The following is a 288358-nucleotide window of genomic DNA, read 5'->3' as shown; positions in this document are numbered from 1 at the left end:
CGGCCCCGCCCCGCCCCCGGGAGCCGGCAGCCGCCGCCGCCGCTGAACTCCCCGCGGCCCCCGGCGAGAGGGGCCAGGCTCCTCGCCGGGGAACCTCCATCCCGACCTGCCTGCCGGGCAGCTTCTTACGGTGTAAGAGCTCGCCTGGTCCGTGATTTATTCAGGCTTACCTCGCTGGGGCTGAAATCTATTCCGAGGAACCATTTAAATCTGAATGATAACTGATTCCGAAACAGAACTCTAAATTATAGATTTTTGATCTAAAATTATTATATTGAATAAAGGTGTTCCTACTATTCATTATCTCAGGGGAAAAAAACACATAGCTCCGTACTGCTGAAAGGAAACGTCCTGACATCATTTTGTTCCTATTGTAAATGGCACCAGGTCATTAACCAAGCTAGTTAAGTAACTCACCAATTTGCTAGCCATCCTGCCAACCAGAAAACCAGCCTGTTACTTGGGTAATCAGATAATTGCATTTTACATTTTCAAATAACCCTTAACAAGCAGGAACTAATTAATGTCCATAACACCCCAATGAGCTATGAATGCTTACTTCCATATTGCAGCTAGGGAAACTGAGGCAAAGAGCTTTGTCCCAGGCTACAAAACCCAGTCAGGGCAAAGGAAGAGCTAGAAGAAACTCCTAGTTCCCAGCCCTGTATTCACTCCATTCCCTGGGAAAAACATGGAGGATACTTTTACCCATATGATGAAGCTACCAGCAACCACTGAATCATCAACTAAACCATCAGTCAGCCTAATAATTAGCCAATTAATTAGCAACCACCCAAAGCAGATTCATTTACTCAGGGCTCCATCTAACACTGTACTAGCAGGAAAGTTGGATGGGGAAATCTAAACAAGAAATGGAATAGCAGAGCTTTACCACACACCAGGCCCTGGCCAGCTTACAAAGGGGGAACAGTGGTCGGCTTTAGAGCCTAGCACTGCAGCTGAGTTTCTTGTGGCTGATGCGCATAGGCCAACGTTCCCAGCTTCTGGACCAGGAGAGGGGTCCCAACACGCCTTCCGGGGGCCAGGGTCAATGCACACCCTTCACTGTGTACGGGGAGCAGGCAAAGTTTCAGCTGTGCCTTCACAAACTACTTCTGAGTGGTACACTTTCAGTGAAGTGCAGTGTCGGGAGCCTGGTAAAAAAGGAATCTGTCTTTATCACACGGGGCCTGGTGTATTAGCCATCTTCCTGTTCAAGCCCTTCCTACTAAATCCATTTTCCCACCTGGAAACTACAACAGACAGAATTCCTACTGAACTGACGGGGGCATAAGAATATCAAGAGCAGGGAGGGAATCTCCCAAAAGAAAATGTGGCAAAACAGGAAAGTTTGGGCTTTTCCATTCAGGATGGCTGGGGAATACGAAGGGCCCAGGATTACTCACCCAAGCAGTCTGGAGTCAGAGAGCAGCTGCAGTGAAAAGTTGAAAGGTCTGTATGAAAGAGAAAGGTTTTCTTTGCAGGTAAAGCCTTCAGTGTGAGGCACCTAGAGAGATTTTGTGGAGGACACAAGACTGTTATTTTATTATTATTTTATTGTTGTTGTTATTAAGCTCTGGGCTTACAGGGAAAAATTCATATCTTCAAGACCACTCTACCCATTAGCGAAGAGCCCTCAAATGTCCAGCTAAATTTTTTGGGGTGTTTTTAGCATGGAGTAAAAAGGAAATAGCAGCTAAATTTACATTTAAAGCTACTTTAGATTCTCAGCCCATGCCATCAAGGAGTGAAAGCCTAAGCAGTAGCACTGGGAAAGGAGAAGTTTTTAACCCTGAGAAAAAAATGGGTGAAAAATAGAATCTTGTGGTTATCTTTATGTAAACTTTTCTTCAACATTCGAGGGATTTCAGGACAAATTTCTCCCAACAGAGAAAAACAATTAAAATCATATGGTCTCCTGAAAGACCAAGGCCACACCAGCAGCAGTTCCACAGGACAGAGCAGAGTATGACATTGTGCGTATTTTGCTCCCTCCTCCTGAAAATCAGAGTGAATTTTTCCAAGTGCTTGTTGCAAAAAGATACTCTCTGCACTAATTAGCTTAATCAAATAATTATTTTCCTCTTTCCAAAACAAGATGTTTTATTCAAGCATTTTGATCAGGCTTGAAGATATAAGTCCAGGCTCATAAAAGATGATGTAACTCTGCCTTAACCATTTGCAATCCATTAGCTGAGCTCTGCAACCCACTTTTAGCCTCTGTGAATTGCAGAGTGAAGAGCCACCACAAGGGTGGTGTAAGCTAGTTCGTTTTGCCTCCTAGCTGGGGCAGGCTGCAAGTGGGGCTCCCGAGCAGCTCTGTGGGCTTAGCTAATGGGAGAGAACTTCTTATACTGTGATGCACTTGCAACAGTGACACCAAGTATTTGCTTTAGGCTTACCCCTCATGCTAATGCCATTAAAATGGTGTGGCTCAGCAGTTCCCAAAGGGATTATCACGAGCTCCCATTTGAGGAGCTCCTCATTTGACCAGCCCCTGAGCTGCAACTTGATCTGCGGAATGGGTGTTAGGCTCACCAAGTGCCCAGTGGGGTCACCCCCACTCTCAAACTGCTTCTTCTTATGGAAAATCTTCAGCCTGTTTTGCAAAAAGAGAGTGAAAAAAACATTGATACAGATTCTCTCCCCACTCCAGGCTGCAGAACTGCCAGGCGGTCCCTTGGGAAGCCCAGCACTCTCCTGCATCTCCAAGGCCCACAGAGCTGTTTGTCCATGGTGCATGAGGAACAGGCTAGTAAGGAGGCCAAGAACCATGAAGTGGCCTCCTGCAGCAGAAAAACCTGTGTGAGGATATGTGAAAAATAACCCTGACTTGCTAATCCTAGCTGTGAGCAAACAATTAGCAGGAAGCAGAGGCAAACAGGAAAGCTGATTTAATTATGTGACACTGATACAGCCAGTGAACTGGAGGGGAGGGAAGGGGGGAGGCGAGGGGGGGGGCCGGGGATGTGGGGTCAAAACAGTTTGTAAAAATCTGTTTCACAAAAGCTGTTGTTCCCCTCGGGGCAGAGAGAGATTACCGTGGCTCAGTGTCTATCAAACACGGGAAGAGAATAGGGCCAGGGGCAATGAGACAGCTTCCGAGTATGAAGGGCCCTTCTTCTTCTCCGCAGCAACCAGCAGCCTGCCAAAGAATTCCTGTAAGCTCTCGGCGGCTTTGTGTGCCTGCCCGGGCTGTGGGCAGCACTGCAGCAGGCCTGCCTATTGTCGGCAGGGCTCAAAGGGAGCAGGGGAGAGAAAAGGGGAGCTGGGAGGAGGAAGAGGGCTTAAGGGGGCTTGTTGTTATCAAAGCCGCAGAGGTTATTGTGCTGGAGCAGAATCACGCTGCTTCTGAGCCCCTTCAGTGTGGCTGTTAATGGAGGCGCTGCAGGGAGACAGAGGGTGGGATTTGCTCCATGTAAACTTGCTGGGGTCTCCCTCTGCACGCACTTTGCTTGCTCACACCCTCTGGCTCAGAGCAGGCATGTGCAGAGGGAGGCAGGTGGCCCTGCACCCTCCTTTCCCATATCCACCGGCATCCAAAGACACCTGCCAAGGGAGCCGGGCTCACGTAGGCTCCCACGGACGCACCTGCTATAGACACACGTTCGGACGCACACAGAACAAACACCCATCCTTACACACAGATGCACCTACTGGCCACTCATGGATTCAGAGATAAATACACGCACACCCAGATCTGCAAAGGCAACAGTTCATCACTGAAGGCATCTACAGCTGCACATATAGATACACCTGATGGCTCATACACATACCCTCAACATTTGGGTGCAAGTCCTTAACCCAAACACAGAGTCAGATAAACCCATGCACGACAGTATGTAAGCACGCTCCTCCTGGCATGCACAAATGAGAAAGTCTCAAGGCCCTGTCTCAGAGACCATGAGCACATGGTAGAGTTAGCAGAAGGGATACTAAGCCACATTATTTTAAAAGCTTCATCTGCATCACAGGAAAGGAGAAGCCGAAGGCCCCTGGGGACTGAAAGCCTCAGGAAAGGGCTTGTGAGCAGGGGTCTGTCATCGGCAGTTTTGCAAGTGCTGATGCCGTGTGTCACAAACTAAGAATCTCCCAAAACACTGTTCTCCAAACACCCTCCAAAGACCCTGACTGACGAGAGGAAGGGCCTCATACTGAAACTGGGACATGTCCCAAGGGAAAACAGAGTCAGGATGAGGAGGGTAGAAGAGCCAGATCCCTGTTCAAACTCTGGCCTGACTCGGATCAGGGACAAGTGAGCAATGACACGAGGCAGGTCCCAAAGCCTGGCACACGAGTCCCACAGACTCCACAAGGGACCCAACCTCCTGCTGTGGGAACCAAGCCATCAGACATGAAATCACAAAAGAAACTTTTAATGAGGACCAGAGCCTCTCTCTCTTTGTCCCCCAAAACTTGTCCAGGGGAAGTACCAACCAAAGCCCCTCCAAGGCACTATGCCAGAGGGAGGTTTCACATATGTGTTAGACCCACAACCAAGACCCTGATGGAAGCGGGAAATCCCAGAGGCCTGACCCACTTCTTGTTCTAAGCTTGGCCATAAGAGGAAATCAATCTGAAAAAAATCAACAAAGCCTCCTTTCTGGACCAGGAAATTTTCTTCATGCTCATGTCAACCAGTTTGGTAGAAGCTTTGTTCCACAGGGGCCAAATCCACACCTGACCACAGCTCCGGTCAAAACAGCCTTCACCTGCTGAGCCTGGATGGTGGAGTTGGTGCGTTACACAGCAGCCAGACCCTCTACTGTTCCCAGGGTGGCCTCACTCATCAGTCCCAGGCAGACGACTCACCCTTCGACCCAGTGCTGATTCACCATATGGGTGCTAGTCATAACCTGCCCAGACTCACAGAAACACTCACATGTAAGAGACCCATGCACACCCACATGCGTGCACATGTGGGGCGAGAGCAATTCAGCTGCACCCAGCACCTTATTCTTCATCCCTTCTCCTCCCACTTCCACCCCATCGCCCAGCAGATGCTGCTGAGCTGGCCTGGGAAGGCAGGCAGGGAGCTGGGAAGAGGGATGAAGAGGTACCCCAAGAGGGAGAGCAGCAGCCTCCGACAACCCTGGTAGGAAAAGTAGGGGGGCTGAGGCTGTGGGGGAGGGGATGGAGGCAAGGCAGGGAGGGCTTCTCATTGTGAGGGAAATTTTATTTTTAACAGATGCTAAGGCAGATGGCACAGAATTAACAGAAAATGGGAGAGGAAAAAAGAGGAAGAACATTACTGGCTCCAGAGAGAGTGGACATTAAAAAAATAAAGAATAAGGGAATGAAAACAAGTTTAAGTACTCTCTCCAGAGGAGGGGGGGAGGGAAAGCGCAAGGCAGAGCAGGGACGAAGCAGCGTGATAATAACCAAAGGCGTGAAATTGCAAAAGTAAAATTTGTGGCACTCGGGAGGGGCTGATAAGGCCCCAGCTTCATTGCAAAACTCACTCAGAAATTACTGATGTGATGTTTTAGCCTTTATCATTAATAATAATCGAGAGTGGGGAGTGGGGTGGGGGTGCCTGAAACAAAGAGGGAGAGAAATCGCGTGAGCATCTGAAACCTGGGGAAGGAGGAAGAGGCAGCAGTGGGAGAGCTGGGGAAGAAGAGAGGTGCGGGGGGAGAGAGGGTCAGAAAAAGGGGTCCAAATGAGGGAGAAAAGGGATGAGAAGGGAAAGCTGAAAAAAGAAAAGGAAGAGATGCCAACCAAGAAAAAAGAGGAGGAGGAAAGAGCCGGAGGAGGAAGGTTAAAGGACATGAGGAGAACAAAGGGGAAAGGCAGGCAAACAGGAGTTGGGGAAGAAAACGCCGAAAAGTGAGAGGGGGGAAAAAGGTGGCTGTGGGGGAGAAGAGGGTGAATGAATGGAGAAATGATAGCAGAGATGAAATAGTGGGAGAAGACAGACTGCAGGACAGGGAGTAAGAGAAGGGGAGACAAAGAGATATGGCCCTGCCGCTCTCCTCCCAAATTAATCGAGGATACATCAACTCAAGCCACTAAAACAGAGCTATTATGAATGGGTTAGTCACAGGTGGAGTTAAAGGCCTACAGAGGGATATTAGCCAAAATTGAGTGGCTTTTAATTTCTTTCTAACGAGAGATTGTGGCTGGGGAGCCAGACACTGCCTCGGCTTAGCTAGGCCTGAAGGCAGCTAAACACGGGAGCCGGCAGCTTCCCACAGCCACGCTAAACCACAGGCGAGCTGACCTGTGCGGTACATGCAGCGAGGTGGAAAAGGCACACACGAGCTGACCTGCCCGCTCCGTGCAATGAAACGGCAGAGCCACACATCACGACATGGGGACACAGACAACAAAGCTGGCAGGGACCCACCGGACCACTCTGCCTCCTATCTGCACCAGTGCAGGGCTGTGCCGACAGACGGATGGACAGAGTTCCGGTGTTTTGCAACCCGTCGGTGAGCTGGAGGGATTCACCCTGCCCATCAGGGCTTTGCTTTTTACTGGGAGGAAGATCCCCCTGCACTGCAGCCTGCTCATTGCCCTCCTGGAGAGACCGGGGAGCTTCGACACAAGACCAGGACATCTGGGTTCTATTTCTGGCTCTGCTGCTGGCAATTCACCACATTTCTCCATTTCCCCATCTGCTATCTGGGAATAATGCAGTATTGTTAAAACTAAGCACTTAAAAATGATGAATCAGACCATCTCCCCATTCCAAAATCATGAGATTGGTTAAGAAATCATGACACCTTCAAGAAGGATAGGGCCACGTGCAGGAGGACTCACACACTTTCAGAGAACCTGGTCTATGGGACTCTAGTTTCCATGTTTTTCTACAAGATTTAGAAAGGGGTTTCTTTCTTTTCCTGAGCTTAAAGCTCACAGTTCACTGGCCACATGATGTTGGGATGGTGTGAAAAAAAAAAAAAAATCTCCAGAACTGGTAATACTAAATAATGTGATTTTTTTTCCTCTAGAGCCATGTCCAATTTTTCCATGAAAACCTCTTACTTCCCAAAGCATCAGTTCATTAAAACCAAAGGGAGGGGTCAATTTTTAACAACTATCTTTCCCTGAAGCAATTTCGGGGGCAGGGGAGGAAGAACACAAAAAAAAGTTGTGGAACCATGGCAACATCCAGCTCTGACATTTCCTAAACAAAAACATTTGCTTTATGATTGAAAATGACTTTTCATTTTTAAGTTCTAGACCATTTAGGCTTAAAAGGGACTTTCAAATGGTAAAAAGTTGCACTGGGAACAAAATATTTCTGTTGATCTGATATAAAATTTTGGGGCTAGGGTATAGCGAGATAGGGTCAGGATGAGAATCAAATTACTCTTTTGTGAAAGCATTACATATTTTTACTTCTTATCCCATTTTGGAGCAGAAGTAACTGCAGTTTACAAATTCTCATAGAAAAAAAAAAATTATTTCCTGCCTAGATCCAATTTCCATCTATGTGAGATGTTTTAAGGACTGCAGATAGTATGTGCTAAGTATTCTTAATTTATGTATGTATTTCAACCATTGCCCATATGATCCAGCCTAAATAACCCCCATATACACTTTCATCTCATTGTCATTCAAATGCTGACACATCTTCCCCTTTTCCAAGCTGAACCCAGGCTTGTTTGTGATGGTTGTGGAATTCACTCAGGAGTGGATGTGCTTTGAGGTGAAAGACACAAACCAGATGAGCTGGAAAGTGCGTGTGGCCTCTGAGCCAACAAGAACACTTCTGCAGAATATATGTGAAGGCAGCAAGAAGCACTCCGGCAAATCAGGGCGAACTCACATGACAGTGGCATAAACGCACAGTGGTACTTTGATTATACAGGTGGTGCTGTTTATGGAACATGTATTACACATGTGTTAAGTCATAAAACCCCACAGAAGCTGCTCTTGGTACATGGAATGTCACATGAAATCTGAGAATAACAGCCACATCTAATGACCAGGAGCCACATCTGGAAATCACCTGCTAATTCATCTGAGAAGAATTCATAAACTTGTGACACAGCCAATCTTAGTAAATCTGTATCACTTATCTGGATCTTACTGACACTTGGATGGAGAAACTTTATCTTTCTAATAAAAGAGCCTGCAAAGGGAAGGGACAATGCTCACTCAAGGGGGCAAAGGACCCAGAGGCAGGGTTGCTGGGTTCCAGGCTCAGCTCGGCTTCAGCACTTTGCCTCCAGCTCCACCAGAAAACAAGAGCAGCTGCCAGGTGCATCTAGTTTGGGGGTTTTGTTTATTTAAAGCATTGCAAGCTATCTTTCTTCCAAAAACACAAGAGAAAGATCGTGTGCATTCTTCTCTTGGTCAAACGGTGCGTTCAACTGGGAGAGGTCAGCAGTGCTGGAGTCTGGCTTGTCCATCTTCTGAACCTCCTCCACATCTCCAGCTGGACAATCTCTTATCTGCCCATCAGGGAAACAGTCCCATGGCATGAAGTTCAGCCTTCAGGGAGAATTTACTTTCTCACTGAGATGGAGGGATCTTAAGGAATATCTTTATAGTGGACAGAAAAACAATATCCTAGAGTGGGAAAGTCCCAGGGGATGGAGGAAAGCAGGTGTAAGTGATCAGAGCACAAGAAACAGAGAGGAGGGGGGCAGGGCCCCAGATATGAAGCACTAAGTAATACCAGTGTACGTCCTTACTCAGAGGCAGGTTTTCCGGCTCGCTCGCTCACTCACTCACGCAGGAGGACTGGCTGAGCGTCCAGCGTTTCCTGTTGATAATTCTCCTGCCTCATCTGTCGGCACGGAGCAAGGACCATTCCCTGCTGTCGCGAAAGCCTTTTTCAATAGGCGCCGTCCCCCCTGGGCTGCCAGCTGAGGCCGCTCCCTGGAGAGCTACACCCCTCTCAGAGTCTATTAAAGCTCAATTACCAAGGGCTGATGGGCCTCGTTGTCTGGCAAAGGGAGGTAGGATGCTCCTCTCCCTTCCAGGGTCGGGGCTGCTTTACTACGGCCCAGCCAGCTCACAACTATGTATCAATTTAATAAGATCAAATCAAGTACATGAGGTGAGGGGAGGAAGGTAGTGAGAGGAAAAGCTGTGAGACGGCAGCTCAGAAAGCCAGCAGTGCCTGCCTAGGCAAGGCTGGCTGGCCCAGCGATGACAAAGGGCGCGCTGCTGATTTACACTGCAGGCACAATGGAGCCATCTTGATTTACACCAGCAGGGAGCTCCTGGCCTCACAAACCCTGTCCCACCAGCGTCTTCCCATGCTAGCACGGCATGGCATCTGATCCACTGGTGCTTTCCCAGGGACCAAAACCACTCTCTCCTACATGTTCCAATTCCATTCTGCCACCACACTGTTCCCCAGGAGGATTTGCATCTCCAGCAGTCAGGTGCTGGCTTTCCCTGCACGCTGGCAAAGAGCTGTCATCACGCCAACACAAAAGTTTCTATCAGGGATAAACAGTTTCCCTCCCACCTACACCCTCCCTCCTTGGATGTGTCTTCTGGGGTCTGAATCCATAGATGGAATTACACAAATAGATCAGTCATACAGATAGCAGTCGTGTTTCATTTGTTACTCAGAATCCTTATGGGCAAAGAAAATAAGAGAAGCTGAAAAAATGTAAAAGCACTTATTTCATTCCTCATCCCTTAAGGACCCATGTTTTCCAAAGCTGCTTACATCAGTGAAGAAGGTGGGGGCGAGGGAAAGGAGGACACACTGTTATGCTGAAGGCCTAACTTTGGTTTAGCATGTCTCCATCATGGGCCACGGAACTCTGAATGTCACACACAGATCAAGAGGTAAAAGCCTCAGGTGCCTCTGGAAAGCATCCTTTATCCTCATCACACAGGCAAGGAAACTGAGGCAGGGGAGAAGCCTGGCAGCCATTTACAAAACCTCTCAGAGATTTGCCTGAGAACCAGAGACAGGCGAAGCAGGGTCCCCTAAGCACCAGGCTGCCTGTCTTCCTTGGTACACTGTGACACCTGCCACCAGCTTAGGAACGAGGGAACAAAAGAGAGGAAACTCATCAAATGCAAACCATTCACAGGCATCACAGAACAGACACTTAGTCTAGAAGGGTCTGCACAATATCCCATCTCCGTACTGCAAATCAGCACTCATCCCAAAGACAAACTTGAGACCTCTGGTAGAAGGCAGATACCCAGCACATTGAGTCACAGGGCAAGCATAGGCCCTGCTAAAACCTTCCCTATTCCCTGTTTCTGGCAGAAGTCAGGATCTGTGGGAATGCTCTCCAGAGCTCTTCCTGAAAACCCATCTCTGGTGCTGACCGGGGAGAGCAGGATGAGGCAGTGTGGGGAAACACAGATGGCCCAGCCTCTCCAGCCCACAGGTGCACAGCAGAGCAGGGCTGGTGCACTCCTTGTGCAGAGGAGCTCTCTTGGGTGCAGAGGTGAGCTGCCAAGAAAATACCTGAACCCTAGAGCTTCTCTTGCCTTGAATTAACAAAGCATACCATGGAGTGTCGAGAGCAGTGTCAGGACCTGGCCAGTTTCAGAGGGCAAAGAGGAAGCATGTCCTCTGCTGCCAGCTGTGCCAAGCCTCCTGCTTTCTGCCTCTTGGCAGGACTCCAGAACATCCCTTGCTCTTCTGCAGCACCTTCCTTGCTGGGGCCCTCCAAAAAACTTACCTGTTTTCTAGCCAAGAGCAATGAGGCCAGAAGGAACTGATACTTTCTCACTCCCATCAAATGTGTCACTTCAGACTGGATAGAGGAGAGATGTGGGCATTTGATCTGGTAAAGAAAGCATTGGATGGGTGAGTGTCATTGTCCATAGATGGAGTAAAGGGATGGAGGAATCAACATATATTCCCATGCAGGCTGGGCACCAGGGACGATGGTGACATCTGTCCAACAGACACTGGTTCCACTGGGATCAGGCCTCCAGGGTACATTTTCCAGGTACATGTCCAGTTCCCTTCAAGGTAGCAGCTTGAGGAGGCTATGGCTGCATGACCAGATCCCAAGGAGAAAAACCGAGTTGCTGTGTGCCCTGTAGTTCGCACAGGCAGTCATCTCTATAGGTGCTGGCATCTTTCATTCCTTGGCAGCACTGCCACACTGGGCACCACAATACCCCGGCTCCTGGGCACACACAGTCCTGAGCTAGGCCTGCAAAGAGGACACTGCTGTCACAGTCCCTTTAGACGTTGGCAAAAACTGGGGGGCTTGCTGCAGATGCCTGCTTTCCTAGCTTTATTCTGGGCTTTTTGATATTCGCTGCTTCTCTTCAAACTTCAGCATCTGGAGTCGTGACATTTCAAAAGACACGAATTTGGAGGGGGAGGTGGTGAACGGAAGAGGTTTAGCTGTCCTTTAGTGGAAGAAAACCTAACAGATTCAACAACCCCAGAAGGCAATAAAAATAAAAATAAAAAAAAAACCATTACACCGAAGCCAATGGGGTTTTGTTTTGTAATTTACTGGCTTTGGCTCTAGACATGCTGAACAAAACCTCCCACCAAAAAACTAACCCAATCCTTCCACCTGCACAAAGAGCACAAAAGGTCCCATGTGTGCAGAGACCAGGGGCAGCGGAAACACCTTGTCCCCTTCCCATTCAGAAGAAGCCCAAAGTGGATCCCTGCAGTCTGAGCCCAGGCTCATCTGCTTCAGCCAAGAGGAATTGTACCAGGCTGGTGATTCAGGGAGAGCTGAACCTTCATTTAAGAGGAGTCTTGGCTTTGCGTTTAAAACCTTCGGAGCCTCAGAGGTGAACGTGTTCTTGCTGGAAAAAGAGAAGGGATAGGGCCTGAGGGAGACCTCCAAGGAGGCAACATGCACCAACAGAGCAGCCCCATCCTCGGTGTATTGAAACCCTGCTGAAGAGTGCCTCGACTTGCAGTGGAGTTGAGCAGTGGCTGGGAAACTCCAGCAGCACACCAGTGCAGGCACAAAGTAAAAGGCTCTGCCCCACGGTGCAAAGCAGGCAGGCAGAGTAAGGCAGGTAAAGTGAGGTGAGGTGGCTGATGCTACCCAGCAAGCTGGTGGAAAAGAAGGAGGACTGAATATTCCCTCGTGTCCTGCCCATGCCCATTGCTCCAGCTGCCTCTGCTGAGGCAGCAGGATCTGACACCACAAAGCGCCTGGCACTGGCATCTGACACAGCCAAGCCAGGCATCAAATTTACACTTGACTAAAACCATGGCGCGATGCGCTGCCCAGGAAGCCCTGTGTGCCACACTCCTCGACGGTCCCTTAAGGCAGCCCCTTTCCTAGAGAACCAAGGAAAAATTTCCTCCCTGCCCCCATCCCCAGACATCGCTCCCTGGAGCTTTACACCCAAAGGACCACAGACATGTGGGGGAGGGACAGGGACACAGAGAGAGATCTCCCACCAGAGACTGGGGGGAGGATTTAAAAAAAAAAAAAAAAGGGAAAGAAAAAAGATGGAAGAGAGGCAGTGAGCAGAGGCAGAGAAAGAAAAAAAGAAAAAAGGAGTGGGAAGGGAGAAAGTGAGAAAAAGAGAGAGAGTGAGAAAAATGACAGGAGCTGAATTTTCGGCGCCCTCACTTTAAATCAAGATAAAAGACTGAAATGGAAAATAACAGTCCAGAGAAACCCCTGGACGGCTTTGGGCATTAATGGAAACACATGGCTGAAGGCTGTAGTGTTGTCAGCTTCCCCGTGCTCTGACATTCCTTTCTGATAATCCGGCCTGCCATAAAATTAGAATAGCAAATACCTCCTGACAAAGATGCATGTTTCCCTCTATTGTGCCATCATAAAAAAAACTCCGCTGGTGACTCGAGGAGCCGCAAACTTCAATTTAAATTTACAGTGCGGCGGAAGGAAAGTGATATGCACTCAAAAATTTTAATAACCTATTAAGTTACGACTTCAATTTCATTTTATGAATATTTTCCTTGGGGAGCAGTGCTATCACAGAGAAAGATAGAAATTTAAAAAAGATAAATAGTGCCATTAATCTCCAACATTTCTCTTCCATTATCCTTGAAAATTAGGAGTTATTTTTGTTCAGATCTTCATGTAATTAGCTCCCTACACTTGATTCACTAGCCAGAAAATGACCATGTTCAGAAAATTAAAAATTTGTCATTAAGTGGAATTTAACATAATATCATTTATCTTTATCTATTCCCCAGCTGACAGCAGGAGCCTTGGAAGTGATACAGGCTTCTGTGTCAGAGAGTAGAGGCAAGTCCTCGACATGAGAGGGAGAGCGCGGGAGTGTGGGGGGGGAGGCTATAAGGATGTGGGAGGGTAGCGGGAGAGGGGGAGCGTGTGAGACAAAAAGGAAGCAGGAGCTGGAGCCACGGGAAGAGGGGGAGAAGAGGAGGAGTGGGGCATGGGAGGAGAGGGAAAATGCGGGAGGGAGTTGGAGGAGCGGGCAGACAACCAGGCAGGGCGAGGGGCGGAGGGGGGAGCCGGGGGGGTGAGGAAGAGGAGGGCAGGGAAGGCTAGCAAGGTAGGGCTCAATGGTAGAGCTTGGAAAGGGCCACCATGAAGCCAGCTGGGCGTTGCAATGAGAACAGAGTCGGGGGCCTGGTGAAATCCTGACCTGGCAGGATCCCAGAGTGTGGTTGCTGGCTTCAGCTGGGCTGAATGAACACCAAGGCACTGGTTTCCTGCTGGTGGCTTTCTCTAATTCTTCACCTGCCCCAGCCCACCAGTACCCCATGAAACACAGGGCAGGACCCAGCAGAAATCCTCACCAAGGTCAGAGAAAGGCTTTTGCTGCCTATTAAAGACATAAAACCTATGTTGGTTACAAGATCCAAATGAATACTGGATGTCAGCAGACCTCCTCGCCTTCAAGCATTTCAGAGTAACTCACCAAGTACCCTCCATCAAGTCATTATCACCTTGTACAGAAGGGAAACTGAGGCACAAAACAGGTCTTTGACTTGCCCAAGGTGGTGAGACTGGAAGCAGGGCTAGGACCAGAACCCAGCCCAGACTGGCAGACCCTTTGAGACCTCCTTTAACTCTTACTTTGCACTCCCTTCCCTCAACTAATCCTGTGTGCACATCAGAGGTGCAACAAGTCCAGCTCTCCAGCATGGACTGAACTACAAGAAGCCTCTTCAACTTCTGAATCCCTCCCATGGACTGAAAACATTAGCCTCCTAACCATCTCATTTAATCTCTGTCTCTTGTACTCTCAGTGGCTAGATCTGATAAAATATCTCTCCGGAGAAAATGAAAGAGAATAGGTGGAAGGAAAGAGAAGAACACCATAAAGCAAACACTATGGGCAGGAGCTATTTTAAATAACTGGCTAGCTAAAAAAGCCAAGGACATTAGCTACTCAGCAGTTCCATCACAAGAGCTTGTGCTATTTTAAGTAAATCTCTTTGCCTCTCTATTGTGGCTTAAAGTTTGGGGATTTTTCCACTCCTCCCAAAGAAGTTTTGGGGAGTTTTATTTAGCTGAATTCTCTTCTTCTATATCTTGATTTTCAAACTTTGTGCGTATATTTTATTCTTATCTTGTTTTATAAGTACAATAAAGTGGAGGGAGGAAGAGCCATAAAGATTTGCACTTCATCAGATACAAGTTTAATGACCTTGCACTCTGCTACGTATTCTTCTGTGCAAAATGTAATACAGATTTTTGCACAAGTATCTACTGGACAGTGCAGAGTATATTATAGATCTGTACAACAAGAGGACATAAACCAGCAGAGGAACATTCCAGTGCAGACACTTATCACCATGCTCTGTGACTGTGATTTTTAATATAACCTAGGGAGCTAAGTACAAAAAAATATCTCACACAACAGCAGTCTCCCCACAGGTTCCTGCAAGCCACAGTTGGTGGCCACAAAGTACCAGCCCACATGCATCAACCTATTTCTTTCTACCTATAGATGGATCAGATGGGTTAGGGTTACCGTGCTCATCCTGTAGCTGAAGGTGTTGAAATTACCTCGGGACTACAGCAAACCAACAGCAGAGCGGGGCATGGAACTCAACTGTCCTGCCTTGTTTCACAGGCAGCCGGCCACTGCCACCTCTGAAGTTTCCCACCACCAGCAGTGCTGCTTTATGGCTTGGGCAAGTCCTTCATTCTGGTGCACATGTAGCCGGAGCCAACAGCAGGGCTGGATAAGCATAGGTCTGCTTACTGGTTTTCACTATGGCTCTAGATCAGATCCATAGCCAGAGTAAATGAAGTAGCACCTGTAGCACTTGCCACAGTGGAGAGGAGAGGTGTCTCTAGGGATCTGTTCTGGGACCCCTTTTCTCATCTCAACTCTGCTGCGGCCATCTCCTTCTCTGGTCTGAGGGCTGAACATAAGTACTCAACCCTTATCATCTGCCACAACACTGCAGAGCAAACTCCCTCCAGCCAATGGTCTGAAATGCCAAGAATCATCTCATCCCTTCAGCAGGGCTCCTCCAAACAGCTGGCTGGGACAGTCACCAGCCTGGAGGGCCCAGGCTGGAGAGGAGGAAGGCTGAGTATATACACATATGGGGGAGATGTTGATCCTTGAACCATGTGGGGCACCTCTCCATGGTGACGCTGATCTGACCCACAGAAACTCCCATGAAGCATTTTCCTCTGCCCGTGCTGGGGCTGGTTCCTGACCACTGATGGGGGAGATCACTGCCCTGTTGCCCAGACCTTCTTGTTGTGCATCCCAGAGCCTGCTCTTTCCACCCTGGCTCTCAAACGGCCCTTTCCCCCCAGGTCTCTTCCCTTACACCCTCCCACTTAGCCTCATGCTCCTCCTCTCCCATCCCTCCACACACTCTTCTTTTTGCCTTTTCCCTTCATTTTCTGACTTTTCTCTTTCTGCCCTCTCTTTTCTCCACTTCTTGAGCTTTTTGATTCATGGTGGTCTCAAAGCAGAGGCTAAGGTCCCTTCCTTTCTTACCCACTTATATGATTTACCAAAGTGCCTTCACTTTGTTCCCTCATTCCTTGACTTGGTAGCTATCCTTGCTGCTCTCCTTAAAATCAGCTCTGCTCCTCTTTCCCCCCACTGTCTTCCTCTACCCACTTCAACTCTTTTTTATACCCTTACAGGCTAAGCCAGGCTGTTCTCTTCCTCTCCCTCCATGCAGCCCCTGGCCCATTCCCTCCTGCCTCTCCCATGCCTTTCTCATGCTCCCCCTCCTCATCAGAGCCTCAGCGCTGCAGCCTTAAAGCAGGATAAATGGATATGGATATCGTACAATAAAACCTTCAGAATGGAGAGTTTTGTGCAAGTGAACAGCAGCCAAGCCTGAGAGACTGAAAATTGGATAAAGGGATTAAAACAGTAGCACATTAACAGGAGATTTAGAGTGTAATAAACTCATTTCATAATAATATGTGCGTTGGGGCTGGTAATAAATCATCGCGGGATCCCTGCCTTCCGCGGTGCCGGAACGAGGCAGTGACCCGAAAGCGGGGTAGGATTTCAGCGAGATGTGGATTAATTTCACAGGGTTCTTGGCCAGGAATAGAGCGGCTGTGCCATTGCCGTACAGCTGCTGCTGCTGCTACTGCTGGCTTTTTACAAAAAAGGCAAACAAATGAAACCAAACAAGAGGACCTGCCAACACCGCCTGGCACACGTGTTTGTGGAGAGGGGTGGTCAAGTGGCCTTCACCAGCACAATCCCAAAGGCCAAACACCATTACTTCTCAGTCACCTCCAGGGACAATGTCCCTTCCCATGCAGACTTGTGGGGTAAAGATGATAAAACAGCAACAGTGAAGAAGCCAGCTAGACAAAAATGATAGGCTAAGTCACCACATTAATGGTCCAAATAACTTTGCCTAAGATACTAAAGTAAAAAGAATGTACCAACCACATGCAGTAGATATACCAGCCTGGTGGGTAGCCCAAAATGCAACCTTAGAACAGGTAGAGATAGGGAAAGGCTGAGACCTAACTCATGTCTGCTGCACAAAGCTCATGAAAAGTTACAAAAGAGATGAAGCCTCAGACCCAGAAAGGGAGGAGAGCAGCATGCTGGAATGTTCCCAGAGAAAGAATACAGATGGATCCAAGCCATAACGCAATTAGGTGAGGCAAGGACTTTGCAGCAAGAAGTAATAAAGGAACAAAGAACAGGGAAATGCAGTACAAGTGTCCTGGAATAAAAAACAAAGGGCTTGAGGAGGCCTTGGGGAGATGGGGACAGGTTGATCATATCTTAAGGAAGATTGGGGAACAAAAAAAAGTTTCCCAAAAGAGGAGGTACTGGGAAGCTCATAACAATCAAAGTACTGGTCCAGATGACAGGGGAACTGGGCTCTACTTCTTGCCACTATAGCCATGGAGCTTGCTTGGATGGTGAGCTCTCAGGGGAGGTCCTGCCTTGCTTTACCCATAAAAGCGTGGTCCAGTGTCTGTGAGAAAAATATACGGGGACACCTTGATGTTGATGCAATCGGACATGAAAACCAGAACCTGTATTAAACAAAAGACAGGATGGGCCAATCTCAAAGGAAATTCTCTAAACAAAAGCCAAGGCTAACCTGGCACAAAGAAGGGGAGGGTAAATCTAGATGAGAGAAATGGGACATTGTGAAGACTGAGGAGGAAGTAAATGGCCAGCAGGACAAAATTCAAATCTCAAAAGGAGACTTAAGGGTTGGAGACCTGCAGATTCATGGAGATTTGTGTTTGCTGGTACCCCTAGGGTTAGCACCACAATGCTTATTTAGTCAAGGCCAGAGCCAAAACTCTGCACTTCCCTGAAAATACTAACCTCTATGTTGTGCTACCCAAATACAGGGGTAACAAAAAGTCGTCAGCTCACGAATCAGCCATCTGCCTGCGTGAGCAGACTGAGGATGTTCAAACCAAACACGGCATACAACTGTTCCTCAAATGGAAGCCTAAGCCTTGCAAGAAGCTTGCATCTGAGGCAGAAAGCTACATTCATATGCCAGTTTTCTTTACATGTGTGTTGTGGCTGCTGCTAACCCACCTACTATACACAAATCTCTCAAGGAAACCCTGTTTCTATAATAAAGGGACTTTTGCAGCATCATGCAGGTGTGTGCAGAAGACACAGCAAACACCTATGACTTTTACAGGACCAGATTGGGAGGTAGGCTGAAGTGGCCTGTCTGGATTTTTAAAGAGGTATTTGACATCATGTTGAAGGACGGATTAAGGGAAAATGCAAAACAAAGAGAAAGGCAAGACTGCAGTAAAACAGGGAAATGAGACTCAATCAGACAGAAGGACCGAGTGTCTCAGAGCTGCTTGAGATCCATTCAGTCAAGGGACAAAGAATGGGCCCCAGCACTGCTTGGAAAGTCATGCCCACAGATCTCCAAGAAGAAAGCAGAAGAAAGGAACAGACAAAATATTGGGTCCCAGCAGACTGTTACCCGAACTCCCAAACTTCTTCCAAGGAAACCAAAATACCATGTTCACAAAATGTTGCAAGGTTTGGATAAAAGCAAAACATTTCATAGCCACTGCAGTGCAGAGCAACACAGGTAGTCAGTACTAGGTCGAAGGCCCAGCTCTCACCCCACTCCAAGGGAGGCCACCAGCCTGGCTTGTGGGCAAGGCTCCTGCCCAAGGCAGATAGCCAGCCTTGGCTTGGGCCAACTACTAGTCACTGACGCAGACTGGAACAGGTCTAACAGAAGTGATCTGTACCTCCACACACGTTAAAGTGTCCACTTGGGATGGAAGAGGCGTAAGGCCTTGTTCATCTTCTGAATCACTCTGTGCTAGGACTTGAGTTTGATTCTGCCCTTTTCGCCTGCGTGCTCAGAGCACAACTTTATTAACCATACTAGGTCACTTTCTCTCCTGCTAGTTTAGATCAAGCAGCTTAACTTCCACTCAGGAAATTCTCATAATGTCATTGGTGACTTTCCTATGCTCCCACCAGACATTTTGATTTCAATGAAACTAGGTTGTGTTTCAAGGAAAAAGCTTCATAGAAAGTATTGCCACCAGTCCAGTCCTCCCAGTCACCTGCTTCACACTGTTCCTGGAGGGCTAAGGGGAAATACTTATTGCACACCCCATTTTTGTTATGAACTGCTGTTGTGCACAGCACTGAGCTCAAACGTTCAGCCAACACTGCAGACAGCCTATGGCCCTAAGACCTACAGCTGGGGTCTCTTGTTGCCTTTACTTATCCCACACCGAGCACCTGTACTATAAGGCAGGGGTTGGCTTCTTACATTTCAGCATTAGACATGACAAAAAACAGAACACCTCTCATAGCAATTTTTTTTAATCACTCAAAAGTAAAATGTGCAGTAAGCAAAGGGTTGAGGAATTTTTCCTCAGCAGAAAAAGAACCGATTTAAAAACACATTTTGTAAAAACACATTTCAGAGATCAGTTCCAAACCGTAAAGGCCATTTTTGGCTAATAAACACAGGAACCAGTAGATTCATGTTTTGAAAATCCATTGGTTAAAACAAACTGAGTTTTAGCAAGTCCCTTAAGATAAAAAAGCCACATATTTAAAGAAAAGTTTTCAGAAACCAGAAGTTTTACTCAAAATATATTTTGATTTTTATAAACACTGGAAAATGTCGTCAAAAAACCCAAGCAGGTCAGCTTCGCTGTCAGACCATCATAGTGTGAAAAAGGAAAAGCAGGAAGGAAAAGCTCACTTTGCTATTTCTATTCCTCCAGCAGTAAGGGATGACCCCAGTTTAGCAACACTGCACAGTACAATGATGGGAGCCCCAAGACTCCGCCCAAGGCAGTCAAACAGGGCACACAAAACTACCAGTGGTACATCACCCTTACAGACACCCACCAAGAGGTGACAATCCCTGAGAGAAGAGCGTGGAGCCCAGAGCCCTTTCACACATACCACATAAACAGCATGTGGCCCTCATGGGAATCTCAGCCACGTGGGAGGGTGTCACGGTGGTAAGCAGTAGCAGCACTACTGTTCATCTAAGCTGGCTTTCACTCATTACCATAGCTCTTGCCACATCACTGAAGTGTAAATTCACTCAGTAAATCATACCGGCTTCACCGTTGCAAAATAGTACTCAGGAAGCACTAATAAAGCAGGAGAAATTGGATTTGCATTGAAGTCAACCTGTCACCTCAGCTGTCAGTCACTGCCAATCAAGGGCTGTAAGCCCCATCCAGACAGACTTCCCCAGTAGCAAACTGGCCATGGGAACTTTGGAAGCCAAGGAGCAGAAGTGAACATACACTGTCCTCAGCACAGGACCTTCATATTCCCCCTCCCCACACACACACCACAAGAGCCAACAGGACCAAATCCTGTGTGATAAAAGCTGATGGACAGTGAACCACAACAATAAGCTACTCTGAACAGCAAACTACAGAGCCAAGGGACTGTAAAACACCTTGATTTCTCTCCTGCTGGATTAAGGGAGGTGTTTTCTCCCACACCCCTACTAGGTGATATTTAAGAATAAGGTGAAAATTCCAGAAACCTTCCAATTGATTTGACAGACCATTTCAGCTGGAAAATACAGGTAGCTCTGAAATAGCTCTGAAAATGCTGAAGGACCCAAGTTCAAAGTCCTCCAAACATTACTTCCTGGCTATGAGTCAAAACTATTTCCCTTGTGTAAAAAGGGACCAACATTAGAACAAGGGCTGAACATGGCTAAAACAGAAGATGTCCTTTTTTCGTTAAATGTAAAGGCTTGGACTGCCCCAAAATGACATTTTCATGGGAAAGAAAAGGAATGAGAGAGAAAGGAAGAAATGTTTTCAAGTTTGGGGTTTTTTCATTTAATGAAAAACATCACAACCCAGGAAAAATCAAAGCAAAGCAGAAGGGATTTTTTTACGTGAAAGATTGAGACTGTTTCGCAACATTCCCCTTCTTTACTAAGATGAAAGATGAAATTAAAGCTATCTGATTCATTTCCCCACAATTAGGACATAGGTGCAATGACCTGCAGCAGTTTTAGGGCTGTCCTGTTGGAAAGAGCCACCTTTCAGGACACACTGCAGCTATGTGGCTGGTGAGCTAAAGCATGCCAGTGATATTTTTTGGGGGGGGGTCACAAAATGTCATTGCGATGCAGTTGCATGATATTGTGCTGGCCAGAAATCACCTTCAAAACAGTTTAGTGGTATGACATGGTACGTCATCAACAGTAAATCTGGGCTGGGAGGCAATAATCCATTCCAATGCTGATCATTGAAGACATCAGAATCAATTAAATGCCTGCTGTTAATCATGCTACCTGGTGTACAGACCAACCACCTTGTTCTGTAACCTTCTATGGTTTTATTAGCTGAAGAGGCTCATATTAGATTGGTTTTTGGATAGGAGACCTGCAAAGACCATCCAATGTTGACAGGAGTGGTATGGCTGTAGTCAGGCACTGACTCCATTCACAACAGACTGAACCTGGGCAGTTCTAGTGAGTGCTGCCTGGGCAAGCCTTAAGCTCAAATCTCTGATTTTTGCAGTCATAACACTTGCCACATGTTGGAAAGACCAGTTGCATTTACCAGTGTGGCATTACCAAGTTCCTGCAGGGACAGTTCCTCCCTATTTCAATTCCAACTGGACAGCAGAGGTGTCTTCTTCAATTCCTGTGCAAAGGAGTTATTTAACATTTCCTTGGATGTAAATGAATGCAGACTACAAACAAGTTGCCTCACTTTGGCAGAATAATCGATGGCACAAATATGGGATGAGGAACAGTAAGTGAGGCAGAAATTCTGCAGAAAAAGCTCAAGCTGAACAGGAGTTATCAGTGCAAGGTTGTTCTTGAAAAAAAACAGACTCACAGACAGTTTAAAGAGGAGCACAGATCATAGAATCATAGAATCATCAAGGTTGGAAAAGACCCTTAAGATCATCGAGTCCAACCGTCAACCTATCACTGCCAAGTCCATCTATACCATGTCTTCAAGCACCGTATCTATCCGTTCTTTAAATACCTCCAGGGATGGAGACTCAACCACTTCCCTGGGCAGCCTGTTCCAATGCCTGACCACCCTCTCGGTGAAGAAGTTTTTCCTAATGTCTAACCTAAACCTCCCCTGGCGATGGGGATGATTAGGTATGTCAGATCTCTCCGCGTTGGTGAGGTTTCAGCTGGAATATTAAATCTAGGTCTGGACCCCAGCATTCAAGAGAAATGTCGGCAAACAAGCTATTTGTGAAGAGAAGTTAAGACTGGATTTGTGAAGAGAAGTTAAGATCCGGAAAGCGTGAACTGAAAAGCTGGAAAGAACTGGTGGTGTTCAGTCTAGAGATGAGAAGGCTTAAGAGAAACATCTTCCTAGTAGGTAAAAAACAGACAAAAAGGAAGGCAATAAGCCCTTCTCCATGTCAACATGGAGAAGAGAAAAAGGCTTAAACTGCAGCAAGATCCAGATTAGGCATGAGGACAAACTTTCTAGTGCTGTGAACTAGTGCTAGAGGCTAGTGAAGCACTGGAGCAGATTGCTATAGGGAAGCTCCATCACTGAAAGCTTTTAATAAAAGAAAATTACTTAGAAAGTTAGAAAATACCCACCCGAGGTAGAATGGGTCTGCCCTAAGGTAGGGAGATGGATCTGATGATCTCATGGTGCTAATTCCACGCTAATTTTTGCTAATTTTTCTGGTAATCATATTCAAATTAAAGAAACTAAATCACAGTGAAGCTGATTGATATGTTCAAGGCCATATATTAGACCAGTAGCAAGACAGCATTAAGACTACCAGGAACTGATACATGCACGTCAGTGACATTTGCTTCAGTACTAGCTGCAAAAAAACTGAGAAGCAAAGGGGGAGAAGGGTAATTTACTGTGATTCCCCTTCCTCCATGTACTAAAATATTTCCAAAACAGCCTCACCGAAAGGCTGTAATATCCATGTCTCTATTTGCATAAGTAGAAACATTTCTCTTTATTAAAAATGAAATATTTTTTGTTCTTGAGGTTTTGTTTGGATTTTTTTGTAATGTTAAGCATTAAAAATATCATTCTCTATGAAGCAGTACTTTCCATTAAGGAATACAGACATTTTATTAAAAAATAAGTATAATATTTAGACTTGTTCAGAACTTTTTTCTCTGAGAGAATGCAACCAAATGCAAATGTTTTTCAGGTCATTCCATATCTACCTTTTCTTCAGAAAGAAAAAAAAAAACGTTTTAGGCAAATGACTTCCCTGCTTTGGCCTTTCTGAGTCCAGATTTCAGAATCAATCTAAGCACATCTGTGTTGCTGTCTTCTGGAAGGCAACAGCAAGAATTTTGGGATCCCCAGATATGTGGAGAGGCACAGGGTTAATGGTCTTGGGGACTTTGTGGTCGAGGAGCAGTGGCACTGCTGGTTAGCAGGAAGTTTGCCTGGTTAGCCTGGGGCTTGTCTCTGACGCTGGCTTAGAGCATGTCCCTGCGTTGCCTTCCTGTTACAACTCCCAAACTGCATGGGCAGAGCTATGTGTTGGGGAAGGGGCCTGGGCACCTCAGTGCCCCACCTCATCCTGGTGAAACTGGTCCTTATATGACAATAATGCCTTTATATGGCATAGCATACTTTGTATACTGCTCAGCAGATCGCAACTTGAACTATGTGCTCACTCTCTGACACTCCACTTCCAGAGTAACACACTTGTGGTCCATCACAGATGAATTCTTTTACACCTTCCTAATGTGTTAAGAAATTAGTTCCTTCTCCCATCTGAATTTGCAAAATCTGCTTCTCCTGCTCTCATAGGGCCAAAATCTTTGCTGGTGGAATTTAATGGGATCCACTGGTATTCACTGATGCTGCCCCTGGCCCTGCATGCTCCTGTTACATTGACCTAATTTATTTATTGTAGGTAGCTGGTACAACATACACAAATCTACATGGCTATTTCCCAGGACTGTGTAACCAAGTCAGCAAAATACTTATTTCAAAACATGCACAGAGTCCATCCAGGTTCTTCCACTGGAGCATGAGGAATGTCTATAGTGAGCTGCCAGTGGGATAAAGAGGAATGATATAAACCGAGAGTCATTAAACCCACCGCCTCTTTTTGAAGGGTGAAATACACACACGTTCATCCAAACACAACCTATACGCTTCACTACAAACAGGACTTAGGCAGGTTAAACTGTGCTTCTGTGCAGGACCAATTGCCATCCCTGGGCCACATCCTCACCTCGTGTAAGTTGGTATCTTCACGTTATCCTCACAAAGCTCTGTTGAGCTGCCATTCGCTCCACCCCCAGCTAAGGATCTGGAGCTTTCCATCCAGTGACAAAACTCCACATTTTTAGTACTGCTTGGTTGCTGTCACCACCAAATAAGAGTCTGTTCGTCACATGATCTGCCCTGCCCTTTTGTCAAACCAGCAATACAGCTTACTCTCATTTCTCTCAAAGGTCCTGTGCATACAAATCTTGCTGCAAAGTAGGGAACATACTTTGTCTGAACTTCATGGTTTTTATCACCGGAGTATTAGTCATTTTCAATATGTTTCTGTTGCATTAATGGAAAAATATGGGAGCCCTCCGGTGGTAAAAATAATACCTTTAATTTCCCATAGATGATAACCAGAGACTGTAACCTAGCAGACAAAGTGCCTACTTCAGCTTTCAAAGGCGCAGCTGTGAGTTCAGAACTGTATTTTCAGTACCCTTTCTGTTCACTTTATTCCACCCATGCTGCTTTAACTTAATGAATATCCATTGATTTAGCAGGACCATAATAATAATAACAACAATAGCTACCATCACCGATGGGTCAAATTCAGACATGCAGTAAGGTGTGCGAATGCTGTAGGAGGGAGGGCACATGAAAGGATGAAAACTTAGGGCTTGTTTTAAAGAAGAAAAATCGACCATGGTGTAAATGCACTGATTTTCACCAGAGGTGAAGCATACTTGATTACGTTCAGATGAAACAATGAAAGCCTCAGCTTCAAAGAAAAACTTTATTCCTCATAGGTATGGTTTCAAAAGCTATGGGTTCCCAACACTGAACTTCTATCAGCTATGAGGCCAGGAAGGTAAAGAAACACCTCATTAGATTCACTCAGATCTACTCCTTGATGCTACCTGCTGTCTCCCCTCATAAGTTTCAGCTGTAAAGCCACACACTTGCCAAAAAACTAGTATGCTAGAAAAGGGGAAAAAGAGGGGAAAAAGGATCAGTCTAAGTTTTGCCTTGGCAAAATGAAAAAAGAAAGTGTTTCAGAGAAACCAAAATTTACAGTTTTACTCCAAGCTAGTCCTTGTAATTTGGTATTAGATTTTCTTTCTATAATTCTTTAAAGTTGCTCTTAAAGTAAAGCTCAAAATAACCAATATAACAGGAAAAATGAAAGCTTATTTTGCTTCTACATGTTAGAAGAAAACATTTAAAGTTTTCCTGTATCACTAATTTTGGTCAAAAACATGGTTTTCAGCCAAAACACAACTCACCTGGGATGATGACAGTCACAGAGTCAGTGGTGAGAGGCAAAAGAAGGCATTATACATCAGAGCTACAAAACCATCAATGGGAATTTTTCCTTTATTTTGCTACACATGTGAAACTGCGTGTGAAGCACTCACATAGCTGTCTCAAAACCCTTTCTCTGGTGTTCGCAATTGCAACTGAAAGGCACACAGAGACCCATGTGATGCCGACACATGCCATATCCTCATTTGGGAGACAAACCAGCTGTCTTATTTCATCAACAAAAAACGAGCAGAGATAGGGACATCAATAGTGGGGAATTCTCCAGAACATCAGGGAATTCTCCAGAATAGTGGGGAATTCTCCAAAAGCGGCCAACCCACCCTGCAAATAGCTGGAATAAAGGGTAGTCCTCAAGGATACACCCCATCACTTTGCCAGTAAGTAGAAGCTCATGGTAGTAGCTTGCCCTGGTCACATCAGAGTCCCATGGACCTGCAGTGCCAGAGCAGAGGCTTTCCTGCCAGTTGCTCATTCCTGGCAGATATCGGTCCATAACACCATGGACCATAACACAGCCCGTGGTCAGGTAGCCATCCATCACATTTACATGCCTCCTTATTTGTGATCACAAGGACCAAGCTCCCCAAGCCAGGGTCCAGCCTCACATTGTGCAGCAGACCTTCCTCACAGGTTGCACTTTTCAGTTAGCTATAAGCTACAGTTACAACTACAAGCTGCAAGTGTAGCTCGACAGTCCTTTAGCACTTTGCCTTGACCTTGTGCATTGCAGGGAAAGAAAAGGAAGTTTGGGTCAAAACCAAGAGTAATAGATGCTCTGGAAAATCCAATACACAAATCATATTGGCAACAATACGAGGTTCGTCTAAAGCACACAAGGGTTAAAGTATTTCCTTACCCAGCATAGCAACTCGCAGTTCAGAAAGCATGCTTCCCTCAGGCCTGCACGGAGCACGGCTCTGAGCGATGGACCTGCCCCCTCAGACATGCAAGGACCTCTCATCAGGAAAGCAGAAGGCAAGATCCACAGTGCAGATCTGAGAGCAGAAAACGTCAGTGGCCCTGTGCGGCAGCTGTTCTTCCCGCTAGAAAATAGGCTCAGTTCACCCTGACTATCTTCAGAGCCAGTTGCCTGATGCAAACACCGTAATGTTTTGCATCAAGGTCTTGCTTCTGTACTGTTCACAGTGCTGGAAAAGGAGTTTCCCAGGTGCCCCCCAGTCTTTTTTATCTGTGTGTTGAGCATGGAAGAAAGCAGAGTAAAAGATGCTGAGATAATTTTGGGGATGCACACCCCACTTTCTGAATTTTCTTTTAAATGCTTCCTTTGTTGGTTTTTTGCCCCCTTCTCACTGATGCTCTGGCTAATGGTGTTGCATAGAGGAATGAGAGAGCTTGTGTTGTCCCACAGACATCTTGGGTGGGGAGGTCAGGCTTTCCACCAAAGCCCTGTGCAAACGGCACCCACTAGTTGTCTGAGATAAAAATTGCCTTCTTTAGACTTCAGAATTAACGTGTCTTTGAGATGAACACGGACACCTCACAGCTATATTACACCTTCGCCGTCTTCATTCTACTTTTATGCTATTCTGAATTTATAAGACTGGAAAAAGATAATTTAACCATTAATAGGGGTGGGCTCTCCAAGTGCAGAAGACTTATATAAATGGCCTAGATTTCATAGCTAACTTTACACCATCATCTCTCATAATCAAGAGTGTAGCCCAGGAAAGGAGGGGAGGTAAAGCGAAGAGGAAATTTGCCCTGCACACTATTGCATTGTGGATAGTCTCATTTATGGGAAATGCTCCCAGAGCCAGTCATGAGTTGGAAAGCCACCTCCAGTCTCAGTTTGACTCCCCATGGACAGGACACAGCTGTGCAGCGTGGTATCTTGAGTCTTCAACCACATGCAAAAGGTTTCAGAAATAATCTGGGTTTCACTCTTTCAATCTCACAGCTGATTTTCCTCATAGCTGGCATCAATGTTGACCAAAGGGGAGCAGGATAAAAGGCAAATATTTCTGACCAAGGAAGCAATCTGCCAGCTCTCCAGTTCAAGCAAAGAACTCTTGTGTTGACTTCATCTTCCTCAGATGCAGCCCCGCATTTGGAAAGCCATTCTTAATAGCTTTTCTTTTAAGCTCTCAGATAAACACTATGCATCCCGCTGCTTAAGAGTAGTCAAGCATAGCATTAACTTCAGCACTTCAGAGTTTTGTGCTGCATCTACCCTGCACCATCACCTGCTAACACTGGGTGAACACAGAAGAGAATGCATGTAGACAGGGAAGACCCTTGACACAGACTGCACACAGACACGGATTCCCTCTGCTGCCGCTCAAGGTGCTTGGGGAACATATGGTCAGCTATAACCACAATGCCAAGCATAAGTGGGACTTCTCTTGAGCAAAATGAGGTGTCTTCCCTTCAGAAGTTCAGACCTCTCCAAACCCTTATTTACTAGAATCCAAGCAAGAAACTCAGACGCAAGAAAGCATTTCTGAGCCACCCCTTGGCACTGCAGATAGGAAGACTAACTACAGGTTTTCCTCTCCCCCATATTTCTTTCTGTGACTGTCAGGTCAAAGACACAATGACCTAAATTGATATGCCCCTGCTTCTCTCATTCTACAACCATGTCTACCATTGGTCTACTCTCCTCTACTGCCATTACATCCACATGACGGTCTTTACCCATTTGGAAGATCTCCATGGCCAACTATGTATATTGGAGAGTATTTGCCAGTAATGGGAGTAATGTCCAGCTTCTAGTGCTTGTCCCAAATCTCATCTTTAAAGTCCCACAGGAATAGCAGAAGACTACCAGAAAGCAGCTGTGTTTCAGAAAGACTGTGCTCTATTGTTCCCTAAAGGCTCAGAGCAAATGTACTCTTTTGGACCTCCCAAACACCCTAGCAGATTACCATCCATGTTTGTAATGACCCAGTATTCCAGCTAGGGATTTATTTTGTTCTCCCATCTCCCGTTTTTTTTTTTTTTAAAAAACAGCATCACAGCATAGCAGCCACCACTGCTGCAGCAGCTCTGTGCAAGTCACATCAATTCCATTCCCAGGGGTGCAAACCAATTTCTCTTGTTTTTCCGCCCGTCTCTCTGGCTGAACCTCCAGCAGCCTTCAATCCCATTAATCCAAGCACTGCTGGCGATGACGAAGACTGATTTCACCAGCAAACGATCAATTTGTATCTCCCCCCCTTTTTTCTTTTCTTCCTTTTTTTTTTTTTTGGTGCGATGTACAAAATATCATGAAAAAGGCGTTAGTGGTGATAGTTCCACAACAGTGAAATAATAGAGTAATAAGGCAATCCACTTTTGACCTTGCAGGACAGCTAATTCATCTACCCATCTATCTTAATTATTCCCTGGGTTACAAAAGAGAAACTGTACAATTCATTCATTCCACGGTGACAATTCCATTTTCCACCCCCAGTAAAGCACCATCCTTTCTCTGCAGTGATCCTGCCATAGACCACATCCCTTCTCAGCCTACTCATATCAGCCCACATGCAAAGAGTCATTAAAGGTCTGATCCAAAGCCTGTTGAAGTTGATCAAGTCAGGCCCTTGTTGGCCCCAACACACTCTAGTCTGTGCCCTTCCACACCTTCCCCTCAGTTCTAAGCAAACAAATCTGCCATCTTCATAAGCCATACCAAAACTGGCAGTGGGATCTCTGGCAGAGTAGACAGGTGTTCCGACAGGCTAACTTTGCCCTGGGACACTGATCTTTTCAGCTCTTCTCTCATGTTAATGGAAAGAAGGTATCTCACAGAAAGGTGTGTATAATCTCAGAAAAGTCTATGAGATCTGTCTGCACTGGATGAGAGCAAGATAGGATCTCTGAATTTGGAGAGCACATTGTGATAAGGGTACAAAGAAGACATAGGCCAGACAGTGGAGAAGATTAAAACAGCATCTTCTAATGTCACTGCTTTAAGTTCTGCTATGTACCATTTGCTGAATATTACAGTGGCCTGGAAGTTAATATCTGAGTTCCAAATACAACCTTACATCCATGCAATCTGATCTTTCTGCTGCTTCATCTTGGAGGTTGAATCCCACAACCTACCCATTTTTAGGCATGGCATCTACAAGTAGACTGTTCACACATGACTCTCCAACCTGCAGGGAGAGGCTGGTGTGAATGAATGTCTCCCACCATTCTCTGAAAGAGCCAAGGTTAGTCTTTACCTCCAATAGGCAAAGGGGTCTGTTGACATTTGCAATACCAAAATTTCACAAACCCCTTACAGCCTAACAGCCACTAAGAAGAAAGTGGCGAACTGGCCACAGGAGAAGGTAAGAAGGAAGGTGCTTCAAAGAGAGTAGTGGCAACGGAGACAAATTCCACTGACTCTTGATTGTTCCTCCTGTGAGTTAAGGTGAAACAAAAGCAGCAGAAAACCCCATAAGGGACAGCTGCCTCTGGTCAGATCTTTTCCTACTGGGAAGAGTCTTGGCTGCTGATATAGCCTTGAAGATTTGCACTTTCCTAGCATCCCACTTCTCTACAGATGTTTTTAAGGTAATCTTTGGGCTCCACAGGTCACTCAGTTCCTCTACTAAGTGTCTCCAGATCCCTTTTGGACTTCTGAGCAAGCCAGACACTTTTCCCCTCCTCACCTTCATCTGTCTCCCTTCCATCACTTTACTCATACTGCTCAACCCTGTATCTCTGCTTGTCTTTCCAACATCCAACTCCCCTTATGTAAAATATATACTCCTCTCTTTCTTAAAGCCATTAAACACGGCACTCTTTCCTCTGTCTGTAACAGGTCGTCTTAGCTTGATTTCCTTTCCTGCCTGGTTTCTCCACCTCTGTCACATTTGTCTCCAGTCTGTGCTGCCCTACCATAACAAATACATTCCCTTTTTCATCCCCACCACCTTCTCACTTCCTGGATTCCTCTACTTGTCTTACACAGTCCACACTTTTGATTCACATTAGAAAGGCAATTTAATCTTCCACCAACTTCACTCTGCTGATATATCCTCTTTCCCCACTCTTACCTTCATTTTCCCCTTCTTACTGTTTTTTTATACTTACTGTGGTCCCTGCCCCATCATCTCACCTACCATTATCACCAACCTACTCTGCTTCCTCCTCCCCATAATCCTTTACATGAGTAGACATCCTATTTCCCTCTTTGTCACATCTAATCTGAGACTGAAATCTCTTAAGAGAAGTGAGCGTATCTTCTTATGTGAAGTTTGTACAGTGCCTTGTCAATGTACAGTGCTTTGAATGATTATTATTAATACACTACTAACACAAAAATACCACCTTGGGTTCAGGTATTCCTGAGACACAAATTGATGCAAGCACCTAAGTACATCAATGATGTATCAGAGCTGCTTGCCCCTTTCTTACAGTTTACCCCTAAGTCTGCCCCAGCAGAAACAAGACCCTGGGCTAGAGTGTAAACAGAGAGGGAAGACAATACCCTGCATCTCAGAGAGCAGAACTGGAGCCTAAAGTCAGGCATACACAGGGAGGGCAGGAAAACCCACCCCACTAACGCTAAATAACCAGGACGCTGCATAGAGGTATTCAGACCCCTTAGCGCAGAGGTGCCTACTGACATCGGCTCCTCTGAAGACCCAGAGTCAGTTGATAGGAGCCTGGCATATAAATGTGGGCAGAATTTAGGCCAGCTGAGTACAGCCCAGGATGCCACTCAGCAGTGAAAACAGCGAAGCAAAGACCCCAAGGCAGAGCCTGGACCAGTGGTGCTGCCCCACTGCCACGTGTATGCCGTTGTGCTCAGTGCCTCGATGTGTGTTTCAATAGAGCCTGCATGGTATGTCCACGCTCTTGGGGAAGCAGCAAGTGGACACAAATACAAGGTCTACAGTGAATAGAGTTACGGCAGGACACAGGCATCGTGTGACTGGAAGTACCAGGAGCAAAGCAAGCTGATGCACCGGCGTAGCTGACACAGGTTGCTGCAAGCTGGAAACGAAAGCTACCCCAGCCCATACCATAACTATCCCACGTCCCAGCAGGGAAGCTGTACAGTGTCACAGTGCAGAGTGACACATAACTGGTTTTCCAGTTAAGATATTGACTACCAGCTGAGGAAGATGTGTTTCAGTCCCTGACTGACACAGGTTCCCTGGATGACCTTGGTCAATTCATATGACGTGCTTTGAAGTCCATCTTCACACAAAGGAGGACCACAGTCTTTCATCTGCTTCTTAGCATTGTCTAGACAGGATGACAAATGTGGCATGTCCAGTCTCCATCATCCACATAAAGTTCACACTCTTCTTCCACAAGGCAGTCTCTTTGGTTCCTTGAGCTTTTGTCAGGTATCTCCCTGACCTCAAGACCATGGAGTTTTCCCTAAGCTACAACCTGAGTTTTGCTATTTCCCAGAAAGTCCTCTTCCTCCCAGTTCACTCTTTTTGCAGTATTTTCAGGAATCCTGTTCCTTCCCCTTTTCCTCACAGACTGATCACCATTCAACCAAACCCCTGAGAGTCCAATCCTCCTCTTACCTTCAGGTGTCTTTAAATGCTATGGCTGTGAACTGTAAGGCACTCATAGGTGGCGAACCGCTCTCTGTTAGCATGGTTACAGGATGACAAAAGGGCTGGCCCATAATGTGATTTTTTTCAGCAACCCAGAATTCCCACTGGAGAAGCTTCATCATCCTCTCAAGAATTAACCTTTCTGCACCTCCCGCTGTGCTGGTGCTTGCAGTATGCAGGAACATTTCCCACCTCAGGCACAGTTACTAGTCTCTTTCCTGGCACTGGATATGGAGTATAGCTAGACAGCTGAATGCTTTGATCTTCTTGATGGCTGGTGCATGTACAAAGCTTTTGGAGTCAGAGACTTCCTTGTTCTCCAGGAGAGCAAAGTTTCTTGCTCAGCTGAAAATTAACTTCTGGGGTTGCACTTACTCACTTCCTCTTAAATGGGCTGCAAAGTGGCTCTGAAAGCAAAATACTACACTCCAGGGATCCCATGACCAACCTTTCCAGACACTCCTCAAGACAAAAGAAGGGGAGAAAAGCAAGGCGAAGGGAAGAATAAGGAGAATGGTGGTCCTGGCCAAAGAAGAAGTTTCAGAGGAGAGAAAAAGGAAGAGGGAATGACAAGGGAGTGAAGGAGAGAAAAAGGAACGGAGGGAGAGAGGGAGCAGCAATAATAAGGTCATTTGTTACAGGAGCTACTCCTAGTCTGTGTGTATGTAACACAATTTGAGCTAATTGTATTGCCCTCACTTTGGGGACGCTGCTGTCTGTCTCTGAAGCTTTTTCTAATTTCCCCCCTTAATGTACGATTTCAGAATCTTTCATTCTAATGATTTTAATGCAATCAGCAAAACTATGCATGTAATTGTCTTTGGCACGGCACTCGCTGGAGTGGCACTCAGGGACAGCTCCCTGAACCCAGGACTCCGGCAGGAGAATGCAAAACAGGCCTGTTTTCAATCACCGCGGCAGAAGGCAGCCGGCAACGTCTGCGAAAGGCTGCCGAAAAAAAACATTTGTCGGAAGACAATGACAAAAAAGGGGGTCTCAGCTCGGTGCTATTCAGAGACAATTTGTAAGCACGGCTGTTGAAGTCGATCCAAAGGCTCCGGAACAGCTGGAGCTTTGCAGTGATTGATAAGTGCGCCCAGGAGAACTTCATTTCTGCCTGAATGAAGACAAAAGCCCCGCGATGCTGGGCGGATGGGTAATGTCACTATCATTAAGTAGTGAGAGTGGATATGCCAGACCTTCAGATGGGGACACAGTCAGGGCTATGAGGAGAGGTCAGGGCACCCTCCCTTCCTTCCCATCACCGCCAGCTCTTTCCCCTCCCTGACTCCCCCCTCCCCGCACACACACTTTCAGCACAAACACCCCCTTTGCTGATTGTAATACCCATATAATAAAAGTTCCCCTAGCTTATAAGTACCACACCATAGGTCTCTCCCTCTCCATGACTGCTGTGTACACACTCCTTCCAGACCTACTAGGGCTGGTTTTGCCAGTGGGTGCTCCAGGCCATCCAGATGCACCTTGTCCACGGACAATGTCGCTGTTCTTCATGATCCCACACTCAGAAGACACCATCCTTGAGAGCCACCTTCAGTACCCATGCTTGGGTGACTCCCATCAAAGGCTGCTTGTCTCCTTCCTCCCTGTATTGCTCACCAATACCTTCTGAAACCCAAAGCCTGCATTTCTGAAGTCAAGCCCAGTTGAAATTTTTGGGCAACACCATGAAAACAGTTAAAACATCACCACAGGAGAAGAAAGCACATGAAATACAAAGCCAATCATAATGGAATTGAACGGGCATCTATGTGCTTTGCACAGAATCTCATCGGTCTTAAGGTTTGCCTGGTTTTGGATGTTTGTTGACATGGTCTCTTCTTCCCTGCAGAGTTACCAGATCTCACATACAATAGTCAGCGTGAAGAGTATCGGAGACAAATGAGTAGGTGATAATCTCAACTTTTGCTCTGTGCTTTTCTCATGGTGAAGAAAAAGCTGGAAAATACAACCCAAGTTGTTCTGAAACAAGAAGCAAAATCAAAGGACCCTTTACTCATTGAATTACCCTTGGTGCTGCCCACAACCAGTCAAATTCAAGAGTTGTCTACTCAGTTTCTACATATTCAGTACCCAGGACACCAGACACCTCTGAAACTCTGCAGCACAGCTGGGAATCAGCAATGTATCACAGAAGCCATCAGAAAACAGTCCACAGCAAGGGTGACACCCATGCAGGAAGGGGAATAAACTGCCTGAAATTGCTCTCAGCCTGTGTCACAAATCCACAGAGGATCTAACAACCCACCTCAAACATTTGCTCTTTCCATTCCAAGTACTGAACCTGCCTCTTTTCTCCTACTGTCAATGGCCAGCCCAGGCAACGCCAGAGACAAGACAAAGACCTCTCCCAAAAACCCCACAGAATCTTTCCTTTAGCAAGAAACACTAGTCTGTCACCAACTGGGGTGCTTTAAGAAGTGTGAAGGCAAAAAAAAAAAAAACAGGAGTGGAGAAAAAAGGTTCCTACTGGCAGACAGCCTATCATTATTTTGCTTCCTGCTGACATTTTAGGCCACCTCCCTCTCACATAATGCAGTTAACTTCTGTTCAGATGACACAGCCTAAGAGCGTAGAGCTACGGTTCTCCAGTGGGGATCCTGGTCCAGGACACCCTCACCCAGCCACAGCTGAGATTGACTAATCACCAATGGAGGTGAACCTGAAGAAAGATGAGAAGCTTCAGAGTCAGGAGGTCTGAGACCATTTCCAAACTCTGTTGCTGACCTGGACCCAATCACACCCACTCTGCTATCTCTCTCTCTTTTCCCACTTTTCTGCCTCTGAGAACTCTACAGTGCATGGTCCAGGCTGCTGTTCACCTGTACAGCACCTACAGCAGCAAAACCCCACCCTGCGCTGGGGCTATAACCGGCCCCAGCAAGAACATTTCCTACCTACCAGCACTCAGCATATTCCTGCCACGTTGCCACCACGTCAGAAGCCGGAAAAGAAAATTACTCTGGGAAAGCGGAAACTCCAGCTATCAAATTACCACTGAACCCCTCTGTGCTTCAGATCAGATCCACCTGAACCTTTTAGGAGCTCAAGCGCCACCACCATCACCCCCTTGATTCCCATATCCTTCACAGCTAAGCTGCCCTGATGGAGGGAGCTGAGAGACCTCAGAGATGTCCTTCTCTGCAGAAGGTAATCTCTAATTGCTCAGCTCTAGCAACCAACTATTTAGAGCCCAGAACGCATAAACTCACATTTCTCCTACTCATTGAATGATATCTGTATTAGCAACCCTGTCTCACCTTAAACTGTTAGTTCTTTAGGTAATGGAAAGCTTTGTGTCCTGTGTTTGCACAAAACCTACCATGTGCCCAGGCCTCTCGACCACCACAGGAAGAAGCAGCAGCCCCCATACAGCTCCAGCACACACACAGAAAGCTGCCTGACATCCCTCTGTGACTTCTGCTGGTGGTGAAAGCAGGGTCAGCTGACATTCCCTTCAATCTTCCTCCCTTTCCAAACTCCAGGAACCTTTTGCTGAAGTAACACAATTTTTTTTTTGACTGACTTACACCCAGCCAGCCAGCATCTTGCTCTCTCTGCAGGGTGATGGAATAGCACAGGCCAGTGATCATCAGGAAAGCTGGTTCCCATCAGCCTGCAGAGGAGCACCAGCCCCCCTGCTATTTGTACACGTCCTCTGGAATATCTGCATTCAGCACTGTCCTTGCCAAAGCCACCACCAAAATGTGCACGTCGTTCTCTAATCTTGCTGTCCCCAGAGCTGGTGCTGGCTCCTTGTTCTGCCTTCTTGCTCGGACAGCTAAATAGTTACGCAGAGCACTGCAGCGCTGGGGGGATCTCAAGTGGTTGGTCTTTGGTGTGCGCTTTGGGGAGCCCCTTGTGGACATCCTTCCTGAGTTGGTAGCCCTACTGGCTGCAGCAGGAGAACAGCTCTTGTAGCCTCTCTGGAGCAGAAAGGTCACAGCAGACCTCTTCTGGAGAGGGAAATAGAGGCACTCAAACAGCCTAGCAGTACCTGTCAACCAAGAAAGGAACATGATCCCAAAGTCCCAGTGGTTTACAGCTCCTCTCTTCCACTGAGCAATGCTACTTCAGCTTCTATACCTCCACTCTGCAGGTAGCCGTGATGATACAGGAACCTACTTCTGAAGGCAGAGAGATATCTTTTTTCAGGGCCTGCACATTCAGCAGTGATGTCACCAGTAACATGTCAGAGCAAAGCTTTGGCAGTGAGTAGAAGCAAGATACCCCGCTTTAATCTGGACCTGCAGAGACTTTGTTCCAACTAAGTAAAGATCCCCCAAGCCTCCACTCAAGCTCAGTCAGGCCTAAGCTTCCAGCAAAGTGACTGTCAGTTGCAGTAACATGCTCCCCACAAGATACTCCATTTCTCGCAGCTATCAGGTTCCAGCTTCTAGACGGAGAAAAAATTGTCCAAGCATCTCACTGCTATAAGACTTCCTGTTCCTGATTTTTGGTCACAGAAAAGAATTCAGCAAAGTCTCCAAAGATATTTTCCCAGTCTCTTACACCAGTCTGGGATGTCTGTTTAGCCTGATCCTCACAGTGACTGTAGTTCACTTTTCAGTTGCCACCTTTAGCATGACTGACAGTACTGCCAGGTCCAGTATAACTTTCACATGCAGGTAGAGCAACAGTGAGCATCAAATTCCTTGGATATGGTCATACTGTCAGGTACAAGACCCCAGGGCCCCTCCTTGGCTGCGCACAGCCTGCATCACATCCTTTTGAGCATAGGGACCTTGAGTGTCCAAGAGCACCAGGCACAGGAGCTCATGGCCAAGTAGACTGAGACAAGCTGTACACAGGCTGCACACAAGGCATTTCCAGGAACAGTCAAGAGGTGGTCTGTGCTTTTAGACCTGCACGGATACAGCCTGTATTCCCACAGAGGGAACACATGGCAGAACCAAAGGTAGTCCCATGATCTCAGACCTCTGTTCTGACCTGGACCCAAACAGCAACGGTACTTGGTGCTAGCAAGTTTTGATTCCTTCGTGGTCCTCCCTGCCCTAAGCCATGATGGTGGGGCCAAGCAGGACCCAAAACCTCCTCCAACATGCCTTTGTCCCCACTCTGATCTGTGCAGTAATAAATAGTGATCAATCTTGACAGAGAGCATCCAAGTGTCTGGCATGCTGTGGAGGGCAAGGGCAAGGCAGTCTCTGCTACAGGAGATGATCCCTGGCCTGCCTCTCTTGATGACCCCAGAGAATTCACACCGCCCCGCTCCCTCCTCCTGAAAGGTGGTAACAAAGGTGTGAGTTTCTAAGCCTGACTGGCTCATGGAGTTAAAACCCAGTGAACCTGACCAGATCAGTGATAAAGCCAGAGCTCTGCTGAATTGGTCATTCTCTTGCTCTCTCCTTCTCTTGCCTGACCCCTCTTTTGCATGGTTCATAGAATCGGCAAAACTCCCTGACACAGAAACTGGAAGACACTCGATCTGTCGGTAACAATTTCCAGCAGCTTTGACAGGAACAGGCAGAGCACAGGAAGAATAAAAAAGGGAAAGGGGGGAAAAAAGAAAATAATTCCTCCTGCCTCCTATTCTCCCTTTTATTTTTCCTTTGGCTTCCCCTCTTTCCTAGTGTTCTGCAAGCATTTCCTTTTCTTTGTCTGCTGCTGGACAGATGAAGACAGTCCACAGGCTGCAGAAGGTATCCCAGCCCGAGCCATGAAACAGACTAATTCATCATAGAGGAAAGACTGTCTGCACACAGAAGGGTAGACGAACATCTCTTACTTTAAAGCCCCCACTGCTCTTGCCGCGTGCTGGTTGCCTGTCCAGGCCTGGGGTTGCCCACACTGGCAGGGAGGCTTGGAACAAGTAGGAAGATGAGTGGATGGGCCTGGTGATGATTTATACCCACATGCTATTTATATTTTTCAGGTCAGCTTTGCTGGGAGGAGTGAAGTTTTCACTTTATTCTGCAGAGCGAGGTGTGGCCTGGGACCACCAGGGTGTTTTTACCCACTAGATGCCTGGCCCAATCTTTGACCTTTCCTGCTCTCATCACTGTGGCTTCAAGCCTGATGGACAGCAGGCTCCACAGAGGACTGGGGAAGGGTCTGGGAGCAGTCAGAACATACAGACTGAGACTTCTGCAGCCCCTTCTGACCCACAGACTGACACCGCCACTGTAGGAGACTGGACTCCAAAACCCAGGCAGTTCCTTCCCATCCCTGAGTTCTGATGTCCTTCCCAAAGCAAAAGTCATCCTCACCAAGTGCCTAGGGAGATGCGACTGCACAGTGTGATGCCTACCTTTTCATACAACCCATACTTCAGTCTATGTCCACCCTAGCCAAAAATTAGATCAGTGAGAACTATGGGTAGTGCAATCTGTGCATCTTCAGAGCTGCATTTTCTTCATCTCCCTCTCCCACTGAGGGAAATGTTTTTCAGAACAGGTGGTCTTTTGAAGGAGGTACGCAAGATGGTAGGAAGGAGAAGTCATGGCTCTCATGAGCCAATGGCCAAGAAACAACATCGATTACACAGGGCCTAACTTTCATCACAATAAAACCAGACTATCACATTGTCATACAACCTGCACCTTCAGATAACACACACCCTAGGAAGGGTCCGTGCTTGAAAATAGGACCTTACTTGACAAAAGTCACATGTACAGAGGGAGGATGGGAGAGCACTGGAGGAGAAATAGAAGGGTTAACAACAGCAAAAATGCACAGAACATACTTGGCTACTGAATCACAGCAAGTCAGGTTTTTACATTTAGCCCAGGCACCACATATGTGAGATACCAGCAGGACATGACACAAGGGTGATATCCACCATGAAGCCTTTTCCTTCAAAAGGCAAAGCACTCTGGCTCAGAGCCTACATGGTATTTCATGGCCTAGATGAGACTGGGAACCATGAAACAAAGGCACACAGATTGATTTATTTTTAACTCTTGACACAGATGGAAATTCAGAAGAAAAGCTTCACTCCTTCCTCTGTCGTAGAAACATCATCAGTGTGTTTACAGCAGGAATTGGTCCCAGGGTTGAAGAGAAGCCTGAAATCTATCCTTGGAAGTGACCAGTGCTCAGATTCTCCCTGAAGGCAGGAGGCTTCGTGTCCCATCCAGCCCTTTGCTGTGCCAGGATCAAGTTTTCATGGTTGTTTCAAGTTTCGTTGGCTTTGAGTATCATGGCACATCAACAAAAGGAAGCCCAACAGGTGAAGTTGCAATTGCCCTTCCTGTCTGAGACAGCTGATCAGAGCTGTGCCAAGGGCAGCTGCTTGTTTCCTTCTCAAGAGATAATTACAGCAGCTAGAAAACACTATTTGCCATGTTGCTTTTAATTCATATCAGCAGGACTGACAGCTTCAGCTACATTCACTCAGGGGCTGCAGGTAGAAGCCTGGGAAGGATGGAACTGCTCCAGCCTCGACTGCAAAGGGCTGGGAAGCTTTCATCTCAGTCCTCACTGTCACCTCCCCTTGCTTTGCCTTGACCCACTCAGCCCCTCTGCTTTCTGTGTCTGCTCCACAAACTGTTTAGCCATCTGTAGTCAGAAGTTGCACCCATTGCTGTGAAGGGAAGGGTGACCTTGTGCTTGAGACGCTGCTGCTGTTCTCGGAAGATCGGGGGTTCAGGTCTGCTGCAAGCTCCCTGACCATGTCCTGGGGAAGCTGCAAAAGCTCCCCAGGCTTTTGGTGGTTACTTATCCCCAGCTAGCCATAGAGCAGTTACCATAACCCCACTGATGAGCCAGGTGGTGTGTGGAAATGCTCCTGCTGCCAGTAAGGCTGCAGACCGGCTGAGTGCTCCAGCAACTGCTAACAGGCTGTTTATACGGCAAAATCTGGGACAGGAGGGATAAGGGGTGGCTCTTGCACACCACAGGCTAGAAACACATGCTCTTCATTGGTGGGACTGGGAAGATTCCAGAAGTGGGATACAGAGATTCAACATCACAATTAAAGAAAGAGAAAGGGACAGGTAAATTAGATATCTCATCAGAGTAAGCAGGAGGCTGTAACAGACCCTCGCTTGAGAAAACCAGAATATCCTCTGGGCAAACCTGGCAGCTTCACCCATTTAGACTGCAGAGTCTTCAGAGCAGCTGTTGCCTCCTATCATGCTTTGCACAGCACCTAGCACCACAGACCCCCAGCTGAGACGGGGCCACCAGGCCATGAAGAGCAGCAATGAAAATACTCACAACAGACAAACTCAATTCATGGAACATCCCTCAAGCAGAAACCACACACAGTGAGGCACAATTGATTCTAGTGCCTCTGAAAACAAGTCCTCTTTCAGCACAGAATTGGCCCATATTGCCTATAATCATACAGACTGATGAAAAATATGAGTGACAAAACCTAGGGCATCTCAGCCATGGAAAATCAGAGCAGGGAAAGTGAGGAAGCAAATCAAGCCCTCTCTGTACAGCTGCACCCTCTTGCAAGTCGTCGTGCAGTGGGTGCTTTGAGACTCTGTCCACCACAACCACACCAATTTCGGACTTATGCCAGCATGGCAGTTTGAAGTGAACAGTCAAGTAGCTGGACACCAAGGATAAATAAGATTTCTACTAATCCTGCTTTCACAGCAGGATACTAGAAAATTTAGCTGACCTTTGTTAAATAAGCTCAATGGGTCCCCTGAGAGATGGTGAATTACTGTGAGTGAGCAAAGAATGTCTGCCCCGGGCCATAGCCTGCAGAGAGAGGTTTTTCCTGCACAAGATGCTGCAACCCACCCCCTTCCCAGGAAAACGTATTTCTTTTATGCTAAGGGGGGAATAGGCCACCCCAACCCACAGCAAAGCCAGCTGTGCCCCATCTACAAAACCACTCTCAGGTGTACGGAAGACATTCTGCACCGCGCAGCTTTTGAGCTGTGGCACTGGAAACTCTCGCCAAGGAAGCCGCGCTGCCAACAGAGCGCCATTTGCCCCAGGGTGTCACTGCCATGGCTGCCTGCTTCCCTGCTCAGGGGCTTGCCCTCTGGACCGCCAGCACACGCACCTGTGTGGGACTTCCAGGGGGATACTGGAGGACGGGCAGCGTCTTAGAGACAAGCCCACCAGAGGCGTCAATGTCACAGGGACCCTTTACTGATATACTGTGAATCCAGGGGCACAACATGGACCAGTACAGTACCACAACCAGATGCAGCCAGACTAAATTTCACTGCTACACAGCACATTTCCTTTGGGAAATTTAAAACCTTCAAAAACACCTGTCCACCTGTTCCAGCTTGACTAGCTGGAATTTAGGCCGCCTCATCTGACCGGCTGAGGTAGTAGATGCGACAGAGCAGTGCTACATGAGGCTTTTTCATCCATGTTCTGGCTGAGGTGGATTTGATGAGACACAGGTCATACAGGGTGACGTCAGCTGAGACATGAACATGCTACAGCAGGAAATGCAGACTATTTCCTTTGCAGGCGTAACAGGACAGAGAACAGTATTACAAAGCCACATCTAGGGTCTCTCATTCACCGTCTAAACAGCTGGAGCAGAAAACTTATCTAGGCTAACCCCTTCAGAGTGAACTGAGCTAGGACAACTCCCACCTGGCAAAGGTGTGTCCAGCACTACATTTCTGGGTATTCACAATTTCTCCAGGTGCCACTACTTCTTCCTTTCACAACATCAGGTAGTGAGAAGGAGTAGGGAGGAGAAAAATGCAATTAGAAACTATTTTTTTCCAGCTCTCATTCTTTAAGCAACCCCTGGTTACCTGGATAGACAAATACCTGGATTGCCTCCTCATGGCAAATTAAAAAAAAAAACGTCTGTTTCAGGTTGGTTTGAGCTCCCTTTATTTTTCTTTCCCCCTATCTCCTCCTGACTCCGACCTCTCAAAAGTTCTCAACTGAAACAGATCACAGGTTCTAGTGTCCATAAAAACAGGAACATTTTTATTTTAGTTTTGAAGCCTATGTCAATGACCCTGCTGGGGGGGCAGGGAAACAGGATCATTCATCGTAGCTAAGCAGCACAATTCCATTTGCCAGGCTCTGAAATGAGAGACTCGCTGATGATGAAGTAAAAAAAGGTAAAAGCTCCTCTGTGTCATTTTTCTCCTTTTCCCCACCCCAAGTCTTTCTTTTCTTTTTCTCCACACATACCACTCACGCAGCTCCCCCCTCCCATCTTCCAGCAGGCTCTCTGGAGATGAAGGGGGAGAGAAGCAGAAAGGCTGGTGTCTCGAGGGAAACCCACACCTCTCAATATTCAGAATATTGAATATGAAATGTCAGAGGAGTTATCAATCTTACTTTGATGGCACAAGGAGCTTTATTTGTTAGTGCAGGATGTGAAAGAGGCCTTTCAGAGCCATTCACTGACTCTTCAAAACACATTTCACCACTGGAGCTTTGTGATTGCTCATTCTACACAGTGTTCAGGTAAGAAGGAGAACCACATGCAGTCCTGCCAATCTGTCCTAGGCAGCAAGGGAGGTGCAGACAAGTAGAAGTACATGTAATGGCAGCAGTGCTGTGCAGAGCAGCAGCAGCATGAGGTGAGGGCCAGTTCTTAAAAGCCACATATGCTACTGCAATTGGCCTGTAACATATGATGATGCAGCCCAAAACACTTAATGGAATTAGACAAACCCTCTGCTGACACCAATGACTACAGCATCAGTGAAACCAACTGAGCCTAATCCTTTTTCTCAACTGTAGGCTCAGTCCAAGACCTCTTAGTCATCATCAGCATGTCAGCACTCTTCCTCACCTCTTCCCTAATCCTAGTGCATGCAGAAAGAAGCTTCAGCAAGGACCGGAGAGCAGCCTAATTCTGAGGTATGCCAAACAGCCCCAACTCAACAATCACATACTACACACAGTGGTATGGAGACCTGGGTCCTGGCTGACAGCAGAGCAGCAGCAGAGCTGGGATTAGGCTCCAATGAGATCAGCAGGAAATTATACTGGTAGAGCAGCTCCTAAAAAAAAAAAAACAAATGTGTACATATATATATATACACACACTGTCAGCACTACAAAGTTTCCAAGTGAAAGACAGGTCAGCCATACGACAATCAAAGACAGGGGGCAGGACTGCTCACTGGTGAAGAAGATAACACTGTTATGGGCCATAGGCTGCAGGTTATATACGCTGGTCTGGGTGGTTCTCTGGCTCCTGGTCAACTCTGCAGCTCAGGAGGCTGACATTTCTAACCCACACCTATTTTCCATGTTGTGTGATCCATAACCTTCAAGTTTGCACACAGTCACCCTCTTGGGCAGCTAGAAGGGACAGGTTTCAGTCTTCCCCTAACTCATCTCTCCTACCACTCCCTGATTTTTCCTAAACATCAGCAGTTGTATTTGCGGCTGAACCAGGTAGCACATGACCCAATTCTCTCTTAATATGCTACTAACTACTGTAAATTGCAGACAAATCAGATACATGTAAGCTCCAGTGACCTACAGGAGATCACATGTGTGTTGCTCTCTGACCAACATTTTCAAGCCTTGAAAATAAAGGTTTGATTCCTAAATGTACATTCTCTACTACTAAGGATGTTCTGCTGCTCAAAAGTTAGCATAAGCAGCACACCCGTTCAGGGAGTGGGATAGAAATCTGGATATCCCACAGTACTCGGTGCCTACCCTTGCATTTTAGAACCAGCTGGTGGATGTAAGTAAAGCTCCCTTGATTCCCAGGGAGCTACATTGATTTAAGCTAACTAAAGGTTCAGACCCCAACTTTTATACAGGCAAGTTTGGGAATGCTGGACTGCTGCTGTTTCCTGCAGAGCCAGCATGTGGAAATGAGGTGCTGTTGTTTATGACAGACCACTGTGCAGAAAAAAAATCTCCTGGTCTCAAATGTGATCTTTCCATCAGAGGTCACCAAAAAGTCATCAGTGATTTCATCAGATATCACCCAACTCAATTGCCCTTACGTGCACACATAGCAGTAACAACGTACAGGTCACACTCATTTCCTTGTGTGAGTCAGTCACTCTGAGCCCAAGGCCACCAGTTAGAAGAAAGAAAGATCACCTGAGATCCTGAATTAGATTTCTGTTCTCGGCTCAGATCTCATTCTCAGAAATATGCCTACTGAGTGATTACAGGAATTATACACCCAGTTTAGCGTTACAGGAGGGTGTCCTAGGGACAAGGGGGCTGTACTGTGCAACAGTATAAATCAGTGTGGCTCTACTGACACCCCAGTACCTCCACTCAGATTGTGGATCTGCTCCAGCATATCTACCCCATGGATTTGTTTGGCTGCTGTCCAATGTTAGCACAGAAAAGACAATAAAGAGATGAAAGAATAATACAGACATGAGGGCGACTATTTTCCAAAGAGGAAACACTTGCTGTCAATGATTTACAGGGTCATGCTGTTCATTGTTGACATATTTTATTGTCATTATTTATCACATTCACTGCTGGAGCCCTGAAGAGCCCCGCACAGGAACTTGGGCCATATAGTGCAAGGTGCTGTACAAATACAGAAAGCTGTCAGGGGGGTAAAGACACCGGAGTCCTGCCAGCTGCTGCCACTGCAGAAGATACTGCAGATTCACAGCAGGACATAAAAGAGGCAGTAGGGGGAAGATGGCAGGTGTCCAGAGTGCCAGAATATTTTTCAGCTCAGCACAGAACAAAAAGATTCTCTTCACTCCATCAAGTTTATAGAGTTAAGTTCACAAATGCTAAATGCTTGCATCATTTTTAACGCTTTCTTACTGGCCACAAGGCTGTCAAAATGCAGAGGAACTGCCTGCGCAGTCAGAATCCTGAACAGGAGATTACCCAATAATAATAATAATTATTATTGGTATTATTACTACAGATTTACACAGGCTGCCTCTATCAAGAGAGGCATTGTATTCTCCTTGTGAAATAACATTTGCTTTGCTCTTCACAGAAGAATTAGAGGCTTTACAGGCAAAAATATACTGGCAAGCTACTCCAAAAGCACCCTGAGGGAAGACAGAGGTCTACATCAAATATGTACATTTGCACCTGCTTAGCCTACGATCACTTTTGCAGTGGTGTAAATCAGGAGCAGCATTCATGGAGTCAGTGCACCAGACACTCCACTGATACAAATCAGTGCAGTTCACTGACTTCGTATAAAAACCCTACAGACATGATACAGGCAAGAGAGCGCAATCAGGCCCTGTCCGAGATCACCCCGTGTCCATATGCTGTTATTCATTACAAAGTATGATCTCAGTGCCTAGGGGCTCCTAGGAAGGCCGAAGTCCCCACTCCACTGCATTCTGCACTGATCAGTAAAGACACACAGCACCTGCTTCAACAATTTACAATGAAAGGAGACTGAAATCCGGTATATTCTGGACATACTCTCAGATGATGAAATACTGCCGAGTCTCATAATTATATGGTGAGCCCATACAAGCCCACTTTTTTTTTTTTTTCCAAGACTCAGCTCCCAGTCTAGCGAGTTGATGAGATCTTGCAGAGAAAGCCTTCTCTTTTACCTAAAGAAGCCTCAGAACTTAGACCTTCAAGCTGGCCTTTCTGCCCATTTCTGGTTTCCAACTGCATCTTCAGGGCATGGCACATTAGCCACCGGCTGGGTTGGCTCTCAATCCTATTTGTGCTAAATCAGTCTAGAAGGAACTAGAAGCCCGAAGAACAAAAGAACAGGAAGCAAAGACTAGGTAACAAAATGCCACTACAACCCTCATGAGTCAGAATTGACACGAACTTTCCAAGACTGAGTTTTCAATGTGCCTGAACTTGAGTCAGAATTACCAACTCGACGTGCACATTTATTTTACTTACTTATTATTCAAATCTAGAGAAATCATTTATCTCTGTCAGGAAAAAAGTGAAATACCAACACACACTAGGATTGAAAATAAACACACTGCTGCTCTGAGACAGTGGTGGGGGAGCTATGCAGAGCTGGCAGCCACAACCTTTGTGAGAAAGTGTGGCTCCTCCCTGCTCAGGTGTGTTCTCGGCTGTTATTTAACCATGTTAATTTAGTTAAAGGGAGTAACCCAAGTCTCCCAAAGAGCAGCTGCTGCTATTACCCATACATACAGTTATTAACCAAAAAAGAAACATAGGATAAGAGGCTGTGCTGGCCCTCCAGACAGCACAGCACCTGCAGTCCAACTGGGAGGAGAGCCATGGCTGCTAGCAGCCAGCCTAAAGGCCTCTCTGAAGTACAGCATCCTTCCTGGACCGTGCTACAGGTCCTAGAGATACCTGCAACTCGGCAGCGCTGCCAAGCTCCTGGCATCAAAGACTTCCAGGAGGTCACTGGGAGACAGCTTCAGGGCCATGCCTCACAGTGCCTGCACCAGAAGAAGGACCCTTCAGGATCTCTTTGCACCGCTGTGACTCTCTTACAACACAAAATCACAGACTGGATGAGGTGGGAAGGGACCTCTGGAGACTGTCTAGTCCAACCGCCCTGTTCAAGCCAGGGTCAACAAGATGAGGTTGCTCAGGGCTGTGTCCAGTCAGATTTTAAATATCTCCAAGGATGGAGATTCCACAACTTCTCTGGGAAACCTGTTCCAGTGTTTGACCACCCTATAAAAATTATTGTTACATGGCTCACATGGAGATATTCGGCCACCTCATAACCTGATTTGTCCGCTGTGTGTCGGAAGTGAAATGGAATAACTCCACTGTCCCTAGTCAGCATGTTACTGGTATTGTAACAAACCTACCACAATAGTATTTGGAGCCCAGCTGGAGCTCAGGGCCCCATATGCTACATCTGTCACACCATGAAAAGGCATGACAGAGAAAGAGCAAGGAAAGAGGATGCAGAGAGGTGGCATGGTTCAGTTTAGCCCACACACCAGGCAGGACTAAAACCAGGGTCTCTGAATCCTCTGTTCACAGCATCAGGAGAACCCAGCTAAAACATCCACAACAAAGCAGCTTTCTGTGTTCTGCTTTGTCACCAACATTGGTGACATTTTTCATAGTAAGTACAAGCTGTTACAAGTTTAGCCTTTACCTTTTCCTGTTCACAGATCTGAAAAGGAAGGGCTTTCTACAAGACAGTTCCTTGTTTGAGTATTCCTTGCACAAGGAACATGCTCAGATCTCTATTGCAGTGATCCACCTTCAGAAGAACTTCCATTCCTATGTAAGACATCTGAGGTCACTAAAGTTATCTGCTCCTACTAGTGCAGCATGGATTAACCATGGAAATAGAAAATAGCCACAAAACAGGAATTTTCAGATGGACCAAGAGCCACACGTGTCTACAGGACTCTTAGAGGGCCATAGGTCTCCTTCTCATTAAAACTGCCAGATGCAAACCCACACCCCCTACACTATGGCCTGTGAGCTCATTCGTAGGGCTGCGTAACTTCTCTGCCCAGGGCAGGGATAGAACTGCCCTGAGAGTCACCGCTTTTCCCATTTGTTACCTTCTGCCAGCACTTTTCTGGTTAAAGGCGAAGCAGAAGGAAAGTTAAAGAGCAGCAACAGCTGCTCCGGTGTCTTCCCCAGATGTTCAGCTATGTTCAGCCCGTTAACAGTTTGAGAAATCATTCGTCAGCAAAGGTTTTGCTGCCTTGCAGGCTTATCTCTGAAACAACATGGTACTTACCCTGCCACACTTAGCACCTAGAAACCCCTTGTCATTTCTTAACCCACCACACTCTGTATTCTCTCTTTGGGTTGTAGAAATTATTCAGTGCCACGACGGACAGAGATGCGAAGAGGCACCCACCCAGTTAAGACTGCCTGCACGCACTCGCAAAAGTCAAGCTGAATGTTTCCTGAATAAAAAAGTTAACACAGTTTTTCTGGGTCCTGTGCTCCAGTACTTCTCCCTGCTACAGTGCAGTCTTCTGCCGATTATCATTCAATTACTGTTATGATTCTCTGTTACAGGGATTGATTGCAGAGGTCAGTAAAAGGGAGAATTACAACGAGCGTTAATGTTGAGATCAGGGTATGGTTGAGATCAGGGCGGAGCAGAGCGGCTCATGTCCAAAGTTATAGCAGGTCAAATTACGAACTGCAAAGGGCAGTTTAAGCAGGCCAACGTTAGGACCTCTTAACATCAGGTATCAAGGACTTGGAACTGAACCAGAGTGACAAGAGCTAATTGCCAGAGGGATACAGTCAGGACCAATTACAAGTGTTAACTGCCAATTAAAATGACAGGGCCAATATCAGGGCCACTACAAAGATCAATTATGGGATTACAGCAAAGGCCCACAAGTAGATAAGAACAAAGCCCACCTGCCGTCTCACAGACAAACTCAGATGAGGAGCTTCCAAAAGTGGGAGAAGACTTTTTTCCCTTGAGGCAGCTGGAAGACAGAGGCTCAGCCTCCCACAGCTGGCACAACTGAGGTTCAGTGAAGTTCAGGAAACAAGGCTGATTTACTCCAGCGGGGGTTTCAGCCTGGAGGCCTTCAGTGTTGGCAGGAGTGGGGTAAGATTTGACTTGCCTTCTCCATGGTGTTAACGGTCTCATGGTCGTAAAGAACTACCAAGAGGAGCAAGAGGCAGCTGCATTTACAAAGGGCTCACTGGAAAGGAGTACAGAGCACAGCTCTATCAGCCTGAGAAACCAGCCAGGTGTGAAATCCAGACCTCCTGTACTGCTTCTTTGCTAGTGTTAACACCAGTGAAACCAGAATCAGAGGTTTAAAGCACAGCCTTGCTCTCTCCATGCTTAATTACCTGCTCATCCATAAGCACATTATGCAGCATGTGAAAGGGCTTCTCAGACCTCTGCTAAGCACTCCAGCTGTTTCAGAGCAACAGACAGAGCTTTATGAATAACCTTAGAGGTTTTCCCCTCTGTTCGCAGAGCTGACACATTGCTCTTAGGACCTGATCCCCCTTCTCAGCTCACACAGACCACTTCGAAGGCATCTAGCCACAACTACACCACAATCGGGACAGTGGTACAAAAATACCATCTCTCCTTTGCCCTCTAAAGCCATCTAGCTGAGGAGTGAGGTCAGAGCATAAGGCGGGCAGGCAGAGAAGCCACGGTGGGCTGGAGGAACACACATGTAAGATTTCTCTGGGGCCTGAACTAACTCTGTTCCGGGTTTGCTCTCCCCTGGTATCAACCCATGGATACCTAAATGATCCCAGCTTGGGACAAAATTGCTAAATGCCCAAAGAGACTGATCGCATCCACCTTTGGGATAGGACACATGCCACTCCAAAATCTTTCACACATGGAAGAGACAGTGATCCTCTGCATGCCAACCCTAGAAAGATCATATTACACAGTCCTGAATATCACAGAGGCTGCCCAGATTCCTTTGGAGCTGCAGGATCCACAACAACAACGTTAGCTGCAACCTCACAGCACACCTGCCCCTGCAGCATAACCCAGACAACACCAAAACCCCATCCCAAAATGCCTGGCTTTCTTATCCGAGCACCCACTCTTACATCAGCCAGCTCCCAGGCTATGCTGGAGCACTAGTTGCCCAGGCTGGCAGACGATGTCCCTTTTACCAGCTGGACAAGATCCCCTGAATCCTGTGCTGTGCAGAGGCAGCCAGTCAGAACTGTGCTACCTTCCCAGCTCACCTCCGAGATGCCGCTGTAAATCCAAAGAGACATTATCTTACCTGCCACAGTGTTACCTCCTTGACTGCCAGCAACGGCAAAGGGACTGGTGAAAAATGCTGTAAATTAATTAACATCAGACCTCTTGTAGCTGTTTGTTACTGTAAACAAACATTTTAATATGCAGTAATTAATTAAATCTGCCATGCTGTCCCCCTCGTCCCATTGATCTTTCTTCAGCTTTTCTTCTGCTCTGCCTCATCTTTTTCGCTTGGTGAAACAGATCACTTGCAAACAGAGACACTGCTTTCCCAGTGGTCCAACAGCAGCGACCCAATTCAAAGAGATCACTTTCCTCTTCTTAATCAAATGCTCGTTCCTTTTTTTGCCCACACATACTGGGTTTTTTCTCATCCTGTGCACGTTCTTTTCTCCCTCTGACACCTTCCTTCCCATTTATCAAATGTAAACATAAAACTATTTTTTTTAAAGAGTTAAACAACACCCCAACACACCAGTTGCTCCCCAGACAAAAAAAATTCTATCAGATGACATATCTTGGCACTATTCACTTTCCTTCAGCAGAATCTTTCCAGCACCATCCTACTATAGCTCAGCTTTTTTATTCTCTCAACTCCAAGCAGAGCCCTAATTTTTCCTCTTAAGCTGTAAGCAAGCTGTACCAGGCAATGCTCAGACAAAGCACATCGCTCAGCTAAGTTTTCCTGGTATCTCCAGCTTATATTTGATAGCCCATTAACAGTCCCAGAACAATACTGCCCTATGCTTTACCTTTCTCCCATCCCTAAACACTAACAAAATCCAACTGTAACTCTAAGATTTCTGCAAAGCTGTACACAGAGCCCCACAGCCACTGCCCAGTTAGACCTGGTCACTTTGAACCTGAAAGGTTAGGGTTGGGATTTGGGTCTGGACTAAGGGTACCAGAAGGAGAAAACACAGGATGGCAGCTGGAGCAGGGCTGAAAACACACAGCAAAAGGAAAGTGGGTATTGTCAGGAGACTGGAGATGGGAGAAATGTTCCTACTGACCAGGGCTAGGTGGATCTCATCTTTGACTAACCAGGAAAAGGACAGTTTAAATAAAAGAACCATAGTTACAACTGGTAGAAAGAGCAAGCCCAGCACTCCAGTCAGAATATGTTGAAAAGCACCAAGGAGCAGGAAGAGCAGGGCTGCTCCATGACAGAGTATAAGCCAAGAACCAAAGGCAACCACAGTAGAAGCAACACTCACTAGCCAGAGTGCAGTTTCACAGTATCTAAACAGGACCGCCAGAACAGGGTCCATCAGCATCCCTGGACGAGACAAGGTGTTGGATTAGGTTCAGGATCCTTCCAGGGAGCACAGTCAGAAACGGCATGAGATGGTGCTATCAACAGGACTGAAGACAAAGCTAGATCTTGGTCTGAAATCCTTCTACAAGACAGAGCTGAAGATGGGTGTGCCTAAAACACAGGTTAAGCAAGAAGTGAAAGGCCTCAGATGAAATGAAAACTCCCAGACCAATGGGCAGAGTGTGTGGGTGTGGGTCCCAGGTGAGGCTTGTCAGGCCAATGAAGTGCACAAATAGCCCTCAGGGCCCTGACTACAGCTTTTCCCCCTGTGAAAGTGTGTCTTTGCACCTTACAAAGACCTGGGTACCAGCTGTGAAACCATTTGGTTGTTGTGGGTTGACATAGGGTTATTTCAGTGGGACATGGAGCCAAGGCAGCGACGTGGCATCAGGGACTTGGAGCTAGGTCACAGCTATGGCAGGGACATGAAAATGGAATAGGGGTGTGATGTGGGGGACCCCAAGGACATTTAGACCAGTTCCCTTTCCCATTTTCACAGCAAATACCTATTTGAACTGGGCCCAGCCCAGTCCAGGTTCCATTTGGCATATTCATCTTCTCATTTCCATGCACCCAAAATGATGGTAATATTTGAATGGCAGGAATGCATGGTTTTGTTGGATGAGGACTGGGATTTTGGGGTGTCTCTGTATGTGCATAAAGATGGAGGTGAGCGTATGAGAATTAATTTACATATAGGTATGCTTGTATAATAAATGTTATGGCAATGCACGCTGTTTATGGAATGATGGTTCTTGTTGATAGGTTGTACCATCTTCACCTTTGTGCAACATCTTCAAAGACACCCAACAAAACTTTACTCCCACAGGAAAAAAGTTAGCATGGGTGGAGCTAAGCCAGCACTGTGTGAAGCAGGAGGCAGCTGGAGCAGAAATGAGTTACAGTTCCTCACCGATACTGGCTTCTGCTGCAGCAGGGAGAAGTTGCCTTTCCTGGCAACCAGAACTACCCAAAGAACTGTGCCAGGGCCAGGAGCAGGGCCCAGGAGCTGTGAGCCGCTTTCTGCTATCCTGATTACTTGATGTGATCCTTATTCCTTCCAGAGAACAGAATTTCTGCAGATCAGGCAGGTCTGCCAGTAGCGCTTCACAGGCAGGAGATCACCAGGTCTGTTCTGCTGCAGGGGGAGAGGTCCCTAACCTCTGCAAGCTTGCCAGGGTGTGAAGGTCCTAAGGTTGCCTTGTACCTTTCAAATTGTGGACTTCACCACAAAAGCTGGCTCCAGTGAAGCCAACCAGAGTCGTGAGTACCCAGCCCCTCTCAGGAGCAGGCCCTGCATTTGCAGTTTTATTATCCATTTTTCTTTTAATGTCCTGCACACTTGAGAGACCCTGTGTGAGAGTCAGAATGAGACAGGGAGAAAGAGAGAGGGAGAGAGCGAGCTCATCATGCCCATAAAGGGGACAGATTCTGATTAGCTGAAGTTATAAAATTGATTTATACTTGCAAACATTATTTCTACTTGTATTGTTTGCCTGCAAGCGTTAACATCACGTCATGGACACTGTAGCCAGACTCAGTCATCCCTTGAGACAGGACAGATGGCTAACGTCCCCTTCCCATCAAAGAAACCCCCCAATGCAGAATTGGGGTGACCAGAAAAAAGACTTTGCTCTGGCTCTTGGCACTTCCAAGCCTCACGGGAACATTCATCCTCGTGCAGCCAAAACAGAGTCTCAGGCACTGAGAAGCGCGATCCTGATGTCAGCTTCTTCTCCTCTCTGCTTGGCATTTCCCGAGCAGGAGAAGCACGCTGAGTCCTGCCTATATTGTGCGCTTTCCCTGCCTCCTGCCAGCCCAGATCTGGGTTTATTTCCTCATCCGTGATTATTGTAAAGAGGAGCAGAATGAAATGCAGATGCAAAACATGCTCGTAAGAATTTCCTCTCTCTCTCTCCCCCATCTGCCAGAGAATAGATTTTAATCTTTAATCCATGAGCAATCAGCGAACACTAGCGAATTGCAAATTACAGATGTTTTACTGTCTTTGGCATTTTTAGCTTCCTCGCTTCCCCACTGCCACTCAGTGTCTTTCTCACATCCTCCCCTCTTCTGCATTCATCGAATGCCACGCGCCATCACCAAAACCATATGACACTGTCATCATTTGGTAATTAAACCTTTACTCACTTTAAATACGCAAAGCTGGCTGGGGTAAGCAGCTCTTAACCCTTTCCTGACAGGCTCTGTGCATATCTGGAATGAAGGGAAGGGGGGACGATGGACAGAACAGTAGGTGAGGGGAAGCCCAAAGTTTGAAACCATGTCCAAGTGCTGATGGCTTTCCTTGAAAGCATCCCTGCTCTCAGAGAGGCCAAAAGAGATGGCAAAGGTCTCTGCTCGTTTCCATTTACTGTGTTGCCTGGGCTGTGTGGTACTACTGATAGAGAAGAGCATAGGCTCCTCTGTTAAGCAAACCCCAGGGGCTGCTGGAAGACACTAGGTCCCTGATAATCTCCAGGAAAGCTCACTGCAACTTTCATCCTGCACAACACACTTCTACTAAGCAATTACAGACTCAGCCCTGGACTAGCCCTGGCTGCTTCAGGTTGTTTATTAGCACAAGCTGTCCCAGTCTGAGGTCCTTGGTTTGACTCTTTGCTGCCCAAATTGAGACCTCCAAAGAAAATCAAGTGCAGGGGCAACATACATCAGATGTAGGAGCATGGGCAACCCTCAAGAAAGTAGGAAAGTAGGTTTGTAAGCACTCTTCCTTTGTCCTTAACCCCCCAGTGAGGTCAGTACAGCTGAACCCCCCATGCATACGTCATCTAACTTAGTTCCCAGGAGTATATTTCAGCTGCGAAGGTCAGGGAAGAACTTTCACACTGCCTCAATTGCAATCTTATAGAGAAAAGACAAAGCATGGCACAAAATGCCTTCAGCAAGAGCTGCTGTAGTGGCGTGGGTCTCTTGTCTTAGGGTGGCTTCCAGCAGGGGTCACAGCAGGGTCCAAAGCACAAGAGAGCACTCATCTCTACCAGTCTCTGAGTGATCCGAATTCCCAGCGGAGGTTACATGGCAATTCTTTATCGGAGGAGTCCAAGGTAAATCGGAGATGGAGAGAGTGAGCAAGAAAGAGACAGAGGGAGGGGTGGAGGGGGAGAGAGAGAGAAAGGTGGCTGCAATTATTTTACCATAGATTGGCAGGGCCTGCTTTCCCTGTAAGAAGACTGCAACATTTGGGGAAACATAAATAACAGTTGACAAGAGACGGCACCGCAGAGACAGGCAGTAATTGTTTCACCTCCCTCTGTGCCCTGTCCACTGTAGGCTCCCAAGGAACTACCTTTGTATCTTAGCTCGAGGCAGCAGCTCAGGGCCCCTCTGGACCAGGAACAGCGAGAGCCTTAATCATTTTCTACAAGTTTGTCAATTTAACAAGTGTTTGCCCAAGGGGCACCTGTCTTCCTGCCTTCCTTTATTCCTCTCTCTGCTTGTTTGTTTGTGAGCTGGTACATTCTGGCTGCTACCACCAGCACACCAGCTTGACACAACTCTGGCTCTAAGCAGGATGCGGCCATGACTGGAAGCAACGTGGTTAACCCCAGTTTCAGAGGTTACTAACTGGTATCCTCTCCACTTTCTGCCTCCATCTCTTTTTTCCTCCATCTCTCCTTCATGTATGTGCAGGCTGCTGCAGTCACAGAGAGAAACAGTGATCCTTCCCTCCTTCCCTGGCTGTCTCCCTGCACCCTGCACTGGAGACTGAGCTTACCCCACGGCAGCTGGAGTTGAATTTATCAAAAGGCTGAGCACTGGCTGTCCACGAAAACACTGCCTTTCAGCCGAGTCCCCACAGGACCTGGGGCAGCACCGGGGAGCTCTGTTTCATCAACACGTTTTGGAGCGGCATCCCGCTGCTGGGTGTCTCAGCTGAAAGCACATGCATGTCAGGCGAGGAGGAGGAGGAAGGCAGGAGTGAAGACCAACTGCTGATGGGAAGGGGCCATGCTCCTCTGCCTGTGCCAGGGCCCCGGGCCCTCTCAGAGTGCGACAGGTTGAAACACAGAACTTGGGAATTTCCACAATACTTCAGACCTCTAAAAAACAGGTCCTGAATCTGCTTTTCTTTCTCTTTTTCCTTTGAATGCAGTAATAATAAAAAGTTTCCATAAGAATAGATTAAAGTGCCTGATTTGAAATGTATTCTTTTGTTTCAGATTTCTCAGGGCAGGGTTAGTTTCACAGATTACGATTAGCCATATCCCTCAATAGCATTGTAATGTAGCATTAGAACAACTCAGCATTATCTCAAGAAAACTATTTAGTCCCTCTCACATTACTCTGAGCTGCTGTCCTCAGAAAGCATTGGACTTTAGTGCCCACAATTCCCAAGCCTTGGCCTTAACCCTAGCCCAAACCCCAGGCTTGAGAGCCAAGCCACCCATCTCTATAGTAAAGTAGAATGTAGGACACAGAAGTCCAGAGGCACCAGATTTCTTCCTTACTGTAAAGACCCAACAGATTCTGGTAAAAAATAGGACTGTTCAATCTTTATATTCTGACCCAAACCCAAGCAATAGCTAGAACTGTCATCCCCGTAGCAAGAGAGAACAGAAGCACCAGCCCTGGTGAGAACCAAGCATCTCGCTAAGGATGGTGACCCTGCAGAACACATTGATTTTGGCTCCCTCAACCTAAAACTTCACTTGAATTATAATGGACGGCCCATCCTTACAGTAAATAGGAATTTAAGACTCAGCAGCTGTGATAGCCCTGTAGTGTCCAACTAAACTTGATTCTAGTCATTTGGAGTGAGATGGTTCTCCAGCCTGTATTTGGGGCTGCAATAAGACCTTTATTCTAGCTTGGCTGTGGGACTACAAAGATTGAAGCTTCTAGTTCAATGGCCCATAGTGCTAGGCCCTCTCTCTTCAGGAGAGGGCTGTGTTTGACAGGCAGCATTACAATAATTTTTCCTAAATTAATAGTATGGATTTCGTTGTTCTGGTATTTCAGCACCAAGACCTTTTTGGAGGTCCCTTCACAACATCTTCAGGTCAGTTATTGCTGTCTTAAAGACAGGGTACTAACACAGAGTAAATTCAGCTGATATCTCCTACAACACTAAGCTAAGCCACAAATAGGATCCAAACCTCCTGAATGTTCCTATCCTGGATTTGTTTTAGGCCTAAATATTAAATATGTGACCAAATGACCAAAATGTTTAAAGAAGTCATTAAAGATGGGAGCGGGAGGACAGTGCTAGCATTTACTCCCCTGTGAGATGGGGCAGGGAAGAAAGGATTGACTGCAAAACACACCTGTGTTCCAGACAGTTTTTATTATGGTGCTGGGTGGAAAGAGCTCAGGTAACAAGACATTATTGCAGGCAGTAACAACAATCCCAAGAAACCTCCCTGCCACTGGTTTGTTTTGTTTTTTTTACAGTGAGGCTGGCCTTGAGCTTTGTACTTAGGTCAGACTCTCATTGTTTACAAGGGAAGACTTGCCTGGACCATGATCCATTTGAGAAAGGCAAGCAAAAGAACATCCACTTAGTCACTTGGATTCACAGCAGGCAGGTTACATCTCACAGAAACCATATGAGAGGCAAAAAGTCTCAAGTCTGATGGAAAATCTTCCAGGATGCTCACTTGCTTTTCTTGATGTTTGAGACAGTGAAGAAATGCTTTGCAAGAGCCAGAAGTACCACAACAGCTACTGTTGGGATTGCCACCTCTGAGAAGGCATCATCAGTGTGAATAACAATGAACCATAGATCCCAGTGTTTCACTTCAGCTACAGGAAACCTATGGCTGACAGCAGAATTTGTTGCTGTAAGCTGCCCTGTGCTTTCTCCATGCTTGGAACTGCATCACAGCCCCTCCAAGGCTTGCTGCACCCCAGCCCTTCACATGCCAGCAGTGGTTTATAATCTCAGTCTCCTCACCACTGGCAGGCAAGCCTTTAAGAAAAATGGGTGCAAAACCCAGGAAATGTGTGTCCTTATTAATCACTGTTAGGGCTGACAGGGGGGAAGTGAGTCCTGGACCATAACCGGATGCAGCAAGGAGGGAATGAGAACTGGAAAGACCACTTCCCAAACAGTAAACAAGACCCCAGAGCAGAGCCCAGAGTGACTCAGATGCAATCAGAGAAGCTGGAGTGTGTTTACAGGTTCCCTTCAATCTGACACAAAGATGGACAAGACCAAAACAGACATACCAGGTCATTTTCCACCTGCCACTCCGATCAAGAGAAGTCTCTTCTGCCTTCCCCACCCACTTCTGGGTAAAGAACATCTTCCTGGGTCATTTATAATGAAGGTGATGGGTTTAAGAAGAGATGAGCAAGCCACAATACATGGAGCATTTGCCAAGTCCTGGTAAGAGGATAGGGAGGCAGAAATGCAGCTACCCTTCACATCAATCTCAACTCCTTCTCTGACAGCTACGGCCACAGTCTGCTGGGTGCCAGAGTCAGAGCAATGTTTTTCCCTGCGGCACTCTTCCCTGCATGTCACTGCTATTGGAGACCCCGGGCAGGACAGAACAGGGATGGGATATGCCCTTGCTGAGCACTGACCATAAAACATCCACCAGCATGGAACCAACAGAGAGATCAGTGAGGAGTTTTTAGGAAACAGATCTGATTACCCCTGCTCAGTCCTTCCCATCTCCCTTCTACAGCTTGCTGTACATTTTGCTAGGGTGGGGGCAAAAGCTGAGGCTGGGCAGGCAGAACTAAAAGGAGGAGTGGGAATGAGTGCTGCAGAACAAAAAGGTACTATACTTAGGGGGATAGACAACGATGCAGGAGGAGAGTTGAAAGCAAAAAATAACAGCAAACTTTAGAAAGTCAGTATTTGACACCAGATACACTGCTGAGGTTTCATTACTGGTTTTTCCCAAGCTTAACCAGAAAGCATATGGCATGTCCCATTTGATCCTGGGAGGTAAGTGGAGTATTTCAGTGCAGGCCACTGTGTATCTATACCCTCCCCTCTGGCACACTAGAAGATCATGTAGAATAATGCAGCCACCTCTTAGCACACTGCCCAATAACACCACAGAGCAGTCTGCACTATGAACTGCAAGGAGAGATGGAGACATTACAATATAGCATGGACATGCAGCCCAGATGACTGCCATGGAAACAACTTGGCTAGCCTGGCTCCGTTCAGAGAGGAATACATGCCCTAGGCCAGCGACCCAGCAGGGAGACCACACTGCTGAAGAGAGTAGGAGCCCATTTCCAGACCACTTCTTCCACTCCTCCTGCCAGCCTCAGCTGTTCCCCTGTTGTCAGGCTTTGGCCAGGTGCTTCCCATCAAAAGTATTCTCAGGATCTGCTTTCCATTTTGCCCAGGCCAAAGCAACTGAGGTTACATGGGAAGATCCCAGAGTGAACAACATACTGCTTAAGAGCTTCAGATAGCAATGGAGTCTTTGCTCCTGGAGCTCTTGGTTGAAAAAAGCAAGGTAGGAAAATGTTTGGAAGTATTTAACCTGGCCATTTAGCAAATGGAGATGAGAAAGTCTAAATCAGAGTGTGCTAGGAAAAGCAATACAAGCCACTTCCCTTCTCAGTGCCTTTTTTGCTCTTCTCAACCTTCCCTCTCCACACACCTCACCCCCTCCCGCCCCAATGTCTTTAGATGTACGAGCTCTGTGTGTTTGTACAGCACCTTGCACACAGCTATGCTGGCCTCTGCTGGGCCACCTGGGCTCACAGCAGTAACAATGATAAACTCCATTGGCAGAGTGTCCACTGGGGGAACTGGGAAAGGTCTGGAACACAAATTAACTTGTATCAGTAGGAGAAGGGGTGGTGGGAAGTCCAGCAGCACTGTAGTAGCCTTGAGAAAGGGGCCTGGCAAAGCCCTAGTAGGAAAGCAACACCAGATGGGCTCACACAGAGCACCATCAAGTGTACTGAAACCTGGCTGGTGGCCCGTAAAACAAAGGTAAGGTAACACGATAACGATCAGCACAGAGGAGGGAATAGCTGAATTTGGTGTCAGGCCAATTCACAGGTTTATTAATGATATAGAGCAAAGCATATCAAACACTATAGTGGATGATACCAAACTCTCTCATTTGTCAGCTCTGCAGCTAAGACAGGGCCAAGCAAAGACTCACCACTCTTTTTATGTCTGTGGTCTAATACACATAAGGTCTTCTACCACAGCAATGGCCACGGCACCCATGATTCGTTGATCACTTCCCTTTCAAGAATGAAATAAACCTCAGCATGCTCAGCACCCAAAAGGATAAGGGATCAACCCGCCCAGCAAAGCTGAAGGCAAGCTCATGTGCTGGGAATTACACGAGTGCTTGATGGTTGAATCACACTATACTTAATCATGATAAAATCCCAATATGAAAGCAGACAGGCCATGAACACCAGCTATACCATAACAACTGCCCATGGGTGCTTTCTAATACGTAGGAAATTGATGGTAGCTTAGCCCTAATCTTTTTCTTTCGTTTTTTTTCCTCTTTTTTTTTTTTTTTTTTGGCAGGGGGAGGGCATGGAGAAATGGGAGGTGTTTGCCCTTGATGACTTTGCCCTCAGTATGGAGTGCTGGAGGACAAGGGCGTGCACAGAAACTGCCCAAAATAGCCAACACTCAAGGCATTCCCAAGCTCATTTCACCCCATGATAACTTGTTTGGTTGAATCCCAAGCAGCCACAGATAAGAATTTGCTGTTTCCTATTACTCTCTGTGGACATTTGTACAATAGGACACCATGCCAGTCACTCCCAGAAAGTGATTATCAGGCTGGCTGCCAGGATCTGTGCAATCAGCACTTTAATTAGTTTGGCTGTAGGTCCGTGATAAACACATGCCAGTCACAGAGCAGGCAGGTACTCTCCCACACTGCTCTGGTGGAATCAGAGAAACCAGCCAGAAGAAAAACAAGGAGGAAGGTGGCTTTTCAGCAAGCAGATGGGAAAGTCAAGTTAGAAAAGATAGTGAGCTGGCCCTCAGCTGCAATATACAAGTCCCATGAGCAAAGTGGGGGTTAGTTCATGAATGAGGGAAGGAAGAAGCATCTCTACAAGGCACCAGAAACAGAAGAAGGTCTCACTAGATGTAATAGGAGTGAAGCAAGCAAGAGTCAACTTGCAAGTTATGTGGAAGTGCCCAGAGGGAAAGGGTGGAAGCCTTGGAATTAAATATTTAAGTCACTTGAAACTTGCCTGGGTAAGGCATCTGATCACACACAGTGAAGAACAAACCTCTGCTGACTGCTTGGGGAGGGATAGCCAAAGGACCAACCCGTATTCCTTGTGCAGGAGTGGTTCCCACCAGGACACAGCTGATGAAGCGTTCAGCTCTCTCAGAGCATTGCACAGTGGGTAGCAATGCAGCCAAATGCAGGCAGAGCAATACTGAGGGCTCCTTGCAGGCTCCCGAATCAGTATTGGGAAGTTTGGCTCATCATCAGCCCCTGATGTGAGTTCCTTCCTTTGCCCAAGCAGACTGCTGATTAACTAGGAATTAAGCTGGCATGAGACAAGAGCTTGTTGATGTCTCTATAATGCTTCAGCCGATAGACAAAAATAACTTTCATGTTGTCTATCCTGCTTCATCTTCTGCAAACATGCCTGGTACTGCCAGACTGTCAGCCAAGGTCCTCTCAATACTGCAGTTTTATGCTTGTACTCAACAGGAGGAGATGTGCAGCTCACTCACGCTCCCTTACCCACACACACACATGTTCAACCATGTGCAGACTCATGCATTCACACGTGCCCCCACACATTCACACTCACGACTTGGACACCCGCACATGTGTTCACGTACAAGAGTCTCCAGGCTGCCTGCAGATGGGCGTCCACCAAATGCTCAGGGATACACAGGTGTGCCTATATTGTGATGTACAGAAACACACTTTCTCACCTCCCTCTCAGGCACAATCATGTCAATATAAAGGTACGCGCATGTTTGAAGATGCCTTCCCTTAAAGTGATACATTCCTTCTTATATACATTCACCACACCTCAGCACAGATACTATATGCAAATCCTAAGCCCTTTAGACATGCTAAGACAAATTAATATTTACTCACATACAAGATACATGCATACAATATGCACCTTCGAAAATGCCTGCAAAAGAGCACGAATACACCGCGAACCTACAGAAAGACAGACTTAAGTCATCTTCATGTATGTGTGTGAAGCAGCCCCACCGAGAAATGAATTGCTGACAACTCTGTAAGAAGGGGAAGAGTTCCTCTTTACTAAAGATCAAATTCTTTGTCTCTTCTCAGTTCATTATTGTGGCAGAAACATGGAGTAGTTTTAAACTGCAGATATTTGTTACCTTCGTTAACACTAAAGGTTCCTCACAAACCAGTTTAACAGAGCAAAGAATTCCGCCCTGTTCCCTGTGCCCAGCATAAAGATAGCTCCAACGCCACCACTGCTACTTGTACTGCAGCAGTACCAGGTCCCAGCCGAGGGATCAGGAGCTGTACAGAGTGATCCTGACTTTAAAGAGTTTATAGCCAACACCTGAAATCCTCCATGCCCCATGCAGCACAACAGCCGATTACAGCAGTAAGGCCTGTTTTGCCTGGATGAGCAGTGGCTGCTCACACTATCTCCCCTTTCGCACCCTGCACTCGCTTTCCCGGCCACACGCATCTGTGCCACCGGCTTCCTGGCAAACACACCTGGCTTTCCTCTCCGGACTCACCAGCGGGCACCTGGTTCTCACCAGCCTCCGCAGAGAGTGACGGCGCGGTGCAGACAGACCTGTGTGAGCGCTGAAACCGGCGGCAGCACAGTCGTGACAATGCAAAGCTCAGCACGAGCTGTGAAACCCTCCCGAGAAGTGAAGCAGGTATTAAGCACAGAGTCCAGCTTGGACTAATTATGGACTACAAGCAATACCCAAATTAGCAAGATTAAAGCCAGACCAGGCATGTCCACATGACATAATGGTCTCTGACACACATTTACATCACCAACACAATCACTGATGCGAATTTGAATTTTCACCTGCTTAGAAGTATATTTTCTCTTCTAAAGCTGCTAGTTCATCAGTTCTGGTCTTTCCAATGGTAATTTTTCATGCCTTTTTTGAAAATAAATTTTCTTCAAAAGTCAGTGATCTGCTAGTAGTGGAAAAACTACGTGTATGAACGTATTCGTTTCAGAATTACATCTTTTATTCTCCTTTCCCTAACCCTGTCCCTGAGAAGTGTGAGACACTATTTAAGTCCAAAACTGCTAGCACTTGCACAGAACACACTTTGGCAGACCTGCCTCAAAATCACTTCAGCAGTCATGGGCTAGCTTCAAACGGAGTATGAATGTTTTCATAACAGAAGCGGTGGGTTTGGGGAAAAAGAAAATAATTAAGTGGAAAAACTCTCCACTGTAATTCAGTTGTTAAAAGGAAGGAATTCACGTTAACTTTGCCTTGCACACCAATAGCAAACACAGGGGGGCTACTGTCCCAGGCTAAGAGAACACTAAATTTAGAGACAAGGCACACAAATTTTCATACAGGGTTGTGGGCACAAGGGCTTATACGAGAGCAAGCGTGGTTGTACAAGAAAAGCATCTAGCAATGCATTCTCAGAGTATTCTCCCAGGGTGCAGGAATAAACGGTACTGGCACCAAGAGATCCTAACATATCTGTTGAATGGGAGAGGAGAGAGCAAAAAGTTTAAGGCCTCTATAAGGAATAAACAGAGACTGCAAAGATTTTGACTAAAAAAAAACGCCTGCTAGTTGAAGAGGGAAGGAGCAGGTGAAAGGAACTGTTCTTAATCTCTCCATCAGATTTTGTCTGACCTAGAAGCCTCCACTGACCCTAGAAAATGGCTTTGAAATATTGATTTCACAGGCAGCCGAAGTTAAGAGGGACAGATGCCCACCACCACCTCACAAAACATTAAACTCTTACCTTGCGAGTATTTATTGAGCTCTGATTGAGCCAACACTGGGCAGTATGGGCTTTTGGCTAATCCTTTGACTTCCTGACTGCAGCCAAGGCATGAATAAAGAGCAGCAAGAACCCCAAATAATACCTCAACAGCACCTTCAGACCTCTGTTTGCAAAATCACCTCTCAAGAAGTGTAAACCTGAACAGGTAGTGCAAAGCACTACAGCAGCTCTGTAGGACAAGCAGAAGCATCTGTTGGGGAGTAACAAAGGCCAGCTGCCCCCACAGGGAAGACAAGCCAGGGGCCGAGGGCAGCTCCAGCGCAGGCATGCAGCGGTGGCACAGGGTCGCACAGCACCCGAGCACAGCAGGCAGAGCCGGGAGCGGGCAGCAGGCTCAATCAACAGATCTGAGTAAAGCAAGCAATGAGCCAGCTCCAGGGTCCATCCAGCAGAGTCCAGTCAGGAGCAAAAGCAGACAGGGTCAGACAGGACTGAAGAAAACACTGTAACATGGGTCCAGAGACCATGCAAAAGTCATGGCTGAAAGACGTGACTGGAGACAAACTGCAACATGTGTACAAAGGGGGCACCCAGGAGACAAGCTACCCACAATGCCAGCCCAAAGCCCATCCAAAGGGCCAAGAGAAGAGGTGCACCTACAGAACAACCAAAGCAAGGCCCAGGTCTGAGCTTAAATGGAGCTCCTGGGCCCCACCCCATGGGCCACGTGTGGAGGCTCCAGGTGAGGCTGGTTGAGGCCATTAAGGCCTATTGGGGCATTCAGGGCCCTTTCCTCAGGAGAAGGTAGACTTGTCCAAAAAGGATGTGACTAGCGTAACATCCAAGCCCTGCTCAGAACAGAGTGCTGCCCAGCCCATGCTGCTCCAGAGACATCCCAAGAAAGAGTACCCGGAGACCACCGGAGTGCTTCTGCAAAGAGGAGCTGAAGAAGAGCCTGGGTGGGATTCAGGAAGTCTGGTGCAACCTGCTGGTCTCTCGACAAGAAGATCAAACCTGCTCTTGATTTTGTCCAGGCCTGAGGGGACAGCTTAAACATTTTGTTTAATAGTCCTTCACTAAATTAGCCATGACCTGGTTCCCAGCTCTGCTGCTGTTTTTCTTTGTGTCTTCCATCTACTTTTGCCTTTGCTCCTCACCAGTAACATGGAAATACTACTATCCGTTGTTCCTACTATCTGCTCTGTACTAACTCTGAAAAGCATTTCTGAAAAGCATCCCATGAGGTTCGCAGATAGGAGGTGGTTTGAAGAATAACAGTTCTTTCCTAGATCAAGATTTTAGAGCAAAGACTAGTTTGTGTTACATCTTTGCCTTACAGGGTGACACCAGAGTATTAACTAGTTAAATAATAACACTTCTGTTAAAATAATCTAACCCCCCTGCACCATTTCACTTTTTTAAGAGAAACTTGCACCTATTGGACCTGTTCACCTTAAAAAAAAAAAATGAAGAAGCAAAACCAATGAGGTTATAATACTTGTTTTAAATATTTTAACTGAAACATAAAAAAAAATAGTTGCTGTGTGTGTGTGTGTGTGTTTTGGTTTCAGGTTATTCTTTAACCCTGGACTATATGAATTAATGCGATTGCCCAATTGTAGACTTCTAAGGGAGGAAAACGATCTTTATACCCTGAAATGACCAGAAAGCTTGTTGTGTTTTTAAAGAAGGAAGCTGTTTTGATTTACAAAGTATACAATATTGTCATCCCCAAACATTGTATCAATCATGAATCAGTTACAATTTGAGATATGCACGAATTAACAATAAACTTTACATCCTTCTCATTTGATGGCTGAGGTTTGAGCTAAGCTTTCCTTTGCAACTATATTAGGCTAAAAAGACACTTTTTAAATACCTGAAAGCTGAGAGTTGCATATAATCACTTGACTCCAGCAGCTGGGACTGAGAGAAATTGCTGTTAGGATCATCTCGGGGATGATATTTCAAGAGCTGTCCGGGCAGCTTCTGGGAGGTAGCTGGTAGATAAGGTTGAGGCAGCCCTCACCCACACCCTGCAACGAATACACAAACCCCTCCAATATTTCATTCACGCAACACTCAGGCTGAGCCTGAGAACAAAGTTCTTAAATGCTAACAACGACCAAGGGAAATAACAACATCCAATCCATGTTCAAAACACACTCCCTGGGCTAAAGGGCACTCAGTTCATTACTGCTATATGATTCCTTTTGCTGCTGGGTGTTGATCATTTGTGCTTGCAAGTCTAACTCATTTGCAAGGGCACCTGGAGGCGGGGGGGGGGGGGGGGCCCATGATTTCCAGCCTTATTTACATCTATGGGGTTATATTCTATTAAAAGTCCATCTGAGTGCATCTCCTGTACATGTACCTCTTCGAGACCCACCTCAGACCACCCAGCAAAACAAACAGCCAGGACGTGGGCACCTCCAGCCCAGCTGCGGTCAACAGAAACCAGAGAGTGAGCCGAGCTCGGCTGAATGACGCCGGCAGGACTGGCTCCAAGGGTGCTGCTCCGTGGAGCATCTCAATGAATCCACAGACAGAATTAGAGAAGAAGAAGGAAAATAAGTGCCCAACTTTCCCTTCTGGTGGGCAGCTCTGAGAAGGCTGCCAGCTCCTGCCTGCAGCGCAGCCAGCTTCCAGGCCGTCAGCAGAAAGCAGCAGCAAAGTCTGGGGGGGCAGAGGGACCAGGGCTGGGCAAGCCATGCCCCCCATCCCCGGTGGAGTGACCAGGGCTGGGCAAGCCCCATCGCCGGCCCACCCCAGGTCTGCCAGAGGTGTGTCCCAGAGGTGCCGCACGGGGCAGGGGGCTGGAGGCTCCTGAGGCGTCACCCCCTCCCCGAAAGGGGAAGCTGAAATAAAAGGCAGAGGGAGCCTTGTGTGTGTTTTTATTATTATTATTTCTGATTAAAGAGGAATTCATTTCATCTTTGCCTCCTGCCAGGGGCTGAGGTGCCGCCATTGAGGTTAACGGTGCGGAAGAATACAAAAAAATTTCATTGAGGAGGATTATAAAAGTTACTAGCTGGAACATTAACAGAAGAGTAACTTGTAAAAAATGCAATATTACAATATTCACAAGGACGGTAGAGCGTGGTAAAGCTATAAAATTCAACATTAAAATCTTCTACAGCCTAGATAACCTAGTTAACAAACATTGTATTGGAACTACTTTTTTTCCGCGGTGCGAGGGGGGCGGGGGGCCGGGGGCGGCGGGGCCGGGGGCGGCCCCGGGGGGGCAGAACCCCTCTGCGGCTGCCGGTCCCGCCCCGAGAGGTGCGGGCTCGGAGGGGGATAAATAAAGGCGTGGAGCCGGCGCGGCTCCAGCCCCTGATTCAGCGCTGATGAACTTTTTGTCATTAGCAAAGCGTGGGAAGCGATTTGTCTCATCCAAAGCCGCGAACAGGAAGCACCGATTCGTGTCATTTGTCACCAGCACCAAGTGCCCATATAAATAACAGCCAATACACTCCGCCGCGCCGGCTGAATTCTGCAAGGCAAAACACCGGCAGCGGTTTCGAGAAAAAAAAAAAAAAAAAAATGGAGGGGAATCAGACGTTGCTATTATTATTATTGTTATTACTATTATCGCTGCTCCTAACAACAATGTTCTCATGCAAAGACGTCAGCCTTAAAGATAACCCGATGCCACCCTCCCAAAATCGGCGCGGAGAGGCGGCTGGCTTCCAAGTCTCGCTGCACCTCGGCGAAACTTGTTCCCCTCGCAAGAGGTGGGGACGGCACCTCGCCTTGCTGTCTGCTATTTTCATGTCGTTTGTCGCCGCGTCTCCCCCCCTCCCTGCGCCCTCCGTTCTGGGGGCTGCGGAGTGGCAGCGGGAAAGGGCCGGGGGAGAGGAGAGGGAGCGAGAATCGCTCCGAGCGACTGCGGAGTGGAATTCAGTTCCCTGGGGAGTTAGCAGACAGTTTGCGGAGATGTTACTCCAGAGTTTCAGACTATGATAAATATGATAATTTGTATAAAATTTGAATGGGTTCTTGTTTTCAGGGAGAATGCCTCCGATGATGAATGTTCATGATTTTCAGATAGATGGCTGATAAAAAGTGTATTGAATTGTTGAAAGCGATTTTAATTTTAATTCTCTACCTGCAGATGTCTGATAATAATAATGTCTCCTAATAAAATAGGAAGGTGTCAGTTTAAGCAGCAGTATTTCGCTTCACTTCATCCTTCCCATCCCCAGACTGTGGCAACATTAACCTCTTCTTATAAAAAGGCACATAAAATTATTATAATTACAGAGTTATTAATTTTAAAAAGAGGGTTAGCAGGATTTTTTATTATTATTAATAGAGCTCGCACAGTACCCCTGCAAGTAAATCCCCGTGTGAAATGATGGATCCGATTGCTAATTCTATTATTAGATATTGCCTAGGAATTGCCTTTCGGGTTTTTAATTAGAGTAATTGAAACTAGAAGAGGCGGGGCTAATTATTTTTATTTTCCCCCTTTGTTATTATTTAAAAGTCATTGATAATGCTCCCTGCATTCAGATCTCGGCTTCAGAAGGAGACTTACAACAAAGCAACAAAGGGAAAACAGACAGATCCCCGGGTCTGGAGGTTGAAACTCCCAAGCCAGCAGTGTGCGTGTATTAGGTTAATTGGGTTTTGTGGGTTTGGGGGGATCTCACAGGAGACCATCCTCAACCCAGCTCCTACTGCCTCTGATCCGGGCTGATATTTCATGTCAAAAAAAAAAAAAAAAAAGAAAGAAAGAAAAAAAGAAAAAAACCCCAACCCAACAACAACAACAACTCTGGTAACATGAAATCAATGACCTGGCAGTTACACCCTAATTAGCGCCTCCTGCGAAGCAGCCCAAAGCCAGCCCAGGAGAACGGCAGGCAGGCAGGCAGGCGCACGGGGGGAGCGGGCGGCACCCGCGGCGGGCTGCGCCGCTCCCCTCGCCGGGGCAAGCCCGGCCCCGGCCCCAGCCCCAGCCTCAGCCTCAGCCTCAGCCTCAGCCTTCCCCGACGCCTCTCCCACCCGCGGCCGCGTCTCACCCACTGGCGGCGGGGAACCGCGGGGAGAACGGCGGGGGGCGGCTCGGCCGCTGCCCCCGCGGCCGGCAAAGGGGGGACCGGCCCCGCTCCGCTGCCCGCGGGGCAGCCCCCGGCTTCGCTCTCGTTTGCCCGAGCTATTTTTCTCTCGCCCTGAAAGGAGCAGACAATGTTGTCCATTCATCAGAAAGGCAGGAATTTGGTGCTTCTGGTTGACTCCGAGCCGGGTAATTCAGGGAGAAAAGCAAGCTGGATAAATGACTCGATAGTGTAAATTAGTGTGGAGGGTGCAAACCGCCTCGCAGAGAAGTGTGATTTTATAAACAACAGCATCATCTGGCAAAAGGGTAAAGAACTGTGCAGAGCTCACAGCTTTTCTCAAGCACTGCGTTGATATTTTATACATGCACAAGAGGGGAGAGAGAGAGAGACGTATGATATATGTGCATAAACACAGGCTATGCAAGCACACGGGAGCGTTCCCTCTCAAATCTCCGCACAGGTGCACCTCTCCACATATTAAATGTCCCCTAGCTGTCTCCAAAAGAAAGGGTTATATGCAGTAAAATATATATAAATTAAAGTCTCTTCATTTTGATATAGAGATTCGGTTTTATATTCTACATTTCGTGTATATATTGCCGCGTATTCCTCTCCACAGACGAATGTACTTCGGGTGTATGGGCGTAGTTGTGAATATAACACATAGACTTATAGTTACGCAGGGAATCCGAGAATTGGCAATACGTCTAGCAATACGAGAACTCGTTAGATATATAGTTGCACAAAGGATGGTGTACAGTTACATTAAGTCCCATTAAGAGAGTGAATGTCGGTCTGCGCCGTTTCGCACACGAAATCGCAATTAGAAGTTCCTGACTAGGGAACAGGAGGAAATTGCCAGAAGCTGGGGTGGTCCGGTCCCCCCGCCCGGTGCTTGCGACCTCCTTCCCACCGGGGTGCTGAGGGATTTAGGAAGCCGGAGATGGGGGAAAGGCATTTATTCAGGGCAATTAGAAAGCAGGTACCGCTTCAAAAAAAATGGATTTATTAAGGGGGAAAGGAGTTGAAATTATTGTTAGAAAAAAATGCGCATAAACGAGTCTAACAAAGTAGGGAAGCAGAAGCAGCTTGGCGTGTAAGGTATCACACTGGAACTGCTTCTGCTTCAGACCTCGGGATTAATCAAAGAAATCGGTGCGGCTGATGAGGAGTTATTCAGCAGCTGAGCTCTGGAAAACTGCATCCCTGCTTTCTTTATACATTTTATTATTTTCAATTGGGTTGAAAAATTAGGAGTGTTTAGAGAAAAGAAATACACATTTCTTCTTCCAGCGGGCTGGAAAGCTTTGATTTTATTTCCCCCCCCCTCTCCCCTTATCTTTCCTTCCCTTCCTAGTTTTCCTTCCTCCGAAGTTTGCGGTGGGGGCCGCAGGGAAGGATGCGTTTGGGAAAGTCAGAAATTGAGGCGCTTCTTTGGGGGGGACTGTTCTCCTTCGCCCCTCCCTCAGCATTCACGACGCCTCTTTCCAGCCACGACCCCGGCGCTGGAAGCCAGCAGCCCGGGCGTTTTGCACCCTCCGATGCCAGGCGGGGAAAAGAGACAAATCTGGGCTCTTCCTGACGGTTGTCCCTCATTGTGCCTTTAAACCTCCCCCTGGCCGGGCTCGGCAAATGCTCCTTTGTCCGCTTCGGAGCGGCCGTGGCGGGGGGCGGCGGGTGCCCCCCCTTTACAGCAGGCACTCGTCGATGACAAAACTTTCTTCGGAAACTTGCGGGAAGACACAGCCCCGGGCCATCGGGGGAAAGATGGCAGCTGCCAGGGACGCCCGTGGCCACCCGCCCTCCCTCCGCCGCTTTCCCCGCTTCCAAACCAGACGTGAAACCGCCTGTTTCCAGGCCGGCCGCCTCCTCCCGCAATGATTTTTAAGTGCAGATCTTTAATGCTGTTGAACCCCCGTCCCTCGGCCGGCTCGGAGGCGAAGTTGACAGCCTAAGGGGATGGTGGGGCGGGAAAGTTCCTGACACGAGTGGGACGAGGCAGGAGCGGCCGCAGCCCTGCTGGCGCACTGGCTGGAGTGCCGCGGCCGGCCGTGCCCACGCAGGCCAGCACCGCTCGGGGAATAACCCCGCGGGAGCGCTTCCCACGGGCCGCCGGCCGAAAAGCAGCGGATCGCGTCTGGCCCCTGACGGCCGGCGGTGTGCGATGGCGGAGGGGGTAGGGCGGGGGGGGAAGGAGTTCTTGGGCCAATTTATCCGTTATTAAAGGACCCTTCCTGGACCTACAGAGCTCAGGGGCATTTCTCATCTCAACTCCAAACAGGAAAAAAAAAATGTAGTCAGCTATCTTTAATCATTGACTCGAGGGCACATTTCACATCATCTCTCAAATCTGCATTTTTTATGAAGTGGCCAAAACGTGTGCTGTGTGCCTAATTTTCTCTCCCTTATAGGCGTTAAGAAGAGTAATGAGAAATCGGCTGGAAATTAACTTGCTCCTGCCCCTGCAGCCTTCTCCCCTCATGAGAGACTGGAACTTTTCCCCCCCTCGCATACACTTTTATATCAACTGGTTCGGAGCCGGGGGGCTGCCGGGGGCGGCGGGCAGGGGGGAGGCGGGGGGAGCTGGCCGCAGCGGAGTTAGGAGTCAGACCTGCAAACTTCCCTTTCTCCGCAGCTCTCAGACCATAGCAGAGATTCTTGTCACAAGGACAATGGTTGTGTTCCCGGGATAAGGTGAAAGGCACACGAGTTACATCTCCCCCGGCTTTTCCTCTTCCCGTCGATATTCCTCTCCCAAACCTACCCCGGCCCCCGAAACACGCTGGAAACCCAGCGCGCCCCAGAGATCCGGGGACCGGGGAGGCAGCGGGTGTAGGAGGACATTTATTTCCTAGCTTTTAATATACGGAAACGCATTATCATTGTTGTCATTATTGTTCCTCTTATCATTATTAATGCCTGGGGTATTGGAGTTTTCCACCGAGGTTTGGAGTTTTCCACCGATGTGGAGGCGGCGTGTGAGGACGGGCTGCCTGGGAAGGGAGAGCCGCTTCGTTTCCTCACTTCTCCGCACCTTAAGGTCTTGCTTTTGCTGTCCCCGACCCTCGCCCCCCGCCCGGCGAGCGCTGCGGAGCTAGGCAGCCCGGCCGTGCCGCCGCCCCGCCGCGGGGCCGGCTTTCCCCCTCCCCACCCCCGGGAAGCCGTGCCCCGGGGGGAAGAGCCGGCCCTTCCCTCCCTCGACGTGCCGGGGAACTGTTGCTTCTGCCCGCCGGGAGCCGCTCCCGTTGCTGCCCCGCGGGACCCCGGGCTGCCGAGGGAGGCCGAGGCGGGAGGGCCGGGAGCTCCGCGTCCCCCCGGGCGTGCAGGGGCGAGCGCCCGCTGCCCGCCGGCCCGGCGGCAGGCACTGGCTCCCGGGGGCAGCGGGCGGAGCGGCAGGGTGTTCCCGCTCCCCGCTGCTCCCCGCGGCTCCCCCCTGCTCCCCTCTGCTCCGAGGCACCCGCAGCCCCGCGGTGGAAACTGGAAGCGAACCTAAACAGAAAAGTGCGGGGGGAAATAATTCTTACAGCTCAAAACAGCGTTAAGCTGAGATTTAGGAGCTCCATAAAATGCCAATGGGGAAATCGCCTCGGCGCGGGCTGCCATAAATGTTTCTACTTTTCTGTTCTAATTCTGATGTCTACCAACTGTTTGACGGCTCTTAAAATACTCTTTTCTCTTCTCTTTACTTCTTTTCTTTCCTTTTTCTCTCTTCTCCCCTTTCCTTTCCTCTCTTATCCTCTCTCTTCCTCTGCCCCCTCACTCCCTTCTTTCTGTCCACAAACGCTAGAAGGGTTTTTTTCCCTCATTTTCTGTTTCCCTCTTCTCATATTTTCCATTCTTCGCATTAAAATTTTATATCTATTCTATTTATCCATCCATCCATCCATCCATCCATCCATCCTCCTTTCATCTTCAAATTAAACATCCCCTTCTTTTATTCAGCCTCTAATATTAGTAAAAATCAATGTCTGTCTCTCTGTCTATCCATCCATCCTGATTCCCATCTTCTGACTTAGTTCCATCCTTCTTCCATTTCCCCTTCTTTTGCACATTAATACAGGGCGCGCTCTGTGTCTCCAGCCTCTCGGGTTTTTTACGCGATCTTCCAGTTTTCCCTTCCTTTTCTTCAGCTCTGGCAACGGCGAGCGGGTGTCCCTCGCCTGCGTGTCCCTGTCCCCCTTTCTCCCCTAACCCACGCAGCGGCTCCCCGCGCTCCCCAAGCCCTGGGGCAGCCCTGCTAGCCCAGGCTGTCCCTCAGCACAGGGCACCCACAGGCCGCCCGGCTGGCGGGTCCCGCTCCTCGGGCTAGAAACTTGTGTTGAGCTACCGGGAAAGGGAAAACCGATCACAAGGACATCTCCCAAAACCCCGGGAGAGCGCTTCCGCCCGCCCGCCCCCGGCCCCGAGCCGGCCCCGGGAGACTTCGCCCGGTTTTACCAGCCGCCGCCTCCGCCCGGGGGGACGGGATGGGACGGGAGCGTGGAAACATTTTGGGAAGCGCTCCTGAACCTGAGCCTCACGCAGCGCAGCGCGGGGTTAAAGCTCCCCGACCCCCGGCCTGGGGCAGAAGGCCCCTCCCCTTCCCGGTCCGAGGCCGGAGCCCCGTGCCCGGAGCGGGGCCGGAGCGGGGCCCGGCACCGCCGACCTGCACCGCCCCCTCTGGCGGGACGCGCGGGCGGCCGCCCCGCCGGGGAACGGGGATCGGTGCCCGGGGCCGCCCCGCCGGCTCGCTCCGGGCCGGTACTGGAGCTCCCGGCCTGATCCCGGCCGGGGACTCGGCTTCCCGCAGCCGGCCGGGCTTGGTGCCCCAGGGCGGCACCGGGACGCCCGCCCGCCCGCCCAGCCCGCTCCTCCCCGCGCCACGTCCCGGTCCCGGCCCCGGGCCGGGCCGGCAACTTCACGCCAAGGCCGCGGTACCGGCGTCGCCTGCCGCAGCTCCGCCGGCTGCCACCCGCCCGTCCCCGCCGCCAGCACCCCGTTACCCCGCCGGGGACACTCGAAGGCGGCGGAGACCCCGCGGGTGCGGCCCGGGGGCGGGCGGGCCGGTGCCATCCCACGGCGGCCCCAGCCCACGCCTCCCCAGGCACTCACCCCCACCCGCGCCTCCCGCAAACCCCTGCCCCCTCCAGTGCTCTGCCACCGGCCCAGCCCCCAGGAGGGCAGCCTCTCCCCGGGCCAGCACCATCCCTCAACTTCGGTAGCTCGAAGTGTTGCTGCTCATCCCACAGCCTCTGCGGAGAGTCCCGAACCGGAGCGCAGGCCCGCTCCGTCCTCTGCTCCTTTCCCCTTTCCCTGTGTCCTCCCCAGCACCGCCATCGAGGCACCAGGTGGCCAGCCCAGCACTAAGGCAACCGTGCGGGGCACAGCGACACGGGCATCCCCGCACCTCTGGAGTCACCCCGGGACTCTGGGGAAGGGGCCGGCTCTGCCCCGGGCTGGGCTGCCGGCCGGGCGGGCCCCGGGGAGCGGCCTCCGAGCGCCGCAGCCCCCCCGGCCGGGGTCGAGCCTCGCCCCCGCCTCTCCCTGGCAGGTTCCTCAGCGGGTCCCCTCCTTAATACCCTCTCCATCCTCCAGAGCACACCCTGCCTCAGAGAAAGGGCGAGGAGACGCCAGACAAAGGGAAAGGCACCCAGTTCCTTAGGATGCTCTCAAGCCAAACAGGCAAGCGGTGCGCACCTCCGCTCGGCACTGCCAGCCCCCCCGCTCCCCGTGGCGCTGGTGCCTGCCCTGTTACCTGTTGCAGTCACTTTATGCCTCGGTCTATGGGGAAAGAGTCTGCCCCCCTCCTGCATCCCACATCCCCATCAGGAGTTTTTATTCCTTAGAACACTCAGTCCCGGCTCCTTTCCTAAAATGCGCAGGCAGCCGGAGCCCCGAGCCCGCAGCGGAGGGGCCGGGAGGTTTTCCCGGGGGTCACGGACAGCCCCGCTCCCGCGGCCGGGGCAAGGGGCGGCCGGTGCTCGCTGGGAGCCCGCGGAGCCGCTCTCCCTCTGCCTCCGCATTTCCCTGGGAACTTTCTATTCCGGAGTTAACTATTAACCGCAGGAAAGCAGGCAATTTTCTTCGGAATGTGAACTATTTCCTTTATCCAGCAGATAGATGGGGTGATTGATTAATATGGAAATTGATATTAAAATATGGGTCGTAGGCAGGAACACGTTCCCTGTAGTCACAGCCGCACGACTACAGCCGCACGGAGGAACAGGGCAAGCAATGCACCAAGCTACTGCCGAGGGTTTTCCTGGTTCGCCAAGAAATGCTTTAATTGCGAAATGCAGGCGGATATAATTATAATAGCTCACATTAATGCGTTCTGAAGAGCGCTGAGTGAAAGGGCCCACGGAGGGGGCACGGGGGCGCGCACACGGGGGGAGAGGCGCCGGGGGTCCCGCCGCAGAGGAGGGAGGTGCTGGGATAACGCCCGGTGGTCACCTCGGGAGAAAAGGCGCGGGGGGGCCCTACGTGCTGGCAGGATCGGTGGGGAAAGAGCCGGGATTCACCTATGTAGAGGTGGCGTGTAGCCAAACAGGTACCCCATAGCCTTTTGTAGGGTACCGGTTTGCTGCGAGGGGAGGAATGAGAGGTGACAGCAGAGAAGCCTGCAATTCCAGACCCGAGTTAGCTGACACTTCAGCACGGCTTTGAGGTAGGAAGGGACGCCTGTGCGTAAATGTCCCCACGAGCCTTCCATCCTGAACCGCTCACTCCTTTCACCTGCAGCAGCACGTCTGCTCGTTGGCCAAGGGTCGCCGTTTGACACCGAGGGGAACTGTCACACCCCGCACGGCCGGGAGAAGCCCGCTCCCCGTCCATCCCGGCCCCGCCATGTGTTGCTGCTCTCCCTCGGCCAGCCCCGTTCTAATCAACCGGCGCCTCTTTTAATTACGAGGAGGACTCGCCCGGCGGCGGCCCCCGCTCTGCCCGGCGGCGCGCAGCCCCACGCCGCCCCTGCCGCCCCCCGGCCGGGCGGGACCCTCGGGCGGCCCCGGCCCGGTGGCCCGGCCCGGCGGCCCATCCCGCCCCTCGCCCCGCAGGGTGCCTGGCACCGGCACCGTCTCCTCCCGGCCCGCTCGGCTCAGCCTCCGGGCGATATTTTTCACGCCCCTTTCCCCCCCTGCCTCTCTCTGCCGAGTCACATCTTTCCCCCCCTCCTTCCCCTCTCTTTACCCCGGGGAGGGAGGAATTTTGCAGCCTCCTCTGCTGCTTTCCCCTCTTTCCCGGGTTTGCCCCTCGCCCCCTCGCCCTCCGTTTCCCTGCCCCTCGCCCCCCCGCCGCCGTTTGTGCCGGTGCCCGGACGATCATCGCGGTGTATGAAGTTCTAACTGGTTTGTGTCAGGCAGCTCTCTCTAAGCAGCCTGGCGTGACGGATTAAACATCAACTAGTTAAATAAAAATTAATATCAACTGCCTCCTAACTTCTAATGTCATGTTGTTTATAACTAATGAACTGATTAGGGGATAAACACATCAGGAAGACATTTCTGCTTCCCTGCTCTTTCGAGAGAGATTTGCAGAATTCAAAGTAAATCTCCCAGAGTCCCTCCTGGGTTTTTCCCACACCGGTTTGGGGAGGGAGGAGGGGGATTCCGTGGGGTTTGTCGGGGCTAGGTCGGAGGAAGCCGGTGCGCGTGTGAGGGTGAGCTGGGCCGATTTAAACCCCCTCGGTGGAAGCACGTTTCGGGGCGGCAGGGGCTCGGGCTGCGGCGAGGTGAGGAGCTGCTCCAGACAGAGCCGGCGGCTGCCGCAGACCGGGCTGGAGACGACGCCTTAGAAAAATACCCATTGCTGCCATTATTGACTTTTGGCGTCCCATTTTAATATTTAAAATGAAACTCTTTTTTCCTTGCTTGAAGCGACAATCGATGGGTTTTAAGTGTTATGAAGGAAAGCGCTCCCTCCACCTTCTTTATTTCTACAATGATCCACTTCTCTGGGGCATGCCTCCCGCCAGTCCGCGTTGTTAACATTTTCCTAAACACTTTAGAAAAAGAAACACATGCACACACAAAACCCCCAACAGCCTCATCTTGGAGAGGTCCCAAGCTTTTAAATACTGTTTGCCCAGCACCGCCGGCTCTGACAAGACAATAATAACAGGGGAAGCTTTTTAAAACCAATTTAGCAAATGCAGAAATGTAATTTTAATGAAGAATCGATAGCAGAATGGTTCATTTTTCCTGGGACTCCTTGTTGGAGCTGAGAGAGACTTTCAATCAATGGGGAGATGGAAGAGGGGGGGTAGAAAGAGAGAAAGAAAAATATTCGCTCAGTGATGTCTTTAGCACTGGGAATTTTTCTTCTTTTCTTTGGAGCTTTGTTTTATTTATTATTTCTGTTCGGTCGCGAAGCCTTTACCGAAACGCGGCCGCAGGAGCAAGGAAGAGACGAGCGGACAGCTAAATGGATGGACGGATGGATAGGCAGATAGATAATCTCTCAGAAGCACAAAGCCAGGCGCTCACCGGGGCAGGCTCCACAGGACCGCCTGCCGCCGCCTCCAAAGTAAACGGCGGAGCCCCCGGCCCCGTCCCCCGCCACCCCACCTGGAGGCCGCCGGGCCCCTGGGCTGAGCGCTGCCAGCTCCCGGGGGGCTGCCCCGCCGCACGGACCCCCCCCGCCCCGGCCCGCTCCCAGGGCCCACCGCCTCCCTTTTCAACTCGGAGGAAGTTCCTCCTCTGTCCCGCGACCCCCTCTCCCGCCAGCCCCTCTCTGAGCACATTTTTATGGTAATAAGACAACAAATTAATCTGCTGTCGCAACAAGACTTCCCTACAGGTAGCCAGTTTGCGGGAGGGGGGCAAGGGGAAGCAGATTCAAAGTCCAGGCGCTGCCCCCCCGCAGGACCCCCCCAGCCCCTTTCCCCCCCATCTCCACAGCCCTGCTACACTGGAGCAGGTGAGTCCCTCTCCACTTTTATAAGCAGCAGCGCTGCATTTGCTTTGATTGTTATTTATTTTCCCCTCCTTTTAGCCTGTCCCGGCTCAGTAGAGCGGCGTTTCTTTCTCTGTGGCTGGCTATTTTTTTTTTTTTTTTGTGGTGGTGGTGGTGCTCTGGTGTGTGTGTGTGTGTGTGTGTTGTTATCTAAACCGTTTAGTTTTGGGTGGTTGCGCCTAGATCTCGAAAGTCAGCGGGGGAAAGCAAGACACCCAAGCGGGGAGGAGAGAAGCGAAGAAAGGCCGCGGCGGATCTACTGGTTTGCAGCCGTCCCGGGGAGACGGGCCATTAGGCAGAGGAGCCATGGCTCAGAGCTCAGGGAGAGCAGGTAAGGGGGGGGGGGGGGGGCGCTGAATATTCAGCAGGGAGGGATGAGACCGTCACCCCCAACTCCCTCCTTTGGCAGGAGGCAGCCTGCCTCTGCTCTCCTCCACACACACCCTCCTTGCCTTGCCAGATTCCCCTCTAACACTTGCCATCTCACTTGCCAAACGCCCCCCTTTCCTAAGGGGTGCCCGCTTCAGCCCCCCTCGAAGGGCTGGGTTCCCACTGTGTTTACCCTGAGAGCTTCGCAAGGGCCCGCAGCGGAGCCTCCAGACGCGAGCCCCGGCCCCCCCCGCCCGACCCGGCCCGGCCCGGCCCGGCCCGGCCGCCCAGCCTCGCCGCCCCCCGGCGCCCGGCCCGGCCGTGCAAGCCCCCGCCGCCCGCTCTCAGCCCCCGGCCTGCTTCACCCTCCGGTTTTGGCGACTTGCCCCAGCCCAGAGTTCCCTCCCGTCCGTAGAAAGTTCAGGGCATCGCCTAAACTCTTTCCCCACCGGCTCTCTCCCCACCCCGTGAAACTTCGCTCGCCGTGGCGGCTCTTTTTGCTTCTGGACCTGCGCTGCCCGCGCCTCGGGGCTCCCCGGCAGCCCAGCGCCTCGCCGGGCTCTGCGGGGCCGGGGCGCGGAGCGGCTGCGCCCCGGGAGCGGGGCTGCGGGGGGCCGGGGCGGGGCGGGGGCTCTGCGCCCCCCGAAACCTGCCCCGCCGACGGACGGGTCTCCGGATCGCCCCCCCCCCCCCCCGCCCCCGTCGTCAATTTTATGATTTGCAAACAAAGCTTCAAACAAACCCCGCCGGAGAGGAGAGGTTTTCCTCGGCGCTGCCGCTCGCGGTCACAGCACAATTCCGCGGGCTGGTTCCCTCAAATTACCTATAGAAACGGAGCTTTCAATTTAGGGATTTGCAGGGAAAAAAAGGAGCAGAAACCTCAATGGGGGCTTAAAACGCAAACCTCGCCGACGGTCAGCACAGAGCCGCGCTGCTGCCCCGCTACCAGCCGCTTGCTGAGGGGGAGGCTTGCAAAGACAGGCTCCGGCGGGCGCTGGAAGCGGGCTTGCGGCTCCCGCTTTTTTTTCTCATTTCTGGCGGAGTCGCAGGGTGAAAATCCCCCGTCCGGAGGGTGGTTCGGGTGCACAGACAGAGAGACACGTACGGGAGGGAAACAAAAACACCCACCCTTCAGAGAACCGCATCTCTGTTCTGTCGGTAGATTCCCCATATAGGAATGTATGTGCACCACCTCGGTAAATCTTAAATACGTTGTAGGTGTGTATATAGGCGTATATACACACATACACGCGCGAGCATGTATTTTCATAATCGAAGCAATTAAATCTATTATATATGTGGTACATTATATATAAACACGACAAAGATTCACCAAAACGTAAAGGAAAAATATAAAGGCAACGAAAAAGGCCTCCTAAAAGAAAAGGCCACAGCGGCTTTTTTTCGCTGTTCTGCACCGAAAATCCTCTAAGTCGAAACTGAAAAAAACCTTCAGAAAGTTTGCAACCCCCTCTGTTCCTTTTCCCTTCTGTGTTTTTAAAGGATCTGCCGAAGTCCCTTTGCATCTGAGGTTTAAATAGGGAGATCAATAGAAAACAGTTGTAATGATCTAATTAATTATGGCAAAATTAAAAGCGAGTAGAAAATCAATCTCTGATGGTGTTGAAGATGGAATTAAATTGATAGTCCATCTGTTCACCTCCTAGACCGTATAAATATGCAACCCAAGGACGGAGCTAATGGGATCAAGCTGCCTGGGAGACTCTCTCTCAATCTCTCTCCTTTTCTCTCAATCTCTCTCTCTCCTTTTCACTCCTTTCCTCCCCGAAGTGTAGCCCCGCACACCCCGGCTGCCTGCGCTCCCTCTCGCAGCCCGGCGTTTGCCCCGCGTTGCTCCGCTCGCCGGCGGCGCGCAAAAGACGCTGGTGCCGAGCAACCCAAACCGACAGCAGCTGCCCGCGAACCCGAGGGTAAAAAGCCGGGGGGGGACACACACAAAAACAGGGAAGCCGAGGAGACAGCGTTCAGTGACAGCCTGGTCCCTATCGTGCTGTTTTTAAATCAAACGGACGGGCTTGATGATGATGATGATGATGATGATGATGATGGCTACGGAGCAGTCTGAGGATGCTCTCCCCCCCTCTAAGTGACTCTCTCACACCGGCCGGGGTTTCAGAAAAGTCACCCGTTTCTTTAGCCGGATTTCTGTAAACCACCGTGTGCGCGCTGGCAGGGAGAGGCGACCCATTGAATTAGTTTTGTTTGCCGGGGTTTTCTGACCCTGCGACGCTCTAAGGGCAAAGACCCAACGGGAGGACCCCGGTGCCGCCCTGTCCCAGCGCCGGCCCCCTCCGCGCACCGGCCCGTCCCCACCGGGCGCCGGGCACCGGGCACCCCTGCCCCGGGCTTTCCTCGGGCTCCCCACGGCCGCCCGCCTGCCCACCGCCGCCGTACTCTTCTGAACAACCAGCGCCACTTAAAAAGAAAGGAGAATTGGTGTCATTGCTAAATTAGAGAGAGACCACGGAATTCCTGTATTTGCCCGTTAAAAAAAAATAATAGTAATAAAGAAATACCCTTTTCCCCCCATTTCCCCGCTGATTTGTAGGTGGGGAGCGCACGCTGACAGCAGAGAGAGCTAGGACGAGCTGTCAGGCTGGAGGAGTTCCCCACCATCCCGGCCCCTTTTTAATTGTGAAAAATGAAAGCTGGGTGCTGCGGTTCCGCTGGAAAACAACCGAACAAAACGACGATGTTTATTGCCCGGGTTAGAGCTGCGTGGGGTGGGACGGAGCGCGGGGGTGTGTGGGGGTGTCGTTTAAATAAGTGAAGCCTAAATATAAATCAGCTAAGGCGGGGGGTCCCAGGCCCGGCTCTCCCCGCGTGTGCGCACCCCACCGCCGCCCCGTGTCTCTGGCGCGCCCGTGGGGGCGAAAACCCCGACGGTGCCCCACCGGGTCGTGCTAATTCAGCTCTGCCAGACCCCCAGAGCCGGCGGGGAGAGCCCCGCCGCCTTCGCCGGCCGCCCCCAGCGCCGCGCCGGGGCCGGGCTGCGGGGCTGGAGCCGGTCCCGGAGCCCAGCGCAGGGCCGGGGGAGGCGGGGGGGGCCGGGCCGGGCGCTGCCTGCGGGGACCTCCCTGCCAAAGTTTGCCTTCCCCTCACACTTCCCCATCCGGCCAGAAAGAGGGCCCGGGGGGGAGCAGCCCGCAGCACCAATCGGATTTATTAATTGATGTATTGAAAAGAAGGATTGATTGACATCTCCTAGTGGAAATTACAGCCCCGCTTTCCTGCTGCACGCTGCCCTCCCGGCTATCCCTTCATAAAGAAACCCTTGAGGCGAAAGGTAGACTTTCATTTAAAGTGCCCCCGTCCTCAATTTCACAGATTAGATACATTTTAAACACAGACACACATATTGCAAATTAGAAGCTAATTTAATTATAAATCAAAACTGGGCATAAATCTGCACTCACCACAAAGGATCCATTTAGCAGAATGCAACCACCTCCCCTAACCCTGGAAAACTGCCTTGCAGAAATAACACTGTATATACATTGCCAAAGTTATGGCTTGTGCACAGGTCAAAGAGATCCACGGGAGGGGTAAAGCCCCGTGTGTCAGAAATTAGCCGATCACATGGTGACAATTTCTCTTTCTCCTAGAGAAAGGAATTCTCCGATAAATAAAAGTTTGCATAGATGTAGAAGGTTGTAATTCTGAACTTACAGGCTGGGAGGGAGTCGGAAGCGGCAGATTTTTGAAGTCCAGCAGGTCAGGATCAACAAACGCGCTCACACACGCACACGCACGCACACGCACACACGCACCCACGGAGCCGGGACTCGTATTGATTGGTGACGTTTGGTTTGCAAACCTCAGAGAGGAGAGGAAGGAGAGAAGGGATCAGGGTGCAAGAGAGGAGAAGGCAAGACAGGCAGCTAGGGAAAGCGCTCCGCGGCTCGGAGGAGCTCCGTCCCTCCCTCCCGCCTCGCCATCCCGGCTCCGCTCGTCCTCTCTCCTCCGCTGCCGCCGCTCGCCCTCGCCCGCTCCCCGACTCCGTCCCTCCCCGAGCCTGCCCAGCTGAGGCAGCCAGGGGAGCTGGAGGGCAGATTTGGCGTCGGCTCACAGTTCAGTCCTTCTCCGCCCCCTCCACCTTCCAGCTCCTCTTTTTAAGTTACAATTCTCCCTTTCTCTCCTTTTCTCTCCCTCTCTTCCTCCACCACGCTCAGAGACCCCCCCTTCTTCCAGCCCCTCCGTTTCCCCGCACGCTCCATCCCGCTGCCTCTCGCTCTGTGTCTTCCTCCTCAGATGCACTAAACTCCGAGGCCATTAACAGCTGATGTTAAAGAGGAATGACTCTTCCTGCCACTCTTTTTAATTAGGCGCCGAACTTGGGCTTTCGCGGCTCCCAGTCAGGGGAAGGGAAGGAGCGACCCCCCCCTGTGCGAAAGGGACAGAGAACTGAAATCGCCAGGTTTCCCGGCTTTCCCAGAAAGAGGGGAGGGAGGGAAAGTTTCCCCACCAACTTACGACCAGTTTCTCCCGAAGCCCCGCAGACCCCCGCCTCCCCGCCGCCGGTTCGAGCACTGCCGGGCAAGCCGGACCCCCGCGCCCGGCCGGGCGAGCCCCAGCCTCACCCTCACCTGCGGCTCCCGCACCGGGCGGAGGGGCCGCGCCAGGTCCTTTGTTGGTTGCGTTTCCAGCCTTTGTTTGGCGGTGGAAAGGCGGCTGCCTTCCCCGACCCGGCTCCCGGCGCGGCCCCTCGGACCGCGGAGCCGTCCGCGGCGGCGGGGAGCGGGGGCAGAGGCAGGGGTGGCAACCGGGCGTGGGGAGCGCTGCCAGAAACGCGACCGGGGCAACTTTCTCGGGGGAGGTGGATTCGTGTGTGTCTAGAAACTGTCCGGGCTCAGCCTGGTTTGGAAGGAAAGGAGATGGCGAAAGGGAAAGGAAGAAAGATGGAGAGAGGGAAGGGGGAGAAATGGGGAGAAAGAAGGAAAGAAGGAAGGAAGGAAAGAGGGAAAGAAAGAGGGAAAGAAAAAGGGAAAGAGGGAAAGAAAGAAAGAAAGAGGGAAAGAAAGAAAGAGGGAAAGAAAGAGGGAAAGAAAAAGGGAAAGAGGGAAAGAAAGAAAGAAAGAGGGAAAGAAAGAAAGAGGGAAAGAAAGAAAGAAAGAAAGAAAGAAAGAAAGAAAGAAAGAAAGAAAGAAAGAAAGAAAAAGAAAGAAAGAAAGAAAGAAAGAAAGAAAAGAGGGAGAAAGATGGAAAGAAAGAAAGAAAGAAAGAAAGAAAGAAAGAAAGAAAGAAAGAAAGAAAGAAAGAAAAAGAAAGAAAGAAAGAAAGAAAAGAGGGAGAAAGATGGAAAGAAAGAAAGAAAGAAAGAAAGAAAGAAAAGAGGGAGAAAGATGGAAAGAAAGAAAGAAAGAAAGAAAGAAAGAAAAGAGGGAGAAAGATGGAAAGAAAGAAAGAAAGAAAGAGAAAGAAAGAAAGAAAGAAAGAAAAGAGGGAGAAAGGTGGAAAGAAAGAAGGAAAGGGGAAGGAGGGGGCAGAGAGAAGGAGCGCTAGAGAGAAGGAAGGACTGCAGCCTCCAGGGACGTCTATCACTTCTTCACGCGGGTGCGGAGAAGTCTGCTCCCAACTTCCCCGTCGGCCCCGCGGAGGCAGCGGGCGCAGCGGCCGCCCCTCTCCCCGGCAGCTCTCTTTGTGCGATCGTTTTTGGAGACGTGAATCCCAGGCAGTCATTACCACACTTTGGCCCCTCTGACTGCTGGAATTACCCTTTCCAGGGACTTTAATGGGCAAGCCATAGGGTTTTTCGCTGATCCGCAGCAGTTTTCGCTCCCTCCCCGTTTTTATGGGTGTATTATAGTTAGGGGTTATATAAATGTTTTTGCGTGTGATAACTGTAAATCCTAACATTTGCAAATGGCCCGGAGGCAAACTAACCTTGGACGGGCAGAGAGAGGGAGGGAGGGAGGGTCTCCCATTACTGCTGATTAAAAGGAGACTTTAATAAGCGTCTAATTCACTCATCGGGAGTTTTATGGAGAAATTAGAGGAGGACAAAAAAAGACATCTCCGGCGTGGGGGGAGGAGGCAGCAGAGGGGGGCTCCCACGCCTCTACCCCAGCGGCAGCCCAGGGCAAAGGGAAGAGGCAGCTGGGCCTCGCCAGTGCCGCAGCCTCCCATCCCGGGGGGGCAGGAGGGTCCACATCGGGGCCAGCTCCTTTGGGTCAGAGGAGCAGCGCGGACGCCCCCCGCCCTCAACCCCCACCCCCGCTCCGCCGCTCGGGGGCAAAGAAAGGAGCAGGCAGAGGAGCGGAGGGGCTCCGGGACCGGGGCACAGACAAAAGGAGAGAGAGGTGGCGGGGGTTTTGTGGCGAGCGGGCGATGCCGGCCGGCGGGGGCCGCCCCGCTGGGAGCCAGGTCGGGGGACGCCGCTTGCAGCCGGGGCTGCCCCAGCCCGGGGCCGGCTGCGAGGCTCGGGGGCAGGGGACGGACCGAGGCCCGGGCCCGGCGCCGGGAGCCGTGTGCCCGCTCCCTGCCTACCTGCTCGGGGAGGGGGGGCGGGCTCGGGCGGTCAGCGCCGGGGCTGTCCTCGTCCCCGTACGTCTGTGGCCCGGCAGGCTTGGAGACTCGCCCCAGCTCCGGCCGGCCCGGTGCGCTAAGAGGCGGCTTTGTTGCAGAAGTGTCTCTTCACATTGTTGGCTTTTTTTCCCCCTCTTTCTTTCTTTCCTTTTTTTTTCCCCCCCTCAATGAGGCTGTAAAAGGTCTCCGGCTTGTCTCGTTTTTGTGGCAAACGCTCTCTTGTAAAGAGGAGAGGTTAAAGTGTCGGTGACTGAATAAAGAGCAGCACACGTGGGCTATTACCATTCAGGGCAAACAAATGCAGAGAAGGGAAAAGCCAGCAGCAGGCAGGGCGAGGGGGGAGCGCGGCCCCCCCGGCGCACACACGCAGCCGCCCCGCTGGCAGGGCCCGTCCGCCGGCCTCCGCGCAGCCCCGGCGTCCCCCAGACATGCAACCCACCCATGGCTCACAAAAGAGCGAGAGAAAGAGAGAGGGGGAGACATGAGGGGGTCTTAGATGGGAAAAAAAGAAAGTAGCTTTAGGGGGAATGTGCTGTGGAGTGTGAAATTGCAGCCCGTGGTGCTCCATATTGTACCAGAAGCTCTCCAAAAACTCATCCTCCAACGTGACCAGAGGTGCTTAGAGGGGGAGAGAGAGAGGGAGAGGGGCTCTGAGACGCAGGGGGAGGGGAAGGATGGGGGTCTTTTATTCTTTTCGCGCTCTCTTCTTTATTAATTTGTTCGTTTAAAACCCAACTTTGTGTTTATTTGTTAAACTCGGCCACCACGAGCCACCTCGGGTCTCCCGGGCAGAGCGGCTTGGGGGGCGGTGAGGGGCGGCAGGGCCCTGTCTGCCTCCCCTCGCCCTGCCGGGCCCGGGGAAAACCTCCCAGGATCCCGCTCCCACACCTCCACGCTGCTGCCCGCACCTCGGTCCTGCCCCATCGCCCTCTCCCCCCCGGGGAAGATCAGAGCCCCAGCAACCCCACAGGGAAGGAGCGATCCCTGGTCTGGACACCCCTTTCCCCTGGGTGCTGGCTGGGGAGAGGCCGCGGGTGCCTCCTCAGGCCAGAAATCACTCTGTCCTCAGACAAAGCACCCCAAAAGTCGCCCGAGAAGGTTTTCTCGGAGCGCTCCCTTCCTTGAAGGCCCCTCTCACACTCGCACACACGCTGACTCCTTCCCTTAAACGCTCACATCCCTGAGCTTTTTAAATTTTTTGTTTCTTTAGCGTTTCACAGCCAGGGATTTCGCCCCCGACTTCCCCACGTGAGGTTAAATTAATGTTCGCAGGTCAGAAAAATACATACAGAGGGTCAGCGCAGATTTATCCTGTAAATTCGTAAATATGGTGCTGGAGAGTATTAAGGGTAGAGCTAAAGCACCTCCGAACTACCAGCATTTCGGCTGAAAGCGCTCGCCCGCTTGGCAAGGGGAGGCGGACAGGCGCCGTGCTGAGCCCAGGAGCGAGCGGCATCTCGGGGTGGGATAAACACAAAACTTCAGCCCCCGCAGCACGGTGCCCGCTAGCCGTAGCTCGCTTTTAACTGGTTTCCAGCGGAATCGGCGCCAGACAACCCGTAGAACACGGGGTGGGCTCAAGTCCCGTCTCTGGAGACGGGGGCGATCGCAGACACAGTTTTGCTCCAGGCCTGACTTTCCCCGGGGCTGCCCCGCCGCCCGCCCCTGTTGTTCCCGGGCGCAGAGCCCGGCCCGGCCGGCAGCGGAGGAGAGGGGCAACGGCCGGGAGCAGCGTTTGTGGAACCCCCTGCCCGGGCGCCCGGCGAGTGGGCGAAGCCGAGGCAGCACGGGAGATCCAAAAAGACTTCGGGGGGGGGAGCTGCCAGGGCCCTGGCGGTTATGTGTATTGGGGCCGGGGGTGGGAAATAGGATCAATGGAGAAGATTTCGGCTTGATCAGCTGGAGAAAGCCGGCTAATGAAGCAGATCGAAAGATAGCTGTCGCCGCAACTCCCCCCAAAAGTTTATTTTTCTTGAAATTTCCGCGGAGAGGCAGGCGCCTCTTTTGAAGTGTAAATGTTTCTAGCTTGGGGGGGGGGTTAGCGGAGAAGGGGGAGATCCTCAGATCCTCTTTGAGAAAAAGAAATAAAAGAAGGGGGGGAGGAAGGAAAAGAAAGACAAGAGGAAAAGAAAAGAAAAGAAAAGAAAAGAAAAGAAAAGAAAAGAAAAGAAAAGAAAAGAAAAGAAAAGAAAAGAAAAGAAAAGAAAAGAAAAGAAAAGAAAAGAGAAAAAGAAAAGACAGAAGCAGAATCGTTAATTTAAAGTGGGATGGGGAAAAAAGCACCCAGGGCTGGTGAAGTGGGAATAGGCTGGGGAGATGCATGCGGAGCCGTGGAAGTGGGAAGAGGCCCGTGGGCTCGGCCTCGCCCGGTCCCGCAGGGCACACGGCCGTGCCCGCGGCCGGGCCGGTATTTTTAATCTGGGCAGACAGACATTGTTCGGTGGATTTAAATGTTGACAAAGCAATTCTTCCAGGAAGTCTGGTGTGGGAAGGGGCACCAGGTGATATTGTGGTATGTGCGGTGGGGGAAGGGGACAGCGAGCGGGGAGCTTTTTCCTTTTTCCTTTTTCCTTTTTCCTTTTTCCTCTCCTCTCCTCTCCTCTTCTTTCCTTTCCTCTTTCCCTTCCCTTTCCCCTTCTCTTCCTTTCCCGAGAAAGCAGTCTTGTTCTACCAGGCTCGGGGCTCCCCCGTTTACACGCATTACTTCTGCGACGTGGGACTCAAGCTTCGTCTCGCAGAGCGCTCACGTTGTGTATTTCTCGAGTCTCTTATTCAGCCTTTCTCCTCCCTGAGATGGGGAAACAGCAATAGGGAGTGGGGAAACTACAGCAAGATACACTCTCCGGAGGACATTTGGGGTCCGCCGGTTCCCCCCGCCCCGGCCCACCACCAAGCTGTTATCTCCTCACCGTACAATCAACAGTTATAAAGGCCCAGAGCATCTCTGTGAGAGACAAAATGAACTCCCCGAGACTGCACCGGGCGGGAGGCGATGAGGAAGTTCCCTGCCAGCAGAGGCCCTGGGGATGGGGCGGCTGGGAAAGGCAGAAACCGCGCCGAGGATGTACCCTTCCACCCGGCATTGCGGGGGGCGCCCACCCTCACCTCCCGGCCCCTGCCGTCGGGCTTGGCCGTGTGCCTGTGCCCGGCCCGGAGGGCGCGGGGCGACCGGGGCTGGCCGGGGTGGAAGGGAGGGGGAGCTGCTGGGGGACGAGGAGCGACCTAGACCGCTCGGCGGAGGACCGTTTCCAGCCACCGAGGGCGCGGGAGCAGCTGGGCGGCGGACGGGGTTAACGGCAGCGGCGATCCGCGGGAGGTGTTGCTGCCGGGGCAGTTCGCAGCCGCCGGGACCCCGCCGGCAGACCGCGGTGGCCCCGGGGATCGCGGCGGGATCGCGGCGGCCCGGCCGCCGCCGCCGCCCCTTCCCCACGGCGGCCGCGCCGCCAAGCCGACCGGCGGGCGCCATCTAGGGGCCGAGCCGGGAGCGCCGCCGCCCCGCACCTGCGCCCGGCCGCCCCGGCCGCCCCCTCCGCCCCTGCGCGGGGGCGGCCCCGCCGCGGACCGCGGGCCCGGCCGCCGGGGGGGCGGCTGATAAAGGCAGCCCGCGGGTGGGCGGGGGGCGCCGCGGGCCGGGCGCGGCCGCGGGCGGGCGAGCGGTGGCCGGCGGGGCCGAGCCGGGGGCGGCGGCGGCGAGGGGGGCACCCCCGGCGGGGCCGCTCGCAGACTTGGCGGCCGGCGGGAGCGCCCCGGGCCGGGCGGAGAGGCGCCTTCTCCGGGCGGGCGGCGGCGAGCCCCGCTCCCGAGCAGGCAGCGGAGACCCCCGCTCCCGTGGAAAATCCACCCTGCGTGGGGCCGCTGCCCCGGGCCGGCCCTCGCCTTTCGGCTGTGCCCGCCGTGCCCCGCCGCAGCGCAGAGCGGGAGCGGAGCGCTGCCTCACGTTACACTTAACCGCCGGTGTTGTCAAAAACAACAATTTTTTTTTTTTTCAAATCATCCTTCTTGCACACAAGGGAAAGAGAGAGGGGAGTGGGGGGAGAGAAAGATAAAACATCAGCTGAAGTGCCAAAATGATTTATGAAACGGTGGAAAATATTTCATAAAGATCTCAGAGATTCTTTGCTTAAACCAGTTGGAAAACAAAGGGGCCGTTTCGTGACAAATAAGCAGAGGGATGGGGAAGGAGGAGGAGAGGAGAAGGAGAAAGTACGTTTCAGGTGATGATAAACTCGCAGCCCGAAAATCAAAATTGAGCTCACAGCAATTTCTACCTTGTCTTTTTACCCCTGGTTATTACCCTAAGAAGGCGTTTCTCCTTGCTCTCTGCTGCTCTGCTAGGTCAAAGCCACGTCTATTTTAGCCGTAGACTTTTTTGTGAAATAATTATGAAATCCCACTCTAGCATTAAAAAAAGAAAAAAGCAGCGGAGACGCGGAAAGTGGGAGGTTGGATTTGCTGTTATTTTCCCAAATGAGCGTGAGGGGAAACTTTGCAATGACTGAAATGGGCCCAAGCTATTGGTTCGAAGAGGTGCAAGAAGCTCCGTCTGTCTGTCTGTCCGTCTTTCCTTTTCTTTTCTTTTTCTTTCTTCTTCTTTCTTTCTCTTTCTTTTTCTCTCTCGTTCTTTCTGTCTTGCTCTTTGTTTCTCTTTCTTTCTCTCGTTCTCTCTTCCTGTCCGTCTGTCTGTCTCTCTCTTGGTCTCTCTAGCTTCTATTTATTTTTCTTTCTTTATGTCTTTCTCTCTGGATCTCCCTCTTCGCTCTCTGTCGCTCTCCTTCCCCCTTTCCTTTCCCTCTCCCCCTCACCTCCTTTCTCCCTCTCTCCCCGCCCGTCTCCCACCCCGAGCCGCGCACCAGGGAAGCCTCGGTGCCATCGAATCCCCCGCTCCCGTTTCACCCCGAGCAAAGTCTCCGGTACAAGGGAGCGGGGCGTGAGAAGGCGAGGGAACGGCCAAGCCGTGTGCGCGCCTGTGCGGGTGCGCGTCTGTTCGACCGGGGAGTTAAAGCTCCAGAGCCGCAAGTGGCACAAAGCGGGGCTCAACTCCCTTCCCGCGGGCCGGGCAGGGGCGCCGCCGCCCCGCACACGCGTGGCCCGGGGCGCTCCGCGGCGCGGGGCCGGGGCTCCCCCGCCGCCGGGTCCCGAAGGCGGCGGCCCCCCCGCGCCGAGCGCCGCCGGCCCGGCCCTCCTCTGCTCTCCTCTCCTCTCCCCTCTCCTCTCCCCTCTCCTCTCCTGGCCGCGCTCGGCTCGGCGCGCTGGCGAATCAGAGAGTGTCGGAATCTATTGCCTTTGTCTGACAAGTCATCCATCTCCGGGGAGGCGGGCGGGGGGCTGAGGGCGCTGCGGCTTTTAGAGAGACACACACCGGGAGCGGAGGCTCCAGTCTCCGGCCCCGGCTCCTCGCAAGCACTTCCCACCTCGGGCGAAAGTCCGCCGGGCGCCGGATCCTCCGCCGGCCGAGAGGAGGGGGTGCGCCCGCCCGCCCGCCCGCCGCTCGCCGCCTTCCCGGGGATTGCTACTCCGCTTTGAACTTAAATGAACTAGCCCCGGACCGCGGGAGGAGGAGGAGGAGGAGGGAGAGCCGCGTCCTCCCGCGCCTTCCGCCGCCCGGCCGCCGGCCGCACCTTGCTCCGGCAGCCCTCCCCGCCGCCGGGGATGCTCTGAGCCCCCCAGCCATGACACCCACCTGCCCCCCGGCGCCGCCAGCCCCTCGCTCCCACGGACTCTGCTGACTCCGCCGCCCCGGCCCCCCGGAGCCGGCGCAGCCCTCCCGCCCCCCGGGAAGTACTTCGCTCCCCGCTCCGCCGGGCAGGGGGGCCAGCGCACCCCGCCGCTCCCCTCCTCTCCTCTCCTTGTGTGTTTTTTTGTTTTGGTTTGGTTTGTTTTTTTTTTTTTTTTTCTCCCCTAAGTCTTGAAGTTGAGTTTTAGAGGCGACACGGCGGCTTCAGCCGATTTCTTCCCCTTCCTTTGCCTCCCCATGGATATGCACTGCAAGGCAGACCCCTTCTCAGCAATGCACCGTGAGTACTGGAGCCCGGCTCCTTCCGCTGCTCTCCCTCTGCCTCATCCCTCCATTCCTCCTTCCCCAACCATTCTCCCTCACCTGATCCTCCTCCCGGTCCATCCTTTCCCCGCCGGCCTCTCCTCCCCGGGCCGAACCCGGGCTCACAGAGCCCTTCGGAAGGCAGGACGGGCACCGCCGGCCCCGGCGGCAGAGCGAGGGTCCCGGGGGGAGCCGGGCTCCGTGCCGGCGGCGGGGCGGGGGCCAGGACCCCCCGCCCGGGGGGCAGGGGACTGTGCGCGGCTGTGCCCGCGCTGCGTGCGAAGCACAACAGCCCCGAGCCAGATCTCCCCTCCGCAAAGGCACTTTCCCCGCCGCCCCGCAGGCAAGACGAGTTTATTCCGACTCGCGTCAGCCCCCGGGCCGGACCCTCTCCCTCTCCCCGTCCCCGTCCCTGTCCCTGCCCCGCCGGGCCAGGGCTCCCCGCAGCCCTGCCAGGCTCCAGACCCACCGTCTCCCCCGCGATCTGTCGCTGTTCGCTTTGATTTCGGATTTCAGTGGCAGAGAGGGGAGACGCCAGTTTCAAATTAATGGCGGGTTGGTCGGCGGCTGTTCCGTGCTTCGGTTTGGTTCGGTTTGGTGAAAGGCTGGACTGCGGGAAAAATACGACAATTGCACGGCTGGGAGATCTGGCGGCTCCGGAGGCTCCCGAGAAGTCACGATCCCTCCTGGGTTATTTACCAGATCGCCGGTGTGCATTTTAAATGCATTCCTGGCACTGAGGAAAGTGCATTCGTGATACATTTTCACTTTAAAGAACCTTTCTATAAGCGGGGGACGAAGGAAAGCGAAAGGACCCCTTTGCCAGGGACTGTAACAAGGAATTTTCAGGGATTTTAATTTCACCGCACCGAGGGAAAATATTTCCGAGATTTAAATTAAAGAAAGAAATACAAATAGAAAGCCGAGATTGAGAGCGTCTTGAGTCAGGAAATGAATAATTAAGAGCAATTTGTAACTTTTGACACCGAAACTTTCGAGGACACGCCCTGCCCGCTGCATAAAAACAAACCGAAAACATATAAAATGGAAATGCTTGAAGTTTAAAAAATACCGATTTTGCCGTGAGAAGGAAGGCGCAGAATTACAAACCCATGATCAGATCCCCAAACGTGGATGTAGGTAACTGTCCTCCTGTTTCCGAACCAATGATTTCCAGGATACATTGCTTAAAATGTAGGGTTTAATTTTCGAAGACCTTTAACAGCAAATAGTCGGTGCATTAGACGTTATTTTTAGTTTTCAGCGCTGCGACCTGCTTTCGGCCGCGATTGCAGTAATTCTGCCTCCGGTACGATCGGGAACACGCAGGCAGCCGAAAGAGGCATTTCACTCTCTCTGATTTTTAAAACACTCCAATGAGATCGTAAACAATTTTGGCTTCCGATTAAAAAAATAAATAAATAAAATCAACGTTGGATTTGTTCCCTAAAATGTATTTCTAGATCTGCAGACCTAGCTGTTGGTAAGCAATTAAAATACATACGGGCGCGGGCTCCTGCCACACAGAGAGAGCGAAGCACGATCGGTAGGAAAGCGGCACGACTGGCTGGGGGGTGCCTACAGACGCCGGCCCTCACCCGCAGAGAAATACATGTAAATATCGTCCTGCTCGGACAGAAATAACCCTAGAAAAGCACGGGGCAGAGCAGAACAAGCTCGTGTGAAAAACATCCGGGCTGCAATAATTTGAATTATTAATTTTTAATCTTTTTTGCATCTGTTGCCTTTTAATACTTTGTAATGCGAGTTATAAAAGGTGCTTTGAATTATTTATCGTGGAGTTGCCGAGGAAATTGCTGTCTTGTAACTTTAGAGGCAACATGTGCAGAAGGGCTTCTGAACAAATGAAGAAAACACACGGCAACACATACCCGCGGGTTTTAGCGGGGAAGGAGAAATATCCCCCCTCCCCTCTGAACCCCTAAATATGTTTTAAGAAAGACTAACAAAAGAATGCAGCAAATAACCCCGGCTCATCGGGGAAGGGACGGGGACGCCGGCCGGCGCCCTGGCCGAGGCGGCTGGGAGGGGATATGTGGGGGTGTTACTGAAGGGGTGGGGGAGATGGAAAAAACTCTATTTGTGCGAAAGGACTTGGATCGATCGCAGGGCAATGAGAGTTTCCACTAAGTTCAGAGCCAATAAGTCAGTGTCAGAAGCAGGGGAGAAAAAAACCTCAGCGAAAATACAAACAGATCATTTTTCAGCAAACTGCAAAACGAACTAAGATCTCTTGGCGAGGAAGATACAGAAGGTTAGGGTGGTGTGAAAGGAAAGCTTTAATACAGTGTGCACTCCACAGCTCTATCAGCTGGATATTGCGGAGACAGAGACCCCGGGCAGCCGCGCCCGGAGCTGCGCCGCCCGCCCGCCCGCATCTCCCCGCCCGCCCGGGCGAAGCGAGCTGCTCCCGCCTCCCATGCAGACCGGCCCAGGTGCAAGCGGTTCACTGCCGCCCGTCTTGCCGAGTCCCAAAAGGAGATATCTCCCTTTATCCCCGTCACTCCCGTCCTCCTGCCCATGCTTAGCAGGTGCATACTTATTTTTTTCCCCAAGTTATTTTTCGAAATGGAGAGAGATCGGGGAAAAAAGCGATCCTAGGAGTCCTATCTGAGAGCGAGCGGGTTTTTGCCTGGAACGGGGGGAACAGAGGAAAACGGAGCATTTTAAATTTTCCCTGAATTAGATTTGTGAGCGGGGGGGAAAGACGGCACGGTGCGAGTCTGTTAGTTTGTTTTTTTTTTTTTAACTGGAGGATTTTTCCTTTAAAGATCGAAAGCCGAGGAGAGAGAGGGTCTGTCTGTAAACGAACATCGGCCGCGGGGCACAGAATATTTTCTTTCTCTCTCCCTCCCTCTCCCTCCATTTCTTTCCCTTTCTCTTTTCCTCGCTGAATCCCTCAACTCGCATCCGAAAATAACGGGCGCGTTGCACGGGGGCCACGCCGCGGGCGAGGGAGGGCGGGGTTCGCCAGCAGCTGTAATTGACAATGTGATAGAAAATCGTGGAGAGAAAATGAAAGGGGAGAGGAAAAGCCCAGGAGTAGAGGGAAGGGGGACTGCGGCAGGGTCCGCCCGGAGCCGCTCAGCAGCTGAGCTCCGGAGTTTGGGAGCGCATCTCTCCCCAACTCTGGGGAGAGGGGCCGGGGCGGGCACTGCCTCCGTCCTCGCCCCGCCACCGTGGCCCGGGAAGCCGCCGCTCCGGCGCCCCAGGGGGGCCGCGGGAGGGAGAGGGGCTCTCCGGCCCTGGAGGGGAGGCGGCGTGCGGGGGGACGGTTCCCGGGTAGCCCCCGGCTCGGGAAAATTCACTCTGCCTTCTCTGTCCTTCCCATCCTTCCTCCTCTCTCTTCTTTATTCCTTTCTCCTTTATTTCTTTCTCTTTCTTTCTCTCTCGCTCTTTTTCCTTTCTTCCCTTTTCTTGTTTTTCTCTCTTTATCTTTCCTTCTCCCTTTACCTTTCTTTCCTCGTTAGCCTTCTTTCTTTCTTTCGTTCTCTTTCTCCCTGTTTCCCCCTCTTTCTTTCTCCCTTTTTCTCCTCTTCTCTCTCTCCCCCACGCCTTGTTCCCCCCTCTTGACCCCCTGCCATCACCTCCATCCATCCGTAGTGACTGGAGATTTTGCGCTACGAGTGGCGAAGAATCCACGACTAACGGTGTGTTTCTGGTGTGCGTGGGTTGTTGTGTTTTTTTTATTTCTCTTTCCCCAGCAGGGCACGGGGGTGTGAACCAGCTCGGGGGGGTGTTTGTGAACGGCAGGCCCCTACCTGACGTGGTGAGACAAAGGATAGTGGAGCTGGCTCACCAGGGGGTCCGACCCTGTGACATTTCCAGGCAGCTGCGGGTCAGCCACGGTTGTGTCAGCAAGATCCTGGGCAGGTAAGGAAAGAGGCAGCTCCTTCCCCTCCCCTGGGCCCGGCACCGGTGCATCCCTTCCCCGCTCCGCTGTCACCTCTCGCCCTTCCCGCGGCGCCGGGCTCTCCCCGAGCGCCCCCGGCACCTCCGCGCCGGGGAAGCCCGCGGCCGAGCAGGGCCCCCATCTCCAGCCGGGAAGGACGTGCTTCCACACCCCCCCCCGCACCCGGCGGTGTTTGGAAACTCCTGGGAAGACGAACAATTTGCGAGGGGTGGGCGGGAGGGCGGGAAAGAGAAGGGACGGGGGGAGAAAAAACGAAGGAATGACAAAAAAACCCAAAACAACAACGACAAAAAAAAAATCGCCCAACCCACAACAATCCGTGAGCGGCCTTGGCGAACACACGGGTAAATAAATAAACAACGGGGCAAATAAATAAATAAATAAATACCCGCAGTACCCGATCGCCGCCAAACGTGGTGTGAAATACGGCCAGAGGCAGGCCGGGGGGAGCCGGCGCCCCGGGCCCGGCCGCTCGGGCGCGGAGCGGTGTCCGCGGGCGGCAGAGCCCCGGCCGCCGGTGCCTGCGGTGCCTGCGCGCTGCCGTGCCCTCGGCAAGGGACGGGCCGGAGCCGCTGCCGCCGGCAGAGCGAATGGCCAGCGGGAGACGGGCTGGGGCTGCCCCGTACGAGCACCCGCTTCCCAGGGACCCGGGCCGGGGGGGAATCAGCCGGGCTCCCGCACCCACAGCCCCGCCAGCGCGCCGGCGGGGAGAAGCCGCCGGGAGAGCGGGGGGGGGTGGGGGTGAGCGCGGCACTGCCCGCTCCCCGCAACCCCTCCCCGGCCTCCCGGTCGGCGGGCTTCGCCTCCGGCCGGCCGCACCGGGGCGAGGGTTTCTGTTTTGTTTCTCGATCCCCGGGCCTGAAACGAGCCTGTGCGTGTAAGGCGGGGGAAGGGGGAGGCGGCGAAGAGCCCGGCGCCCCTCGCTTCTCACACACAAAAAAAAAGGAAAAAAAAGAAAAGGAGAGCGGGAGCGAGCCCCGGAGAGGAGAAGAGGGTCCCCCAGCCCCGGCCCCAGGCGGCCCGGCGCCCTGTGGAGCCGCGCCATGCGGCACCCGAGCCGCCGCCGCCCGCCGCCGCGCCCCAGCGGGCCGGGGCCGGGGCCGAGGTGGGGCGCGGGGTCGGGGCCGCGGGGCGCTCCGGGGGGCAGCCGGGCACCGGGCGCCCGGGGACGGCGGGGCTGTTCGGGCACGGCAGGTCACTGACCGTCCTTTGTGCAGGTATTACGAGACGGGGAGCATCAAGCCCGGCGTGATCGGCGGCTCCAAACCCAAAGTGGCGACCCCCAAAGTAGTGGATAAAATCGCCGAGTACAAGCGACAAAACCCGACAATGTTCGCCTGGGAGATCCGGGACAGGCTACTGGCCGAGGGCATCTGCGACAACGACACGGTCCCCAGCGTCTCCTCCATAAACAGGTAAGAGCAACCCCGTGGCCCTGCTCGCGGCCCGATCGCCTCTTTACGGCCCCGTAAACCCCGGTGCTTCCTCGGTCAGGTTAGATACCGCCTGCTCCAGCCCCCCGCCCGCAGCGGGAGCCCCGGGCATGGCCCGTCAGCCCCCGGGCCCGGCCCCGCCGTGACCCCCCAGCCCAGCCCCGGGCAGCGGGGCCGGAGCCGGCTGCCCCCTGCCGCAGGCCCGGGCAGCGGGGGAGCGGGTCTGCCCCGGGGCTCGCTGCCGCACGCCGCAGGGCTGCAGCCTGCGCCCGCCGCCTGGCCCGGGCGGGCAGCGCTGCTGCGAGAGCAGGTGAGCTCCCCGCCGAGCAGCCCGGCGCCGCCGCAAGGGCTGGGGGCTGTTCGGGCTGGCGGGGTGACGGGCGGCGGAGCCGGGTCTTCCCCTGCCCCTCCAACACCCCTGGCGGGGTGCGCATGACCGCCTGCCTTGCCCAGGGCGTTAGGGCTCTGAGCCGAAAAGCCGCCGTGGTCCGCTGGCAAGCCGTGCTCCCGGCCCCGAGCCGCTGAGCGCCGAGGAAGGCTTCCCTTCCACCCGCTCCCCGGCTCCCTCCGCACCGCTCGCCCGAGGGAACGGCCGAAGCGGCAAGGGGACCCCTTCCCCCGGCCGGGGAGCGCGGCTCCCGGCGGTCCCGGCGCGGGCTGGTCCCGATCCCGGCCCCGGCCGCAGGCGGGAAGCTGCGGGATGGATTCAGCCCCAGTGAACCATTTCCCCCCAGCTCCTAGGGTGCGACTTCTGTTGGTGGAGGGTCTCAGATTTGGTCTCAGGTTTGAGGTGACAAAAATAACCATATGATAAGCAAGCAAAAAGGATCGATGCAGGAGAAAAAGGCCGGTGATAGATGTAATCAAGTCCTAACACACTGCGGAGCGCGCCGACTGTTCACATGCCTGCGCATTCAAACGCAACATGCATCAGATCTTCACACTTTGGCAACACACGGCACCCTTACGCACACAGCAAAAGTAACTACGCTGTTTTACTGCCACGTATGTACAGGTACCTTGACTATGCCCGCAGAAATACAGCCTCTGGAAACAGAGTAACACGGGGGTATTTGCAAAGGGTACATACGAGGGCACGAAATACCTCACCCACAGAGTAAGAATAGATGAAATTTTGCACGCAATCCCAAATACACGGCGCTTCCCACTCAAATAAATGTATATAGGGTATATGTAAATATGCATGCAGGCTTTTGTAGTGTCTGCATAGATAAAAATGCACGAGTCGGTATATTGGCCCTTTTGATATATTACAAGTTTAGCCAGATATTTTTTTAAAACCTGGTGTATTTATAGCAAGGGAAGCAAAAAATAAATAGCAGGGAAAATGCAGTGGTGTTTTTTGTCTTGCGCTTTTCATGGCAGATTTATCAAAATATGTCTAATAACTCAGGCTGTGTATTTCTAAATCTGGCATCCTATATAAATGGGTTTTAATATTTTGCAAATGATATGGAATTATCCCAAATCATCTTGAAAACAGCAGGTAGAATTAGCTAGTGGAATGTACCTTGGCTAAGAAAGATTCCCTCAGACACACTGTCTCTGTAATATACTGCTAGGCTGCCCTAGGAAATTATCCCTGTGTGTGCCATCTGTATTAAAATGGTTATTAAGTTATGAACAGGGTAACATAATACTGATCGGCTAATTATACACCCTCCTAAAAAACCTCCAGGTCTCTGTTACTCTCTCAGTCAGGTATTGAAATAATAACAGTTTGACATTCAGACACCTTACAAAGGCAGCTGCAGAAGGACAGCCAGCTATCCCTGGGAGGAATTAAGCTGGTGGTACCCAAGTCCAGAGGAACGGCTGTGGGCTCTTTGGAGGAACAGCATATACGGACCCGACACACATGTATACTGCGGCTAGCTCAAGGGATGTTAGCATCCAAATGTCACTGAAGTCTCAGCCTGGACCCGACGCCTCGTGTCCGGGTTGCGATGTCCCGGGCAGAAGCCTGAGTGCCAGGCTTTCCTCCCACCTTTGCTACTGGTTTGCGGCAGGGCTTTGGGGGTTTTGTACCTCAGTTTCCCCACCCTGGAAATGAAAGCTGATCCTTCTCAGAAGGAGATGGGAACAGATGTCAGCTAGATTGCACTTACAAAATGCTTGGAGAAGGACAAGTGCTTTGTAGCTGCTAAGTATTATTATATTAAAGAGGCTCAGCTGTGACCCACCATGTTTGAATCATACTGCGATGGCATTTGAGTGTGTAGTCACCAAGGCGCAAGAGCGCTTTGTCTTCATCTGCTTAAGTCTTTCCCCATTCCTTTTAAAAATTCAGGCCCAACTTCCCTGCGTTCACCTTTGTGTGAGGCTCCCCAAAACTCACACCGTGAGGAAGTGAGCCCATCATATCACAGGTCATAAAATTTGCAAGTCTGTGCTAGGCAAGAACATGGCAGCGAACTGGGAAAAAATTGCAGTGGAATAGGAAATAGCGAGTATATAAGGGCCCAATCCTGGTGCCGCGGAGAGTAGCGTGAGCTTCATCACTCCAGTGACTCTTGTGACTGCAGCTCACAAAACTCACAAAACTCAAAGAGGGGGCTAAGTTCACAATTTAAATGTACGTTTTTCTCTCTCCCATTGTCAAAATACACGTATAGAATTGGGTCAGTCCTTTGTAACAGCACATCCCTTACCTGCAGTACGATCACAAATTAGAGTTAATCTAACACTCCAACTCTCTGAGCAGCTTCAGATAGATGACAATTTTAAAAACCAATCTTCTAGAAATATCTGTCATCTTATTTTTGCAAGATGTGGAGTTTCCAAAGCAAAATCTGCATTGGCCCAGTGTCCAGAACTGTTAGAGCTACATCCATGAGCCGTTTCCTATCTTGAGACTATAAGCAAGGCATTTACAGAAATAGAAGTTACCTATGTCCCTAGATGGACGGTGAATACTGCACTTGAAAATGGAGATGTCCTTGTACATGGAAAAAAAATTACTTTTGGTTATTATAAGATTTTCTGAAAATGTATTAATTACATTTTATTTTCTTTCTTTCTGGGGATTAGTCTAACATTAACAAAGGCTTTCGGGTGAGAGACTACAAAACAACGCAGTTTCAATTTCATTTTTAAAGTCTCCCTAAAACATTTTTAAAATCTATTTTCCATTAATTATTTTTTGTGATACATGAATTCTATGTGCCTACATTGCACCGATCTGTCGGTATTGCACTGAGAATATCAGGGCGCATTTGGGATGACACGTAATTCAGTACTGAGATTTATCAGAAACTTCTTCATACCAAGCTCATGCAGATAAAGGCTAGATACAAACTCTGGTGAAAAACATGACTTAACCACCCTGTCAAGATTCAGGAAAAAAATTAGTCTTCTGCTATGCAGTAGTTTTCTCTTAATTATGGCAAAAAAGTCCAGAGAGTATACTAGTTAATAAGCAAAGCGCACCAGAACTGACAGGATCAAGGCAGAGCAGTTATCTCTGCACTGGGAGCTTTCCTGTTCCCGCTCCATACATTAGGTACTATACAGTATAAACCTATTGGGTATGTGTAGGTATACACACATATATATACATACGTATATATATACATGCATATATGTAAACACACACACATAGACACAGTGCATGTAATTGAAAAGCAGGCGAGAGACAGAAGCTTTTAATTCTTTGGTAAGCAATTAATGCTTACTTTAAGCCACTTGAGCACCTTGCTTCTTGAGCACCCTGGCAGCCTGAACTTTTCCATCTATCATATGACTATAGACGAGTTATCTTTGGTCACTTTGGGTTCGAATATTTCAACTGGATTTAGGCACTGCTTGTAAGCCTCGCGGTGGTCTCCTAAGTATAAACCTGGAGGCAGATGTTAATGAGAATTTTTCCTTTGTTTTGCGGCACATACAGTTGGCCTAAGAACACAGGTTTCATGAGATAATAATCACCCCAGCAAACTCTTTTGAATTAGACAGTGTACTTTAGTAGGAACAGGACGGAGCACATCACGGACACGCGTTCGTGGTTATGCAGCAAGTGATGCAACGGACATTGTCATTTAAGCATTATTTCCTGCTTCTCTTAAATTAATGAATTTCTTACAGGTCCAGAAAGGCAAAGCAAAACAACCCCTCCACATTTTGTCCCTCTATCCCAGCTCTCCTGCAGCTGGGTTCAGTACTAGGGACTCCCAGTTAGTGCTTATCCAAGGAATGCTGAAGCCAAAGCATTACAGAGTTCAGTCAGCCTTCTGGATACACTTTGGACCCTGAGTTCCTGAGAGCAGACCTAACTAATACCCCATGGCAGAGAACAGAGTTTAGTGGATATATTATCTCAGCCAAGCTGTTAGATGTTTCTTCAATCTTCTCTTAGGTATTGGGTATACGCTAATTTCTAGTGTTAAGCGCTTGGTTTGGGGAGATGTCTCCTGTTTCATTATGTAACAATTGGCTAATGATTCCTAGTTAAAGTCTCCAATAATTATGTGCTTCTTAAAAATACGTATGGAAAGACACACACATTGATTCAGGTTATAACGACCAGTGAAATATACTTGTACACTGAAATATTGTTGAGCATGTGGCCAATTTCAGTGGCTGTGGGCAGGCCTGTAGTTTAGAGCAAAGAATGGCCTATTAGGAGGCCAGATTTCTCTTACCAGTTCTGCCATTAACTTTCTGGTTGATCTTGGGCATGTCACACGGACTCCTTATGAGGCTGCTTTGCCATCTGTAAAATGAAAATAATGGTATTTAGCTACCTTTGTAAAACTCAGTGTGACCTTTCACTACAAATGCCCATGGAGTTCAACACGTAACGAGAAAAGGTTCAAAACTGGAGCTAGGTTGTTTTACATCAGCTGAGGCTTTAGCCCACGCAAGGGAGATAAACTTGAACAGAATCTCAATTGAGGTAAACGTAACGTCTCAAGACGAACAATTGAGTCTGGCAAAAGGCAGGCGAAGCGTATTAGGGCAGGGGCTGTGTCATATGTGGAAGAAATCAATGTTATGCAAACCGAGCTTTCTGAGTCACTCTTGCTAGCCTTGCTTGAGAACTTCCCCAAAGGACACCTTGGCCAATCTCTCCCTGTCTTTCCCACTGAACAAATCTGGAATTCCTGGAGGACAGGCAATGAGTCTAGGAAGAAGTTGGAAGAGTACAGAGTATGTCTAACGGCAGCTGGTTCGTAGTGACCAAAAGTAGTGACAACTGCATGGTCTACAGTGAACACGGGGTGAATTGCACAGTTTTAACTGGCAAATGTGTCTGTTACAAACCTACCCCCAGCATCAGCATTTAGTAGCCACATGTGAGTTTTCTCAATAGAGAGGCCAAGGATTAGACTGGCCATGTGCCGGATTAGCCTCTGACTGACAACGGGTTGGTGCAAAGCAGGGGTGAAGAAAACTTGTCCGAGTTTACCAGGTCTCGTAATCTGGCACTTCTTAGTGAGCACAGAAGCAGCTCGGGATCCTAGCAGGGATCCTCTCACTTAGCTGATGCTGAGTCTAAGGTTCCCATGCAATTTCCTGCATCAGGGGATGCTCTCAAGGTAGAAGACTTCTACTGCCAGTTGCTTTCAGCTGAGCAAAGAATGCGGTCGGGTCACACAGGGCTTCATTACAAGGAGTATACTCCTTTAAATTCAGATTCTTTTCCATCAGACACAAACCTGGTATTATCTTCTTTTTATCATTGCAAATAAAGGACAGGCTCATAAAGCAGAGGTTACAGACAATGTTACTGCAGCTGAAAGAGTAAATGAATGCTCATAGCATTTCTCTCTGTTTTATTCCTCATATCTGGCCACTGCAAGGTTGTATGGTGGGAACTACAATAAGCTAGCCACATTTTTTCTAATTTTCATATTGCAGAGATACTAGCTCAACAGAGGCAGTTAGCAAATAAGATTGGTTGTGCCTGGGAAGTTTTGAGCTCCCTGTTCTGTGAACCTCGAAGTTCAGAACACATCGGTCTCTTTATCACCCAAAAATCCCAGCCCTTCCTTTTTGTATAGATGTACAGAAAGCTTGATTTTTGTTGGAAGTTAAACATTTTCAAGCTTTCACCTCCAGTGAATGATTGCTGCATTCTGCCACAGAGGTAGCTGCATTTCAGTGCTGGGTGAATGAGTCTTATGGAGCTAAACCTCATTTACCAGAATCACTATTATGTGAAAAACTCATTTGACTTTGGGAGAAAAGAGGAGAAAATATAAGTGGCTTGGCCAAGCAATGACGAAGTGGTGAGAACAATATAGTGATCTGAAGGGCACAGTCCCTCCAACAGGAAAGGAATTATTCACATTTAAACAAAGCAGCATAGCCAGGAATGAAGGGAGGGAAATAAGAAAGGAAACATTTAAACGGTAGCAGAAGGAATCTCCTGATAGGGAGGTCCATTAAGTTGTGGAATTGCACCCCACAGGAATTCCTGCTTTCTTGGAATATATATAACTAGATGGTATTCATAACAAGCAAACATACAATAAGAAATAATCTTGGCATTGGCTAAAGAGATCGATAATGCCCTAGCAGGCCAGCTGGACCCTTTATGATATGATGACATGATGCATACAAAACAAAGTCATGTTTTCAGCAGTATATCAAATATCCCAAAAAAACCGGCTCTGATTCTAAAGCCCATTAAACGGCTCTGATTCTAAAGCCCATTCAAACAAAATATTTCCATATTACTTGAATAAAAAGATATGACTTCAAGACAGTTGAACAAGGCTGAGCTTCACTTAGATTAACTTGCCATGGTCTTTAATTAAGACATGTTGAAATTCAAATGGAGTTTAGGCTCGCTACTTACAATCAGCAAAATATTTAGGGATCCCACTTTTGGGGAAGGTCTTTATAAGTGGAAAGGTAGAGGCTTTCAAAAGCACTTGTCATTGGCCTGACATCCATGCAGCTAACTAGGGCTTTAGGAAATCCCATCTGTGTGTAGATGGCTCTGATGATGATGAGTACTACTACTCCTGAAAGTGTCAGAAAGGTTTGACATTTTCTCCCAAACCATCAGTCTTTAAACTGAGAGCTAACGGGAATGAGGATTTTTCCACTGTAATCCCAATTAATCTGCTGAAGCCTATACACGCATGGCCATATTTACCAGTCCCAACTATTTAAAAATGCCAAGGCAGAGCCTAAATCATGCAACTGGCATAAAAATCATGAGTACTTGTAATACAATGTGGGTTTGTTTTTACTTGTTTTCTCTTTTCTACCCTAAATTTTTAAAGGGATTTGGATATCTGACTCCCATTAAATGACTTTAAAAACACCTTAACAATGCAGCCCTTTGAGACTTCAGAGAGCCGACAGGCCCCTTTTCAAGCCCCCACAAGCACTGGAAACATACTTTATTAAATGAGAACTGAAATTCTCATGCTATCACTTGACTAGAGGAGCTGGAAAACCCACAACAAACACGGTTAGGCTTGTGATGAAATACTAGATGGTATGATATTCAGCGCTAGCCTCCAATTTTCTCTAGTGCCAGTAACCGAGAGCTGATTTTGTAGCACTTATATGGCTATCTACCCAGCTGAAAATCACAAATCTAATCACTTGGTTTCCAAACTCCTCAGAGTGCACTTACAAATATTCATTTCCAATCAATTTGCACCTGCTAATATTTCTCAACGCTCACATGTGATGACAGAGTCAGAAGCAATGCCTGTGCTTACTATTTCTATTGCAATAGCATAAAGAGGCTCTGTCCATAGATCACAGCCCATTGTCCAAAACAGGCACAGCGTAAATAGGAGTTTCTTTCAAGAGGTTCTTTTAGAAAATCAGCACATACATGCGTCTTTCTTTACGCCATCCTCTGAGCTTCTACTAGGTTCATAATTCAGACAGTCCTCAAGGTTTCAGGGATCCTGAAACAAACATCTTCGTCTGTTACAGGAACTGAGACATCTGGCCAGGGCTCACCCACCAAGCCCAAGTCTAGGTAAAAGGCAGAGCAAAACGGGAGAGCCCTCTTCTTCGGGCTCCTATCTGACAAGACGGAGGCTGAACGCTAGCTAGACTGCGACAGCCTCCCCCCTCTTCCCCGATAAGTAGGCATATAAATAAATAAATAAACGGCATCCTAACTGCACTGAGAACTCAATAAAACAATCACATCAAATATGAGGAGGTATAAATCTCATGTCTGCACAGGTAACCCACTCAATTGCTTTTATTATGGCTCAGCCTGACTCCATTTATTACCATCCGTGGCCTGGGTGAAGGATGTTTGCATGGAGGGTGGTCTCCTGGTGAAATCCTATCCCTGGAGCAGTGACAGTCAGCCCATACAGAGGTGGATTTTGGTGGGGAGACCAAAGGCAGATCCATCTGTCTGCATGAAAACCAATAAATAACCCTGTAACTAGACCCCTTGTCACTGGGAAATGGACAACACAATAGTTCAATCCTGGAGCCATAGGAGAGGAATAGCTGTGGTTGGGGTGTGAAGAATGACAGGATGTATGCATGAAGTGTTTGAGAAATACGGACAGAATATGTCTGTCCATACAGGCATTGAGGAGGAGCGATGGGATAGGAGGAGCGTAGAGGGTACATTTATATATATAGTAGGCAAATTTGAAAGGTTGATGTGTTCAGAGGTGGGTATGGGGAAGAAAAAAGCAGAGTTATACTGTGTTTTTTTAAAGAACATTTATATGGGGACTGTGAGTGCAATGCAGATAGGTACCTTTGGGGAAACGCGCCTGCTGGCTGGATACTACGTATGAGTATATCGGTATATGGCAGGGAACATGTATCTCTGGGCAGGCACACAGACGGTGACACAAAATGCTGGTAGGCTAAAGGAAGCGTATGCGGGAGTTCGATGTGGTCGGGGAAGGATATTTCTTTGTCCTCTGTCTGGCTTGGGATTTATGTGCGTACCAGTTTTGACAGAGAGGAGAAAGAGTGATGTGCCAAAAGCCTGAGCTAACGGACTGTGAGTTCACAGATATGCTTCCCAGAAAATGCTATGTATGAAACATTTACCCAAACCTCACTGTTAAATCAGGAAGGGAGATTCTGGTGGCTTGTCTCTGCCTGTACGAAAAATAGAAGTAGGACATTTCTTGCTGCTGTCATCCCCTAGCTCTGCAGTTCCTGTAGCGTTTCTAAAATCTGCACAGCATGTTGTTCCCCAGGCTTCTAGCAACTCCCCCAACGCACACACACGCACGCACACACACGCAGATGCATACACACACAGATATGATGGAGTTTGCCTCTATTAATTGTTCTCTCCTGGGGGCCAATTTAGTTTTTATTCCTTTGGCTCCATTTTGAACAGTTGCTCTTCCTTCCAAGGTAAGCACCCTCCCCTCCTTGCAGGGTCCAAGGCACAGGGTTAAACTTCCATCTCTGGTTGGGAGGCAAATTGCATCAAGAATAGCTATCAGCTCTGCTCAAAATGCCCATCACTGTATTTCAGTTGAGAGGGGTGGTATCCATGTTTTGCAAGGCAGATTGATGTATGTTCATTAATTTATAAAAGGAAAAGCAGAGACTGCGACCAGATGACAGACTCACAAAAGAAACCCTTGCGTATCTGTCAGACAGGGTGCCCTGCACCACTTCTAGCTTCAGGGTGGTTTGGATGGTTCTGGCAACAACTGCAGCCTCCACATCTCTGGTCAGGGGGGATTAATATCCCAGCCCTTTGATTTCTGGAACTAGTCCTCATTTTCTTCAAGCTGGGCTAAAATATGAGGGCAACCTCATCACCCCACTGCCCATTTTCAAGCTCTCGCTTTAAAATTGCGATAGAGTCTTTGGACACTAATATTTGGGCACTTCTTAAAGGGACTATTGCCTTTCAACATACTCATGTTTCTCTAAAAATTCTTTTAAGAATAATTTTTGGTCATCTGCCTTTAAAAAGAAAGACCTCAGCACAATGTAGCTATGTAATAGCGCCTGTTGTTAATATTTGCCTAAATTTAGGCCCTTTCTTGGTCGTTTAAATTTAACTTTTAAGCTTGAAAAATAATACATTTTTACATAAATTGTACATACACAGAAAATACATATACACTTATTCATAAAATCAATAAGGAAGGGAGGAGATGTAGAAGAGAAGAGGAAAGGCAGGAATACTATTTCTGAAGAAAAGGAGATCATGTTTGCATACTGAGCGCATAGGGGAAGTCTATTTCTGGGACATGCTACGTACAGATGGCCAAGGCTGTGCAGGCAGAGGTGGAGTGGAAAATGAACAATATCACAGATTCCCTCTCCCTACAGAACAAACAGCAAATTTAGAGTTCTGAAGAGACAATATCTGTGCTGTTGTCTCCAGCAGACAGACAGCCACAACACGAAGCTTCCAGAGAGGGTGGAAAGCACAGCTGGGTGGGGTTGGGGGAAGAAAGGGCAAGAGATAAGGATGGAGTGAAAGGCTAAGGCAGATTTGACTTGGATAGTGTCAAAACCAGACCTGCTGTGGCTTTACAGAAGGCAGTCTTGGCCATTGTGCCAAACAACATGCTGAGACTCATCCAGTATTGACATCCAACTCCCTTACGTGGCTTTAACAATTTCAGGCTATATGTGTGCCTGAGTCGGGGGTCTGTGCATGTGGAGGCAGCAAGGATGGGGACAGAGTAAGCGTATCTGGCTGTGCACGAAGTCTTGTGAGGTGCACAAGCTGGAGAGCAGGGAGGAACTGCGTGGGTGAGTTTGTATGCTTGCACAAGAGAGCATGTGTAAATTTGTAAAAAGATGACTGCCATGATCCTAACCCCCTTTTGCGGATTACATGAATTTTTATGACCTGCAAATATTTAAAGAAGAATACATGCCTATGGGTGACTCCCCTGTGGGTCTTGGTGTCCAGCGGGCAAAACAGGGAGACATGGAATAGAAGGGAGTGTGGCGCATTTCAGGTGGAAAGGAAATGCCCCCGGCACAGTGAAAGGCAGGGGATAACGTGATCCTGGGGAATACAGTCTTTAGAAGAGTGCAAGAGGAGGGTGCCAGCCCCATAAACGAAGCCTTTGTACTGCTTAGAGCACCACCTTTCCAAAATGAAAGCACCTTCTGCACCATTTGAATGTGCTCCTGCATCATTCTGTGCATAGTGAGGTAATTTGAGCATGGAAACCCGGGTGCATTTGTGCAGATAGACCGCTGAGTCTCTATTGTTCCACCAGACAATCTTCTCTGTAATGGATATTTGGGCGAGACATGCCCTATACCCCATGACATGTGTACAAGGAGGAGCGTGGGCATATCACTAGGGCAACATGTCCAGCTGGGAGTATAGACTTATAGTAAGTAGGTATTACTGGTCTGTGTAAGAACTAAGAATAGTCTTATCCATGGAAACAACATCGTTAACTCTGCAGTTACATGCACGGAGTCACAGGGGCGAGCAAAGGCATGGCAATACATGTTTTGGGAAGCCTGACTAGTTTTGTGGGGCTCCGCACAGGACACTGTGCGACTGCTTCCCAGTTGTGTGAATGCACTGATGAACTGTGGCTGTGAACAGATGCATGGGGGGTCCTAACAGTGCTCGTATCTTTGTCAGCAGTTCTTTTGGGTAGACCTGGGGATAAGGTCCTATGGCAGCCATGCCACCAGCGTGCTGAGGAGAATGCAGCTGGTGAGATGGGCAGCATCAGTAACACAAACACGTGTGTGTGTGTGCATACGACAGAGTGGCATCTGCTGAGATGTATGAACACAGAAGGCATATGGCAGGGCGGGTATACATATACACGGAGATGCCACGTACAAACGTGGGGACATGTGCCCGCTGGGGGTACCTAGTGCATCTGAGGGAATGAGGGGTGTATATGGCATGATACATTTGTCAGGGAGTGGATGTGTGCTTGTTCATCTGATACATGATGCAAGAAGGGCATACCTGGGGATAGTGGAGGCAGAAGGGGTTATGCTAAAGGAGATATTTCTAATGATAGCCATAGTTTAATGCACTGGACTCTGCCCTCCTCTCCTCTCCCCTCCCCTCCCCTCACACTCTTCTCCTCATTACCCAGGTTATCTTGTTTGGGTTAAGAGGCCAATTTCAACAGACTATAATTGAAGAGTGAAGAGAATCTGATAAGATAAGGAAGGGACATCATTCCTCAAGGGATCAATAGAGGTTTCATGTTCCTCCTTCCCCTGCTGTGTCCCTAACACGCTAACACTCTGTGTCCGTGGGCCTGGTTTATTTGCTCTGCTTGTCTGCAAGCCCGGAAAGGAAGCGTGGGAGTAGGGGGGGCTGTAGCCCCCGCCTGTCACACAGCCAGAGCAGGCGAGGGGGCATCAGGAAGGGACAATGGGGACACCAGCAGCGATATGGTCCCCTCTGGGAGCCGGGAGGGGGCAGGGAGGTGACAAGCCTGATGCCCTCCTGGCTCTGGCAGGGGCAGGGGCTCACAGGGGAGGCATTCACCTTTGGCCTTTTATCTCTGTGTTGTGCTCTGCAAGGGAAGGATATTGATAATTTGTCTAGATTTAGACTTGCTTTTCCTAGTGTCCCCGTGCAGACAAGCTCAAAGCTTTTTATAAGCACTCGCGGGGCGACCTCTCAGGCCCCCTCAGGGTGAGAGAGGTATAATTACCCCTACCACAAGGAGGGCTGGTAGCTGCTTCTGATTAGGTTTATGTTAGGATCTGAGGTTCAGGCTTGACGGCCCCAGTATCTCACAAGCCATTCTTAGCAGTTTTTTGGACCAAACCAGCATGAGAGGATCCCCTTAAGAAACACGCAGCTGCCTCAGCAGTGAATACAGGTCCCTTCACAGCAGGGCTGCCAGGGCTCCCACGCTGCACAGGCAGAGTTTGTTCTACCCCTGCCTCATGCCCCTTGGCAGGAAGATGCGTATCCCACACAAGCAATGTGAGATCCGTACAAACCCATGCGGCAGGGATCAGTGCTGCCGGGCGTGCGCGGGCAGCTGGGGCAGTGCAAAGAAGTCCCTCCGGGAGGCCCAGCCTCTCGCTTCGGACGAGCGCTGCGGGCGCTCCCCTGTCCCCACGGCCAGCGTAGGGATGCTCGGGCATGGAGAGATGAGCTGAGAGGCCAGCACAGTGCAGGATCCAATCTAGACCCCATACAACAGGGCTGGGCAAGTTTCTGGAGAGCTTGAGACAGAGGGGTCTGTGGTTGAGATATCTTCTTCCAGCTGATTTCTCTTTTATTTTTAACACCCAGAGAAACAGACGCTGAGAGCAAGTCAGTCATGCAGTGAGCATGTGGCAGAGTTGGGAATACAACCCAGATCCCCCGACTCCCAACCTCAGGCTTTAACCACTAGACCATGCTTCCCTCTAAGCCACCTTGAACTTTCCTCAGTGAGGATGGGGGCTACTAAGCCTCTGTGGGCTGCAGTTTACCAAGCTGTCAGGAGTGTGCTCACTGGACCGCCTCACCAGAGACAGCCTTCCTCACGCACGCTAAAAAAGTTGAAAAGAAATTCATTTCATGGCCGGTGGTTGCTTAAAAAAGGCGATTCCAGCATATGTATGTGATAAATGTTAACTGTGCATTAATCGCATTAAAGAGGACCCTATAAACTTTTCATTTCTAATTAAATTCTGGCCGGTGATTCTGGCGAAGCCAGCACACTCCAGGCCTTTGTTTATGTGGAAAATTAAAATGCAAATACAATGGAATTTATTTCCATTACTAGAGTGATATGCTGGGCTCCTCTGTTTAACAGCCTCCAATTATTTTCAAACAGGTCTCTCTCTCTCTCCCTCTCTCCCCCCTCTCTCCCTTCCTCACTCCCTCATTTTTTCCTTCCCCCTATTACCCTGATGCTGCTGCCCCAGTGTGAGGGGTGGGAGCTGGTAAAGCAGTGGGTGGGCTAAGGATGGTGTCATCTGTTCAAGGTCAAATGCAGGCAGGAATACAGAGGAGGAAGGGGGAAAAAGTGGGAGAGCACAAACAAGGAGGCAGGGGAAGTAACAAGGCTTGAGCTAACGCAAGGAGGAGTAAGGAGTTACTTGTTAGCAACCTCACTGAAAAATATAAGCTAAACTCACTGGCTTGCTAAATCCCAGCCATACAGATGACCTGAGAGAGGTCATGAGTCTTTCCCTGATGGGGTATTTTGGTGAGAGGGTACAGCTGAGAGCTTTCTCTGGAAGTTTTCTGGATCTTTCACAGCCTTTTTCAGACTTTGTCTGGATGTGACTGCTGCTGGGCCAAATCCTGATGGCTGAGGAAGCACAGAACAGGCCCGGTGCCAGACACATTGCCTGCGCAGAGCAAATAAATCCATGAGGCAATGACACATAATCATCAGCTGAAAAATAACTGAACTCTTGTTCATTTCCAAGGGACCAAATGTGGCTACACTGTCTCAGGGCATTAGCGCACAATATCCACACAGGTCAGAAGCTATTGCACAAACTCAGAGATTCATTGTACGTTTAAAATTTCCCAGCACATACATTTACTGCTAAATGCTGCTGACATAGAATCCCATTCTTTCTTACATATATAAGAGACCCAGGTCAGTTCAGACATGGGAACATCGTCAGGCAGTCACACACAGATCAGAGGCATCTGCTAACTGACATGGATGCCCTTCTATGCGTTAATATAGAAAGTCACACAAGAAGACCCTTGCAAAGGCAAGTGTGCACTTCACTGTAGACGTATGTCGTCATTTATAGATCCCTTCACAGACTCAGTCAAATCTATTTGAAACTGCACAGTATAGCCTTGCATATATTTGTGAAGAAACCTAGGATATGGAGACTCATCCAAAAACATAACTGAAAAGTCTCAGCAAAACCCCTGAGTGCACCAGAAGGCGCACACGCATGTAGACATACTCACATAGCCTTAGAAATACGCTGACACACACACACGGTTATTCACAAGTACATGGCCACAGACCTTGAAGCACGCGGCTGAGAACCAGCCAGACGTGCCACCCCGTGTGTCACCCACACGCGAGCAGCATACCCTCGGCTTGCCCCGCTGGCAGGGAGAGCACGGGAGCCAAAGGGATATTCTTTTAGTGCATGTGAGCATCTTAAGGAATCACCTAGTGTAAATGATCCTGCCCCAGCCGAGACAGGGAAACAGGAGAAGGACACGTTCACTTACAACACTGAAAAGAGGCCATTACCCAGTCAAACAACCCAATCCCTGACATCATTATTCAATACACAGGAGCCCTGAAATGCACACTAACTCAATCACAGAGACACACGATTACAAAATAATACTGATGGAATCAATGAGACAGACATGCGGTCATACAAAGCGCACCCACCCTGGTGTTAACACACAATAACAGCCGCCCAACAAGCGAATACAAAACAGCCATTCACGACCACAATGGCAAAACACGGGGCCACGTTCTCAAAGGAGACTGGAAAACCCTGACAACAAAACCCACTCTTGCCAAAGGGGGCTTAGAGCAAAACTTAGGGTGTGGGCAAAATCTGGCTGTTGTCAGCCTAGCCAGTAACAAATAGTAAAAGCCTCAGCGAGGAGTGCACTGAGCACGTTCATGTCCTAGCGAGGCTGTTGGACCCTTGGGGCACTCAGGACCATGCAGGATTGCGCCCACAGCCATCGAAATAGACTGATCCAGTGAAGTGACACCTTTGCTCAATGACAAAAAGCATCACGGGGTCACTCTTAGCACAAGCACATCCATCCACGCTGTGAATGGATGCAAATGCTGTTCAGCACCCAAAGCCACAGAACCATCTCACAGACGTGCCTCTGCAAAACAGCCCAGTCCTCTTCCCAAACCACGGCAGCACACCCAAATCTATCACAGCACGAGTGTCTTTCCCCTTCAGAGAGGAAAAAAGTGCCCACATAAAACATGCTCATAATGGCACAAATAATCGACCTTCCTTGCGCCTCGCAGACTGTGCCAGCGCATGCTAACCCAAGCGCTTAACACAAGGCCAGAACGGCCGGCTTTTGCAAATCCTGCATGATCTTCTTGGGAGGGAGACAGGGGAACCGGACTCTAAGTCCTTTCCCTGGCACAGCAGGCATCAGCTCGTACCAGGTTGTGTGCACAAGAATATGCTGCTATTGAAAATGCCAGCAAGGCCGGGGGAAGACTGCTGTCGGTTGTGTGTGCCTGCGTGCGTTGTGTGTACAGGAATTCCCCTTCCTCTACCAAGTGCTGCTGCTTGTAGCCATTAAAAAGCCCAGGTCCTCATGCTGGGTGTTCAGTGAGTATTGATTCAGTCTGCAAGCAATTTTAATATTTCTTCAGGGACTTTCCAGCAACAGCACAAGTCATTAATTCACCCTCCCAAATTGCTTATTCAATAGCAGGAACATGGCTCCTGAATAAAGTCCCAGAATTTATGTGACTCACATGAGTCAGGAGGTCAAACAACTGTTATGGAGCGAAGTTAAAAATCCAAATAAAATATTGACACTTTTTTGGGGAGTGGGAGGAGGGGGAAGGGGGGAAGGGAAAGAAAAGGTATTTAAAATAGGGTTTTGTTGCAATGCCCCCAGGATAAAGAACGGAAGGAGATTGAAGACAAGTTGGAGTTTGTAAAATCAATGGGATTTATTGCATATCCACTTGGCATTTAATAACTCCTTCCTTTCCACCTCCTCCTGCTCTGTATGTACATGGGGGAGATAGATAAACTCTTCAACAAAACTACAAATAGCCAGCCACAAAGTACACAGATGGACACCCAAACACCAACACACAAAGGCAGGCAGTGCAAGGATGAACATTACTGTAAGGCAGTGGCATAGCATCAGAAGATCCTCTCGGGACCCAGGGTCTTGACTGAGCTAGACAGAGCCCATCACATACGGTGTTACGCATGCCGATGTAGTAGCAGACAGTCTACGTCCACAGTCTTTGTAAAAAAAAGATGGGATGGGAAACTGAGGCACAGAGTGAATTAAAAGAGCCTGCTGAGCCGCAGAGCCCATCAACAGGGTGGCTGGATCAGGATCCAGGTCTCCTGATGCCCATTTAGTGTTTCTGCTGCTGAAGGATGCTGCCTTTTACGGGAATGAGAGCACACACAGTGACTGAGATCAGACTGCAAGAAGGCATCCATCTCACAGGAGGGACACACAAACCACACAAGAAGAAAGGCATCCACAGACGCCACGCAAGCCCATCCGTATGCGGATAGACGCATGCAGGGATGCAAATACATACATGCTTTTCCTGAGCTCATTGCTATTCAGAAAGCACCACAGCCAGATTAAACACAGAAGTAGAAACACACCTGCAGACAGACATACATGCAAATGAATGTGCGTGCAAATACACAAGCACATAAACGCACGCACTGATACATCAGTATAGCCTCATACAGCTGTATATCCACACCAAAAAAGTCACGCAAACTGATGTGTTGCTACAAACCTAGATTTTACTCACAATGGTATCTTTTTAGCTAGCTGCACATAAATGGATGTGCACATACTCAAATGCATTCTGCACAAGCATATTAATGTATAGGACTGTCTCCTTATTATATTATACTGGTAACTGTTTCAGTGAAACTATACTAATTTTCTACCAGTGAAAGACCTGAGACTCTAGTAGCCATCAAACAACATTTATTCATTAGCTCTAACTCCATAAGGACACAAAAATATAGCCTAACCATCTAATCAAATAGTACTTGATGGCTTGGGATATTTAAGTGGGCTTTCTTTGCTTTGTTTGGGTTTTGTTTGTCTGGTTGACTTTTTAGCAAAGATTTAGGGCAGGTGCTTTCTCTGAGCTGAGATTTTCCAAAAGGCAATTTTTCAAGGGCTTTTTTGCATTGTGATAAAAATAATGTTTGACAACATTTTCCTCCTAAGACGTCTTTTGACCAAATACACAGTGTGGTTTTAAAATTAAGCAAGGTAATTAAAAGTTTGAAATTTCCATAATGATGCTTTAGAAAGATTAACATTTTTGCATTAAAGATACACTTCTGTGATACTTCTAAGATTGTTTTGTTCATGATTGATTTTGCAACCACCCTTTAAAAATGGCAAGATAAAATCTTTGGGCCACCTTATGCTACCTCCTGTCTTCTTAGACTACAATATATTCAAGAAAAGATGTAAAAATAGTATAGTTTTTAAATACCATCACCTGTGTTCCTCTGTACTCCTCTACCTATGAACCCTGATTGCATCTGATCTCATCCAATCTAAGTTAGATCAAAAAATGAAATATATGCTAATTTACAGGCGGAGGTATTCTGATTCATTAGGTGAACAAGTACTTAATTCAGATTAAGGGTACCATGTTTTGAAATAATGGAACTGGATAAAATCACTAAAATTCTCTAGAATATCCTGATTTTCAGAAAGAATATCTTGTAACTTGCAATACCGTGTTCCACTGCAAAAACCTAAACTGTAAAATTTGAATAATTAAATATTTATAACTCAGGTCTTTAGATAGTGTTAGACAATTGCTCCTCTTCTATGTTTACCCCAGCTAGTGCCTGGCTCAGTGTGTCAAGCTTTGGACAAATCAGTCTTAGAGATCACTACAGCTCCCGGGGAGAAAAGTTGCCGGTATGGGGACGCAGGGATGAGGAAACACTTGTGCATGTGGGAGGATCATTTAAACTGCTGCTCTTGGGAGGTTGTTTGTCAATGTGGAGTTGTTGAAGGAGTCTCAGCTGAGATGGCTTCATTGACAGGGAATAGGCAACAGCCTTGTTTACACAGGGGCAAATGAGAAAATTAATCTGAATTAACTTTGCAAGTGCATTGGTTAAAAGCATTAAAACATTGTTCGGATGCTCATTCAAAATTTGAGTGTCCTAAATTGAATTTACTTTACTTCATTTCCAAAGTGAATTAAGCTAAACTAAATTAAAGCTGCCTTAATTCTAAACAAGGGAGTCAGAGCTGTAATGTAGTTTAACTAGACCACTTTAATTTCACAGATTCAGTTAATTCAAATTAGTTATTTTGCATAGTCATAGGCAGGTAAACCCTTAGACTGCTAACTCCTGTGGACAGAGACTGTATTTATACAGGAGCCAGGAAAAGGGGACCCAAAAGTCCAGTGGACTCTCTATCAGCCATCATGACTGAAACAGAAAAGGATAGAAAGAATAGGGTGCTGAAGGCCCACAGAAACCCGTAGCTCTGCAGTTAATCAGAAGGATACCAGATATATGATTTAGAAATAGAGCAGATCTGCACTCACAAACTTACACAAATGCACACACAGGTATGGGCCTTATAATACAGCAAGGTTCCACATTAATTATATATCAGTATTCAGACATGTTAGATATTACATAGTGGATATTATAGTCTTGTTACAGATGGGTTCTAGGTGATTATGACTTATTATTTGTAATAACTGTGCTTGGTGCTGTACAAAAACATCCATATAGCTAGCTGTTGATGGTTATGCGCCGCAGATCTCAACAGCCTATTTGCCCATTCAACTTTGTTAAAAACTGTATTGGTTGAATAAATGTTTATTAATTCTTCATGGGGTCTGAATATATAATACCTGACCCAAATGTCTAACTCCATATAGCCACAGTTATAAATACAGACCTAGAGGCAAAGACAAACAAGTACCCACATTGTATGATAAATTAAAACATACTAAGAGACAAACGCTAGTGCATTTGCAAACACAATATAGATACATAAATAAACATATAGCTCGTATTCTCTAAACATCAGACCTGATAGCGACTTACATGAGCCAAGCAGACTGGCTACAGCTTCGTCCTTTCATTATAAAAAGATGGCTCTGTCCTATAAGTATGAAAACTAGACTACCTGCTTTGGAGGTGGGCACCAATTTTATGCTGGGAGCCTATGTAGCACCCGCACCCTGAAGTGCTTGCCTGTACCTGGCTGCTTTGGGCAGCATGATAAAGCAAGGAATAAATAATATCAAGAGCAGTGAGGACTGGAACAGGAAAGGAAAGATTCAGGTTCTCTGTGGAAATTTTCAACTTTTCAATGTGGTTTTAATTTTGAATAAGAACTTGAATAAAATTCTACAGCTACATTTCAGTCTAGTTGGAACCTGCTGTTTCAATAAAATCTAAATATATTATTCTAATTTTATTTTTTTTAGCATAGTCTCTCATTCACCCTAAAAAGCCATTTTAAAGGGAAAAAACCCAATTTTTCCATTCTGATAAGGCTGAAATTCTTCTCACAATTTTGGTCATTTCTTTAAAACCCAAGCTAAAAATAACATTAGATCTAAAGTGACACATTCCCAGCACTGTTTTTGTTTTGATTTTGGGCAAATGTCTTCTACTGCTAAGGGCTCCACTATGAAATTTGCACCCGTTCTGACAAACGTTAAGGGAGGAACACACAATGACACCCCTGCAAAGGGAATCGTTTACTTACCCAACACACACGGGCACATACTGCAGTGGAGCACTCTACAGGATACAGAGATAATACACAACTAATACACAATGCTGCCAAGCCCAAAAGTTAAAAAGTCCTGAGTCAATACCCTCCAAAACCAAGAGACTGGCATAAAAATCACAAAGCTGTAAATAAGAATGTGTTTGGTTTTTTTTCCTTTGCCTCCAGTTCTGGCCCCTTGGGAGGCAGCCAGGTCCCACTTCCACCTGGTCTTTGCAGCCATGAAAGCCAGAAATACCTTGGTATTAAATGAAAGCTGAAATAATTGCTTATCTTCAAGATCTGAGGTTTTACTCAAAATACCAGGTATGGCATAACTTGCAAGAGAGTTGAGAATGTTATCTACATTTCTCCGATTCCTCCCAGTTCAAGACTCCTTTCCTAGTACACACATGTCTTCTGTTAATCAAAATGAATGTCCACAAGGAATTCAGCACAGACTCCTGAATTTTAATAACTGGAAATGGGCTCAAAGCAAAGCTTTCAATTAAAAGTTCCCATGCTCCAGATTAAGATATTTAACCTTGGCAAGCCCATGTGTTTCTGTAGGTCTTCTTAACTCACCTGCTGGCACAGCCGCTGTTCTGACAGCTCCAGCCCGTACTGCGTGGCAGTCACCGGTGTGCTGGCAGCTCGTGGGGCTGTGCCCTACGCCAGCTCCATGCTGCTACAACAACACTGGTAGCAGGACCCAAACCGGCCAGTCCGTAGGTAACAGAAGATGTTGCTTTGAACTGCAGTTATTGCTGCATAGGCATACTCTTAGAAAATGATTAATTCCTAAGATCTCAAAAATTTCATGACAGAAATCTCTTGCTAGTGAAGGGGACCTAGCCACTGGCAATGCTTCTCTCCTGCTCTCTTTCTGTGGCTTGTTGTCATTTTTGAAGCTTTTGGTCTTTTGTTGCAGAGATTATGAGTTTGTTGAGGGGGAGTCGTAGGTCTGTAGCTGCAGGGATGGATACTCTCATGGGTGCTGTGAGTTGAATGTCTGCTCCATGGTTGCCTATGATATTGGAATTTGGACTTGATGATCCAGGTGGTTCCTCCCAGGCTTGTGTTTCTACGTCCAAGACCTGCTGAACCCTTTTTGTCCTTTAAGATTTCCTTAATTCACCTTAAACCCAGGATGTCAAACATCTACACCCAGGATCAAGTTTGCTTCCAATATTTTGTAAATTGTATGACATCGTCTAGATGTTTCGATTTTAATGAATTTCTGGCTTTCCTGACTGCAAAGAAAGCCTTCCAAACGTGAACTGAGTGTAATAAAAGTAGAAACACCTGCCTGAGGACATTTCTATGCTGCAGTCACTGTTTGACTGCAGCTCATGTAGATATACTTTAGCCAGCTTTAAGCCAGTCAGTCTGGGTCCTGATGGCTCTGTAGCCCCAGCTTTGCACAACACAGCGCTTATTCAAGCACATCTTCTGTTTCCCAGGTGGGTTTTGCACACTAACACAAATCCACTTGGATAAATGGGAAAATGTTTCTTAAAGCCTAATGCAGCAATTTATTCTGGGAGGTCAGGCTAGGCAACCTATACACATAGGGGTGACCGCTGTCAACCCCATCAGTACCAGTGGCATGAGGTTGTGTGTAACTGCTCAGCAGGATGAGTTGGCAGGCCAACCCCCTGCCTGGCAGATCTCCGCCCTCCCAGAAGGCAGGCATCTTCACCTTTCTTTCCTTCCACCCCTCTTCCTTACATCTGGACTTGTACCATGTAGCACAGCAGAACTGGAATGGGCAGAGATCTGCTAGAAGCTGAACGTTAATGCTCTGCTCAAATTAAATGAAATAAAACCATATGGTGTCATCATGGGTCACTGGTTTAAAACAACAAAAAAAATCCTAGCTCCTCTCTAAGCCCTTCAGATAGCAGAACTGCTGCTGTGAATTCTGCCTCTCCTCAGAGTGCAGCCAAGAAATGCAGTGAGAGAAAAGGGCAGGATTGGGCTTTCTCTTGTGTTTGGAGTGAGCAGGCTAACCTGGAACCAAGTGGCACTTTTTTCCCCATGCCTTCAGGCATGATGGCAGTGTAGCTCCAGTGAAGTTGATGGACCTACACAGATTAACAGCAGATAAGGAGTCAAATCTCAGGGAAGGGTGGGATTGTGTTTTGAGATATGTAAGGCATCTCCATTTCAACTTCTCATCTATTTAGGAGCTTCAGGAAAATAGATAATCCCTCTTCAGGCACCTTTTAGGACTATCAATCTATCTATCTATCTAATCAATCTAATTAATCTGTCATACCTGTGCTTATATACTAATGTAGTACATGATCACCCTTCTTCTCTCTCTCTCTCCAAAAGGTAGGGAGAAGGAAATGTAATTTTCATGACAGGAGAGAGTTTGAATGTGTGAATATTGCTCGTGGCCCCTGAATATGGCAGGGTTTGAAGGCATTCTGCTGTCTTGGCAGGGAGCGCCAGAGCCTCAGGCCAGCTAGCAAGGAAGCTGAGTCCGCTGCTCCTGCCAATGTCAGCTGTTGTTCTGAGGGTTGCAAGTGTTGCGGTAGATTTTGAGAGCAGTAGGAGAAGTTACTGCCCCCCCGCACCCTAGTGGAAATTATGTTGTGGCTTTTGGGGGGCAACTGCAGCTCTGATCTTCCCAACTACATCTGCTGCTGCAAATTCAAATGCGACCACCAAAGCCAGTGCAGCTGAAATACAGCTCCTGTTGCCTTTGCCTACCTCCCTTCCCTTCACGTACAGCCACTGTCAGCAGGGTACATGTCACTTCTGCTTCAAGCAGGGGAACGAAGCCAATACTGTGCTCCAGCTCGCTGAAGCACTTACTTGGCCCCTGTTATTAGAGAGTCTGAGCCCTTCACTCCTCCTTCCAGCTGTCCCCACTGTGCCCCAGGTGGCACGGCAATGCTCCTATCTTCACACTTCAGGCAGGAAACAGAGCACAGAGAGAAATGCCATTTGTCCAAAGTCTTGATGAGAGGTCCATGACAGAGCAAGGGACTGAAGCCCTTTCCATAAGTAAGATTAGGCTCTATCAGACTTTCTATTTCCCTTCCTTCACCCCCCTAAATCCCTTGTTTGCTTTTCCACCATGCTATGAAGCTTGCTTTCCATTTTGAACTTTGTTTGTGCAAACAAGACTTTTTTTCCCTCTTTCTTTTGCTCAACGGTGAATTCAGCTGTGTCTTGACCCATGCACAGAAACATAAAACTCTCTCCTATTTGAGCCAAAGCCACGTTCAGAGCTTTTTATGCCTGCACAGCACCAATCTGCAGGTGGGATATTGCTGGCTCCATGGGGGTTGTCACCAAGGAACCCAGAGCTGCCTCTTCCCATGCCATGTTCTCCCACTTTTCCTAAGGCATGCTTTGACACCAGCATCACTAGGATGGTCACGAGCCGTTTTGTAGGAAGCAATCTGATGCAGAGAAGGCATCACCATCTCACTTAGCCCTGCACCAAGTCCCCTGCAGGCTGCCTTGTCTCTACCGCCGGCACAGCCCGTGGCTCAGCAGTACAGCCCTGCGCTAATTAAGCAGTGCGGCACAGCAGGGTGTGTGTTCCTTGGCCATCACAGCCTCCCTTGGACACACTGCAGAGAAAAGGCTAAAGCTTCGCAATGTTAGCCTTCCAAGAACTGCTTTAATTGACCAGTAATGCACACCCTGGGGTCTTGTAATGTGCTTCTAATACGGAGCATTTAAAATATGAATACTCCAAAACAATTACAAGGAGTTTGGTGCTCTGCTGAGTGTATCCTTCCACTCTGAAAAATAATCTGTGACAAAAGAACATGATCAAAGTGAGGACACCAGTGCTTTCTGAAATCTGCCAGGGTCTCCTTGGGGCAGCAGGACACTCCACTCTTTCCCTTAGTGCAACTTCACTCTGTTCTTCCGGGATTAAAAGAATTGCTAGGTTGGGATTCCAGATGATTCAGACCTACCTCATCTCCCTCTGATCAGCCCTAGTATGATTTTTTTATTTGAGATACTGTCTAAAGACTCTGCCAGCGATAGTAAGAGAGGAGAAACCAGAGAGTATGTCAGGCTATAAGAGAGTTTGAATAAAAATGTGAGAGAAGCAGGGGACGTTTCCTATGATCTGTCATTCTTTCAGCAAATGATTTCTGGACAGGTTTAGAAGTTATTTTTTACTTGCTTATTTACAAGGAGTGAAAGAAAGTTCTGCTTCTCAGAAAGGACTATGGCTCAGCTCATTTTAACTTCTAATATTTCTTTCTACATTCTTGACCAAATTTGATTAGAGCTTGTTACGATTGTCATACTAGGAGAGATGATTTTTGTCTGTCCATCTGTATTCAGAATCAGCAAAAGGAATTGCATTTAAACTGCTGAAAATAACGAAATAGAAATCAAACGTTGGGAATTCATGATCTAATGCGGAATGTTTAAGAAAGTCAAAGGCATTTGGAAACAGGCAGTTGGTTTCAGCTGGAGCTGTATACAGTATTAACTCTAGAAAGAGTTACTACAAGCCAACTATAGTAACTCATGAATTCCAGGAATGGATGTATAATTCACAGTATGAGACTATGTACTGTAATGACATTATATGCCATTATTTAAGATAATACCGCATATTAAATTCAGATTGTGAAATGAAGTTCAGTTGCTTTACTGCAATCAAAGATCTATAAATGTCCTGTTGCTGAAACTTTAGAAGGTTATGTATTAAATCTGCATATATTCTCCAAAACTCAAAGTAGACAACTTGTGCAAAAACCTCCCACTGGAAAATGAAAAATGGGAATTTACAGTAAGTACCAGTTTATGCCCCTAATTAAACACAAATGCTGTTATTGGAGTCACTGACTGTGATGGAATTAGAGCAGGGATGAATTTAGTCCAAAATGACAATTTCTTTTGGAGAAAAGAAAGATGTTTGAAAATATTGGCATTTACTTCAAGAAATCACACTGCTGACTGGTGTGCCAGGATTTGTGTCCTTTCTGCTTTTGGGAAGGGCTGAGGAAGTGTTCTGCAAAAAGGCTTGTCTTTCTCCAGTGTCTAGAGGCAAGAACAAGCCACCAAAGGCAGCAAGAGGTGATCAAGGTTTTGCTCCCTCTTACACAGCAGTAATCCAGAAATCCTAGGTTTGAGGCAGCAGAGCTGGCTTAGTGCGCATTTCAGTCTCTGGTAAGGGTGAGAAGCTTTCAGCAATCCTGAAGTTTAAAGACAGCATTATTATGCTGCATCTGTTGCTACAGGACCAGGTCAGCTCTGTTCATCTTTCATCTGCTGTTTCATTAGGTGGTCTTGTGTAGGATAGACTCCTTCGAAACCTCTTAAAGCAGCAGCAGTGATGCCTAGCTATCCTGCTGTATATCACTGTGCCTAAATGAATTGACCCAGGGGATGCCCTACCATATTCTGTACCAAGCATTTGGGTCCTGAAATTTCTCCTTTTCCCTTACAACACTAGAGTTCGGTTGTGACTGTAGGGCAAAAGAGCACTGCTGGGGAGAACCTCTTCATGACTTGCCTCTTCTTTTAGCCACAGGAAACACCTTCTACCTGAGACCTCGTTAGACTTGCTGTGCATTTGATGCCAAGAATTATTTGACTACTGGAGGTTTCACAAACAGAACGGCTCCCCTTTGCTCACTGTTTCCAGACACTTTCTCTTGACATAAAACCAGTTTCATTCTTAGGAGGGGAACATTTTTGAACAGAGCCTTTCACCTCTGGGTCACGAGCTGAAATCTGGCCCTGGTTGGTAGTGACCGAAAATCATTACCAGCTGACGGCTACTTGGTGAAATGAGCTGGTGAGTCTCATTCCAGTTCCTAATGGACACATCTCAGTAAACACAGTCACAACTGGCACTAACTGGCATTCTCAGCCGAGAGACCATGAACTGAACAGGGAAGGAAACTGAACCTTCCTCTTCATCCCCTGCCTGGGTTTTTGAAGCATTATGGACAAGCATTTTATACCACCATCGTTTCACAGGCTGGTTTTACTCTAAATGGCTTTTTGAAACTTTGCAATTTTCATGCAGCATGATTCAGCACAGCCTGATCGGCCATCTCAGTATAATTACGCTCATCTTATGGTTCCCCTCAGTAGAAGCTGAGCTATCTGATGCCACCTCCCAGTACGAATGGCGAATCTGATGTCATATCTCAGTATGAATGGAACCGTCTGATGTCACCTCAGTGCTAACAGGACGTTTTATAATATGTCATCTGAGGCTGCAGGGGAAATCTAATCCATTCACTATGCTACACTACAATAGAACATAACACTGTATAATGTGTAGGTTAACTTAGACACCCTCAGGCAGATTTTGGATAGACGGATGGATGGATGGATGGATAGATACATTTATACAAAGTATACATACATTATATCACTCTATTGATTTTTAAAAAGTTCCAGGTCTGCCTGGCTATAATGAGATTTTTGAACTTTGTGTTGCGATCAATGAGGGGAATATTATTGGCCTGGAGAATTGATATACCCGTTCTCTGTGGCTTGTTCTGCTCCTGGACTGCCCCTGCCCCCAAGGTGTACGATTCCATCAGACACTTAACCTCTTTTACAGTGTCATCAGGCTAAAAGGAATCTAATAGTGACACGGGACTTGTGCTCAGCACTCTGGCACTATTGCTTTCCTGTCACAAATAATTTATAGCTTTCTATTTCCATCCCTTTGCCTGCACCCCATCCCCTCTTTCTGTTTCTCTGGGCTGGGGGAAATCAATAAACTCACACAACCAGAGTGGCACTTCAGGGGGTTTTAGGGGGAATGTGAGAGAAGAGAAAAGAAAAGAAAAAAACAGAAAAGAAGAAAAAAGTTATATTATTTGCCCTAGCACAGACTTCTCAGATCACCACCTCAGCTAGTGCAAATCAGCATGACCTCAGCGTCTGGCCCTGAGGCCCTCAGACACCTTCTGTATAGGTCCTCAGCAGCTATAGATTAGGGCCCCTAGTACCACTGACCTATATGGGGTGAGGATCTGGATCTCCATCCCCAGCTAGAACCTTGACATTCCCTGTCTCCAGCTATGTCCCAGGCAGCCTCTCTGCCGCTCCAGCTACTGCCCAGGCTTCATCATGTGTGTGTCGGAGTTTCCCAACATGCTGAGGTGATATGCTCTGAAATACTTTTCTTTTCCTATAAAGGTTTCACTCTCAGGAGTTGTGCTTTTTCAAAAATGCCCTCTCAACATCTCTGCCTATCTCTATCCATGCCGTACCGCCCACTACACACACATTTGCTCTTTGAAGTTTTGCCAACTTACTCTTTAGAACGAATCTTTAAGGGAAGCTCTGGGGTGGGCAGGGAGAATGTGTTATTTGCTTTCATTTTCTGGAGAGACTTTGGGGGAGAAGTTAACACTAATATAAATGCAGGGCTGAGAGTTCCAGAAACTCAGGCTGGAGAGCATCTGCAACTTCCACCTTAATTGGAGAGGCTTGTTTTAATCTCAGAAGGGAATTTGGTCTCCATGGCTTCCACAGGTCATGGCTTATTTGCCGAGCTCCTTGGCAAGACAGTGGTTCCTGAGTCACAGATACGCAGCATTGGCCAGTAGGCAGGGACCCTGCTAGTCAAGTACTAGGTGCTAGTGATTTTCTTTCACCACTGACCTCAGCTGGATTTAAACCAGTGACCTAGAGGTGAAAGATTTCATGTAACAAGAAATGGAGCACTGACAATTACAGTTCAGTTTATTCTCATTCTGAGCTGCATTATGAGCTTTGTGGCATTCACTGAGACATCTTTTTGAGTGCCCATGCAGAGTTCATTCACTACCTGATAAACACCAATTTTTGCCCTCTTTGCTGGAGCTGCTTTTTCCTGGTGATCTATATCCCATCACCCTTCCTACAGATACCTTCTGCTCCCACCTTCTCAGTTATGAAGGGCAAGGGCTTTGGGCAAGCCTTCCACGAGTTCAAAGCATTCAGTTCTATGCCAGAAAGGTATTTTTTAGATACACAACAAATTTAAATCTACATAATTTGTAAATCGAGCTCTGTTAGCTACAAAGACTGCCTTGTGATCATGCTGACAGATCAGATCATAAATGATAATGCAGTTGCTAACACACAGGAGATCCTAGCTCGTTCATTGAGTACCATAGTTACGCAGTGAATATCCAGGTTTGGGGAGAAGATGACAGAGCAAAACAAGGACAATTCTCTGGGAACTGGACCATTAAAGCAGTAGAATCAGGACCACAAGAAGGCAAATGAAGCCACTCTGCTGCACCCAGAGCTCAGATCAGGCCTTCAGGTTCTGACAGCTGGGATTGTGGGTATGCAAAGGCACAGAGAAGTTGCAGTTGAGTTCTGAACATGTTTTGCTCTTTTGCAGGATCATCAGAACCAAAGTTCAGCAACCTTTTCACCCAACACCGGACGGGAGCGGGACAGGTGTGACTGCACCAGGACATACTATTGGTAAGAAGACTGGCATGAGGGGTGGTGACAGGACAAGTGGAAATGAGGATGAAGCTTAGTTGAGGGAACAAAGTCTGACAAGCAGATGCTAAGCAGAGCAAAAGGGAGGAGGGGGTGGGGGAAAGAAACCTCAATGGAAATCAGACGTTTCTGTTCTTTGTTTCCCTCGTTGCATTGCAGAGAAGGGAATCATGGCAGAGAAACCAGCCCAAGGCAGGGGTTTGCCCAAAGCGATTCTGCCTTAACATCCATTTCACGTTCATGCTCTCTCCTTTGCCTCCCTAGAGAGAACTATTTACTGCTATCCTGTCTAAGCACCAGTCTTCACTTTTGTCTCCTTCTTACTCTGACTCTCTTTTCCCCCCTCTCTCCCAATTTCTCTCCTCTCCCTTTGCTGGAACTGGCCCATTTCTTAGAGCTAGTAATACACAGACACAGCTAAGATATTCCTGATGCCTCACAACTGAGTTCTTCATTGTTTTAGCTCAGCAGTCAGGTATCCCATGGGTGTATTTCACTGAGAAAATGCATTTTCTGCTGGGGGAGATGGGTTTATCAAGGTGAGCAGAAGATGGAGGCTGTAATAAAGTGACCAAATGTCTCCTAGTCTGTTGTGTTTAAAGGTACTGTGCTAGATGTGTGATGAGGTACTTTTCACTCTGTGGGCTGTATGGTGCATACGTCTGCTGTTGCTAGCATAGCTTTATCCAGTAACAATTCAGAGCAGGAAAAATCATGCGGTATTCTACAATACTGTGAAATACAGTGGCTTATTCATAGCCTAAGACACTGTCTTAGATACTGTGGGTTACTGAGAATCAGCTGCTATACAAGTATTTACTGGAAAGTGCTGGTCTGCATGGGACAGAGCTGGCAGATATAATCCTGTACACGAATTGTTTTCAAGAGCACAATGAAATTAATGGGCCAGTATGGAAGAGCATTTCTGGATGCCCTTTTAATCTGGACTTGCTCACTGGACTGGGAATCACTGACCACAACAGATGGAGTTGGCAGATATTATTCCTTCTTGGAAAAGTAGTGCAATGTCTAGGGAATGCATTGGCTGAGCTGGGATAGTGATTATGAGTGCTGCTACTGGAGTCTCTCATTGCTCTGGGATGTACTGGGAAGCGTGGGTCTACATCGGACAGTGTTGACAGGTTCTGCTCCATCCTGGAAGGCTTGTATTGGAGGTATTGATTGCTTCAGGTCAATGCTTTATAGAATCATAGAATGGTTTGGGTTGGAAGGGACCTTAAAGATCATCTGGTTCCAACCCCCCTGCCATGGGCAGAGACACCTTCCACTAGGCCAGGTTGCTCAAATTTATGAGCTGAATGATGGGTAGTGGCCTGTAATAGAACTGGGATATTCTCCCAGTTACTGGGGCACACCGGGACATAATGGGCATGCCTACTGGATGCATAGCTCTACTTCTTCTATACTCTAAAGCCCTGATTATCGTGAAGTGATCATTTCTAATCTGGATGACTTGTCATTTCTGATATATTGGAAACTCATGAGCAATCTTGGACAGCCCTGAGTGGCAGGAGGAGTCTGCCAGTTGACACTGGTCAGTGCAAAAGGAAGATACTAGGTTTTTATTCATCTGGGTTGGAGTATGTATCACCAACTCACCTTTTTTTCTAGTAGGGAACTGAATTTATTGGCCCAACACTGAAGTGCTTCTAACCTATGCTAAGAAGGTAATTTTTCAGTGAGTGTTTTGGGTGGACACGTAAGAGGCTGGTCTGGCTAAGACAGAACATGCACACTCCTGGTGGAAAAAAGCTGAGCGGAAATGATCTGGCAAAATATGCATAGACTAGGAAGTCACTAGAGAATGTGGCCTATGCAGCATTGCACTCAGTTACCAAGCCTTGCGCTGGGAAGCCTGCTCTGAACTGGGATATAACAACGAGGTTCAGCTTCTTGATGGAATACACTTGCTTGTTATTAATGGCCCTGTACTGGAAGGCTGTGAAGCTACGGGATAGGAACGGACTGGCAAAGCTGGGATGCAGCAACATTATCAGTAGGGCGAGTATGAGTCCTTCAGTGTGAGGGACTGGGAGTCTGCTTAGTGCCCACGCTTTCCTATGAGACTGGTGGCATGCGTAGCTTTCAGCTGGGGGATCCCTGAGTGCTGTGCTGCTCTCCTCATGGCCCTTTTTCCCTTTTCCTTTTGTCCAGTGCCCAGCACAGCATCCCCTCCCGTCTCCAGTGCCTCCAATGATCCAGTGGGCTCTTACTCCATTAACGGGATCCTGGGGATTCCTCGGTCGAATGGCGAGAAGAGGAAACGTGATGAAGGTAGGGGGAGGGGAGAAGCTCATCCTCCCTTTTATATTCTTTGTCCCCATGTACAGGCTCCAATTTCAGGCCAAGGTTTGCAGCTGCTCCAGGGGCTAGATCAGTTTTAGCAACAGAGACCAGTTCCCCGCCACTGCCCTGCTGGCTTGGAATGCTCTTCTTCCGAGGCCCTTTCATGACAGGCTGCGTCTCCAGACATCTGCTCGGCAGGCAGAGAGCCGTCTCCATTGCTGGAGCTGATCCCAAGTTCATTCACTGCTGGAAACGGCTGGAACTGAACTCCCCAGGTGCCAGCAGGTGCCCGGACTTTGAACTGCGGGTAAACATGGTTTCCCCGACTCACTCATTTTCAAACAAAGTGCCATCTCGGAGAAGCACCAGCAATGTGGGAGTTATCTTTCATTCCCCTTGCAAACAAGCTCCTGCCCTCTGACGTGCCATGAGCTACATTAGCTGGTGATCATAAGGGCCCAGTTTTCAATGGGTAGCATCTACCACAGCAGAACTGCCATGCTTGCAACAGCCTGAAAGCAGAACAGGAGGTCTTCTGAGTACTGTGACCCTAAGGTTGTTATCTAAGCCTTTCGCTAGGGCTCTAAGGAATTAGGATTAAGCTATCTCCTTTTCCTTCCTACCTGCTGGAAAGGACTCAGGGCAAAGTGAATCCTGACATGAGCCAAAAGCTGGAGCCTCAGGTGTAGATAGACTTGAGTCAGGAGGGGTGGGTAAGGTCTTGGTGCTCTTATGGTGGCTTTGTAAACTTTTGTTCTTAGATCTTGCTCTTTTAATTTGACGCATTCAAAAATTGAGGGCCAGGAGGTGAACTTTTCTAAGAGTAGTGCCTGACCAGTTTGTTCAGTTCAGCCCTACCTTCAGTACGTTGTTTTCCACTGTTGCCTGTTGCATGGGGGGACCTCTTAGCAGTACAGGTGGCTCAGTGTGCTGCATGTGCTGTAACCCCACGGCTGTGCGGTGCAAGAGAACGTGAGGGTTCGCTGTGATATGTGGTGAGAAGATACAGCTCTCCTGAGAGACATGCTGCATTTTTGGGTTTTGCTAGTAATTTTCTCAGCATTGGTTCTGGTGAGGTTCACATCTGTAAGTTTTTGATCCAAATAAACACAATAATCCCAAGAATAAAAGGCAGTCATTGTGACCCCTTTCTCCCTAATACAAAGTAAAACTAGAGGCAAGGACCCAATCCAGCTCCTATTAAAGCGAATGGGGAGATTTTTGCTGATGTCATTGGAAATTGGATCAGGCCCCAGAGGAAGATCCATTTCCCAGCTAGATGGCAGTAGGGCCCAGCTAAGAGAAAAGTGTAGCTATGGAAGGGCTGAGTCAAGGACTCAAAGTCAAAAAATGTCAGGAATAAGAGACTGCAAACATTGCAAACCCCTCCAGCATTTCCCATCATTACATATACAGGAAATAGTGACATTTAAAACTGAGTGACAAGTTTCTCTAATGGTTGTGCAAACCTCCTGGCAGTTATTTGGGGGTTTTGTGAACCCCTGTTCTCATACAGTCCAGCATGGTGATCACCAGCTCTCAATACGGTGCCACCATATCTCATTTTGAAATGAAGTAGTTCAATCTGGCTTTAGCACCTATTCTTTCCAAATACCTGGAAAGATCGTCCCACTTTAGATGCAGCCACACAGTCACTTCCAGCTTCAGAACCTGAGCTTTTTTGAAGCAGTACAATTAAACACAGAAACAACCAAGCAGCCATCTAAGACTGTGACACTTCACAATGATATACGGACAGTAAGAACAACTCTCTGTGTCTGTCCTTAATTCATCCCAGATTTGATTTATGAAGGGCATGCAACACTCCGCAACTCCCTGCTGTTGGCCAAGAGCCCACATATCCCACTAGGAATCAAAAAGGTACCAGCCAATCCCGGAGACGTTGCTTGTCTTTAGCTCTCAGAGTTTTAGGAGGCAGTTACATGACACAGCTGCAACTGCCTTAGAGAACAGCCTTCATCCTGCCATCCCAGATATCTGCTGCAGGGAGATGTTGCTCTCCTGTCCCAGAAAAACCTTGCATGGGACCCCCTGCCAGCTGTTAAACACCTCTAGCCAAGAGATTAGTTATCTGGGCTCACACTGGCTTTAAGAAATGCTGAAAGACATCATCACTTTGCAGGGTTGGGTCCTAAGGCTGGATAGGTCCAAGGGAAGATTTTGCACAGCCAGTGACCTGCGCTCACTCCTGGGCAATCTTCCCTGTAGGTCTGAGGGCTCTGAGTGTTCCTAGCTGAGATGGGGATTAGGAAAGCCTGGTAAGAAATCCAGTGCAGGTATTTCTTTCATGCTCAGGCTGGATGCATACACCTTCTCAGTATTTCCCAGAGCTTCTGAGCACTGTTTTGTTCCAGTTTCTTAACTGCAGGGTTTATTCTTGCATTGAAAAGCCCTTATGAGCTGCCAATGCACATCTACTTTCCCAGCATTTTGGGGGTGGCTCTTCCCTAAAGGAGGCAGAAGAAGCAGCACTGCTCTCTCTTTCTTTCCGCTCTGTTGGACCAGCTCTGCTGCAAGGATTCCTCTGTGAGGAATGCAGTTCAGCAAAAAGGGGGGAAGTACCAAGCTGCTCCTGAATCCTCAGTTCTGAAAACCTTGTTAACAACCTCTGTGATGGCTGGGGGGAACAGGGTGGGAGAAAGACAGAGGAGCCTCTATCTGAGCAGACCCCCTCCCCCAGGTCCTCCTTGCTGCAGCTGGTGCCTACATTAGACAGTAGCACAGATGATTAAGAAGAGGAGAGATAATTATGTGTCAAGATGATGTAGCAGAACTCCCGAGTTGGACAGAAGGAGCCAAACGGATGCATGAGGTGGGCTCAGCGATGGACGCTGACAGCCAGGTGTGTCCCTCACAGGGAGTTAGAGGGAACAGGAGAAATCCCAACCTACCAAATGTGCTGGTTGCAACTGCAAGGGTGGTCTAGGAAGACTATGGCATTGAGAGAGAGCCAGCAGGGAGGTAGCTTTGAGTGTCTGCTAGTCACAACAAGGAACTGTCAGGTCACAAGTCTTTCCTCAAAACTCAGTGTGTCTTCCTCAGGTGAGTGCCTAGGAAGGATGGTTAGGATTTGCCCTGTTAAGACCATGTATTCCTTTTGTTTCAGTTTTTGATCAGTGATTGTAAACCTTCTGACTTCCATGACAGATTAGACAAAGCAGAGAGCTGGTCTCCTACAATTATTTAAATAATTTCACTAAAAAAGTTCACCACCACCTGTGTAGCACAGTGTGTGCCATTTCTTGCAGTCTATGGGCACAGCCAATGTTGCTGTAATTTCCCTCTGACCTCCCCCACCACTTATACCCACCATCTTCCAGAGGCAGAAGTGACCCTGCAGCATGTAATGACTTTCCCAAGACCATTGAGGGTCTTGCAGTATCAAGCTGCAGCTGGAAACAGGAATTTCTGGCTCTTCATGATCCTAATGTTGTCCTATGCGGTGATGGCAGGCCAAGCTCAGCAGGGTCATTGTCAGATGAAGGAGCAGCAAGAAGATGTCCAGAAGGATAAAGGGGAAAATAATATGCAAATATTTCTGTTGTTCCATAACCCCCGATTGATAGCTAAAAGGATGACAATTGGGGTGACCCAGAAGAACTAACAAAAAATTAGTATCACTCATACGGTAGTCTTGAGCAACGTCTAAGGAAAAAAAGGAGAGATGGGGAGAAAGGGAAAGGTGGATAGATAGACAGATAATTAGATAATATTAAAACAATAATTCAAACTATTCCCTGCATACCACAGCATCTCCAGCTGGGTGAAACTTTTGGGATCTTTAGAAAACCACTCGTATTAGAGATAGCTCTTTCTCTCCATAGCTGGCCACAAACAGACTTCCTCTATAGACCCAAATTCTCATTTGGGATTCGTCTTCCAGTGAGGCTGGTGCTGTAACATTCTCAGCATTATTAATCTTGGTCCCTGACAATATCTGTAGTATTTGACAGCATTACTGGCAATAATATCTGCAGTGCTGACAATGGCAGAGATAATATCCCCCAGTATTACCGGCATTAGCAGGGATCATATCTGCAGCCTGTTATTGGCAGGAGCAGACGTAATGTGTCCAGTATTATTAGTATCAGTAGTAATAAAACCCACAGGCTTGTTAGTATGATCAGTGCTAATATCAGCAGTAGGTTTGTGGGAGAGGAGGGGACGGAGTGATTGCTACTGTAAATGGCAATAATACTCAGGCTGTATGCAGTAAAGGAATCCCCAGCAGAGATGGGGGAGCAAACCTCCCGAAGTTCCTCCTTTCCTTTTTTCACTTGTCATTTTGATGATTAGAGTGATTTACATTGAAGTAAGTGATGCAGGGCTGTGTCAGTTCAGGGGGACAGTAAATGGTCACCAACATTTCAGCAGGTCTGGTGGTGTTTTCCGGAGTGTTAGCTGTATCCGTGCAGGTGGTTCACCGTACTCTTCAAAATGGGGTTGAGCTCTGTGGAACAGGATGCTGCCTACTGGCCGCAGGAGCACTTGCACTGTAAGTCCTGTAGCTGCAGGAAGGGCAGCGTCGCAGCACGTCTCTTTGGTGCTGCATGCGTAATTTTCTGACTGTTATTACCACGACACCCTCTACTGAGAAGCATTGCTTTTGTTACAGGTGGTTTTCTCTCCCCTCACTCCAAATGGAAGGACTCTGACTGCAGGGCAGGCTTTTGATAGTGTTCACCTTGGGGATTTTCCTAGCTGGTCATGATCTCATTTTCCTACTGGGAAAGTGGAAATGCCTCCTTCAGGTGGAGTGTGAGGCAGGGAGATCTGCAACAGTCCTAGTCCTGAAAGTTGTTCTTTTAGGTACTGGCCCAGGACATAGGCTGTCTTGAAGAAAATTTGGAGCTCAATTGTTTAAGTGGAAAGTAGCGCAGAGAGGAGAGATGTGTAACGTGTTTAAGAAGGTCTGAGTTTTTGACCAGATATACAGCAGCTGAGTGTGCCACTGCAAGTATGATCCCATTTGTGTTGTTCAGAGTGGCAACGATAATACAATTTGGGAGACATAGTTGTGATATTTCAGGTGACTTTGTGTCTTTGTCAGCGGCATCAACATCTATTTGCAGGCAGTGTGGCTGTGGTTATGTTGTTGTAACTGTATCGCTACAGGTTGTGGGTGTGTAACACTAACAATGAGATTAACTGTATCACTGCTCACTATGCTGCCCCATTACACTCAAGGCCGTTACACTCTTCACAGAGGCGGCTGGGAATCATTTCTGGTGTTATGTCTGCATCCTTGCGTGCGGTAAGGTTGTTTCAGTGTGGTAATTGTCGGTACACTGGTGCAGGCTGTACGGTACTGTCACTGCAATTCATATAGCTGTTACTGCAGCTGATGTAATATGTTGACTGACAACAGACCGTCACCTGGCCATGGGAGTGAAGTCAATATGGCTATGTCACTGCGGCGCTGCGTTGAGAACTGTGTGTTTTCATGAAGTATGACCACATTGTTCCACAGCACACTGGGGTTGTTTCAGGACATACAGCATGCTTATGCTGTCATCTGCAGTATGATGATGCTTTACCGGGGCTGTAGTTGTACTAGTGCAGAGAGGTCTAGCCCTTAACTGTCTTGTAGGGAAATACATTTATTTTCCTGTGCTGCCTGCATACATTTGCAAAGAGTACGCGTGAGTCATTCCACTTGACTGTATCATGGCATCTGATGTATGTTCACCTCTGGGCATATGAGGTGTATTTCTGTTCTCCCAGAACTGTTGTGTTGTTGAAGACAACAGAGTGTGTTTGGACCCCTGCAGGTGACCCAACAGCACTGCTGTCTGTGGTGTGGCTGCATTGTTTCACGCTGTGATTTCTTGTCACCGCAGCTGATGTGTTTGTGTTATTCTGTATGATTGCTTTATTGCAGGTCAGCAATAGTCTTAGTGACACTGGAGACACATGCAGTTACATTGCCTCAGGTGCTAACCCCACGTTCCAACCATCACACACAGTTGTGGGGCGTGCACCCCGCAGTTTATGGCTGTGCATATGGAACGAGCAGTTTCTGGAGTGTTTCACGCTCTCACAGTGTCTTCCTCCTACTTTCCCTGGGACTGTGTTGTTTCATGCAGTGCGGCTGAGTTTCCAGTGGCTATAAGCTTGCGGCGAGGGTGTATCACCGCAAACAGCAGTGGTCACAGGGTACGGCCAGGCTCATTGTGTCTATACAGACAAGTGTAGGTAACGCTCCCTTCCATTCTAGATGAAAATGTAAATTGAAGAGGGAGTTGATTCTCAGCAGCCACCCACTTCTACCTCCTGAGGGCCTTTGGCTGGTGAGACTCCTAGGAGGACATAAGAAAGGCGCCTGCTGCTCATCCTGCACCTCTCTAAATAAACTGCAGGAGGATGGTGAGAAAAGGGAGAGTAATGTGTGGAAAAAGAGAGGAGGGGGAAACTGGATAAAGGAGAGGACAACGAATAAGCAGCACAGCACTGTCAGAAATGTGGGCTGTTGCACCACGAATCTGGAGGTCAGTCTGTAAGCAAGAGAGACAGCATACGTGTGGTGGCGGTGTGTGTGTGTGTGTCTGCACACACCCTGAGGGTTTGGGGGGTACGCATTGCTCAGGAGGACTTCAGGTAAGGGAGAGTTAACAGCTTACATCACAGAAAGCAGTTTGGACAGAATGCGCTGCTTCTAAAGCTTATAGTGCTGCTTAGTTTGGCAGGGTTTGGTACTATCTGAAGACAAGCTGGTCTGGCTTCAGCTGTATTTGTGTGCGTCTCTGCTTGTGTATTTGTGTCTCTAGGAATGCACGCCTGTTTGTTTTTTGTATTTCTGTGTTAGGATCACTGGTTTCTACTTATCTGTGCTTATGTACTGGGGTGAGTGGCAGGCTGGACCCGTATTTTTGTGCATGCCTATGGAGACCTGGAAAATGTGTATGTTAAGCTGTGTATAATACTGCCTAGTAGGAGAATGCATACTGTGGATCATGTGGATGTCTGGGCATGTATGGCTCAGTATTAGTGCTATGTATTTCTATGAATGCCAGGTATTTGTATTCACATTTTGAGCATATATGTGAATGTTGTATATTTGTATGTATATTCTGTGTGTATGTGTTGTTACATACTTGGAGTTATCACTGTATCTTTGTGGTTGCTGGATATGAATATGTAGCCTGTTGGTGCTATGCACTTCTGTATATAGTTTGTACAGATGTGTATTTGCATTGGGGTTATATATTTGTGTGTCTGTTGTATATATATATATCGGTTGTTCTTGCCTGTGTGAAGGTTGTTTATTTATGTAAATAGTTTGTATTTGTTTACATGATTTAATTTTGTATATGTGAATTTAAGGAAACTACTTTGAGTTCCAGGTTTTCGTTTAGTTAGTGTATGTATATTTTTGTAAGTTATTTGTTTATTCAGAAATTACATTTAATTGACATGCACCTGCATTAGTACCTCCTTGTGTCCCAGTTTGCATTCTTGTGTCTTTAAATGTTATTGGCTACGTTTTGTGAGTCTTACTTATGCATAGAGCTTTTCTTTATTTGTATGAGTGCCATGAACGTGTGCTTGTCTGACTGTTTATTTGTGGGTATTTAGTTTGTGGTTAGATCTTCTCCTTCCACTTTTTGACTCATTCCTGGGAGGGGCTGTTGCAGCTAATGCGTCAGCAGGAGCCAGGCAGCTACAACTCCTCCCAGCGTCTCTGCCTGCCCCGCGTGTCCACCTGTGCAGAGGCTGCTCCCTAGCTTTGCTGGTGCCTGTCTCCCTCTAGATCTTCTTGCTCACTCTAGAGGAGTTGTACACTGGGTCTGCCCGCACTCAGGGAGGTGACTGTTACATTTTTTCACGGATGTAAAGAGTATGGGAGTCAGAGGGAGCGCGGTGCCTGGATCCATCAGGATCTTAGGTTAATGCACAGTGGATGACAGAATAAACTGCAAAAGGGGTCAGGAATAGCTGGCGATGTGCAGGCAAATGGTATTTTAGAGGGTTGTTGGTTACTGGTATAACAGTGGATCAGGGTGCCATGACAGTGGGAGATAGGGATGACACTGTTTTGAGGTCAAGCAACATGGCAATGAGACATAAGGGCAATACTGCTATGGAATCAAGGTGACATGGCACTGAGGCACAACAGGGATCAAGGTGGCAATGCCCATGACCCAGGCTGATCTATCAGAGCAGGGAGGGCTGGGAAACCTCCATCAAGAATCAGCTGAATAAGGAGCAGGACGAAGAAGATTGGAGGCAAATCAATGGACCTGTACCGTGGCTGTAGGAGCCAGGTCACCAGCAGTGTGGGACACTGAGTGTCTCCACGAGATCAGTTGCATCCTGGTGTGAAGGGCTGGGGCAGTCTGTCAGCAGTGGCTGTTTGCATCACAGTGAGGAGAGCAGGGATAACACAGTGATGACATCAGGTGATGGACATATCCTGTGACGGTAGCCATGGACCATAGGGACTGTGTGGGCAGGGGCACTATTCCCAGTTGCTGGAAAAACAAAGAACATAACGGGCAGTAAAACAAAAACAAAGGAGACTTGGAAGCACCTGACAGCCCTAATTCATCACAGCCCAAGATTTTTTTTTCTCCCTCATGTTCCCATTATATTTGTTTGTAAAAGTGGAAATCAATTTTGAAGGTAATTTTCTGGAAAGAATGGAAGGGAGGTGGGAGGGCCGGATAAGGCAGAGATGGCAAGAGGAAAAAAAAATTTAGGCCAGGCACAGCCCAGGGGCAGCTCTTGGCAAGGTGAAAGAAAATTGCATATTCAATCTCCATCCATGAATCTCCCTTGCTGCTGCCCGCCTCCTGCTCGAAAACAATGAAGGCTTTCTCCCCTACGCTGCACAACGCCTGAGTATCAGCTCTCACTTTAACTTCAGGGTCATTAATTCACCTGATTATTGCAGGAGAGGAGAGGGTTGCAGAGGCATCCGTTCTAAAGAGCCCTCCCTTAGCTCATCCTTTGATTAGTTTGGGTTGGGGGGAGTTCAGATAATGTGTTGTCTTGGACTCGGTTTAAAATGGGAGGGGTTGAAGAGGGGGTGGAAGGAGGCAGAGGTGGAAAGGGAAAGATGTGGCCCGGCTTGTTGTGGAAGGGAGGGTCAGAAAGCAGTCATTCTTGCATCTCTTTGCTGTGGTGTTATTGCAAATTAAAAGTAGCGTGTTCCACTCTGTAGCTATCTTTCAGGGAGGGGAGGGGCATGGGTATATGTCGGCATGGGGATGGGGGGGATCTTATCATTGCTTCTTCAGCAGCCCAGCGTAGTGTCACCCTGTGAGGTGACATTTGAATTTACAATTCCACTGAGAAAAGCCATTAATTCACAAATTAACATTTCTCCCTCTCTCTCTCTCTCTAGCTCGCTCTCTCTTCCTCTCTCTCTCTCTATCTCACATGGATGTGCAAGCAATTGAAAAGACAAAGGAAATAGCCTTAAGGAAGAGACTTTACTGCTACTCTGTCTGTGCAGAGATTGCTACTACTGCTTCTAGATAGATAAACCAATTACCTGAGCTGCTCTGTTCATGGCAGCCTGCTATTACCTCCTTTTGTGGAGCTGACTCCATTGCTGGATTACACTGTGTGTATCTCATTAATGTAAACCAGCACGATACTGGGCACTGTCCCTGACCCTTCTTGCCAGAGCCCATTGCTCTGCAGTGGAAGAGGGAACTGGGAGAGGAGTCAAGAGCAGAGGTGACGGTAGGCAAAACGTTCTTCCTAATGCACAGGGACCAGGCCACACAGAGAACCTGCTTAGAATACTTGCGTTGAGCTTAGAGGAGACAGGGGCTTCCCTTGTACAGAGGAGATTGCATGACGTTAACCCTGATCTATCCCATGTCTTGATGAGCACTGAGAGTGCTGCGCAAGAGGCCTCATGTATGGGCACCAGGTACAGGCAGCGCCATGCAGCTCCATTCTCAGCATCACCCTGAGTTTCCTCCAGGTGTAGAAATGTGCATGGTAGGCAGATGCAGCACGAAAGCTGCATACACATAGCTATAGGCAGATGTAGCTGACTGCAGCCAGGAGCTGACTCACAGAGGTACACAACAAACCTCAGAATAAGAAACAAAAATAAGCACTCTAACTTATGGACTGAGAGGGTCAGATTTCTCTGTAGTGCAGCTCCACTGAAAGCCAGTCAATGATGCCTGTGGAGATGTTCTTGTCAAACACTGGACACTACTTCCACACAGCCCCCAGTCCTCTTCTGACTCCCTTTTGTTGCTCTCTCCTGCCATGCTTTTTCTCACATGCTTCCTTCTGCTATCACTGCTGCTATGGATGCTTGGACAGCACATGTGCACAGTATACACACACACACACGGAGGCACTCAGCTGCACGCTGATGCCGCTCTAGGCACACGTCTGTGACACCGGCAGCCTGCCTGTGCATACTCGCACCCTTGCAGTCATGGCTTCTCCCCACCTGCCCTGGTGAGGTCCCTTTCAGTGGCTCCAAGCCTGCCTGCTGGGGTGCACACTGGCAGGCAGCTTTCTGAGTACCTTCTGGTGCTCTCTGCCGACAACCTTGGAGGAACGCACCTGGCTACCCCTGCCCTTTAGCCTGGTCACACAGCTACCTGTGTTTGGGGAGAAAATGTCCTAGCAGTATGGCTTACATAGAGTCGCATGTTAGTCTTTGCTCACTAAGCATTCTACCTATATAGAATTGGAAAGAAATCTTCACCAACAGGTTTTTCACCCCATAAGGGTATGGTAGGCCCCATTACAGCCATTTTCCGAACTTTCATGAAATGCAGAAGCTTGCAGGGGGCAGTTCTCCAGGTAAAAGAAAAACAGATCAGAACTGCTGTTTCTGGAAGCCCTGTCTCCACGTGCTCAGCACGTGGAGTATGTGCCTTTCTTCGGCATTGCCTTGGCTCCTTAAATCTTCCTAAAAACTTATCCTCTTAACAAGAGCATCTGCCTCTCTGACATTCCCTGTGCCCCACACCGAGCGCAGCACATGGCCAGGGAGCAGCATCCCGCAGCCGGCCCTGGAAGACGGATCACGATCAGCGGAGGAATCGGCAGGCAGTGCCAGTAATTCAAACCATCCTGACCGTTCAGTGAACCCGAACCTGCTGACCTTGACAGCACTAGACAGCAGCGGCCTCAGGAATCCCAACCTTTAGAGAGGCATCGGCAGAGGACGGCTCCTGCTCTCTCCCTTTCTTTCTCTCTCTCTCTCTCTTTCCGATCACATCCCAGCAGCCAAGGGTGCCCAACAGTCAATCCCCAGTGCACCAATTAGCTCCTAATTTGGCTATGTCTGCACTCCCAAGTCTACGTCAATGTAATGTTAAGCATCACTTGCCGTTCGTAGATGGAAAACATTCCTATAGAGGGGTGTCTTCTTGTGCTAAAGGAAAACACTAAGCACCTTGTTCTCAGTCAGGGCCAGCGAGAAACCCCTCCTCCTCCCAAAATGGGGTCTGCTGCTGTTTGGGAGGAAAGCAGGAGCTCTTTGCTTCCCTAAGTGATAGCATCAGATCCTCCAGCCTTCTTTCACTGGATCCCAGGGGGAAGCAACAAGATCTCACCAAGTGATTAGCCCGTGAGAATCTTGGCAGGACATAGGTGAGGGGCAGGGAGGTGACTAGAGCGGAGGGGAGAGAGAGAGAGAGAAACCAGTGTGCTTAATTTTGCCACAAGAACTTGCATTAAAGAAAAATGCAGTTTGTGAATATTTTAAGACCCTTTCAGGGAATATTGGATTTCCTCCAGCTATCTCTGTGGCTGCCAAGTAAGACCTGAAACGAACAGCATTTTGTGGTGGCCTGCAGAGGCTAGGCTAAGCTCTAAGACTTGGCATATGGAAGACAACTCTGTTAACAGTAGATGGTCTGAAAGAAGCAGTTACATATACCTATCTATCGAGACATAGCAGACATGTCTGTCTGTCTTCCGTCTGTCTCTGTCCATAATTCTTTGAAGGTGATTTTTTCCATGCATCAATCAGATAAAATAAAGACATTTTGAATAGGTGTCAAATGCAATTCATGCCCATTTTAAGGCCCTTTAAAATGTCAGAGTTTTGTCAAGGGGCCTAAAAATAATACCTAGGTCCACATTTCCCCTTTGTTTTTCCTTCATCCACCCAAGCATCCTACTGCTCCCATTGGGTTCAAGGTACAAAGTCCTCTTCCCACACAGGTCAACAGCTACAGGAAAACACACAGGAGCACAGTGCCAGAACAGGAGCTAGGTCGTGGGTATCACTGTTTCCATGTGGATGCAGAGTAGGTCAGGATTTCTTTCCCTCACTGGCTCTGCCTTTTTTGAGTTCTTAGAGGTGTTATTCTGCTTTTAAGTTGGGGATCTGCATTGGAACAGGTCTGTAGGCATCTGATTAAACCTTAATGAGGTGGTTATTGTGTATGAAATGTCCATCAAGTCTTGAGCACCTTCTAGTCCTCTTTTAGATGCTTTAGAAAAGGCTGTTATAAAGGACAGGTACACTTCCATGCTTGGTTTCCCAAAGGAGCTGTTGTTTTTTTGCTTTGGCTTTTGGCATCTAGTGTGGGAAGAGGTGGGCCTTGAACAGAAGAGTTGACCTTGCAAGCAGATCAGAACTATCCTAAGAGTTTGGGACAACTTTACTAAATCCCAGCGAACTAAAAAAATACCCCACTAGCTAATCCTCAAAGATACTTATGGCTTTTGTCTGCACAGCCCTCTCTTGTTTGTGAAACTGATTGCTACCCATGACTGAGCCCCCTCTGGTTTGGGGACTACCTCTTGCAGTTTGGAACATATCTCCGACATACATCTTGTAGAGGTCGTATCAGTACAGGATCCTTCATATATCAGTAAGGGCCTTCACGTGAGTTCACACAGAAAGATTCCAAATTACTCTACTAATGCTTTACAGTTATGATAGGAATGAGCATTCAAAAAAAGAGTTTGCATGGTGACAGTCCAAGCAGATTGCAGCATATTGCAAGCCTGTAGCTCTTTCATTGCATGACATTTTGCAATTACCCGTCCTGTATAATACATTGTTTATTAACCTTCCTATTCTGAAGATCTCATTTACTACTGAAATGTGGCTGACTCTCAGGTGGACCATGGCAGATGTTGAACAATACAGAGCATCAACAGTGAAATTTTGCTGTGCCATGTCCAAATGAAACCACAGGAGAATTAAGATATGCTGTGGGTAATCACTCAGGCTGGATTTTGTTCAGGACAGCCAGGTTAATGTCTGCACTCTTGCAAAAAATGCCATGGGAATTTTAATGACTCCGAGTGATTGGAGCCTTTGTTTTATGGCACGTCAAAAATGGCAGCTCTAAAAACACCCTGCTTGAGCACTGGTTTAGTGCTGACTCAGAAGGGCTTCCAGTAACGTGATTCACTAGCATCTGGCTCAGGGGCAGGCACAGCCTTCTTTGACTTGCGAGGTTAAGGTAAAAGTGTGTATGAGGGGAAAATAAGGTGGAATGAAAGGAAAGGAGAGTCTAGAGCAAGGGAAACAGAAGGAAAGGAGGTATTACGAGGCATGTTAGTGGGGGACCAAGCCCATGGAACCCAGCAGGCTAAAGAGGAATTCATATTTTCTACACTGTGCCTTAGAGGTGTCCATGGCCTGATTCAGATCTTCTGAGCCCTAGCGCTGGTGGCCTCTCAGGTGCCAGTGTGCTCCACTGGAATCTCAGGGATCTCCCAGAAACTGGGAGATGGGGCTGGATGGGGACAGCCCAGCTCTGTGCTCCCTCCCTTGTCTCTAGCGGTCCTGATAGCAGTGTTCATTTGCATGTCAGGCAAAGCACTGCTTGAGAAAAAAAAAACCCTCCGAGTGTGGCGGTGTCAGCGCTCGCTGTTGTTCGACAGTGTAAAATTAAATTAATAAAGCCCCCAACACAGGAAAACATAACAGGAAATTAATGGCCTTTACTGTCGCTCTGATGCAGTCATTTGCAACCCTGCTTTCCGCACCAAAGACTTCATAAATGCAAGCAGTTTCTCTAAACAAGCATAGTTAGGGCTGCATGCGATGTAATTTTTTGTGTTGCTTCTGTCCTTTGGAGCTAACAAAAGCCACACTTTTTTATGTGCTCACCAAGGGGGATCCTGCCAAGAAGTAGCTCCCCAACAAATGGGCTTAGGAAGATGAGAGGAAGGAGCTAAGTCATCCCAATGATGCTAAGAACAGCTTCTGCCCTGGCAGAGGGAACAGCATAGCTCCCGGTGCCCCGCATTCCTGCGGCAGCAGCTCTCCCCGAGGGCTCTGCACTAAAGACAATGTTGTGGACACCACAACAGCATAAATTAGGATAACCCATCTGATAACTTTCAGGAAGTGTAAATCAGTATAACCACTGAATGCCAGAGACTTAGAGATTTACACTAACTAGAGGATCTGGCCCACTGTGTGATAATGCTGCTTGCTACTCTGCCAACATAAACAAAGCAAGTGTACTGGGTCCTGGAGGCAGCTGCATTTCTACCTGGCTAACAGTCAAGCCTAATAGTGCTAGTAAGAGATATTGGACCTACGCTCTGTCCCTCATTACAATGGCATAAATCCCCAGTGCCTCTTCTGAGGTAAGGGAATTGTTGTGGATTTGCAACAACCCAACTGAGAGCAGAATATGTCCACTCACCTCCAGCATACCCAAAGGTCACAAAGCTGCAGCGACTGCTCTCACAGAAGCCACTGGCTTTGACTACCCAGGCTAACACACCTCATCTGCACACCCACACATGCTGTAGTACATGTTGTACGCACGTCTGAGGCAGCTGCTTGCAGCCTAACACCTCAAAAGGCCTTTACTGGTGTATTCGGTAAGGCTGGATATGCTGATTATTACTATCTAACACACAAACCCAAGTCTGTACAGACTTAGTTTCCCAGATGCTCTGGGTCGAATTTGCAACCATACACTTAGATGCTGTAGTAAATACATATGATTTTCATACGCATACACACACTCACTTCCTTAAATGCACATTTGCATGCTCCCATGATAATCCAAGACAGATCTGAGTACACAGTTCATTACACATTTGCACACACAATTCATTTCATTTACATTCTCATTGAGCATTGCCATTTTGCTCATGTAAGCCCTGCATTAAAGCTGCACTGCCCATCCCTGCTCCATCTGAGGTACTCTGTCATACACAACCCCTGTGTTAAAAGCACTGCAGCCCCCAGCTGTCGGGCACCGGCACACATCTCACTCTTCCTCGGTCAGGCACGCTCACTTCCCTGCATGAGCAGCCTTCCTTGCTCACCGATTCCTCATCTGAGCTATACTCTCATTTCAAAACATAAAATCCCTTTGTTTCTGAACCTTTCTGCTCTGAGCCTGAGCATGTGAGTAACAAATACACACAGTTTATGTGTTGCTGACACACTTAAATTACAGAGACACATGGACCAGCACAGCACCATCAATTAGCATACTCGGATTCAGGCTTGTGGATTCCCTTGAGGCAAAAGGACACAGGAATCTGAACGACTGCAGAGTTCACAAAGGCTGATACACTTCCTCGAGGTGATATTCCTCCAGCACTCATCTCCCACTATCCCTGTTTTTGCAGGATACTGTACATAACCTGAACTTGTACCGTATCTTCTTCCACTATCACAGTGTAGATCCCTGATAACATTCCTTCTCTATGCACTGCTGGACCTTGCCAGCCCCTTCCATGCTGTGTCATCTCTGTCCTGCACTCACTTGGGATCCTCTCCACCTGAATTTGAGGTTCATGTTTCTCCCCACCAGTTCAGTTATAACAATCAAAGCCCTGACAATTCTTGCAGCACAACTATGTGCTGAAATACAGAACTGGCCCGTCTAGAGATGACGCTTCTTTTCACACTGCCCAAAAGGCTGCAAAAATTATTCTGGAAGGAAATGTAAACCAAACTTTACAGCCTTCCTTTTCCAAACCCTATGGAGTAAGGCAAGAAAGTTACACAGGTGAAAAGATTGCCAGATTAGGGCTGCCAGTCCTTGTCCTTCTCCCTGCTGTGGGGAGTACAGTATTAGTTTAATAATCATTGAGGATGCAAATGGGGTCTCTAGAAACATCGTGATAGCCAGACTGGATCAGCTTGTGCAGACCAGGACACCAGTACCAGACACTTCTGACCGTGTGAAAATGTGCGATCCGCTCCCTCAGCCCAGGTCTTTGTCCCTGATCTCTCCCTTGGTTGGGGGTCAGCTCAGACACGGACGCAGGAGGTCTGCTATTCCCAGCAGAAGCTCGACGCCAGGGTTTGAAGCCCAGGTCTGATAGCGCTGGGCTCCTTCCTGGACCCATGCCAAATGCAGCGTGAGGGTCTGCGCAGGGCTGGCTGCTGTGAATGACAAGCGCTGGCTATCGATCGCGTTCTGAACTCGGCCCAGCCGATAGAAGGTAATTAATGACTCCATTTGCCTCAGTACCGAGGAGAACAATTGAGTTTGAAACTGCAACAACTGGCAGTGTGGGGAAAGGCCCCCCGGGACGTCCAGGAAAGCTGCCTGACAGGCCCAGGCTGCGTGGGGACACGGGAACACATCAGAGGGGGAAAAAAGAGAAGGGAAATCGGATAGAGGGAAAGAGCAGTCTTAACATAAAGGGTGACTTGGGAAAGGGCAGCACACGTAGCCGAGAGTGCTCGGAGAGTGGGACGGGGCTGCTCTGAGTTAAGCACCCCAGCGGGGATGGTGACAAAGGCAGACTGCAGGAGAGGACAGGGTCGCCTCGCTGGCGCAGAGGGATGGCATTTCAGCAGCCGGCTCAGCACTGCTGCGTTAGACAGATGCGTTTCCCTCGGAGGCTTTGACAATTAGATGGGTTCTGCTGTGTCACCTGGCTGGCAGTTCTCATGCCAGTCACATTCGCTTTTATTATGACTGTGACTTTTATTGGTAGTGCTGCGAGGCCCCAGCTGAGATCCGGGCCCCACGAGGCAGTGGGCAGACATGTCACGGGGTGGTAATAGCCCCTGCCCCAAAAGAGAACAGTATCTCCATGTTCGTGTGCCAGCTGCACAGCTTCTCATGACCCTCCTACACGTTACTGTGCCACAAAGGTCTTCCTATGTCAGCAATATTTCTGAATTACTTGTTGAGGTAGCCCTGTCCGACCCTGAGCAAGGGTGCTCTCTGTCACCCGTAGCCAGGGAGGTAACTGTATTACGCTGCTTTGTGCTACTTGTACATGATGGTGTCTTTGTGGCTTCCAGACCTGGGAATGTCTCTCTGTTCTGGAGCTATTTAACGGGCATATTCCCTGTGTCAGATGTAGTTAAGGTTGTTCCTGTGTCCTCTGGCACAGCATTTCCTTGTTATCTGTCAGGATACTTCTGTGACACCCGTGGAGCATTTCTGTGTCTTATGTCGAAGGTTTACGCTGAACATTGGCTGCGTGCGCTCCCTCGGCGGCCCCTCGGGAGGAGAGATGTTTCCTGTCACACGTGCAAGGCCAGTCCTGATCACGCTGACAGCAACTGTGTGCTCTTGTGAGGGACACAGTGACCGAGGCCATGGTTCACCTCTTAAGCTGTTTGTTAAGATCTTTCTGATTAAAGAGAGAGGTGTCCCTGCGTCACAGTACCACAGTTTCCCTCGCCAGTAAAAAGGGAACTGGGAAAGGTGATGATGCTTCCTAATGGTACAGCCAGCGCAGTTACCTAGGTGGCATCCCCAGACTCATCCTGCAGCTGAAGCCTTGCTTCACCACAGCACCCCTTCCAAGAGCTGCTTTCTTAGCAAAGCCCCATCCCTTAAGCTTTTACTCCTAGCACTGTTCTTCATCAGCTGAAGTGACTGTTGCCCACCAGAGTGCCGTTCCTCATGGGATCTGCTAGTCTCTTCCAACTCAAATTTTCCCCATGAGCCCTCCCTTCGCTTTCACCCACAGCCCTTTGATGGGCTCCATCTCTTCCCCAAAGTCCTCCTTACTGCCACGTTTGCTCACACCCACACAATTGTCAGCTCTCATACTTCGTGTATTACAGTATTTGAAGCTTCTCCTGATAGTCGAGCTCACAGAGTCATATGCTTAGATGAGAACAGCAACTTTGATCTAAAACCAGAGATAAGTGTCTGTCCCTTGCAGTTTTGGGGAAAAAATGAAAATGCATCCTCTATAGGTTTTGACACCAGAAAACAAACACAGGGGATTTACAGTCCTTTGGTTTTGAAGAAAATATAATGATCCGTGACTGTGAATGTCTTGGTGTTAGCAACACAAGACATATAAATCTTTCAGGATCATCTCTGTTAAACTTTCTCTGCTTCGTAAGTAAAATCCATATGCACAGCTCATATTATTGCTCTGTGAAGTTTAGGATTTGTGTGCCCTACCATTAAGTCCAACACTACTGCAAGCTGTTTAGACAAGGTCCACCTCGAGGTAGCCTACAGGCCTCTGTCAAAAGTTTCTTTTCTTTTGTAGATTTTAAAGCCTAGGCCATGGCAGAGTGCCCTCCCCACCCCCCATATCCAGAACTCCCACCTAAACTAAAGCATTGCCTTTCTCCTTACAACTTTTCCACCTCTCCCTATCTATTTCCTTGCTTTGGTCATTCTGATTTCTTATCTAACCCCATTCCTTCCCTTTCTCCTCCCTTCATCCTTTTATTTCATTTCCCACTGACTATACAGGTCCTTTCTTATCAGCTGGTCCTGAGTTTCCCAAATACACATATGCACTTACGTGCACATGCACACACGCTGACACAAATAAATAAATAAATAAAAAGGTCAGTGAGCAGAGCAGCAATAACCCCTAAAACAGTACTATCAGAGGGACATGATTGATCAATTGAATTCCATAGCGGCTGAAAAATGTGGGATTAAGTAGTGTATTATACGCACAATGAGTTGAGGCATGATGTTCATTTCAAGTTCATTTCGCCAGCCCTCTGCCACCAGATCAGGCAATCAATAGGGGCAGCAGATATCATATATCACCTCTCTCCGTGCTAGGGAGAGAGCACCATAATCTCTCGCAAATTTAGAGTGACAGATTTGTCAAGATCTGAAGGGCTCCTGAATAAATGAAGGAAAAGAGAGTCCTACAGTGACTTGGGAAAGCTGTGGTTTCAGCTTCTTCACACAAAGGCATGGCCTGTGCACACACGGGAGACACGCGTGCACAGGGCTCTGCAGGCAGACAGGAATTGCAAATACATGTGCATGTGTGCCCTAGCCTGTGTAACCACCCAGGGCTAAGGGTAAAATCCGGTTTAATGACAATCAATGGAAGTTTTACTGTATATATGAACACCTGTCCACTCACACCAAAATACCACGCATAGTGTAGGGCTGCCATCCTTGAAAATCAAATATAGCCTAAACCAGCCGCTGCAGACAGACAGCTGCTCAGGCATGTATGGTGATACAGAATCTAAAGAACACCAGAATAATGATCTACTGCAAAAATACCTACGTGTATTAGCATCATGGTGTGCACACTCATGCACACTGACTGACACATGTGGAAAAATCCTCAAAGGCAAACAGCTTCACAGGCTGCAGGCAGGTTGAAAGAAGCGCTGATACAGAAACACACATTTTTTTTTTCCGAGCCTGGACCCAGGAGTTCTGTGCCAGCTTTCTGCAGGGAGGACCAGAGAGATGTGCCTACTGGAACTGGGAGCATGAGCCTCGAGCCACCCTAGTCCTCCTGAAAGCTACCCCCTGCAGTAACAGCCCAGTCCATCTAAAACACGAAGACTGCACTGACACATGCAGTGTGCAGTCCACCAAGCCTGGTCTTCGCTTTGTTTCCTCTTAGTCAAATCTGTCAGGAACTCCAGCTTTCAGGAACTTGAGAATTTTCCCTTGTGCAAAAATGCCCGAGGAGAAGAGAAAATGCCAGGGATCAGTGCCAGTAAAGAGCCCTGCTCTGGCTAGGGGTGGAAAAGAAAGAGAGAAGGGGCTGCGCGAGGGAAGGCTGCTGGCTGGGACAAATCAATATGTAATATTTTCTATGGTCTTGCGAGTGGTACTGTACTACGTTACTGTATATAATGTACTATTGATTATATCATATCGTATAATCACCTATAAACGGATATATCTCATAGCCAGAAGGCAGCAGGCTCAGTTATAACTCCGGGCCACCAGTTGGGCATTAACTGTGCCAGGAAAATACCCATCTTGGCATCATCCATGAGCTAAAAGATGAAGCAGCGGAGTGGCATGGTTCTGGCCATTGCACAGTGAATGCTACTCCAGGCTCCTGGAAGCATCGTCTGCCCATGAGTACAGTTGCAATCGCGTGGAGGAGGGAAAAGGTCTATACAGATCCCTCAATCACTTTCTTGACAGACAGCAAGTTTCTGAGATTCACTGACTGGAAGCCACCCAGAAAGGCTGAAGTATGAGGAATAATAGTGAAAAAGCAGGAAGGTAATCACAGCGTAAGAGGGAGAACCTGATCTTAGGTTAGACAGGGTGATATGACAGACTTGTATCTGATGAACCACAGTAGGCAGAGATTCAGCATGAAGGGTATGGAGGTATATCAGCATGGATGAGACAGGGGATTATAACCAGTCTCACCAAAGTTAGGCTGAGAGGTGACAGCAGAAAGATACTCAGCACAGTTGGAGAAGATTATAATGAGCAGACTTGCCTCAGATGAGATGAGGGATTATGACAAAGGAAGATTCACTTCAGCTGGGACAGGAGGTTATAACAGACAGACTCACCTTGGACGTGACAGATGCTAATAGCAGGAGACTCACTCACTTCAGATAAAAAGGGGTTATAACTGAGATAAATGCACCTCATTTGAGTTGGGGGATAACAGGGAAAAAAAAAAAACAGAACACCAAAAACAGGTGGGTGATAAGATGGTTTATCACAGGGAAAGATTCACTTTGGATGGGGCAGGGCATTTATAATGGACTCACCTCGGAGGGGATGAGTGGGCTGTGAGAGATGTGGGATGGCACAACAGAGATAGAGACACCTGGAACGCAGCAGGAGGCACTGCAGTGAGATTGGACTGTGTCAGAGGGCTGTTGCAGGGACAGAGATGCACTTCTGGTGATGCTTTTACCAGAAAAAGCCTTTTTTCCTAGTAAGAACAAAGGATTCCCAGGAAGGCCGATTCCCACTGAGTAGGACTAGGTTTTGTAATACAATAATTCATTTTGGATAGGAAGGGGGACTGACACAGACAAAGATTCATCTCATTTTGGAAGGAGTTTTATAACAGAGATACGGGTTATGATAAATTACGAGCTACATGTAGGAGAATGGGACAGAGATCATAACAGAAATCAACGTATGTTGGATGGGACAGACATTCCACAGCGAGAGACTCGTCTCTGGTGAAACATGGACTCAGAAACAGGATCATTCCTGTTATCTGAGGGGGATGAAAGGCTCATCTGGGGTATGACAGGACAAGATGAGATGAGAAGGAAATCCTAACAGCGATATAACTTCTGTTGGGACTGGGGAGCTACAAGAGAGACTTATTCCCTTCCAAGCTGTCAGAAAGCCCTTTCTCCATTCCAGGCTTCCTCAGCCCTCTCCAGCACAGGTCCATCCTCAGCACTCTGGTTTCTCTGTGAGCTGCCTCTCCAGTAGCCTTCTAGCGATGCTAATCGCTGTGCTTTGCTCCCATTTTATGCTCAGCAACAGAGATTTGGCAATTTTTAACACTGAAAATCAGCGGAACCGAAACTCATCTCTGAGCCGAGCACCATTCTCCACAGCCTCACTCACCCTGGGCAGGATAGTCCCAAGGAGCCCACGGGAGCAGCCCGGCTGCTCCAGCAGACAGGAGGGGTCTTCCCTCGGGTCCCTGCAGCCTCCCCTTCCCGCAGGAGTGGCACAGCTCCCTGGGTGGAGGCAGAGGGCCCCGCTCTGTCCTTGTCCCACATCCCTTGCTGATCCGAGCCAGGGTGGTGCTAACTCCCTGTTTTCTCTGTCTGTGCCCTGCAGATGTATCCGAGGGCTCAGTTCCCAACGGAGATTCCCAGAGCAGCGTGGACAGTTTGCGGAAGCACCTTCGTGGCGACACTTTCACCCAGCAGCAGCTGGAAGCTTTAGATCGAGTTTTTGAGCGTCCTTCTTACCCTGACGTCTTTCAAACATCAGAGCACATCAAATCTGAGCAGGTGAGGGCCCGGCCTGGTAATGGGGACCCACAGGCACCCATAGGATGATGGCAGGGAGATCCCCTCACCAAAATCACTCTCCCCCTCTTCACACCTTGTTCTCACACTGACCTGTTATTGCACATACATCACATTTACATTTTACAGCACCTTCTAGTTGTAAATATATCACTGTGCTGATGCACGTGTATACATGAGCTCCACCTCCTCTCGTGATCTTGCCGTATACACGCACACGGTGTTGTCCCTAAATCTCTATGTCCACATTTCCCTCTGCACACACATCTGCAGGTATGAGGGCATGTTCTTGCCATGAACATGCAAACACTGCCATGCATGTTCACCGGCACGCAGCACTGCACAGAAACTCCTGCACTCTCAGATCATGCCGGTCACCAGTGTGCCACAGGCTCGGGCTTTAATGGAGCACTTTCCTTCATGGCCCAAAGCTGAGACTTGACTCCCATCTCCAACCTAGTTTTCCGCACTTCTGCAGCTCTGCCCCCACTTTCCTTTTCTCCCCCGCTTCCCCGGCCTTTTATCCCAAAAGCTGTTTGTCTTAATAAAATGAAAATCAAAAGTCGTTTTAAACCGCCCCAAGCCATAAACCAACAAAGGAAGAGAAGGAGAGGCTGGCTGTGGACTCCCTTCATCCCAGAGTCCCTGGGTTTATTACAATGAATAACCTTTATTTACTTTCATTAGACTATTAAGCACCAGCACAGTCATTTTTCCCCCTGAAACTCTGAGCAGGGCCCATAAAGCAAATCCGAAGCCTAATTGAGTTCATTTTAATTTCTCTCCGATCACAGCGAATTACTCTGGTGATAAATCAGGGGGCAGGCTCACCCCCAGTAGAAGGCCTAATTTGCAGCTAATTACAAAACTGATTTCTACAGGAAGATCAATACGAGAAGGAATTGGAAATGACTAGGCAGTCCTAGCCAAGCAGGGATAGGGGCGGGGAGGGGGCAGCGTGCAGGGAGCCCACTGGAGGAGGGGGAGATGTGGGGAGGGGGTTGGGGAAGCGCATGGAAAAAAACAGAGCAGAAAGAGCAGAAAATCAGTTTTAATTTAACGTAATATTAATCAGAGCAACTTTTCCTGCTGTTTTGTAGCCTTCCCGGTTTCTCCAGCTCCCGCGTCTGGTCCGGAGGCTGCCACAATAAAAAGGCAATTACCAGAGCCTTTCGGACAGGACACCCTTTCAGATTCAATGGCTCTCCCCCTCCCACCCTTCTGTTAGCCATGTGGCTCCCCCCTCCCCAATTTCATACCCCAATGCACAGAGTGACAGAGGCAGGGGATGAGGCTTCTTTGTTTGTTTTTAAAGAGCTAGGACAGAGGTAACAGCGGAGGGGAGGCAGACGACTCAGCAAAGAGCCTGGCTACAGTGGGCCAACACTGGCCGCTTCCTACAGCCCACCTGTCCCAGTCATGTCATTGCAGTCCTCTGCCCCAGCTGTCCTTGTCACCAGGGCAAACACCTCCCGCCTCCGCTCAGCCAAGAGGAGGGGACGTGGATTTCCCGTTTCTTCTCCCCTGGGCTGGCACAGGCAGCCATCCCCGTCCCCACAGCACCGAACGAAGGCTCAGTCGTACGACAGATAACAGGCCAGATCCTGCACCCGGCCTCACCCCTCTTCCCCTTCACAGCGGCACACAGGAGGGTGGGATAGCTCATCCTAGGAGCCCCCCCCAACCCTCTTGTCACTTCATCTTCTCCATTTCCTCCTCCTCCTCCTCTTCCATCTGTGCAGGAGTTTGCATCTCTCCTCTTCCTCCCCCCCATCTGTACACCCTTCCCTTTCTCCCGGCACATCAATAGCAAGCTGTCTTTCTCCTCTCTTCCCCAGGGTAATGAGTACTCCCTCCCAGCTCTGACCCCTGGTCTCGATGAAGTCAAATCAAGTCTATCCACCTCTGCTAACCCAGACCTGGGGACAAATGTGTCAGGACCCCAGACGTACCCTGTGGTGACCGGTAAGCTGCCTGACCAAACAGCAGAACCAAGCTTTTTATTTATTTCCCTCATCACCATTAGCTTCTGCTTTTTCTGCTAATGCAAGATATCCCTCTGTGGCAAACATGGAAAGAGACAGAAAGACTGTGGAGGATGTAAGGGCTCAAGAGAAGCTTGAAATTTAGAGTATTGGTGGTTTTGGGTACACCTAGAGGTGCCCAGGTGTGACTGAAAGACAGGCAAACCCAGGCGCGAATCGGGAACTTGTGTGCCCAGATGGGACTTAGGGATGGATGTTGGTGGAGGACAGGTATGTCCAAATACACACTGTGTTTTTTTTCCTTTGTGTCTGAGAACAAGAGGGTCGTGGCTTACCCATGATCTACACTTGATTATCTCAGGGGGAGATAATAATTTAAGTTTTATTCAGCCCTGGCATTTGCAAACTAAATACTGAGGTCTGCTGAACTGTGACTGCTAAACTCCCTCTTCCTTAAGCCCATGAGTCTCTAACAGCAGCTGGCAAAAGAAATTTGTTCACAGCCTTCCCCCTTCCCTCCTGTGTGGGCACATTAAACTTAGGTGTGACTGGGAGAGTAGGAAATGAGAGAAAGTGCAAGACAGTAGAGGAATCAGGATGCACAGAAGTAGGAGGCAATTTCTGCAGCAGCTGCTCCACAGAAACTTTCTCTTTGCTGGTGGCACGTGCAGGACCTGAGCGGCACGGGGTTGTCCTGGGGCTGCGAGGCACACCATACTAGTGTTAGACTGCCTGCCCTGTGTGTGTCTAGAGCCATAAGGAGATATTCTGGTGCCACAGCCCTTCTTCTCAGGCTTTAGTTTCCACTGCACCCTGCTCACACAGCCACCACAGATTTGCACATCTCCTCCTGGGTGGCTAGAGCAGCTGGCAAGGCCCAGGTGACTCGCCCCGGTTTGGTATATCCCCCTTGCCCTACTGCTGCGGTCCCTCTAGAAACCTTGCAGTGTTAAGTTGAGAAATAACTCATGACAAAGGTCTAAGTCCTGTTAGCAAGGGAAGGAGCTGCTGCCTCTTGGCCGAAAAGCTGTCCTCTGATGGCACAGAATCAAGAGCACTGGAGTTTGTATCTCAACTTTTTCTTGCAGAAGCCCCAGCTAATAGCCCCTGAGGCCAAAGCAGCTCATGGTTGAGGCAGGCAGTCATTGCTTGTTCAGCAAACACTGTGCAAAGGCATATTATTACATGCAACTTCTGGCTACCAGAACTTTGGGACCGGGCAGGATTAGTAACAGTTACCCCAAATACAGAGTAGATCCAATGTGAGGTCTGCAAAATGTCATGGAGAACCATGGGTAGGTGAACTGCATATTTAGGGAGTGTCTAGATAGTGTGATATCCCCAGACTTTTTCTGTGGCTTTTACTGCTATTAGGCTTGATCCAGGATCCTTGTAGCCATGCAGTTTCTTAGCCAACCAGAAAAAAATGGCTCAGCTGTGGCAAAATTGTTCCACCTGTCTTTGTATTTGCATATATCTGCTGGCCAGCAGGACCAGGGAAGTGATCGTCCCCCTGTACTTGGCACTGGTGAGGTCGCACCTCAAGTACCGTGTTCAGTTTTGGGCCCCTCACTACAAGAAGGACATCGAGGTGCTGGAGCGTGTCCAGAGAAGGGCAACGAAGTTGGTGAAGGGTCTAGAGAACAAGTCTTGTGAGGAGCGGCTGAGGGAGCTGGGGTTGTTTAGTCTAGAGAAGAGGAGGCTGAGGGGAGACCTTATTGCTCTCTACAACTACCTGAAAGGAGGTTGTAGCGAGGTGAGGGTCAGTCTCTTCTCCCTAGTAACAAGGGATAGGACGAGAGGAAACGGCCTCAAGCTGCACCAGGGGAGGTTCAGGTTGGATATTAGGAAAAATTTCTTCACCAAAAGGGTAGTCAGGCACTGGAACAGGCTGCCCAGGGAAGTGGTTGAGTCCCCATCCCTGGAGGTATTTAAAAAACGTGCAGATGCAGTGCTTAGGGACATGGTTTAGTGGTGGGCTTGGCAGCGCTAGGTTAATGGTTGGACTTGATGATCTTAAAGGTATTTTCCAACCTAAACGATTCTATGATTCTATATGCAAGACAAAACTCAGCTGGTGTCCATCTACCATTTAGCAGATCCACATCTCTTACAGGAAATACTTTCCTGTCTGGGGGCCAAAGACAGTAGGAGAGTAGTATTGTCCTTCCTTCATGGAAGGCAGATCCCCATAACTGGATGTAAAGGTGAGGTACCTAAAATCAGAGTTTAAGATTCAAAGGGGCCATTAAATAATTCTTTTTAGTCCTTCTGCCTGAGTGAAGATGGTGAATTCCAGTCCATTAACATGAGAGCAGAATTTCTGAAGGCTCAGGACACTGCACAAGCTTTGGACAGGAGTCTCACAAGGGGACAGTAGGAGACAGATTTGGCCTCACAGAAGAGGCTGTGGGCTGAGGCAGAAAATCTTCTTCATGTCCCCCCCAACCCTGTGCCATCCCCACTCTGTTCCCTGCAACACTCCCAGCTCAGCTCAAGAACATCCCCATCTGATCCATCTGGATCCAAGAGTGAGAAAAGTTCATTTCAGACCCAGCTTGACATTCCCAGGTGGCAACTTAGCACTAACATCTCAATCTGTATGCGACATTTCAATCAGCGCAGAGTAACAAAAGCAGAACTATTAGCATTGGGAGCTGTTCACTGGTGGTAATGATGGGGAAACTCAGAAACTGGAAATGAAAAGGGAAAAAAACCCTCAACACCCTGGAAGGCAGCAGGGGAAGAGGGGTGGAGAATTTTTCCTCTACGCTTAGGCCAAGATCCAATGTTTGGATTAATGGTGCCATTACCCAAGAAAGGACTTCAGATAATGCTCATTCTTAAAATGTTTTTGCTGGCAATTAAATGGTTGCAGTTATTGATCTTCATTGATCTGATGTCCTCAATTTGCATAATCTATTAAAGATGAATGATTCATGATATGTTTGCTATGGGGCTGGGCAATGCTTTCAGGAAGGACCAGAGAGGTGAGGAACTCAGTGCTGCCTCCTGATCTGCCCTGGCCAGGAAACTAAGGAAGAGCCTGGGAGCACGCAGATTTCTTTGGTATCACCCAGATACCTCTCCCAAGAAGGGATATTGGAGTAACAGCAAGTACTGAATTGCTGGCTGCCTGTTTTGCTGCTATAGTGTCATCTTTGAAATGCCTCTTTGCTCTTGTCCCAGTGCAGTCTGTGAACCCAGGTGATATCTGAAACAAATTCATGCATGCAGGGTACAAGCTCTGTGTGCAGTCATGTCAGGATGTAAGATTTAGCTTCCATCTCCGAGCTCAGTCTTCCCAGACAGAAAAGAGTATCACTAGCTCTTTCCAAACCAAAGCTGTCTGGCATTGGATTCTTGCCCTTTCTGAAGACTTCACAGAAAGTTCTTCCCCTCTCTCTGGCTCACGACTAGCTTTCTTCAGAAAGCTCTCTAAGCTCACACCGTTCTGAGAATACACCCCTCCAAAAGCCATCAGAACTTCAACAATATGCAACTACCTAAAATCTTGGAATGTAGTGAGATAGTTAAGTACAGATGTTGCTGAAGTCCCTTTATCTGTCTGTGAGCTTCCTAGAATTCAAGAGCTAGAAATGCTGCAAAACAGGCAGCCACCTCCCCAATGTGCAGGAAGGCCTTCCCCAAAGTCCTGGGCATCTATTCAAAGACACAGCTTAGCACCACAGTTACATACAGCACAGCCTTGCCTAGTACTGTCAATATCAAACACTGCCTTTCAGACAATTATTCTAACACATCTTAGATGGTCCATTTATTATTCACATCTCCTAAAGCAAGTAAACAACATTTGTTTACTATGAAGCAGACAGGTCACCCTTATTTCTCCCCATTAAGTATCTGCAAGGAATTTCTATGAATGAGCTGACACTTAGGGGCTAGCTGGGCACGAGGCTAGGAAACATGCTCCTGCTGTCCTTCATACAGAACAGACAATGTAGAAAGTTTCAACTTCCTTATGAAGTACCAGAGAGAGAAAGCTCTTAAGAGCTGCCTGAGAACACCACCCCACCTCTTCCTTCACACACAGGCCAGTGGGCCAGCTACATCTTGCCTCGATGTTGCATGGCCAGCACAGCTAGATTGGCATAGATCCCTGACAGTTTCTTGGACAGTATCTTTGGACACCAATCAGATTTCCTAGAGGCAAAGATCCAAGCTTGAACATACCAAGATAAGGCGAGTACATGCAGTTGAACACCAAGACAAGAATTCTGTTGTTCGTAGATGTTCTACTTCAATTATTTCTATTGAAGGCAACCAGCCCAGGCAGATGAGAATAAACCTGTACAGGGCTAAGTAAACATAGAAAACCTCAATAGCTTTCTTTTATTCAGTAGTTTCCACAGGTCTTTGATTTTGGAAGTTACTCAGTAGCTAACACCCGAGAGGCGAGCAGAGGAGAACCTCAAGATTTTGGCACCAGCAACAGGAGTACTTTAAAAGCACAAGGTTGTTCACAGAAGCCTTGAATCCTTTGAGAACAAAGGTTAAGATCCTTCTTTAAGTGGCATATCTTTTGGAATAGGCATACATGAAACAAGTTAGGAGTTGAACTCGATGATCCTTATGGGTCCCTTCCAACTCAAGATTTTCTATGATTCTAAGTGCTGTGTCTGAGTTCTGGGGACTTAGATTAATAGTTTGGGAGCGGAGTCCTTTCTAACTTAATTATCTAGCCAGAAGTTCCCCAACAGAGAGGCAGCACTATGGGAAATAAAATACAATGGACTTTTCATGTATGGCTTGAAGCTTGTTTATTAACAGACTACTAAAGGAGAGGATTTACCTACTAATGGATCGTAAAATTACAGCAAAGGTAAAGAAAAACTTCCCTTAATTGAATCCCAGCAGTTTTAACTAAATAGACCTTGTTTGCCAGCCCACTACAATCAGTGAGATCTACAAAGAAAAGTAAAGGTAAAAGACAAGCCCAAGAAAAACAGGGGAAAAAAAGCACTTCAGCAACTTCTAGCGTTGACTGAAATGGGAATATGTGTCCCCTTCTTTTCCCGTAAGGAGGTTTCTGAGTGCTTCTGTGCTGTGGTTAGCACGTATTAACAGGAATAGGTAACTTTTAAAATCATCATCACCCAGCAAAACAGCTACCAGGTCCTGTATGGAAAATGTTTCCTTCTCTCTGGGAAATAAGTTTTTCCCTAAAGCAACAAATATCATCCAGGGTGAGAAATCCTGATGACAACTCACAATGTGTCAAAGGCACCAAAAAAGCACAAACCCCATTGATCTCACTTTACTCCAGACCTCCCCTCTGTGGCATGGGGTCAGATTTTTTTTCAGTTTAAGTTAATTTTTTAAATTCATACATGAATGTGTGTGAAAAAAAATTATAATTACTGACATTAAGGCTATTTGCTACATCTGAAAGACATACAAAAATAGTACTTAAACAGCATCTGATTTCTATGAAAGTTTTCAAGAAAGCTGTGATGCTAAGCATGGAGAAATCACTGGCTAGACACCTGGATCCAAAGTTTTTCTGAAATTATAAGCAATCTTTTGAGAACTTTAGCCTCCTGCAAGGTGAAAAGGTATTACTTCCTTCATTTCAGCTTAGTGAGTGAACTGAAGAGAATTTTGTTCAGTTCAATAACCAGGTCATTCAAAACTAAGAAACAAACTACAATTTAAAAAAGCAGGAACATTTGTTTTCCTCGGTCAGTGAGTGAATTAAGCTTGGTGTGAAAGGATGAGACCTATTAGTTCTAAAATCAGGTTCTAAAATCAGTTCAATTTCCTCCTTATATATATCTTTTCCTTCATTTAATGTCATTTTTAATGCAAAACCTGCTTAGAAAAGCTTGCTTTTTCTGTTCTAGTATATTTAGGAAGTACGGGAACTTGTGGTCATTTTATTTAATTAGCATGAATAATTACAAATACTGTTTTTAATTTAATTCTAATTTCCATCCAAATATAACTTGACACAGATCACAAGTAAAAAGTTAATAATCTAATAAAATAATAATATGGACTCATCGTTCACTATTTTCTCATATAATAATATGTAAAGACAAATTATATTAAACAACATAATTGCTTAAATAAATGTGCACAGATGCAGTTCATCTACTTAGCAAAAACTGAAATAACCATGTTTACTGTAAGTTTTGTATTTGTCAAAATATTCGTTACAACAGATAAAATTCAACCTTTTAGAAAGCAGCCTCATAGTGCAAATGTAAAACAAGTTGATCCAGCTTGCTGTTTTAAATGATGATTAAAACTGACCTTTACATTCAGTTGTACTTATATCACTATGCTGAGAGGGGGAGCATTTCCTTCCCCTTTTCCTTGTTCGTACTGGTGAAAATTTGCTCTCTTGCTCCAATCTACTTTAGCCTCTGACACCAGTGAGCAATGGCTTGACTGAGCTGACTTAAGAAAACCTCTTTAACAAACTGCTACGGGCCCCAAATTGGCTTTGGTGATGGCAAACCCGCACTCTGCGGCACAGCATCACAGCTGCAGCCACCAGCAGTCAAGCAGCCTGTTGGGCACATCTCTGGATGCCCCAATGCCCTGAAAATGGAATAGGATAATCACTCATGTGGCTGCTACAAGGTTGTTACTATTCTGCCTCATCAAAATGAAGGAGGTATTTTCTGTGAGCAAGCCTCTGCTCTATTTAAGATAAGGAATCAGCAAAAGTAGAAGTCCGCAGGACCTCCAAATTTCATCCACTGTTTCCTATCCCTAAGGAGATAATATCTTATCTAGTCAAGGAATTTGGAAAGGCAAAAGGTGTTACTACTCTTCTCCAGGATCAAATGGCTGAGGGTGATAGATGGTCAGATGAATGATCCCTGAAACAGACGGGAATAGCCGGGGGGGGAAGGAATCACATAAACTATTTCCATGCATCCAATGGAAGCTGCACTGACAGTAACTTTATGATGCTGAAGAAGGCAGCTCATGGGCTTGAAAGGCATATTGAAGTGAGGAACCCAGAAATGGATGGACCCAAAAGAAATCATGTCTCCACCTTCCTTAAATTAGCATTTAAGTGAACTGGGTAATGACAACAGCAGTGAACTGGCATTCCCAGTCTGATTTCCCTCAGCACAGGGACAGCGTTGCAGGCTGCTGCGCTCTATGCTGGACAAAAAGGGACTTTTTTAGAGAAAAGAATTATATAGTCTTCCCAGCAATTCAGTTTTTGCCTTTTCTTTTGAGGCTAAATGAAGGATCCAATAAGTATGGCTATGATGAAAAAATTTGTAATGTACATATTTGCCCACTGACAGCAGAGATTGTGCTTTATATCTGAGTTAAGCAACACCTGTTAGCAGGTGTTAATAACTTTTGATCTCCATCAGCTGTACCAGATTTAACCAGGACAGCTGCTTGTACAACTGAAATTGCCCACTGTCATCTTTTGGAGAAATGGAGAGCTTACAGCAAACTTTGGCCCTTCTTTGTAGGCTCAGCATTGCTGTGGGCTATCCGGGAGGACCTATCCTATCTTACGATCAGTAGAATATCATTGTGATGAAACCTTGGAGATACCTGTAATAGGGACTGTGTGAAAAAATAACATATTCTGTTCTAATTACATTTCCCAGCATATATGTCAAAAGCATCTTGTTTAAGAGGTCCCATTCAAGTCCCAATCCACCAAGGAATAAGCATATGCTACACTTTAAGGCAGGAAGTAATTGCCCAACCTGATGGGCTGGGACTCAAGAAAAGGGACAAGAGTATGAACTCCACTGAACTTCTCTGTTGCCAAGTGCACAAGTTGCACATCTTCCCCCCCCGCCCCACCCCAAGACTTTAAAGCACATCTTCCTTCATCAGCTCCATCTGCAAACAAATGTACTCAGAGCCACATGAAGCTGACTTCAGTGGAGTTCCCAAGTGATTAATACTAACAGTACTCAACTAGCTAGTTCACTAGTCCCAACCACAGGTCTACTGGAAGCTCCATGTTTTAGTCCGTACAAAGACTATAAAACTTTTTCTCTCCAAAGTAACATAAAGAGTTAGCAAGTCAGTTTACTTGGAGAGCAGCAGTTAACTAGATCAGACACAAATCTAGATTTATAAAATTCAGTTTTTTAAAAAATGGGGCAAATAGATTTCAAAACTTGACATCAGTGATGTCACAACAGTTTTGACTCTGTGGGGAAAGCAATCCAAGGTTGTTTCTTTAAACATGTACTTCAACAACCCACAAGTAAATTATTGGGCTAAGAACACGGACAGATCTGTGCAGAAACAGGAAATAAACCTGAATACGCAAGGCTCCTTCTCCAGTCAGCAGGAATACAAAGAGGAGACAAGAAAGGTACCACGAGAAGCAGATTAGTCTTTGCACACTTTTCAGTTGTTCTAGCAAAGGTCTGTTACAATCACAGAGAAGGGAAGAAAAATAGGATGATCTTTATCTTCAGTGCAACTTGCATAATGCTCTTGCAAAAGAAAAGAAAATAAATGAAAGAAAAAGTGGTTCTTCTGACATGACAGAAAGCAAAAGTGAAAGATATGCTGTGCCAGGCCAGTTTGGTCTTTTGCACAACTTCTAGAATTTCTGAGGCAAGATTCTCACATGGGATAAAGCGATATGACTCCACTGGCTGTAGTGTAAACTCACCAGTTTATGAAAGCTGAGGGCCCAGTCCCATTCTGTTTGCCACAATGAAACCTTTCTAAGGAACGGAGAATGCAAGTACAGAAAAAGATGTTTCAGTGGTGGGTACAAGCATAGGATTCAAAACACCTGAGATAAGATTCAGCTTTGGTACAGCGTTCCTACACGAACTTGGGTATGTCTTCTCTGGGCTCAGTCCTCACAGATAAAACAGTGATCCCTAAGGGATGCTGTAAGGATATGTGTTCCAAAGAGTGAGGCACTGGGGTCATATCAATATTTGATAGGGACCCCAGGAAAAGATGAAGAATGCTAAACATTGCCAAGATGGTGAGCAGTGTTGTTAAGTGGGTTTGTACAAGCCATCCCTTACACAGGGATGTGCCATCTTGATATTCTTTGTTTACTGAAAAGAAAAGGAGCACTGGATGCAGGTAGCTTATCCTCCAGGAAGCCAGCAATGAAAAACAAGCAGCTTATCTAGTCCTGCAAACCCCCCTGCTTCCCTTCCCTTCAGCAGCAGAGAGAGCACGATAAAAGCTGAGAGGAGTCTCTGTAGGAACCCAAAGCTGTGAATCTTCCTCTCACCCTGTCTGGTCAAAATCCCTTCATTCACAGGGGGAATTTAGGCCAGAGATCACCAGTTCTAGCTCTCCGCCAGAATAACAGAGGAGAGGGTTAGAATGGAAGAAAAACAGCCATAACTCAGCAAGTACAGTCAGAAAGAGAGGAGCAGGAGATGCAGAAAATATGTAGCCCTCTGCTATGTTTCCAGCTATATCCCCACCCTGCTGACCCTTTCAAATTTCCCCCACTGTGACATTGGGTGGTATTTTTTTGTTGCTTATAAACAAGGATATCGTTTGCCATTTAGAAGAAGAAAGGAGCCTGGGACAGGAATAGATTGCTGCTGCTTTGGGGGGTTGCAAACTCATTCCGCCCCCCATTTGATTACAGGTCAGTATTCCAGCCTTAGGAATAAGACGCTGACAGATGCCTTGGGGTTTCCTGACGCAGCCTTACTGAGGGAGACCCCCCCAGAAACAGACAAGCCAGTACGGCACTGCTCCACAGATTGCTGGCACTAGCAGGACTTGGGAGAGGAAGGGGCAAGTTCTCCATCACAAATAAGAAAGAATTAGAGAATACAGAAAATCAGAAGTGAAAACAAAATAGGTGCAGCTGAAGTTTGAGGTAGTTAAAATGAAAGATGGGACTGTGCCATTCACAGGTGCATAGATAGATCAATCAGTTGATCTCATCTACACTGACACACTTTGGAGCTATAATTCACTGCTGGGGCAATTATTCCAGCATAGCAGTGGCAGGAGTTATATCAGAGACAGTATTCAGGTGCTTTTAGTCAGGAGAGAGTTGGACAACAAAGGAGTAAAAATGGGTAAATGCCACCCACCAGTGAAGATACATGGGATATAAGTTATATCTCTGCAGTTGCAGAGCACAGAGGGAAAGATAGACAGGTAGATAAATAGACACATAAAAGTCTGAGTTTTGGTTGTGCAATCATTCGCTGTCTGACCTTATCCTCGCCTCCTCTCCACTACTCTTAGAGAGAAGTGTTCAGCATTATTGTGTCCCAGTCTCTTTGCCATGTTACTGTTGACTTCTTTATCCCCTCGCACTGACTGAGTGGTGCTGCCGCTGGAAGGTGCGAGGAATTTTTCTTCATAAGCCTTGATGTGTTCAAGAGAGGGCTGGGCTCATCTCCGCTGCGAGTCTGACAGGGGCTTTAACAGCCTCACAACACCGGGACAAATAGCTCCTGGTCCCTTAACCCTTCTCAGCTTTGCAAGGCAAGGCTTGGCACCGTTGTTCCCATTGCAAGGGCTTTAGACAGTCTTTCAGGCTGAAATCCTCCCTGTGGTGGCTGGGCAGAGCGGAAATCCAGGGGCTGGATCAGATTGGCCTAATGCTACAGCAGCTTAAGCGGTCTGTTTTACCAGAGATTATGGTTTCACTTACACAGAGCGCCTGAAAAATGCTGCGGTTTAGGAAGGATTATAGCTGAAAATTCCATGCTTTAAAAGAGAAATAAAGCAGGGGAGGGACTAGGAAACCCAATGTGCCTGGGGGCTGTGCAAACAGGATTAACCTCTGCCCATAGCACCTCTTGCTTCTGCCCACCCACGCTTTCCGTGTCCGTCCTCTTCTCTGCCCTTTCCTCCCCAGCGGCTCCCCACACCTGCTCTCTCTTGCACAGTACGGAGAGCTGAAAAAGGAGCCCAGCAAATGCCCAGGACCAAAGTGTCCCTAGTTTATTTAGGTATGACTGTCAAATGGCTTCCTTGAAAAATATCGCTTTCACTTGCAGCCCCTCAAAGCCAGGGGAACTTTTGGCTCTCTGCCTGCAGATAGATCTATTAATCCAAATTATCTAGTATCAACATTATTTGGATAAAAGCTTCAGCACTCCCAGGCTGCTGGTGGTGACTCAGCCTCTCTGGCCTGAAGGTAAATCTGTGCACTCCTTGCCATCTGATGACAGAGGATGCAGGAGAAAAATAGCTTTGGGGGTTCTCCATCTACAGAGACTGGCACTGGCACATGAAGGCTCACTGGTAGGATTGTAGGATAGCATACAGTTTCAAGAAGCAGAAGCTGGGCGCTGATGTGCTGCCTAGTCTGGTGACTTTAACTGTGCAACAAGAACCAGATACTCCAGCTTCTATTCCCCATATCCTCCACAAAAAGTCCTTGCCAAACAGAGCTACCTATAGCAAAAAGGGAGAAGAAATTACAACCCTCACTTAGCATACCAGAAACTTCACATAAGTAAACTAAATAAAGGTGAACTGTACAACATTTGGCCAGGACTGATCCCTCCCAATCAACTGAACCATCAACATATGTCTTTGCTACAAAGGAGTCTCAGTGATCAGAGACCTTTGCTGGCCATCCAGGTTAGAGGTACTTGGATGAGAACACAGATGGCAAACTATCATTTTTGCCAGGTAGCAAAGCTCTAGGAAACAAATGCCTCAGGATAAACAGCATTCACAGATAGAAACTGCCCATCCCTTTATTGTCTAGGTGAGCATTGCAGCCTCACAATAAGGTGCCTAGTGTTAATTAAGCCAGTTCTACATTAATGAAGTCAGATTTATGACCTAATTATATGTCACATTTATATTTCTCTGTATAAATCAAAACCACCAGAACTAACTTATTTCATAGGCCATTGGCAACACTTGCCATCACGGCAGAGAGATGCCTTTCATTTATTGGCTTTAATTTGTTTACCTGAGGGTGGATGGTTTGCTAGGTGATTTGGATCGGATCTGATCACATCATCCATACTTCTCTTTCAGGTGTTCAAATACAGGACTCTATCATTGCTGACCCAACAACAGTGGGTGTTCTGGAGTACCCATGCTTTAGGTCACAGAGTTCTCCAATTCCCAAACCTCTTACTTGGCAGCCAAGTTAGAAGCAGTTTCAAAGCTGTATCTATTGTGCCTGTGCAAATCTGCACGTCAGAAATAGAGGTCCAGTGCAAACAACAATGAAAATGAGGCCTTTTATAAGTCCCTCACATTTCCTCTCCTCCATTATATCTCTCTGTCAAAGCATCCGTTTGGCAACTCTATACTCTGCAAACAACCAGAGTCAAGTACTGACTGGTTTTCTGGTCAAAGCCCCAAAGTGTGCCACTGTGAACGAGATCAATTGATCGATCAATCGATCGATCTATCCACCTATTAATTGCACAGTCCTTTTTCATTTTAACCACCTCAAACTTCAGCTGGACCTTTTTTGTCAAAGCTTTTACAGAGTTTGCCTTAACAAACTTTGGCCATTACACCAAGCATCCTGTTTAATAGATGCTTATAACCACGCTGCTCTCCTGGGGAAGGTTACCTTGAGTTTGAAGAGACAAAGTGGTATAATTCCCTGGGCCAAGCTGTGTAAGTGTAGCATCTTCATACGCCCTCGGCCAGCGAGAGGAAGCTGTAGGAAAGGGAGCACAGAAGCTTCAGAGCATTCTTCTCCTTCCCAGCCCTACGCTTCTTCCTGTCCTCCCTCTCCTGCATGTTCCCTCCCTCACCTCTCCTTTTCCTGCATCCCATTCCTCCCATCTGCCACTGCACTCCATTCTCCTCATCTCCTGCTGCCCCTGCAGAGGCATCCCTGCAATCAGAGCCTAGCCCCCGGGTGCGTTTACTGCTGTTGTCTCAGCACTGGCTCCTCTGATCTACTCCTAACCTTTTTATTTTTATTTTTGTTTTTAAATTAATTTCCCTGTAGATTTTAACCACTCCATTTTCATTTACCCATTTTGTTCTTCCTCTCCTCCCTTCCCCACCCTCCTCTTCCTCCCCCTGTTCCCTTTGTCTGTCTGTGTCCATCCCTTACCCTACCACAGAAAACCTCTCCTCTCCCCTCAGTATAAAGCAAGAGCCTCATGGAGCCTCTCTCACCCCTTTCACCCCCACCACGCCGGTCGGCTCTGGGCAGGCTGATCTTCAGCCCTTCCACATGGCCCTTTCAGACGATGCGTCCACGCCTTGCTACAGTGCCTTCCTTCATCATGGTGCCCACTTTGGGCAGTCCAGCAGCCAGCCTCTGATAGCAGGTAACCGGCCTTGGCCACAAACTCAGTGGGGATGCTGCAGGCAAGGGGTTCAGTTTCGTCTGATGGGGAGACCAGTAAATGCTGCAAGCTCTTTGAGTGCAAGTGGGAACCAGAGCAACCGTGTTCCAGTTCTGTGTATGCAGCACGTGTTCTCAGCTCCATGGAGAGTCACAAAAAGATGTCACGCCTGTCCCTCATTTTTTAGAATAACATGGGAAAAGAAGCTGTAACTACCTAGGAAGTGACTGGGTGTCCCAGTTGGATGGGTTTGGGACTTAATATAGAAACACTCGTACAGCAAAATCCTGTGTTGCCTCAATAGCCATAATGCCCCTGAGTCCTGCAGGCCCAGCAAGGGTACTGTGTGCTAGCCTAAGGTAGATGATTGCAGCTTGAATAATCTAGCCAGCTCTAGGACTGTTAGCACGGTCGTTCAGCATGGGCTGTACATACTAAGATAAATACCTAGGCAGTTGGTGAGCACTACCATAGCTATGTCGTGAGCAATATTTGAATCACCTGGTTTGGGAGCGTCAATGTAAGCTGGTGCCTTCACACAGCAGACCAAGTAGTTAAGAAACAGGGCATCACATCTGAATGTCAAGACCAGGAAGGGTGGGTAAGAGACTATAACGTCTTACAGCCAAAGGAATACAGACCTGAGGTAGGTACTAGGGGAAATTCCTGTGCAAGGTGACTAAAGCAACATTGCTGCAGAAGCTCAGGGTGGCTTGGATGAAATAGTGGGAATCTGTTTAGGCAACCACTGAGGCTGTTGTCACTCCACTGTCAAAGAACGTAATTCGGGCTTCTTCAGAACAGATGAAGTCCTAGGGCAGACCAGACTTCCTAATGCTCAAGAAACACATCTTACCTCTGCCTCCTTCATGTTCCTATATTATTTTTCTCTTTTGACCTAACATCCTCCCTTTATCTTGTCAGGTGAGACTTGCATTTCTAAACATCCCTGTAGAAAAGCAGAAAGTAACAGCAGAGAAGACTTTTGTATTCATAACACTGTCTTGGTCCAATCTTACTGCAGCTGATAAGAGCCTCTGAGCTCTGGGCACTTCCTAAGCCAAGGAGTCTCCTGACAGACTCTCTCCAACAATATAGTTCTCTGGGGATGCAGTCATATATGACCACCTGCTAGCCTAGACGGCACTGTGTTTCAGGAGAGGCACCTGCCTTAGGACCCTTATGGAGAATTAGACATGGGAGAAAGTGCTCAAAAGCTCAAACAATGCCACAGTGATGAAGGTGCTGTTCCTCACTCAGCAGGCTCTTGGAGAAGGGAGAATGGCTGGAGTTGGAAGCATGTTATGAGCAGGATAGGTGCTAGCTTTGCCATAGCCCTGGAGTACCAGAATTTAATAATTCCGTCTACCTGTTGGTAACGAGAGGAGGTAACGGAAGGGGCCTGCTTGTATGTAACAGCATTTTGAGAGTCTCTCTGTGGGACACTTACTTGAGTTGCTGACGCTGTACTTATTTGTTATCGTCTTTTTCAAGACTGGGATTTTGACAGATGATCACTTCCCAACAAATTTTCCACACTGAGTTTTGAACATCAGCCTCTGTGCACTCATGTCTGAATAAAAACACAGGGACGTATGTGCACAGATCGAGTAGCAGAGTGAGTGCGTATGCGCTCCCACATGAATGGAAGTGTCAAAATGAATTAATTTTGCCTGCTGCTACATAATGTTCTCTGTAACTTTTCAGTGACAGTTTTCTCACTCATCACCTGTTGTTATTTCTCAGGCTAGTCAATATATGAAACCAAAAGGACATGAATTTTAAGCATAAAACTTTCTTGCCTTAAAAGAATGTGAGAAAAAAAAATAGAACTACATCTAGTAGGTGTTAATCATACAGCTTAACGCACAGCTACAAATCACTAAAGGAATGATGGTGATAAAAGAGTAGAAGAGTGTAGAATATAAATCCCTGAGGCATTATATATTTATTTTTATCAATAACGGGGAGTGGCTGGAAAATGGCTCAGCCGTTGTCTGGTAGTTCTGTGCCATTATCTAAGAGGAGGTGAGCTAGGAACATCAGCCACCGATCAGGAACCTCTTCAGGGAGAAAGAATGAACTTGCATTTCTTTTTTCTTGAGCAGATCACCTCAGTAATCTTTAGTCAAGACCTATGAAAGCAATGACACTGGTTTAGCCTGCCTCATCCCAGAGAAACTTCCTCCCTTCAGGTTCATGCTCCATGTTGAGTAGTTTTTGCTTTGCTGTGCAACTGTTATTTATTTCTGATTCCCCAGCCAAGGTTCATGCTTGTTCCAGGGCCTGCTTTATCAGTTACTATTCTGCCACTAGCAAAGCTAAATCAACCCTTACTCTTCTTTCACTGGCATATCCCAGCACAGTTCCAGTGACTCCAGTGGTGTTAATGGGCCATACTTAACCTGTCACTTCTAAAGGTGAATCAGGCTCCAGCCCTCCAGTTAGAACAGACAGCAGAGACAAAATCTAACAAAGGAACAACAACTAGCACAAACCTCTTGGTGAGCTACAGTTCACCTAGGGAATGTGAAAGGGTCTGGATGCCTGGAACAGGCTAAGATCTCAGTAGGCAGTGTTGGAGGTTGAGCAGTAAATCTCCCAGCAGCTGTGGGAGAAAGATTATCTTAATTTATTTAGCCTTTTTTTGGTTTGGTTTTTTTTTTTGTTTTTGTTTTTTTTTGTTTTGGCTTGAAACTCCCAGCAGCTTCTGAGATGATTTCAGTTCATTTAAATGCAATAAGCACTAACAGCAAAATGCCCTTCTGGCTGGCCCATTTTCAGGCTAACCAGTCCAAATGAGGAAATGCCTCTGGCATCAACCAAGAAGCCTCCAGCTGCACTTCCTAAGAGATGAAAAATAAACTACGATCATCCACCCAGTCCACACCCCTCTCTACTTCTTTGGTGGAGAAAAGATATCACGTCTTTAAGTATTACTAACAAAAACTCGTACCTGTGATAAAAATGAAGTGGGACTCAAATTAATTCTCATGATCCTATTATTATATATATTACACCAGCACCTGGAAGGAGTCCAACCAGTATTGATCTCATACTAAGCACTGTGCAAATGTACTAAAAGTGTGCCCTTGCACCAAAGAGTTTGCAGCATAAAAAGAAGCACAGAGAGGTGAAGTGACTTGGCTAAAATCATCAGCAGGTGAATGGCAGAGGTGGGAAGAGAGACAGGCACAGAACACTCTTGGATCACTTTCCAATGCCTTGCACATTGATCATGCCCTAAAGCAACATCACCACAGTTTTGGAACTGCATCCACTGCATATAGACAGGACCTCAGCTTCTCTGCCAAGGAATATGCTGCCATTCTCTGTGCAGCTTAGGGCCATTTTGATTTAGTTAAAATAGATCCAAAATCTACAATGAAACAAAACAAATTTTTTTGAGCCTCACAAAGCTAAGTTTTAACATCCATCCTTACAGTGTGAGATCAAAAGTGCCACAACCTTCCCCCAAAATTTTCAGTGACTGGACAGCACTTATGTAAGAGAAGGCTACACAGCACTTGCCTATCGAGCTGCTAGTCATGTGATGGTGGGACAAAAGGTGATATCAAATCAATATTGAAAGATCTTATCCCTGTTGATCACTTGTCCTGATTCTTTCCCTTTCCAGGTCGTGATATGGCAAGCACCACCTTACCTGGCTACCCACCCCATGTTCCCCCAACTGGACAAGGCAGCTACCCAACCTCAACTCTTGCAGGAATGGTTCCTGGTAAGTCAGCCTCCAGACTTCAATAACGGTGCACATATGTTTGAATGGTATACTAGCATTGTAAGAGATTTCACAGCTGGCTTTGCTATTGCTTTGCTGATATTAGGGCCTATTCTTTTCATAAAGAAATCATCAGGTGCCTATAACCAATGTAGCTAATGACACTTTCTGTAATGTCTCTCTTTCCCCCTAGTAACTGATTCACTGCTGCTACGGGCAACTAGATATCTATAACCTGTGGCAATTAATTGGTAATTAATTAACCTTAGTATTCATTAACTAATGTAATTATTTTCCAATGACCCGTGCAGATTATTATGTACCGCTCGTGGCTCAGGATATTCAGCTATCCACTAACTTAGGGTAACAACTTACCTTCTATTTAAAGCCAGGGCATCAAACTGAAAATCATCAATGGTAATTTAATACCTGCAGTTTTTGGAGACCTACTGTCCATAGCCTAAACTACCTAAGAAATCAGCAATGATTAAATATCATTTCAGGAGAAACTAACTATTCACTTTCAACAGCCACCTACTTGCCCACCTCCTGTTTGTAAGATAGTTTCTTGGATTGGAGGCACTATCTACCTAATCCTACATCCAAAGGCAAACTGTTTCTTTGCTACCCAGTGCCTTTGGAGAAATACCTTCTCTTGGTAAATGGATTCTCCCACTGTTTAGGGAGAACATTTCACCATTTACCCTAGGGCAGTTGAAGATTTTATTTCCCCAGGTTCTATTCCCTACTCCTCTGATGACAGTTATCCCCAGTAGATAAATGAAGGGGCAGGATTTTTGTTTCTCAGCCACAGTAGCTCAGAACTTCATCTGCCACCGATTTCTGTTTATGTTACTGCCCTGGGTTGTGAGTTGTGACAGCTAATAAGCAGGTACACAGCCCATTCTGCAACCTCTGCTACTGGAGGGATGACTCCAGAACCGAGGCAGCAGAAAGCTGAGGACAGAAAGCTCTTAAATCACTACGATATGATTTGCCAGGGCTTATGAGTGAAAAGCCTAACTTAACCCTCATCCAAATCTTGGAACAGCTAGCTAAATGAACATACACTGCAGCGAGGACAGTGAAAATATCACTGATAGGAAATTTTTGCAGGTCAAAGTCTTAACATCTGTAAATGACAAATCACTGCTTACATACCATGAACTACTGGCTAATACCTATGGTCACATGCCAGAGCTAACAAGCTACCTACCGCTTATGATCCTAAGGTACAACAAAATCTCAGGCTATGCTGTGAAGATGATGTGAATGACCTGCAGATCAGGAAAAGATAGTGGATTAGTCCCCTCCTCACCCCCAATTTAGTTCCTTGGTATAGTTGACCAGCTTGCTGAACTTTTAGGGTGGTTCAGAGTTGGCAAATTTTAGGGCATCTCCTTCTACACTAAATTTTTCAGGGAGATGGTTTGAGTCCCGAATCAGAGAAGCACTAAGACAACATAAATCCATTACCGCCGCCCCCAGTAACAGTAGGTAGACTCAGTTGTCAACATTTAAGTCAGTTATAGGTCAAAACTTACAGAAGGTCATTGCATACAGAAATGATTAATAACACCAAAATAGCTGGCTCTTTGAATAGGTACTTCTAAATAACAGGCTATTCTTAACTTCTAACAGTTAACTTCTCAGCTGTTCAGTGACTGCTGTGTAAGTTTAACATCCTCATCACAAGGATGATATTAACATCTAAACTGGGACAAAAATTTTAATACCACTAACGACAGGGGTCACTCATCCAAGAACAGGTTATTTCAGCTCCTTGATGTGGAGGCTACTTATCCATAAGACAGCAGTGTCCCCAAAAACACACAAATAATACCCCCAAAAAGAAAAGGAACAGGATGATAAAGAAAAAAGTTGAGTTATACTTCAGAGAAAAAAAGATTATTCAAGTCAAATGGATATCTTTACATTAAATCTGATGTCAACGTTCAATTAGAGGAAGTTTTTCCAGTGGCCTACTTGGGCATCCTGCAGTAGTTACTGCATCTTTCCACAGAGCATCAAGTTCTGGCTGTTTCAGTCATACTCCACTGGTCAGACCCAGCCTGGCATCCCTTCTATTCCTGTCTGCTAATGTGACTGAAGCCAACAAGCTGGAGATAAAGAGGCTTCCTGGGAAGAAACATAAGACTTGACTTTAATGGGTCACACTGCAGACCTCTGCAGCCACTACTCTCTGTCAGGGGCCAAAAGTGAATGCCCGGGGAAGGGTATAAGAGTAGAGCAAGCACATATCAGTACTTTCTCAAAAGATCTCCCAGCCTCCAACAGGTTGCAGCTCAGAGGCTTCCTAAGCCAGACTTAGTATCTTGCTATTTAATATTAAACATCCTCGATAGATTTCCCCTCCACAAACTTAAACAGTGTCTCTTGAACCCATATAAGCCTTTAACATCTGTAGCAACCTATGGCAAGAAGTTCTGTGGCTTAACTACATATTGTGTGAAAACTACCTCTCTTATTTGTTCTGAACCTGCCACCTGCTAGGCTCACTTCATGCCTCATGGTTTCTGTATTAGAAGACTAAACTTGCCAGGATTTAAATACAGATACCAAGAAATACTGTTAGTAAAGGTTCCCAGAGCACAGATTGCACAGAATATAGGCCTCATGAGATCGATCCTCTGTGCTTGCTTGCAACCTCTGTTAAGAGTCCAGGTTAAACGGAGAAAACAAATATGATGTCGCCAATGGTTTGTTACATGCCCCTAGGCCAAGAAAGATCAGGGACCAGTGCTTTAACTATATTGGAAACAAGAAGCCAGCAAGATGACCACTCAGGGAGTATCTTTAAGAAACATACTGACACACAAACAAACCTTATTGTCCAGATGTGAATGAATGTGAGAAAGAGGCCCTGTCTTCTCTAAAGAAAGGTACAGAGCTAAAAATAGAACTGGTCAGAAAGCAGAATTTCCACCCCATGTAAAACTCTGATTTTTTGACGTTTGTTTTCATCTTGCATTGGGATGAGGAGTCAGAATCTTGAAATAGTTCAATTTGCAAACATCAGGATGAAACATTTCAATAAACTCAACATGTTCTAGATGTCAAGACTTATTAAAATAATAAAAGAGTTGAAAGGAAATTAAATGAGATGAGAAAGGCAAAATGAAACAAAACAAGAAAGTTGAAACATAATACTTTGTTTCAATTTGCAATCATTTCAGAACTTTTCTTTCCAAAACTCCATTGAAGCTGACAAGCTCGTGCAAAACATTTCCATTTCAATGAGACAGCATTTTCCAGTGGAAAACTGTTTCTGAGAAGATTGTTTGACCAGTGCTAACCAAAGCTGCTCTGTTCTATCCGTGACAACCTTTCATTAGACTTCTACTTGTACGGTCTAGAGAAGAGCTTGTCTATAGTAGCAGTACATCCATGCAATGTGGTCAGTCATGCATGCAAATATCTCTGAGGTTTATGCGGATGATGTGGTAAGATACATGTCCTGCATTTGTCTTTGCCTGTAACTTCAGGTCCCAGGCTGCAGACATGGATGAAAGGCAGTAGTCTCTGAGCACACACTTACAGCAGGGGTTAGTCACTCAAAGAAGGATGAATTGTGCTACACTTAACCTGTGCGTCTGAGAGATGTTTCCTGCACAGGTAACAGAGCACCTTTGATCCCTGCCTCAATTCTTCCTCTTTCCCAGAAAGGCCATCAAGTTTCTGCAAACTGTTTTAGTGAAGTGAGCATCCGCTGAAGGGAACTGCGGTTTACACAGAGCAGTGTAGAGCCTGCAGAGGGCTGGTGATGGCAACGGCAGGGAGTCGTTAAACAGAATCCAATGCTGATGAGGAAATTACACTTGTTTCATTAGCGATTGGGGAAGGCGATAGCTCAGTTCCTCTTGGTCACAGTTGAGCTCAAAAGCTCATTATCCTGCTGCATGCATGCTTTCACTCCTCGTCAATAAACACTGTTTCCAGTGGCTGCCCTCCCTCCTCCCCAGCTCTCCATAGCTGGGGCTCTTTCTCCTCTACTTAACCTGTGCTTTAGGAACACTATGAACAGTTTAGGGTGACAACTCAGAAGAAGGTGAGAGAGAAGCTTTGAAACGTCAGAACTTCTCTCCATGAAGAAAAGTGATGCTTATATGAGGCATATCAAAGCAGAAATTCTCATCTGGATAGTTTATTTCATTCTTTGGGGGGCAAACTCATTCCAGCATATCCCACAGATGAGTCACTTCAGTAGAGCTAAATCTGGACTACGCATTGCTTTTTGTCTTTGTATCCTATCCCACAGCATCTTGGTCACCTTAGCAGGTTTCACCTATTCCTTCCCAGTTAGCTGTCAGGATTTTCAGTGCAGAATGTTTCTAGATATGGAAACATGCTGAGTTATTATCCTTAAAACAGTATTTAGCAAGGTCTGTCACGCAAAATGAGGTTTTATGATGAAACTAAAAACTACTGTGACTAAAATACCTTTGGATTGTTTTTGATACATACACATTTTCGTACTGACTACTTTGGTTATTTACCCTGAGTATCTTTAAAAAACCTGGCTGCACAGATTCTCCTCAAGTTTAAACCAGTGCAAATCCCCTGAATTCAACAGACTTAATTTCCACCATCTGAGAATCTGTGGTTTTGGCTTTAACTCTCCGGTGAGGGGAGATCTGCAGAGATTACAGTACAATTAATTGACATTTCTTTGGTAATTGTATCACAGGCATCCAGCGCGTCTTGCGTTGCCTTCTTTCCCTACTCCATGGTATCTAGCAGGAACCCCAGGTGCTGTCCAAACACTTCTGCTGTCACAACTCCCCCCCCCGCCTCAGGGCAGACCAGCAGCTACTAGTCACACTTTCTTTCACTATCTTTTAAGCGCATAATGCCTTTCAGATGGCACTAATTGTCCCCAGCCTGTCGGTACTGCATTAAATTGAGGTTATGATCAGATAGTGGCATGTTTTTACTTAACAGAACCATATATTTTTAAGTTTGGGGAGATTTATTTATTTTGAATACAGCACCATACTTCCTCAGCTACTAAATATAATTCCCTCAGCCCTGCACAGCCTTCTATAAAACAAGGAGACCCAGCTCCTTATGCACAACAAAACCGAATATTTAAGAAGACTCTACAACATTCAAATCTTGGGTCAGAGTCTTATTAGATCACAAAGCCCACAAGTATTTTGGTTTGGTCCCATTTTACTGAGTGTGAAAAAGGGAGATGTAGCCCAGCTTGTCTTTCAGATTCAGAATAGCACCTAAGGCACTAATCATTAGAAAATTATTTTCTGGAACTGGAATTCAGCAAGTTTTCTCTGTAACTCACTCACTAAGCATAAAGGTGTTGTTCATCATATACAAATCACACTTCTGACTAACACCATCATATAGAGTAAGAAAGAAAGAGTGGTTCATATGTTTTCCATTTTGTTTTATATTTAAGCCCACTCTACTCTCAGAACATTTCCAATAACGAACGATACTCTTCACCCTCAGCACCTTAAGAACAAAACTTAGCAATATATATTGCCATCAACAGCACTGCTGGTTCCAGTGAGCTTGTCCCGTCAACCTCCCATGCCTGCTGTTGTGACACTACTGTAGAACCTTAGATTTTATTTAAAAGAAAGCTGATAGTTAATTGAAGAAAAAGCTTGCACATGCAATCCTACTGCAACCTGAGAATCAGAAGTCAGAAGGCAATGAAAAATCAACCAGTTTAATTATTTATTTGTATTATTGAATTTCGTTATTTTAAACTAATTTCTTGATTCTGAAGAGGTCAATGGTATGATTTTTAATTGTATGGGTCAGCAACATTGCACTGAACAAACACTGCAGTGTTCTGAAGGGCACACTCCCAGCTGGGCAAGGAAGCTACCTACATACACTAGTTTTCCTGCCAGCATACAGATTCAACATGAACACTGGCTTGATGGAACAGCAGACATAAATCTTCATTCTTGACTGTGATTCACACCTTCCTTGCTTTGTTCCAGGGAGCGAGTTCTCAGGGAACCCCTACAGCCACCCTCAGTACACAACGTACAATGAGGCCTGGCGGTTCAGCAACCCTGCGTTACTAAGTGAGTACCTCTTTCCCACAGCACCCCCCCCAGCCTCGCGCTCCTTCTGTTTGTCTCTTTGTTTTCTTTTCTTTGTTGTTTTTTTTTTTGTTGTTTCTTTCTGAAGAGGGCTTTCAAGTATTTGGCCAGGTGAGAGGCCTTTTTCTTCACTCTCCAGTCCAGTGTCTAGATGGGTATATACCTCACGTGTTTTGTATGTGTTCTGAAGCTGATTCCTCTTGCATGAGACAGTTCAGAATTCCAGTTCAGCTCTTTCTTCTCCATGGCCTGCATCCACAGTTTATTCCAGATGAGATCAGAAGTCAAATTCAGGTTCTGCTACTCTCAGGCTCCAATCAGCATCCATTCAAGGTCTGATTAAAAATCCAGATGAGGTTTCACTCATCTCCCAAGCTAAACCCACAGTCGGTTCCTGGGGATCTGGAAATCGAATAGAAAGTCTTCCTATCGGACCAGTTGGAAGAGCATCCAGCGTGGGAGACAGGCTGCATCACTAAGTTTATAATAGCCACTAGAGTTTTCTTGCAGGGATATATCCATCTCCAGTGACTCTAATATGCCCAGAAACAGTCAGGTTTTTTTCAGAGGGGAATAAACCTCCCATAAGGCCATATCTGCTAACACTTTTCTTTACAAGGGAACAGAAAAAGATTTATTATATGTAAAATAAATCAGCTGCGATTATTACCTACGTATTTACTGAGGTTTAACAACTGGATAATAGATACACATTTTATTCCCATGTTGTTAAACCTCAGTAAATGTGATCTTAATAATCAATCACTATTAAAACACACATTCAATAACCATCTAGAGAGCTTTCATGCCAAATGTGACCAAAATCCCAAGCAATAAACCATTGTAATTTTGTTTGATTTCTCCCCCCCTGATTTTAAAAGTGACCCGCTATACTTTGTCAGGTATGCTCAGAACATCTGGCCCTGACACTTCCCTTGTGGCTGCAGATCAGGTGTGGCGTATTTGTGCTGCAATGCTCACGGGCTTCCCTCTCGGCAACTTACTGATGGTCAGAAGGAGCAAAAGGATCTCCTTCCCGTAGAGGGGCTTCAGACCAGAGGCCACGGTAGTATCTACCCACTGAAATGTGGCTCTTGGCTGGCTTCCGCCAATTGCCTTTCCCTAATCCTATCAAAAGCTGAGTCCCCAAGTTTGTTCTTTTGGTTACTTTCCTTTTCTTTCCTCCTTTCCTTTTCTTTTCAGTTCTCCTTTGTTTCTTTTCTTCGTTTGATTGTTTTATTTTTTATTTTACTTTATTTTATTTTATTTTTTTTTACTGTTTGTCCTTTCAACCAGTCCATTCTTCTCCTGTGTTAACTTTCAGGTTCCCCTTATTATTATAGTGCCACATCCCGGGGCTCCGCACCTCCCACTGCTGCCGCTGCCTATGACCGCCACTAGTTACCATGGAAACCACATGAAACTGCAGGGCGACAGCTTAGGCCTCCACATTGTACCTGTCTGATCACCTCCCTCCATCCCTGGGAAGGGTGAAGAGACCTTCTCCGTTCCTCCCCACAGCCCAGTTCCTTCCTCTTCGCCGCGAAGGCGCCGGACCAAGCGCTCACCACACGCGATTGAGACCCCCCCGCCCTCCCCCCAACCGTGCCCCCCACCCAGGAAGAGCCTGCGGCCAAGCAGCTTCTCCTGCGGGAGCCCTCCACCGCGCCTGGGCAAAGCTCAGCCACGCCGAGTCCCCTTGGCTTCCGGGACTTGAGGGGGACTGGGAAGCAATGCAGCTGGCAACCATTGCCTTACAGGACCCCCTTCTTCTGGGAGTGGTAAGGGCCGGGGGAAGCGGGGAAGAACGCCGCTCATGAAACACTGTTCCCCAAAGATATGCTCTTCTGTGGTGGACTCTTCAACATGCGTAACCTGTGATGCTCACCCTGTTTCCCAGGACAGAGGGAACAGTCTGGCTAGAGCAGAGAGGGCAGCACAGAGACCTGGCCCATCTGGCAATGAGAAAAAGGACCAAGTAACTCTCTGCACCCCACGAGGGGTTCTCTGTGCACCTCGCCCCCACTCTCCAGCATGGCTTCCCCCATTGTTGGCTGCACCTCACGCGCGGTGACTTTGCGGGCCAGAGTTGGGAGGAACCTCACGCATACACCCACAATTTCTGTGACACACAATCAGCTCAGACAGGAGGATGGAGCAACATTTACAAACCAACCGACGAAATGAAGAAATATATAAATAGATATATAAATATAACTGTGTTTTTATGCTTTGTCATGAAGGTCTGTAAAAAGGAAAAAAAAAAGAACAAATCCCCAATTTTCTAAAAAACCCAAGCAAACAAAAACAACAAAAAAACCAAAATAATATTTAAAAAACCCTACAAAAATAAAACTCCAAGTCCCATCCCTCCCCGCCGCCTGAATGGCAGACGAGTTCCTCTGACGTTTGATGCTCCTCTTTCACTCTAGGGTTTTGTTTCCTTTCTGTTTTGCACTACAATGGGATGGTGGTATTGGAGAGGATTGGATGCCAGCTCCACCCCCGTCGCCTCCTCCTCCTCCCCCTTTCCCAAATCCTGTCTCTGGGGAGCAGTGTGGACAAGTCACATCTGACAAAGTTACCAAACACATCAGTCGACAAAACAGCACTCTGAGTCAACAAACGTTTTCCATGTCACTGGTTGGCAAACAAAGAAAACAAGCCCAGCTGCGCTCTAACTGCGCTGCGTGGTGGAAGGTGTGGGGCTTCATGTGGGCCCATCTGATTGCCCTCTGGACAGCTGAGACTGAGATGGACAAATTCAGGATTGGCTGGGATTATTGCTTGGTTCCCTAGCCCTTAGCCGCCGCTCCTTTTACCTTAACCCCTGTACCCGTGACGACTTCAGTTCACCCACATCCCAACTTTCGAAATTTTAGATATGCCCAACACCCATTCTCCAGATCCCCGCAGCCGGTGACAACAGCCTCATTATCTGTGCCCAACACCTAATTTCCTAACCACTATAGCCTTGCTATATGGGCCCCCTTCGATTCCCAGTCCATCTGCTCATACACCTACTAATTTATAGGCCCCATTCAAATCCATATGCCTGCATCCTACCAGCCAGTCCCAACATACAGCCCCATCTTTTCATCTTCAATCCTATATTGTGCACCCTAATATTTACCCCTTATCCCAAATGCTCACCTGATGATTCTCTAGGGATTCTCTGCTCTTTTTGGTTCCCAAGTGACTGGCAAACACTATTCTGCAAAAGGCTAACTGTCAATAGAAATGCTTATTACTCCTGTATCGTCAGCACACTACTCATAAACTGTTCCTTGCACTGACACTTCCTAAAAAGTACTCAAAGAAAACACGAAGGCAGCTGTAGCCTGTCCCCAGGGCATTAAGTCTGCCAAAGTAGATCCTTGTTGCTTTAGAGAGGTTTCAGATAAAACTCGTGGGCTACTGTCCATGGACAAAGACAGGATTGAGAATCAAACCCCTGAAGGGCATAAAAGTGAACAGCGGAGCAATCTGTACAGCCAACATTATGTATAAAATCCAAAGTTCCCAGCCTCAGAGGAGATGTGGTTGCGGACTCGGTATTCTGTCTCCAAGTTTAACTTGTATGTATGAAATCCATCATCAGTAAACAGCTGTGTTGATCCCAAAGGCCCCTTTCACCTAACACTTTTAGCCCTTGCATGGCTCTAGCTGATTATAGGCCTGTGTCTTCTTTAATGGGATGCCCAAATGATAAGGGTATCGGGGGGGGGGGGGATGTTTACATAGAAGATATAGAGCTAAAATCTGTTCCTGTACGGAATAAAATCAAAGAGGTTACTCCTGATCTATTAAAAGTGTTATTCCGCATGTCTTACCTCTGAGTAACCTGCTGCAAATAGCAGAGTTGTTACACTGTCACTGAGACCAGAATTTGGCCCGTTATCTCATCTTATTCTATGTAAGAAGAAAATTCTGAGTAATTTCTAAAAATTAACTTTCACCACTCCTTCTGTTTTCCTCCACAGACACCAGATAGATGCTGGACTCTGTTAGTAAAGTCTCCCTTTTAGTCTCTCAGTACAGCCTTTGCTCTGCTTGTGCACCACCCGGTTTCACTCAGCAGGTGGGCGGAGCAGAGGCAGCAAATCCCATGTCCAGCGAGGAGAACCTCCTGAGGAGGCCAGAGAAAAGGAGACTGTCACGCCTCACACTTGGCAACCTGCAGCCCAGGGGCCACCTCAAGAGAAGCTAGCAGCTCAGAAATGCTTATTTCTATAATGGTGTTTCACTAAACTTGAGACACGAGCTAGGGTATGAAAGCAAGATTTGGTTGGCTCACTCATGGCTGGCTTGATTTGACCCTCGGAGGGCCAAATCCATTGTTGGTGTTACTCCACTGATAAAAGAGGATTTCCACCAGGCATTGGATTGGTCTGGAAAGTTCATAAGTACGGCATGTAGTTTGACCAGGAGAATTAAAAGGAAAGCAGAATTATGCAAAGGACTGGGCAGTCTAATCCTCTTCCACCACCATCTGTAGACCCCCATGCGAATGTACTGAATTACATTTGCCAAAGAGTTTCTTGTGTTGGTTGTTTTGATTTACAGTCGGTGGATGCATTGTAAAGCAGTATTATAGCTAAAGTCTAGTAGCTGACATGGGGAATTATGTGGTGATATTATGCAGAAGAAAACCATCAATATTCATATAGATTCCATTAGACTGGACTATGCAGGAAACGCAAAAATTCTACCAATTATTTAATATTATGTTATTTGCAAAAACAATTGCTGCTTTGTAGGAAGATAATGTGTGTAATGTGAAGGCAATTCCTCTTGTATATAAGTTCATCTCCATCTTCATCATGGTAGTTATTAAAACAGCCTCGTCTCATCCTGTAGATAAGGAACACGCTGTCTGTACTGTGCAAGTCTCGTTGTGCTCACTGAAAACAAAACAATGTGTTCAATAAAGCACAGCACAAACCTAGAACCTGAGGGAACAGCCAAACCTTGGAAGGATCCCTTCCCCAACAGGCCAACAGTTGCTTTGTTATAGGTGGATTTTTTTTTTTCTTTAAAAAGTTTTACGGGAAAAAATGAAAAAGAATTGGAGGAAGAAATCACTATGCAAAATCCAGTGAAGTCTATGACTCACCTCTCTCTCCTCCATTCTGCTGTCTCTTCCCTTTCTCCCATTGCTTTCTCACACCCTCCTTCCATTCCATTTCTCTCTCTCTTTTATTATTTTTCATTCCCAATGCACTTTTCTATCCAGAGAGGGAACAGCATTACTGATATGAGAGCAGGCATCTGGGAACTCAAACTCCCCAGTTCTCCTTGTGGCTCTAGAGAATCTTTGTCAAGTCCAATTTCCCCCCTCTGCCTCAATTCCAACATTCTGTAAAATGGGGATAACAATAGTTCCTAGTTCACAGGGGGATTGCGCAGCTGAATTAATTAGCACTGGCTCAGTGCTTTGAGATCCTGGAAAGAAAATTCTATCAAACTGTTAAGTATTATTCTGAATAATAATGAATGTTTCCATTACATTTCTCTCTTTTCCTTTTTCTCACAAACCATTCTTCGTTTCTTTATTCTTCTTCCTTAGCTCTCCCTTCACTTCTTTCTTCTCCTATCATTCTTAGTTCTGCTGCTACATTTGCTTTATCTAACGGACCAAGCAGAAATGTTGTGTGACTGGATCTCCTTCTGTCACCATTTTCTCATGGGGGAGGAATCTCGTGAGATCTCAAATGCCATGCTTCGCTGGAAGCAACAGGGACCATGGCATCTAAAACTGGGCAGCACTTCCAAGTCCTGTTCCCTGAAGCTCCCACGTCCTTTTGGCCCAATGGGATGTGGGGTGAGAAGGAGGGAGGTTCGCGCAGGGTGGATGCATTAAAGCTGACACCCTTGTGACCTGTAAATCTGTTGGGGAGGGTTGGTGGCAATGAGCCCTGCTGTGGAAACAGGGAGAAGTCTGCATGCTTTCTGACTCCTCGGTAGCGATGATTCAAATTCAGAGTAAGACTTCAGAATTAATTACAACATGAATGTGAGGATGTTAAACAAACAACAAAAGGAAAACAAAAACCCCTGCACCTCTTTCTCCTCTTGAGTATATAATTATATACACACATGAATGTTTTCCTGAAGGAATTTTTCATTTGCTGAACTGTTGGAAAAAACCCACCCTTCTGTCCCTAAGGAAAAGCACCCCTCTGGGAAAAGAAATAAGAATCATAGCTGCCCCCTTTGGCACTGACAGAATAAGGGCTTCTGAGGGACCCCACAAATACCACAGTGTGCTCCTTGGCTGGGCCCAGGACGGTGGCAAACTTGCAAAGCAGGAAGGAGGGACCAAACAATGACAATTACAGAAGTAACGACAAATCCAACTGTAAGCAGCTCCGCTGATGCTCTCCAGGCTAAGCTAGACATGAGACCGTGGAGGGGAGGGGGCCGGTGCCAGGTGCAGGGTCATATCCATTCTAGGCTGCTGCAGCCACTCTTGGCTTTTCCTCATCGCTTCAGTTCTGTTTGACTCTTTTCTTTTCTCTTTTTGTGCACATGAGAAATAAAAACAATTTTTTTTTTGTATGTCATTTTTGTGGCTTCTGGCTTGTTTCTCTTTCCCTCTCCTTCTCTCTCTCTCCCCCTCCCCCCTCCCCAGTGCTTCTCTCTCCAGTGGATTCCCCTTGAGGTCTCCAGGATGTTACATTCGTTGCACCTAGCACCCTTCAGGCACCATGTAAACAACACTATGATTGCTAACAACCACCACACTGTGTGATGTAAGGCACCGCACATGCTTGCAACACCCTACAGTGCAATCCAGCCTCTGAGCCCCCACCAGCCGCCACCACCCCGCTCCTGGTCATTGCTAGCAGGACTCCTTCTTCTATTGATCTCACTCAATTGACTCCCAATGATCCATAACACATCAGGTGTCCCCAGGTAGTTCAGAAAATCAAAATGCTGTTGGGTAGCCACAACATCAGAAAGATGCAGGGTAACCCAGAGACCCCTTCCCCTCTATGCCTGTTTCCTCATAGCCCCAGCTGGGGATGAGCAACACCTGCTCAGCGTGCCCCTAGGAGGATTTTAAGTCTTCCAGAATCAGCTCCGATGCTCCATCAGAGCACTGCGGGGGCTGTGTGCGAGGTCCCAGTAAAGGGAGGGTGGCTGACAGCTCTCAGGTTTTACCCCCACTTCTTTGCTACCCCGGTTTTAGTTTCACGAGAGGAATTCTGTTAGCCTGATGTTTTATTATAGCTTGTGCTCTCTTAATCTCTATCTGTCTTGGTCAACCGGGGGGCAAAACCAAATGCAAAGTCATTAATAACCCATTCTCCAAGCTATTCATCGTCCGCCTAACAAAGAGCTAGGCATTATATTAAGGTATGCTATAAACATACCAAATACTGAGGTATTCACTCAATTTTTCCTCAGTCAAGCATTAATTCTCCGGGAAGTCAGATGCAGTTTAAGGTCATAGAGGCGGAGTAAAAATGTAGCAAGGAGTCAGGCTAGGCTAAATCAATTTTGCTTCTACAATTTTTAGTCATCTGAAAATATTTTCACAACAGCTCATGAAAGCCAGTGGGCCACGTTTTCTGCTGGTGTGTGTATCTTAAGGAAAACCTGTGCAGAAATGCTGTCATGAAATCAAACGCTTTCATGAAGCTTTTGCTTGTCAGAGAGTTAAAACACTTCCTTTTGTTTCAGTTTGTATTTTTCCCTTGCAGTATTAACAGAATAGGCTGAAAATCCTCCAACGGGGCATTTTCCATAAGTGAAAGTCAATTTGTTGAAATCCAAACAGTCTGTAAAAGCAATTCAATTTTCACAACACTGCAGCAAAACTGCCTGGCAACTATCTTGAAGTCAGAGACCCCAGGTTTCCAGGGTCCACCGCCTGCGAGACAGACGGGCCTGGGATGGGATGCAGGGATAGGCTCGCGCTCAAAACAGGAACAAAACTGGATTCCAAAATTCTGAAATCTTTTATGCATCAGAATTATCTTTCTCCACCGAAGTTTAGGTGGTAAGAATCAAACAGTGGATTAACAGATGAGATCCTGGACGTTAAACTGACTGGAATCAAAGGAAATGACTAACGTACATTCGCCGTCAGAGGTGAAAGACAGGCTAAGAATCACCAAACAGATGCGCCGGAAGAAAGCAAAATGGATTTTCAAAATTCACCCTGGTAAAATAATCTTAGAAGAAAGCTTTAGAAGCTAGCATGATCATCTCATTTGTATCGCACGTAATACAGCCCAGAGAACTGCACCCTGACATTCCTGCCTAAGTCTCCATAACTGATAGTTGAACTATAGCAAAACTTTTGCAGCTTCCAAGAACTTCTGTATCTTGCAAAAAGGAATACTTGCATGAAAGAGCTATTTCTACCATTCCAAGTAGTATTATGTTCCTTTAATAATCCTGCCTAATCAATGGGAGTTCTTAGTGTGAAAATGTTGTGTGATAAAACTAAAAAGAGCACCACAGTCTGTCTCCTAATGAGGATAATGATATTGTAAGAGATTATGCAACACTAAGTAAAGAAATCCTCTTTATAATTACGCTGACAAGAAAAATAAAGTTTGAACATTCTGAGATGATGACAACCTTCTTTAAAAATAAATACGTTCTTTAATGAGGTGTAGGCAAGGAAAGATAATACACATCTGAAGGTATTAATTGAGGTAGCAGATGAATTTACTGGACACACAATCAGTACTGAAAAACTGTAAGGACCTGGGGAATGGCAAAAATGGAAGAACAACAAATACGGCACCAATGCTTTAAAGGAAAAAATTGATCTTGAAAACTATCATCTAGTAAATCTACACAATGATGCTTGATCCAAAGGACAATACTTTAAAATATTAAGGGAAGGATCATCTCACTAAACAAGTAGCGGTTAATGAAGACGTGCATAGTAAACAGTCTGTACATAAATTCTTGTCTGCTTTAGAAAAAAAAGCTGGGAACATCCTCAGGACAGCTAATTTACACAGGAGCTGTCTGCAGCGAAGCAAAGGAAGTTTGTTAGAGTCTGTATCGCCAGCCCCTCGTACTTGAAAATCACGAACCAAGTACACACAAAAATCACAAGATTGACTGGAAATCACGTAACTTGTATATAACACCAGATACCATTTTGTATATGTGTATATTTATATACATGTATATAAAATAAAAACAAAAGAACTTTTATTTGACTTCTAATTTTACTGTTCTCAAGATGTCTATAGCTACATTATTAATTGTGCCTCTTCCACTGCGAGGGTCAGAAATTCACTTCTTTTATGAAGGGACCCTGCGGTCTAGTGCTTGAGGAAGCAGCTCAAATGTCACAAGACCTGGAAATGGCCCTGTAACTCCTGGCAAGGCTGACAGAGCTGGTCTGATACCAAAGCTTGTCAAAGACCTGGTTTTTTTCCTGCCTTCTGCTGTGTGACATTTTGGTGGAAGCTGCCCATCCAAAGCATGTTTGATCATTTGGGTTCAAAACTACCTGCAAATTCATTCCATAGCAGCTGCTGGGAGAGGACCTTTTTCCACTGTTCCTTATCCCCGTAGCAGGAGAACCCCCCCTTGCCAACCCTGGCTGCTTCTTGCAACCCTTGCCTCCTGCCACCTCTTCCATCCATTCCTTCAAGATCCCTTTCAGTGTCTTGCCAGTTTTCCTGCCCCAGGCATGTTGTCCCTCAGCATTGCCCCTCATGTGGAAAACATGAGTTCTCTGTAATCCCCCTTCCTCGTTCTCTGCCCCCTACCCTCTCAGGTATAAACCCTCCCATGTCCCTTGCCATACACACTGGGGAGGCCATCCTGCACCCCACACTCCCTGCTCAGGCACTGTTGGCTTCTCCACACACCCTTTTCCCCCACACATTCAGGGGACCTTCTCTATCCCTACTGTTTTCTGCTGCTCTCCACAGTCCCCTTCACTACTCTGACAAGAACACCAGGTTTCGGGACAGAGGCAACATCCATCCTTACTACAGGCAGCCTACCTTTCTGCTGTCAGCGTTGGTAAGTACTTGCTGACCAGCTGAAACTGAAACCGCCTGCGGCTTCCGTGCCCGGGAGAAAAACTGTAAGGGACTGTCTTGACGCAATTCAACGCATGGCCGGCCGTGGTTTCACCAAGAGCTATGCACTAGTCTTTGCTGAAGGATAAGCTTTCCGTTATGAAACATAAAAGTGGCTTCACTTCTAAACTGTCTCCTTTCAAAACATATTATTTGCATCAGAATTACTCTGGCTTTGCCCCTGTGCCTGTTCAAAAGGAGACGAATCATTCTGTTTTAAAGAGACACACCAACAATGAAATATTACAAACATAATGACTTTCAGCCTGAGACCAATTTCAAACACACCCTGTTGAACACTTATGAAGGGAAGACAAACAAAACCTACACAGAAAACCCAAAGGGTATAAGACTGAACGGTGTGAAATTTCACACAGATATACTACCTCTGCGTACAGAAGAAAGAAGCGTTTTTCCTCCATGTCAGCCTCCATCAGAATGCAGTTTTAACTACAGACTTGCATTTGGCACCTCCTTAATACACCAGCAATGGTTAGTTATAGTGCCTAGCTAATAAGGCAGCTTCCACATATGCACTTTCAGACTCATATATGAAAGTCAAATCATCATTTACAAGCAAATCAATCCAAAGCTCCTTATTTTCACGCCCCTTTCTCTAACGTCTAACTATTGTTTTTAACTTATGTTTTTTAAATCTCTAGTTTATTTTTAAGGAAATTGCTTTTAATGTAACTGGGAAAACTGAGCTTATGGACCTAGATGCACTATACTGGCAGCTATTCTTCTACTGATTGTTTTTTGTTCTTACTGTTTGCTAATTGAAAAAGATTGAAAATCACTTCTCTATATACGCTTCAAATCTCAGAGCATGACATAAAATCCAAGAATCCAAATTTCTACCAAGCGATGCCTAGCTAACAAACAGTTAGCTGTCTAACCCATCGGGAAAGTTTATATATCCTATCCCCCTGTTAAAGCTGAGTAGAAATAGGATAATAGCTTGCTAACGCTATCAGCTGAGACAACCTTTTATCTCAAGCAGACACGGTCCACACTCAGAAGTCCCAGACAGACTCTGCACGGAATCATTCTTCTTAAATGTCATGAATTGCCCGTTTTAAATTGAAAAGTCCTAGAGAAAAAAATAGCAGTAGAAGAATTGAGCCAAGGCTGCAAAGCTGGGTACCCAAAAGTTAGCAAGTGCCATAATACAGGAAACCAGACAGAACTCTGCCGGCAACATGCCAGAGGGAACAGGAGAGAAATTAAATGAACTTGTCATACTTTTTGCTCTCTAACTTTGTAGAGTCTATTAGTAACACAGGGTAAGATTATCACAAGAGGTTCGCACTACCACAAACAGAAACCCCTTGTACACTCCCACTCCCTGTGCACTGGTCTCCCCTACTATCCACCTTTGCCCAGCGATCCATTTACATCACACAAGTGTAATACACTAGTAGGTTAAATTTGCTAATAAACCAGGATGTGAGCATGTTATACCTATTTAGTATTCAGTTTGCTCTTTTATAAATGATTTGGTAGAGAATCAGGCCCTCCTCTCTAGCTGACTCTCATCTGATTCTAATTCAATTTCTCTGCCTATTGTTTATTTCACCGCTCCCCTGTGAAGTGTCAAATGCTGATGTTCCGTCAGCCTAGAACTGTCGTTTATATTTGTCATTCAGTCCTTGTTAAAAAATAAAACAGGACTGCGCCTGCCTTGGCGCACTCTGCCTGGGAATTCCCTGTGGTAAAATTAGTCCATTTAGATGGAAAGTTTTGTGTCACTCCCCTGTCTAAATTGGCAGATCTGGCTCTTTTGCAAAAACCAATAAACTGTGAACCTTGATGCATCTGTCAATCAAACTCATCTTTCGTGAGCAAAGCCAGATGACAACAAAAGCTGGGCAGGCTCCTCCGATTGGTTCTTCTCATTTAGGCATATCAGGAGGCACCTGTCACTCCTCTGGCTCAGCATCGTGCTCAGAGGGACTCCATTCACGGCGAGATGAAGCCTTATTGGGGGCTGGGTTGGGGCTGGGATGGGAAAGGAGGAAGGGGGAGTTTACCCTCCCCACTTTCAATACAATCTGCAGCTTGGCTCTTTCCTCACGGCTCTGGTGAGAGGCAAGGCACTGGCATCACTCTTTGTTCTGGACACGTTTTTTTCACATCTTAAGTGAAAGCTTTCATTTCTTACACTATGCAGGTTTTCTGGTGGCTAAAAGGATGCAGCAGGAGTGGTAAATGTGACATGCTGCATCCCTGGGGCTCTGGGGACTGAGCCACGATACCACAGAGGAGAGATAGGACATATTCCAAACCCTTTTCCAGAGCTGCTGTCTGCACCCTGCCTATCTGGTCACCCACTGAGGAGAAGCAGAAAGGGTATTTCTACCTCTCTCGTAGGAAAGGAGGGGACTGATTGAACGAGGCTTTGCATGTCAAAGGAAGCATTTTTTATAAAGGCGTAAAAGAGGAAGAAAAATGGCAGCACCGTGGTGCTTGAGAGGAGCTGGGGCACTTAGGAGCTGACGATACCTGTGGGAACGATCCCCAGAGATCAGACTTCAGGGGACATCTCAACTTGTCCAGTTGTCACTGGAAAATTCTGAACTCTGCTGTCTGCCCCAAAGAATGGTGCCAAATTTTTATTAATTGTTTATTTTGCATTCGAAAAGAGAATTTAACCTAATTTTTCAAAGAGTAATCATTTGCTTATTTGCATTAGGTTGCCACTGAACCACTCAAGAAACTTGTTCTTCCACAGAGCTGCTGCTTGACGATGGATTTATGTTGCCTCTTAAGCACCCCAGCACAAATGCCATCTCAGGCACCTGTATTTTCTCTTTCTACTTTATTTTGCTCAGAACAGCTCTGCCATCACATGTCACTTACATTATTTGCAGGTATCAATGTAATTCTCTTGGCAGTGCAGTAGCCAGCCAGTTCTCTCAAAACCAGAATATGGTACATGACTAATTCTCAGTTGCCTCACGAGCCTCATGAAAGTTCTGTGCTTTTGCTCCAGTTACAGGATATAAGATGAAAATCTCAGCCGTTCTATAAACAGTTGTGAGTTCATTTGGTTCTACCATCCAGTTTCAATTACAGGCTCAAAAAGACAAGACAAAGAGCTTAAAAACAAACAGCAAAAAAGCTCTTTATGACATTTAAGCTCATGTCATTATTCTTGCAGGTGGAGGAAAGCAATTCTTGCTTACTGAGTGTTTGAGACTTGCCAAACTGGGCATACAAAGTACTGATTTTCATGTAAGAGATGAATTTGGTAAAACATTGACCAGATGATGCTAGTTAGCATTCATATACACGTTTGCTGGGCTACACGTATAAGGTTAAAATACAATCTGAACATCATTGTTTGGGGTCTTCAAAAGACTGCTAAAAGATTGCTTATAGCAGGCAGCTTAAGGGGTACTGAATGAGTACACAGAGTAGCATAGCCACAGGCTGCAGTCACGGAAAGAAACATTACAGTCCCTATGTATTGTGATTATGAACCATATTACAACATCACCTAGAGATACCAAGACAACGACTCTGTGCGTTATGTACCATACAAAGTAAGACATCATTCCTGTCCTGACCAACCTACTTCTCATTAGACAAAATAGAGGGGAGACGAGTCATTCAATGCTGCTCACCTGATTGTTGCCAGAAAGGGAATGACACACAAATCTTGACAGCCATGCCAGCACGCTGGATCCTCCTGCTCTTTATGCAGGTGCGGATGAAAGCAGAGGGGGCCACCACCAATTGCCCTAGCAGAAGGATGCTGGGAAGCAATCACATTCTGGGAAGAGGCAAGAGGTGGCTGCTCAGACCCACCTCACTGACATACTTTGAAAGGTTTGCCAGATTCTTGAGAAAGTAAATGAAAGAAAAGATGATGAATCCTCAACACAGGTTTTCTACCTGCTGCATCCTTTTCTGGCAGGGGAATACATACACATAATGTAAAGAATGTCTAAGCAAATGAGTTGGAAAATGCTGTGACAAAACAGAAGAGAAACTTTAGCATGTTACACAGTGGAAAGAAAGTGCTAACAGATAGCTCACAGAAGCACACCGATAGCCCAAAGAATGGCTATAAAGCTATTAATACAGGGAGATGCTTGGCCAAGGTTCCCAAAAGCAGCTCTCTAAAATGTAACCCGTATTCAGGGATCTAACCAAACACCACAACTTTCCCAAATCACCGACAGCCCAGCACTTTCCCAGTTCATGAGTGTCTGTGCTTCTTGCAGATGCACTCACAGGAGCGGAGTGAGATTTTCTTCCATGATTTACTCCCATCCTGGTACTCTACTTTGAGGATTCACTGGCCAGTAACTATAAGAAACTGGCCAGTAGTCTGAACTGTATAATCTTTTGTTATGTTAATCTTTTGTTATTCTGACCTTTTTCAGAATATTCCAGAGGCTCAGTTTCTATAGTTGTGACCAAAAGGTTCCAAATGTGAGCTAGGCATGTAAATATGTGCAGCTCAGTATTTTTACTAGAAGACTTTGAGGAGTGCTTGGGACACTCAGCTGTACATTACACACTGAGCTTTCTTGAAAATTTTTGTAATAACAGTTGCTAAAGATCCCTGAAAATCCATCCATCATTTTTTCTGTGTCCAATCAGACCTGAGCTTTAATTAACGAATTTATTTTTAACTTGCCCTTCTTTGAAAATTCTCTTCTCTAAGTTCATTAAGAAAAATCTTCCCCTGTTCTTCTACCAGCTAGGATACATAGTCACTATCCAACTTTTTTTAAGTTTTACTACAAATCAGAAGTGACTTAAATTATACCCTCTGCTCCAACTATTTCATTGTGCTCCCCCTTCTGTCTGTATCAGGCGATCACTCTCTCTAGATTAAGGTTATCGCTGTCTGTAACAGGAATTCTCTTACTGCTTTGTGTTTGCACAGCAGGTAACATAGTGGGCTCCCAGCCCACACCAGAGGTCTCAAAGAGCTACCACAAAATAGACTGTAAACAGCAAAATATTTTTTGGGGAAAGGCCACAAAGTACCATTCCTGGGAAACATCCTGGTGGTGTCAAACATTCATCTCCTTGGAGGCAACTCCTCTGCCATTACTGACTTCCCAGAAAATCCTGCTCTGCGTCAAGGTGCCACATGAAAAGTTCCCACCAAAAGGAGGGGAGAGAGAGCGGAAACAAAACTGAAGGGAACTCAGAACAGTCTTTGATTCTGGAAACCTGGCACAGTCTTTATTGTATCTCTAGTATTGCCCTGTGTGTCTTTCTGTTTTTATCCTTGAGTATGGATTGCCTATTTTGACCCATTTTTGTTTGTTTATTCATGCGTTTTACCGCTTCATGTGCGTTTTCCTTGGCTGATACAGCAAAAGCAAAAAAATCAGTAACATTTTGATTTGCTCTGAGACCCATTTGCCTTCACAAACCAAGGGCACAGACATCACCTGTGCTCTCAAAAGAGAGGGAGACACCAGAACATTTGGGACCCATGATGAAGGATTTGGCAGGGGAAGGCAGATGCTTATGTGGTTATACCCCAGGGCTGGGCTTCGTCATTTTTGTGTTCCATTCAAAGGTGACTGAGGAAAGGAGGCAAGGCTTTTTGGAGCCCTTCCTTCTGAGTGAGTCATGCATCAGCAAAGGTACTAGATTTGTGTCATCTCTGAACTACAAGGGCTTTAATACAGGAAAAGCAAAAGCATCAATGCATCTCTTCCCTTGCACAGCCACTCAGAATACAGAGAAGTTGAGCCTGGATTATTTGGTTACATATGCACAGAACTGCATGTGTGTTTTTTGTGCAATACATACCTGCATACTGTAACAGTGAGCATCAGAGCTCGCATTAAATGGCCAACCAAAAGCCTCAAAAGGCAGCTGGAATCTTACTACTGAGTTTGGTTTATGCTCCAGAACAGCAGAAGGGTTCTCATGCTCTTAATTTGCCAAAACAGACACTTCTCAGTTTGAAATTCCCCATGCTGCTAACAGAGGAAATACCTACTGACAAAAATCATACAGCTGCAAGCTTTCTTATGCTCCTTCTCAGACACGAGTGTTGTGGTTGCAGGTCCTCTCACTTTGTCCCATTAACCCAATTTCAAAGTGACAAAAGCGTGGTGAATCTGTAAGCCACTGATCATCTGGTTTGCTTAGCAAAGATGGAGAATGTTTTTCCTGACACTGTTTCTACCTAGGCACTCAAAACTAGCCAGTGGTCTGTCTAACATGGCTTGCTCCTAAACTGATCAACCTTGGAAAAAAAAAAAAAGGCAGGATTCTAGTTTCAGTTAGCAGGGCCAAGATAATAACAACTACTGTTTCTGCATCTATCCCCATTGTATTATGTTTTTCCCCCCCAAGCGAGCTTTTCTCAGCCATCTCTTATTCAAATGCTGAACAAGTCACCTAAGATACAGCCCAGCCTGAAGAGGCCAAAGAGAGAAGAAAATGGTCATTAGAATGAGAGACGGAAACAGTCTGAAAACAAAAGCACTAGTCATCACCTTTTTGTGAACATGACCCATACCTCCTCCACAGAGGATTTAATGTCCCTGGAATAAAGATGGTGCAAAAGAGCTCCTTCACCTTCTGAGCTGCCAAAGTAGTGGACTACTACTCATAGTAGTTTCTGCTGTGAATTCCAGCATGACTCCAGTGTTTGAAAATACACGACACTGATAGCGACCAACTTGTTTATGTACTCAATTATGATCCTCAACTCAAGCAATGAGATTTTACCTTTCTGTCCAAGGTCATTACCTTTTCTCAGTCCTACAGCCAGATGGATGTTTATCTACATTGAGGTTAAGTCCCTCAGACTCAATGGAGAGCTCCTATCTAGCTTAGTTAATGGTACAATATTGGTATGACAAGTTACTTGTGCCATGCTAAAGACAGAGATCGACTCTACAAATGTCAGCGAGAATCTGTCAGTTCTGCTCATGACTGAGTATCCACTTGGTTGAGAGGTTAGTCCCCTGAATTTCCTTTTACTAGCCATAGACAGAGTTGGTTAAAGACAAATTGCTATGCAGACTAGTGCCATCTCTAGCAACGTATCAAGGTCTCCTGCTTCTCTCCCAAGATCAGGGACTGGTGTTGTGTCTTAGAACACCTCTGTTAGGATCTTTAGGAGCAACAGTCTTCCCACAGCTTCAACTGGAATCACAAGCACACAGAAGGCACTTAGGGATCCCTTATCTTCACGTGACCACAATAATTCTTCCTTACAAGTCTCACATGACTACAAAAAGCTCTTGTTTCTGATCAGACTGTCTACAACTTTCTGTAAATTTCCGTTCCAGATTAATCACTACATAACGAGGCAAAGCATTATTATCACTGTTATTTTCTCCACTAAGTATACAAGAATCTTTACCAAGTTTTTCTGGGCTCCAGGCAGAAATCTTAGCTGAACCATTTACTCAAAGATCCTTCCAAATTTAAATCCCTTTCCTGTCTTCAGGAATTTTCTGTTCTGTTTTACCATTATGCCATTTTATTACCTTTATCTGTGCTCCATGTGGTCTGTTGCTGTGCTGCTCAGGGCATTCTTTGACCTCTGCATCCCCTGGTGTCAGGAAGACTCTTAATTGGAATTCAGCAAAATGGCTCCTGAACAATCCCCGGAAGGCAAGCCAGAGGCTTCCTTAGCAGAACCAGACCCTACAGGTCACAAGAACACAAGAAAAAGATGACACTTGATTAGATTACAAAGCAGCAGATTCAAAGCTGATTAAAATTTTTCCCCAACAGTTTGTATTTTGACCAACTGAATTTGTAACCACAGGAAGTTACCAAGATTCCAGAAAAGACTGGACAGTTTAATAGATAAAAACAAATCCAGAGTTACGAGCATTCAACAAGGATTCTGGAAAGATACAAACATTTCTGGGATTAAGCCAACCTGCAGATTACTTGAGCTGCCAACAAACTGCAGATGCTTCCTACGTCTGCCCATTGCACAGTTGTTCTGCCTTCCTCTTAAGAATCTCTTGAGACTACTGCTAGAGATGGCAGACCAGACGAAACATGAGCCTGGCCCAGTCTTACAAATCCTACAGTCCTAAATCCACAGATTTAGCATTAAAAGTGAGGAAACTCAGCCTGCAACTCTGGCCTACGTTTCTAATCATAGCCACTGCTGCAGGAGCTACATATTGAATAATTTTTAAGTCATCTGTCTTGTCATCTTAGCTAGCTACCTATCGTATCCTGGTTAGTTCTAAATGCAACCTGCTTGGAGCTTATTTTGGTCCATTTTGCCTCCACTATTTTATGCAGACCTCAGTTTTGAATCATTGCCTTTTCAACCACAAGAGTTTTTTCATCTCCATTTCACAATACAGAAAGATTTGTACTGTTTCAGGTTTTACTCTCTCAATTTTTAGGGATAATTTTCTTATAAAAATGTTTTTGTTTCTGTCCCGAAGGTTCAGTGGCATAAGTGAAAATACGCCCATTTACTCCATTAATGTGTCCTATGTCATGTTCACCTGACTGGCTCAGGACCGCCTGATCATAACGATTTTTCTCAGAAGCTTGATTTGCCTTCTGTATCTACCACTGTCCATCAGAAGTCTGAAGTCAAAAGAGTTGCACTCATGTAAACAGTGTGTAAGTGAAACTGGAATCAGGCACTGAGTTTTAAGATAGCTGTTTTCAAGTTCATTGCCACAGCTACCCCAGAGGAGACTCCTAGTGCACTGTGATCATTTTGTCTGGTCTCTAATATGAGATACCCATAGGGCTACTTTGAATTAATTCCTGCTGAAGGTCCAATAGCTGGGCTTGAGTTAAGGGAAATCTGTTTCTGAGGAACATTTGCTACCAAGTATAAAGGTTCGAGTGCTGGAAAATACAGTGAACCCTAGCTAAAATATTTTGACAGGTGATTACCTGCACTGTTGGAAATACGCACATTATTTCTGGTTGAATTTACCTACCATCAACTTACAGATGCTGGAGCTTGTCAAATCTTTGTATACTATGTTGCAGAGCCTTTGCTACCAAAGTGTATGTTCTTCATTTCAGTTCATATTTATAAACTGTAATACTACTAATCTTGGTTTTAATGAGGGGAAAAAAACCCTTTATAAATAACCTGTATTTAAGCGTCATATCTCTGTGTGGAGGCCCTCTTCAGAAAAAGACACTCAACTCCTATAGAAGCACCTTCTCATTAGCAATCAACGATGTTTCTGTTCTCTGGGATTGCAACCAACCAGGTTCTCCCTCCACAGATACCCCCAATTCACACTGGTCCTTTCTGAGCACCACATATATCTCCCAAGTTTTCTGATTAAGCTCTGTCTGTTTGCATGACTTCTATGCAGAAAAATCACTGCTCAGTTATTATTGTGTATGTTAGTTCCTATACGTATTTTTGTTTGTTGTCTTAAACTGCAACAGAGAGTGGGTCCTCACCCCAAACAACTTACGCTTTAGGATCTCACATAAAAAATTGCTACGTTCATGTGTTTTCCCCCTTAAACCCACTATCTCAAGTCACAACTACTATTTTTGGATCCGCTCATCTCTAATGGGAGTATTTCTAGGTTTGATCCCCTGCACTACAGATGAATCTCAGCTTTGTTTACCTGAGTAACTACGATAGAAACCTGTTACAGAAGCCTTGACAAGGAGCTGCCTGCACCATTTCCTTGGAGTGATCATACCAAGAGAAGGAAAATAAAAGCGTTTGAAAATAAATCTTCCCTCTACCCAGTATGCCTTTGCATGGCTGTCTTTTCCTGTACACTTGCTCTTAGCGCAGTAACTTCAACTGGCTTTCTACTTGGCAGGAAACTTGGGGACCCTACAAAAAGTCTCTCTCTTAAATACTCTGCAGTTTGACTGTGCCAGCTCCCTGCTTCCTACATCTCCTCACCCTACCTGCTCCATTTTAGCACTCCAGAAGATCTGATGCTCAGATGTTCTCAGGTAGGATGCAGGCAAGAGGTTTGACCCAACCCAGGGTAAAAACAACCACGTAAAGACAACCATAAACAGGCAGTCAGTCTCCTCGATGCTCAGTTGCACCATTTTTAGCAGGTGGGAATGATATTTGCATTTGCATTTGCATTATATCTGACTGAGCAAAATAAGAGAGAGACCATCTACCACCACACCACTCGTGTTGCACCACCCCCAGTTTGGGGCTTGCTACTCCAATTCAATTCTGTCTCCAGGCTGTTTACTATACGGGCACTCGTTTTGTCAGCTGCATTGATGAAACCTTTGGTCTCAAGACAAAGATGATGACTGAATGCTGGTAAACTGAGCCACAGTGCTCCGAGAAACAAAGGCAGGTCCCACTAGCCTGCAGCTAAAGGCTCTGGATGGCAATTTCAGAAATGCTGAGCTCTGACTTAATGCTGCTCCCAGTGCGATCAGCAGGAAAGCTACTAGTAACTCTTCCACTGATCTCAGCATTGAGTATTTTGGAACATCCCACTCACAGTGTAGGGAAGGCTGGGGGAGGAGACAGAGGTGAAGATGACACTAATGGAGCCTATCCTCTGCACATGCATGCAACCAACATTTCACAGACATACCTCCCTCTGATCTAGTCTTTAGTACACCTCTTTAGGTCACTCAAAGATTCTTAGAAAAGACATCCTTTTTAAAATCTGTTTAATCTTTATTCAAATATTTTTGTTTCATCCAAATTGGATTTCTTTCTGGCTTTGGTTGGTTTTAACGTTGTCCATGCTGTAGCACATGCACACGTACCCACGCTTCTGCATTCAGAAGTTCTGAAGCCAGAGGGACTAAAATGATCGTCTAGATTGTGCTGACTAGAAACTGAATCCATAAGCCAGAGTCATGACATTTTAATGACAATGTAATTGTGCAATGTGATTTTAATTATATTGGGAAGTCCCTCATTGTCCCTATCTTGGACGATGTGAAATGATGTAACCCAAGACTGTCAAAAGCACATATGGGACCAGCCACCCCTTTCTGACCCATACTGAGGGGAAACTGGGAACCCAAATCACCAATGCTTTGTAAGATGCGATTCCTTCTGGGATGTCCCTGGCTAGTAGACACAATGGCAGATACCAACACATTGTGAGGTGCTGGACACCACTGAGTACCTACTGAAACAGTATTTGGGCACGTATCAGCATTTTGAGGGTTAACCAGGTTTGTCCCTAGCTTCCCACTCACTTTGGTATGAGGGAGAGGTAGAGATGTGGATATTACATATGGTGGCTTCTGGCTGAGCCCCAGAGGCACCACACAACAACTACTAGCTTTTCCTGTTGCGGTTCCCCCCCCAGCCATGGTGCAAATTGTGGAAAAACAGCATCCTGACTCCCGTCATGAGACAAGTGGCATTCCCTTCCTCCCCCCTTCTTCTCCCCATCCCTCTTGTGCATTATCCATCGCACTGAGTTGGGCTGGAGGGAGCCAAAGAGGAATAGAATTTTTCCTCTCTCTTTCATTTTATTTTTTTAAACAATCTCCTCCTCCACCTCCCCTTTCTTCTACTCCTCCTCTTCTTCATCCTCCCACCCCCCACCCCCACCCTGTCCATCTCCCCTCATCCCACTCACACACCACTCCCCCCCTTTACTGGTATCCAACACTGTCAACCCAAACACATGATAAATTGCCCTGTCAACAGAATTCATTCAGGGACCAATTAATTCCACAGAAATGAACCAGGAGCCATCAGTTGCTGAAAAACTCCAAGTGCAGGGAGCGAGGAAGCTAGCTTTGTGAGTGAGAGAGAGAGGCTTGGGAAGTTAGTCTGACAGAAATTGGTCATTTAATGCTTAAGTGCACCGTAGACAGCCCTGTCATAGCAGCCGGCATGGCAAAAACTCCCCCAGTGCTTTATTTATTAATTATGTGGAGCAGCACGGGGGTCACTTCACTGTCTCGATACAGACTCATCAACTTTACTTCTTGTCACTGGAAGAGATACCACAGCATGTGGGACAGAGGGCCAGGCCTTATCCTGGCTCTGTCTCCTGCCATCCTGCCACAATACAGGCTAGAAGCAAGTTTGCAAGAGCACCACCTGTGCCCTCAGTGAGAGTGGGCAGCAGCAGGCAGGGACACGAGAACAGTCAGAAGTGGGAGGCAAGCCATTACCCTGCTGCTGCCCAGCTCTGGAGCAGAGGTGGTAGGAGCCTGGAGATTTCATTTGCAAAGCTTCCTCATTATCCTACTTCAAATTCTCCTTAGCCATGATGCCTGCAAAAATCTGACAGCAGTTAGGCTGCTGATGTATTATGAGTAGTGCCTATCCTGCTGATCAATAGCGTCTCATTGCTCCTTACTGTATTCCCTCAGCTGTCCACACTAGCCATTGCTTCTTGACTCATACTTGTAAGCTCTCCGAGGGCAGGACCATCTTTCTCTAGCATGTGAGTACAGCACCAGGCAATGCCAGATTCTGATCTCTGAGAAGTGCTCCTCGAATGGTAGTAACAGAAATAATAATAACAATTCTATCCTTTTGCAGAATCACAGAATATAAGGCTGGAGTTGACCTTAGGAGATCGTCAAGACCATTCCTCTGTCAAGGCAGGATCAACCATCGTTAAAGTACTTCTAAACCTTTTTGTCTAGCCTGTTTTTAAGAACAACAATGAAGGTTACACAACCTCCCTAAGCAATCCACCCCAGTGCTCCGCTACCCCATTCCCCTCTCCACCCTGCTGTGGCTTTAAGATTTGAAAACACTCACTTCCCTCATACAAAACATCAAGCCAGGCCCTGAGATATATCTCCACCTTTAAACAAGAGACAGAAATATGTCTCTACCATATGGCAGAGATTTACAAATGATGCATGGGCTGCTTTTCACATTCTCTTGTCTGGTTGGAAAACAGTGGGATGCATTCTAGTTTAATCCAATATAACACATATTTTCCAATTGGGTCAGTAGAACCAAAACTTCATCCTCCATAGAAAAGGTGAAGAATGCAAAGAAATCCTGGGAGCGGTGATATTGCACTGGCGCTGCAGAGTTTAGGCCTCCCACTAGCAACTCTGCTGCTTCAAGTGTCCTACTGAAAAAGAAACATCTCTTCCTCTGCACAGGATTACTGGTGTTCAGTCAAGAACTGCAGTGTCTGAACACTTCCAGTCCACACATTATTTACTGTGGTGCCTGGAGACACGGAGCTATACCTCAAAGTTTTGGATTCCTGGCCTGGATTTTCCCAACCTTTGGGAGTATTCAAATATGGGGCTGAAGTGCATTTCTTCTGCAGATGTACCTCTAAATACACACCCGTCCCCCCATGCCTATCAGCGCAATAGGGACACACGAACTACAGCAGAAGGCTGAGTTAGTGAATCACTGCAGTTCTATCTTGGCAAAAAGCTGTTGCCTTCACCTCTCCTAACCCCACCGCGGTCCGTTTTAAAGAGGCAAGAAATCCTTGCCCTGCCTATCAGGGTACACAGCGGGGAGAACAGACCCAGCCGTTCACAGATAGACCTTCCAGCACATCAGATGGCACGTTAGATTTAGTTTAACATCACAAACTACAAAATGTATCCTCCTGATTTAGAGCTACCAGTCAGATCCTTCCAAAGCTCGGAGGACACCTTGGAGGGATATCTTAGACTGCTCCCTTGCACCCATCCTTACCCCAGAGGCAACCTTCCAAGACGACAACTCCACAACCATCTTATAGCACCACGGGCCAGCTGACAGGCTGGAATAACTGTGCCAGTTTCCTTAAAAGAAAGATATTTTACACAAGCCAGGGGGAGATATCTATTCTGTCCTCAAGACCCAACAATATCTCTAAAGAGCATATCTTGAACAAAAAAAAGCCAGGGAGAGAACATCTGATCCAATGACAATTTGTATTTATGTATTTATCTATATCTCTATTTATAAATCCAGTCTCTCAGTACTTACACAGTAATGGATAAATCTTAGTGTGTTATGGAAGATACAGCCTGATCAGGAAACTCAGTTGACAAAGGACTGTTTCAGTCACACAGGATCCTTACAAATCCCTTCCAAGATCAACTGTAGTAGTGTTTCTCAATCAGGCTTTAAATGCGCTTTTTAGCATTCATTTCTTGCTAGCAACCAATATTTCATAGAGAAATTTAGATGAAAAATGTTTTCTGTTCCTTAGTTTCACATGAGAAGAGGAAGAGAATCTTTTATTTCAGCTAAGGAGTAATGTACATGGGCAAAGATGGTTTTAGCTGATCTGCAGGATGTACAGTCTGCAGTAAGCTTTACCACTGACTTAGGTAACTGCCTGCGGTGTGAGTATTAGCATGCATACAGAAATAGTAACCACTTCCTTCACTTTTTGTAATCATTACAATACAGTATGAGTCAGAAAAAAAAGCAGTCATTTTCCCATGGAACAAAACCAGACTCAATAACCCTAGAGATCCCTGCTAGTTCTGTTCATTCCATTCCTGTGCTTCATCTGAAAAGTGATGCGGAAAACGGTGAAGTTAAAAAGTGAAACTTAGGTATACAATTATCGTTTGTTGGCCTTTAAAAACCTCGTATTTCAGATATTCAGAATAGGGATCATATTACAAGCTAATTCTCTCAAGTTACAGCTAATATTCAGAATGGAACATTTGATTAACATAATTTTCACTAGATTGTAACTTCTTTGTAACAAGAACCATGAATGCCTAGAAACCACAATCAATGCTGGGGTCACTCAGATATTGTAGTGATACTATAAATAACCAAAACAACAGATAGATAAATATTTTAAAATGTTCCTACTTGGTGCCAGAAATAAACTACACCTTCACAGAGCAGGCATGACAGGAGAAATCAGATATGAAATAGTTTTGATAGTGGAGGACCAAATAATAATCAGGTCAGAAAATGTACTTTTGTCTTGGGACAGACTTTCTTTGGGAGATCCTGATCACCTTTATTGTCTAAAAAGATAGGCAATAAAAATAAAACCCATTCTGTGGAACGAGAGGATATTTTGGGCTTCCATTTGCTTACCCCAAGAGACATCCCCATTACAGGAGCACCCTGTATTCTGCTGTTATAGATTTGTTCAATGCTTTGTCCTCAAAGAGCTCACTCTGCAGGCCAAAGAACTCAGTTAGCAGGTCCCTGCACTGCAGCTCTGCTGTGGACATCGTTCCGTATAATCACTTCCTCCCTGAAGCACGCGTTTTTCTCAAGGCATCATCTCCTGGCAGTATGTGGCAACTTACCTGCCTAAGCTGTAACACCACAGGTCATCAGTTCCCAGTGTGAAATTGTCAAACCACTTCATTGTCTATTGGGGAGTTATTCTGTGATGCAGCTGATAATGATTCATGAGGAGGGGTCTGGGGGGTTTCAGTGGGTACAGGCTACCATCATCCACAGTTATGCACATCAAGGATGCAGGCCTTGCAATATAACTAGTACTGACAAGCAGGAAAAAATGTTATGTGATTCTAGGAGATCAATGTGGACTGTTGCTGGTACCTTTTCTTAGAACAGCCTGCCTCTGTAAATCCATAGGCTGTTAACTTAGTCAACAGCAGAGGATGAAAAGTGAGATTTGGCTGATGAACTTTCTACTAAGAGGGGCTGCTAGCTGCAAGCGTTCAAGAACTCAGAGGACAACCTTAAAATCTCAGAAGCAAAAAATGTTGGGAATTATTTTTAATCCTTTCACCTTCTCAGCCACATGGCTAGTAAAGTGCCATTCTAAAAATGGAAGTTACTTTTTAATGTAATAATTTCTCTCCTGGCATTGGCATTTAAAAGAAAACACACAACTGAAATATTACAAAGACATCACAGTTGATAAAGCTGGACTGAGTAATCCCAGCCTCGGATATGCAAGACGGCTTAATATGCAGAAAGTGGTATGAAGACTGTACGTGTAAGACAGCTACATCCGCCCATGATACCAAACCGGCTCTTCTAACATGGCGATTGCTGGACTCGCTCCCCAGAAGAGGAAGCTATTGGTAGCTTAAAAGGACAGCAGAGAGCTCTGACTCTGCCTCACTTACCCTTCTCAGGCCATTTTTTTTCTTTTAAGCTGATGTGTGGCACTGTCTGCTGTGCACTGCTGCCCACAGAGTTTTGGGGGGCGGTCAGTGCTGGGGCTCCGTCACTTCAACAGAGCGGTTACAGCATCACAGCACAAAAGGGTGCACACTGCCCCCGCCTTCCTGGAAATCTCAAGTTTGTGCTACCTTATTTGATTCATTTAGGCTGAACTGAATGTTCTTCCCATTGATACAGCTGGAACCACTCAACACCATCCAGATGGGTTTGCCAGTAGTTGTTCTTAAGTGCACCTATAGCCACATGCCCAAAATGCTGGGGAAGTGCAGGACTGCAAGGATGGGCCCAATTAGATGCAAACTTACTGAAGCCTGTAAGGACTGAAGGCCCACACATTCGAGCCTATATGTGAGAACCTGTTGTAACAAGAACGGAGAACTCCTACCATAAAGGTTGCAGGAGCCACTGTCATTGTGTGAGCAGAGGAACCTTGGTTTGGCCCTGGAGCTTACAATGAGTGCTTGTTTTCCAGCAGGTAAAGCCAAGCTGCCTTCACTTTCTGCATGATGAGAGTTTTCAAAGAACACCTGAATAATTCAGGGAGGTTTTGATCCGAGTGCGGACGGACACAGGCATAAACCGTTTCCAGAGCCAGCTGGGAAGCAGTATTCCTGGCACTTCTCACCTCCTGCCACTTCTCCCTGACATCTGATCCTAGGCCAGCAGCTCTCCCAGCTCTCATTGTATTGGCAGCTCAGTGACGTGTTTGGTGTCAGCGGAGACCCCACAGCTCTCTCAGCCCCCATAGTCCCTCTCTCAGTGTGTGATACTCATTTACCACTTGAGAGGCATGGTGAGGCATGAGAGCACATGTTGCTCCACGGGTCTCCTTTCAAGGATGGATGAGATTGCCCTTTGGGGAGAAAAGTTCAGTATGTCCACATCACCGCTTGGCTGAAATCACCTCTGATCCAGAGGCAAAGGTCTCTGCAAGGGACACCTGGGGTGTATTTTTGGGTTGGGACAGAGTCGAAGTTGGGGTAGACCTTTTGTATGCAGCCATGAGAGAAGATGACGACAAGAGCTTTTACTAAGCCTCCGTGGTCTCGCTGTTGCTCCCTTCCTTTTTCAGGTAATTCTGCATCTTGAGTCAGGCTTTATTCAGCCTGTCAGGGCTCACCCTGACCTGAACAGGATCATCTGTGATTTGCAACAGCCCAACCAGGAAAAGAATCTGGTCCTTTAAAGCTACAAGGTATATGTGTTTCATACAGCATTTACAGTTTCCAGTGTAACAGTGACTTGATGCTACACTAATGACTTGATTTTGTCCCACTACATGGAGAACATACGTTAAAAATTAATCTATTCATGTTGACTTTAACAGATCAATTCTGGATTTACACCATCATGAGGAAAGTGAGAATCAGAGCGAGTGTGAGCAGATGCATTCAGCGAGACAGAGCTTTTTAACAGTCACTTTCCTATGACCACTCTTTAAAGTATGCTCTTCTCTCTCTCTCTCTGACTAAACTATAAACCACTATACGAGTCATGAAAGTTTTTCTGATGTCGATATATCTCCCTATATTGATTTGTACGCCTGGACCTTCACTGTGCTAAGGAGCCAGTATGCAGTTCTACCTTCCACTGGACTGTGTGCATGTTCTGACCCAAAGGGACAGGGCTGAACAGAAAAAAGCAGAAGTTAATGTAACTAGAGGGTCCCTATGCAGTTCTTGGGCCATGTAAAAGCATGGCTCTGTCATACAAACAAGACAATACAATTCTTACCACTGACAGTAACTGCCTTTCTAGCAGCTTTCTAAGGACATGTCTGAATGGATACCACCACCACAGTTTCTCAGCTCTGCACAGGCATTGCTCACGTCAGCCTCGGACTAACACAGGACTTCCCAGGAACTCAGAACCATGCCCATTTTACAGCTGGGGAGCTGAGGCATAGGAATTAATTACCGTGTACATGGTCACACTGCAACTCAGAGCTCAGCAAAGAATCGAAGTAAAGTCATTTACATGCTACTTAATGTCACTTAGTATTTGATCTGCTAGACTGTTCTTCCCACAGCTGATCACCCTTTTGTATGTAAATCAGCCACTAGAGCTGGAGGAAAAGCACTGTAAACTTAGATATTGAGAGAGGGAAAGAAACTGCTGAAAAAAAATGTAACAAAGAGAACAATGTATCTGGCAGGGTTTGCAAAGGGAAAAAATATGCTGTGATTAGCAGCTGAATGTTCAGGGGTATGGAAACTTCCCCTTGTAATGCTGATGGCTCTGCTTCCTAGAATTTTCTATCACCTTTCAGCCAAGCAGTGACATGTGTCTGTGAGTCCAGAAATGGGCTGTTTGTCCCAAGATGAACTGAACGTCCTTCAGGACCAGGACTATATTTTTGTTGTGTGTTGTGCATTACTTGTGCAGCAGGGCTCTGGTCCTTGCTTTTGCAGGAATACCACAAGTGATAACTTGGAGTGGGGGTGGACAGGTTGGATACATCCCGTCCTGCAATTCCCAAGCCTCTTTTCTGCTCCTCGATTTACCCATCACGGAATGACAAGTTTCACAGCACAAGGACAAGAATTAGATGCTGTGCCCCGAGGAGAAGAGAGAAAAGGTTATGAGTAGGAGTTAAGGGATGGAATTAAAGAAGATAAACAGTCCTGGAGTGCAAAGACACTGGCAAGCAATATTATCTGAATGTATTGTCCCAATCAAGCCCATAAGTCTATTCAAAGGAGTACCATTACACACGCAGTGTTTGCAAACTCAGGCCATGATTAAACAGCAATGACATGTAGCAGCCTATGAAGGAAAGCAGCGGGTGCTAAAATGCTTAGCTGTTTTTCTTTTGAGAAATCAAGTGTGCTTCAAAGATAACAGGCCATGAAGATTAAGCTGCTACCGCACCAAAGGAGAAAAGCAGATGGAGCCACCAGCACTGCCACAGACAAGTACACAGAGATGTTTAAAGGCTGGAGATTTTATCAGCCCCTGCTCAAGGAGGACTGTAGGTTTCAGCTGTGGAAGGTGAAGAGAGGCAAAGAGGAAAGGAAGGGGAGGAACATGAGGTAGAAGGATTTCATTAATTAAAAGAGATTAATTAGCACCATAAAAGCAGGCACCATGGATTACAGCAACTGTCAGCAAAGAGCAGTGACAGCTGCAGCAGAGCTGGCCGGCCACTCCTGTCCCCAGCCACTGGCCATCTCCCCACCTCAAGCCGCTGGGGCAGCAAAGCAAGCCAGCTCAGAAATCACAGAGGGCTCCCAAAATGAGGGGTAACTTGGAGGATGGATCTCATCCAGACAGTGGAATGAGCTGGTGCTGAGTTTTTTTATACTTTCCATGTCACCTTGAGCAAATCACTGATCTTGCTATGCTCCAGTTCCTGAAATAGGGAGATATTTCTTCTGAACTGCCAATTTAAATTGTAAGACCTTTGGGGCAGAGAGTAGAGCATACCTTCTATTATATTTATAAGGGATCAGTAAGCATTGAAGAAATGCTGCAGTAAAGAGCTAGTCAGCTAGTAACCACAGTCCAGATGCATATAGCTAAAGTTAGAAAAAACGCTCATGCACTCTCTCCCCCCACAACATACCTTTCATATCAATTAAGTATTTCATAATTTCACTATGCCAGAGGTATTTTTAAACTAAAAATCTAGAAGTAAATATTATCAGTTTATTTTCTGATACACATTTGTACTTCTATTGAAAACATTTTCACTTCAACATTTTCTTCTATTTGTAAAAGATCAGAATGCAGAAAGGCTTTAAAAATCATACCATCTTGATTTTTCCAAAGTGAACTATTTACATTGCCTTTAAAATGACTTCATTCTGTTTAGTCCAACTTCTCAAAAACTACTCTTGCTCTGGATCACAGCCCACTTTTTGATGTATTAAAATTCCTAAGAAACTTTGTATTTACAACCATCATTATAACCACCTCCAGCACGTTCCACTGCAGCACCACCAGTAACATATCCTGGTGAAGCATCTTTGTATTTGCTATTCAGCATCTATTAATTATGTAAAAACATATTTATTTGGAAGGCAAATAAAGTGTGCTATGGGGTGCAGTTCAATTACATATATGCACAGCACTGGAAGATCTGATCTCCACTAAAAGTCCCATTTGTTCCTTAAAACCACAGCAGGTATTTCCATGTGTGTCAGAAATAGAGACTAGAAATCTCAGGGGAGAGCACTCTGGAGAGGCTCCTACTCTCAGCTTTCTAACTCTCATAGACACAAAAGTGTCCTTGCAGAAATTTCTTAGCTTCTCATTGCCTCAGTTTCTCCACATACAAACTAAAGAGAATATCTAATCCAGCCTCACAATGTGCTGTAGAGCAAACATATTTGTCTGTATCTGTGGGGCAGGGAGAGGCTTGGGAGGGAAGCACAAAGCAACTGAAACAGAGTGGGTACCTCTGCTATGGGAACAAATGCGGTTCCTCTCCAAAAACCTGAATGTCCCAGGCAGACTTAGAGAATCTTCAAAGTCAGAAAACTAAACCCCAGCAATGAGCTGGGTTGTTGTGTTTTTTTGGTTTGTTTTTTTTTTTTTTTTCTGTGCTCTCAACTACCACTGCAAGTCACAGACATCATCTGAACTCTTATCACGGGGGAAAGAAAATGTGAAAACTGCTGGTCCACTGCTGTTCATCCTGCCATTTGGATTGTAACTTGCGAGGGACCCATTCTTGGCTTCAAGCACAGGGTGCAGAACTAGAAGATGAAGCTGTAGATTTACTATGTGACATTGGGCAAGTCACTTCCCCCAATAGCAGGAAGGGGAGGGAGGGAGGTAAATGACCTACCTCCTGGGACCATTGGAGGGACACAGTTCACCCTCATCCCATGCACACAGTGTCTGCCAAAAAGATGCATTATAAGCATCTTCTGACCCAGACCCTCTATCTACTGTCTGTGAGAGCTCCCTGCTCCTTTAAGGTGCTGGAGCCAGCAGTCCTGTAAGGCTCTGTACCTGCCTACTATGCTCACAGCAGCCATCTCAGCACAGAGAGTCAGACTCCGGGCTGCTCCAGTCTATTTTATCACAATTTACTTGGTAACAGGTTACAAATGTGGCATCTGATGAAAATAATGAGCCTTGATGTCACTTAGTGCACGAGGCTCCCTGCGTGTGTGCAGGGAATAGCAAACAAGAGCCAGCCTGGCCTCCTCGCAAGTGCCAGCACAATTGGTCCCACGGCAGCATCCTCCCGCTGCACTCTGCCTCCGCGAGCCTCACCCACCAGCCACATTCAGGCACTGGAAAGACTCAATGCAGCATCAAGGTCAAGCCCAAAGCAACCCACAGCAGGGCCACCCTCTGCTGTGACAGGTCAATGTCCCTTGGGAACTCACCCAGCGGCCAGCAAGCCAGGTCTCAAGGACCCTAGTTATGCCCCCAGGTGCATCTATGTCCCACTTGCAGAGGCACAGGTCAGTCAAGGGCAGGGACCAGCCCACCGTGGGGAAACGTTCCCTCTTCTCATCTTAGCACTGTTAGTATGATGGGAAAAAATTTCAATGGAAAAAATCCCACTGGAAATCTAGAGGAAGGTCACCTAGCTCTTAAGTGACTACTCGTGGTCTTAGGGGCTGGTCAAACCAAGCTGTACCAAAGACTTGCTAGGTGGCCCTGACCAAAGTTCCTTTGCTCTTCTGAGTCTTGGGGTTTTTTGCTGTTGAATGGACATGAAAGCACTCCTATACTCCACAGGATGGCCTTGAGGGTAAATCTGATAAAGACAGCCTGGGGCTATGGACAAAGGTAAAGGACCTAGTGGTGGTGGGGAAGGGTACAAGCAGATGTTACATAGAGCAGGGAGAGAAGGGTCAGAGAAGATGGGATAACCACGGAAAAGAGCATGAAACAAAGGCTAAAGCAGATATAGCCATGCAAAGTAAAAAAATGAAAAGAGAAGGACTATGGAACAGAGCCAGGACACAGCTCTTCATTCATACTCCAAAGTCCCCCCCCCCCGCCTTATTTTTTTAAGCTAGGATTTACCAGAGATTTTCAAAGTTCCTACTTAAAGCCAAAAAAAACCCCCAACCCCAAAAACCCAAAAAAACAAACAACCTATGCCTTTAGATAGAGAAGTAGGACAAGAAACCACTCTCTTGGACTTAGTATTTTTGGATGCTTTGGCTAGGCATCCTGACCAAATGCCTGACCATATACTAAATCTGGCCCATTCCAGATACAAATGCTTGAAAATCCCCTAGAGGAGTTACCTGCCCAGAGGAAAGGGGGCTTGTAGCCTCTAACATTTACTATTATCACTAATTAAGTTTTATTTCAATATATAGAAATACACCATGGCTACATGAAGACTCCTAGTCTCTTGGGAATACAAGACAGTATGGGGGGGGGGGGGGAAGAAAAAAAAAAAAAATTCACTGTTTCACTCTTTTTCTGCACAGCAGTACCAATTTTAAAAGCTACCCAAGATGCAGGAGGATCTTACAATACCAGTTCTAGACTAAGGGGCAAGAGGTGAGGCTCGCAGTCCTCATTTTGCTCCCCTCTGAGAGTTCAAAATCCAGATCTTGATTCCCTATGTGTGAGGATACAGTCTTCCCAAATTCCAGACCGTTTGGATTATAAAACCTCTGGGATATAATCTGCTTGCCTTTTTTTTTTTTTTGGCCTTTTTTTTTTTAAAAAAAAACAAAACACAAAACCTATCATGACAAGGGCTCTGATCTCATGAGAGCCTTTCATTGCTACTGTAATATAAACACTAACCCCACTCCTCTCATTAAAATCTCATCCTCTTCCCCAGAGCTTCAACACTGCTCATAGTCAGGTCACTGCACATAGCCTATGTGTAAAGGGAAATGGCAGCAGGACAAGAGAGGGTGGATGAGGACATGCTGAGTACTTATATTTGTTGAGCTGGTCACAGTGACACCTAGCTTTTTTTTCCTGAGTTGACGGCATAAGGCATACAAGAAATGCAAATCATAGCTTTTGGTGTGCATTATCTTGCACTGAGTCTAACATAGAAGTATCTGAACAGGGAGAAAACGTAGGATATAAAAGGGTTTTTTTAATCTAGCAGAGAGAAGAACCAGTGGCTTGGAAGTTAGAACACAGGCAAATTCAAATGAAAAATACAGCCCACAGTTTTAATTTACAGTGATTAACTATTGGAACAAAGTGCCAACTAAAATAGTGAGTTCTTACTCTCTTAACGTCATCTGTACAACATGTGCCTCGCTCAGGAGAGCAGAGTAGATTATTTCAGGATTCCTTCTATGTGTAAATCTATTCTTTCTGTTACCTACTCATCTGCTGCTGTCAGGTCCATCGTCATCTTTCCCAATCTTGATCGGCACACCAACCTTTGTCACACCTACAGGTTCCTCTTCCCTTTGTTCATTCCTTTTTCAGGTCATTAGCAAATATATTAACCAATGCTGGCATTGGTACATATTACCTGTTTTGACTGAATACTTCTTTCAGCAATATAAGGGTTCTCACCACATCCCTTGCCAGTCTGCTTCCAAATGGATTCTTATATTTGGAGAAAAAATTTTTCTACTACCACTTCAGCGTATGGGAGTCTCTGGTATATGGCAGCCAAGGCATTTTCTCTAAATCTCTGTCCACAGTCATCTGAGAGTTCCCCATCTGTAAGGGAGTCTGAGCATTCCTATTTTGCAGATGTAAAAGTATGCCACAAGAGACCAATGTCCAGATGCACAAAGCCTTTAAATGCCTAATTCTCACTAATCTCAGTGCTGAGTTACCCTGATGGGTAAGAGCTGAAATGACTTTGCAGGGAAAGAGCTCTACTTACAAATCCTATGTCTTAGCCAAAGTGCTTTGGAAGCACAAAAATAGACCCCCAAGCCCAGAGAGCCTTCATGCTCACCCACGCACAATATTGTACAGTCAGGAGACAGACACAGTAAAGCCAACATGTAAAGCAGCTACCATCCCTCCTGTCTTCAAAACACCTGCATAACCAAGGCCAGCTCAACTCTGCACCCAGAGAACAGCCTTCTCTGTCTCTGTGTACTACGACCCCTAACCCCTGGGGCCTGCTGACTGCGACAGATAGGAAAGCTCTCTGCAGCAGAGTGTCTGCTGGAATGTTTTTTAATTATCTCTGGAAAGTATGGACTGTGTATCATCATTAACTGGACTAAACACTGACGGTCAGTGAGTCAGGTACCAGTAAACGGTGCAATTAACAGCCAGAGGAGAGAAGTGTATTCAATCTGAAAGCTTTCTTTCTCAATCCATCTCCACTCATCACCCAAAGTGCTGAGCAGCAGACTTTTACTTTCAATTACATTAATCAGGTTAATTCCAAGTTAAAGTCAACATTTTAATCAAGAGGCAGCAAACTCGCACAGGGAAGTAGAGGGCCGAAGGGAAGAAAGGAGGGAAAAGAAGGGCAAGAGGAAGAAAGAGGAGGAAGGAGGGAAAGAAGGAAGGATAGAAGATGCAGAGAGAAAGCAGGATATTACAGTGATGGGCACCACTGAAAGAATTAACTCTGATAAATAAGGAATAAGCTTTTATGTTGGACTTCTAACTTAAAGGGGGTTAGCATTTACCTCCTTTGTAACTTTGGGATACTGGGCTGTTGCAGGGGGAAATCTGGAATGTAAATCAGAGCAGCCTCGGGAGTGCTGTATTTCATGGCAAGGACTGTCCATACGAATATCTTTTCTAAAGAGTCTGTAATGATCTGAGTCACAGACCCATCCCACTATTGCTTCTGTCTGCCCAGGCATAACTCTCCCACATGTCCTGTAACGCATAAAAACATTGCATGCCTAAAAACCCTACCAAGTGCTCCAGCACATTGAACAGAAATTCCACTTGTACCTGCAGCTGGATCAATCGCATTAACGCTACTGGGGGATCCAGTAGTGCACAGATCAGATACTAACAACTGAAGAAATATGGCATTAAGTGTTTCAAAGAAGCCTGCTCTGATGAGCCCTTTGTATGTCACTACTAGGGATTTTTTAAACTAAGTGAAGGGTGAGAGACGCCCAGCTTCCACTGAATTTCAAAAGGACCTGATAGCCTGATTTCATTTAGCTCCTTTACAGAGCAAGTGATCCAGATCTGCAAAGGAAACCACAGAAAGGACGCTGGAAGGTTCACCTGGGCTGAAGGTGCTCTCTCTTGCCAGGGGAAACATAATGTGCATGGCGTAAGATGCAGAGACTTAAGAGTTTTGTTTCTGGCCCATCACACCCTTTCTTTCACAGTTACACAAGTTCGCAGTTTACAGAGGAAGTCGAAAGTGTGGCTCCTGTTCTACAGAGCCCTTCTGAGTCCTGACAGAGGAGCAGTCCCGCTGACTGTGGCGTTTCATGACAACCTCCCGATAGCGAAGCCACCAGTCCTTAGACTGAATTACAGAAGGCACTCACTCTGGACCTGAGCAGACTCTGTTAATCCCCAGCTCACAGCGCAATGCCAGTTTCTTCTCTTGGAGGCTTGACCAAGAAATCAGAGGGAGATTCAGAAGATGGGAAAACAGAAGCTGAAGGAAAACCCACGGTCTGTAGGAAGGGGGCATATGATACAACAGATGGATTATCAGGAACACTTATTCACCTCCTGACTCTAGTACAGACTTCTCTCCTGACCTTGGGTGAGCTGTTTCTCCCAGCCACGATTTATCTGTGCAATGGGGACAGCAGTGCTGCATTATCTCCCCAAAGCACTTTGACAAAAGAGCTGTAATTGAGGTTTGTTTTTGTTTTTTTTTTTTTTTTTTTTTTAAAGAGGAGATTGTAGGCATGTAACTGTAATTTTTAATTAAATCCTGCCCAGGACCATGTTGTACCTTTGAGCCATCCAGATAGTATCTTTAACATCTCCAAAAAATACAGAATAATTATATGTTAGGAATTTGAAACAACAAAACAGTGCAAAAGGATTGAGAAGCACACAAGGGAAAGACAGACGTAAAGTGAGGAAAAGCCCACAATGGGAAGATGTCTGTATGCGTTACCTACTAAAATTCAAGCTTAGGGGTCTTTCAAATAGCAGCAGGCGTTGCGGTTCCGTTCCCATGCTTGTGAGGTTTGATAACATAACGAGCGCCACGTGCCCCAACAGAGCAGAATGGTACCTGCCTTTGGAAGGGAGCGAGAGACAATGAAACATTGCCATCCGTTCCCAAAAGCCATCAGGAGCAGAGCTCCAGGACTTTCTCCCCAGCAGGAGCTCAGTTCCAGCACTTCTGAATTTAAATTTTAAAAAGTTCCTCGCTGTTTCGCTTGAACAGGAAAACAAATGATGCAAAAATAGAAAGATTGGAGTAAATAAAATAAAAGCAAGCAGTTAATTAGTGGGTCTGATCAAGAATGCCCTGCCGTGCTCATTCTTCCTCCAGCATTCCCCACGCCCCCTCTGTGCTCGGCGCTCTGCTCAGACCCGCACTGCAGCAGTAGAGGCGTGCCCCGGCGCTGCCTTCTCCCCTCACCTCTGCTCACCAGTTCAGATCTGCTTTGCAGCACAGCTGGAGCTGAAATGTACCAGTCTCCCTAGAAACATCTCATTCTTTGCCCTCCCTCCTCTCGCCATCACGGCCAGGAAGCACAACAGTTTTCGGCAGTGGCAGGAAAACACCCCTTTCCTCTAAGAGTAGGAGAGAAGGTAGGAATGGGATGACTTAGCAAATTAGACTGGGATCCAGACAGAATATGAACTGATAAGGAAAGATTCTGCCAGGCCAATGGAAACAGCAAATTCCCTTTGTCTGCAGGCAAACTCCTGAATCTGAGAACCACTGCTAAAGTCAGCCAGGGCCAGGAGAAGCAGGAATTTTTGGCGCAGGGGAGCTGGAGCTCTGGGCATACGGTTCTGCTCCTGGCTGCACTGCTGAGCTGTTTGTAACCGTGGCTCAGTCACTCCACCACACCGTTGGCCTAACGGCTCTACACAGACCTTTCCGAGGCTGCATCTCTCTCACGGAGCAACTCTGATAGCTAGGGTTTAAACCTTGATGAATAGCTGGTTGGCAAAACCACACCTGAAGATGCAGTAATAACAGCAAAAATGGAGTTACAGCCGTAACTTGTTTCACTTGGATTCAGTAGGAAAGTACACAGCTCAGTTTTGCAACCACAGTAGAAATGCTTCACTGGTATGTTATACAGGTATTTCTACACCTTTAAAATCTCCACGTGTACATATGGCTTTACCATATGCCTGTAGATAGTCCAGTTCTTGACAGCCAATTCTAGGGGCTACTGAAATGTTACTAAGAATAGGGTACCTTCCTAAAAAAATCTAATCCTGAGTGCTGAGGAACTCTCCTATCCACCTCCATACAGCAGGGCAATACCACCACACCCTAGTGCAGGTACGGAAAACAAAACACAGAACAGAAAAGAGTGATTTTCATAATGAGACTCAACAATCCTGACCTCTTTCTACACAGTAGTCCTATCCTTCAGCATCCTCAAAACAGGGTTAGGCTGCTGTGTTCACTAACCTAATTCACTGCCAACTGTGTTGGCACATCCCACGCTACGGCCTTCCTGGGGCTCAAACCTTCATTTTTAGCCCTGCACATACACCTCGTGGCTTACACACCTGTCTATCTTACTATGCGCTTTGAAATTGCATCCACATTGCCACGATGCCTGCTGATTCCTCTCATCCTGAGGCTCTGGGAAGTGATGTGGAGTAGAAAGCAGAGTTAGTGGTCCTGAAACCATTGGCGGAGCTCTCATTTCAGTGTAGTCCAAGGACAAAACGTAAATCATAGCTCCCAGGGATGGAAAAAGTCTGGGAGGTCATGTTCTTCTCTGAACACACTGTGCCTTGCTGGGGGCTTCAAAGTCCCCAAAACCCTGCCGCTCCTCAGTGGTGAGGGAAGTTCAGGGGAGAAGAAAGAAGAGTCTCCTTTTCCATCCCCTTTTCGCCACCAAGAGGCTCTTGTCGAAGGACAGGCTATGGATTCCTTTCCCTCCAGCCTCTCCAGCAGCACGAGGCCTGGGCCGGGTGGAGTCAGACTCAATCATAACTGCATTTGCATAATACATTTTACCTTTCTCTCCTCCGCTGTAGTTTTCTGAACTTGCCAAGTTGCAAGCTGACCCTTGCGAGCCGAGGCATGATTAACTGAGAAATTCACAGCAGCGCCACTTTAATCAAAGGGGACAGAGGTTACAACAGCTCAATATTAGTGATAACCAGCCTTTGATCCACAGAGCCAGGCCAAGCCTGGCAGGCAAGCTGTGAGGAAATGCACCGTCAGGGCTTTTGTGGGGAAATAATACCTTATTAACCCCTTCATCTAACCTGCTGTGGGTGAGCAGAGAGAAATCACCAGAAAAAAGTCCCTTCCAGAGTCTTAATTACAGCCCACAAAGCTGCTCCTTTTTAAGTCTGTACCTCAAGGTGTTAGATTCTAGCAAAGAGCCAACTCCACCTCACAAAACTGACAGACTGACTTGTAAGGGCGATGACAGCTTCTAAATGCTCCTGCTTCTACTCCGGACTGACCACTGGTATGGAGCCCAGAGACAGGCTGCCACGGAGGCAATGCAGGCTACTGGCTTTAGCGCTCTCCCGCGCGTCCAAAGACGCAGCCTGTGTTCCCGAGTCTGCTCCCCGCTGCCGTGCAGCCCTGGCCAAGTCACTCGACCCTCTGTGCCTTTCCTTCCTTTTCTCAGCTTCCACTTGCCTTCCCTCTTTTGCCTGAGGAAAAGCCATTTCTTGACATGCAGTTCCAGTAGTTATCTAAAATAACGTAGCTAATCTGATCAAACCCTAATGTGGCCTTCTACAAATAATTCAAGATCATTCTCATAGTCAGGTTGCGCCAAAGATAATATGTGATCTAAACAATGGGAAAAGTACCATTCCATAAGAGATTTGTTAAAATTCAATACATAGACCTGAAACAGAAAACAGACTCAGAATCCCAGGGGAGAAGAAAGCCCCAGTTGTGGTATCTACGGAGAAACTGGAAATTCCCAATTTTTTTTAAAACTTTCAATTTTGAAATTTGTTTAACCTAGGACTGGAAATGATCCACACAAAAAGAAATCTGTCATAGAATAAATTTCCTGACAGAAACAAATTTGGGTCAATCAAAATGTTTTATTCCAATAAAATAAAAAAATATTTTAATATTCTTGTTTAAAGAACCATCTAAATATTATAGAATCAAACACATTTTTGAACAAAAGTTATTTTAAAGTGAAAAAAACCTTTCACTTTCAAAAGAGTGAAATGGAAGGTGTCAATCGTACTGAGAGGCTTCCATCAAAAACTTTTGGGAAACAAAATCTCAGTGAAACTGATGTTTCAGTGGTAAGCTTCTGTTTTCAGCTAAACAGTCTTCTCTGGTGGAAAACACTCTCTTAAAACCAAATAATTCCCCTGATGGTCTTTTTTTGAGGGGACACAACTAAAATAAAATGCCATCTTCCTGAACAATTTTTATTCACCCACTCTTACCATCTTCCCTCAAACAAAGACTTGGTTGGAGACCCAGGTGGAAGTCTCACCTTTGCTGCACAGACCAAAAGGACGCAAAGTTTCCCAACCAAGACCTTTGTCTGATGTTGGTTAAGTGAGGGAACAGCCCTCCTCAAACTGGGGGCCAGCAATGGTGAAAAAATTAGCTCACGTACTCCCAAAGCAATGTGATGTGGAAACCAAGTGCGCTCCCATTGAAAATCAGGCTTTCCAATACAGTCAAATTATAATTTTGGGTCATGATTTTAAAAAGTTACTTGGGTCCATTGTTGAAAGATTATCTCTAGGAACCTTCAGGAGTCCTCATTTTTGAAAAGCGAGGGGCTGAGAATCAGACAGCTTTCCCAGACTGCTATCGTGGCCACAGACGGCTACAAGCGACTGTCTCGTTTAACAGACTTAAAGCCTGCAGGCCCTCTGCAAAGCCACACCTTAGCTGGAGGAAGTCAGCTCTCATCGTGCGGATCCCAGTTCTACGAGCCTCAGCTCCCTCCCCTGCCGCTTCTTCCTCGTCAGTTCCTCACGGACCATCCTCTGCTATTCCTGTCACTTCTAATTTCCTTCTTCCTCTTCAACACATTGGGTTTGTGTCTCATTCACCTCTGCATTAAGTATCTCTAAAGAACATGGAAGGGAGCAACAGCAAATCTCATTCTGACAGAAGGAAATGCATTTCGGCAAAGGCACGCTATATGCCAAAAGCCTGCACTGCAAACTCTCCCCTGTACCTCAGCAAAATGAACAGACCATCAGTTACCAAAAGCATGAACCCAGCCTCTCCCCTGGCCAATGCAGGATACAGCCCACCAGTAGAGGATAACAACAGGTACCACACCAAGCCCACTCAGCACATCGACCTCTGCCTGCTTATATGCTAGCATGAGGCTTTGGCCGCTTCCCTCCTCCTTTCTTCTCTACCCGCCCCTGCACATCCATTCATTAATTGATCCTCGATCATCTCAAGAATATATTTCCCTCTTTCCCCAGGGCAGGTCCACCCCCTTTTCCCTGTTCTCTGCCATTAAGATGGGTCTCACATCACCATGCACAGCGGCACACGCACAGCTCCAAACACCTCAGGGCAGGCACATCATTTCCAATTGTGAGCAAATGCTGTTGGTTTTCATTAATCTGCAGACACTATATTTGCCAATTTCTCCAACTTTTCTTTCTCACTCTCTCTTTCTGCTCCGAGGCAGGTGAGTGCATCAATTTTCTTCTCATCTGTGGCAGTTAAATTAAATGGAATCGGCCTGATTGCTGAAAATCAAAGAGAAGGCTGATAAAGCAATTAAATCCCTCTAATTCCTCCTCTTGAAAAGGTGCAGCTTGGCTCAGAAGCTAATTAACTTCATAATGAAAATCCTTCTTCACCTTTTAGGCTTTCTTTCCTTCTTGTTTTTGGTAGAGATGGTAGGTTGCCTATAGAAGAAAGGGGATGCTATAGCGATAAACATGGCTTCCTTGGACATGGCAGACAATTGGGGGCACGCATCATGTCACAGTCTCTCCAAGGGCTTAATGTGAGCAAATTCTGCTATGTAGGGCAGAACGTGCCGTGGTGCTTGCTCTGCAGTTACAAAAGCTCTCATGATAGTCTTCTTGTCACAAGCTTTCAGGTTTACCCTGTGCCCAGCCCATGAAGACTATCAAAGCCAAATGCATTTGTAACAGCTTCAGCTACAGCATTTTCAATTTTTAGCTCTGATATTAATTTGTTAAATTTCTGATAGGACAAGCAAAACAGCAGCTTCACATTAGACAATTCATCTTAAGTGTTACAGTCATAGAAAACAGGCAGGCATGGATCTTTAGAGCCATGCACTCCATCTCCTTAATCCACTTCCACTTAGCATTCAGCATTTGGATGTTTGCTCCTTGCCACTTCCCTCCTGTCGGGAGCTGGAAGGCTCTCTTAGGTCTAAGCCTGTATCTTTCAACTCTCTTACTCTTTTAAGTGTCAGCTGACACTTTTTCTGCTTTTCTCTGAGCATGCTCCTCTTGGCCCAAGTCCTCTTGGTACCAAAGAACCCTACCTTATCCTACATCCAGGCGCAATCCAGTGTGCAAGTGGGATCATCCTCCTCCAGGGCAATATACCCTAGGCATGAATCTCATGCAAGTGATGTATTTCAAGTTGGGTCTCCCAGGACCCATACAAGGGGAGACCGTTGCATCAGTGCTCTGTGGCGTGCTGATTCTCCAGGCGCAGCCTGATCCTTCCCTAAGCCTTATTCCCTTTAATTTGTCGACATGGGAGTCAGTAACTCCAATGAAAATTAAGTGGACAAATATATCTTCTTCAATATTGTGCCACTTTAACTATATATTATATATTACAAATGTGTAAGGGGAGGACAACTGGGGCATCGGCTTCCTCGGTTCAGGATACATCTCGGTACACACTGGCATCTAACTTCCCACCAGGCAATCTCTATCAATGTTTCTACTTTCCAGACTTATTCCTGCTATTAAAAATCTGTGCTTCAGGTTAAATTCACATCCCCTTTGTTATAAAATCAGCTTCAGTTTTCCAGGTTAAATAACTCTTTACTAATTCTTGCTAATTTTTACCAAACATGTAATTAATGTATTCTGTATATTGCCATTCACTGAAATTTGGCCAAATATAAAGGGAAGTATATTCTATTAATATTAATGGCAATACCATATCACCCCCAGGGAAAAGATAATTTTGCTGTTACTTTTCTCTTTCTGTAGAGAGGAAGAGATATCAAATTTGTTCAGAACTGAAAAGGGAATTTTGCTTCCTAAAAATAATTAACTGACCTGTCACCTGCCCCTGATGAAACTTGCCACAGGGTTTTTAATTACCACAAATGATCTGATCAATGCTGCTGCACCATACACAGAGTACAGTACTCTTAAAATAGCGTAGAATGCCCAGCAAAGCCTTTCGTATATACTGAAAACAGTTGTCTTTTGGCATTGTAATTGGGAGCAGCTGATTTATAGGACAGAAATGCGTTAGAGCATAGAGCTTAGACTCTTACCTAGTCTGATATTTGCCAGGACACGTTAACATTGTGTAAAGAAATATTCTGTGCACCCCCTATTGACTCCCCAGCGTTTTCCTCAGCAGCCCTAAAGGCAGCATTTCTGAACGGACTCCAAGCCAAATCCCAACGGAACTTCTGTCCCATCCTGCTTGGTTTGCGAGCTCTAACCAGATCACATCCCAAGGTGGCATAGCCTCAAGCTGTTGGCATCCCTGTGTTATCCTCTCTTTGACAAATGGTTTATTTTTGCTGCAGCAGTAAATCTGGCGGCCGTTGTTTACTCCTCTATCTATGCACTCGTCAGCAGGAATGTACGCAGCTCTGCAAACCCCAAGCCCTTAGCTAACAAATGGCTGTGCACTCCATTAGTGCTCACTCTCCACCATGGAGATCCCTGCTCGCAGACATTAGAAGATAGCAGAGGGAGCCTCTGACCCTATGCCAAACAAATGGGGACAGATGCTTGGGTTCACAGAGCCCAACTCACCAGGCAGAGCAGCAGCCGCTGCCTATCGTCCAGTCAAGAGAGCAGACCTTTTCAGTCAGGTCCTACTGTTAGACCCCATGCTTTACTGACAGCCAGTATTTTGCTTTTAACATCCCCAGAGATGCTCTATTACCTAAGGGAAATCCATCACACGCTTAAGGATGTATTATATGTTCGGTCGTCAGCAATGTTCATATTGCTAAAGAATCAATGCTTTGTGATTGCCAGTACCACTTTAATCCAGGGATCTCAAAACATGTTAGCAATACCAGCTCTTTGGCATCTCTGAAAGGTAACCCACTATCAGCTGCCCTTCCTGCAAATGAGGGAGTAGAGATATAAACACACAACAATTTGTCAAGGTCACACAGGAAACCAGTGGCAAAGTGAGGATTCAGGCATCCTGATTCTAAGTACGTGCACTAATGAGAAGATTAAATAGTTACACATTTGGTCCAGCACAAATTAAAGAGGGCACGGAAGACACAGAAGAACCTTAAATAGGTATTCCGTAGCGAGGCTGCTGAAAGGGGAGAATAATAGATCCATCTACAGGCACATGCGTGCATCTCTATTTGATGCACAATTACTCGTTTTCTACATATGTGATTCTGTACCCATTTTCCCTGGAAAAGCTATGACTGACTGACAGTGGAAGATCAGATCCTCTGTTTATCATTTGGAATAAACATATGGTGTACTTTGGAAAGAGTTGTGTGTCACCAGGTGTATACTGAATGTTTATTTTCTCTCTCCTTGTAAATTTTCCTTCCTTATTAACAAGGCACCCTTTAGGTTTACCTAAAACTCCAGGGCTCCTTCTTGGGCCACTCTGCTCCAAGCAGCATAAAAGAAACAGACACAGTCAATCACCTGCCTGTGAACTGCAGGAAGACGTCACACCGAGGGGAAACGTGCAACGTAAGGAGGCCTTTGCATACCTTCAATACTGGTAAGCAAGATTTGTATGAAAGCATGCGCGCTGGAATACATGTACACAACTGAGAGGCATAAATACACGCAATCATTGGCTGCATAAAGACAGGCAAGACAGAAGCATACTTAAAATCCAACACATCAAACACACAGAAACAAGACACAAACACACACAGCTAAAGACAGATGGATACACACACAAAGAGGAACACACGAACTCAACCCTCCTGCACACAGACGGACGCTCACAGAATGGGGGAGACACGGAAACGAAAGTACCTGCATTCACACACACACGTATCCAGAGCCATATCCAGATACCGCCCTGCACACAGACTGACCAAGTCACAACAACGCTCACCAAGAAATTCACAGCCACTTCCACTATATAGGAATAAAGGTGTTTTTTCATCCTTTCTTTCTCCACTGTCGGGAGCAGTACACGGGATGCAGGGCCCAGGACTACGATGAAGAGTGACATCATTCAGCGTGGGCAGCCTTAGCCAGGGCACGGGGCACTGGGGGCATCATAGTCTAGGTTAGGCATTAGGGAATGCGCCTGGGATGACTGCGCAGGAGGTTTGTATTTCAATAAACCAGGGGCTGTAACACTCTCTGAACTGAACAGCTTAAAGCCTTGTTAAAAGCAATGGTGCAGCATTCTAACCGGAGGGGCCGTGTTGTCATACAAATGAGATGAGTTTATTTTCTGAGCCGTACCATTTGTTCTGACAGGCAGGGCGGCTGTAAAAGCTGGCGAGGGCACAGCAGGGGGCCCGGCTCTGCGCACAGCGAGAGACCAAGGAGAGGAGAGGCAGAACTGCACCAGAGTTTGGACCCAGCCCAAGTCCCTGCCTCTACCTTCTGTAAGCAACAGCCTCGCAAAGAAAGAGACTGAGAGATGAACCAGCCGGCTGTAATATTGTGGAACAAATGCATTCTAATGAGAGGTGCCTGGCAGCCCCACGGGCACTCCACGTGCGCCCATCTCCTCCTGCCCTCGCCACCTCCCGCCTGGCTGCTTGACGCTGCCCAGACCTGTTTTCTAACAGCCAAAGATGCTGCACAGGGGACTCGGACACACACAGCGGGGAGCGCACCCAAGTCAAGCACTCTCCTGTGCTGCTCCGTGCCAAGACGTTGTGAAATGTTTACGGAGGTGCCACCTGTGTCTCCCTGCTGGAACGAGCCAGGGAAGTCTCCTGGATGCTGCCCATGTCATCTGGGCTCTTGGTGCATTTCCTGCATCCGGTGCCTCTCTCTCCTGAGGCTCTTGGAAGGCCCCCGCAGGACAAGAAAAAGCTTTGCAAAGAGAGTAACAGTAACTGTATCCCTGCCTCTCTAGTACAGAAAATAAACTATGTAAAACAATGCGACTGGTTTGAAATTTGACAACGAGCCAGAAAGTCAGGTCTCTCTTAGTAAAACTACTAGAGAACATGTCCTTATTCTGGGAACACATCAACCCAGCGGCAATGGGGCTGGTGCAGGGTACGCTACAGACACTGCCAGCGGAGACCTGGGAAACGCAGGCACCAGCATTCCCGAGCAGTGGCTGTAGCTCAGAAATCAACAGCAGGCATATGGCATCGCAGTTTCACTTGCAGGGTGCCATTTGTATTTGAGAGACTACTGACATTAATCCCGTGACAGATACCAGGGACTTTGTATCCCTTCCCCTCTGACCAGCTTGCCAAGTTTCTAGAGCAAAGCTTTTCCTTGCAATGGCAAAAGGATGCCATTTTGTTTTGGCTGCTGGGACACCATGAAAACCAAAGTGCTGCCACTCTCTCCCTGTCACCAACAACAGATATGTGGAAAGGCAGGGAAGTCAGCTGTCATGGAGTTTTTTTGGTCACTAAGGCAACAGTTTGCCGTTTAAGAACAGAGAATATAGTCCCTCCCAGATCTGGAAAGCAACAGTGACCCTCGGTCTCAATGGCTCATCCATATCTTAGTCTGTCCTCTGTGGCTGTTAGTAAAAGCATTAGTTTTGTCATATTTACAGGTCAAAAAGTACACTCATCTTCCAGCTCTATTTCTTGTATTTTACCAATTAGGCTGCAGAAATCAGGAACTTCTGTTCCCTGGCATTAGCTTGCAGTGACAAGAAGCAAAGATTCCCTATCCCATCCCCAGTTCCAGGAGGCATTTAGCCACCCACAGTAAGAAGCAGACAACGGGAGATCAGGGATGATATTTCCACTTCGATGTATAGTATTTTCTCGGAACCCTTTTAAATGGGTGGAGAACCTCACAAGGACAGAATTTTTAAGTTCTGGCTGCAAAAAATGATGCAAATCTTTTCTGGGTGCCATATAACGAGAGCAAAGAGACTGCTCTAAGAACAAACTCAGCATTATGAGGATAGCCTGCCTGCTGGAAGTGGCATGGCAGGGATAACAGCCTGGAGAATAAACATGAGATGGAAGCACCTCATCCAAACAATTCCAGATGTCTGCGGTCAGACTGGGAATATCCATGAAGCCAAAGGTATGAAGGCATGCAGATCCCTTTTAAATTCTTGGGGGATTCTCATATCTAACTTTCAGAGTCAACTTTGAATATCCCATTACATGGCTACAAATAGACTTTCTTGCTTTAACCCTTTTCACTAACCCCTTACTTGTTAATATTAGGTACCTAGAATGTGAATTAGAGTAAGCAAAAGAAATGTAAAATTGGCTTCTTGCTCCTATTTGTATCAATTTCCTGCACATCTTCTACAGTACACAGCAGACTTCCCAGTTCTGTTACTAATGAGGAGTTAATACAACTCTGGAGCTATGTTCTTTGTGCAGTGATAGCAGCATAATCCTGATCAGTGGTTTGGATCAGGCCTACTTGATGAGGAAATAAGTGAACTGACCATTTTGGTTGCACTCAGTTGAGTTCAAAAGAGGAGAAGTTTTTGGATCATCTCCCTGTTATCAGTACCTGGCAACTCCATCTCCTCTTCACACTGTGTGCCAACCCAACTTATTCCAAGGCTTGTTGGGGTGGGGGATAGAAAGGGAGAAGGCGGCAGATAGCCAGAGGGCGGTCTCAGTCCTGAGGTGTCAGAGTGTGACAGCCCTGTTTGGCCAATACCCTAGAAAATGAATTCAAGACCTTCAGGGCTAAAAGCACCCAGTTCAACTCTGACACTCTATACATCAGGTACCAGAGGGAACACATAACGCGCACTCATCTCCTGGATACACGCGCAGACAGCACCTGCAATTCCTGCCCAACAGAAGCTGAAGGTTGCATGTGCTTCAGGCCCCAAATCTCTGGCTGAGCTGGGACAGAACTAGAGCTCACAGCTAATACTTTACGTATCTCTGCCACTGTGATCCAGCTCTAAACAGCCCTGTTGGCATTGAACACCTGCAACATCAAGCAGGAGAGCAGCTTATTTCCAGGAGTGCCCCCTGCCAATCCCCACATACTCTTGGGGTCTATTTTCAAAGAGAGATAAATAGTGCTTTTAATTAGCACCTTCCATTTTCATTTGAGCCTCAGGGTTTTTGGAGCTCGTCCCAAGGGGGAGACCAGGAATCCCAGGAAAATCAATCTTAATTCAAACCAGTAATAAAAAGCAGAACACTTGCTTCAGAGGGCTTGCAAAGAATCTCTTCAGCGTAAACTCCCCTTGCGTAACCTTCGGCCTCTTAATGCAGTGGGGAAGAGGCTCTTAGAAGTGCTTTCATTCTTGCTTCATTCTAGTTTTTTTACATTTCCCATCTGAACAGGTAAAAACAGAGAACAGAAGCCTGGAATGGTTACACCTGGGCAGTGAAAACTTCAGGAGGAGACCTGAAAAAGTGAAAGAACAGTCCAGAGGCCTCTAATAGAACAGCTGATGCTGTTTCTCAAGGAGATGATGGAAATACTTAATTCTTCCTTGTCTGCCCATCATTCAGGAAAAGCCATCAGATAGCTGGGGATAATGTAACTTAAGCAACATAAACTTGGCTTTGTAAGAAAATAACATTAAAAAATTTTGTGAAGCTTATCAGAATAATCTAAACACTTTTCCACTTGTGTAGGGCCAAATACCAGAAGAGCTCAGCACACTGCCAGGTAAACTACGCCATAGACACCTCCCTCTGCTCCTCTCCTGCCTCTTCCACCAATGCAGAATCTTGGCACGTTATGCCCTTCACTGTATAACCCTGCAACCATCTCACTACGCAATGCTGCCATTTCCACACCTTAAGTGGTTTTTCTCAGAATCACGTAGGAAGTCGGTGCTCACGTAGAGAATTGCTTCTCCTTACCTGAAGACAGCATCCTGGGCACAGCTAACCTACCGCTGATGCCCAGCACGCAGCGGGAGGTGCCAGGAGTTACGCAGTTTTAGTCCCTGCATTCTGATTCCATCTTTCTGGATGTCGCTAGCCAGACCGACCCACCCGATACTCTCAGCAGTGCCTTCCTCAGCCAGACTACTCGAGCCTGTCCAGAGGTATTACTGAACATGCCCATCGCATCCCTCTGTCATCTTTACCACAGTGCCATTCAGGTGCAGCAAGCAGCCACAGCTGAGCTCTCTGTATGTCCAGTCTTTTTCATTCTTGATGCCAAGGGAGGCGAATAAGTAACTCATGCCATTTCAGAGTGAGCAAAGCCCCTGCTTAGCCATCTCAAATGAATTTTAATCTACAAATAGCGCAAGATGAAAGCCATCAGAAGAGACTGACAGGAACCCCAGAAGCCTGCTAGTCAAGAGCTCCTTGTTAAGCTGAACGCCTCCATTAGGTCAACAGTGCAGCAAACACCATCAAAAAGTAAGTTACACACCTCAGAAGGAATGTTTATTCTCAGATGCAGAGCTGGCATCAACATACCAAAAAAACCAAACCCGAGGACCAGAGATACTACTAATGACAATGAACACAGAAGTTTCCATACTGGCAGGAGATTCACAGCTCTGCAGCTGGGAAGCAGCAGCTCAGACAACAGGCAGGGCTGCAGATCCGATTCCTTGCAGACAAGGAGATAGGATGGGGTTGGTATCATTACCCATGCTGAAAATGCAAAAGGTCTCTCAGAGACAGAGGAGTTCAGATATGAGAACAGACCTTCTGAACTTGTTGATCAAGAATCTGAAAAAAACAGGATGACACTAAGTCCTGATTCTGGAACCCTTCCCAAGCGCTAGCCAGGAGCTGCCACAAGCTCCAAGACTGCTGGCTCCAGAACCCACTTAGGATGCCAGAATCCTGGCTGTGCAGCCTGCCACATGCTTGCAGAAACCTGCTTCCCTAATTTAATGCAAGCTTGTCGAGTTTCATTTCTGGAACCCATCCTGAGCAGCAGCCAGGAACAGCAACAGGGCCAGGCTCTGTAATAGTATTGTCTCACTCCATGTTCTAGCATGACCACACACCAGCAGCATCCTGGTTCTCCAGCCCAGTGTGGATGCAGTCAGAGTGCAGTGTGTTGGGAAACGTAGAAACACCGATCAAATTCTTCTCGTGAAGTTCTGTATCAGTAAATCCCTCCAGTCCTACCAAGGACATCCACATTCAGTAAAAACATTATTTTGGAACTCATCTCCAGACATCTCCAAGAATTTTTAGGAGGCTGCAATGCACAGCGTACAAATTTTTTTCCACCAACCTTATCATTGTTAAAATTAAAGTGCAAAACCTAGAGATCTAGTGACTCTTTCTTCAGTGGAGAGTTCCAGCTGAGGTCCAGAGGGCAGATCCACACATGCATATCTACATCTGCCTCTTTAAATCTCCTTAAAGAAGAGAAAAGAACAGCAGACAGCACTGGTCTGGGACGTACCCAGCTGGCCAGCCCGTGGGGCTTCTTCAATAGGCTTTAGAGTCCAAACGAGGCGTAAGTCTATTAAAAAAGAGCTTGTGCACAGATCAGAAATCCTCAGAGAGTTCTGGCCTGTCACTCTGGGGCAGTCAGTTTCTCTCTGATATCTGCACTGGGAAAAAGGAGCATCATGAGAAAGGAAGAACAAAAGGAAAAGAGACTACAACAGAAACAAAAATTTACTGCTTAGTATCTTCGCAGAGATATTACTGCATTTGTATGTCAGGACTCCAAATACTCTCTCTTCTCCTGCACACCCTGCCAGTCCAATACCAGTCATTACAGGTCCTACATCCCATCCCATACGCTCTCCCCTATCAAGTCATGCTCCACCCAGGCCTGGGAAGCACAATGAATGGGGATGGCTTTCAAGCTTTTCTCACCGGCTCCTCGTGAAACCACAGCTGGGGCACTGATACAGTACCCACCACTGCTGCTTGTGCCTACTTAAACTTCCACCAGTTCTTTACCCTCACACACTACTGTATGCAGAGTACACAGAAAAGCCACTTAAAAAAAGGGGGCGGGGGGGGAGGGCACGGGGAAGACCACTGACCCAGCTCAACATCCAAGACAGAAGAGAGGGCTTCCTCTCTCTGGGCATTTTTCCCTCACCCCCTCTACGCCTTTTATAGTTTCCTGCTGTTGCTTGCAAAGGCTGAGCCTCCAAACTCTGCAGCCTGTGGAAGCAGGCTGAGAGCAGCTGTAGCCAACACAGCTGGAATGATTCAGAGGCTGGAGCACTGGGGCTTTGGTTGTGCTTGCTGACAGGGAGGTAAGCATACATGTTAGCTGCGACAAGATATTTGAGGGAGACAAAGACTATTACAGGTCCAGCTATGCTGTGGTACATAACCTGGGCCTGGCTACAGATAGCTCCACAGCTGCAAAGTACGTGCAATGCCAGCTTAGCAGGCAAACGGAGGATTCCCACAGCAAACGCGAACGCCCAAGGAGCTGAAGTGTCACTACTGCAGGTCCTGTGTGGTCACCTGTTCCTCATCAATGGCACAAGGAGCCTCGCCAGGCCAGGCAACACGTCAACAGGGCACTGCTGAGCACCAGCCACCCTCGCCTGGCGAAGTACCACTTGGGGACATAAATCAAGCTACCCAAAGATAGTTTCCTGACTGCTTTCTAGGTCTCAAAATTTGTGTTTCTTCTGCACAGGAATGAAAACAAAACCTTTTGAATGTGACTTTTGGGGCTTCCCCCCACCCCCAGTTGGAAACATCCAGTTGTCATTGAAAAAAAGCCATGTTTTCATTTAGGTAAATTTTCCTTAGTCAGAGGGGACATGGGGCTCGTAATCTAAATCAGAACCAGGGTCAAAACTGGACTGAAAGTGGTATATCACTGCAGAATATTTCCGCTTCAGCTTATTTCAAGGAAATTACATCGAATCAAAATTTCCCAGACTAGCTCTAGGCAGAGGAAGCCAGGCCAAAGCCAGAGAAACCCCGCGGCTGCTCCAGGTGATTAATCCAGGATCTGGGTGGCGAGCTGCAAGCAGAAAGGTTTACAGCTACCTTTGCACTCCCATCCTGAGTTTCAGCTAAGGCAGCTTGGATGCAGCGCAGGATCAGCGCCTATTCTCTCTCCCTGTCTCTCCCCTCCCTGTCTCTTTCTCTCTCAGTAAATCCCAGAGGGCACATTTCCGTGCCAGAATAAGCCTCTTTGTGAGGAGCGAAGGGAATGCACAGAGCCGCTAATGAGAACAAAACTGGAAAGCGAAACCCGGGGCTGGGGAGAGCCTTCCTCCCTCCTCCGCGCCGGGAGGCGGGCGGCGGGGCGGCTGGCGCGGCAGCCTCGGCGGCTCGGCCCGGGGGAGGAGGGCTGGGTGCCGGGTGCCCTGACCCCTCTGGCTCCTCTGCCCGCCCGCCTGCTCCAACTTCCCTGCCTTTTTAAGGCAGGCTGCAGAAAAGGCAGCACAACAGCCTTTATCATGCAAATAACAAGAGTAAATGGGCAAATTCCCCGGTGGGCACTTGAGTGAAATGCAGAGCTTCTGGCAGCGGGGAGGGGGGCCAGGGGAGGGGGTGCTTATTTGCAGGTCTCTGTTCTAATTTAACTGCAATGGCAGCTAAAGGAGACACCAGGGACCTGCTCTCATCCTCGGCACTTCCCGCCGCCTGCCAGGGCCACGGGCAGGGAGCGGGAAAGGGGAAGGATGGGGAGCGGCGCCGCGGCCGAGCCTGCGAGGAGGCTGCCGAGGGCTGAAGCGCTCTGAAGCCGGGCTGATGCCCCCTTTGCGGGGCACCTCCTCTGCCCTCCCGAGGTAATCCTGAGAGGAGGGCAGGGAGGAGCTTGAGCGAGGGCTCCACGCCTTTGATCTGCTCCCTCCTAAGCCTGCGGGGAGAGCCGGCTTCACCCCGGCTCCGGGAGACCCCCCTGCGCTCCTGCCCCGTACGCTGCCCGCCGGGACACCCCAGCCAGCGCTCCCAGGGCTGCGGGCAGCCGCCGCGCCAGCCCCGCAGGGCGCGGGCTGCGGGACGCCCAGCCTGGCAGGCACGGATCAGGAGCCACCTCCTCCTGGGACCAGAAAACGTGAACTCAAGAGTCAGCGCTGACTGCTTGCAGCATCCCCTGGCATCGCAGGTCGGGGTTAGGTGTCCAGCCAAGGAGCCAGCCCCAACACAGGATGACGGAGGAAAACGGGCTGGCGTCCAGGTACCATACAGCTGATAACAGACCTGCCGGTGCTGGTAACGCTGCAACGAGCTTCTGGCTTCACCGGAGCAAGAATTGTGTATCAAGTCACTTCTTCTCTGGGCTGGGACCAGAGAAGACTGATGGCCCCAGACCACTTTGTGCTGTGCTCCCTTCTGCAAAATGGGAATAGTACCCTTTACGCAGACATACAGTCTCATGAGCTGGGTGGGTAGTGAAACTTGTGCTGGTTACACTGAAAAAATCTTTGGGAGGACACCAGAGTCCTCAGAGAATGGTGAAAGGGGGACAACTACACTGCAGAAAAAGAGAATCAAAGATAAGGGACAGCAGATGAATGCAAAAACCATGCACATGAGAAGGAGCAGATGTAGTCAGAGCCAGAGGAGAGAGAGGGCATTAGGGAAAAGCCACCACAACTTTCCAAACTTTTCCTGCAGCTCAGAAACAGGCCCCACCGTGACTGGAGTTGAACCCTAAATCACCCTCAACTGTTTTCAAAGGATGTTTGGGGGACATTCAGCCCATCAACTGCAAAGCCTGGAGCTTGAGAAGCATCCCTGCTTTTCCAAAGGCTGGAACTGATGATCCCTTTTCCCATTCCAGTTTTCATCACAATCTGATCTGCTCACACCAAGGATCTCAAAACGTTTTGCATCAGTTCTCAGTGTGAACCTTGCAGCTGCACAGGGATGGTGGGAAAATGCCTTCTGTCCTTCAGACAAAGTGAGAAACTGAGACAGGCAGAAGCTAAGTGACTGAGCCAGGACAAGGAGACACATCGGTGGCAGAGCCCAAGTTAAAAGGCGGATTTCCCTGCACAAAGCCACCCCTTATGATCCAAGCTGCAAAACTCCTTTTTCGTAAGCTCTGGGATCTAACCTTCTCCCTCCCCTCACTATATCCCAAAAGCCAAAACAGGGGAGCCACTTGTCCTGCACACAGCACCTCCCCAGAGCTGTTGCATGTGAGAGTGGGTGAGGATGCCCAGCTGGCTCCCTCCGAGCAGCCCCAGCCGAGACCCAGGGTCCCGCTCGCTGGCCTCGGGGAGCGCGGGGGACAAGGCGGCAGCCACGACTCATTTGGCATTCTGAGAGGCTGGTGCGCAGCATCCCCATGCCGGCAGGGGGTAAATGAGAGCTCAGACATGAGTTATTGGAGCACTTATGTTCCCAGATTCTCCCAAACGTCGGGAAAAGGACAAACTGTTTAGTTGTAAAGAGCCTGGGGGGTGTGAACGGGGGGAGGAGAAGGAGGAGGGAGCTGTGTCAAACTAGTTGCACGAAGCAGAGACTTTGAAATTGAACTCATAAGAGCTATGGAGAGGGAGGGAGGGTGGGGGGACCAACCCCCAAGGTTTACCCTAGGAGTCCATAGGCCTCCAGTGTGGATTCTGGCAGCAAACTTGGGAGCTACCTAGCACCCCTCACCACCAGTCAGTGGGATCATAAGGCCAGGAACAACACAGTCCACAGTCAACTGTTACCATCTGGTTGCCTGCTGGGCTGCATTATTTGGGAGGCAGCTTCAATTGTTCAGGAGAAGAAAGAAGGAAAGCTGGGAAGAAGGGGCAGCAGTAATTTTTGTCAGAAAGGGACTGTTTGTAGGTACCACAAATATTGGAAACACACCAAACTTTTGATAGACCTGAGCCACATCTAGACTTAACTACAATAAGCCTCAATCAAACAAGCATCCTTTAACTAAGCGGTACTGGTCACAAACTAACTAGTTGCATAGTGGGGAGGTCCCAGCCACAGCTGCATGCCCTAATAGTCAGGAGAAACACAGTGAAACTGAGGGCTCAGTATGCCCAGAGACATGCATAGGACATCCTAGAGGAAACTTGGACCTAGTTCAGTTTCTATAGCTGAATCTTCCAGTAATTAGAGATACACAACAGTGGGTTAGAGAGATTCAACTTTGCCATAAAAGAGCTATGAACTCCCGCGCAGCTAGCACTCTTTGTGGCAATCCTCACCATCCTGAGTATGGTGCAAATCAGATTCACATCAACTGTTGGACTGATCAACGCAGTGAGATGAGAGGAACCAGGCTGGCATTCCCCTACTGAACAGTGCAGAGAAAAGAATACAAAAAAAGCAGAGCCTGAAGGGGAAGAGATGTTGGAGAAAGCTTGCGTAAATTACGACAAATTTCTTTGTGATGTTCTGACTTTTCCTTAGTATCATTATGCTGAGACAGTGTGTCTTGTCATGATGAAATTTCACTAGCTGCATACTTCTCAGAATCACAGGAAATATATTTCCCCAGCCTCACTGACCAGTTCTTTGGACTCACTGAGGATTTTGGTGAGTGTTTTTTTTCCAAACTATAAGCAATAAGGATGCTGATGTTGTGTTAGGAGAAATGTCTTGTCAAAAAGTACATTTTCAGCTCCTTCTGACTTCTCCTGTGCCAGGCTTAGATATGGCCTCAGCATGGCACTACCATATCGTATCACCTCCATCCTATTGAGGACCATGTCCAAGTCACTGAGGCAGCATCCTCCAGAAGCTGCCTCTTCTATGCTCCCCTTGGCACATGTGAAGGAAGATCCCCACCACAGAGCTACACTGTATGTGCCTAAGGGAACTGCCCTGCTTGCCGACTGCCAGGCAAACTTAGGGTCCTCAACGTTTTGCAAGATCACACCCTAGATGAAAAAACATCCAAAGTGAAGGTCCAGCCTCCTCCCAGCTTTAGGAAAAGCTAGGTTGTAGAAAACAGTTTCACAGCCAGAATGTCCTGCCAGATGCTACTACAATTTTGGTGACAATAAAGTCATCTTCTATGAGAACCTGGTCATCATCTTCATGTTGCCCTTCTCAAGATACCCCTTCTCAGAGGTGTACCACACTGGTAACAGCACAGGAGAAACCCAGTTTCATCTGGTACATTTCCCATGACTGTTCCTGGACCCTTTGAAGAATCCAGTCAAACAATCTGCTCTCTTGGTTTCACACTTTTTTTCCCTATGTTTGTAGATTAGATTTGAATGCACTTCCTAAAATCTGCTACTATGTCCACCTTGCCTACTGGTGGCATCCCTTCTCTCCCTTCCCTTTAGCACCATTCCCCTTATTTTTTAATGTATTTTCTCTCCACAGTTTTTCCTCTCAAATTCTCCCTGCTAAGAAATACCCTGTTTCATCTCTTAGATGCTCACAAAAATAGCAGATCCTGATTCCTTTTGTCCCAGGCCTCCCTTCCCTGTTTTAACACCACCACCACCACCTCCCCCCCCCGCAATTCTGTCTCCCAAGAACACTCCCCTGGCCGCACCTTCAAATCCTCCTCTTCCCACACATGCACCCCACCCTGCTTGCTCATTCATTTTCCATCTGCATCTCTCTCCTCCCGGATTCTTCCCTAAGTCTCGGTGATAAAAGTGCCAGATTGGAGTTGCTGTGTAAAGAGGGTTCATTTGCCATTTGCCACCATATGGGCCCAAAAGCAAAATCGTCAGCTAAGCGATTAAATCAAGTATGTCGAACAAAATGTTATGAACTGACATTATGGGTATATAATTTTATGCCATTTGTTGCCATCTGTTTATCTAAACAGCCCCCGTTCCACACAAACACACAGAAGTCTCTGCCATGCTCACAAGGCTTCGGCGCCGGGGTCACAGTGCCTCCCTTTTCCTCCTTTCCTCTTTCTCTTATTCTGTCCTTCCATTCTCTCTGTCTGTCTGCGTTCACCAGGGACTTGGTCTTGGAGTCTGGCCATAGACAAATCTTCCACTGCACTCCAGCACAGATTTAAAGGAAACCACCCACAATAATCAAGGAGGTTGCCTTAAGAGAACGAGGTGCACTCTCTTGCCTTCAGACTCTCTCCAAGTTCATTTCTATACAAGAAAATTAAGAAAGTATTGGACCAGAAGAGGGGGAAGGAGAGAAAGAGATGGGGGAACAAGTGGTGGTCAGCAGAAGGGTGTTACCTGTTTGCTCTCAGCTGGGACAGAGGAGGGGCAAGAGAAGAGCAGGCTATGCCAGTTCTTTGCTCAGCCAAGCTTTCTCTCTGCTTCATTTTACTTTTTCCTGTGTCTCCAAGTGGATCACAGTCTATTTCAAGGTTAGGTAGATGTGGTGGCTGTGACAGACTGCAGACTGACCCGGTGACCCCTGAGCCATCCGGCTCTCTGTACGAACGTGAAGGCACTGATTAAAGTTCCTACTTACTTCTCTAGCAAATGCTTAGCAAGCGTAGCACAGGAGGAAACCATAAGAAGCTCCCCATTCTCTGGACTGAATTTATTCCTCAGTTTTAAGGTTGTTCTGAGGAAACTAGAGACAGATATCAAAGAGATTATATGAAGGCAAAGTTTAACTCTTTCAAAAGGGGAGAAGCTACTGGCTCTACTCATTCAGCCAGAACAGACAGAAGATCCAGCACGATAGTTTATCTCAAGTCCTTGGAAATAGAATTCCCCCATTTGCACCACTTTTTGAACCCAAGTTTCCCTTATCCACATCACTGGTCAGGCAGATGATGCACTGGGCCTCATGATGACCACTGAGAAGACAGGGCAGTAACTATGCCTGAGCCAAGAATAGGTCAACATATCAAGTCTGTTCTCAAGGGCTACCTAGAAGGGAGCCGAGCAAGGAAAATATCTTCAATCACTTACCAGTGTGTCTGGCTAATGGTTTTAAAGAACTTTAGTGCTACCTTTTTTATGAACTGATCTAACAGGGTGTCCTTCCTTTCCAGATGTCCTTAGTCTTTGGGGGAAAGAGCATGCCAGTAATTGTTCCTGTAGTTCTGAATGTGACGGGTGGGTGGGGACATTCAGCTGTCCTCCTTCCGGAACAAAACCCAGTCCCCAGTACAGCCTGTAAAGAGAGCCAGCTCCTTCTCTGCGAATCCCTCTTTCTCCCTCACATAATTTCAACCAGTTTGAGGGTTCTTTGGGGGAGAAGGGTTAGAAGAGGAAAATACAAATCTCTCTTCACCTTCTAAGTCCCCCATCTCATTCACAGGGTTACTGAACTGAGCATATGTCTCTCAGCATGGTGTAAATGGGAAGGGATTATGCCTCCATTACTAATGAAAAACAGAGACCAGGCGTTTTTCAAGCATCTGGAGCACAGGTTTTGCTCAGAAGCCAGCACTTGGCCTCAAAAGTTTATATATTTCCTAGGCTGTGGGTAGGTTTAGCTACGAAGTGATTTGGCCATGAGGTATCCCTTTATCTTGGTTGCATTCACTACTGACAGTGCTACATTTACCACCTCCAGGCCATCTGACCACTGTATGCTGGAGCTACCCTGGCATACAGCAAGGGTCAGCTCTGCAGCTGCACACTGGAACATGGAAAGCCACTGCTTCTTCTCCCCAGGAAAACTTCACATCCACAGGGAAAACTAAAAACCTACTTTAAAATGCTCAAGAGATTCCTACAGTTCTAGTGGATTTTGGATAAGGCCCTAAATGCTGGCAGTTCACAAATAATTATACAGCAAGCCCATGCTAATAAACAGGAACTCTGTTCTTTCCAAGGCCGTTGCTGGTCTTGTCTTACCACTCAACTGAGGAAGTACAGATACACAGCGTACCAAGGAGGTTCTCGGCGCTTGGCAGCATCAAGTCCTCTATGCCCAGCTGCTCTGCTGGAAGCACAGTATACTGATATGTTCAGGCCAGCTCTAGGCTGAACACAGGCAGCTGTCTGCCTAGCTGTTAATGCAGCTTTGCACTGCATATGCATGGCTGTATTTCCTTCCTGCTAGGAGAGAAACAGTGGAACACCTCAAAGACTCCTGGAGAGCCTCAACTAGTCCAGAGACAGCAATTCACCTGCTTAGAAGAGCAGGCTGGCACAAGTACAGCCCACCTGTGCTCTGGGTACTGTACCAGCTTCCCATCTGCTCCCAAGTGCATCTGAAGGTGGTCATTTTAATCTAATAAGCATTTGATTACTTTTTTTTAAGGGGCGACCTCTCTGCCAGCACATCCCCAACTACTGCCCTCATCAGATGGGCCCCTTCTTACAGCTCTTGTGACTGCTGGGTATGGCTGTCAGCAGAGGTGTAGTAGTCATCTAATGCAGGCAGCTACACAGCTCTCTGCCCAGAAGTTTGATTTCCAATGAGGGTTAGAAGGAGAGAGAAGAGTGAATGGCAGAGTAGCTGGTCACCACTGCTTCCCAGTACAAGAAGCAAGCGTTTTGCTATGCTGTGTTAGACAGGCGTGATCAGCCTGCTGCTGCGATAAACTTTATCAGCCCTGCTTTCCTGCAAGTGATACCCAGCCTCCTAGCCAAAGCCCACACTAACCAAGACAGTTGGTTAGATTTCAGGCTACCTCTAGTAGTGCAGAATCGTTGTGTGGCTCTGGATCAGTCCTTGTAGGAGAGAAAGCAGCCACCAGCAACAGGCAGGGAGACAGGGAGAGGAGAGCACCACCAAAGCAACTAATTCCTCCAAGGTGGTATGGACACCATGACATTTAAGATGAATGCATTACCAGCTTGAGAACAATTGAGACATTTAATAATCTTCAGCTGGATATCTGGGCTTAAGCCAATATGTTGTCAAAACCACCATAAATAACTCATTTTAAAGGCCAGAATAAGGGGGGGGGGGGGGGGGGAAGTGAAGGCAGAATCATATAGGAAAAATCACAAATTGGAATGGGTACAATTTTCAATACTGATTGTAATAATATCAGGTAAAAGAGCACCTGATACTGGACAAAAAAGTACATTATGTCCTGGATATCATCAAGCAAATGTATTCATTGGAGAGCCAGGAGGCCAAAACTACCAAAGGAGAGGCGAAGATGTATTACAAGGAATCAGAACGAACACAGTAAGAAATACAAGTGGAAAAGGCAAGCTGCCTCAGATTCTCCAACTGCTAAACCAAAAGCTAAAATAAACTGGGAATCATAGTGTAAACAGAAGAATCATCAAAATGAGGAAACTCCTTGACTACTGTGGGAAAAGGATGAAGAGTCTTTTAGTAATGTACAGAGCTAAAAGGTAACTAACAAAGTAAAAAGGAACATATTTTATTATCTATAAGAAGAAAAATATTGGAGAAAGATTGCCAAATCTTTTTCTACAGTGGATACGTCAGCAGGATTCAAAAAACAGTGCTCTCATTTGTGCAGACTGCACACTCCTTTAGAGAAATGCTGTTTCTGCAGACTGCCATTTGGGTTGTTACTAGAACAACAAACTGTTGATGGTATGGATACAGATGGCATTTTAAGCTGGGGTAAAACAGCAGAAGAAAATGATCAAAGGCTCAAGGCGATTGTGAAGAGAGCAAAAGCTGCTGGGCTGAATGGGCATGAAATATGTAAATCCCATTTAAGAGAGATAACATGCCCTCCAGCAAAAGCAGAAAAGCATGCAGGTAGATCATGATAAAGTTGAAATCACCATCAATATCCATCCTTCAACATACAAAGGGGTACCAACATACCTTGAAAGGGTAAACTGTGCAAGGAATACATGCCCAAACTAGCTGTACTAACCACCGATGCTACAGCACCGCTCTGCAGAACTGTCCAAAGAACATAGGATGAAAATCTCAATAAAACCAGTGAGAAATTGAAAGAGCTAAAGGAAATGCCCCTGTAGGCATTGGGACAGTAAGCACAGAATTAATCTGTCAGTGGACATTTCAAAGAGGGTAGTGACATCGTCATTTTACAGCATAACATTCAGTATTGAAAGGAGCAGCATATGCCTCTTTGGCACTAACAGAAACTAGATGGATGTAACAAGGAGACAATGGAACAGGATGCACTTTTGCTTCTTTCCCCACTTTTTTTCTTTTTCAATATAACTGTGTGTTCTCTGATGTAACCAATAATTCCATTTTGTTATTGCCCAGAGAAGCCTTTAAAAATAAAGGCATACTTTCAAATGAAAGCAGTGGAGAGTTCTGCTGACCACTGACCCGATCTCCAGGGCATTTAACAGAAGTCCAGGAAAGGAAAGTCCAGAGCTTAATTGTGTGCATATCAGTCTCATTTTAAAATTAATAACTTTGTCTCAAATTTTGGACTATGATTTCCAGGAGGAAAGGCTGCATTTTGACTGAGATGATTAACACATTGTTTGGGAAAGCATGCTTCCAATTACTTGCACAGTTTAAGGTGGAGCACTTCTAGGACTAGAGGGGATTCTCTAAAAATGCTGATTCCCAAAATGCTATGCTGTCTTTGCAATGTCAGGATTGTATTGGTCATTTGGGAACTGAGAAATGTTAAGGCATCTCTGAATTATTTTATACCAGCCACAGGTGAGCAGAATTCCAGGGCTAGGGGAAACTATGACAAGCAGAAGAGCTCATGTGGATGATATGGAATAACATAACCGTCTTGAAAAAGTATTATGCATTTGAAGCCAAACACCTCCACTTCCCCAGCTTAGCTTTATGAGAACGTACTAAAGCTAAACGTACATATTGCAAGTAATTTTTCTAATCCTGGTGTACCTGACATAGTAACATCTGACAGGTAGCTGGTACTCACTGAGGAAGGATTACAAGAATTCAAGCACTATGCAGTCAAGTACCAAGCAAGTTACACAATGCATAGTCCTCCTCAGCCCCAGTCCAGTCCAGTCCAGTCCCAGGATACTGGAAAACAACACCAAGATAATCAAGTACCTATTGAAAAAGAGCGAAGAGCCAGACACCAGCCTTTATTTAACTTTGCTTTGTTACTGGCTAGCACTGGTAAACACTCTCATTTTACCTCCTGACATTTTACACAGAAGAAAGCCTTAAGAAAAGGAATGATGAAACTGATACTACAGTACCTCAGAATCACAGATGTGTGAAATAGATATATAATTAATCTGAAACTCAGTATGATTTCCAGGGAGATGGTTTTCATTAAATGAAAATTTTTATAATTTCAAAGCAATTGCAATAATACTTTCAGTCAAAATGTGAACAACAGCTCCCACAAAAATGCTGATAGTATTGGCAACGCATTGTGAAATGCATTGGTTTTGTTAAGCAAGCAGTTGAAAAATCAATAAATGGGAAGTTTGATTGACACTATCAGATGTCTTCTTCAGAAAAACAGCAGATCACAACAAATACCAGCTCATACCCAGTGGGTTTTAGGATTCTACCCTAGGCAGACAAATAAGGACAACTTCTCTTCGTTATTAGCTACTTCAGATCTTTGGAGAAAGCCCAGTTAACAGTAAAGAATTGATCACATACTTAAAGGGAATTTTCCCCACATAGAGCACTTTACCTGTAAGCTCTCTGGGACAAGGTTGTCTTTTATTTCGCTTCTATACATTACTGGTCCTAGGGAATCCATGACCAAGGCTCTACAAGTCACTTAGCCTTTCATGGCAGCATAAGTGAGAATGCATTTGAAGACTCACCAAAGTCCCCTCTTTTCTCTACACAGCATCCAAGTCACTCCTGTTGACTTGCAGAGTCCCAAATTCCTTTCTCCAAATTTCTCCTCTTCTTCCTGACATGAGCTGCCTCATACACCTCCACTTCTACTGGTCAAGACCTAACTACCAAAGTGCCACAATCATGTTGTAAACATTTTGGGCGAGACGCAAGCAAACTGTCAACGACCTCCTAGGACCAGGGTAAGATCTAACAACATTTGAGCTCTGGTATTTTACACAGATGGATGGGTGAGCAGATAATCCCCTTCTACAATATCTATCAGGGATCCGATAAAATCATCAGATGCAGTAAGTGTCCCATCCTTCCCAATACAGTCTAGGTTTTGCTTACATCCCACTTTTACCAGGAAACTCAGGTGGAATCCTTTGGATCTGATACCATAGACCATCTGTGAATACATACATCTGGCACATGCAGTGGACAGATACCCTGGGCTAGACTCTTATAGACATTTCAAAACTAAGCACATAGCTGGTGGCTCTTGAAGTCTTGCTTCTACTTCAAGCCTAGCAATAACTTTAGGGACTAAAACTCAGATCCTGAATTGTAATTTGCCATCAAATTAGAATGAAATGAGAGGAAGCTAGAAGTTAAGCTTAGGAACCAGGGAACAAATCACCCACCACTCTGTGACAGACAAGCTGTAGGAGGTCTTCATAAAACAAGTTTGAGTGGTGTCTGCCCATTCCAGAGCTGAATGGGGTCCAGAAAAATTGGCTCTTTTGGAAATTAGAAAGAATTGAGAGGTGAATCTAGATCCTTTTTATCCCTTGTCCTCTCTTGTAAAACGATGCAGGGCACGTACCACACCAAGACTGCTGAGCGTTTGATTTCACTGCAGTATACCTATTAGTCTGCTTTCTGCATATTGGACTACAGTTCCGTCACTCAAACCACCCCTGATTTCACCAAGAATTGATTCTGGCCCTGTTCTTCCTTCTGTGGCACTGGCTGACATTGGGAAAATGAACCATGCTGAAAAGGACTATATATTAGCCTTCCCATCAATGCCATAGGGGTAGTGCAAAGAGCCTGGGTTGACATCTCACGGAAAGCAGGGGTCCTCTGTTTACACAGCAGCAACTGAAAAATACTTACTGCATGCAGAGACAACACAGTAGCGGAAATTAAGTCAGTACCCGGCCGGTGCCTAGCAGCTACTAGTTACAGGATTAGGCCTTAACACAGCAAGAGTAAACTGATCTAGAATGAGTGTTGCTTACATACACAAAGTCTAGAGATGCAAGTTGCAAGCAAGACATCTTGCAATGCCTTTCAAAGATGAAGCCTTGCTCCTCCAGCTCAGCAGAAGAAAGAATCCTACCCCTTTGCCTTCCTCCAGATAAGGAAACATCTCCATTGTTTCTCTATAGATGCCAAATAAATGCCTCATGCATTTGTCCCTCTCTCTTTCCAGTAGGAACAGAATTGCATCCTAGCATAGTAGGAACCCTAAGTGGAAGGAGAAAGGATCTAGTGGGACAGATGGATGAGCAGAGATGTAATTCCAGAGGAAAGCTGCTGTCATCCCATTAAAGATGAGGTTAAAGGTAGCAGCAATGAAAGAGTGGGAGATATTTCACTGGGGGAAATGGAGTGGCACCGAGCTTTGAAATTGCACTGCGTGAGAATATTAATAAAAAAGTTAATGACGCAATGTGCTTTTTGCTCCACATTAATTACACTTTTACATTCCAGTTTTTAATGCATTTTGCACTAGACTTTATTTTACATTCCAGGAAGGGGAAAATATAATTGCAGCTTTAATTTCTATAGCCAAACCCTGATAAGATCACAGCTGTGAAAATCTCATAAAAAGCTTTAAATTAAGTTAAAAAAACAGTCCCCTTCCCTCCTCCCCCTGCTTCTCTTCCTGCATGAGGTGCCATCAGCAGCGATGGTGAAAGGGTTGGTTCAAGGTAGGATTGCTCCCAGGCATGAAGACCTTTTCTGAAGTCAGCACCAGTTACGAGGCCTGGACCATCCAACACCAGGTACCACCGCTGGGGCTCATCTACCTCTCTGTGCCGTCAGTGGGAATAAACCCCCTGCCAGTGGCCACTTGGGTGTGCAGGGCCCCAGCTGTAATATACATAGCATTACTGCTGTAATATACATAGTTCTGGTTATTACCAAAGGCACAGTCACTGTGCTGCGGCTGTATGTGCACAGACAAGACTGAAAAGACCACACTGCTACAGACTGAGAACTGAGGCTTGGTAAAATAACTAGTCTACATGAGATAAATCAGAAAGTCTGTGTGAATGACAGGAATCGCAGGTTATTGTTTGTATCCTGTCTGAGATGCCTCCCACCACTGCAGAAATAAAGATGGAAGCAATAAGATATCGTGAAGGTGAAGTAGCCTGACGCTGCCACCTTCTTCCTTTGCAATGGACGGGCTCTGGGTCTGGCCACTGAGTGTCTTTGTAGACACAGTGACCCCTCTACAGCTGGAGACTGTGTCAAGTCCTACGGAATCACTCCACTTATGCTCCTGCCTTTGACTTTGACTCTCCCTTCACTCAGAAATCCCTGCAGATCTCAGGATCCAACACAGGCATTGTGCAAATCACAGCACAACTACATACCTATGTCACAGTCAGTCATTTCATTCAGGAGCATGAAGAAGGGCCATCTCATCACTGTGCCTACAGCCCTTAGTGCTGCTAAAGCAGCACAGCCGCATTGTGTGCACACGGCACTCTTACTATGTTGGTACAAAGATATAGAAGTCTGTATATGCTCAGAGCAGCCTGTTGGTATAGTGTACCTTCATTCCCCTACCAGGAAATTGCTCTACTTATGAAGACAAGCTGAGACCTTGCTTGCACCTGGACAAAACCAAAGGGGAACCAGACCCTCATGTGTTCCTAGTACCAGTAACCTACGACTTGAAACAGTTGAGTAGCCCTTTCCATCCATTTCCTCTTTGCTATTTGTGCTGTGGATCCTGCCCCATCACTTTGATCCTCCACATCCTCATCCCAGGAGCTCCAGGACAAGCCACTGACTTTGTCATGTACAAAAAGGTATCTCTTCCAATGTAATGTCAGTGTTTCTAAATTTGTGGATCCCTATCTCAAGATCTTTAACATAAGCTACAGTATCACAAAAGTGAGAGATCAGATAATCCATCCTCCTGCCCTTGAAACGATCACTTATACAAGCATCTTCCTTGACATGTATTCCTACATGGACCCAAGTCACTTCTGTTGGAAGCCTGTGACCTTGCTGAACCACTTCTCCTTGGACCTCTTTCCCTCTAAACTGTTCAAACTGGATACCCCTGATTTTTCTTTTTCCTGAATTCAAACCTGGTCCTCCGATTACACTGGTCTCTGTATTCCTGTCCACTATTGCCACCTATGCCTGTTCTTGTGACTTTATTGGAAAGAGGAGAAATCTCACCCATGAGAGTTTCTGCAGTAAAAGGGTCAGAGTACCTCATTCCAAAGCCCCATGCAGACTGGACAGCAAGACGTAAAGAAAGGTTTACTTCTCCATAAAGGTTTTGTTGAACCTCTTGAGCTCCTTCTCCAGGATAAGTTCCCAATTTACACCTCTGTAAACAAAAGCAGAATCCATCACTCACAGCCATATTATTTTCCTTGATTGTTCCCTACATGCAAAAGGCAGACGAGGAATGTGTTTTCACAAGTGAAAGAGAGAGAGAGAAGAAAATAGGAGAGATTGAGAGAAAGGAAGAGAGAGAGGCTCTAAAACCTCATTTTCCTGGTAATTTACTCTTCTATTCAGTTGAGTCCTGCTGCTCGTAAGCCTATTCCTGTTACAATATTAGATATAAACAAGTAAACTGTGTAATGGATCACATTAAGCAGGCCCTGCATCTTGAGGCAGGATTTAATTTGCATGGCAGATTATCTTGTCTGCAGTAGGAGAGGCACCCTGGGGCACTGACTGCATTAATAGGATCTAGTCTCTTAAAATCCATTAAGTCAATTGAGTGGACCAGTCTATAATCTCATTTCAAATCCAGCGTGAAAATGCTTAAACACTAGCCCTATGACACCGACAGCAGAGAAGTGACTAAAGGGACATTGGGGACCGCACTATGCCATATTGCCTGCCTGCTGGGAGTGGGGAAGGGAGGGAAAAAAGGTAGGGCTCATTCTCTTTTAGCAAACTCCATTCAGAAAGATGCTGACAGCAGGATCGAGGTGAGGAGAGGAGGCAGGAGCTATGTAAGAGGAAAGACTGCAGAGTTTGTCCCAAGTAACGACAGTCGGTTGTTAAACAATGTGAATTGGCTGATGAAGTTCTGGATACCTTAATTGCACCGACACAGTCAGAAATACTGGACTGCGAAGGGGGTATGCCTTTACAGGGATGTTCTATTATGACGCACTGAGAATAGGGATTTTCAAACTGTACAGAAAACAGGATGAGTCTGGGAAATGTGGCATTGCAATTAAAATACAGGACTAAAATATGAGAATGTCAAAGCTGTGGAAACCTAGGCTTGTGGCCTCTCTGCTCTGGACTGCCACCAGTGGGCAACATTCTTGAACTCAGACACATTTGCACAAGGTTATTCCTGGCCCAGCTGATCCAAATAAACTTTTCCCATTTGCCCCATGGGAGAAAATTAGATAAAGGCTCAATTTGTCTTAAAAAGCATGGCCATAAGCTCCCCGAGGTAAGAACTGCTTTTTGTTTGGATATATGTAAAATATTTAGCATAAGGTGTCTCTAGTCTGAGGTCTGGGCACCTTGGCCACATTACACTGATGCTGGAACCACAAGTAGCAATAATAGTAGTAGAGGACAGACAAAGCCAGATACATTGAAAACAGACAGACAGAAACTCAAAAGGAAGAGCAAGACGTAATGGCGTAACCTAGAAATCGAAATAGTAAGAAACCTCCAGGACCTGATAGCATTTATGCAAACACTCTAAAGAAATCAAAGTATAAAGAAGTTACTAACAAAAATATTCAATTTATCATTAAAAACAGCCACTCTCCCACCAGGCTGGAGGGGAGCCAACACTCTGCGCTTCTTTTAAAAAAGGTGCTAAGGGCAATCATGGGAATTATAGACCTCAGTGAGCCTTACGCCAGTACCAGGAAAAATAGCTGAGAAAATCATTAAAGACAGAGTTATAAAGCACCAGGCTAGGTAAGCGTAATGTGGTAAAGAAGCAGCTCAGCTTCTCCAAGCTGACTTTCTGACCTGCTAGTGTTCCTTGGAAATGTCAGCAGCTCTGAAGAAGCAATGATAAGTCAGAATCACCTAGCTATTAAGGATTTCACAAAAAACACATTCAAAAATTTTAGGGCTCCACTCCTGCTGACACACATAACCCCCAAGGGTGGGATTTTACAGCACACCATTGATTTCAAAAGAAGAATGAAAGTGGTACTAAGTTCTTTTAAGAATCCCATTCCTCATAAACTGTGGCAGTGTCTCTAAGAGGGATCAAATTTAGGCACTAAAACCCAAAAGACAGGCCTCTCCCACACAAGCTACAGGTGAGCTGCAGCAGTTGGCTCTAGCAGGCTGCTGAAGTGTCTGGTTCCTGGGGAACATGCAGGACCACGTGTCCTGTATATCTGCAATGGATTTCAGATGACCATACCAGGTACATCCTCAATGCTGAAGCATGTTGAGAACAGGCTACCGCTGAAAGGGCTATACCAGCACTGTTCAATAGCCCACTATTGAAGAGTGGCAGAATATTGCCCAGAGCCATTCCAAGTTGCCGTGAGTGAGGCCAGCCCCGTGAGCCCATGGGATCCAAGAGGTCAGAGGCAAACTGATCATGTTCTCAAGCATTTAGGCAAAACCCAAAATGGCACCTGTAAGGAAAACCTGCTCCATAGCCAATAAATGACCCGCTTCCAATTCCACAGTTGTGTGGCTTTGCTCTGATGTATTTACAATGTCTTGAATGTAGTTGATTTACATGCTTCCACTCCTCCTTACCCCTTCCCAGCTGGAGACCTCCCAGCTTGCTGTGCCTGGCAGCACTCACAGTTACAGGTCTCAGCACTTGTCCCTCCTTTGCCAACATACCGCTTCTCCTTCCTAGCCCTTTAAATGCTGCCAGACCTGCTGCCCAAGGCAATCATGTCATGGGAGCCTGAGGGACTGATATTAATCCAGTGGTGCCTACCAGTCATAACGAGCTGAGTATATTCTCGATTTCAAGAAATCTCTCAACTCTGATTGCTAGACACTATATATAAAAGAGATCACTATATACCCATCCTGTTCTTATTCCCTTCCTTAAATATTCACTTCATAGGGAGACAGGGTCCCATGGAAGATGGATCTTTGGTTTGGTCCAGTGCACTAGATTTTATATTCTCAGCACTGGACTCTTGCACACCAGAGTTTTCCCAGATTTGCAGAGGCACAAACACAGCCCCACTATTTTCCTTCAGAGCGGCTTACTCCGAGTGCCACCCTCCCTAAATGGACGCAAACATTCACACAGCAGCTTCTGCTCAAACTCAACATTTTCTCAGCAGTCCTCACCCAAACTGCTGAACATAACCTCCAGGGTCATGAAGGATAATGGCAGTCACACTCCTTTGAACTCTAAAATTGCACTAGGCAGTGCCACAAGACCCCTGATGGTGTAGATGCCCGCAGACAAATATCTCTTCTACAGAGAAGTTGATATAAGAAGGGGGAGCACTTTTGTCTGTGGTGAACAACTGCTATGTGCCCCAGAGAGACGCAGAAGGAAATATTCAGCTCATGGGATTTTATTGCTGGTTTTGGGCCCTTGCCTGCTGCCCCTAAAAGAGGCTTGTGGCTTAAAGACACAACCAAGGCTGTCACCTTTTCTTAAACATACACCACGACACAAGTGAACTGCAACTTGCAGAGCTAACCACATCATCCTGCCCACTCCCAATTGCTCATCTGATGCCCTGCATTATCACAGATCGAACTATTCTTTTTCTTTGAAGGAAAGAGAACCATCAGCTGTTTGCAAACCACAGTATCATCTCTCTCTCCCACACAAACCACAGATCAAAGACCTCCCCTTTTCCAAACCACAGAGAGGTCCCAGGGGCCCGAAGAAGCAGATGTCTAGCAGTTCACTTTCTGCTAGACACACACATGCAGGACTGTGCAGTCTCTGCAATATGTGGTAGAAGGGAAAACATTTCCCTTTAGATACCGCAGGTAGATATCTGATATACACAAAATCACCCAGTCACTCATATCAGCCTGTAGGGAGGCACAGGAGAAACCGAGGAGAGCAGGTGAGGACTGTTATACAGAGCTGGCGATACACAGCTCCAACGTGGAGCACTGGCTTATAAATGGAGTATAAACAGCAGGGCAAGGATGAGAAGTTTGCTTCTGTACCTTGAAAAGCAAGACCGAAATTACAGCAAGATACACCAGGAATAATTTTAACACCACTCCTTCTGCTCTTCAACTTCAGCTTCCATTTTACAACGAAGCAGCTCACCTCTACGCTGAGCGTATAAGAGAACTTGAATGTGTACCCTTCCTGAAGCCATCGGTATCTGCTTGACTCTGACAAGATATTGAAACAACAGTTCCGAGAAGCGCAGACTGCCCCATTCATCTCCCTGAGTGGCTCACTTGCCTCCTGATGACAATCTGCTAAATATCTCCACTTAATTAGTTCGCTGTTCCTTGAAGCAAGTGAGAATGCAATGTGAAGATTGTGCTAGGACTATCTTTATATAAGCTACTCAAAGAGACAGTTCATTTTGTTGAAAAAAGAGCTGGCAGTTTTGGGGGACGCCTCAACTTATCTTTCTCTCATCAAGAATGACTGAGATTCAACAGGCCCAAAAAGACACCAAGACAGACAAACAAAAGGAAACTACAAGGTTCTTCAAGGTGCCCTCCAGAGCCCACAGTGCGACTGAGTGGATGCTGTGTGCTTCTGGTGTGCTTCAGAGAGGGGTCTATCTGTATTTGGGGCTGAGAAAGGTCATGAATTGCACGTAAGTGAGGATGCAGGGGGAAATGTACAGTTTCAGGAGACACAGGAACATTAGAGAGGTCTCTGGGTCGGAGAAGTGAGGAACAGAGAACAAACCAAAGGCGGTCTCTCTGGTCAATTTAAGTATGTATCCCTAAACAGAAGGAAATAAAATAAAAGATAGATACAAGAAGAATAAATCTTTGAAAATAAGTCAAATATTATGTCAGCACCACAACTTTACCCAGGACTGGCAAGTATGGTGTGAGTGTGCAGTGAAGAGTGTGAGAATAGACAGTAGAATCTGGCACCACGATGGAAGCTTTATTTAAGGTGAAAAGAAAGATGGGTTTCCATGGGCCTCAGCAAGTCAGAGATGAGAGAGGAGCTTCCATCCAATAATGAATTCATTAATTTTCCTTATTAAATGTGTTGAGACAAGACATATCCCCCAACTGGGAAAAACTAGGAGCTGCTGTCTCCTGGAGTGTCACTGTACACTGGGTGAGCTGCAGGCAATCACTAAAGCCTGACAAGGGTATATCTGCTGACGACTAAGGACTGAGTGATCAGAAATCCAACCCTCTCTTTGGCAGCCCACTGCACTGCAGAAAAACAGATGTGAAAGCTGAAGTGTACGGGCCAGACTTATCCCTGAGTAAGTCCACAGAATTCAACTGACTTATCAGAAACGGCTTTGGTCCAACATGTGTGTGACAGTCAAAAGAGGGAATGGTCTACAACAAGCTTTGGCTCAAACCCTGCATGGAGATCATCTGGAGTGCCTTTAACTAAAATTAAACATGAAGATTGTCAGCTTGCATTGAGTGCAGAAAATAGACTCCTCAGCCAGAAGGAGAAAGGAAAAGTGTTAGGAAAGGTCACTAGCAACCCATTCTTCATGTTCTGGATGGTGGCATTTGTTTCCCTGTTACCACAACAGTGGTTCTTCCCAACTATATGCTATAGCATCAGTAACCAACTGCCTTGCTCCCAGTATAGATTCCCTTGCTTCCTATCCCACAGTGTACAGCTTCTATATCCTCCAAGCATCTGGAAAGCTGACCTTACATAGTGGATATTTTATTTTAAAGAGAGAGTTCTGCTAGAGCCTTCTCTTTCTATGCAAAATGGCCTAGAAAGGCAACATAAAAGCACCACAGAGTTTGGTTTTATTTGCTTTGTAATGCTGACATTTTAGCACATACTAACATATTTATGTTCTCCCAAGCTCAAGCAGTGAGTCTAAGAGGGCATCCTGCTCTAGACTAGGACGTGCCCATCCAAGAGCACAAGCCCTTCTGAGCCTGTAGCTAGGAAGCATGCAAGGTCCATACATACCAAGGGATCCAGGCACCAGGCTACAAGGTGTGCAAGATGAAAGCAAATGTTGGTAAGCAGTTAGTGAGGGAATCCCACTCATTCCTTCCCCTGGGTGCTGTGTCTACTTTCCTATTCTATGGTCTCTATAACATGTGTGTGCAAAGCCTTCCTTCTTCCCTAACTACAGACCTATAGATCCTGGTGGTCCCAGATTCCCAGGAAAAAGGTCTTTCAACATGTGGCAAGGCAGGAGTTGAAGGTAGTTAGGCTGTTTGTCTCCTTAGTGCTGCAGTAATTTCCCAGCTGATTTCTGAACTCCAGAAGAAAGGGCAAGGATGGAGGGGAGGAGGGGAAGCAGAGGAAACGACTTCATCATTCAACAAGAGTTTGTGAGAAAGAAGGTTATATTGGGGGACCACCAAACGCGACGTCTTTCATTGCCCCACCTCCCACAATGCAAAGGTGCAGTGTTACCTCTTCTCCCACCCCCCCACCTCATCTACTCCCAGCCAAAGTATTCCCGAGCTCACCATATAATGCAGTTTTTCATGGCATGCCTGCTTATCAGGGCTCTGAAACTATGTGAGACATGCATGCAGACAATGGGCCTGTCTCTCAGCCACGGAGGGCTCTGAAGGGATCCCTTTCAGCGCTCACAGATTGCTCTGTGTTCCCTTAATTGACAGACCCGGCCAAGTCTGACAGCAGCGGCGTGCAGCTGGTGCGGGCTGCTCTGTCTCAGGTAGGCCACCTTTCAGCAGGGAAATTGCTTTTGATTGGCTTTATTGGAAGTAGCTTCTCCTGTTCAGCTGGCCAAAGTCTCTTGTATTTTAATGGCTGACAGTTTAGGACCAAACTCTCTTTCCCAGAAGGTTACCTCTTTTCCCCATTTCCAAAGTCTCTTAGACCTAAATAAGCTCTCTTGAAAAGGACTGGACCTCAAACAGAAGGAACAACTTTATTTGGCCAGAACTGCTAAGGATCCGGGACTTTCTGGAGCCTAGTTTCTTCTACCTCTCAAATCTCCAAGATTTTGGCTAGAGCCTGCAAGAACTAAGATCACAAAGCAAGAACAACAGAGGAGCTGACAAGCGCTAACGGGAAGTATCTTGACTTTAGTGCGTGCTCTAGAGCTTCAGCATGAGAGCCTAGGCTGCGACTTTCAAGAAGTCCTGCAGGAGTTAGTCTCTACCTTCTCCTAGAAGTCAGTGGAGGCTGGACATGAAATTCCACTCAGGCTACTTTCAGCCTCAGGTATCTGCAGCACCAGTTATTTACAAAGAATATTTAGTGTGCAAATGAGCATCTCCTAGTGGAAAAAAAAGAGGGTGATGAAACTGGTATGCTCGTCTTTAAATTGGTAGCCTGAATCTGACTATCCTGTCTATTCCTCCACTTTCTGGTAGGCTAGATGAGGCTGTACAGGCTAAGACATCACATGCTTCATGGGCTACTAATGCAGTCCCTAGTTCCTTTCTGCATTCAAGATATCCCAGCTAGGAGAACTGAATAAGACTTCAGCTTTATCAAGGGAAAATGTAAAAGTAATTTCCAATGCCTTCTGTAGCCTTTTCTGTTCCAAAGTTTTGTTGGCCTTAAGATTTTTCTTTTTTTTTTTTTTTTTTTTTTTTACATTTGCATTTGGCTTTCCACTGCATTTTATTATAGCCCTTCTGCCAGGCTTTGCTTAACAACATATAAAACCAGGTTCAATTTTTAGGGGTCATTAGTAAAGACCACTTTGAGAACCCACTCAGAAACCTGGGAAAATTAAACTAAACTACTTGGGCACTCAATGAGCTATGCTTCTCCACAAATGATGACTCAAATGACCTAACCAACCAGTTCTTCAATGAAGGGAGAAAAGAAAGAGAAATGGAAAGAAAAACATGATTTCAAATAATTACCAACTGCACCTTTCTCAAAGAACAGCACGAAGAATTTGAAGTTCTCCTCTCTGATTTCCTGGTGCAGGAACAGCTGGGGCAGCGGGTTGCTTCCTACTACCTGCAGTAACGCACAATCTAGCATGCCTGTGCCAAGTCTCAGGACTCTGTCCTCTGCTCTCCCAGGTGGTAAGGTGGCACCAGGTTGCAGCAGACCTATAGGCCGTGTTGCCACACGGCCGCCCCAGCCCACTTCTCCCACCCATTCCTCCTTCCCTAGCTGGTCTTGTTAGCCACTGTCCACCAGGCATTTCTGCCTAGCCACTGCTCTTCTCATCAGTTGCTCTCACTTGGTGCTTCCTCATTTGTGTGGTATTTGTGCTTTAACAGGCATACCATAACATACACTCCACAAACGATCTGTATGGTCTGATAAAAACTTTTAAAACAGCTCCTTTCCTTAAATACAAAGCTTTTGCATTCCAGGGTTGTAAGGTAGAGTATCCACTCCCATAAGGCACCCTCGGGCAATTGCTTTGTTCAGCTTCGTACAGTGTTGCAACTACATAATTTCCTGCCAATTATGACAGCATCTTTTTACACAGAAACAATGCAAATACAAGAAAACATAAAAGCAGGTTAAAGCTGTGCCAGACCCTGCACACAGATCCCTTTCCTCTCTCTCTACCACATGACAACACGATGTTCCTGTTCTTCAGAGCTCCGTCCTTCCATCTCCTTCTAGGAAACACTTATTCTCTTGGGGTATACTAGAAATGGGATCCCTGAGGTCCTGCCTGTTCAAGAGATGGAGGTGCTCCCGGCGAAGGCACAGGTGCTGGTGCAGTAGACTCCATGCTTGAGAGTTAGGCACAGGTGCTGGTGCAGTAGACTCCATGCTTGAGAGTTATTTCCCACTTTAGCCAGCTGTGCCACCTCTGCTGAAGCCTCTACAAATGGTCAGCACAGATGAGGACCGAGGGAACTGACATCCACCATCAGATACAATGACTGCATGTTCATTGGCCTTGCCCTGTCCGGGTCTTAGCCTAGACACCAAAGCAAGAGGGAAGCTTGTTATGTGATCAAAACACTGGACAAGGATTTGGGGAATCTGCATTCCCGTTTAACAGTGACATAAAATGCTCTAAATTTCCTTTCAAAAACTCCACTCGTTTTTCCCTGAAAAGCACAGACCACATTTCCTACAGGACTTTAGGTTTCTGGTGCTGCTTCTCAGCTATGTAGGGTATTTAAAAACAGTGGTGTTTAATCATTTACATATTATTGATACAGAGAGAACATGAATTTCTAGCAGAAGGTCCACATATTAAACTATCAGAAATATCACAGTGTTATGCAAAACACCATCACAAGTTGCTCCTATAAATATCACCTATCAACGCCTACCACTATAGCATCTGGGCATTTTCTACGTGACACCAGTGAAATCCTCCTGTCTTTGCTTCATACATCTCTGTATGATGTATTGCTGCTTATTGCTTGCTGATTTGTGTTATGCTGGTCTGTGCTTTCCTTTGCTCAGTGTTATCTGGAGTGGTTGCTTGAACAGAAGGGGATGTGAAGTCACTGGGAGGCTTTTTCACTGAAGACTGTCTTGTAGGATTTCCTAAAGATGCTCAGAAACTGGATTCATCTGCTCCCTGGAGTCTGATCTCCTTTCCAAGGAAAGATCTGCTGCATCTCACCTCTAGCATGTTCTGTCCCTATAAGCTGCAATATACTAGCTGCCAGATGAAAATTTGACCTTTAAGGTAGGTAAGGCTTATACCTTATGAACAAATGACTATGGCTGAGATCATCTTGACTGAAGACAGTGCCAATTAGACTGTGTACATGTACACCAACAGGGCAGGCTGCAGGCTCTATTGCACACCATAGAAGCACAGGACAAATGGTACAGGTCCCACATGGGACCTCCCCTAACTTCCAAGGAACTCAGCTCTGTGTGCACTACATGACAGAGAGCCAAGCAGAGTTTCTGCTGGCCATAGACAACATGTTGAGTCTGATGTTCCTTTTTTTCAGGCAGACAAGAATTCAGACTTTTGCTAGGTGGGATGACATGCTATGTGCTAGGATAGACAACACAGGCACACCTGCACTGTCATAGACAACATTATTCTCATACTTAACATCACCCCTTTGGCAACCACAGGCTTATATTTTGATTTATAAACCAGTGATCTTTCCCAGGGCTTATACCACTCTTTCAGTACTTGACAGCACATGCTGCCAGGTCCAGCAAGGACCCTTTCTCTAGGGCTATTGGGACAAACTAAAAAAGAGTGGTCACAAAAGCACGGAGAAAGACGACAGTGGCACAAATTCCCATTGAAGGGGGATCGATCTGCGAGGCTTTTTTTCCCATGTGAAAGCGCTTCACTGGGAAAGTCTCCAAGCCAAAGAGGAGAGGCCCAGAGAGAGGGAAGAGCAAGAGGCCCTGAGGGCAGCCAGGGAAAAATGCTTCCGACTCTGCTAGGTGACATCTGGATAAATAGCAAAGACTGTCATCCCCTGATGCTACCTGGGCTAGGGAGGCAACCAACCACTAAGGGTCTGAAAGGCCTTCAAGTTACTGCGCTGGAAAGTCCAATGCTTTCATCATAACCGCTCCAGTGGGAGTCTGATCACAGACATTTCAAGTAACTGTGCTTACAGCCTTAGCTCTGCTAAGCTCCCAGTGCTGGCTAGCCCAGGCGAGGGCAGGAGGTCCAAGGAACATGGCTCACAAGGCAGAGGTTCCAGGGCTCTCCCAGTCCCTGGGGCCAGAGAAGGGGAAAGGCTGTGATGGATGGGAGCACACTGGGTGGCAGGGAAGAGAGATGTTCCAGGGCTGCATGTAATGACTGCCATGGGGCCAAGCACATAGCCAGGGCTCTCAAGCAACCCTTGCAGGGTAACGTCCGTCATTTCCACCGGTGGGGGAGGCGAGGAGGAGAGCTAGGAGGGTAGCTCAGCTGCAGCAAAGCCACACAAAGTTGGTCTGTTCGGCTGCCTTTGTGGCACTGTTGTATTTATTGAAGGCAGCAGCAGTTTGTTCTGTCCTTTCAGTTACTGTACGGGACCCGATCGGGGTGCAGATGGGACTACAAAGCAGCCCTTGTTGTCAGTAATGTGACTCACATGTCAGGCTCTTATTTGCTGTCAGTGGCTTTATTAAAGTCTACAGTTTCAGACCCTAGACCCTTGCCTATTGTATCCCCTGGCCCCAGAGATTCTCTTAGGGAGCGCTCACAATTACCAACTCTCTCACAAGAGCACACAAACACACTGAGCTGGCATAGCAACTGTGCACTCAGGGGTGATGCCCAGGCTAAAGACAAGCTGGGGCGCTTTTCATCTTTAAAACTAATACACATACAGAAATGGACAGGACAGAGTGGAGGCCGTGTCTGGAACAGGATCTCTCCCTCTAAGACCACTTGGTAACATACACATTCATTCACATTCATTTATTCATATGTTCTGCACTTACAGATATGCTAATACTCACACTCATGCTCACATATGCATTCATGGCTATGTTCTCCCCAATGGCAACATACACATATGTGCTCACTTACATGTTTGCACATGCACGCTTGTGCACTGCCATAGATACACAGATGGGCCTAACATTTGCACATTGCACACCACACACAGCCGTGTCAACGAGCCCCCACACAGGTACTCATAGTCCTCAGTGGCACACAGCCAGGTACACATACTCTCACCACCGCATCCTCACACTCACCTACACACAGCTCACAGATTGTAGTCTCACATTGATGCATATATTTTCACAGACTCGGCGGGTACTAGTGTGCCTGCACAGTCACTGGTGCACCCAGATGAGAATTCCCACAGAGGCACTCACATCCCTTCATTTACAATTGCTTCAAGTAGAACAAAATTCCCATTTCAGATACTGACCTGAAGTTACAGACTGTTTCCTAGGCAAATCTTACTGTAAAAGGCTCAGGCTCTGACCTCTACATAAATTAAAAGCAATTCCTCTGACTTTACTAGATGCTAGGGCTGCTGAGAGCAGAATCCTCACTTCCTTCTGACATGAAATTACCTTTCAATGCCAAGGTTCTTCCCCTCCACCAAAGGGTTCCCTTTCTAACCTTAAACTAGAAAGCAGGAGGCTGGCCACCAGCCTGGCTGCAGTGCACAAAGTCTGTCCCCCCGAGTCAGACATCTACAGGAGAAACCAAGAAGGAGGCTATCAAGACTACTAAAAACTTCTAGAATAAGAATGGGGAAAACCAGGACAGAAGCAGCCAGGGAAAGGTCTTGCTTAAAAAGGAAAAAAAAAAAACCAACAACAAAAAAAAAACCCTCAACATGAGTTTGAGAACAAGAATGCAAATACTATGATAACAAAGGAGGACTACCTCGGACATCCCAGGGTGTCAGTGGGAATCCTTCCGCTGGCTTCTCTATTGGATTGGACATGGTGTCACACTAGCAGTTTCTGTTCAAGAGTCTCTTCAACAGCAATGAAGTAACCATCACACATACATGTGCTATGCACCCCAAGCCAGAAAAGTCATATAAGCCCATGCTTATTCTCGTTTCTGTTCAAAAAAAGAGCTTATATATATGCTTAACATTAATAGCAAGCTAACTTCAATGAGAATCAAGTACATGATTCCCTCCATAAACTCCCTGTGATACAAGGCAGTATAATTCTCCCATATTATGAAAAGGCCATGAGACAAATACATTTTTTGTCCAAGTCACAGAACAGTCCTTCTGAGTCCTCTTTGAGTGACTTAAGCACAAAACCAGCTTCCATTCTACACAAGTCTCGGTTCCACATAACCACGACAAAACTTGTGGGCTGTGATCTGCAATGGCAAACTTGACCATCTGCGGGCTTTACGGACACTGGACACTGCACAAGGATCGTGATGCTGGAGCACTGGATTCTCCACACTCCAGCACAAACCACATTAGCCAGCCGCTTAAGTAGCTCTGAATGATTCACTAGCTTTGGTATTTTTTATTGTCTGCTGTTAAATTTCTGTGTTGTTTCTATATTGGTTGCACTGGTATATAGCTGTTTTATTTTACCCAAAGAAAGGTGAATTTCAATGATCAGGTAAAGGGTCAGAAGTGCTTTAGATGTGAATGAAAGCTGTAATTTTAAAAATTGTCTATTAATACTGTAACTGCCATTATTGCTGTAACTTCAATGTCGTAAGATAAATCCTTTTACTGCAGAATTCACATAGGATACTTCAAACGAAAATACTTTATATTTACAACTCTGGAAACAGATATGAGAAAACAAGTCCAAAAGAACAGTTATATTGATTAGTAAGGGCTCTGGATCTGCACGGATTTATTTCTGCATTTTACTTTATACATCTAGGCAATTATTCTGAAATCAAAATAAACACATTAAAAAAAAAAATCTTTTCAGGATTGGAGACAATAAATATATACCAGGGACCTGATATTTCAGAAAAGGTCTGTTTCTTAAAGAATCCAAGTCTGAGTTTCTAGACAATACAAATCTTGTTCCAAAAATAAACCTTAAAATATGGAATATAAAAAAAAAAAACAGAACTGTACCAAAATACAAGGTGCTAGAAGCCTATTTATTTGCTATTTAATATCATGTGGAGTGAACCACACAGATTGCACTATTATAAAACACAAGGATACTTTAAATCACCTAATTACAGCTCTCTCTCTCTATATATTTGACTCATATATATAGGTATGTATTTATTTGATCTCATGCTGACAATACAAAGGCTGGTATTTCTGTTTCTTTGTGGAATTCTGTATGCTTCAAAACAACCTTACTTTTAGTCACAGGGCAAGCTGCATGGGAGTGGGTCTGGACTGGTGGGAATGGCTCTGTATTTGTGTCAGCATTAAGGAGAATGCTGTATAATGTTTGTAAAATGAGATCAAGGCTGGTGATAAGTGTAAAATATCAATTAAAGCAATATAGATGTACAGTTGTACTATTGCACTGTTTCTGTCAGAAGGATCCCAAACTGCTTTTCAAATTATCATTGTTCTGCTATTGCTGCATGTGATGGTAGCCCCAGTGGACTTGATCAGAAACCAGTACCTCCCCAAGCTGGGCATAACAACGATGTTTCCCCTACACTCTGTAACCTAGCCAGAGGCTATAATCTGAACACGCTAGAACCTGCTTGAAAACTGTGGTATGTTAAAACATACTGGACCCTGGGATGCTGCACGTTTACTTGCTTACTAGTATTCTCCCCCCCTCCCAATAGTTTGATTACATGCTTCTATGGAAGGGCCTTTTAAGATCACTTTGACCCTACTTAGTTGACTTTAGTAGTAGTTTGGCTGCAATTTCAAGTTCTTGACTATGCAGATCATATTCAGGTCATACCAAATTGTAGGAGATAAAAACAGAGTATAAAGGCAGAGCCTCTAGATAATCCAAGACAGATATAACTAAGCAGTCCACATAACCACTAAGCTTTATAGTCATCATCTCTCTGGCCTGGAAACTTCTTGTGCCCCTTTGCTATGTTACTGCACAGTTGACCTTTGTAGCCTACCTGCACAGCTGCCTTCTCTTAGTACCCCTCCACTGCTTCTACTTTCTTTAACACAGCAATCAGAAGCTATTTGTCTTCCCTCTCAAGGACTGTCACAGCTACCTATACTTTTAACATCTCTTATTTTGGGCAAGAAAAGAGATCTTCAGCTCTTACATGCCTCTACTCCCACATCCACTGTTAATTGCTGGATCTCCAAATCATTGCCCTTGTGCCTCCTCCTGGGTTGCCCTTCATGAAAGAACAGAGCTCCTTATAAACGCCTCTAGGTTGTTTCATTGGTCTCCATCAAAATCCTACCTGTAAGGTCCGTTATAATGACATTTTCAAAAAACTTAGTCCCATTTGGTTATGCTGCTAGGGCTAATTCAGACAGTCTCCATACATTCCCCAAGCCATATCTTATTCTCATCACCAGTTGTCTTTTATTTTACAGTTTCTTTCTGAATCTCCAGAGCAAAGACTGCCTTTTCTTCTCTGTTTTCAGCAGCTATTCAAGCAAAACATCAAGAGTTTAGGGAATGAACTTGGAAATGAGAGTCCTACAGTTGGTTTCTGACTCTGCTGTTTCATCTGATAACCTTTGTCTTTGCTTCCCTCTCTAGTCTGCTTACCTCCAAGAGCATCTGCCACACATGCAAAGTATTATGAATTAAAGATCAGGTCCCACAGGTCTTAATCAGTTTATACTCAAGCAAAATTCCCACTATCATCAGAGAACACCCCAGTGTGTGATTTAATCCCAACAATCACACCCAAATTATTACTCCAAAGACTCAGGCTGCCTATTTGGATTCTTATACCTCCACTGCCACCATGCAGTCAGACCAGAACAGCAAACTCCAGATGATGGTGTAATTCAAAGCCCCTTGGGGTAACTGTCTGACCATCTCTGGTGGTAACTGGGCAAAACACTAAAGGTCATCAGCCTGTTACAACCTCTACTAAAAAGCTCCATCTTCTAGCTCATGAATTAAAAGATCTGAGACTGAACACTGGCAGCTGACAACACATCCTTGGTATGGCATTATATCAGCTGCATTAAATTGGGTTTGTGGAAGTGCAAGAACTGCAGGATATTGAAGTGACTGGGAAAATGTAACAGCACTTCCTCTAATTCAGGCACATGGCCCAATCCTGTAGATATTTCGCCTTAAGGGTTTTTATCTACTGACATAGCTTAGGACTGTGCTGGCTCTCTCTTCAACTTTCTATCTGCTGGCCCTGCTTGCTAGATAAATAGCTATACTCGTATAGAAAAACCTGCACTAATAAAAACATAGACAGCCAGAAATCTGCTGCCAACAAGCAAAATATCCTATATTTCACTGCTCTGCCATGGGAGAGTCATATCTCACTGAACAAATACTCATTCCCAAAGACTGTGCTAATGCATAAAAGAGTCTCTAACGTATCTTGGAAAAATGACTGAAAAACAAGGCAGTCCGAGCTTCAGATTCTCTTTGCTTTGTTTTGCATCTCCTCTCCTCTTTCCTCCCCACACACTTGGGACCATTTGAAGAGAAGAGGATTTTAGATTTTTCCATGTGCTTTTGTTCTTTAACTCTTCCCTCTCTTCAAATAAGTTGAGTGGAACAGTGCTTTGGTCCGTGGGGTTTTTTTGGTTGGTTTTGTTTGGGTTTTTTGTTTGTTTGTTTGTTTGTTTGTTTGTTTTAAACAAAGTTCAATCAGAAGCAAAAGCACTGGCTTCTCTGGTGTCAGTTATAACCATCTGATCAGGTCACAATCTTCTGTCTTAGACTGCTAGAGCTTTGAAGCAAGGAATCATCTTTTGTTTGTTCTGCATTTGTATGTTGCCTAGCACAGTGATGCCTTAGTAGGTAATATGGATCCTTGGCATTCCAGCAATACGAATAATAAATACTAGTAGGTGAGGCTTGCGGCAGTGAAGGTGGTGGGTGGTTTCCCTGATTTAAGTCAGCAAAATCAGAAATAGGTTATTTGTCCCCAAGTCACACTTGGATTCAAAGCGCTCCGGGACTGTTTTGTGACTGCAAGGCCCTTAAGCACAAGGAGATCCCCCAGTATAAATGAATACTTGGAAACAATTCAGCTTCTGGATTGCCAAGAATCAAGAGGCCACCTCTGTCAAATAAGTAATAAAGCCATGCCCTTACATAATTTTATAGCTTGGGGCAAGCAAAGACTTTTTCTTTAGAATGATTAAGTTGCAAGGCAACTATCTTCCTAAATTCCTTTTCTGATTTATAACAAATGGGGAATTCTTCTCTGCTTCATCACTAAAATGTTTGTGTCATTCTGATGCAAACTCTTAAGCAACTTCTACCTCCTAGGCCAGCAGAGGCTACCTTCCTTAAGAAGAGTCTCTCAGTATTTACTGGTGACACAGTCATATAATTGCATTTGTTCTCATCACTCAGGATGACTGTGTGCTTTGAGATCCTTTAGAATGACAGGCACTACAACGGTAATATAATCAGTTATTATATGACAGACGGCATTTTGGAAAGTTACTGACCCAAACATAGCTTCTTATAAAACATACGCAGCCCTGTACGAGGCTTCATTATCTGGAAAGTATGAGCAAAGAAAGGAAGCCAAACATTTCTTAGTAAAGCGAGTGTTAACTATTCTAGCACTTTCAAAACTCATGCTCTTGGCTGCATAGAGCTTAGGTAGGTGTCATTGTGGTAAATTAAAATAAAAAAGAAAAAAAGGTATGAACAGAACCGCTTGGTATATAAGAGGAGGAATGTTACACTGCAGGATTAGAAAAGGACACACACTGCTTACCTGTACCTGCCTCAGCTCCCCACTTGGGCCTTCTAGAGCCCGAGCTCCCACCTGAACATGGCAGGCAGGGAGCGCTATGTAACATGGCCTCTCTGGAACTAGTCCTCGTCTTCTCTCACACCAGCTTGTGTATGCAGATGACATTTATATATTTTGAGCAGCATTAAGAAGGCTGATTCTAGCTTCTGTAGCTATATGTGTATAGCAAATAGCAGGATAGACACTGATCTTGGATACATTAGAAGTAATATTGAAAATAGCATTGCTGGGAAAGAATCAAAAAGTTCCTATTCATGATTCAGTTTTTCTGGTTGGAGTTCAGGATTAAAATCGAGTTCTCTTCCAGTCCCAAACATAATTCCACTAAGAAACACGTTTCACATCAACAAACGCTAATAGAAAATGTTCCCCACTGCTCACATGAAACTGTTATGCAGATGAAACATGTTTCCTGCCAATAACGACAAGTTACCTGCGGTTAAAACAGCAGCTAATCAGCTTTACTCACCATTAACGTGAAATGAACACGATGCCAAGACTACAAAATGTTGGATCAAAACAGCCATGGCGGTGAGTTGGCTATACCAAGTGAGAGGTCCTTATCGTGTTCTCTAAGCACTGTGTAAGCACAAGTCTTTGAAGACTGCTTTGTCACACTAAGGCATCACTGGTGGAAGATGCTTATTCATAGTATCAGGCGGGGGGGGGGGGAAGTTATCTGTGGCTTTCAGTTGCTCTCCAACTTAACATGCATTTCCCTTTATTTTACCTTCCAGCAACACCAGCTGCTCACAGGGTTGCCCTATAAAGAACACGTTGGTGACCAATGGCCTCCCCTACTCAATCCTGACTGCCTACTTAAAAACAAAGTTGAAGGCATTTCACTTCCCGAAAATGAACACGCAAATTAATGTCCAGTTCAGTTTCTTAGTTCAGCATTTTGGTCCAAACAAGATTACTACAAATTAATGTACATCAGGTGGCATTTTAGCAAGAAAGATGACATATAATCACAAAATTTGAGAGTAGGAGTCCTCTGTAAAATCTAACTCCAGAGTCTCAAGTTCCTTGCTATGGCCACTTATGTCACAAATGTAATTAGCAGCATTAGAACAAGTCATGATCAGACATGCCAATGCCACTATATTTAATACTGAATTACAGAGAGACTTGCAGTCTTTCATTCAACTCCTCCAGCACCATGACTCCCACCACGTTCCCAGATGCCATTCCCACATGCTAGCTCACACCCCCTGGCTGGAATAAAGCATGTACAAGCCTAGCAGAGGCCCAGGGATATAGCCAACAGCACACATTGTTTATAGATCAGTCTTGATTTTTACTCAGCAAGGCTCTACACACACTCTGGTATAAAAGCACAAGGATACTTTAGCCCTCATAGAAAAGCAGCACTAGGCACTTTCTATTGTAAAGATCTATATGTACCAGACCATATCCATCAGCTGGCATAAATCGGCATCGCTCCCCTTGAATACAAAGAAATGACATTATTTATTCACCACTCAAGGGCTGAGACCACTTATTTCTGGAATACTGAATTTTCAGTTCTCTGTAGCCAAATCACTGAATACACAGATTATCCATACCAGAGTCACTCAGACAGCTCGGGTTAAGTAGGGTCATATCTCAGGTGCAAGGCTCTCCCTTGACCATGCAAACATAGCACTCTGGTGTCAGTAGACTCAAATGTCTTATTCCTAATTTTGAAGCAAGGGAAAAATGTTTGGTTTGTAGTAAAGGCTGGTGGTTTTTGTTAGGAACAGGATTAAAGAAATGTGGACAGAGAGCTGGATATTTGCCGAATTCTGCAAGATAAGACTAGCACAAGTAGATTCACATTGTCTGGTGGCAACGAGAGTATAGTGTATAACGCTGGTATGTTTGGGATTTGAGTTAAAATTAGGGACAGCAGGATCTGAAGAGCCAAATTTATTACTGACCTGTGTCAGACCTACAGAGGAAAGCCAAGGTCTGATACCACTAGATGAGAATGCCAAATTCTGGGTTTCTAAGCTGTGGTCAAAAGTAGGATTAGAGTTGGGGATACAGTCTGGAACAAGAGAGGTTAGAGGGGCAAACTAATTGTCTAAATCTTTAAGACTCACAAAACTGGATGAAAGTTGGTGTCGCTACAGTCAAATATTTATTCTTAATTTTCCACTGATGGCAAGTGTCTGGGCAGAGGTCAAGGCAGGGTTAGGATTACAATTAGGCTCTAGCTTAGCATTCCAGAAATGAGGCTCTGCTAAACAATTTTTGTTGCTCAATTCTGCCAAACCTGCTCAGGGATAAGTAGATTAAAATGTATCATTTTTAATTGTCAGACAGAATGGGGTTACTGAGCCATGATCAACGCTGGAGCCGGAATGGCATCATTGCTTGAGGTAAGATAAGTGGTAAAATCAGTATCAGCATATTTAAACATCTTCTGATTAACTTTTGGACATAACTGAATTTCTAGGCCATCACCCGTGCCAGGAATAAAGTGAGGACTAAAACTAAGATTTAGCATACAGTTATGTGCAGTCAGGTTTACTGATGAATTCTGTCCAGCCTGTGGTAGGATTGCAGCCTGCCTCAGCGGATTTGAATTTTTCATAGTTAATGTTCAGAGAACAACAGGTTCTTCAGCCATAAACGATGCTGTGAATAGCTCACGTTTAGGGCTTGGGACAGGAGGCTCTGCAGTATCATATCTCCATTGCAGAACTCTCCCAGGCCCTCAGTGATAAGATAAGGCTGATAGAGTCAAACACTTTTTGTTTAATTTCTGGGCAGCACTACGTCCCTGTGTCAAAATGATCAGTAAAGTTATGGCTTAGCTTGGTCTCAGGATTCATGATGGGAAGTTTTGGTGCCTAGTTTTGTCTGGTCCTTGAAGAAAAATTGAGGGCAGCTGCCAGAACCTTTAAATGTGTTATGCTCAGTTATTAGTAAGCCACAGATACCTAGGCTCTGAACAACCCTAGGGTTAAAGGTGGCATTGGGGTTTGAATCTGGAATCAAAGGCCATGCAGAGACAGGTTTATTGCTACATTTTCCTAGATCCATAGATAAAAGAGCCAGATTCAGTAAATTCATACACCTCATTCCTAAATTTCAAACACAACTAAATTCACACAATATGACTGATGCTAAGCACAGGTTGGTGTGTTAGGGGTAGGCTAGGAGAAGGAAGCTTAATAGAGAATTCTGCCAGCCCCATAAAGATTAAATGAGAACAGTCAGCAGTAGGACCAAGCGTGTGGTCCGAATGTTCGGGCAGCCACTACTGCCTACTCTATCAGACACCAGTGTTTGGGAAAGCTGCAGCAGAGGACTTTGGACAGGCAGGTGCGGAAAACAAGCCTTGCGAGAGGAGCTCCAGTGGTGTACTGCTTCAGTATGTTTAGACTGAAGAAGTAAAAATGAGTGGTGATGTCAGCAGATTTTAGTACCTAAGCTTAATTTCCAAAGCCATGCGGGCTATGAACAACACTACAGTAGGGTTCATGGGGATTACTGTTTGGGATAGGATGCTCAGCAGCGCACAGGAAATTACTCAGTTCTGCCTTGCCTGCTGAGGCAATTTCACAGTGAAATATGGAAATCTGCCTTTAAGAAACCCGACAACCCAAAAGCTGCCTTTTCCTGCCCCCAGTGTAAATACGGAGCTCTTGCCAATCATTTTGTTGTATTTGCCAAAATTTCTACCATTTTCTCTGGAGATGCATTTCTGTTTACCTGTTTCATCTCCATCTTAACAATCACAAAACCACTTCTCTTTACAACAAAAACGTACGTCTCTCTTCTTCTGTGTACAGTTGTTGCATTTCACACTTTGCGAAGGTCTTGTGAAGGTTTCGCGCATTTCGCTGTGATGAGGCATTAGAGGACGGATCTATGCAGGGATCAATAGCAGCCTAGCTTACTGCTAGTTTAGACCTTGTTGTCTTGTTGAGACATACATCTCATTTTTATCTCACATCCTAAGCTTTGGTGGGTTAGGCGTTTCCTCCAGAGCAACTCGGACGCGATGTAGGATACAACAGGGGACCACGACTTCGCGCGGGTTTAGGGTCTAAGCAGAGAGCATCCACTCCTCGCGCTGAGGCGGCGCCAAGCTCACCATGCCTGCCTGCGCGGGGGAAACGGCCCTCCTGGCAGCCAGCCGCCCTCCTCCCAGCGCACACCCCGCACGCCGGCCGGGCGCCGCGGCTCCGGCCCCGCCGCCGCAGCCCGCCGGCGGCCGCGCCCGCGCCCCTCGGCAGCCGCGAGGCGAGCGGCCGCCCCGCGCCTCCCGCCCAAAAGGCGGCCTGCGGCGCCCCCTGCTGCCCGCCCGCCCGCCGCGCCCCCCGCCCCGCTGCCCCGGCCCCCCGCTCCGGGGCCGCCGCGGAGACAGCAGGGCTCTCCGCCCGGAGGCCCTGGTCAGCACGGGCCAGGATCCCCCCAGCTGTCTGCATCCTCCTCCTCCCTCCCCCCCGCTTTTTCCCGCAGTGCTAAACCAGCAAGTTTGCGTGCAAAAACCCACCCGGCCCCGTTGCACCAGATGCGCATTCATTTCTATTCCTTCTCATTCTTCGCAGAACATGGTATAATCTTTGATCATCATTTGTTTAAATTGTATAAGTAATCTGCCCGGTTTTAATAGGATTTTTCTATGAATCGGCAACAAACCATGAAATGTGATATTTTCACCATGACCGACCCAGGAAATTAGTCAACTTTGTCCTTGATTTACATGGGGCCTGGCCAACTTCTCACACATCACGGTGGCAGGAGCTCGCTGCCTGCTCCCTCTGCCTTTCCATTCTTTCTTTATTCTCTTCCTCTTTCTAAGCAGAGTTATATATACCACAGATGCCCAGACTTGCCATCCATAAACACAGCCTGAATTCAGCAATGTCTCCACGGCTGCTGAAGTAGCCCAAATTAATGAGCGCGGCCCCAGAAAACGGAGATTGGAGAACAGCACCAGAGATTTATTATTATTATTAAACACAATACATTTGGGACATCTTGTTTTCAGCCCCTGCTTCTGATCCTTTTCAGGGCAATGGGACCATTTCTCCAAGTTTTACACAGCAAATATAAAACCAGCAAGCTTCCTCAAAAGAAAGCTAGGGTTCTTATATATAATGCTTCATTCTAGGAGCTGGGGCTTACAGGAAAAAACAATTGCGGTGGTACTCAAAATAAAATGGCCAGACTTAGAAACATTGAGACACTTCAAATATAGCTGTCTGAGCCAATCCTTCTGTCCATCCATCCACACAAACATTTTGCTTTATTTTAAATAATGTCCAATTTCCTTCCTAGCTTATACAAAAAACACTTTTATTTCATCGTAATTTCAGGTTTTGGGCTTGTTTTTTCACCTCGTTGTTTGACGGTGTGCGTACACAAAAGCTTTTGACAGAAAGTGAAGCTGCAAGACAGTAATTTGGCACCGAGACTGTGAGGCAAAAACACCCAGCATGGTCCCTGCCTGGGTGACAAATTCCTCAGCTTGGGCACACGAGTTCAGTCCTCCCTATGACGACTGGTTCCCAGTTCCCGTGCAATACTGCTCTGCTGGAGACTACGGCTGTACGGAGAAAGGTGTTCTTACAAGTGCTCAAGGCTCATGAGCGACTTTCCAAAGAACGTGAAGACACTGGAAGGCAGCCTGGGCAAACACAGCACAGCCTGCAGGAGCCTACTGCTAGCTATTTAAATGGGTGGGCGAAAGAAAGCGGTTCTTCAACTACTTCCCCAGGCAGCCACAAGACAGAGAGCACATCTATACTGAGAGAACGCGTGGACATGTTGCCGCTTATGCTCAGTAGCGCTTGGCCTCTGTGATCGCACCCCACCGGGCACCCTGCGTGAACACACAAATGCTAAGAACACCCCCAGCTGCAACAGGTAAATATTACAGCATTACAGAACATATCACAATTATATTCAAAGTTTTCTGCCTTCTCCCCATATAAGCATGGTCCCTGTGCGTGTGATAGCACACAGCATTTGTTCTGGGTTCCCCAGTGCGGTGCCTAAGCCATTAGAGCAGCTGCATCTGTGGTCTGGTAGGTAGCTCAGCACTGGGGGAGCCAGGGTTATGGGCCACACGCTGTTCCTAAGGCGCCTTCTGATTTCACATTGGCCCTTTTCCCCCACTACCTATCTGCCCACTGGTTAAAATCTCTTGCAGACAGGGGCTGTTGCTCACTGCATGCGTGTTTCTTACACAGCAGGGTAGGGACCGGCCATCAGCTGGCTCTTGGGGTGTTTCTCTTGTCCCCGAAGCAATACTGCTTTTTGGCTCACCCAGAAAAGCCACCACATTCCTCATCATGGAGCTAAACCAGCAGAGCTGCTGCCCCTTCCTGCCAGTACTCGGCCTCAGGTCCTCAGGGCAGCCAGATTCCGTGCCCTGGAGGCGTTTAGACCCGACTTTCGGATCCAGGCCTCCCTGCCCCCACATCCCATGCGCTCCCCAGGACATCACCCCTCTCCGCTCCCCGGCCTGTGAACAGCCCCGAAGGTTAGGTTTTATATTTCTTACCCGCTGGCCCCTCCACTCCCACCAAGTCAAACTTCAACCAAACAAAAAAGAAAACAGAGGGAGAGAAAAGGAAGAAAGAAAGGCCCCAAGAGGCTCCCGGTTGTTCCAATCAGGTCACTGTTTCCATACCAATTAGGACAGATGCAAAGCACATTATTAAAAATAGGTCTGCAGACCCATCTATGTTGATTATTGTCCTCCATTTCCGTCCCCAGCCAACTCCGTTAATTAATAAAGAAACTGCCAGGGAAGGAGGGGGAGAAAGGGTGGCAGGGATTCCCCTGACTGGAGCCTCCTGTTCAGAGAGTTCAAGAGAGAAATTGGACACTTGAGCCCCTCTGCCATTTTCCATTGTGTGTGTTTTTCCTAATGAACGGTTTAGTGATGCAGGGCTGGAAGTCAGCTTTACCCCACCCCCACTAACTACCATCCATCATTAAGTGACCCAGTAAGAGGCATTTAGTACTTAACCCTCTCCAGAAGAAGTCAGATTGTTGTGGGGCTGGCTTTTCCCTCTCCAACCATCCCTTCACTCCTCATCAGTTTGTCTGCCTCTGAAACCATCTCGGCATTTTTTGGAGGGGATTTTTCTTCCTTAGAGGAGCCCTAGGAAAAAACAGCAGTAGTCACCCCACAGCCAGCCTTTGTACAGAAGAGGAAGCGCTCGTGTGGTGGAAAACCTGGGATGAGATCCTGGCTTTGTTGGCACTGGTGGGGCCAGGATTTCACTCTCACAACTGTAAAACCATCTGCCTCTGAGAGGGCAAAGAAGTTGATGGAGAAATGGCCCTGTAGTCTGTGCAAGGGATATTGCTGATCAATATACACATCAGTGATTTGCAAGAGGAGAAAGAATACACAGTCAGTAAAAGTCAAGGAGGGCTGTGAGAAACATAAGTGATAGATAATACTTGCAACAGAGAGCGCGCTTGTCTCCTTCTAATTCTGCTAGCCCTGCAGGACTCTTCTCCAGCCAAAACTAATTTATCTTCATAACCCTTCCTCAAAAAGCAGGACAGTGTTATTAGTCCCATTTTGACAGTGGGGAAACTGAGTCAAGGACAAACTAACCTGACCAAATCATTAAATGAGTCAGACAGAGCTAAAAATGGAACTGTGCAGTCCAAGGTTTCTCAGCCAGTGCCTTTGCTTTAAAGCAGAAGTTAGGGGAAGGCAGAGAGGTTAAATGAACCATTATCATAATTAGACTTGATGAAAGCAAATCTGGGGTTGGGCCCAAGATGGCAGATCACGTTTACCTTGAATGAATGTATGTCAGTGCCTCTCCTAAAAATTCTCTATGAAAATGCCCTCGTGAGCTCTGAACCTGTGAGGTAGGAGTCCCAGATATAATTTAGAATGCAAAAGGCCCCGTGTGATCTTGGTCACATCACCTGATCTAATGACCTCTAAAGGCTCTCTTCATCTTTAAAACTAGGGCTGTCACAACCATTTGGACTGTAAGCTATTTTTGCAGGTTCTGTTTCTTACTAACACACTTTTACAACACTCATTTATGTGATATTGGGAACTGCTGATACTTCTGGAATAAGAACAGCCACAAATCGCAGCCATCTCCGCATCTCTGAGCTGACAGGCAGAACACATTCACAAGCACAAGCAGGAAGGAGAACTGTAAAGCATAAGCAAAACACCCACCTGCAGATGCCAGCAAGGCTGTTCATCTGCAGACTGACTGCAATTTCCAATTAAATACCAAGCTACTTTCACACAGACTGTTCTTTCGTTAGACTGAAGGGTTTTGTTTTCCTTTTCCTCAGTCACTCTTTACTAGAGACTTTCCACATCACATGTTTTATTTTTCACAAGGGCTCTAATGCACCACATAATAAAAACTCATGTCATGAGTCCAGAAAATCCACTGCAGGCTTCAAAAATACACACACACACACACACAAAAAGAGGCTTGGATAGAAAAGAGGTTTGGGGTTTTTTTCAGCCTAATCATTTTTATGACATCCCCCGCCCAGCAAATTGAATTGCTGGAAATATCAGATGATTGATTTAACACTGAGGTGCGATAATGTGCTTTCCTACACGACAGAACTGAGCTTCTACTGTAGTATCAGGCCTACCATCATGGAGGAAGGAGACCACGAACAGAGAATGACTTAGTCCGATATCCCCATTTCTATAAGAACCACTAATAACTCAGGATGCCAATAATCAACAGCCAGCATGGATACATTTCAAAGTCACCTGAAAAAAAATAATTATGAGAAATAAGGTACTCCTAGAAATCCAGAGCATCACCAAGATGCCTATAGAGGGGAAAGAGGACTGGGAACTGACTGCTGCAGTGAGCTGTATGCTGGAAGTGAAATCCACCTGTGTATGATGAGACACTTCTCTGTACATAGATGATAAATTGCAGTCAGTCATCCAGTCACAGAAACAAAAGCTACAGGAGGTCTGTATGTAGCAAGAAGCAGTCTTTTGATCCTACTGTACTAGGAACATTGTATTTTCATCATTTTGGTTTCTGCAGAGTACAAAATACATGCAAGGCTGGGTACTACATCTTCAATAACCACATTGGAAATGTGCCAGCTTGGCCTGCACACCTGTGCCTGAACCAAGGATACCTAGAACTAGAAATAGGACCTGTATTCTTCCTGGGTCAAGTCCAGAGAGAAAAAAAATCTGTAACACACTGAGGGGCCACAGAAACTGGATTATTCTCTGTCCCACCTGAAACACATCCCACGATTCGGCAAGTACCTTTCACTCCTCCAAACCTTTGAATCTGGCCACTGGGAGCAAAGGATGTATCTGCACCCTCCCTCATCCATGGGCTGCTGTATCGTGCCAATGGAGAGCTCTCAGAACTCCCTCTTTGTTTTTCTCCTTCCCACAAGTAGAGCCCTTGTTCTGTGAGTGGGACTCACAGGTTAACCTTTCCTTGGCTGTCCACAAGGTGCAGGACTGGCAGAACCATGGGAGAAACTCTTCTTCCTTGGGAAAACTTTGTCCTTCGTGTCATTTTTTATGGAGCTGAGGCCCCGAGTAGCCAAAATCTGACCCTTAAATGAGTCAATGGGACACCCCATCAGCTGTGGAAGTGGCATCATCCTGCCTTACATTTATCTGGTGGAGCCAATCGCAGAGGCACTTCATTTCTGAAGCACTTTTAGGCCCTGGTACAGTTTACGCAGGGCACACTCTGCTCTCCAGCTAAGCAAACATTGTTTTGTTTTCTTTAGCCCTTGAGAGCTCTTGCCTCCAGCATCCCCCCAAGGGGAAAGGAGCAGAGCCTCTTGTGTCGGTTGAGTGCTCACATGAGAGGCTGGTAAAGCAAGTGGTCTCTCTCGGCCCATGTACAGAGGAAGCACAACCCATGATGCAGCACAAGATGCGGAGCTTATCCTGTTCCTGGACCTGTTCACTGTCCATTTTCTCCCCTCCTCCTTTACCAATTTGTGAGCAAGTCTCTGACCTGATTGGAACAAACACTTCAGCAGATGTTTCCCTAACTTGCTGAGAGGCATGTTGGTGGCTCCTTGCTGGAGAGCCCTTAGATCAGGCTGAGAGCATCCAAGTGAGTCTAAAGCATGCAGGAGGGCCCTTCAACCACAGAGAGCCCAGCCATCCTCCAGCTGCTAAATAAATATAAGCAGCAGTGACAGAAAACCAGCACTCTACAAAATTGTTATGGGATTTGCCAGAAAAACTTAATACCAGCAAGAGCAATGCAGTGCTGAGGGGGGAAGAGACTATTAATAAAGGGCAAGGGAACGCCAGGGGTGAGCAATGGTACTACCAAGAGGCAAGCCAGTGCTGAAGGGGAAAAAGTTGGCATGAGCAGAGATCTAATAATATTGAATTTGCCTCTTCTCTGGCAGCAATTTGTACACCAGACACCAAAGAAGTACTAATGATAAGAAATAGTGACAGAGACCTAAATAACAAATAAAATAATCAAAGCCAAAACAAGTAGAGACTATCCAGACTTCACCTGAGGTAGATCTTCTTAGTGCTGCATTCCTGAACCAGAGCAAGAAAAGCCAGAGCAGGAGAAAAGCCAAGCTGGAGAACCAGTCAGCATCTAATCCAATTAACGGCACCACAACAACAAAAATAGCTTTAGGCCCAACTCAAGACGCATGTGAACTGGTGTTCAGTGAGATGTGGGTAGAACTGAACATGCTTTCATGGTCCTTACTCAGCACATGGAAGAGGCAAGATGACCAAATGTGCAGTCCCTTATCTGCTATATACTGTGCAAACAGCTAGCTATTCGTCAGAGATTTCTCCTCTTCTGTGCGTTTGCCCTTCTTTCAGCCCAGCAACTTCTATAGCCTTTGGCCTACAGTGCAAGGCCACCACTTTCTCGTCCAGAATATTTGATTATTTATAAAAAGTGGAAGATCTTCATCAGAAGCAACTTAAGAAGCCTCACCACGGAAAAATTCAACAGCCTAGCATTTATGGCCTGCATCCAGCTTTGAGTCCTGTATTCATACAGGGAGAGCAGACCTAAACAAGGAGATATTCACAGCTATGAACCTCACGTAAAGACAGCTACCTCTCTCTCCGGGCAAGAGGCAAGTGCTTAACTGCCAGACTACTCATCCCACCCTGCTCCTCAGCACTTCTGACCCACTAGCTTACACAGCTCCCCATTCCCATGTACTGCCTCCTTACACCTACATGTGCTCATATTTAACTCAGGTGTCTGAATTTCACTGCAAACAAGCTGCCTGGAAACCAAGCAGTGCAAGGTCTAAGCTCTTTTGTGGGTTCTGCCCCTAAACTTTGTGTTTCATTTCCGCATCTCTGAAATGGGAATAGCAGCAAATAAAGATGGTGAAGTGTTCCGGTGATGTTATAATGCAACAAAACTCAGTAACTGAGCTACCAAGTTTAAGGAAGGGAAAATTAAAATCCCAGTTAGAGAAAAGATATTTTCCAATTCTTCAACCACACCACAGCCTTTGCAGTTTGCTGTCAAATCCCAGTTATGGCCTCTCCAGCACTGCCTCTGCCATATGCAGAGAACCACATAGTTCCCCATGCTACTCTAGTGAAATTTCAATGATAGGACAAAATAGATGGGAAGCCAGAGGTTGTATTGAATGAAATATTATGGCACTGACTCATTTTAGTACTCCAGTGTATAGAAACCTCTGAAGACAGCTGCTTTCCCAACACATTCATCTTTTTCACAGAATCCAATGCTCTTAATGCCATCCCTGCCCCCTGCACACACTGTCTTGTGTGTCAAAAACATTCACCTCTAATTTCTCAATATAGTTTGCAAAATCCCATCCCTTTCTCTTTATAGTATATACAAGAAATGAATGAACAAAATTCACCTTGTAGTTATGTCCTGGATAGGATTTGACTTCAGAGCCCTGGATTCAGACACCCTGTGTAATAGCAGGCAGATGATCATGTTTCAAAGCTGATCAGAGTTAACAGACATCCTACTATTATTTCAGTGGTTTTTGAATGAGACTCTTAAGTGTTTTTTTCGACTCAGTCTGAATCGTGTATTTACACTGTAAGCTCCCCAAGGCAGAGACTGTCTCTCATTTAACTGTGCCTTTTGGCACAACTGAAATTTAAGTGACACTTAACAATTATGCCCTGGTCCTGCTGCAGCACACTGACTTGGGGATTGGGAAAGGGTCAAAAGGGGGCCCATCATCTTCAGTACATTTCCTGCCTTGAGTTGTGTAGCCTTATTTTTTTGTAACTGATTAAACAAATACACCAGAGAAGCAAGTTTCAAAGAGAGAGAGAGAGAGGTCCAGTGCTCTTATTCCTGCGCTCAGGCCATTAGATCCAACAACTCCCAGAAGAAACCTAGGCTTGACATTGCTGCTCAGAACTTCAGGAAATACCTGGAAGCATCTCATGTCAGAACTCGCAGGCCACAAGAATACACTGGTCTTTGATTACAGTGCTGATTCACTGCTCAAATCATAGTCCAGCCCTTGGAGGAAAACAGTTTTTGACCCTGTATCTACATCCTCTTTGCTGTTGCCAAAAGCATGTGCCCTATCCAAGGAGAATTAGCTCCAGCACACATCACCACCACCAAGTTTATTTATGTTAAAGTAAACATGACTCTTCCTTCCACCTCCAGTGTTATACCTTTTCCTCCAGAATTTTCCCCATGTTCCCACTCTCCTTCCCCCACAAACATGGCTCCTAAAGTCCTGCCAGGAGACATGAGGCTCAGCAAAGCATGGCCCACACAGCAAAGCCCCAGAATGACTCCTAGGCTTCATCCCACCATCACCTGCCCCTGTGGCCCTAGCAAAGCTGGTGACATAACAGCTGGAACGTCCCCCAAATCTTCACTAATTATCCCCACAGACTTCAATGTCCTCCAGAACCATTTGGAGGATCTTCCTAATTACTAGCCAGACAATGGAGAATGGAGTTGGGTCCCTGGGATCCGCCAGCCTGCCAGTCCCAGCCATGCATGTTCCTATTTGGCCTCTGGGGCTGACTGCTCCATATGGAGACCTCCACCCCACACTCCACCGCTTCCATCTCCACCCAGCTCCCTCCCTGCCCCCACCACCGCCACCCCCAGCATGTGGATTTTATGAATGAAACTTTCTGACAGTTATGGGGTTGGCAGAGGCCTATTCAGCAAGCTGGGGAATGTGTGAACATCAGGCTTCATTAGAGACTTCTCCCAGTCAGCTGATAGCTCATTAACTTAAAGTGGCCTCTTGTTTTAAAACCTCAGAGACCAGGAGGTGGGGTGTTGAGAAGGGGGGGATGGTTCTCATTGTTCCTCTTGCCTCTCTCCCCCTCTGCCCCCTGTGAGATTAGGCGCCCTTGGAGGGGAGAGAGAGAGGCTAAAACAACTTTAATTAGTTATTTTCAAAGATTTTCTCCCCCTTTCTTCCTTTTTTTGTGTGTGTGTGGAGCAGGGGGGGTCTCTCAGCTGGGTTTTTCTGCATGGAGGAGCTCACGTCATTATGCTTAAATCCAGCTCCTCCATCCTTTGTCTCCTGGCCAACAATAGAAGAGGGCTTGTAAAAAGCTCCTTCCAAAACTCCTGGAGACTGTCTGAAAAGGAAGATGGGGTGAGGACTCCTCTCTTTCCTCCCTCAGGCACAAAAGTGACAGTCTGGTGTCTGTGCCAACAGCTTTCCTGTGTTAGAAGCTAATACTGGGGTAAGTAGGGCAAACAGAGTGCTGATTCCTAAACTGCTGCTCTGTCAGATGAAAAGTGGAGCCCAGACTCACATCACAAAAGTGTCTGGTAACTTCCCTGTGCGGATTTAAGGTCAGGCTGGAGCTCTGGATATCGAGGTCAGTCTTAGGACTTTACCCCAAGCCCTGATTCTCCTCTGTCCTTTAAAGAGATCATATAATAAGAGCAGCAATAGGACAAGCCCTCCTTCACGACCCCACTTCAGAAGAACCTGAAATAAACAACTAGATTACCATTATTGTCACTCATAGGGCTGTCTGAGGAAATTGGCTGAGACCAGCACATTTACTTCATATAGGCAACCAAACTACAAACCACAGTGTCTTTCAGCAACTCAAGCTAGATGGAGTTTAGCAGAATAGACAAGGTGCCATCCCCTCAGCTGTGGTATAAGGAGCAACAAGAAAAAAAAGAAAAGAAAAGCGTGTTTGTTCGTTAGCACCAAAGCCCAGAACAGTATCCTAGAGCAGCAGTTGCCACAGTGCCAACCTCCAGCTTCTCTTACAGCTCTTCTTTTAGTACTGCAAAGAAACATTTCTTTTCATAAATTCTCTTCAGGCCCACCCACAAAAGACATATGCCCCTGAAGAGGATATCAGTTGAAGTTTCGGTGAATAGATGAGTTCATATGTGAGGCAGAAAAAAATCAACCATGAATTGTGATCTAACCAGGACATTTATACACTCCGTAAAACTCATTTAACACCACCTCCATTGCCTGTTTAAATTAGGAGTTCCCAAGAATTTGGACTAATAGACTGATAACTCTCAAACTTTATTCTTACATTCCAGCACAGACACAAGAACTGATGAGCTGGTAAACGTTGCAGTTGAAGGGGATACCAAGGAGTAGGTGCAGCTTGCCTACCATGGCTTCATGAATCAGATTCAAAACCAACAGTTTGGACTATAGGCTTTTCAGGTTAAAGATTTCTACTGCAGTTTTAAGCACTCAGTACGCGATTTGGTCAGCTTTCTTACATGAAGCTAAACAGCTTTTGCAAATTCTTAGAAACAAGGACCACCACTTCCTTGCACCTAATGCAAAAACAGAGCATAAACCTGTTCCCTTTCAAGTCAATGGCATTTACCTATTACCTTCTGGGGAAACAGAGAGCAGGATTTTGCCCCCATTTAAACACCTACAGGCCAAGCAGAATAGTTTGGAGTCATTTGTGCTGTCATCCTGTCAGTTCTCATAAGCAAAGTAAGACTGGCTGGCTGACTGCTTCGTAGTCCTCCAAAGAGCTGTGCTGCGTACAGCAGTGTCGCTAAAGCAGTGAGCTGGTGTCTCCAGTCGGTGGTAGGAGGCACCATGCTGCAGGACTTAAAAGACTTTCCACTAAGACTGTAAACCAGAGGTTCTTGCAACATTTTTGTTGCAAGACTTTACAAGACTTCTTTTTGGCAAGGTTTGTAAGGATGATGACGACTCTTTCCCTCTGTTTTATTCCTTCATTTCTATTTTTCCTGTCCTAATTTGCCCCCCATGATTTGTGGGGATTTTTTAAGTTAAACATCTCCAACATCCCATCTTAGAAGTGACTGTATTTTGAAAGTAGTAAACATGATTCTTACGTACTAATTCGAGGTGGAATCATATTCTATCATCAGTTTTCAAATGAGCCTGGCATCTTTGAATTAAATAAACTCTGCAAGTATTACTTTTTATTGTGCTTTCATTAAAGCAAGGAACAAGTTTCTTCCCCTGCTGACTGCAAGGATTTTAAAACATAGATTCATTTGTGTTTGTGGGAATTTCTAACTCTCTGCATCAAAAAAAGTACTACATTTTGCGATGAGTCACATCAATTTTCACTTGCCATGAACTGGTAGGCAATGTCTCCAGGCAAGGCCACTCCCTAGATTTTGTTCCACCATTGTTAAATTTAGAGCAACAAAGCCTTCAGCTCTTTGCTGCAGTTACCACCAGAAACAGCTGTACTCATCAAAATGTTGTTTTTTCCCCCCAGGAAAGCTTAAGGATTACTCACAGGACACTTATCAGTAGAAAGAAATCAAATTTATAATAAGAGGAAAGCAAAGATAGTAGCACTATAAATGTAGACAGAAAGGAGAGAGCGCTACAATACTATGTTTTGTTTATCCCTCAGTGATACAGCAGCATACCAACATCACAACGCACCAAGTACTACGCATATGCCGTTAAAATATAAGCTAAAGAGATGTTTGAATATGGGTGGGTTTCCAGCCTTTGGATCTAAACCCAGAGGTCCACGCAGCCTGCACAAAAAAACCTAACAGAGACAAGAGCAGCTCATCAACCCAGGCTGCGGCTCGCTGACTAGAAAGGGACACCGCGCTGGGCAAGTCTACATTAGACAAGACAGAAAAGAATGCGAGAAGGAATTGTTGTCTTCCTCACTTTACATTTGGGTAATGCAAAGACAGAGTATGTCTTCTCATGATCAAAACGTACATTTGTAACAGAACCAGAAGCAAAAGCTACCCTGCCTGACTACCACCCCACAGACTTCATTTAAAAAAAAAGTAAAAAAATCTTGTAATAAAGAAAACGGGACAAGGTAGAAAAAAAGCCTGTTTTTTCAGACCAATGGATATATTGACATCATTTCAACCTATAAACTTTACCTACTCTGTATCTTTAGAGCATCATGACTGCAACAAAATACTGTTTCACTGAAAAACTGCATTTACCACCTCTTTTGGAACATTTTCCATGGCAAAATGGAAGCTGGGCAGAATGTGCAAAGCAGTATGACAGCTCTTATGAGGCTAGCAGTTAGAAAAGACTGAGCAAAAGATGGATCAGAGCATACCAAGCAGTGGGCAGCAGAAGTTTTGTGCATAGCAGTGGCATTCAAATAGGAATGGTCATAAGACATACAGCACTGGCATTTTAAAATTCTTTCCCAGCATGAAGGCTGCATCATGACATGATCCAAATTTAACCTCGATAGGCTCTATGCTGCCACAGCTGGGATGCTCCCAGTACCCAAGGTAGCTAATGCAGGCTTTGCTGAATTAATTTATTTCTTGGCGCCAATCAGAAACTGAAACCACCTTTTACTTCTCAGTCTAATGAATAATTCCTGCCATATGGAGGCATAGGTTGTTATATTACTGTAGTATTGAGAGACTTTAGTCAAGATAAGGACCATCTCCCTTGCTGGAAGAAACACTTCTTACTCAAGAAGTTTGTGATATGAGTGGACTAAACAGGAAAAGTCTAGACAAAGAAAGAGATGAAATGACTTGCCAAGGTCACTGGACAGGACAATGTAATATCTAGGATAGGGCTTAGTTGCCTGGTGCTTCTGCTGCTATATTAAGGTACCCCCTGGAATGAAGCAGCCTGGTACACACAAACTACTCACCCCCTTGATCTTTTTCCTAGTAACGGACCTACTACAGGGCGGTGTGGCACAATCGTTCCCTCCATGCACGTGGCAGAGACTCCAGGATTAGCACAATAACCACTGCAGCATCACAGGCTGTGTATTATTGCTGTGCTATGCCAGACAAGAATTTCGCTTAGGTACTGGTAGCTTCCTTAAGGCAGTAAAAAGATGCTAAAAATCTCCTACCAGCATGTCCCAGGGCACTAGACTTCTCTTCACCATGAGCACTTTTCCATTTCAAATCGCCAGTCACAGGATATGAAGAAGAGAAGGCAAACTTAACAGCTGAACCAAAATGAGTGTTCTTGTATGAGCTGTTGTTAACTGCCCTGACACTTGCTAAGGCTACAAGTATTTGATTTTAGTTCTCTGCTTTCACTGGGGCTCTGAAAGTGCCCCAGCAGGTACTGGTCTTAGGTTTACAGATCCTGTCCCACTCATCTAACTAGGAATTTTGGGGCACTGAGTATCCCAGCTGCCTTTTTTCTTTTATACCAAGGTGTCACATGCTCTCTTCCTTTTTTCCTCTCCCCTCTCATTCAGTGATGCCCAAAAAACAAGCATGGTACCAATCCTTCTATATCAGACAGTGCAATGCATTCATCTTCCCTGGAGATGAAAAAGTATGTCTTATCCCACAACTGGCTGGAGGAGGAAGATGCTCTGTTCAGTGGAGCATCTCCTGGCTGGTGGGAAGCGACATGCATTCTCTGTACCCAAAACTACATGAGGATGAACTTTTGACTTCAACCCCCACCAGGACTGAAGAACTTGAAGCTTCTTTGTCTTCTCTCCTTGTAAAACAATCCCTTTTTACTGTGATGTCTGTGCGAAGGTGGCAACTAAGGCTCAGACTTCTGTCATGGCCCATATCATTCCAGATTTAGCCTGACATCATCAAAGCTCATGCTGAACTGCCAACTTCTCTCCTTGTTTTCATCAATTTGATGCTTTTTTTCTAAACATATCCGTATGTCACAACTCTGACGGCATGCCTTTCCTAGCTGTCTTTTCCTCCTCCACTGTCACTATTTCATTTATGTATACAAGGATTCCTGGATCAAATACAGATCACTCAACATCATGACATTCTCAAGAGCCAGCTACGAACTCTGATTATCATGGAAAATTTCTCCTAAAACAAGTATCAAACAGAGTCTATTTTCTCTTCTCAGTGAGACCTCAGCCAGCGTAATCCTGACATGTGGAACTTCCACATGCTCAGCCACTGGACAATACTATGGCATAAGGAGACAGTGAGTCATCGCTCAGAGCCGCAAGTTTCTGCAGGTGTGCTGCACTGGCAGGGAAAGTTGAAGTCATAGCTAAGAGAATGGTATGTTACTGAAAAATGATACTCAATTGTGATAGAAGGCAATGGTGAAACATTACAAAACCCAGCATACTAGTAAAATGCAAAGCAATGATATGTCCTCACGTCCCAAAAGTGATTTAGGGGAGCTCAGAACGTTTCAGAGGACAGGGCACCCCACAGCACAGCCCTTCAAGTACTGAACTGGTGGCAACGGCACAATCAATAAACAACAGCGGTTGGATAATGAAACACTTGCCTGTATCCCGTCAGCTAATATCCAGGTGGAGTAGAATGCTTTTTATTTTAGCCCAGTTCAGGCAGGTTCTCACAACATTTGGTTAGTTATGAAATTCTACTAGGCAAGAGGAAAAATAGCAGTAACAAGTCTGTCATGAAAGACAGCATAAGAAAAAAAATGCTGCCATGAGGGAACACTGAAACAAGGCACGAGCACTGCAACTAGGGAAAGGGGCAGGGAGAGGATTCTTGCAGAAATATCGTTATGAGGGATCAGGAAGAAAAGGCCATCTACTTGGTGCCCGTTCTGAAGGATGCACTGTCGTCAAGGAAGAAAGCAGAGAAGGAAAGAAAGAAAGAAATCAATATGAAGTTCTTTCAGGAATGCAATGAACACAGGGGGTGCCTCTGTTTGGCAGCCCCAGGACACTTGCAGCCCTGGCTCGGATTGTGTGGATATGTTTTTGACTTGTCCCGGTCAGCAGATTAATGGCATTAACGAAGTTTCCATTAGCATCGGAGATTGGGGAGGAGGGTGAAGAGACAGAGGCGTCCAAGCGGAAAGCCACATGACTGCAGAATTGATAAGGCTAAAGATGAAACGGAGCTTCATTGGCAGAAGAGAGGCCAGGAAATGCCACTACAAATTAGCCCCAGGCCTCATTTCTTTTCCCTTCATTATCCAAACCCCTTCAGGAGAAGAATGGAGGAGGTTATGACCCTCTCCCAACACACACATACACAGATATTGAGTGAGTCTCTCTCAATGAACATAGACGTGGGTATATCTGTGTGTGTCTAAGGGTCTGTGTGTGTGGTATATTTGTGTCTAGGCAAATCTGTATTAATATATTAAGTAAAAAAAAAAAAACAACCAACAAACAAGAAGTATCTGGATTTGCATCAATATATATCTACGTATCTGTATGCATAAGTGCATGTGTTGTCATATCTACAATCTTCACAGCTAAACCATGTAATTTTTTTCATATTAGTGAGCTTTTACTGAAAGCAATGCCATTGAAAGCAAAGACATTGTGCAATTCAGTGAAAATTCCAGCACCTGAACATGCTGTTATGTGCCCACAGTAACTGATATATGACTTCGAGTTATTTGGCATATGTAAATTTCTACATATATGTTTTCCTGCAGACTTATCCTTGTACCTGCTTCTGAAGGTCTATGTACAGGCTGTTCTCTGGGGACACCTGCACTCTTCCACAGGTATTTTTCTTGCTCTGTGTGTATATATCCCCCATGTGCACTTCTGTATTCCACCAATTATGTGGTTGCTTGTCTCTGTGCCCCAGCTGTGTCTTTTCTGTGCACGAGTGCCTTTTTTAGAAGCCTGCATACCTCAAATTTAAGTTCTGGTCTGCATACGTGCTCCTGTCTGTCTTTCTGTTTGTGTATCTTTGAATACATGTGCATGGGGATACATGTGTGTGTATTTGTGAACATTTTTCTGTAAATTACGTGTAAACTATTCTGTGTAAAACTGTGGAGAAGTTTTACTGCCTGTCCCTGCGCATATCATTCTTGAGTGTATATAAAAAAAATTCTATTTGTTGCTATTGACTGCTTATTACACCTGAAAATTAATGAATACAGGTAAATAAAACAATGAATACTAAGAAGTATTTGTCATAAGAAACACAAAAATTCCATCTTACAGCTATGAGAACTAGCTAAGGACAATGGAGCAGAGGGCGAGATCCTTTTTAACTAGTCATTCATATCCAGCAAATTTAGGGAGAGGAAGATGATTTCCTGCATAGATTAGAGAACAACATTTCTCCAAGCCTAATGACATCTATGTGTTGTTAGTAAGAAAGGTAGGTTCTCTTCAAAGAGACTGTTAGCCATAGGCTACTAACATGAGAGACAACTTTGCCTAGGGGTAAACAAGAAAACAACCTCCTTCTGCGTTTGGAAAACAAAAAGAGGAGAGGAAAAAAGCTGAGGAAGGATGTGTAAATGGAGCTTTGTGCAATGGTGCACTGTTATGTGAGCTGTATGTGACAATAGCCCTGAAACCCTATGCGAGCAAACTCATAAAAGAGGTCACTGTCTCTTTAATTAAAGCTCCCTGGTTTGAGGTTAAAAACAAACCCAGTGTTTTATGACCAGGTGTGCGTGTGAAAGAGAGGGGAACCCGATCCCCAGCCCAGTGACACAGCAGCAGAGAGGAGATAAGGGAGGAAAGCTTTTTATTAAGGTGTCGCTTGAATGCTGCACCAGGCAAGGCAAACGCTGGAGAGGCAGAACACACAAGCCCCCGGGGACCAAGGCTGCAACAAGGCAGCACCAGGCAAGGTGAACGCTGGAGGGGCAGGACAAGCCCCCAGGACCAAGCCTTCCAAACCATCAGGAACAGGAGAGGGGGATCTAGGAGTACCAGCAGAAGAGGGAACTGGAAAAGCACCAAGAAGGTATGGGGAAAATAGCAACCGTTATCAATCTCTAAGACCTACAGAGGCAAAGACGACAGTGATCGTGTGGTATCTCTTGGCTGGCAAATAACAGGGGAGCAAGAGCAACTACAAAGCCGTTGGTGGTGGGGCTTGAGAGGGGCCAACCCTTCGTAAAGCAGTCTGCAGGCAAGAGCCTCATATTGTTTGTGGAAACAACAGGGACTAAACTGATCCTAGCATCTAATAAAATGCCAAACCAAGATAAGAAGCAGAGAGGCTGCACTGCCTTCCTGAGCCTTTCCTGTCAGTGATGCATGTATTGCTCAAGACACTCATGCCCACGACACCATTACTGACAGCAAATCACACTTGGAAACTGGGGCTTCCATTTGCCCTATAATCTGATCTTTAGATCTTACTTCTAAGGTACCTGTCACTATAATATTGAACTCTAACGAAGTGCCTATATCCCATGGGACCATTTGGTTACAGGTCCTTTCTTTACAGAGCCTCCAGCTGTCAGTCCCTATTCCTAAAACTTATCAACAAGGAAAACGTAAGTCAGTTCTCTTTTATACTGGCATCAAGAGCTACAAATGCCCAGCTTGAAACAGGAGATAATCCAGAACCAAGTCCCTGGGTTGCAGGCCACAGGCTCTCCTGGATAGAAACATAACACAAGCCCTATGTACCATTGTCTCTGGGCGCTTGAAACCATGGGTTTTGAGACACAAAATCTGAATTCCAACTTCAACATTGCCATCATTGTCCCAAAAGCTAAGTGACACAGCTATGAGATCCTTGGCAGACAGATTTGCTACAGTAATTACTAAAAGAAAGCCGAAATGTAACATGGAACAAAAAACCTTACGAACCTCCTGTCTCATTACACAGCTACATAAATAACAGCAACAAAACATGTTCTTGAAGTGCTGTAATATGAACAAATGAAAGGCTAACTTGGTATTTTCTCTATTCGAATAGATGCAATTTTCTCTAAAATTGTTTTAATTTGTATTTTCCTTTAAGAAAACATAGATAAAATTTTAGTAGATACAATCAGAAGACAGTAGAAGGTCAGCACATCATTTACTGCCTTCAGTGAAAATATCAGAGACCTATGGATGGGAAAAGCAAAATGAGAAACGCAGAAGAACAAAAAGGATAGAGGAGAGAGCTGACTACAATCAGAGAGTGATATTTTATTCACATTTATCAGTCTTCTGCTGTGAATTTTAAGTTTACTTCCAGATGAGATTAAATATTCTATCTCCAAGCTATAGGCAGGGAAATTAAGGCACAGAGAGGAAGTTTGACTGCCACAGAATTAGGAACAGAACCAAAGTCTCAGCCTTGTTCAAGAAAAAGAACGATTGATCACCGGACCAAGCTTCCAACAGCACTTCCTCCATTTCTTGAGACTTTTCAGAGCAGAAAGATGCCTTTTTTCAAAATGCACCAGTTACTAGGTTTGATCCTGAACAACTGGGTGAAATTCTACAGCCTGTGGTATGCAGCAGGCCACAGTATACAAGCTAACAGTCCTTCTGAGCTTGAAAAACAATGAAAACTGGAGAATAAATTAATCCCTGGTATAAATCCACTGGAATCAATTTAATTTTACCAGAAATGGGTTTAAACCAATTATGGTAACCTGTTTGCTAACAGAAGACAGACAAGACCCTGAACTACAATTCTATCATTTTTGTTCCTTTGTAACGCACACAATTCTCCCATACAACGCTCCCACAGTCATGACTGCCCTTCTTGTATTTACATCTGCCATTAAGCCTGACTTCTGATTTCCAGAGTAGTGGGGCAAATTTATTGGTGGTGTAACTCTTTTACTATGAGTAAAGTTAGACTACAACTGAGTTTACTTCTTTCCAGTTTCACAATCCATCTTTATTCAACAGTCTGCACATAAATCATCCAAGCTGACATGTATTCTGTTTATGAAACAGTTCAGAAATAAAATAGATGATGTAGAACAAAGAATTTTTTGTCTAAGATGGAATGATTGAGCAAGAACTTAAAATGCAGATTTACATTATTGTCTTTGTGTCTCAGTACTTCACCTGCCGAACTAGAATAACAACACTGCCCTCACTTACCAAGGCCCTAAAAAACAGGAAAGTGTCTTGAGATATTTAGATATAGTCTTGTTTAGGTATTCTTTGCTTAAGGTTCCAAGAAGGAAAGCATATCTTTGGGATTAAAGGTATCCATATGAGACTGTGCAATATAAATTCAATTCCAAACTCAGCTACACTTGTCTGACCGTAAACAAACCATTTGCTTTGTTTCTCAATATCCCTTACTTATCTCAGTTTTTCTATCTATCTGCCCTACCCAAACATTTTCAAGTCTTATGAAGATCTTGTCATATGCTTCTCAAATCCAACACTCTGTGCTTGTATGGGTCGTTCTAGATGCTACCATGAAGTAAATAAGAGTAATAATAACATTTAGAAAGATATACGTACACAGCTTCCTGATCCAGAAAGAGCTATAAACCGGTACAGTCGGGGGGCGGTGTCAGGAAGAATGACAGCAAAAACTGTGGTAAAATGTAATATGAAAAAAGAGGAAGAGAATGAAGAACAGGCTGAATGCGAGCATCATATAAGAGCAAAAAAGCTTAGGCCTCCTACAAAATACCCTTAATTAAGCAGAGCTCTTGGATAACTCCAGTTTGAGAACTACTTTCATAAAGAGATTCCCTCTTTTTATTGCAGACTCTGTTCATGTCTATGCACTGTGGGGTAAGGCGGTTCAGAATTTTTCTTCTAATAGTACTTTCATATAGTTCACCAAGCAAATTGTGGAAGTGCCAAGACAAAACAGCAGTGAAATATCCTTCTAAGGGAGAATGGTGAGATAATGACAGGAAAAGGAATTAGAGGAGACCCTTGCAGATAAAAAGTGATATATACCTGTATAGATGTGTTTTGCTATTTATCCTATCCTGCTTTGTAGGGCTGAAAGAGATCAAAACAAGAGGAAAGGAAAGTATAAACTACATAAGAAACTAACAATCTTTTACATACAATTATATAAAAGCAAAGCTCTGCTGGTTGGGACTACACACCAATGTAGATTTAGTGGAAGAATCCCTCCAGGGAACTCCACGTACTCTGTAGAGGAGAGCTAGAATGCAAGACTGGCTGCATTTACTCTGAGCAAGAGGTCCTTGCTGCAATGCCCCCCAGGCTCCCCATCCTCCTGTCAGCCAGCTCAGCGACCAGGCTAGTGTGTCCCACAGCTCCCTCCCTATTGGTGTGCCTACCTGCCTCTGTAGAGACGCCAGGGGGAACTGGTGTATAAACTGGTGCATGTTCAGGCATACCCCTCCCATCCCATACGGGACAAAGACAGGCACACTTGGACTCTGAAGCATTTCTGGGTTCTCCAGCTTGCACATATCCATAGCAACCCAAACTAAGATGCAACAGAGTGGCTCAGAGACAGTTGTGGAAGAGGCCACAAAAGAAACCAACTTAAACGCCTCACAAAAAAGACCAAATATCAGCATCATTTTGCTCCTAGAAAGGAAAGTGTGTGTTAACGTCAACCATTGACTATCAGTTCCATACCCACCAAGTTGCCCTCTTTGCTGTTTTTCACAATAAAATAAAGTTAACATAGTCCCCCCAGACTCTTCTTCTAAAAGCCTGACACACCATCTCTTTCTTCCACAAACCTTTTACCCTAGAAATGGGATTACTAAAGTTCCCCTCTACATTTTGTCCAAGAAAGTGAAATAAGATTAAAGTAAAAGCAGGGGCAGCACTATGAAATGATAGGCATTCACCTATTCTGTGCTACAGCTAGTGCACAACACAGATATCCTGAAACTCTTCAGAGCTAGATAAAGACCTGGAGAAGTCACTGTAGAGATGATCCTGTAGTGCTTCCCTGCAAGGGAAAGAATGGCTGATCTAATATCCCCTTTTACATTTCTCATTCCCACTCCTTGCCTCATCCCATTTTTCCTCTGTTCTTTAAATTATTTGGTTTCACAAACTGTATGAAACAGTGAGGCAACCACAAATAGAATTTAAAGGTAACATTGCCTGAGATTTCAAGAGAGCCAGGCTTTCACTCCCAGTGTCTACCACTGGCTTTTTGACAGTACTTTGAACAACAGAGTAGAGGCCAACAGTTCTTACCCATGCTAGTACAAATCCTAACGAGCCAGTTCTCTTCAGAACCCAGTCCCTCTTCCTCCATTCCTACCTCTTTCTTTTTCTGCTGCTATTCTCCCCATTGGCTTTTGCTCATTCCTCCCCATGTCTTTCCTCCACTTCTGTTTCCCCTCTCCCCCATTTCCTTTCCAAAAGTTCTCAGTTAAAAGCATTGCCTGAAGCAAGATCACATCTCCAATAAGAGAGGCAACTTCATTACAGTTTAACATAAAAAGATCAGCTGATATCGATCCATAATTTGGACAAGTGCCACGCTATTGACAGGAAGACAAAATAAGTTAGAATGGCCATGTTTCAAAAATTCTGTATGTACACTCAATCACTAGAACAGAAATTGCAGCTGGGTATATAATAACACAGCCGTGTTCTCTATTTCCCCTGTAGATCAATGCTAATATGAGGAGGGCCACAGAAGATGGATGTTGCCGACAGAAAACCTTGAAATTCCAGGTTAGGACTTGGGTGGCTTCATGGATAAAAGAGTATGCGTGCGATGGCAGTGTAATTTAAATATGAAAGACCAAACTCCTTCCTTAATACCTGAGAATGCTCTACTTCAAAGTAGTCACTTCTTGCATTTAAATTCAAGTTAGGGAAAACAGAAACTGACCCAACATCCTGCCTTAGATAAGTACCCAGGCTCTAGTTCACACACCTAGTGAACCCCAGATGGATTACTTAGTGGGGTTAGACAACTATAGGACAATACACCTTCACGTATTCACAGACAGACAGAAAAATACATATGAGCTTTCTATACATTACTGAACAATCACTCTGCTAGAAGGTAATTTTTCCAGAAGGTAGGCGGTGGCAGGAGAGACAGAATATTTCTTTCTGTTACTTTTTACTAGAAACCATTTTGCCAGGCTACTGAAGTGCCACAAAATTTCTAGCCCGTGCTGGCTACATTTCACTAGTAAGGTTTATGACCCCCACGTAGCAGATGTTTAAACTGGTCAGCAAGGAGCAAATACAGGAACTTCAGCACCAAAAATACAATCCTCTACCATTTGAGCTAAGTCAAACAGATATTTACTGTAACACATATTTGTTCTTTGTACAGACCAATTGGTAAAGAGAACAAAACAGCCGGACAAGGCATTATATGTGCACTTTGTCAAGAGCAATTCTTTCTGAGTACTTAACTCTGTTGAGGTCAAATTCCCCACACACACCTCCACCATAACAAGGCTGAATCCAATCACAGTTCACACAGGAGGGCTGCACAAGACAAGGCCACCAAAGCAATGCTAATGTCCCTGGGAAGTTAGCACTCCAAAAAACTCAGCTGTGAGACATGTACCTCTACCATTCCTGCCTGAAAGACTCCTGTAGCTAATAGCAGCGAAGATCTTATTTTCTCTATAAGCCTGCTATTTGAGACCAACATAACTCACTTAGCAATGCATTGCACACTCTTCCTGATTATGTAGGAATACCAAGTAATTGAAGAGAAATAATACGCATCAATGACTAGGATTTTTACCAGGATTTATCCCTTCCTGCTTCCTCCAGACTGACGTGTATTCATCTTGAAGGCTGAGTACTACAAGCCACACAGTTAACTCACAACTCTGAGGTTACATTGGTAAACCCTTCCATATAAACATATGTATCTTTCTCTGCTTTCATCACCCCTATTCAGGAAGCTTCTTCAGTACTTTGAAGCAACATGTTCACGTTGCTAACATTACATTGTATGAACAGAGAGTATTTTTTAAAAGATGTATAGTCTGGGTCATTCACAGAAAGTGTTCACTTTCAAAGCATTCACTTTCAAATTGTTCAGTAAAGCAGACTCACTTCCCAGAAAAGATGCTGCCCCATCAAAAATTTAGTTCACATTTCAGCCTTGATCTGAATCCAAACTCCACAACTAGCCTTTATCTTGACAACAAGCCAAACCTTTCTTCAGATACTCCTGCAACTTCTGAGCTACACAAACCCCATGCTGAGGTTTGTGACTCATGCCCATCATTAGTTTACTCAGATTATAGACAGTTTTGATGTCTGGTTCTCAGTACAATGCTGCAATGTTTAGGACATGTATGGGAATGGTGAAGGAGGGGATTGTTAACCACATTTCTATTGATCACAGACTTTTATAGACCTACCTGCAGAGGGACTGTACCAGCAGAAATGCTCTAAGAGCCACAGGTCTTCAGATCATCCTTAAACTCTCATGAAATCCCATCCAGTGAGCTATAACTGCCCTTTCACCTTGCTCGTCCTCCTTCCTTCTGAGCCCATCTGGCTAATAGGTCAGAAGTGAGGACACCTGTGCACAAAGCCATTGAAGCTGGGAGATTATATTTGCTAACTCTGGAGGTTTAGTTCCCATCTGAAGCACCTGCTGTTGGCCCTGACTCACGTGGGGGCTGAATCCACTACCGGTGGCCCCTGATTCACCTTTTTGCTATTTGTTCTGGTAGCGTCATTGGAGGGGTGTGCAAGGAGCGCGGCCGGGCTCCCTCCCGCACGGGGCTTTCCGGGAGCTAACGCTCCTCGCCCTCTCCGCCGGGACGCCGCCGAGTTGCGAGGCTCCTGCCGCGGCCTCAGAGTGGCCCCTAGTGCTCAGCGGCTGCGCTGCTCTTCAGCAGCCGCCCTCGGCACCTTCCCGGCGCTGCCACCCTTCTCCCGCGCGTCAGTCCGCCTGCTGCCGCCCAAAAACCGGGGTCAAGGACTCTCGGTCTTGGACAACAAGCAAAATCACTGGGCTACCTCAAGGAAATGAGTGCACTTCTCTCAAACTGCAGGACTAATCGATTCCACGGGAAGCAATCAGTAGTACAGTAAAATAAGAAAGGGAGTGAACTTATCCTTCTGGTTAACCAGACCGTGCTGTATGAAGAGGGTAATTTCTGTACAGCCCAAACTAGAAGATGGCAAGTTCTATTTAACAACATTCACCCTCCAGCGTATGCTTGTTACAGTGGTTTTACTAGTATGTGCCTACGGAAACCTGACTGAAACTACTAAACATTTCTTTGAAGGCCATGCCTGCTCTCAGATACTGCAACTTTTGTTCACCGCTGCTCAGAACGAATTTGTCTCCTAACCCTAATTTTTCAAACTCGTTTTACTTCTTCTTCTCTCTGCCAGTCAAATCTGAAAAGCAGAACCCTCCAAGAGCAGGGCATCAAAAGAAGGCAAGGAACTGAACACACATCCAGGGAATATTTTCCAGATATCAGAAATAACAGCCATCAGACACAAATTGCCTGGAGCTCTTGAGGGAACTCCTGAAGGCAGCATCCTTTTTTTTAATATTATTATTTTTATTACATGATTTACTCAAGTATAATTTTATGGTGTATAATTTAATCAGAATGCTCTGCAGGCAGGTACATTATCCTAGCTGAGTATGCTTCCTCTTTTCAGTCTGCCTGAGATGAAGTAGTTGGATACGTTAAAGAAAAGCTACATAATTATATAAGAAGCGTGTAGCTTTTTAATACACTTTTCAGTAGCAGATTTCAAAGTGTTGTAAGAAAAAAAGGTGAAATGTTGCTTGCCTTACTTTGGGCATCTGTGAAATGAGGATAATACCTAAGGGAGGTGAGGATCAGAACCCGAGTGTCCTGTGCTCTTTGCAGTACAGAAATAGCTACATTTTTCCCATTCCATCCGAACAAAAGAACTTAGAGATAGCAGTAAGACAGAGTGCTTAAATCATGTTCTGATCCTCTCCATATTTTAGTTCTGCCAACTGCAAAAGTCAGGCATTTATTATGTAAATGCAGAGACATTCAGATATAGCTAAATATGTAGCATAATTGTCCAGTTCTTAAAATTCCTCTAAATTAGGGAAAGCCTTCACACTTGCATTCTGGCTGAGTTAGCTGCTACAAAAAATAGAAGACAGAAACGACTTTCACATATGAATGCGACGGAAGAACAGATCCTGTCGACATTTTATCTATAATACACATGACAAACTAACAAGCTTCCAATAAATTAAATTTAAAACAGTTTGGGCGTGGACTGGCAAACTGTCCAATATCTACGTTGGCACATGGCTGAGAAGAAGTATTCTAGGGTCAGAAAGTTCTTGGCAGTAGGGCCTGCATTCACAGGTAAAGTGCAAGAGATCACAACAGTATTCATGCTGCAAGTGCCAGGTGCTTCAGAACAGCACAACATCGGTAGCAGACTGTTGTCCAAGGCTAGAAATAGTACTGAGAAAGCCCTGTATCACACTTGCCAAAAAATAAAAAAGAAAGCGTGCATTCTGAGAGTCATATGCAATGACTGAGACCCAGCCTATTACTGAACTCTAACTAGCTACACCTACAAGAAGCTCAGAAAAGCTGTCCAATGTAGAGCATGCAGCACTTACAAGATCCGCACCCAGGACACCGTGTCCAAATACCTAGCAGTCTAAAAGCTCCTCCTAGCTGTGGGATCATCTGACATTGCCAGCTGGGAAGTTCTTTTTGCTATAACTACCACCAACTTTAGAATTACTTTTTCCACTGGCTTAAGTACATCACCATCCTATGTAACAGCATCAAGGGCCTTTTGCAGAACAAAAGCCTCTTCAGGGCTCTTCAGTATCACCTTCTTACGGCTCCTTTACAGTTGGCCAAATCGAAGGAGCAGATTGAGACACCCTGGCCCCTTATAGACTAGCTTTGCTCAACACATTGTAATCAGAGACTGAAAAAACCCTTTGTTCCCCAATTATTTTTTCACATCCTCAGAAATGCTCCTAAGTAGCACACTTCTAACTGTAGGATGAGTCAGGGAACACAAATTCCTGCTTCCTTTTTCTGGCTCTGCCACAGACTCATACTGAGACTTTTAGAAATACATGTCATCTTTCTGTGCTCCAGCCTACTGTATATAAAATTATAAGACACAAATGTAAAGCACAGTCAGTTCCCTGACAGAAAGACGACAGACAAATTATTCATTTACTTATTATTCACATACTTCACTATTTATTTTTAGATAAATTGCTCATTTCTCTGTCACCCACAAAAAAAAGTTTTTATACCCGTGAACACTAGAAAGCTAAATAAGTCACAATACAGGAATAAAACAGCTTCATTTGTCACAGCCAACCTCAGAATTGTCTGTTATTTGACTACAAGACCTTTGTAACTGTGATGAGATGTACACGTAGCAGTAAATAAGAGGAGGCAAAGAGTGACAAAAAGAACCAAGGAAATATTCGCATAGAAGTTTCCTGTTACCAAGGAAGGGTAAAGACAAAAAGGCTCTAACAAATCTAATTGTAACCTCGAGATGCAGATTAATTTACCTGTGAGACTCTAAAATTGTAACATGAGTCCTCCCAGGAGCAACGGAAAGAAACATCTTATGGATTTCAAATTAAGCACATTTGTAATCAACTGCGAAAGAAATATGAGAGCACGGCAATAGCATTTTCAGAGTAATGACTTATGCTTTCAGTTGTCTGCCTTCTATAAGATACCCAGCAGAGGGCTCCAGGACCCCAGTCTTGCTCGTCTTGAAAAGCAGCAGTCCTCCGAAGTTCCTACAAAATTGGAATGAAGAGAGTTGGAGCAGAAAATCTGGGAGCGGTGTGTGCTCTCAAAGGGATGTACAGAAGTTGTTTAAATTTCTGTAAGGCTCTGAGAATGAACATTCATTGCTGTTTAAAAGAAAAAGGACTTTGTTCTTAAAATACACTTATTGTGAATTGCAAAAAATGGGTCTCTGTAGAGGACTGAAGATAAATCACAATTAAAATGCAGTTTGGTTTAGTAAGAATAAAAGCAGTAGACAAAAATTAAAGCTATGCACTGATATTCTAGGCTTAACAACAGGGAAAATATTTTGAACAGTCTCAAGGACACATATGAACATGTGATAAGATTAACTAAAAAAATGGGAAATAAAGCCAGAATATCAAGAAACACAAACCAGTAATGAGCTCCTTTCTTCAGATTAAGCCCCATCACTGCAGCCTTTCAAAGCTAGAGTAGACAAAAACTGCAGAATACCCATCGTAGGAAACATGCCTGCGTTAAGCAGGGGCAAACCCAGGTGGAAAGGATACTTTTTTTGTTCTCTAATTTCAATTCAAACATAAAAGAGAAGCGTGTGTAACAGTTAAAATTACTCACATACAAATATCATCCACCCACATATTAAAATGCCATGGAACAAACTTATTTCAAGTACATTATACAACAAGGAGTTAATAATAAGCTGGAGAAGGAACAATTTTCCTCTGGCTTGACCAAACACATGTGCATTATTCATCACGTTTGTGAAAGAATATGAATCCCATCAAATAATTAGATGGTGTGTTAACCTCCCTGGTTTGCAGCAGCCTGTGACTGACAAGTAGAAGGGCTCTCCAAGAACAATTTCCTGTAACGTCGCTCCCTTCCGCCTGGACCCTTGGTGAAGGGTGCATTTTGTGTGTTTGTATACAGAATCCCTGTGGAGTTTTTGTTGAGCTTTAGGTCAAAACCCTCTGAATTTAACTTTAAATTGGAGAGCTATTAGATGCCATATTTGTTCCGGTACCTATTACCAGTACCACAATATTGGTCACCTTCCCTTAGTGTAAATAAAAAAAAAAAAAAAAAGGAACTTCCCTCTTACATCATTTTGGATTAGAGTAAGGTGAGGTGAAATATCAAATTGCAGCAAAGTATGCTACAAGAGAGAAGTCTAAGTAGTTATAGGAGAATTTTAGTGGCATTTTAACTTACTTAGATTTTCTCAGGCCTCTGCTTCGAAGCCCAGTGTGGTTTTCTCCTCCCTTCATTACCCCCAGGATAGACTGCCCTGATCATCAGACAGATTGATAGTCAACTTCAAAGTGTTTGCAGTAGAAAAAAAAACAAACAGAGGTCCTGTCTGTTGTTGTTCTGAAACCTATGATTTACAAATCATAGGATTTGTAAGGATTTACAAATTGTCTGAACTGATGGTATCTGAGAACTCTAAAAATTTCTCAGGGGCCTCGAGGTTTCCAAGCAAGTCAAGGAAACTACAAAGCAGACTGAGGCAAAACAAATAAATCCTTAAATTCTGCTGACGAATAGGGTGCCGTGAACCACCTGTGGAAAAAGCTGGCAGAACCTCATGTGCTCTCAGAACATAAATTAGTTTAGGAAGTTCTGTTCTAGTTCAGTCAAGAATTGACCAGCGAAGTTAGGTCAGACAAGGTAACTGCAATTGTTTCTCTTAGGTTTAAAGACTGTTAATTTCTAGGGGCTTTATATGTGCTGCTTCGTTTTCTTCAAAAAATTCCCCTTCCACTTCACTGTGATGTAATCCAGTTTCCACTGTGTGCCTGCTGCAGAAGCAGCTGCATTATCAGCATGTCCTTTATATAGTGGGGTCACACAAGTTGAAACCCTTCCCAGAAATCAGAGACCTGTTGGGGGATTTTCAAACTATTTCCCAAACTAAGATAAAGCACAGATCGGAGGACAGATAATGAAGCATATT

At 46.5% G+C, this 288358-nt stretch overlaps 1 protein-coding gene and 1 long non-coding RNA gene across 11 annotated transcripts; one reads left to right on the top strand and one right to left on the bottom strand.

Annotated features, from left to right (window-relative positions):
• Positions 1 to 76789: 76789 nt before the first annotated feature.
• PAX2 (paired box 2) lies at positions 76790 to 175597 on the top strand. 10 transcript variants are annotated; one of them, XM_087767901.1, is made up of 11 exons: positions 76790 to 76919; positions 93266 to 93434; positions 94692 to 94889; positions 123620 to 123705; positions 125902 to 126021; positions 147963 to 148138; positions 149995 to 150121; positions 163164 to 163373; positions 167029 to 167130; positions 173124 to 173210; positions 174572 to 175597. In XM_087767901.1, exons 1-11 carry the CDS (start codon positions 76895 to 76897, stop codon positions 174691 to 174693), a joined length of 1422 nt encoding a protein of 473 aa, XP_087624027.1. In that variant the 5' UTR covers positions 76790 to 76894; the 3' UTR covers positions 174694 to 175597. The 10 variants fall into 10 exon arrangements, with proteins under 10 accessions (XP_087624027.1, XP_087624025.1, XP_087624034.1 ...); XM_087767899.1 differs by lacking the exon at positions 76790 to 76919 and adding an exon at positions 88981 to 89517 and having other exon boundaries at positions 93269 to 93434; XM_087767908.1 differs by lacking the exon at positions 76790 to 76919 and adding an exon at positions 88981 to 89517 and having other exon boundaries at positions 93269 to 93434; positions 174553 to 175597.
• On the bottom strand, positions 173220 to 283174 carry LOC148054815 (uncharacterized). The gene is made up of 3 exons (XR_015707002.1): positions 283036 to 283174; positions 190780 to 190939; positions 173220 to 173630 (listed from the first exon to the last, which is right to left on the bottom strand). It is a non-coding gene; the product is annotated as an uncharacterized LOC148054815 (long non-coding RNA).
• Between the last annotated feature and the right edge of the window lie 5184 nt (positions 283175 to 288358).

The sequence above is a fragment of the Nipponia nippon genome, unplaced genomic scaffold (genome assembly GCF_047370975.1).
Source record: "Nipponia nippon isolate SJK-2023a ecotype South Korea unplaced genomic scaffold, ASM4737097v1 scaffold_3, whole genome shotgun sequence".
Classification (NCBI taxonomy): domain Eukaryota; kingdom Metazoa; phylum Chordata; class Aves; order Pelecaniformes; family Threskiornithidae; genus Nipponia; species Nipponia nippon.
This window is presented reverse-complemented; position numbering and strand designations above follow the sequence as displayed.

What these genes read in the sequence shown, in the direction of transcription:
- PAX2 (XM_087767898.1), top strand. Translation starts at nt 89,475, where the DNA reads ATGGATATGCACTGCAAGGCAGACCCCTTCTCAGCAATGCACC. An exon ending in AGCACATCAAATCTGAGCAG is followed by an intron (nt 148,139 to 149,994) that starts GTGAGGGCCCGG and finishes TCTCTTCCCCAG; the next exon opens with GGTAATGAGTACTCCCTCCC. An exon ending in CAGCCAGCCTCTGATAGCAG is followed by an intron (nt 163,374 to 167,028) that starts GTAACCGGCCTT and finishes TTCCCTTTCCAG; the next exon opens with GTCGTGATATGGCAAGCACC.